The sequence below is a fragment of the Scyliorhinus torazame genome, chromosome 14 (genome assembly GCF_047496885.1).
Source record: "Scyliorhinus torazame isolate Kashiwa2021f chromosome 14, sScyTor2.1, whole genome shotgun sequence".
In the NCBI taxonomy this organism is placed as follows: Eukaryota; Metazoa; Chordata; class Chondrichthyes; order Carcharhiniformes; family Scyliorhinidae; genus Scyliorhinus; species Scyliorhinus torazame.
This window is the reverse complement of record NC_092720.1, coordinates 228,707,601-228,959,330: the sequence shown is the minus strand read 5'-3', so window position 1 is coordinate 228,959,330 and position 251,730 is coordinate 228,707,601. Positions and strand designations below refer to the sequence as shown.

General features: G+C 57.4%; 2 protein-coding genes across 2 annotated transcripts; one reads left to right on the top strand and one right to left on the bottom strand.

Annotated features, from left to right (window-relative positions):
• Window positions 1-8,334: 8,334 nt before the first annotated feature.
• On the bottom strand, window positions 8,335-40,319 carry ercc6l (excision repair cross-complementation group 6-like). The gene is given in 5 exon segments (XM_072475830.1): window positions 8,335-10,519; window positions 12,577-13,008; window positions 25,240-26,449; window positions 26,451-26,500; window positions 39,789-40,319. Coding segments are annotated over 5 exon segments (3,621 nt in total). The 5' UTR covers window positions 40,303-40,319; the 3' UTR covers window positions 8,335-9,104.
• Window positions 40,320-42,724: 2,405 nt separating this feature from the next.
• LOC140389448 (nucleoside diphosphate kinase homolog 5-like) lies at window positions 42,725-213,709 on the top strand. Its single transcript, XM_072473583.1, has 6 exons — window positions 42,725-42,775; window positions 108,305-108,501; window positions 121,105-121,310; window positions 185,582-185,682; window positions 195,846-195,964; window positions 213,478-213,709. The coding sequence occupies exons 2-6, from the start codon at window positions 108,385-108,387 to the stop codon at window positions 213,568-213,570; spliced, it is 636 nt and encodes a 211-aa protein (XP_072329684.1). The 5' UTR covers window positions 42,725-42,775; window positions 108,305-108,384; the 3' UTR covers window positions 213,571-213,709.
• The last annotated feature ends 38,021 nt before the right edge of the window (window positions 213,710-251,730 follow it).

Here is a 251,730-nt window from a genome sequence, read left to right as displayed (position 1 = left end):
GAGGGAGGGGGCTATCGCGCCGGGGAGAGGGAGGGGGCTATCGCGCCGGGGAGAGGGAGAGAGCTATCACCCTGGGGAGAGAGCGAGAGGGAGGGTGTTCTCACCCCAGGGAGAGAGCGAGAGGGAGGGGGCTATCACCCCGGGAGAGGGAGAGGGAGGGGGTTCTCACCCCGGGGAGAGAGCGAGAGGGAGGGGGCTATCGCCCCCGGGAGAGAGCGAGAGGGAGGGGGCTATCACCCCGGGGAGAGAGGGAGGGGGCTATCGCCCCGGGGGAGAGGGAGGGGGCTATCGCCCCGGGGAGAGAGCGAGTGGGAGGGGGCTATCGCCCCGGGAGAGGGAGGGGGTTCTCACCCCGGAGAGAGAGCAAGAGGGAGGGGGCTATCGCGCCGGGGAGAGGGAGAGAGGGAGGGGGCTATCGCGCCGGGGAGAGGGAGAGAGGGAGGGGGCTATCGCCCCGGGGAGAGGGAGAGAGCTATCACCCTGGGGAGAGAGCAAGAGGGAGGGTGTTCTCACCCCAGGGAGAGAGCGAGAGGGAGGGGCTATCACCCCGGGAGAGGGAGGGGGTTCTCACCCCGGGGAGAGAGCGAGAGGGAGGGGGCTATCGCCCCGGGAGAGAGCGAGAGGAGGGGGCTATCGCCCCGGGAAAGGGAGGGGGTTCTCACCCCGGGGAGAGAGGGAGGGGGCTATCGCCCCGGGAGAGAGCGAGAGGGAGGGGGCTATCGCCTCGGGGAGAGAGCGAGAGGGAGGGGGCTATCGCCTCGGGGAGAGAGCGAGAGGGGTCTATCGCCCCAGGGAGAGAGCGAGAGGGAGGGCGCTATCGCCCTGGGCAGAGGGGGGGGGGGGCTGTCGCCCCGGGGAGAGAGCGAGTGGGAGGGGGCTGTCGCCCCGGGAGAGGGAGGGGGTTCTCGCCCCAGGGAGAGAGCGAGAGGGAGGGGGCTATCGCCCCGGCGAGAGAGAGGGGGCTATCGTCCCGGGAGAGGGAGGGGTCTATCGCCCCAGGGAGAGAGCGAGAGGGAGGGCGCTATCGCCCTGGGGAGAGGGGGGGGCTGTCGCCCCGGGGAGAGAGCGAGTGGGAGGGGGCTGTCGCCCCGGGAGGGGGTTCTCACCCCGGGGAGAGAGCTATCACCCCGAGAGAGGGAGGGGGCTATCACCCCAGGGAGAGAGCGACAGGGAGGTGTTATCACCCCGGGGACAGGGAGAGAGGGAGGGGTTATCACCCCGGGACAGGGAGGGGGAGAGAGAGGGAGGGGTTATCACCCCGGGACAGGGAGGGTGCCATAGAGGGAGGGGTTATCACCCTGGGGACAGGGAGAGAGAGGGAGGGGGACAGGGAGTGAGAGAGAGGGAGGGGGATAGGGAGGGAGGGATTATCACCCCGGGACAGAGAGGGGGAGAGAGAGGGAGGGGTTATCACCCTGGGGAAAGCGAGAGAGAGGGACAGGGAGGGAGGGGTCAGGGAGAGAGAGGGGTTATCACCCCGGGACAGGGAGAGAGAGGGGTTATCACCCCGGGACAGGGAGAGAGAGGGGTTATCACCCCGGGAGAGAGAGGGAGGGAGGTGGGGGTTATCACCCTGGGACAGGGAGAGATAGCGGGGACAGGGAGGGAGAGAGAGAGAGGCAGGGGCGACAGTGAGAGAGAGGGAGGGGTTATCACCCCGGGACAGGGAGAGAGAGATCACCCCAGGACAGGGAGGGGGAGAGAGAGAGAGAGATTGAGGGAGGGGGAGAGAGAGGGAGGGGTTATCACCCCGGGACAGGGAGAGGGGTTATCACCCTGGGACAGGGGGGGGGAGAGAGAGAGAGAGGGAGGGGTTATCACCCTGGGACAGGGAGAGGGGTTATCACCCTGGGACAGGGAGAGGGGTTATCACCCCGGACAGGGAGAGGGGTTATCACCCCGGGACAGGGAGAGGGGTTATCACCCCGGGACAGGGAGAGGGGTTATCACCCCGGGACAGGGAGAGGGGTTATCACCCCGGGACAGGGAGAGGGGTTATCACCCCGGGACAGGGAGAGGGGTTATCACCCTGGGACAGGGAGAGAGAGATCACCCCAGGACAGGGAGGGGGAGAGAGAGAGGGAGGGGTTATCACCCCGGACAGGGAGAGAGAGTGGTTATCACCCTGGGACAGGGGGAGAGTGAGAGAGAGGGAGGGGTTATTACCCTGGGACAGGGAGGGGGAGAGAGAGAGAGGGAGGGGTTATCACCCCGGCACAGGGAGAGAGAGGGTTATCACCCTGGGACAGGGGGAGAGAGAGAGGGAGGGGTTATCACCCTGGGACAGGGGAGAGAGAGAGGGAGGGGTTATCACCCTGGGGACAGGGAGAGAGAGGGAGGGAGGGGTTATCACCCTGGGACAGGGAGAGAGAGATCACCCCAGGACAGGGAGGGGGGGAGAGAGAGAGGGAGGGGTTATCACCCTGGGACAGGGGAGAGAGAGAGGGAGGGGTTATCACCCTGGGGACAGGGAGAGAGAGAGAGGGAGGGGTTATCACCCGGGACAGGGAGAGAGAGGGGTTATCACCCTGGGACTGTTAGGAGAGAGAGAGAGAGGGGTTATCACCCCGGGACAGGGAGAGGGGTTATCACCCCAGGACAGGGGGAGAGAGAGAGGGAGGGGTTATCACCCTGGGACAGGGAGAGAGAGATCACCCCAGGACAGGGTGAGAGAGGGAGGGAGGGGTTATCACCCCGGGACAGGGTGAGAGGAGGGGTTATCGCCCTGCGGACAGGGAGAGGGAGGGGTTATCACCCCGGGACAGGGTGAGAGGGAGGGGTTATCACCCCGGGACAGTGAGAGAGAGGGGTTATCACCCTGGGACAGGGTGAGAGGGAGGGGTTATCACCCTGCGGACAGGGTGAGAGGGAGGGGTTATCACCCTGGGACAGGGTGAGAGGGAGGGTTATCACCCCGGGACAGGGTGAGAGGGAGGGGTTATCACCCTGGGACAGGGAGAGGGAGAGAGAGGGAGGGTTATCACCCTGCGGACAGGGAGAGGGAGGGGTTATCACCCTGCGGACAGGGTGAGAGGGAGGGGTTATCACCCTTCACCCTGGGACAGGGTGAGAGGGAGGGGTTATCACCCTGCGGACAGGGTGAGAGGGAGGGGTTATCACCCTGGGACAGGGTGAGAGGGAGGGGTTATCACCCCGGGACAGGGTGAGAGGGAGGGGTTATCACCCTGGGACAGGGAGAGGGAGAGAGAGGGAGGGGTTATCACCCTGCGGACAGGGAGAGGGAGGGGTTATCACCCTGCGGACAGGGTGAGAGGGAGGGGTTATCACCCTGGGACAGGGTGAGAGGGAGGGGTTATCACCCCGGGACAGGGTGAGAGGGAGGGGTTATCACCCTGGGACAGGGAGAGGGAGAGAGAGGGAGGGGTTATCACCCTGCGGACAGGGAGAGGGAGGGGTTATCACCCCGGGGACAGGGAGAGAGAGAGGGGTTATCACCCTGGGACAGGGACAGGGAGAGGGAGAGAGAGGGAGGGGTTATCACCCTGCGGACAGGGAGAGGGAGGGGTTATCACCCCGGGACAGGGTGAGAGGGAGGGGTTATCACCCTGCGGACAGGGAGAGGGAGGGGTTATCACCCCGGGACAGGGTGAGAGGGAGGGGTTATCACCCCGGGACAGGGTGAGAGGGAGGGGTTATCACCCTGCGGACAGGGAGAGGGAGGGGTTATCACCCCGGGACAGGGAGAGAAAGGGGTTATCACCCCGAGACAGGGTGAGAGAGAGGGGTTATCACCCCGGGACAGGGTGAGAGGGAGGGGTTATCACCCCGGGACAGGGAGAGAAAGGGGTTATCACCCCGGGACAGGGTGAGAGAGAGGGGTTATCACCCCGGGACAGGGTGAGAGGGAGGGGTTATCACCCCGGGACAGGGTGAGAGGGAGGGGTTATCACCCCGGGACAGGGTGAGAGGGAGGGGTTATCACCCCGGGACAGGGAGAGAAAGGGGTTATCACCCCGAGACAGGGTGAGAGAGAGGGGTTATCACCCCGGGACAGGGAGAGAAAGGGGTTATCACCCCGAGACAGGGTGAGAGAGAGGGGTTATCACCCCGGGACAGGGTGAGAGGGAGGGGTTATCACCCCGGGACAGGGTGAGAGGGAGGGGTTATCACCCCGGGACAGGGAGAGAAAGGGGTTATCACCCCGGGACAGGGTGAGAGAGAGGGGTTATCACCCCGGGACAGGGTGAGAGGGAGGGGTTATCACCCCGGGACAGGGTGAGAGGGAGGGGTTATCACCCCGGGACAGGGTGAGAGGGAGGGGTTATCACCCCGGGACAGGGTGAGAGGGAGGGGTTATCACCCCGGGACAGGGAGAGAAAGGGGTTATCACCCCGGGACAGGGTGAGAGAGAGGGGTTATCACCCCGGGACAGGGTGAGAGGGAGGGGTTATCACCCCGGGACAGGGTGAGAGGGAGGGGTTATCACCCCGGGACAGGGTGAGAGGGAGGGGTTATCACCCCGGGACAGGGAGAGAAAGGGGTTATCACCCCGAGACAGGGTGAGAGAGAGGGGTTATCACCCCGAGACAGGGTGAGAGGGAGGGGTTATCACCCCGAGACAGGGTGAGAGGGAGGGGTTATCACCCGGGACAGGGTGAGAGGGAGGGGTTATCACCCCGGGACAGGGAGAGAAAGGGGTTATCACCCCGGGACAGGGTGAGAGAGAGGGGTTATCACCCCGGGACAGGGTGAGAGAGAGGGGTTATCACCCCGGGACAGGGTGAGAGGGAGGGGTTATCACCCCGGGACAGGGTGAGAGGGAGGGGTTATCACCCCGGGACAGGGTGAGAGGGAGGGGTTATCACCCCGGGACAGGGTGAGAGGGAGGGGTTATCACCCCGGGACAGGGTGAGAGGGAGGGGTTATCACCCCGGGACAGGGTGAGAGGGAGGGGTTATCACCCCGGGACAGGGTGAGAGGGAGGGGTTATCACCCCGGGACAGGGTGAGAGGGAGGGGGTTATCACCCCGGGACAGGGTGAGAGGGAGGGGTTATCACCCCGGGACAGGGTGAGAGGGAGGGGTTATCACCCCGGGACAGGGTGAGAGAGAGGGGTTATCACCCCGGGACAGGGTGAGAGGGAGGGGTTATCACCCCGGGACAGGGTGAGAGGGAGGGGTTATCACCCCGGGACAGGGTGAGAGGGAGGGGTTATCACCCCGGGACAGGGTGAGAGGGGTTATTGGCGACATTTTGAGATGCTGGGACCCAAAGCCCGGGCAGAAATATTGAGTAAAGTATTGAGTGATTTGTGGCCATTTCTCCTCTTTGACCTTAGAGAATGAGCGCCACCACCCGCCGCATGGGACCATGGACTGGGAAAACTTCTTCGGGGCCAACCGGGCCAACAGCAGCAGCAACAACTGGGATTCGCTCTTCCTCTTTGTAGCCATCTTCTTCTTCTTCTGGCTCCTCAGCGTGTGACTGCCTGAGGCATTCTGGGTACAAATGTGGGCTCCCATTCTGTGCACACTATTGGGGAAATCAGTGATCAATAAATGCCGCAAGCCACCGAACCGAATCCCTCCCAGCCACATCCCCAACTTTGTCTCTTTCCTCTCTCTGGTCTCGGCTGAAGGAGTAATTTACGTGTATATATTTAATAAATGCTACTCTACACACGGGTTCCTGAGCAGATAACGCTGTTGGGCACCTCATCATGACCCAGTTTTCAGGACTGACGACCGTGATTGCCTGTGCGTTGCTGGTGAAGCAGATCCTCTCTGGGACTGTGTTTTATTGGTTTATTCACACTCTGCTCTTCCTCTTCATGCCAATCAACACACGCCGTCTCAGCTTCACTCGGGTGGGGCAGGGGGGACTTCCCATGACCTGCGGGGTGAGCAGTGGGCAAAATGGCAGAACGCTCCTTCAGCCATTAAATGTTCCTCCCAAAAATAGCCCGTTTCCCCCTCTCCTCAAACACAGGGACCTGTCAGCGCATGAGAAAAGCCAAATGGTGCAATGGAATTGCAGCCGGTTACGTGGTTGGGAGTGAAGATGGGAAAGTGGAGGATTGCGTCCCCGTGCATGTGCAAGATTGCGTTAGTGGGGGTGCCTGGATACAATGCAAAACATGATGAATTGAACCTGTAACTGCTCTTGAATCTGGCTGCGTGATCAACCTGTTTCCGAGTTGTCAGTGATTGACGTGTACCCAGCTCTGCCATGCGCACTCCCTGGCGAGGATATGTGGGCGCTGATCCCTCCCACTCATTAGCCACGGCCCGTGCAGCTTCGAGAATTGTCCAAGACAAAGATCACATGGAATGGTGTTTGAACCCAGGCTAATCTGAGGGGCATTAAAACATTTACTGGCCAGGTCACACACAAACGGTCTTCTCCAGAATTACTCTGGCCTGTCTGTGCAGAGGGAGGTAGTCAGATTAATTTCCAACAGTGGGGTGTGAGTGCTGGTACATCAATCACGCAGCAGGGGCTGAAGCGGGATTTAGAGGTTTGGGGGGGGGGTCGAAACTAGTTTTAATGGGAGTCCTCACCAATATGGCATTGAGCTTCTGGGCGATATTGTCTCATGGTTCGCAGCACCTTATAATGGGAGGGGCTGTCCAAAGTGGGAGGGGAAAAGGCCACATTGATTGGTGCAGGAACATGCACTATTCAAACTGGAAAAACACCAGCCTGTGTTTTTTTCGTTCAATGTGAGACATGATATTCCCCAACCCGTTTCCATTCTCCGTTACATCGTTGTCTCAGGCAACAGGCTTCAAACGCTGTGTTTGAGTGTTTAAAATGTATCTAACATGGTGGCTAGCTCTTCAATCATTAACCAACCCAGGGGGTGGTAGTCTGATCCCTCAGCATCCCTGTATCAAATTAAGCATGAATGATCGAACAAGTTGATGTACTATATTTAATCAATGATCGGAATTGGGGGAAGGAGAGAGCGAGGGAATGTGGAAAAGAAAGTGAGAACATGGCCCGTGAGTTGGTCACTGTGCCGCCATCTCTTGTTGCGGGATCTTGCGAGCAGTTCGGGAGCCCGAGAGAGGGTCCCCGTGTCTTTGCTCCGTAACAAAGGGGGTGCCTTTTCCCAGCTTCCCAACAGGGATGAGCAGATAGATCCATCAGCAACGAGAGGGCAGGCTCCCCGCCATTTGTAATGGACAGTCAGGCAGTGCAGACACAGTCAGACCAGAACAGAGGCTTCGAATGTACAGGACGGAAACCATCCACTTACTCTGGACAAACCTCTGCATCACTCCAGCCCTTTCAACCAAACCATGCTCTCGCTTTCAACCACACCACGTGGCTGAAAGTTCCTTATCCCCACCACCTCCGACAATTCCTCAACTCAGAAATGGAAATAATTTTGTAGGCGCTGTACCCGGTCTCTTTTCTAAGGAACCCCGGCCTTTGCGGAGTGTGTCCTGGGATGAACTTTTGTAAATTACTTTTTTGCACTTTCTCCATATCCTTTTTGTAAGTATGGACACTCACTCAGGACTGCACACAGTGTTGGTCTCACGGCATGTCCCATACAAATCTAACATTAGCTCCCTGCTTCAGTATTTCTCTATAGAGCAAACACCAGTACTTGTTCGCACTTTCTACGTCCTTATTAAACCAGTGTTATCCATCGGGCTAACGTCCCCAGACTGACTGGGTGGCCTCGGGATGGAGGGTCACAAACTGTGAATTAGGTTGAAGGACCAGCCCGGGGAGGGGGAGACATGCACTGGACAGCGGGATAAGTTTCTTCCCCAGGTGTGCTTCTAGCTGTAGGGTACACACCATGACCGAATTCCGATGCTGCTCGACACATTCGGGCGAGAAATGCCTGAACTGAAGATTCTGTATATTGTCACTTGAACTGATGGAACTGTAGCTGATCTATTTAGTATTTGAATGTAGCATATTCTGGCGCCTGAAATAAATGGATCTCGATGATTGCAAAAACTGAGACACGAGATGGGCCATTTTCTCCCCCCCCCCCCCGACAGATTGCGGCAGGATTTCACTTGTATCGTCTATTTCCTCATACATGAATCCCGTTTCCAACAGGTCGCCCCCGCAGACAGGAGGAAGAGTGGCTCGCTGTGTAAGAGGTCTTGAAGTCGTAATGCTGTTCCCCTGCCTTCTCCCCATAACTCTGCACATCCTTCCTTTCCAGATCACGGTCTAATCGGCCTCCACCACACCCACTCCAGACCCCAGCGACTCACAATTCCTTCCTTTTGCCAATTATTTCACATCTCTGCCCTCTTGATCTCGATCCTTCCGTGAGCGGGAGGTTTCTCCGTAACTACCGCCCTCGACGCAAGCTCGCCTTAATCATCACAGGTCGGCAGCAAGTATTCATCGTTTTATTCATAATTGAAGTCAAGGCACACAGTAAATATTGGTGCAAAATGTACATACAACATAAAAAAGGAGATTACACAAAAAGATTCAATTGGTTTGCCCAATCCTCAAGATTGAACGAACCAATTATTTCACCAACACCGAGTGAAACACGGGGAATTGAAATTCTACCACTTTTGAGTCTTTCAATGACTGGATTGCAGTCCAAGGATCAACGGTGGGGGGGGGGGGGGGGTGCAATCTGTTTCACTGCACACCTACAGGGCAGTACACAGAGATATTAAACGGATGAACTGCTTCCCTCAACCGAATACCAGAGGCCAGTGTTCAGTTTGCCTCGAGCTATATCAGCTCACGTTTCCAGATCCTCAGACAGGACTAAGATTTGGGATTTCACTCAGTTGACGGGCTCACAATGAGCCTGCAATTGATACCAGAAAGTATCCATAACGGCAATATCACATCTCAAAATCAGATGAAGGAATCTGCTCCTTTGAGAGTCAGGCTTTGTAATGCCGCCACCCAGCGAGTGAAAGCAGCAGGTTAAGTGGAGGGCCTGTTCGCCCTCAGGAGTCACCCCTCTCAGCTCTGATCAAGCTGCCGATACAGTTTAATGGTTGTCAGCAGGTTAAGTGGATGGCCTGTTGGCCCTGAGGAGTCACCCGTCAGCTCCGATCAAGCTGCCGATACAGTTGGATGGTGGTCAGCTGAACCAGCAGGTGGAGACAGGGCCTGTTGGCCCTGAGGAGTCGCCCCTCTCAGCTCCGATCAAGCTGCCGATACAGTTTAATGGTGGTCAGCTGCACTTCAGGGTCTCCGCTGCTCAGATCCAGGGCTTGCAGCATACTCTTCAAAGCCGCTTTCAATTCTCCCCGCTCCATCTGCTCCCTGCCATCTTTCACCAGCTTCTCGTATTCGCCCAGTGTCGGTTCCACCCTGTCGCCTGCTGCCCGGTCATTGGTCACACTCTGCTGCTGGTCTGTTGCCTTCGTAAAAGTCTCCAGCTGTTCGCCAGAACCAAGTTCTGGGTCGAAGGTTCCAGACCGCTCGCTCTCCGCCTCTTCGTTGCTCCCAGTCGCCATGGAGCTGCTCGAGTCAGACACTCCCTCGTCGTCGCTGCCCATTCCCAGCTCCGAGCTCCCTTCAGCTCGGGATTCTTCCACGGATCTACCCCCTGGTGGGCTTTGGCTGGACTCTGCCGTCTGCTCACCCGCACTTTCCTCTCCGCCACTCTGGCCGCTTACGTTGTCGTCTGTCTCGCCATCATCGACGCCCAAGGCGCCCACGGGTGTGGCATCATCCATGTCCTCCACATCATCGAGGACCTGACTGACCATTGAGTGTCTGGAAGCCACAGAGTGATTCAGACTTCTGTTCAGGAGGGCTGCAAGGGGCGGGGTGAGGCCTTTCGGGGTGGAAGTAGCAGCTACATTGAAACCTTTCAGCATCGGACTGGTCACAAACTGACACGGGGGTTTCTCTGGGGCTCTGACAGGGTCCAGGTCCCCCTCGCTTTCCTCATCGCTGTCACTGGGGAGGACTCGTGGTTTCTTCCCGGGCAGGAGAATATCGGAGTTCCCTTCCTCACTACCGAGAAACCCCATGCCCGGGGACGCAGGCGGCTGTGCCCCTATTGAAGAGCAGGAAGAGTTTGCACTCACCGGTTTTTCTTCATTCTGCTCATTCTCCCCCTCTTCCATGGTCTCTTCCAATACCAAATTGAAATCAGACTGAAAGAGGGGCTTGGAGTCGGGAGAGCGGAGCCCGGAGGCGGCCATCTCTACCTCAGACTCAACGCCGTGGCCCTGGCTGGAGAACCGCCGCGGGCCGTCTTGGACAATCGGCGAGAGTATGGCAGGCGAGCCAGCTGACTGGCACCCAGCAGGCCCAGGGCCTGCAGCAACAGCACCCTCCTCTTCCTCGGTAGTACTGGCATCAGTGGGCGAAGGTGAGCTGTCCAGGAGCACCACGCTGTCACTGTCCTGCCCCGAGTCGATCGGAAGCTCAGCTAACCGGCAGCTCAGGTCGAGCACCTCGTCTGCCACCCCTTGGTCGATCGGTTCGGTTAAATCCACCATGTCCGGAGGAGAGGGGGAAGCGGCGTTTTCAGTCTGGACGGGCAATGTGCCACTGGTAGAATCCGGCTCTGCTCCAGGCATTCTGTTTCCTTGGCCTACAAGAGAAAAAATAATCATCTTAAGCAATCTGCTCTCAGGCTTGGTGATAACTGGCTACTACTGAGAGATAGAATCCCCAAAGCAACATCGATTCATTCTTTCCTTGAGGGGAGACAAGACACGTTTGCATTTCAACGCACCTTCCCTGCCCAGTGAGGATGGATCGGGCCTTGGGTAAACATCCTGTAACTCCCTCTGAACTGCTCCCTCCGACAGCACATCAGTCCCCGCAGTGCGACGCTGCGAGTGTCAGCTTGCAGTTCGTGCTCAAGCCCATGACTGCCCGACTCAGGATCCCTACAGAGCAGGAGGCGGCGGCTTGGCCCATTGAGTCTGCACCAGTCCTCCAAAAGAGCACTCCAGGACGTTCACTCTCCAAAACCCCTTAACCTAACCTGTACATCCCTGGACACTAAGGGATAATTTAACACGGCCAATCCACCTAACCTGTACATCCCTGGACACTAAGGGACAATTTATCACGGCCAATCCACCTAACCTGTACATCCCTGGACACTAAGGGACAATTTATCACGGCCAATCCACCTAACCTGTACATCCCTGGACACTAAGGGACAATTTATCACGGCCAATACACCTAACCTGCACATCCCTGGACACTAAGGGACAATTTATCACGGTCAATCCACCTAACCTGCACATCCCTGGACACTAAGGGACAATTTATCACGGCCAATACACCTAACCTGCACATCTTTGGACTGTGGGAGGAAACCGGAGCACCCGGAGGAAACCCACGCAGACACTGGGGCAACGTGCAGACTCTGCACAGACAGTCACCCGAGGTCGGAATTGAACCCGGGACCCTGGAGCTGAGGGGCAGTAGTGCTAACCACCGTGCCGCCGTGACTCCAAGGCGAGAGTGGCACCCGCTGTGACTATACCAGGGCCACAGCCTTCAACTGGCGGGTTACCCAGACAACCAACTGGGAACTCAAACCAGCGCAACGGACAGGACGCAGGCTTCCCCACCAGAAATACCCTCTCCAACTGAATAATAGTCAGGCGCAGAAGTCTGCAACTCTCCCCACAAAACGAAGTAACTCTTAGCTGAGTTAGTTACCTTTTTAAAATCACAGATTGATGGATTTTTTGCGAGTTAAGAATAAAAAGAGATATAAAAAGGCAGGTAGGTGTTAGCCACGATCTCACAATGACAGGACAGGCTCGAGGGACTGAATAGGATGGGGGCTGGGGTAGAGAGCGGATACAGCTCGGGCTCCTTTTCCAAACCACTCTGGTGCCTGTTGTCAGGCAATGATAGCAGTCCCAGGTGTGACACACTCTGCAGGCAAATAGCCAGCATGGTAGCACAGTGGTTAGCACTGTTGCTTCACAGCTCCAGGGTCCCAGGTTCGATTCCCCGCTGGGTCACTGTCTGTGCGGAGTCTGCACGTTCTCCCCGTGTCTGCGTGGGTTTCCTCCGGGTGCTCCGGTTTCCTCCCACAGTCCAAAGATGTGCAGGTTAGGTGGGTTGGCCATGATCAATTGCCCTTCAAAAATGGTTAGGTGGGGTTATTGGCTTAAGTGGAGTGCTCGCTCCAAGGGCCAGTGCAGACTCGATGGGCTGAATGGCCTCCTTCTGCACTGTAAATTCTATGATTCTATGAAGGAAGGCTACATGATGGTAACGGAGTGATTACATCATCGAATTTACAATGCAGGAGGAGGCCATTTAGCCTATCGAGTGTGCACCGGCCCTTGGAAATAGAACCATACTCAAGCCCACATCTCCACCCTATCCCTGTAATACCACCCAACCTTTTTTTGGACACTCAGGGCAATTTATCATGGCCAATCCACCTAACCTGTACATCTTTGGACTGTGGGAGGAAACCGGAGCACCCGGAGGAAACCCACGCAGACACAGGGAGAAAGTGCAGACTCGATGCAGTGACACAGCCGGGAATCGAACCTGGGACCCTGGCGCTGTCAAGCAACAGTGCTATCACTGCACAAGTAACCCGGAGAACGTTAGCCGCACCCAAGAACAGTCTCCAGAAGCACGAAGTCCAAGGGAGCAGAGTCTTACCTGTATTCCGAATTGTCAGAGGCTCCCGGGGTCTGTGCAGCCAGGCCGGCTGGGTATCAGTCTGGATATTCTGCCCTAGCTGCACCTGGAGCTGTGACTCCGCCGTCACCAACTCCTGGGCTTTCTGTACGCGTTGCCGGATGTAATCCCGAGCCTGGGGGTCATTCACAGAGTTTTCCTCGTCGGAGGCAACGTCCTGGGAGAAAACGAGGTCGTGGTCCGTCACTCCGAACATCTCGAGGGTGTGCAGGAAGGCAATGTGCTGGTCCAGCACACTGTCCGTCCGTCTCTGGCTGGAGTGCATGGACTGCAGCTGCCTCTGGGTGCTCGACGTCCTGGGGTCCTCCAGTATAAACAATTCCCTCAGCTCCTGGCTGCTGAAGTAACGAAAGGGATTCTTCTTCTCTCCGACTGACTGACGAACTAGCGAGTCTACCAACAACAATAAAAAGGAAAGAGTGATTACCGAAGTTCGTGCCCCATAACGTAATCATTAAAGGCTGCTGGGGGAGGGGGGGTTATACGCTTGGAATCAGTGACCATAACATGGTAGAATCGAGCATTCAGTTTGAGAGTGAGAAACGTGGTTCAGAAACAACTGCGCTAATTACAAAGGAAAGAGAGGAGCGTTCGCTGGACTGCACTGGGAAAGGAGTTTAGCAGGAAAGCTGGTTGATCAGACTCACAACAAAAATACATCTGTGAGGAAGGGGATAAAGCAACCATGGTTAACCAAAGAAGTGAAGGATAGTAATAAACTGGAAGGAGAAAAAAAACAATATAGCAACGATTAGAAGTAAGCCACGTGGACTGGGAAAGTTTTTTAAAAACCAACAAAAGATGACCAAATAGAAATAATAGGGAGAAGATAAACCAGGCTTGTCCCAAACCCGGCCCACAAGGCTCCTCGCCCCCAGACGATGGCTGGAGTGTGGAACCCGTTGCCTGAGGCAGAGACCCGTGCAGTTGCACTGCCATAGCCTCCTTGACTAGGGCCAAGCACCGGAAAATGGGATTAGTGTGGTCAGATCTTTGACTGGCATGGACACGATGGGCTGAATGGCCTTCTTTTGTGCTGCAATGGTCCACGAATTAAGTAAATAATTTGCGTCGGTCTTCGTGGTGGAAGACACTAATAATATTCCCAAAACACTAAATCCAGCAGCGGAAGGTGGGGTGGAAATAAATACAATAAAAATCACCAGGGGAAAAAGTACTCGGGCAAACTATTGGGGCTCAAGGCCGACAAGTCCCCTGGACCGGGTGGGTTGCATTCCAGGATATGAAAGGAAGAAGCTACAGAGATGATGGATGCACTGGTAGTAATCGTCCAAGAATTCATACATTCTGGAAAAGTCCCAAAGGATTGGGAAGTAGGTAACTATCAGCCAGTTAGCTTAACATCCGTCACTGGGAAAATGATTTTGAGTCCGTTATAAAGGATGTCACAGCAGAGCGTAAGCAGTCATGATGGGGAAATCATGCCTGACACATTTGTTAGAATTCCCCGAGGTGATAACGAGCAGGATCGATAACGGGGAACCAGTAGATGTAATGTACTTGGATTTCCAAAAAGCATTCAATAAGGTATCGCACAAAAGGCTATTTAATGAGAAGAGTCTGTGGTGTTGGGGTGTGTAGTATGTTAGCAAGGATGGAGGATTGGCTAGACTAACTCATGGAAGACAGATAAAGGTGCATTTTCAGGGTGGCAACCTGTAACCAGTGGCCACAATTATTTACAATATAGATTTAGGGTAAGGGGTGGGAGATTTAGAGGGGATTAAGGAAAAAGCTTCTCACCCAGAGGGTGGTGGGAATCTGGAACTTGCTGCCTGAAAAGGGTGGTAGAGGCAGGAACCCTCACATTGAAGTGGTTAAATGAGCAGTTGACACTCCGTAGCAGACAAGGCTCCGGCCCACGTGCTGGAAAATGGGATGAGACTAGATTTGATGGCCGGCAGACACGATGTGCTGTAAAGCCCTACGATTCTAATATACATAAATGACTTGGCCGAGGGAAGTGAATGTTCCATTGCCAAGTATGTGAATGACACAAACAGGTGGGAAGGCAAGTGGTGAGGATGACACAAAGAATCTACAGCGGGATATCAACAGGTTAAGTGAAGGGGTAAAAAAGTGACAGATAAATTATAACTTAGGAAAATGTGAAGTTATGTATGACCTTTGGTAGGAAGAATAAAGAAGCTGAATGTTATTAGAAATGGAGAGAGATTGCAGAAAGCTGCAGCACTGAGGGATTGGGGGGGTCCTCGTGTATAAATCACAAAAGGCTAGCACGCAGGTTCAGCAGGTCATCGGGAAGGTAAATGGAACGTTGGTCTTTATTTCAATGGGAATGGAGAATAAAAATAGAGAAGTCCTGCTAAAACTATACAAGGCTCTAGTTAGACCTCACCCAGAATACGGTGACCAGTTTTAGTCCCCTTATCTAAGGAGAGATATACTGGCCATGGAGGCAGCCCAGAGACGGTTCACTTGTTCGCTCCGGGTTAGGGAGGGATTTCCTTATGAGGAGAGGTTGAGTAGGTTGGGCCTGTACTCATTGGAGGTTAGAAGAATGAGGGGCGACCTTATTGATACATATCGGATTCTCAAGATATAGGAGCAGAATTAGGCCACTCGGCCCATCGAATCTGCTCCGCCATTCAATCATGGCTGATATTTTTTCATCCCCATTCTCCTGCCTTCTCCCCATAACCCCCGACCCCCTTATTAATCAAGAACCTATCTATCCCTGTCTTAAATGTATTCCGTGATTTGGCCTCCACAGCCTTCTGCGGCTACCCTTACAGGTGGGATGATGAGATGATGTTTCCCCTCGTGGGAGAGTCTAGAAATAGGGGGCACGGTTTAAAAAAAGGAGCATCCCATTGAAGACAGAGATGAGGAGGATTTTCTTCTCAAAGGGTCATTTGTCTTTGGAAATCTCTACCCCAGAGAGCTGGGTCATTCAGTATATCCAAGGCTGAGGTACGATTTTTGATTGACATGGGAATCAAAAGTTATGACAAGTGGGTAGGAGAGGGTTTACGATATCAGATGAGCCATGACCTTACTGACTGGCAGAGCAAGTTTGAGGGGCCTCCTCTGACCCCTATTCATAGAATCACGAGTGCAGAAGGTGGCCATTCAGCCCATCGAGTCTGCACCGACCTTCTGAAAGAGGACCCTACACCCAGGCCCACTCCCGGTCCTATCCCCAAAACCCCACCAAAACTACACATCTTTGGACTGTGAGGAAACTCACGCAGACACGCAACTCCATGGTCAATTGAGGCTGGATTTGAACCCTGGTCCCTGTGTACGGGTAGGCAACAGTGCTAACCACCCTACCTTCTGATCTGCATTATGACTATCACTTTTCCACAGATTCGATGGGGCGAATGGCCTTCGGTTCTCAATGAATCTTTCAGAGATTGTATTGTCATGGAATGCAACCTCCCAATCCGAGATAGACATTTTAACATGGCACAAAACACGGCTGGCTGTGTTGTTCAGCCAGGGAGGGTCAAAGCGCAGAAGTGCAATAGACATAGGGGCTCCTTAGTCAGGGGCACAGATAGGCACTTCTGTAGTCGGGAAAGACACTCCGGGATGGTGTGTTGCCTCCCTGGTGCCAGGGATGGCACTGATCGGCTCAAGGGCATTGAAGGGGGAGGGCAATGAGGCAGAGGTCATGATACATGTTGGTCCCAATGACATAGGTAGAAAGAGGATGAGGTCTTGCATCAAGAACTCAGGGAGCTAGGCTGCACACTAAAAGGCAGGATCTCTCGGGTTGTAATATCTGGATTACTCCCAGTGCCCGCGCGCTGGTGAGTATAGAAATAGAATAGCGCAGATGAATGCGTGACTTAAAAGAGTCGGTGCAGGAGAGAGAGTTTTCGATTCCTGGAACACTGGGTCAGTTTCTGGGAGGGTGGGACTTGTCCAAGTGGGACGGCCTACATCTGAACCAGAGAGGGACTGATATCCTCGTTAGCGGGTTTGCTAGTGCTTTTGGAGGAGTTTAAACTAATTCAGCAGGGGGAGGGGTCGCAGACTGTTAGGAGGATCGGGACGCAGACCAATGCAGAATAGGGACACAGTATATCGCATGATACACAATCAGGTCAGAGGGAATACAGCGGCAGTAAGTTTCAGGAGAGTAAGGCAAGGCTGATTGGCCTCTACTTTAATGCACGGAGTATTACAGGTAAAACGGATGAATTAAGGGCGAGGGTTGACCAGTGGAATTATGATACAGCAGCCATCACGGAGACATGGTTGAGGGAGGGGCAGGATTGGCAGCTTAACATCCCGGGATTTTTCATAGAATTTACAGTGCAGAAGGAGGCCATTCGGCCCATCGAGTCTGCACCGGCTCTTGGAAAGAGCACCCTACCCAAGGTCAACACCTCCACCCTATCCCCATAACCCAGTAACCCCACCCAGCACTAAGGGCAATTTTGGACACGAAGGGCAATTTATCACGGCCAATCCACCTAACCTGCACGTCTTTGGACTGTGGGAGGAAACCGGAGCACCTGGAGGAAACCCACGCAGACACGGGGAGAACGTGCAGACTCCGCACAGACAAGCCAAGCTGGAATCGAACCTGGGACCTGGGACCCTGGAGCTATGAAGCAATTATGCTATCCACAATGCTGCCCAAAATCTTCAGGCGGGACCGGGGAGGGGGCCAAAGAGGGGGAGGCATTGCACTATCAGTTAAGGAGTCAATTACTGCAGGAAGGAGAGGTGATATCTTAGGGGTGGCGTTAAATGAAGCTTTTGTGGGTAGAGTTTAGGGATAAGAAGGAGACAGCCACATTGCTCAGTGTTTATTACAGACCCCCAGATAGTCGGCGGGAAATCGAGGAGCAAATATGTGTGCAATTTGCAGAAGTGTGTAAAAATAATAATAGGGTAATTATAGTGGGTGGTTTCAACGTTCCCAACATTAACTGGGATAGTCATTGTGTTGTGGGCTTAGATGGAGCAGGGTTTGTAAAATGTATAGAGAACTTTTTAGCTCAACATGTGGAATGGCGAACAAGGGATGGTGCGGCACTGGACCTCATTCTGGGGAATGAAGCGGGACAGTTGGTGGATGTGATGGTGGGGAGCATTTTAGTGATAGCGACCATAACACAGGGTAATGCAAGTTTGTTATGGACAGGGAAATAGACAAATTGCAGAAATAGGTCTTGGATTTGGGAGAGGGCAGACTTTAGTAAAATAGCAGGATCTGCTCACGGTAGATTGGAATGTTACTGGTGGAGAGATCTATAGAAAGAGGAGTGGGAGCTGTTCAAAGAGGAATTGGGGAGGGGACAGGCCCAACATGTTCCCTCTAGGGTAATAGGAAGGAGTAACAAGCTCAGAGAACCATGGATGACCAGAGATATTCATGGTACAATGAGGAGGAAGTGAGGCTGTTAATAAGTACAAGGGGAGCAAATCAACAGAGACTTTAGTGTAGTACAGAAAGTGCGGAATGGAGTTTACGAAAGCAATTAGAGAGCAGAGGGGATGAGAAAGTGCTGGCTGGTAAAAGTAGGGAAAATGCCAAGGTATTCTATAAGTATATCAATGGGAAGATGATAAGTAGGGTCCATTCGGGACTGAGGGGGGAATCTGTAGGTGGAGCCAGTGGACATTGGTCGGGTATTAAATGAATATTTCACAACTGTCTTCCCCCAAGAGAATGAGGCAGATATGGAGCTCGGGGAGAGAGACTGAGAGGTTATTGAGCAAGTTGTCACAGGGAGGGACAAGGTATTGGAGGTGTTGGCAGACAAAGGTGGGGAAATCTCCTATTCTGGACGAATGGTGTTCCAGGTTGCTGTGGGAGGCAAGGGAGGAGATTGCAGGGGCCCTGATCCAAATGTTTAATTCTTCTCTGTCCACGGGAGAGGTGCCCGAGGATTGGAGAACAGCGAATGTGGTCCCACTATTTAAGAAAGGCTGTAGGGATCAGCCAGGGAACGACAGGCCAGTGAGTCTCACCTCAGGTGGGGAAACTAATGGAGAAAATTCAGAAGGAGAATCTATCTCCACTTGGAGAGACGAGGTTTGATCAGGAATAGTCAGCATGGCTTTGTCACAGGGAGGGCATGACAAACAAATCTGATTGAATTTTTTGAGCACATGTCTGAGTGTAGATGAGGGTAGTGCAGTTGATGTAGTTTACATGGATTTCAGCAAAGCCTTTGACAAGGTCCCACATGAAAGATTTATAAAGAAGGCATGGAATACAGGGGAACTTGAGAAGGTGAAGTAAAAATTGGTTCAGCTGTAGGAGACCGAGGGCGATGACCGACGGCTGCGTTAGTGACTGGAAGCCAGTATCCAGGGGGCGTACCACAGGGATCTGTGCTGGGCCCCTATTGTTTCTCATTTATATAAATGACTGAGATGACGATGTGGGGGTCGGATCAGTAAGTTTGTGGATGACACAAAGATTGTCCGGGTGGTTAACAGTGAGGCTGAGTGTCTTGGGTTACAGGAAGATATTGACGGGATGGTCAAATGGGTGGATAAGTGGGAGATGGAATTTAACCCTGAAACGTGCGAGGTGATGCACTCTGGAAGGAGGAACACGACAAGGAAATATTAAATGAGCGGCCTGACACTGGGAAGTTCCCAGGAACAGAGGGACCTTGGCGAGTTTGTCCACAGATCTCTGAAGGCAGAAGGGCAGGTTAATAGGGGGGTGAAAAAGGCACATCGGACACTCGCTTTTATCAATCGTGGCAGAGATTACAACAGCAGGGGGTCATGGTGGAGTTGTATAGAAACTTGGTGAGGCCACAGCGGGAGCACTGTGTGCAGTTCTGGTCGCCACATTATAGGAAGGATGTGATTGCGCTGGAGGGGGTGCAGGGGAGATTCACCAGGATGGTGCCTGGGATGGAACATTTCAGTTATGAAGAGAGGTTGAACAGGCTTGGGTTGTTTTCACTGGAGGAGAGAAGACTGAGGGGCGACCTGATCGAGATGTACAAGATTGAACAGCTGTTCCCCTTAGTCGAAGGTGGGCTAAACAGCTGGCTTGTAATGCAGAACAAGGCCAGCAGCACGGTTCAATTCCCGTACCGGCCTCCTCGAACAGGCGCCGGAATGTGGCGACTAGGGGCTTTTCACAGTAACTTCATTGAAGCCTACTTGTGACTATAAGCAATTATTATTATTAAAGGTCAGTAACACAAGTTCAAGGTGAGGGATGGGAGGTTCGGGGGGATTTGAGGAAAAGCTGTGTTCCCCAGAGGGTGGTGAGGGTGTGGAACGCTCTGCCTGGGAAGGGGGGGGGGGGGGGAAGAGGCGGGCCTGGAACGCTCTGTCTGGGAGGGGGGGGGGAGGGGGTCTGGAACGCTCTGTCTGGGAGGGTGGTGAGGGTCTGGAACGCTCTGTCTGGGAGGGGGTGAGGGGGGTCTGGAACGCTCTGTCTGGGAGGGGGGGGGGGTCTGGATCGCTCTGCCTGGGAGGGTGGTGAGGGTCTGGAACGCTCTGCCTGGGGGGGGGGGGGGGGGGGGGGGGAGGAAAGAGGGTCTGGAACGATCTGTCTGGGGGGGGGGGGGGGGGAGAAGAGGGTCTGAACGCTCTGCCTGGGGGGGGGGGGGGGGAGGGTCTGGAACGCTCTGTCTGGGAGGGGGGAGGGGGTCTGGAACGCTCTGTCTGGGAGGGGGGGAGAGGGTCTGGAACGCTCTGTCTGGGAGGAGGGGAGAGGGTCTGGAACGCTCTGTCTGGGAGGAGGGGAGAGGGTCTGGAACGCGCTGCCTGGGAGGGTGGTGAGGGTCTGGAACGCTCTGTCTGGGAGGAGGGGAGAGGGTCTGGAATGCTCTGTCTGGGAGGGGGTCTGGAACGCTCTGTCTGGGAGGGTGGCGAGGGTCTGGAACGCTCTGTCTGGGGGGGGGGGGGGAAAAGAGGGTCTGGAACGCTCTGCCTGGAAGGGGGGGGGGGGGGGGGGGGGGGAGAGAGGGTCTGGAACGCTCTGTCTGGGAGGGTGGTGAGGGTCTGGAACGCTCTGCCTGGGAGGGTGGTGAGGGTCTGGAACGCTCTGCCTGGGAGGGGGGGGGGGGAGAGAGGGTCTGGAACGCTCTGTCTGGGAGGGTGGTGAGGGTCTGGAACGCTCTGTCTGGGAGGAGGGGAGAGGGTCTGGAACGCTTTGCCTGGGAGGGTGGTGAGGGTCTGGAACGCTCTGTCTGGGAGGGTGGTGAGGGTCTGGAACGCTCTGTCTGGGAGGGTGGTGAGGGTCTGGAACGCTCTGTCTGGGAGGAGGGGAGAGGGTCTGGAACGCTTTGCCTGGGAGGGTGGTGAGGGTCTGGAACGCTCTGTCTGGGAGGGTGGTGAGGGTCTGGAACGCTCTGCCTGGGAGGGGGGGGGGGGGGGGGGAAAGAGAGGGTCTGGAACGCTCTGTCTGGGAGGGTGGTGAGGGTCTGGAACGCTCTGCCTGGGAGGGGGGGGAGGGGGGGGGAAAGAGAGGGTCTGGAACGCTCTGTCTGGGAGGGTGGTGAGGGTCTGGAACGCTCTGTCTGGGAGGAGGGGAGAGGGTCTGGAACGCTCTGCCTGGGAGGGGGTGGGAGAGGCGGGTTGCCTCACACCCAAGGTACCTGGATGACATTCGAGGCTAAAGGCCAAGTGTGAGCAAGTGGGTTTCGGAGGCAGACCAGGTACCGTCCATGCGGCGCTGCAGACTCAATGGGCTGAAGGGCCTTTACTTTTAAAATAAATTTAGTGCCAATCCCCCCCCCCCCCCCCCCCCAATTCAGGGACAATTTAGCGTGGCCAATCCACCTAACCTACATATCGTTTGGGTTGTGGGGTGAAACCCACGCAGACACGGGGAGAATGTGCAAACGCCACACGGACAGTGACCCAGAGCCGGGATCGAACCCGGGACCTCAGCGCCGTGAGGCAGCAGTGCTAACCCACTGCGCCACCGTGCCGCCCCAAAGGGCCTTTTCTGCACTGTATTCTTCTGTGATTCTGTGAAAACATACAGACATTTATTCCCAACTTCCGGATGTACCTACACCACCACAGCAAAAAGCCTCTCGTTGATCAGGAACAAACCACACAGTAAATCCCCAAAATAAAAATCAAAGAGACTGGAAATACGCAGCTGGTCTGGGAGAGCGAGAGAGAGCGAAAGAGAGCGCGAGAGAGAGAGCGCGAGCGAAAGAGAGCGAGCGAGCGCGAGCGAAAGAGAGCGATGCGAGCGCGAGCGAAAGAGAGCGAGCGAGAGCGAAAGAGAGCGAGCGAGCGCGAGCGAAAGAGAGCGAGCGAGCGCGAGCGAAAGAGAGCGAGCGAGCGCGAGCGAAAGAGAGCGAGCGAGCGCGAGCGAAAGAGAGCGAGCGAGCGCGAGCGAAAGAGAGCGAGCGAGCGCGAGCGAAAGAGAGCGAGCGAGCGCGAGCGAAAGAGAGCGAGCGAGCGCGAGCGAAAGAGAGCGAGCGAGCGCGAGCGAAAGAGAGCGAGCGAGCGCGAGCGAAAGAGAGCGAGCGAGCGCGAGCGAAAGAGAGCGAGCGAGCGCGAGCGAAAGAGAGCGAGCGAGCGCGAGCGAAAGAGAGCGAGCGAGCGCGAGCGAAAGAGAGCGAGCGAGCGCGAGCGAAAGAGAGCGAGCGAGCGCGAGCGAAAGAGAGCGAGCGAGCGCGAGCGAAAGAGAGCGAGCGAGCGCGAGCGAGCGAGCGCGAGCGAAAGAGAGCGAGCGAGCGCGAGCGAAAGAGAGCGAGCGAGCGCGAGCGAAAGAGAGCGAGCGAGCGCGAGCGAAAGAGAGCGAGCGAGCGCGAGCGAAAGAGAGCGAGCGAGCGCGAGCGAAAGAGAGCGAGCGAGCGCCGAGCGAAAGAGAGCGAAGCGAGCGCGAGCGAAAGAGAGCGAGCGCGAGCGAAAGAGAGCGAGCAGCGCGAGCGAAAGAGAGCGAGCGAGCGCGAGCGAAAGAGAGCGAGCGAGCGCGAGCGAAAGAGAGCGAGCGAGCGCGAGCGAAAGATGAGCGAAGCGAGCGCGAGCGAAAGAGAGCGAGCGAGCGCGAGGAAGAGAGCGAGCGAGCGCGAGCGAAAGAGAGCGAGCGAGCGCGAGCGAAAGAGAGCGCGAGCGCGAGCGAAAGAGCGAGCGCGAGCCACAGAGCGAGCGCGAGCCACAGAGCGAGCGCGAGCCACAGAGCGAGCGCGAGCCAGCAGAGCGAGCGCGAGCCACAGAGCGAGCGCGAGCCACAGAGCGAGCGCGAGCACAGAGCGAGCGCGAGCCACAGAGCGAGCGCGAGCACAGAGCGAGCGCGAGCCACAGAGCGAGCGCGAGCCACAGAGCGAGCGCGAGCCACAGAGCGAGCGCGAGCCACAGAGCGAGCGGAGCCACAGAGCGAGCGCGAGCCACAGAGCGAGCGCGAGCCACAGAGCGAGCGCGAGCCACAGAGCGAGCGCGAGCACAGAGCGAGCGCGAGCAGAGCGAGCGCGAGCCACAGAGCGAGCGCGAGCCACAGAGCGAGCGCGAGCCACAGAGCGAGCGCGAGCCACAGAGCGAGCGCGAGCCACAGAGCGAGCGCGAGCCACAGAGCGAGCGCGAGCCACAGAGCGAGCGCGAGCCACAGAGCGAGCGCGAGCCACAGAGCGAGCGCGAGCCACAGAGCGAGCGCGAGCCACAGAGCGAGCGCGAGCCACAGAGCGAGCGCGAGCCACAGAGCGAGCGCGAGCCACAGAGCGAGCGCGAGCCACAGAGCGAGCGCGAGCCACAGAGCGAGCGCGAGCACAGAGCGAGCGCGAGCCACAGAGCGAGCGCGAGCCACAGAGCGAGCGCGAGCCACAGAGCGAGCGCGAGCCACAGAGCGAGCGCGAGCCACAGAGCGAGCGCGAGCCACAGAGCGAGCGCGAGCCACAGAGCGAGCGCGAGCACAGAGCCAGAGCGGCGCGAGCCACAGAGCGAGCGCGAGCCACAGAGCGAGCGAGAGCCACAGAGCGAGCGCGAGCCACAGAGCGAGCGCAGAGCCACAGAGCGAGCGCGAGCCACAGAGCGAGCGCGAGCCACAGAGCGAGCGCGAGCCACAGAGCGAGCGCGAGCCACAGAGCGAGCGCGAGCCACAGAGCGAGCGAGAGCCACAGAGCGAGCGAGAGCCACAGAGCGAGCGAGAGCCACAGAGCGAGCGAGAGCCACAGAGCGAGCGAGAGCCACAGAGCGAGCGAGAGCCACAGAGCGAGCGAGAGCCACAGAGCGAGCGAGAGCCACAGAGCGAGCGAGAGCCACAGAGCGAGCGAGAGCCACAGAGCGAGCGAGAGCCACAGAGCGAGCGAGAGCCACAGAGCGAGCGAGAGCCACAGAGCGAGCGAGAGCCACAGAGCGAGCGAGAGCCACAGAGCGAGCGAGAGCCACAGAGCGAGCGAGAGCCACAGAGCGAGCGAGAGCCACAGAGCGAGCGAGAGCCACAGAGCGAGCGAGAGCCACAGAGCGAGCGAGAGCCACAGAGCGAGCGAGAGCCACAGAGCGAGCGAGAGCCACAGAGCGAGCGAGAGCCACAGAGCGAGCGAGAGCCACAGAGCGAGCGAGAGCCACAGAGCGAGCGAGAGCCACAGAGCGAGCGAGAGCCACAGAGCGAGCGAGAGCCACAGAGCGAGCGAGAGCCACAGAGCGAGCGAGCGCCACAGAGCGAGCGAGCGCCACAGAGCGAGCGAGCGCCACAGAGCGAGCGAGCGCGAGGGAGAAATAGCGAGAGTGAGAAAGAGCGAGAGGGAGAACGATCGCGCGAAAAAGTGAGGGAGAGAGCGATAGAGAGGAAAGGGTGAGAAGCAGTGACTGCTGCAGGTTAGAACTGGACACAGAATTGTTTCTCTCCACTGTCGCTGTCTAAACATTCCCACTTTTAACTTTGTCAGAGGTTTTCAGCACAGAAATGGCCCATCGTGCCTGAGCCAGTGAAAAACCACCCAACTATTCGAACCCCATTTCCCAACACTGGGCCCATAGCCGTGTCTGCCCTGGCATAGCGAGTACACGTCAAAATACTTCGGAAATGTTCTGAGGGTCTCTGCCTCCCCCACCCATTCAGGCAGCGAGTTCCACACTCCCACCACCCTCTGGGCTGAAAGACGTTTCCTCACATCCCCTCTAACCTGTCCCTTACCTTAAATCTCTGCCCCCTGGTCATTCACCCCTCCACCACGGGGAAAAGTTTCTTCCTGTCTCTCTGTGTCCTCATAATTTTATACGTCTCAATCATGTCCTCCCTCAGTCTCCTCTACTCTGAAGAAAACAATCCCGGTCTATCCAATCTCTCTTCAAAACTAAACTCCAGCCCAGGTAACATCCTGGTGAATCTCCTCTGCAGCCTTTCCAGTGGCTATCACATCCCTCCTGTAATGTGGATTCCAGAACTGCCCACAATACTCTCGCTGTGGCCTAACCAATGTTTCCCCGTTAATATATGGAGGGGCCGAGTGCGAGAGACGAAGAAATAGGATGGGGGTGGACTCTTCAGCCTCTCCTCCTCCCCCCCCCCCCCCCCCCGCCCCAAAGCAAGGTCCTGGCAGACCATCGACGTTTCGGCCCTATTCCCATATCTTTTCATTCATTTAACTATTCCCGTTAAATCTATGGATATAGTTTTGAAGATGTGCAAGCGATGGGGCATCCACGCCCCCCGGGGTTAGAGAAGGGTTCCCAGGCCGCTCTTACCTTTGAAGATTTGTCTCCTGTAGATTTTCTCCTCCACGCTGCCACAGGTCACCAGCCTGTAGATGACCACGTTGTCCGTCTGCCCGATCCTGTAGGCTCTGTCCACAGCCTGTGCGTCCGTCGCCGGGTTCCAGCTGGGGTCAAAGACCACCACGCGGGTAGCGGCGGTGAGGGTGAGGCCGACCCCGCCGACCTGGGTGGTAAGGAGGAAGACACAGTAGTCGGTGCGCCGCTGGAAAGCCTCGATTCTCCGCTGGCGCTCGGGCAGCGCCATGGTGCCATCTATGCGGGTGCAGGCGAAGCCCCTGTTAGTCAGGATGCGCTGGATGATGTCCAGCATCCTTCTCGACTGGGAGAAGACCAGCGTGCGCTTACCCTCCTCCCTCAGCTTGCCCAGCAGGCCCAGCAGGAAGACCAGCTTGCCCGACTCCTGAATCAGATCCTCATCGGGCACGTGGCTGACGTCATGCGAGGTGCCGTCGTCCTCGTCCACGCTGCTGCCGTCCAGGCCGAGCTGCTGGCAGATCCTGCGCGACAGGAGTCGCGGGTGGTCGCACAGCTTCTTCAGATTGGTCAGCTGCACCAGGGGCGAGCGCTTGGTCTGCAGCAGCTCCTGGACCTGCTCGGACGACACAAACTTGTGGTAGATGTCCTCCTGCACCGCACTCAGATACACCCAGACAATCAGGTCATTCTTCCTGGTCAGGCTCGGCATCTGGGCCCCTTCAGGAGAGCGACAATCCTCCACCTCGCTGCCGTTCTCCTGCGGGCTCTTCTGCATCAGCTGCACATTCTCCTTGGTTCGCCGCAAGAAATAGGGCTGGATGATCTTCATGAGGTTCTCGGAGATCCGAAGCCCCAGGGCTTTCTCGGCGGGTGTGGCGTCCTTCTCCCTCGCCCGGGTAATGGGGTTCTCGTACTCCATCTTGAACGTCTTGGCGGTGCCCAGCAGCGAGCCCTGGCAGGCAAAGTTGAAGAGCGACCACATCTCCTGCAGGTTGTTCTGGACTGGCGTGCCGGTTAAGAGGATGCGGTGCTTGGCCGGAATGGCGCTGGCGCACTTGGCCGTCTTGGAGGAGATGGTCTTGATCTTGTGCGCCTCGTCGAGAAGCAGGTAGTCCCAGGTGAACTCGCGACCGTTCAGGCTGGAGAGCTGCTGCCAGTTGTTAATCATCATTTGGTAGCTGGTGATCACCACCCCGCCTTTCCGCCTGCACCCTCTCCAGGCCTTTCGTCCGCTCGCTCTTGGTGCCGTGGAACTCTGGAAACAACAGGAATCTGTCACTGGCGATCTCTCCAAACGGCAGGAATCAAATCTCACCCCACACAATCAATTACTAACTTCGAGGCACACTCCCGTGGTCAGTACTGAGGGAGTGCCGCCACCGTCAGAGGGTCAGTACTGAGGGAGTGCCGCACTGTCAGGGGGGTCAGTACTGAGGGAGTGCCGCACTGTCAGGGGGTCAGTACTGAGGGAGTGCCGCACTGTCAGAGGGTCAGTACTGAGGGCGTGCCGCACCGTCAGAGGGGTCAGTACTGAGGGAGTGCCGCACTGTCAGGGGGGTCAGTACTGAGGGAGTGCTGCAACCGTCAGAGGGTCGGTACTGAGGGAGTGCCGCACTGTCAGAAGGTCAGTACTGAGGGAGTGCCGCACTGTCAGAGGGTCAGTACTGAGGGAGTGCTGCACTGTCAGAGGGTCAGTACTGAGGAAGTGCTGCACTGTCACAGGGTCAGTACTGAGGGAGTGCCGCACTGCCAGAGGGTCGGTACTGAGGGAGTGCTGCACTGGCCAGAGGGTCGGTACTGAGGGAGTGCTGCACTGCCAGAGGGTCCGTACTGAGGGAGTGCTGCACTGCCAGAGGGTCAGTACTGAGGGAGTGCCGCACTGTCAGAGGGTCAGTACTGAGGGATTGCCGCACCGTCAGAGGGTCAATACTGAGGGAGTGCCGCACCGTCAGAGGGTCAGTACTGAGGGAGCGCCGCACCGTCAGAGGGTCGGTACTGAGGGAGTGCCGACCCTCTGGCAGACCCTCTGGCATACTGACCCTCAGCACTGTCAGAGGGTCGGTACTGAGGGAGTGCTGCACTGCCAGAGGGTCAGTACTGAGGGAGTGCTGCACTGTCAGAGAGACAGTACAGAGGGAGTGCCGACCCTCTGCCGACCCTCTGGCATACTGACCCTCAGCACTGTCAGAGGGTCAGTACTGAGGGAGTGCCGCACTGTCAGAGGGTCAGTACTGAGGGAGTGCCGCACTGTCAGAGGGTCGGTACTGAGGGAGTGCTGCACTGCCAGAGGGTCAGTACTGAGGGAGTGCTGCACTGTCAGAGAGACAGTACAGAGGGAGTGCTGCACTGTCAGAGGGGACAGTGCTGAGGGAGTGCTGCACTGTCAGAGGGTCAATACTGAGGGAGTGTCGCACCGTCAGAGGGTCAGTACTGAGGGAGCGCCGCACCGTCAGAGGGTCGGTACTGAGGGAGTGCTGCACTGTCAGAGGGTCAGAACTGAGGGAGTGCCGCACTGCCAGAGGGTCGGTACTGAGGGAGTGCTGCACTGCCAGAGGGTCGGTACTGAGGGAGTGCTGCACTGCCAGAGGGTCCGTACTGAGGGAGTGCTGCACTGCCAGAGGGTCAGTACTGAGGGAGTGCTGCACTGCCAGAGGGTCAGTACTGAGGGAGTGCTGCACTGTCAGAGAGACAGTACAGAGGGAGTGCTGTACTGTCAGAGGGTCAGTGCTGAGGGAGTGCCGCACTGTCAGAGGGTCAGTGCTGAGGGAGTGCCGCACTGTCAGGGGGTCCGGTACTAAGGGAGTGCCGCACTGTCAGGGGGTCAGTACTGAGGGAGTGCTGCACTGTCAGAGGGTCAGTACTGAGGGAGTGCCGCACTGTCAGAGGGTCAGTACTGAGGGAGTGCCGCACTGTCAGAGGGTCAGTACTGAGGGAGTGCCGCAACCGTCAGAGGGTCAGTACTGAGGGAGTGCCGCACCGTCAGAGGGTCAGTACTGAGGGAGCGCCGCACCGTCAGAGGGTCAGTACTGAGGGGAGCACCGCACTGTCAGAGGGTCAGTACTGAGGGAGTGCCGCACCGTCAGAGGGTCAGTACTGAGGGAGCGCCGCACCGTTAGAGGGTCAGTACTGAGGGAGTGCCGCACCGTCAGAGGGTCAGTACTGAGGGAGCGCCGCACTGTCACAGGGTCGGTACTGAGGGAGTGCCGCACTGTCAGAGGGTCGGTACTGAGGGAGTGCCGCACTGTCAGAGGGTCGGTACTGAGGGAGTGCTGCACTGTCAGAGGGTCAGTACTGAAGGAGTGCCGCACCGTCAGAGGGTCAGTACTGAGGGAGTGCCGCACTGTCAGAGGGTCAGTACTGAGGGAGTGCCGCACCGTCAGAGGGTCGGTACTGAGGGAGTGCCACACTGTCAGAAGGTCAGTACTGAGGGAGTGCCGCACTGTCAGAGGGTCAGTACTGAGGGAGTGCTGCACTGTCAGAGGGTCAGTACTGAGGAAGTGCTGCACTGTCACAGGGTCAGTACTGAGGGAGTGCTGCACTGTCACAGGGTCAGTACTGAGGGAGTGCTGCACTGCCAGAGGGTCAGTACTGAGGGAGTGCTGCACTGTCAGAGAGACAGTACAGAGGGAGTGCTGCACTGTCAGAAGGTCAGTGCTGAGGGAGTGCCGCACTGTCAGAGGGTCAGTACTGAGGGAGCGCCGCACTGTCAGAGGGTCAGTACTGAGGGAGTGCCGCACCGTCAGAGGGTCAGTACTGAGGGAGCGCCGCACCGTTAGAGGGTCAGTACTGAGGGAGTGCCGCACCGTCAGAGGGTCAGTACTGAGGGAGCGCCGCACTGTCACAGGGTCCGTACTGAGGGAGTGCCACACTGTCAGAGGGTCGGTACTGAGGGAGTGCCGCACTGTCAGAGGGTCGGTACTGAGGGAGTGCTGCACTGCCAGAGGGTCGGTACTGAGGGAGTGCTGCACTGCCAGAGGGTCCGTACTGAGGGAGTGCCGCACTGTCAGAGGGTCAGTACTGAGGGAGTGCCGCACTGCCAGAGGGTCAGTACTGAGGGAGTGCCGCACTGTCAGAGGGTCAGTACTGAGGGAGTGCCGCACCGTCAGAGGGTCAATACTGAGGGAGTGCCGCACCGTCAGAGGGTCAGTACTGAGGGAGCGCCGCACCGTCAGAGGGTCGGTACTGAGGGAGTGCTGCACTGTCAGAGGGTCGGTACTGAGGGAGTGCTGCACTGCCAGAGGGTCAGTACTGAGGGAGTGCCGCACTGTCAGAGGGGTCAGTACTGAGGGAGTGCCGCACTGTCAGAGGGTCAGTACTGAGGGAGTGCCGCACTGTCAGAGGGTCAGTACTGAGAGAGTGCCGCACCGTCAGAGGGTCAGTACTGAGGGAGTGGCGCACCGTCAGAGGGTCAGTACTGAGGGAGCGCCGCACTGTCAGAGGGGTCAGTACTGAGGGAGTGCCGCACTGTCAGAGGGGTCAGTACTGAGGGAGTGCCGCACTGTCAGAGGGTCAGTACTGAGGGAGTTCCGCACTGTCAGAGGGTCGGTACTGAGGGGCGTGCTGCACTGTCAGAGGGTCAGTACTGAGGGCATGCTGCACTGTCAGAGGGTCAGTACTGAGGGAGTGCCGCACTGTCAGAGGGTGAGTTCTGAGGCTGCGCCGCACTGTCAGAGATTCAGTACGGAGGGAATGCTGCACTGTCAGAGGGTCAGTACTGAGGGAGTGCAGCACTGTCAGAGGGTCAGTACTGACGGAGTGCCGCACTGTCAGAGGGTCAGTACTAACGGAGTGCCGCACTGTCAGAGGGTCAGTACTGAGGGAGTGCCGCTCTGTCAGAGGGTCAGTACTGAGGGAGTGCTGCACTGTCAGAGGGTCAGTACTGAGGGAGTGCTGCACTGTCAGAGGGTCAGTAGTGAGGGAATGCCGCACTGTCAGAGGGTCAGTACTGAGGGGAGTGCTGCACTTTCAGAGGGTCAGTACGGAGGGAGCGCTGCACAGTCAGAGGGTCAGCAGTGAGCGAGTGCTCCCTTCCACGAATTCTTCCCCCAACCTCCCCATCACGCCTCATCCAGTCCTCTCCGATTTCCCACCCCCGTGCAGCACGACTTCTGCTCCCACGTTCCCGGCCTCCAATTCAAATCCCCACAGCACCTCCGTCCCCAATTCATTATCCACCTCGTCCCCGCCTTCTCCCTCCCCACTACCCTTCTGTGCCCACCTCCCCCCCTCTCTCCATCCCCCACTGACCCCACCTCACTCCCCTTCACTCTCACCCCCCTTCCCTCTCTCCGTCCCCCACCTCCCCCTCTCTCTTCCCTCTCTCCGTCCCCCACCTCCCCCTCTCTCCGTCCCCCACCTCCCCCTCTCTCTCCGTCCCCCACCTCCCCCTCTCTCTCCGTCCCCCACCTCCCCCTCTCTCTCCGTCCCCCCCTCCCCCTCTCTCTCCGTCCCCCACCTCCCCCTCTCTCTCCGTCCCCCACCTCCCCCTCTCTCTCCGTCCCCCACCTCCCTCTCTCTCCGTCCCCCACCTCCCCCTCTCTCTCCGTCCCCCACCTCCCCCTCTCTCTCCGTCCCCCACCTCCCCCTCACTCTCCGTCCCCCACCTCCCCCTCTCTCTCCGTCCCCCACCTCCCCCTCTCTCTCCGCCCCCCACCTCCCCCTCTCTCTCCGCCCCCCACCTCCCCCTCTCTCTCCGCCCCCCACCTCCCCCTCTCTCTCCGTCCCCCCCCTCCCCCTCTCTCTCCGTCCCTCCCTCCCTCCCTCCCCCTCTGTCCCCCTCTCTCTCCGTCCCTCCCTCCCCCTCTGTCCCCCACTCCCCGTCTCTCTCCGCCCCCCACCTCCCCCTCTCTCTCCGTCCCCCACCTCCCCCTCTCTCTCCGTCCCCCACCTCCCCCCCTCTCTCCGTCCCCCACCTCCCCCCCTCTCTCCGTCCCCCACCTCCCCCCCTCTCTCCGTCCCCCACCTCCCCCCCTCTCTCCGTCCCCCACCTCCCCCCCTCTCTCCGTCCCCCACCTACCCCCCTCTCTCCGTCCCCCACCTACCCCCCTCTCTCCGTCCCCCACCTCCCCCCCTCTCTCCGTCCCCCACCTACCCCCCTCTCTCCGTCCCCCACCTCCCCCCCCTCTCCGTCCCCCACCTCCCCCTCTCTCTCCGTCCCCCACCTCCCCCTCTCTCTCCGTCCCCCCACCTCCCCCTCTCTCTCCGTCCCCCACCTCCCCCTCTCTCTCCGTCCCCCACCTCCCCCTCTCTCTCCGTCCCCCACCTCCCCCTCTCTCTCCGTCCCCCACCTCCCCCTCTCTCACCGCCCCCCACCTCCCCCTCTCTCACCGCCCCCCCACCCCCCCCCTCGCTCTCCGTCCCCCACCTCCCCCTCTCTCTCCGTCCCCCACTCCCCCCTCTCTCTCCGTCCCCCACTCCCCCCTCTCTCTCCGTCCCCCACTCCCCCCTCTCTCTCCGTCCCCCACTCCCCCCTCTCTCTCCGTCCCCCACCTCCCCCGCTCTCTCCGTCCCCCACCTCCCCCTCTCTCTCCGTCCCCCACCTCCCCCTCTCTCTCCGTCCCCCCTCCCCCCCTCTCTCCGTCCCCCACCTCCCCCCTCTCTCCGTCCCCCACCTCCCCCTCTCTCTCCGTCCCCCACTCCCCCTCTCTCTCCGTCCCCCACCTCCCCCTCTCTCTCCGTCCCCCACCTCCCCCTCTCTCTCCGTCCCCCACCTCCCCCTCTCTCTCCGTCCCCCACCTCCCCCTCTCTCTCCGTCCCCCCCTCCCCCTCCGTCCCCCCCTCCCCCTCTCTCTCCGTCCCCCACCTCCCCCTCTCTCTCCGTCCCCCACCTCCCCCTCTCTCTCCGTCCCCCACCTCCCCCTCTCTCTCCGTCCCCCCCTCCCCCTCCGTCCCCCCACCTCCCCCTCTCTCCCCGTCCCCCACCTCCCCCCTCTCTCCGTCCCCCACCTCCCCCCCTCTCTCCGTCCCCCACCTCCCCCCCTCTCTCCGTCCCCCACCTCCCCCCTCTCCCCGTCCCCCCCTCCCCCTCTCTCTCCGTCCCCCACCTCCCCCTCTCTCTCCGCCCCCCCACCTCCCCCTCTCTCTCCGCCCCCCACCTCCCCCTCTCTCTCCGTCCCCCACCTCCCCCTCTCTCTCCGTCCCCCACCTCCCCCTCTCTCTCCGTCCCCCACCTCCCCCCCTCTCTCCGTCCCCCACCTCCCCCTCTCTCTCCGTCCCCCGACCTCCCCCTCTCTCTCCGCCCCCCACTCTCTCTCCGTCCCCCACTCTCTCTCCGTCCCCCACTCTCTCTCCGTCCCCCACTCCCCCTCTCTCTCCGCCCACCTCCCCCTCTCTCTCCGCCCCCCACCTCCCCCTCTCTCTCCGCCCCCCACCTCCCCCTCTCTCTCCGCCCCCCCACCTCCCCCTCTCTCTCCGTCCCCCACCTCCCCCTCTCTCTCCGTCCCCCACCTCCCCCTCTCTCTCCGTCCCCCACCTCCCCCTCTCTCTCCGTCCCTCCCTCCCCCCCATCCCCCTCTCGCTCCGTCCCCCACCTCCCCCCTCTCTCCGCCCCCCCCCCCCCTCCGTCCCCCACTCTCCCTCCGTCCCCCACTCCCCCCTCTCTCTCCGTCCCCCACTCCCCCCTCTCTCTCCGTCCCCCACCTCCCCCTCTCTCTCCGTCCCCCACCTCCCCCTCTCTCTCCGTCCCCCACCTCCCCCTCTCTCTCCGTCCCCCACCTCCCCCTCTCTCTCCGTCCCCCCCTCCCCCTCTCTCTCCGTCCCCCACCTCCCCCTCTCTCTCCGTCCCCCACCTCCCCCTCTCTCTCCGTCCCCCACCTCCCCCTCTCTCTCCGTCCCCCCCTCCCCCTCTCTCTCCGTCCCCCACCTCCCCCTCTCTCTCCGTCCCCCACCTCCCCCTCTCTCTCCGTCCCCCACCTCCCCTCTCTCTCCGTCCCCCACTCCCCCCTCTCTCTCCGTCCCCCACCTCCCTCTCTCTCCGTCCCCCACCTCCCCCTCTCTCTCCGTCCCCCACCTCCCCCTCACTCTCCGTCCCCCACCTCCCCCTCTCTCTCCGTCCCCCACCTCCCCCTCTCTCTCCGCCCCCCACCTCCCCCTCTCTCTCCGCCCCCCACCTCCCCCTCTCTCTCCGTCCCCCCCCTCCCCCTCTCTCTCCGTCCCTCCCTCCCCCCCTCCCTCTCCGTCCCTCCCTCCCCCCCTCTCTCTCCGTCCCTCCCTCCCCCCCCTCCCCCTCTGTCCCCCACTCTCTCCGCCCCCCACCTCCCCCTCTCTCTCCGTCCCCCACCTCCCCCTCTCTCTCCGTCCCCCCCTCCCACTCTCTCTCCGTCCCCCACCTCCCCCTCTCTCTCCGTCCCCCACCTCCCCCTCTCTCTCCGTCCCCCACCTCCCCCTCTCTCTCCGCCCCCCACCTCCCCCTCTCTCTCCGCCCCCCACCTCCCCCTCTCTCTCCGTCCCCCACCTCCCCCTCTCTCACCGCCCCCCACCTCCCCCTCGCTCTCCGTCCCCCACCTCCCCCTCTCTCTCCGCCCCCCCACCCCCCCCCCTCGCTCTCCGTCCCCCACCTCCCCCTCTCTCTCCGCCCCCCCACCCCCCCCCTCGCTCTCCGTCCCCCACCTCCCCCTCTCTCTCCGTCCCCCCACCTCCCCCTCTCTCTCCGTCCCCCACCTCCCCCTCTCTCTCCGCCCCCCACCTCCCCCTCTCTCTCCGTCCCCCACCTCCCCCTCTCTCTCCGTCCCCCACCTCCCCCTCTCTCTCCGTCCCCCACCTCCCCCTCTCTCACCGCCCCCCACCTCCCCCTCTCTCTCCGCCCCCCCCACCCCCCCCTCGCTCTCCGTCCCCCACCTCCCCCTCTCTCTCCGCCCCCCCACCCCCCCCTCGCTCTCCGTCCCCCACCTCCCCCTCTCTCTCCGTCCCCCACCTCCCCCTCTCTCTCCATCCCCCCACCTCCCCCTCTCTCTCCGTCCCCCACCTCCCCCTCTCTCGCCGTCCCCCACCTCCCCCTCTCTCTCCGTCCCCCACCTCCCCCTCTCTCTCCGCCCCCCACCTCCCCCTCTCTCCCCGCCCCCCACCTCCCCCTCTCTCCCCGTCCCCCACCTCCCCCTCTCTCTCCGTCCCCCACCTCCCCCTCTCTCGCCGTCCCCCACCTCCCCCTCTCTCGCCGTCCCCCACCTCCCCCTCTCTCGCCGTCCCCCACCTCCCCCTCTCTCTCCGTCCCCCACCTCCCCCTCACTCTCCGTCCCCCACCTCCCCCTCTCTCTCCCTCCGTCCCCCACCTCCCCCTCTCTCTCCGTCCCCCACCTCCCCCTCTCTCTCCGTCCCCCACCTCCCCCCTCTCTCTCCGCCCCCCCACCTCTCTCCGCCCCCCCCACCTCCCCCTCTCTCTCCGTCCCCCCCTCCCCTCTCTCTCCGTCCCCCACCTCCCCCTCTCTCTCCGTCCCCCCCTCTCTCCGTCCCCCCCTCTCTCCGTCCCCCCCTCTCTCCGTCCCCCCCTCTCTCCGTCCCCCCCCTCCCCCCTCTCTCCGTCCCCCACCTCCCCCTCTCTCTCCGTCCCCCACTCCCCCTCTCTCTCCGTCCCCCACCTCCCCCTCTCTCTCCGTCCCCCACCTCCCCCTCTCTCTCCGTCCCCCACCTCCCCCTCTCTCTCCGTCCCCCACCTCCCCCTCTCTCTCCGTCCCCCCCTCCCCCTCCGTCCCCCCCTCCCCCTCTCTCTCCGTCCCCCACCTCCCCCTCTCTCTCCGTCCCCCACCTCCCCCTCTCTCTCCGTCCCCCACCTCCCCCTCTCTCTCCGTCCCCCACCTCCCCCTCTCTCTCCGTCCCCCCCTCCCCCTCCGTCCCCCACCTCCCCCTCCCCCACCTCCCCCCTCTCTCCGTCCCCCACCTCCCCCCCTCTCTCCGTCCCCCACCTCCCCCCCTCTCTCCGTCCCCCACCTCCCCCCTCTCCCCGTCCCCCCTCCCCCTCTCTCTCCGTCCCCCACCTCCCCCTCTCTCTCCGCCCCCCCCACCTCCCCTCTCTCTCCGCCCCCCACCTCCCCCTCTCTCTCCGCCCCCCACCTCCCCCTCTCTCTCCGTCCCCCACCTCCCCCTCTCTCTCCGTCCCCCACCTCCCCCCCTCTCTCCGTCCCCCACCTCCCCCCCCCTCTCCGTCCCCCACCTCCCCCTCTCTCTCCGCCCCCCACTCTCTCTCCGCCCCCCACTCTCTCTCCGTCCCCCACTCTCTCTCCGTCCCCCACTCCCCCTCTCTCTCCGCCCCCCACCTCCCCCTCTCTCTCCGCCCCCCACCTCCCCCTCTCTCTCCGCCCCCCACCTCCCCCTCTCTCTCCGCCCCCCACCTCCCCCACTCTCTCCGTCCCCCACCTCCCCCTCTCTCTCCGTCCCCCACCTCCCCCTCTCTCTCCGTCCCTCCCTCCCCCCCACCCCCCTCTCGCTCCGTCCCCCACCTCCCCCCTCTCTCCGCCCCCCCCTCCCCCTCCGCCCCCCACTCCCCCTCCGTCCCCCACTCCCCCCTCTCTCTCCGTCCCCCACTCCCCCCTCTCTCTCCGTCCCCCACTCCCCCCTCTCTCTCCGTCCCCCACCTCCCCCTCTCTCTCCGTCCCCCACCTCCCCCTCTCTCTCCGTCCCCCACCTCCCCCTCTCTCTCCGTCCCCCACCTCCCCCTCTCTCTCCGTCCCCCCCTCCCCCTCTCTCTCCGTCCCCCACCTCCCCCTCTCTCTCCGTCCCCCACCTCCCCCTCTCTCTCCGTCCCCCCCTCCCCCTCTCTCTCCGTCCCCCACCTCCCCCTCTCTCTCCGTCCCCCACCTCCCCTCTCTCTCCGTCCCCCACCTCCCCTCTCTCTCCGTCCCCCACCTCCCCCTCTCTCTCCGTCCCCCACCTCCCCCTCACTCTCCGTCCCCCACCTCCCCCTCTCTCTCCGTCCCCCACCTCCCCCTCTCTCTCCGCCCCCCACCTCCCCCTCTCTCTCCGCCCCCCACCTCCCCCTCTCTCTCCGTCCCCCCCTCCCCCTCTCTCTCCGTCCCTCCCTCCCCCCCTCCCCCTCTGTCCCCCTCTCTCTCCGTCCCCCCCTCCCCCTCTGTCCCCCACTCCCCGTCTCTCTCCGCCCCCCACCTCCCCCTCTCTCTCCGTCCCCCACCTCCCCCTCTCTCTCCGTCCCCCACCTACCCCCCTCTCTCCGTCCCCCACCTCCCCCCCTCTCTCCGTCCCCCACCTCCCCCCCTATCTCCGTCCCCCACCTCTCTCCGTCCCCCACCTACCCCCCTCTCTCCGTCCCCCACCTACCCCCCTCTCTCCGTCCCCCACCTCCCCCCCTCTCTCCGTCCCCCACCTACCCCCCTCTCTCCGTCCCCCACCTCCCCCCCCTCTCCGTCCCCCACCTCCCCCTCTCTCTCCGTCCCCCACCTCCCCCTCTCTCTCCGTCCCCCCACCTCCCCCTCTCTCTCCGTCCCCCACCTCCCCCTCTCTCTCCGTCCCCCACCTCCCCCTCTCTCTCCGTCCCCCACCTCCCCCTCTCTCTCCGTCCCCCACCTCCCCCTCTCTCACCGCCCCCCACCTCCCCCTCTCTCACCGCCCCCCCACCCCCCCCCTCGCTCTCCGTCCCCCACCTCCCCCTCTCTCTCCGTCCCCCACTCCCCCCTCTCTCTCCGTCCCCCACTCCCCCCTCTCTCTCCGTCCCCCACTCCCCCCTCTCTCTCCGTCCCCCACTCCCCCCTCTCTCTCCGTCCCCCACCTCCCCCTCTCTCTCCGTCCCCCACCTCCCCCTCTCTCTCCGTCCCCCACCTCCCCCTCTCTCTCCGTCCCCCACCTCCCCCTCTCTCTCCGTCCCCCCCTCCCCCCCTCTCTCCGTCCCCCACCTCCCCCCTCTCTCCGTCCCCCACCTCCCCCTCTCTCTCCGTCCCCCACTCCCCCTCTCTCTCCGTCCCCCACCTCCCCCTCTCTCTCCGTCCCCCACCTCCCCCTCTCTCTCCGTCCCCCACCTCCCCCTCTCTCTCCGTCCCCCACCTCCCCCTCTCTCTCCGTCCCCCCCTCCCCCTCCGTCCCCCCCTCCCCCTCTCTCTCCGTCCCCCACCTCCCCCTCTCTCTCCGTCCCCCACCTCCCCCTCTCTCCGTCCCCCACCTCCCCCTCTCTCTCCGTCCCCCCCTCCCCCTCCGTCCCCCACCTCCCCCTCTCTCCCCGTCCCCCACCTCCCCCCTCTCTCCGTCCCCCACCTCCCCCCCTCTCTCCGTCCCCCACCTCCCCCTCTCCCCGTCCCCCCCTCCCCCTCTCTCTCCGTCCCCCACCTCCCCCTCTCTCTCCGCCCCCCCACCTCCCCCTCTCTCTCCGCCCCCCACCTCCCCCTCTCTCTCCGCCCCCCACCTCCCCCTCTCTCTCCGTCCCCCACCTCCCCCTCTCTCTCCGTCCCCCACCTCCCCCTCTCTCTCCGTCCCCCACCTCCCCCTCTCTCTCCGTCCCCCACCTCCCCCCCTCTCTCCGTCCCCCACCTCCCCCTCTCTCTCCGTCCCCCGACCTCCCCCTCTCTCTCCGCCCCCCACTCTCTCTCCGTCCCCCACTCTCTCTCCGTCCCCCACTCTCTCTCCGTCCCCCACTCCCCCTCTCTCTCCGCCCCCCACCTCCCCCTCTCTCTCCGCCCCCCACCTCCCCCTCTCTCTCCGCCCCCCACCTCCCCCTCTCTCTCCGCCCCCCACCTCCCCCTCTCTCTCCGCCCCCCACCTCCCCCTCTCTCTCCGCCCCCCACCTCCCCCTCTCTCTCCGCCCCCCACCTCCCCCCCTCTCTCCGCCCCCCACCTCCCCCTCTCTCTCCGCCCCCCACCTCCCCCTCTCTCTCCGTCCCCCACTTCCCCCTCTCTCTCCGTCCCCCACCTCCCCCTCTCTCTCCGTCCCCCACCTCCCCCTCTCTCTCCGTCCCTCCCTCCCCCCCATCCCCCTCTCGCTCCGTCCCCCACCTCCCCCCTCTCTCCGCCCCCCCCTCCCCCTCCGTCCCCCACTCTCCCTCCGTCCCCCACTCCCCCCTCTCTCTCCGTCCCCCACTCCCCCCTCTCTCTCCGTCCCCCACCTCCCCCTCTCTCTCCGTCCCCCACCTCCCCCTCTCTCTCCGTCCCCCACCTCCCCCTCTCTCTCCGTCACCCACCTCCCCCTCTCTCTCCGCCCCCCACCTCCCCCTCTCTCTCCATCCCCCCACCTCCCCCTCTCTCTCCGTCCCCCACCTCCCCCTCTCTCTCCGCCCCCCACCTCCCCCTCTCTCTCCGCCCCCCACCTCCCCCTCTCTCTCCGCCCCCCACCTCCCCCTCTCTCTCCGACCCCCACCTCCCCCTCTCTCTCCGTCCCCCACCTCCCCCTCTCTCTCCGCCCCCCACCTCCCCCTCTCTCCCCGTCCCCCACCTCTCTCTCCGACCCCCACCTCCCCCTCTCTCTCCGACCCCCACCTCCCCCTCTCTCTCCGTCCCCCACCTCCCCCCCTCTCTCCGTCCCCCACCTCCCCCCCTCTCTCCGTCCCCCACTCCCCCCTCTCTCCGTCCCCCACCTCCCCCTCTCTCTCCGCCCCCCCACCTCCCCCCCTCTCTCCGTCCCCCACCTCCCCCTCTCTCTCCGTCCCCCACCTCCCCCTCTCTCTCCGTCCCCCACCTCCCCCTCTCTCTCCGTCCCCCACCTCCCCCTCTCTCTCCGTCCCCCACCTCCCCCTCTCTCTACGCCCCCCACCTCCCCCTCTCTCTCCGACCCCCACCTCCCCCTCTCTCTCCGCCCCCCACCTCCCCCTCTCTCTCCGTCCCCCACCTCCCCCTCTCTCTCCGCCCCCCACCTCCCCCTCTCTCTCCGCCCCCCACCTCCCCCTCTCTCTCCGTCCCCCCACCTCCCCCTCTCTCTCCCTCCCCCCACCTCCCCCTCTCTCTCCGCCCCCCCACCTCCCCCCTCTCTCCGCCCCCCACCTCCCCCTCTCTCTCCGCCCCCCACCTCCCCCTCTCTCTCCGTCCCCCCACCTCCCCCTCTCTCTCCGCCCCCCACCTCCCCCTCTCTCTCCGCCCCCCACCTCCCCCTCTCTCCGCCCCCCACCTCCCCCTCTCTCTCCGCCCCCCACCTCCCCCTCTCTCTCCGTCCCCCACCTCCCCCCCTCTCTCCGCCCCCCACCTCCCCCTCTCTCTCCGCCCCCCACCTCCCCCTCTCTCTCCGCCCCCCACCTCCCCCTCTCTCCGCCCCCCACCTCCCCCTCTCTCTCCGCCCCCCACCTCCCCCTCTCTCTCCGCCCCCCACCTCCCCCTCTCTCTCCGTCCCCCACCTCCCCCCCTCTCTCCGTCCCCCACCTCCCCCTCTCTCTCCGTCCCCCACTCCCCCCTCTCTCCGTCCCCCACCTCCCCCTCTCTCCGTCCCCCACCTCCCCCTCTCTCTCCGTCCCCCACTCCCCTCTCTCTCCGCCCCCCACCTCCCCCTCTCTCCGTCCCCCACCTCCCCCCCTCTCTCTGTCCCCCACCTCCCCCTCTCTCTCCGTCCCCCCCTCCCCCCCTCTCTCCGTCCCCCACCTCCCCCTCTCTCCCCCCCCCCCGCCCCCCCCCAGTCTCAGCCCCACCTCTGACCCTCATGCCCGGGGTCCACTTGCTGAACTCTGCCGCCCAGCAGGGGAGCAGGGCGGTGGGCAGCAGCAGGAGGCAGGCGTGCAGCAGCTGCGAGTCGAACATGCCGGAGAGGAAGGCGATCAGCTGCACCGTCTTCCCCAGGCCCATGTCGTCGGCCAGGATGGCGCCGGGCGGGCTGGCGGCGTGGCGGCGGTGCAGGAAGGCCACGCCGCGGCGCTGGTGCGGGTACAGGCGGAGGTAGAGCTGGCGGTAGAGCGGGAGGCCGGAGCCGGGCAGCGGGATGAACTGGTCAGGCTCCTCGCCGTCCTCCTCGCCGCCCTCCCGCACGGCCGCCTCCAGCCGCTCCAGCCGCCGCCGCAGCTTCCCGCTCGGGCACAGCGCCTCCGCCTGCTGCAGCAGCTCCAGGGCGCGGTCCAGCCGGCCGGCCCGGGCCTCCTGCTTGCCCAGGCCCAGCAGCTGGCGGTACCGCGACCCGGATTCCTCCTCCATCCCGGCCTCGGCCGCCATGACAGGGGCAGCGGCGCCGCTCTGCGCCTGCGCGGGGGACGGACTCGTTACTCTGCGCCTGCGCGGGAGAGAAGGGGGCCGCTGTGCGCCTGCGCGGGGGAGAAGGGGGCCGCTGTGCGCCTGCGCGGGGGAGAAGGGGGCCGCTGTGCGCCTGCGCGGGGGAGAAGGGGGCCGCTGTGCGCCTGCGCGGGGGAGAAGGGGGCCGCTGTGCGCCTGCGCGGGGGAACGCTGGCCGTTCAACCGTCTTTAGCGCCAGAAATTCAAACCCGCCCGCCCCGCTCGGCCCCTCCCCCTTTTATGGACAGTGGGTCAGGGGCGCGCTCTCTGCGCCTGCGCGGGCGAACAGCGGCCTTTCAACCGCCTTCGAAGCCGCTCTGCCGGCCCCGCCCCCTTTTTATTGCCAGCGGCTGGCCGACCACCCGCTCACCCGGGGAAAGGAATCACCCTGCACGCTCCCCCTGCCTGGCTCTGCACCTACCCCACCACAGCAACATTGGAGAACCTGGGAGCCAGGAGTTAGGCCATTCGGCCCCTCAGACCTGCTCCGCCATTCATAAGGGCGGCACGGTAGTACCATGGTTAGCACTGTTGCTTCACAGCCAAGGTCCCGGGTTCGGTTCCCGGCTTGGGTCACTGTCTGTGCGGAGTCCGCACGTTCTCCCCGTGTCTGCGTGGGTTTCCTCCGGGCGCTCCGGTTTCCTCCCGCAGTCCAAAGACGTGCTGTTCGGTGAATTGGACATCCTGAATTCTCCCTCGGTGTACCCAAACAGGTGCCGGAATGTGGAGACTAGGGGCATTTCACAGTAACTTCATTGCAGCGTTAATGTAAACCTACTTGTGACAATAATAAAAATTATTATTATTAGATCACGGCCGACCCGGTTGTGGCCTCAACGCCACATTCCTGCCTGTCCCCTCGACCTTGACCCTCGACTCGAACCAACTCAATGAGCCAGCCCCAGCTTCCGTGTTTCAGTGAGGTCACGTCTCAATTTCTCAACTTCAACGGGCCCAGACTCTACTCGTCTCAGCAAATAAACCTTCGAACCTTCACCGACATTGGCAGAAAGGCACGGGGGGGGGGGGGGGGGTCTGCAGAGAAGATTCCCACACCACAGAGTGGTCATAGCACAGAAAGAGGCCATTGGGCCCGCCACCTTGGTGCTCTGCGCCTGCGCAGGCTTTGACAAAGAGTCGTCTGGACTCGAAACGGCTCTTTTTTCCCCCTACAGTTGCTTGCAGACCTGCTGAGATTTTCCGGCATTTTCTCTTTCGTTTCAGATTCCAGCATCCGCAGTAATTTGCTTTCATCTTGGTGCTAGCCCTCTAAAGGACCCGATCCAGGGCCTTCTTACCGTAGCCCTTCCCGATAATAACCCAATTCCCTGTTGAAGGCTTCGATTAGACCAGGCCTCCAGGCCGGGCACTCCAGAGCAGTTTCTCCCCATCGACTCTGTCCAGCCCCCTCGTGAGTTTGAACATCTCGATAAAATACCCTCTCAATATCCTGCTCTCCGAGTGGAATATTCTCAATCTATCCGCATCACTGGATCTGTTCTTGTAAACCTCTCCTGCATAATAACGTTCTTGCACTATGGATGGCCATCCGGTTTACGTGTGAGAGTGTGTGTGTCTGAGTGTGAGTATGTGAGTGTGTCTGAGTGTGAGTATGTGAGTGTGTCTGAGTGTGAGTATGTGAGTGTGTCTGAGTGTGAGTATGTGAGTGTGTCTGAGTGTGAGTATGTGAGTGTGAGTATGTGAGTGTCTGAGTGTGAGTATGTGAGTGTGTCTGAGTGTGAGTATGTGAGTGTCTGAGTGTGAGTATGTGAGTGTGTCTGAGTGTGAGTGTGTCTGAGTGTGAGTATGTGAGTGTCTGAGTGAGTATGTGTGTGAGTATGTGAGTGTGTCTGAGTGTGAGTATGTGAGTGTGTGTGAGTATGTGAGTGTGTCTGAGTGTGAGTATGTGAGTGTCTGAGTGTGAGTATGTGAGTGTATCTGAGTGTGAGTATGTGAGTGTGTCTGAGTGTGAGTATGTGAGTGTCTGAGTGTGAGTGTATCTGAGTGTGAGTATGTGAGTGTGTCTGAGTGTGAGTATGTGAGTGTGTGTGAGTGTGTCTGAGTGTGAGTGTCTGAGTGTGAGTGTGTCTGAGTGTGAGTATGTGAGTGTGTGTGAGTGTGTCTGAGTGTGAGTGTGTCTGAGTGTGAGTATGTGAGTGTGTGTGAGTGTGTCTGAGTGTGAGTGTGTCTGAGTGTGAGTATGCTTCTGTCTGTTTATTGATAAAAAGGTCATTCATTTAAAGTCCAGCCCTATCACATACCAGGTGCAGCAAAGGGAGGGGATGGCCAGAGGCTGAAACCTTGGGAAGGGTTTCGGTAGGCCAGCCCTCCCAGGCGACGGCGGCCAATCGGAAAGCAGGGACCGCATCCACTGACGTCATCTGGGGCGGGACAGATGCCCGTTACCAGGCAACAGGTGAGGAGCATGGGCCCAAAACAGGCGTCAAATAGGCCCGAGGGGGAACTGAGCCTAAAACAGGCGTTAAATAGGCCCGAGGGGGAACTGAGCCCAAAACAGGCGTTAAATAGGCCCGAGGGGGAACTGAGCCTAAAACAGGTGTTAAATAGGCCCGAGGGGGAACTGAGCCCAAAACAGGCGTTAAATAGGCCCGAGGGGGGAACTGAGCCCAAAACAGGCGTTAAATAGGCCCGAGGGGGAACTGAGCCCAAAACAGGCGTTAAATAGGCCCGAGGGGGAACTGAGCCCAAAACAGGCGTTAAATAGGCCCGAGGGGGAACTGAGCCCAAAACAGGTGTTAAATAGGCCCGAGGGGGAACTGAGCCCCAAACAGGTGTTAAATAGGCCCGAGGGGGAACTGAGCCCAAAACAGGTGTTAAATAGGCCCGAGGGGGAACTGAGCCCAAAACAGGTGTTAAATAGGCCCAAGGGGGAGCTGAGCCCAAAACAGGCGTTAAATAGGCCCGAGGGGGAACTGAGCCCAAAACAGGCGTTAAATAGGCCCGAGGGGGAACTGAGCCCAAAACAGGCGTTAAATTGGCCCGAGGGGGGAACTGAGCCCAAAACAGGCGTTAAATAGGCCCGAGGGGGAACTGAGCCCAAAACAGGTGTTAAATAGGCCCGAGGGGGAACTGAGCCCAAAACAGGCGTTAAATTGGCCCGAGGGGGGAACTGAGCCCAAAACAGGCGTTAAATAGGCCCGAGGGGGTATTGAGCCCAAAACAGGTGTTAAATAGGCCCGAGGGGAAACTGAGCCCAAAACAGGTGTTAAATAGGCCCAAGGGGGAACTGAGTCCAAAACAGGCGTTAAATAGGCCCGAGGGGGAACTGAGCCCAAAACAGGTGTTTAATAGGCCCGAGTGGGGGGGGGGGACTGAGACCAAAACAGGTGTTAAATATACCCGAGGGGGGATTGAGGCAGAAACAGGCGTTAAATAGGCCCGAGGGGGAACTGAGCCCAAAACAAGTGTTAAATAGGCCCGAGGGGGAACTGAGCCCAAAATAGGCGTTCAATAGGCCCGAAGGGGGGGGGAACTGAGCCCAAAACAGGTGTTAAATAGGCCCGAGGGGGGATTGAGGCAGAAACAGGCGTTAAATAGGCCCGAGGGGAGAATGAGCCCAAAACAGGTGGTAAATAGGCCCGAGGTGTAACTGAGCCCAAAACAGGCGTTAAATAGGCCCGAGGGGAGAATGAGCCCTAAACAGGTGTTAAATAGGCCCGAGGGGGGAACTGAGCCCAAAACAGGTGTTAAATAGGCCCGAGGGGGAACTGAGCCCCAAACAGGTGTTAAATAGGCCCGAGGGGGAACTGAGCCCAAAACAGGTGTTAAATAGGCCCGAGGGGGAACTGAGCCCAAAACAGGTGTTAAATAGGCCCAAGGGGGAGCTGAGCCCAAAACAGGCGTTAAATAGGCCCGAGGGGGAACTGAGCCCAAAACAGGCGTTAAATAGGCCCGAGGGGGAACTGAGCCCAAAACAGGCGTTAAATTGGCCCGAGGGGGGAACTGAGCCCAAAACAGGCGTTAAATAGGCCCGAGGGGGAACTGAGCCCAAAACAGGTGTTAAATAGGCCCGAGGGGGAACTGAGCCCAAAACAGGCGTTAAATTGGCCCGAGGGGGGAACTGAGCCCAAAACAGGCGTTAAATAGGCCCGAGGGGGTATTGAGCCCAAAACAGGTGTTAAATAGGCCCGAGGGGAAACTGAGCCCAAAACAGGTGTTAAATAGGCCCAAGGGGGAACTGAGTCCAAAACAGGCGTTAAATAGGCCCGAGGGGGAACTGAGCCCAAAACAGGTGTTTAATAGGCCCGAGTGGGGGGGGGGGACTGAGACCAAAACAGGTGTTAAATATACCCGAGGGGGGATTGAGGCAGAAACAGGCGTTAAATAGGCCCGAGGGGGAACTGAGCCCAAAACAAGTGTTAAATAGGCCCGAGGGGGAACTGAGCCCAAAATAGGCGTTCAATAGGCCCGAAGGGGGGGGGAACTGAGCCCAAAACAGGTGTTAAATAGGCCCGAGGGGGGATTGAGGCAGAAACAGGCGTTAAATAGGCCCGAGGGGAGAATGAGCCCAAAACAGGTGGTAAATAGGCCCGAGGTGTAACTGAGCCCAAAACAGGCGTTAAATAGGCCCGAGGGGAGAATGAGCCCTAAACAGGTGTTAAATAGGCCCGAGGGGGGAACTGAGCCCAAAACAGGTGTTAAATAGGCCCGAGGGGGAACTGAGTCCAAAACAGGCGTTAAATAGGCCCGAGTTGTAACTGAGCCCAAAACAGGCGTTAAATAGGACCGAGGGGAGACTGAGCCCAAAACAGGTGTTAAATAGGCCCGAGGGGGAACCGAGCCCAAAACAGGCATTAAATAGGCCCGAGGGGGGGGGAACTGAGCCCAAAGCAGGTGTTAAATAGGCCCGAGGGGAACTGAGCCCAAAAGAGGTGTTAAATAGGCCCGGGGTGCAACTGAGCCCAAAACAGGTGTTAAATAGGCCCGAGGGGGAACTGAGCCCCAAACAGGAGTTAAATAGGCCCGAGGGGGGATTGAGGCAGAAACAGGTGTTAAATAGGCCCGAGGGGGAACTGAACCCAAAACAGATGTTAAATAGGCCTGAGGGGAAACTGAGCCCAAAACAGGTGTTAAATAGGCCCGGGGTGCAACTGAGCCCAAAACAGGTGTTAAATAGGCCCGAGGGGGAACTGAGCCCAAAACAGGTGTTAAATAGGCCCGGGGGTAGAACTGAGCCCAAAACAGGCGTTAAATTGGCCCGAGGGGGTATTGAGCCCAAAACAGGTGTTAAATATGCCCGAGGTGGAACTGAGCCCAAAACAGGTGTTAAATAGGCCTGGGGGGAGAACTGAGCTCAAAACAGGTGTTACATAGGCCCGAGTGGGAACTGAGCCCAAAACAGGCGTTTTAGTAGGCCCGAGGGGGAACTGAGTCCAAAACAGGAGTTAAATAGGCCCGAGGGGGAACTGAGCCCCAAACAGGAGTTAAATAGGCCCGAGGGGGAACTGAGCCCAAAACAGGTGTTAAATAGGCCCGAGGGGGAACTGAGCCCAAAACAGGCGTTCAATAGGCCCGAGGGGGGATTGAGGCAGAAACAGGCGTTAAATAGGCCCGAGGGGGAACTGAGCCCAAAACAAGTGTTAAATAGACCCGAGGGGGAACTGAGCCCAAAACAGGCGTTCAATAGGCCCGAATGGGGGGGGGGGAAACTGAGCCCAAAACAGGTGTTAAATAGGCCCGAGGAGGGATTGAGGCAGAAACAGGCGTTAAATAGGCCCGAGGGGAGAATGAGCCCAAAACAAGTGTTAAATAGGCCCGAGGGGGAACTGAGCCCAAAACAGGCGTTCAATAGGCCCGAGGGGGGGGGGGGGGAACTGAGCCCAAAACAGGTGTTAAATAGGCCCGAGGGGAGAATGAGCCCAAAACAGGTGGTAAATAGGCCCAAGGTGTAACTGAGCCGAAAACAGGCGTTAAATAGGCCCGAGGGGAGAATGAGCCCTAAACAGGTGTTAAATAGGCCCGAGGGGGGAACTGAGCCCAAAACAGGTGTTAAATAGGCCCGAGGGGGAACTGAGTCCAAAACAGGCGTTAAATAGGCCCGAGGTGTAACTGAGCCCAAAACAGGCGTTAAATAGGACCGAGGGGAGACTGAGCCCAAAACAGGTGTTAAATAGGCCCGAGGGGGAACTGAGCCCAAAACAGGCATTAAATAGGCCCAGGGGGGGGGAACTGAGCCCAAAACAGGTGTTAAATAGGCCCGAGGGGGAACTGAGCCCAAAACAGGCGTTAAATAGGCCCGAGGGGAGAATGAGCCCAAAACAGGTGTTAAATGGGCCCGAGGGGGAACTGAGCCCAAACCAGGCATTAAATAGGCCCGGGGGGGGGGGGGGGAACTGAGCCCAAAGCAGGTGTTAAATAGGCCCGAGGGGAGAACTGAGCCCAAAACAGGTGTTAAATATACCCGGGGGGGAACTGAGCCCCAAACAGGTGATAAATAGGCCCGAAGGGAGAACTGAGCCTAAAACAGGCGTTAAATAGGCCCGAGGGGGAACTGAGCCCAAAACGGGTGTTAAATAGGCCCGAGGGGAGATTGAGGCAGAAACAGGTGTTAAATAGGCCCGAGGGGAGAACTGAGCCCAAAACAGGTGTTAAATAGGCCCGAGGGGAGAACTGAGCCCAAATCAGGCGTTAAATAGGCCCGAGGGGGGAACTGAGCCCAAAACAGGCGTTAAATAGGCCCGAGGGGGAACTGAGCCCAAAACGGGTGTTAAATAGGCCCGAGGGGAGATTGAGGCAGAAACAGGTGTTAAATAGGCCCGAGGGGAGAACTGAGCCCAAAACAGGTGTTAAATAGGCCCGAGGGGAGAACTGAGCCCAAAACAGGCGTTAAATAGGCCCGAGGGGGGAACTGAGCCCAAAACAGGTGTTAAATAGGCCCGGGGTGCAACTGAGCCCAAAACAGGTGTTTAATAGGCCCGAGGTGTACCTGAGCCGCAAACAGGCGTTAAATAGGCCCGGGGTGCAACTGAGCTCAAAACAGGCGTTAAATAGGCCCGAGAGGGGGAACTGAGCCCAAAACAGGGGTTAAATAGGCCCGAGTGGGAATTGAGCCCAAAACAGGCGTTAAATAGGCCCGAGGGGGAACTGAGCCCAAAACAGGCGTTAAGCAGGCCCGAGGGGGCAACTGAGCCCAAAACAGGCGTTAAATAGGCCCGAGGGGGAACTGAGCTTAAAACAGGTGTTAAATAGGCCGAGGTGTAACTGAGCCCAAAACAGGCGTTAAATAGGCCTGGGGTGCAACTGAGCCCAAAACAGGTGTTTAATAGGTCAGAGGGGGGAACTGAGTCCAAAACAGGTGTTAAATAGGCCCGAGGTGTAACTGAGCTCAAAACAGGTGTTAAATAGGCCCGAGAGTTGAACTGAGCCCAAAAGAGGCGTTAAATAGGCCCGAGATGTAACTGAGCCCAAAACAGGTGTTAAATAGGCCCGAGGGGAAACTGAGCCCACAACAGGTGTTAAATTGGCCCGAGGGGAGAACTGAGCCCAAAACAGGAGTTAAATAGGCCCGAGGGGGAACTGAGCCCAAAACAGGTGTTAAATAGGCCCGAGGGGAAACTGAGCCCACAACAGGTGTTACATAGGCCCGAGGGGAGAACTGAGCCCAAAACAGGAGTTAAATAGGCCCGAGGGGGAACTGAGCCCAAAACAGGTGTTAAATAGGCCCGAGGTGTAACTGAGCCCAAAACAGGTGTTAAATAGGCCCAAGGGGGAACTGAGCCCAAAACAGGTGTTAAATAGGCCCGAGGTGTAACTGAGCCCAAAACAGGTGTTAAATAGGCCCAAGGGGGAACTGAGCCCAAAACAGGTGTTAAATAGGCCCGAGGGTTGAACTGAGCCCAAAACTGGAGTTAAATACGCCCGAGGGGAAACTGAGCCCACAACAGGTGTTAAATAGGCCCGAGGTGTAACTGAGCCCAAAACAGGTGTTAAATTGGCCCGAGGGGGAACTGAGCCCAAAACAGGTGTTAAATAGGCCCGAGGGTTGAACTGAGCCCAAAAGAGGCGTTAAATAGGCCCGAGATGTAACTGAGCCCAAAACAGGTGTTAAATAGGCCCGGGGGGGACCTGAACCCCAAATAGGTGTTAAATAGGCCCGGGGGGGACCTGAACCCCAAACAGGTGTTAAAGAGGCCCGAGGGGAACCTGAACCCCAAACAGGTGTTAAATAGGCCCGAGGGGGAGCTGAGCCCAAAACAGGTGTTAAATAGGCCCGTGGGGAGAACTGAGCCCAAAACAGGTGTTAAATATACCCGGGGGGGAACTGAGCCCCAAACAGGTGATAAATAGGCCCGAAGGGAGAACTGAGCCTAAAACAGGCGTTAAATAGGCCCGAGGGGGAACTGAGCCCAAAACGGGTGTTAAATATGCCCGAGGGGGGAACTGAGCCTAAAACAGCCGTTAAATAGGCCCGAGGGGGAACTGAGCCCAAAACGGGTGTTAAATAGGCCCGAGGGGAGATTGAGGCAGAAACAGGTGTTAAATAGGCCCGAGGGGAGAACTGAGCCCAAAAGAGGCGTTAAATAGGCCTGAGATGTAACTGAGCCCAAAACAGGTGTTAAATAGGCCCGAGGGGAAACTGAGCCCACAACAGGTGTTAAATTGGCCCGAGGGGAGAACTGAGCCCAAAACAGGAGTTAAATAGGCCCGAGGGGGAACTGAGCCCAAAACAGGTGTTAAATAGGCCCGAGGGGAAACTGAGCCCACAACAGGTGTTAAATAGGCCCGAGGGGAGAACTGAGCCCAAAACAGGAGTTAAATAGGCCCGAGGGGGAACTGAGCCCAAAACAGGTGTTAAATAGGCCCGAGGTGTAACTGAGCCCAAAACAGGTGTTAAATAGGCCCAAGGGGGAACTGAGCCCAAAACAGGTGTTAAATAGGCCCGAGGTGTAACTGAGCCCAAAACAGGTGTTAAATAGGCCCAAGGGGGAACTGAGCCCAAAACAGGTGTTAAATAGGCCCGAGGGTTGAACTGAGCCCAAAACTGGAGTTAAATACGCCCGAGGGGAAACTGAGCCCACAACAGGTGTTAAATAGGCCCGAGGTGTAACTGAGCCCAAAACAGGTGTTAAATTGGCCCGAGGGGGAACTGAGCCCAAAACAGGTGTTAAATAGGCCCGAGGGTTGAACTGAGCCCAAAAGAGGCGTTAAATAGGCCCGAGATGTAACTGAGCCCAAAACAGGTGTTAAATAGGCCCGGGGGGGACCTGAACCCCAAATAGGTGTTAAATAGGCCCGGGGGGGACCTGAACCCCAAACAGGTGTTAAATAGGCCCGAGGGGGACCTGAACCCCAAACAGGTGTTAAATAGGCCCGAGGGGGGAGCTGAGCCCAAAACAGGTGTTAAATAGGCCCGAGGGGAGAACTGAGCCCAAAACAGGCGTTAAATAGGCCCGAAGGGAAACTGAGCCCAAAACAGGCGTTAAATAGGCCCGAGGGGGGTTTGAGGGAGAAACAGGAGGTAATTGTACCTGGTCAGTGGACTGACCCAAAACCGCCAGGTGGTGTGGTCCCTTTATGCATTTGATTTCCGAAGCCTTTTCCCATTTAGAAAATAGTCTCTGCCTCCATTCTTCCTTCCAAAGTGCATAACCTCACACTTTTTCACATTGTATTCCATTTGCCACTTCATTGCCCGCTCTCCTAGCTTGTCCAAATCCTTCTGCAGCCCCCTTGCTTCATCACTACTACTTGTTCCTCTTTGTATCATCTGCAAATTTAGCAACAGAGCCTTCGGTACCTTCTTCCAGATCATTAATGTACATTGTGAAAAGTTGTGGTCCCAGCACAGACCTGAAAAGGACCCCTTTATCCCCACTCTCTGCCTTCTGCCAGTCAGCCAATCCTCGATCCATGCCAGGATCTTACCCTGAACACCATGGACTCTTAACTTATTTAGCAGCCTCCTCTCCTACTACAAATAGATCACTTCCACTGGCTCTGAGAGCTGCCAGCCATTCAAGCAGCGGGGGAGGCCACTGTGGAGGCAATAAGTAATAGCGCCCCTATCCACCCACTCCTGCCACCCCATCCCCGCAACCAAATTCACCACAGGGAGAGCACAAGTTTCCACCCATCAACCTTAAGCGTAACCAACCTACCCATCACCCCCTTTTTCCAGAGTTCAGCCCATCCAGCGTCTCGCCGATCACTCACACTTTGACTTCAACAGCATCTTTCTTGGCAAAGGCAGGTACTGCCACAGGCTCTGCACAGACGGATAACTTTTCAAAACAGATATGAATTTCTCAATGGCCAAAGAAAATAATCACACTGCCAGATTTCACGTTTTAAGACTTTGATTGTGACAAACAAACTAAAACCAACAAAGTCCAAACATTATTTCACAGACATCGCATGTACCAAACTACAGAAATGGTGCTTCCCCACTGGCTTGTTAACTCAACCAAAAATACTTTATGACCCATTTCTATGTTCCACCATCTTCAGACCAGATATGTAGCCTTGTAGATTGAACCACAAAGTCCTCCTGCATTTCTCGAAGATTCCCTTCTCCCTGCTACAGCAAGGCATTGTCCAGTGAAAAACTCTCCACCCAGTCCTTCAGCTATCTGCCAGAGCAGGTCAGAGGCTGAGCATTGTGCAGTGAGTAACTCACCTCCTGACCCTCCAAACCCTGTCCACCATCTACAAGGCACCAGTCAGGAGAGTAAAGGAATACTCTCCACTTGCCTGGATGAGTGTAACTCCAACATCACTCATGAAGCTCGACAACATGCATCACCTTAAACATTCACTCCCTCCCCCTCCGATGGACAGTGTCAGCCGTGTGCACCATCGACAAGATTCACTGCGGGAACTCACCGAGGTTCCTCAGGCAGCACCTTCCAAACCCACGGCCACCACCATCTAGAAGGACAAGAGCAGCAGATACCTGGGATCGCCCCCACCTGGAGGTTCCCCTCCAAGTCACTCCCCACCCTGACTGGGAAATATATCGGCCGTTCCTTCAGTGTCGCCAGGTCCAAATCCTGGAGCTCCCTCCCTAACAGCACGGTGGGTGTACCTACACCTCAGGGACTGCAGCGGCTTCAAGACGGCAGCTCAGCACCACCTTGTCAAGGGGCAATTAGGGATGGACAATAAATGCTGGTCTAGCCAGCGAGCCCCACATTCCATGTATGAATTTTAAAAACTTTCAAACTGACGTCTAGATGTAAGGTCCACTCTGCGGGCTCGATTATTAACTGTTGACGCGACCCCCCTGGGCTAGTTCATGGTCAAATCCAGCCCCACCTGACCTGGAGCCGCAACACAATTGAAATGAATAAATAGTTATTAGAAACACATCCAAAGACTTCCGGTTGCGGCGATGCACTGCTAAGCCGCACGTTTCGGCAGCTCCCGTTCTAACGGACTTTTGGGCTCTTTTCGGGAGCCCCAATGGAAATGTTTTCAGACCAAACCCAGTGTGGGGTGACGAAGGAAGGTGTCCCCCCGGGGGTGTATGGAAAGGACCGGTGGTAGTGGCCAGATTGCGAAGGATCCTCTGGAGCAGCGGCAGAGAAGAGAAGGAAGAAGCAAGATGGCGGCGGATGGAGCCCAGACGACATGGGGCCCGGGCCAGCAGGAATTTCTCCGACGGTGTGTGGAGGAACTAAAGAAGGAGGTGCTGGCGCCGATGTTATTGGCAATCGATGGGCTAAAAGAAACACAAAAGGCCCAGGCGATAGAGCTCCGTGGAGTGAAGGCAAAGGCAGCCGAAAACGAGGATGAGATACAGGTCCTGGTGGTAAAAATGGAGACGCATGAGGCGCTACATAGAGATGTATCGAAAGGCTAGAAGCACTGGAGAACAGCTCGAGGAAGAAGAACCTCCAGATTCTAGGTCTCCCCGAAGGAACGGAGGGAGCTGACGTTGGGGCTTATGTGAGCACGATGCTCCATACGCTAATGGGAGCTGAGGCCCCCTCGGGCCCCCTGGAGGTGGAAGGGGCTCACCGGGTCCTTGTGAGAAGACCAAAGGCTGGAGAACTACCAAGGGTGATAGTGGTGAGATTTCACCGCTTCACGGACAGAGAGGCTGTCTTGAGCTGGGCCAAGAAGGTACGGAGTAGCAGGTGGGAGAATGCGGTGATGCGAGTGTATCAGGACTGGAGCGCGGAGGTGGCGAAAAGGAGGGTGAGCTTCAATCGTGCCAAGGCGGTGCTTCACAGGAAGAAAATAAAATTTGGGATGCTGCAGCCGGCGCGATTGTGGGTCACGCACCAGGGCAAGCACTACTACTTCGAAACGGCGGATGAGGCATAGACCTTCATCCAAGAAGAGAAACTGGACTAGAACTGAGAGACTGATGTTGGGGGGGAGACAACGAGGTTGTTGTACAGAAATTGGGGAATGGGAGGTTTATAATATTGAAAGGATAGACGGGGAATTTTTCTCCTCTAGATGGGGGGACACGGACAAATGTAGGCGCCGGTGGAAAAAGGGACTGAGAGGGGGATGGCGAAAGAGGGAGCTGCGCCATAGGGGGCAGGGCCGATAGGAAAGCGCGGGGTTTTTCCCGCGCTATGGAGATGATGGCGGGAAGATAGGCGCAGGAAGGAAGAGAGTTCCACACGCAGGGGGGTCAAAGGGAGAACGGGGGAAGCCGGGGTCAGTTAGAGTTAGCTGACTTTCGGAAGCATCATGGGGGGAGTAACCATGCTAGATGGGGATCTAGCGGGGGGGGACTAACTGGGTTGCTGCTGCTGAGTGCAAGGGGGAGCTGGCAAGAGAAGAGGTGGTCGGGACGGGAAGGCGCCGCCTGGGGGATGGGTGGGTGCGTGGGACCCGGACGGGGGGCTGGCCGAGAACAGGGGATGGCTAGTCGGGGGGGGGGGAAGCGAGTGGCCCCTCAATCCGGCTGATCACGTGGAATGTGAGAGGCCTAAATGGGCCGATTAAGAGGGCCCGAGTGTTCGCGCACTTAAAAGGACTGAAGGCAGACGTGGTCATGCTTCAGGAGAAGCATCTGAAGGTGGCGGATCAGGTTAGGTTAAGGAAAGGATGGGTGGGACAGGTGTTCCACTCAGGGTTGGACGCGAAAAATAGAGGGGTGGCGATATTGGTGGGGAAACGGATGTCGTTCGAGGCTAGGAATATAGTGGTGGACAACGGGGGTAGATATGCGATGGTGAGTGGTAGATTCCGGTGAAAGGAAGTCGTGCTGGTAAATGTATATGCCCCGAACTGGGTCGACGCGGGATTTATGAAGCGGATGCTGGGACGTATCCCGGACCTGGGGGTGGGAAGCCTGGTAATGGGGGGCGATTTCAATACTGCGCTGGATCCAGGGTTAGATCGGTCTAGATCCAGGACCGGAAGAAGGCCGGCAGCGGCCAAGGTGCTTAGGGGGTTCATGGAACAAATGGGGGGAGTGGACCCGTGGAGGTTTGCTAGGCCGTTGGCCAAAGAGTTCTCCTTTTTCTCCCATGTCCACAAGGTGTACTCCCGGATAGATTTCTTTGTTTTGAGTAGGGCACTGATCTCGAAGGTGGCAGGAACGGAGTACTCAGCCATAGCCGTTTCAGACCATGCCCCGCACTGGGTGGATCTGGAATTAGGAGAGGAGAGGGAGCAGCGCCCACTCTGGCGACTGGATGTGGGACTACTGGTGGATGAGGGGGTCTGTGGAAGGGTGCGGGGATGTATTGAGAGGTACCTGGAGGTCAATGACGATGGTGAGGTCCAGGTGGTGGTAGTATGGGAAGCGCTGAAGGCGGTGGTTAGGGGAGAGTTGATCTCCATTAGGGCCCACAAGGAGAAACAAGAGGGCAAAGAAAGGGAGAGATTAGTGGAGGAGATTTTGAGGGTGGATAAAAGATATGCAGAGGCCCCGGACGAAGGACTATATAGAGAGAGGCGAAGACTTCAGACGGAGTTTGACCTGCTGACCACAGGAAAGGCAGAGGCACAGTGGAGGAAGGCACAGGGGATGCGATATGAGTATCGGGAAAAGGCGAGCCGGCTGCTGGCCCACCAACTTCGCAAGAGGATAGCGGCGAGGGAGATTGGGGGAGTTAGGGATGAAACGGGAACTACGGAGCGGAGAGCAGGGAAGGTAAATGAAGTGTTTAAGACCTTTTATGAGAGGCTATATAGGTCCCAACCCCCGGAGGGAAAAGAGGGGATGCAACAGTTTCTGGACCAACTAAGGTTCCCGAGGGTGGAGGAGCAGGAGGTGGCGGGTCTGGGGGCGCCAATTGAGGTGGACGAGGTGACTAAGGGACTGGGGAACATGCAGGCAGGGAAGGCCCCGGGACCAGACGGGTTCCCGGTGGAATTTTACAGGAAATATGTGGACTTGTTGGCCCTGCTGCTGGCGAGAACCTTTGACAAGGCCAGAGAAGGGGGACTCTACCCCCGACAATGTCGGAGGCGACGATATCACTAATCCTGAAGTGAGATAAAGATCCGCTGCAATGCGGGTCATATAGGCCTATCTCGCTCCTGAATGTAGACGCCAAGTTGCTGGCAAAAGTGCTGGCGACGAGGATTGAGGATTGTGTCCCGGGGGTGGTGCATGAAGACCAGACAGGGTTTGTAAAGGGGAGACAACTGAATGTTAACGTTCGACGGCTGTTGGGGGTGATGATGATGCCCCCAGCGGAGGGGCAGGCAGAAATAGTGGTGGCGATGGATGCGGAGAAGGCATTCGATAGGGTAGAGTGGGAGTATCTATGGGAGGTGTTGAGGAGGTTTGGGTTCGGGGAGGGGTTTGTCAGTTGGGTCAGACTCCTATTTAGGGCCCCAGTGGCAAGTGTAGTCACAAACCGGCAAAGATCGGAGTATTTTCGGCTACACAGGGGAACAAGACAGGGGTGTCCCCTGTCCCCATTACTGTTCGCGTTGGCAATTGAACCACTGGCCATAGTGTTGAGAGACTCTAGGAAATGGAGGGGGGTGGTTAGAGGGGGAGAGTGTCACTCTACGCAGATGACCTACTGCTGTATGTGGCGGATCCTGTGGAGGGGATGGCAGAGGTCATGCAGATATTGAGGGAGTTTGGAGATTTTTCGGGATATAGGCTTAATATGGGGAAGAGTGAGCTTTTCGTAGTCCACCCCGGGGATCAGGGAAGAGGGATAGACGGCCTGCCGTTAAGGAGAGCGGAAAGGAGCTTTCGATATTTGGGGATTCAGGTAGCCAGGAGCTGGGGAACTTTACACAAACTTAATCTGACGCGGCTGGTGGAGCAGATGGAGGAGGATTTCAAGAGGTGGGATATGCTGCCGCTCTCACTGGCGGGCAGAGTGCAGGCGGTCAAGATGATGGTCCTCCCAAGGTTTCTTTTTGTGTTTCAATGTCTCCCCATTCTGATCACTAAGGGCTTTTTAAAGAAAATAGATAGGAGTGTTGTGCGTTTTGTGTGGGCAGGGAAGACCCCGAGGGTAAGGAGGGGGTTCCTGCAGCGCAGCAGGGACAGAGGGGGACTGGCGTTGCCGAACCTGGACGACTACTACTGGGCCGCCAATGTGGCGATGGTTTGTAAGTGGATGAGGGAGGGAGAGGGGGCGGCATGGAAGAGGCTGGAGATGGCGTCCTGTAAGGGAACGAGCCTAAAGGCGCTGGTGACGGCGCCGCTACCGCTCTCCCCGAAAAGGTATACCACAAACCCAGTGGTGGTGGCAACCTTAAGGATCTGGGGGCAATGGAGGCGACATAGGGGTGTGACGGGTGCCTCGGTGTGGTCCCCGATCAGGAACAACCATAGGTTTGTCCCAGGAAGGATGGACGGAGGGTTCCAGAGCTGGCATCAGGCAGGTATTAGGAGACTGAGAGATTTGTTTATTGACGGGAGTTTGCGAGCCTGGGAGCGCTGGAGGAAAAGTATGAGTTGCCCCCGGGGAACAACTTTAGATACATGCAAGTGAGGGCGTTTACGAGGCAACAGGTGAGGGAATTTCCGCTGCTCCCGACACAGGGGATCCAGGATAGAGTGATTTCGGGGGTATGGGTCGGGGAGGGCAAAGTGTCTGAAATATATCAGATGAGAGACGAGGGGGAGGCGCTGGTAGAGGAGCTGAAGGGAAAATGGGAAGAGCTTGGGGAGGAGATTGAGGAGGGTCTGTGGGCTGATGCCCTAAGTAGGGTAAATTCCTCTTCCTCGTGTGCCAGGCTTAGCCTGATACAATTCAAGGTCCTACACAGAGCATACATGACGGGAGCAAGGCTGAGCAGGCTCTTCGGAGTGGAGGACAGGTGCGGGAGGTGCTTGGGAAGCCCGGCAAACCACACACATATGTTCTGTCGTGTCCGGCACTGGATGAGTACTGGAGGGGAGTGGCAAGGGTAATCTCAAAGGTGGTGAAGGTCCGGGTCAAGCCAGGCTGGGGGTTAGCTATATTTGGGGTAGCGGAGGAGCCGGGAGTGCAGGAGGCGAAAGAGGCCGATATTCTGGCCTTTGCGTCCCTGGTAGCCCGGCGAAGAATCTTACTCATGTGGAAGGAAGCGAAACCCCCCGGCGTGGAGGCCTGGATAACCGATATGGCAGGGTTCATAAAACTAGAACGGATGAAGTTTGCGTTGAGAGGATCGGCTCAGGGGTTCTCCAGGCGGTGGCAACCGTTCCTTGACTATCTCGCGGAACGTTAAGGGAAAACAGATCGTCAGCAGCCCAGGGGGGGGGCGGGGGGGAAGCACTATTTTTTGTTACTTTGTTAGTTCACTATTTTATTTCAATAATGTTAGTTATCGGTTATTGGGCTATTTTTATGTTGATTTGTAAAGTGGAAAAATTGTGTTTGAAAACTTTAATAAAATATAAAAGAAACACATCCAGAGTCTTTGCCCCTAGCTGCCCAATAACGGCAGTTTAAAAATGTGGGTGTCCCGGCAGCACAGTGGTTAGCACTGCGGCTTCACAGTGCCAGGGTCCCAGGTTCGATTCCCGGCTCGGGTCGCTGTCTGTGCGGAGTCTGCACGTTCTCCCCGTGTCTGCGTGGGTTTCCTCCGGGGGCTCCGGTTTCCTCCCACAAGTCCCGAAAGATGTGCTGTTGGGTGAATTGGACATTCTGAATTCTCCCTCTGTGTACCCGAACAGGCGCCGGAGTGTGGCGACGAAGGGATTGTCACAGTAACTTCATCGCAGCGTTAATGTAAGCCTACTTGTGACAGTAATAAAGATTATTATTCGAAACACAATTATTTTTTATTAATAACAATAACTATAATTAAACATGCATCAGATGCAACTGGTTAGTTATTATCTAATTCCTAAGCCTCCCTCTTTAACTCACCCCCCCCCGCTCTCTACACACAAACAAGACAGACAAACAAACACAGAGGGGAAAGGAGGGGTGTAAAAATAATGATGGAAGTTAAATGATGGGAATCTTTGTTTCCAGTGGCTGCTCCCAGCAGACCTTTCTTCAGACCAAGGTTTCAGTTCAAGTCTCTGCTTTTATTTTGTAATGGTTTTCACTGTCCATTCATTCAGATTCTCTGCAGAGCTATGCAGCTTTTGTGGAGAAGACACAAGAGCGAGAGAGAGCAGGTTCTTTCCTCTGAGCATGCAGGACTGAACTGCCCCTGTTACCGGGCAGAATACGGCCTTCCGGCCAACTCTTTGTCCACCAGCCAACCAACGGTGCTGAGTCCCACCTATCTCGCGGGTGCCGAAAAGTCGGAGTTCTGCTGTTCAAAGCTAGGGTCACTGTGCGGAGTCTGCACGTTCTCCCCGTGTCTGCATGGGTTTCCTCCGGGTGCTCCGGTTTCCTCCCACAGTCCAAAGGTGTGCAGGTTATGTGGACTGGCCATGATAAATTGCCCCTCAGTGTCCAAAAGGATTAGGTGGGGTTACGGGGACAGGATTGAGGCGTGGGGGTTAAGTAAGATGCTCTTTCCAAGGGCCGGTTCAGACTCGATGGGCCGAATGGATCTCTCTCCAGGTCTCTGAGAGGGTGGGGTCCAGAAAGACCAGTTTGCCTCTTTGCCTCTCTTTGGTCTCAAGATATGAAAATCGACACGATCTTCAATAGGGTTTCGACCTGGGCCTCCATGACACTACGTTAAGTCTTACTTCATAACAATACTGATTTAGTACCTCAGCCGTGTCCCCGTTTTAGTTGTGGCAATCCCCACTTAGGTCCACAATAAACCCCACCCCTCCTTTACCAGTCTCTGAGTACTTATAGGCCTGTGGAGGACCTTTGACCTCCTTTTTAGGTTAGCTGCCACTTTCTTCTCACACTCTCTCTTTGCCTCTCTAATTTGTCTGTTCGATCCACCGCCAAGCCTTTCTCAATAGGATTATCCACCTGATAATCTATCGAAGGCATCCGTTTTCAGCGTTCTCAATCTCTCTATCCCGCTGGTCATTCAGGGAGCTCTGGATTTATTTTCTCCACCTTTCCCACTCCTGGGAATGTTCCTCGACTGTACCCAAACTTTCTCTTCTTCAAAGACCGCCCATTATACATTTCCCGTCTTCCTATGTGTGTATTCTCTGGAGATTTCAAATGGGCAAAACATGCAGGGGTTTAATCTACCTGGTGGGAATAATTCACCAGCGGCAGGCGGATAATGTACCTGGGGGGGTAATGTGCATTCTTCAAAAATAGTGGGAATAGTTTGGGGATTGATACAGGGCTATGGGGGGAGAGTGGTGCAGTGGGATTAGTTTGGGATTGATACAGGTCTATGGGGAGTGAGCGGGGCACTGGGACTAGTTTGGGGATTGATACAGGGCTATGGGGAGAGAGTGGGGCAGTGAGATTAGTTTGGGGATTGATACAGGGCTATGGGGGGAGAGTGGTGCAGTGGGATTAGTTTGGGATTGATACAGGGCTATGGGGAGAGAGCGGGGCAGTGGGATTAGTTTGGGTTTGATACGGGGCTATGGGGAGTGAGCGGGGCAGTGGGATTAGTTTGGGGATTGATACAGAGCTATGGGAAGAGAGTGGGGTAGTGGGAGTAGTTTGGGGATTGATACAGGGATTTGGGGAGAGAGTGGGGCAGTGGGATTAGTTTGGGATTGATACAGGGCTATGGGGAGAGAGTGATGCAGTGGAATTAGTTTGGGATTGATACAGGGCTATGGGGAGAGAGTGGGACAGTGGGATTAGTCTGGGATTGATACAGGGCTATGGGGAGTGAGCGGGGCAGTGGAATTAGTTTGGGATTGATGCTGGGCTATGGGGAGAGATTGGGGCAGTGGGATTAGTTTGGGATTGATACAGGGCTATGGGGTGAGAGTGGGGAAGTGGGATTAGTTTGGGGATTGACACAGGGCTATGGGGAGAGTGGGGCAGTGGTATTAGTTTGGGATTGATACAGGGCTAGGGGAGAGAGTGGGGCAGTGGGATTAGTTTGGGATTGATACAGGGCTATGGGGAGAGTGGGGCAGTGGTATTAGTTTGGGATTGATACAGGGCTATGGGGAGAGAGTGGGGCAGTGGGATTAGTTTGGGATTGATACAGGGCTATGATGAGAGCGGGGCAGTGGGATTAGTTTGGAATTGATACATGGCTATGGGGAGAGAGTGGGGCAGTGGGATTAGTTTGGTGATTGGTACAGGGCTATGGGGAGAGAGTGGGACAGTGGGATTAGTTTGGGGATTGATACAGAGCTATGGGGAGAGTGGGGCAGTGGGAATCGTTTGTGATTGATACAGGGCTATGGGGAGAGAGTGGGGCAGTGGGATTAGTTTGGGATTGATACAGGGCTATGGGGTGAGAGTGGGGCAGTGGGATTAGTTTGGGATTGATACGGGGCTATGGGAAGAGAGTGGGGCAGTGGGAGTAGTTTGGGGATTGATACAGGGATTTGGGGAGAGAGTGGGGCAGTGGGATTAGTTTGGGATTGATACAGGGCTATGGGGAGAGAGCGGGACAGTGGGATTAGTTTGGGATTGAGACAGGGCTATGGGGCGCGAGCGGGGCAGTGGGATTGGTTTGGGATTGATAGAGGGCTATGGGGAGAGAGTGGGGCAGTGGGATTAGTTTGAGATTGATACAGGGCTATGGGGAGAGTGTGGGGCAGTGGGATTAGTCTGGGATTGATACAGGGCTATGGGGAGTGAGCGGGGCAGTGGAATTAGTTTGGGATTGATGCTGGGCTATGGGGAGAGATTGGGGCAGTGGGATTAGTTTGGGATTGATACAGGGCTATGGGGTGAGAGTGGGGAAGTGGGATTAGTTTGGGGATTGACACAGGGCTATGGGGAGAGTGGGGCAGTGGTATTAGTTTGGGATTGATACAGGGCTAGGGGAGAGAGTGGGGCAGTGGGATTAGTTTGGGATTGATACAGGGCTATGGGGAGAGTGGGGCAGTGGTATTAGTTTGGGATTGATACAGGGCTATGGGGAGAGAGTGGGGCAGTGGGATTAGTTTGGGATTGATACAGGGCTATGATGAGAGCGGGGCAGTGGGATTAGTTTGGAATTGATACATGGCTATGGGGAGAGAGTGGGGCAGTGGGATTAGTTTGGTGATTGGTACAGGGCTATGGGGAGAGAGTGGGACAGTGGGATTAGTTTGGGGATTGATACAGGGCTATGGGGAGAGTGGGGCAGTGGGAATCGTTTGTGATTGATACAGGGCTATGGGGAGAGAGTGGGGCAGTGGGATTAGTTTGGGATTGATACAGGGCTATGGGGTGAGAGTGGGGCAGTGGGATTAGTTTGGGATTGATACGGGGCTATGGGAAGAGAGTGGGGCAGTGGGAGTAGTTTGGGGATTGATACAGGGATTTGGGGAGAGAGTGGGGCAGTGGGATTAGTTTGGGATTGATACAGGGCTGTGAGGAGAGAGCGGGGCAGTGGGATTAGTTTGGGATTGATACAGGGCTATGGGGAGAGAGTGGGGCAGTGGGATTAGTTTGGGATTGATAGAGGGCTATGGGGAGAGAGTGGGGCAGTGGGATTAGTTTGGGTTTGATACAGGGCTATGGGGAGAGAGTGGGGCAGTGGGATTAGTTTGGGGATTGATACAGGGCTATGGGGAGAGAGTGGGGCAGTGGGATTAGTTTGCGATTGATACAGGGCTATGGGGAGAGAGCGGGACAGTGTGATTAGTTTGGGGTTGATACAGGGCTATGGGGAGAGAGCGGGCCAGTGTGATTAGTTTGGGATTGATACAGGGCTATGGGGAGAGAGCGGGGCAGTGGGATTAGATTGGGTTTGATACAGGGCTAAGGGGAGAGAGGGGGCAGTGGGATTAGTTTGGGCTTGATGCAGGGCTATGGGGAGAGAGTGGTGCAGTGGGATTAGTTTGGGATTGATACAGGGCTATGGGTAGAGAGCGGGGCAGTGGGATTAGTTTGGGGATTGATACAGGGCTATGGGGAGAGAGTGGGGCAGTGGGATTAGTTTGGGGATTGATACAGGGCTATGGGGAGAGAGTGGGGCAGTGGGATGAGTTTGGGATTGATACAGGGCTATGGGGAGAGAGCGGGACAGTGGGATTAGTTTGGGATTGATTCAGGGCTATGGGGAGAGAGCGGGGCAGTGGGATTAGTTTGGGATTGTTACAGGGCTATGGGGAGAGAGCGGGGCAGTGGGATTAGTTTGGGATTGATACAAGGCTCTGGGGAGAGAGTGGGGCAGTGGGATTAGTTTGGGATTGATACAGGGCTATGGGGAGAGAGCGGGGCAGTGCGATTAGTGTGGGTTTGATACAGGGCTATGGGGAGAGAGCGGGGCAGTGGGATTAGTTTGGGATTGATACAGGGCTATGGGGAGAGAGCGGGGCAGTGGGATTAGTTTGGGGATTGATACAGGGCTATGGGGAGAGAGTGGAGCAGTGGGATTAGTTTGGGATTGATACAGGGCTATGGGGAGAAAGTGGGACAGTGGGATTAGTTTGGGGATAGATACAGGGCTATGGGGAGAGAGTGGGGCAGTGGGATTAGTTTGTGATTGACACAGGGCTATGGGGAGTGAGCTGGGCAGTGGGATTAGTTTGGGATTGATACAGGGCTATGGGGAGAGAGTGGGGCAGTAGGATTAGTTTGGGATTGAAACAGGGCTATGGGGACAGAGTGGGGCAGTGGGATTAGTTTGGGATTGATACAGGGCAATGGGGAGTGAGCGGGGCAGTGGGATTAGTTTGGGATTGATACAGGGCTATGGGGAGAGAGCGTGGGCAGTCGGATTAGTTTGGGGATTGATCCAGGGCTATGGGGAGAGAGCGGGGAAGTGGGATTAGTTTGGGATTGATACAGGGCTATGGGGAGAGAGCGGGGCAGTGGGATTAGTTTGGGATTGATACAGGGCTATGGGGAGAGAGCGGGGCAGTGGGATTAGTTTGGGGATTGATACAGGGCTATGGGGAGAGAGCGGGACAGTGGGATTAGTTTGCGGATTGATACAGGGCTATGGGGAGAGAGTGGGGCAGTGGGATTAGTTTGCGGATTGATACAGGGCTATGGGGAGACAGTGGGGCAGTGGGATTAGTTTGGGGATTGATACAGGGCTATGGGGAGAGAGCGGGGCAGTGGGATTAGTTTGGGGATTGATACAGGGCTATGGGGAGACAGTGGGGCAGTGGGATTAGTTTGGGGATTGATACAGGGCTATGGGGAGAGAGTGGGGCAGTGGGATTAGTTTGGGATTGATACACGGCTATGGGAGAGAGCGGGACAGTGGGATTAGTTTCGGGATTGATACAGGGCTAGGGGGAGAGAGCGGGGCAGTGGGATTAGTTTGGGATTGATACAGGGCTATGGGGAGAGAGTGGGGCAGTGGGATTAGTTTGGGATTGATACAGGGCTATGGGGAGAGAGCGGGGCAGTGCGATTAGTGTGGGTTTGATACAGGGCTATGGGGAGAGAGCGGGGCAGTGGGATTAGTTTGGGATTGATACAGGGCTATGGGGAGAGAGCGGGGCAGTGGGATTAGTTTGGGGATTGATACAGGGCTATGGGGAGAGAGTGGAGCAGTGGGATTAGTTTGGGATTGATACAGGGCTATGGGGAGAAAGTGGGACAGTGGGATTAGTTTGGGGATAGATACAGGGCTATGGGGAGAGAGTGGGGCAGTGGGATTAGTTTGTGATTGACACAGGGCTATGGGGAGTGAGCTGGGCAGTGGGATTAGTTTGGGATTGATACAGGGCTATGGGGAGAGAGTGGGGCAGTAGGATTAGTTTGGGATTGAAACAGGGCTATGGGGACAGAGTGGGGCAGTGGGATTAGTTTGGGATTGATACAGGGCAATGGGGAGTGAGCGGGGCAGTGGGATTAGTTTGGGATTGATACAGGGCTATGGGGAGAGAGCGTGGGCAGTCGGATTAGTTTGGGGATTGATCCAGGGCTATGGGGAGAGAGCGGGGAAGTGGGATTAGTTTGGGATTGATACAGGGCTATGGGGAGAGAGCGGGGCAGTGGGATTAGTTTGGGATTGATACAGGGCTATGGGGAGAGAGCGGGGCAGTGGGATTAGTTTGGGGATTGATACAGGGCTATGGGGAGAGAGCGGGACAGTGGGATTAGTTTGCGGATTGATACAGGGCTATGGGGAGAGAGTGGGGCAGTGGGATTAGTTTGCGGATTGATACAGGGCTATGGGGAGACAGTGGGGCAGTGGGATTAGTTTGGGGATTGATACAGGGCTATGGGGAGAGAGCGGGGCAGTGGGATTAGTTTGGGGATTGATACAGGGCTATGGGGAGACAGTGGGGCAGTGGGATTAGTTTGGGGATTGATACAGGGCTATGGGGAGAGAGTGGGGCAGTGGGATTAGTTTGGGATTGATACACGGCTATGGGAGAGAGCGGGACAGTGGGATTAGTTTCGGGATTGATACAGGGCTAGGGGGAGAGAGCGGGGCAGTGGGATTAGTTTGGGATTGATACAGGGCTATGGGGAGAGAGTGGGGCAGTGGGATTAGTTTGGGATTGATACAGGGCTATGGGGAGAGAGTGGGGCAGTGGGATTAGTTTGGGGATTGATACAGGGCTATGGGGAGAGAGTGGGGCAGTGGGATTAGTTTGGGGATTGATACAGGGCTATGGGGAGAGAGCGGGGCAGTGGGATTAGTTTGGGGATTGATACAGGGCTATGGGGAGACAGTGGGGCAGTGGGATTAGTTTGGGGATTGATACAGGGCTATGGGGAGAGAGTGGGGCAGTGGGATTAGTCTGGGATTGATACACGGCTATGGGAGAGAGCGGTACAGTGGGATTAGTTTGGGGATTGATACAGGGCTATGGGGAGAGAGTGGGGCAGTGGGATTAGTTTGGGATTGATACAGGGCTAGGGGGAGAGAGCGGGGCAGTGTGATTAGTTTAAGATTGATACAGGGCTATGGGGAGAGAGTGGGGCAGTGGGATTAGTTTGGGATTGATACAGGGCTATGGGGAGAGAGTGGGGCAGTGGGATTAGTTTGGGGATTGATACAGGGCTATAGGGAGAGAGTGGGACAGTGGGATTAGTTTGGGATTGATACAGAGCTATGGGGAGAGAGCGGGTCAGTGGGATTAGTTTGGGATTGATACAGGGCTATGGGGAGAGAGAGGGGCAGTGGGATTAGTTTGGGATTGATACAGGCCTATGGGGAGAGAGCGGAGCAGTGGGATTAGTTTGGGGATCGATACAGGGCTATGGGGAGAGAGTGGGACAGTGGGATTAGTTTGGGATTGATACAGGGCTATGGGGAGAGAGTGGGACAGTGGGATTAGTTTGGGATTGACACAGGGCTATGGGGAGAGAGCGGGGCAGTGGGATTAGTTTGGGGATTGATACAGGCCGATGGGGAGAGAGCGGGGCTGTGGAATTAGTTTGGGGATCGATACAGGGCTATGGGGAGTGAGTGGGACAGTGGGATTAGTTTGGGATTGATACAGGGCTATGGGGAGAGAGTGGGACAGTGGGATTAGTTTGGGGATTGATACAGGGCTATGGGGAGAGAGTGGGGCAGTGGGATTAGTTTGGGATTGATACAGGGCTATGGGGAGAGAGTGGGGCAGTGGGATTAGTTTGGGATTGATACAGGGCTATGGGGAGAGAGCGGGGCAGTGGGATTAGTCTGGGTTTGATACAGGGATATGGGGAGAGTGGGGCAGTGGGATTAGTTTGGGATTGATACAGGGCTATGGGGAGAGAGCGGGGCAGTGGGATTTGTTTGGGGATTGATACAGGGCTATGGGGAGAGAGCGGGGCAGTGGGATTAGTTTGGGATTGATACAGGGCTATGGGGAGAGGGTGGGGCAGTGGGATTAGTTTGGGGACTGATACAGGGCTATGGGGAGAGAGTGGGGCAGTGGGATTAGTTTGGGATTGATACAGGGCTATGGGGAGAGAGTGGGGCAGTGGGATTAGTTTGGGGATTGATACAGGGCTATGGGGAGAGAGCGGGGCAGTGGGATTAGTTTGTGATTGACACAGGGCTATGGGGAGAGAGTGGGGCAGTGGGATTAGTTTGGGATTGATACAGGGCTATGGGGAGTGAGCGGGGCAGTGGGACTAGTTTGGGATTGATACAGGGCTATGGGGAGAGAGTGGGGCAGTAGGATTAGTTTGGGATTGAAACAGGGCTATGGGGAGAGAGCGGGGCAGTGGGATTAGTTTGGGGATTGATACAGGGTTATGGGGAGAGAGCGGGACAGTGGGATTAGTTTGGGGATTGATACAGGGCTATGGGGAGAGAGTGGGGCAGTGGGATTAGTTTGGGATTGATACAGGGCTATGGGGAGAGACTGGGGCAGTGGGATTAGTTTGGGGATTGATACAGGGCTATGGGGAGACAGTGGGGCAGTGGGATTAGTTAGGGGATTGATACAGGGCTATGGGGAGAGAGCGAGGCAGTGGGATTAGTTTGGGGATTGATACAGGGCTATGGGGAGAGAGTGGGGCAGTGGGATTAGTTTGGGATTGATACACGGCTATGGGAGAGAGCGGGACAGTGGGATTAGTTTGGGGATTGATACAGGGCTAGGGGGAGAGAGCGGGGCAGTGGGATTAGTTTGGGATTGAGACAGGGCTATGGGGAGAGAGTGGGGCAGTGGGATTAGTTTGGGATTGATACAGGGCTATGGGGAGAGAGTGGGGCAGTGGGATTAGTTTGGGGATTGATACAGGGCTATGGGGAGACAGTGGGGCAGTGGGATTAGTTTGGGGATTGATACAGGGCTATGGGGAGAGAGCGGGGCAGTGGGATTAGTGTGGGGATTAATACAGGGCTATGGGGAGACAGTGGGGCAGTGGGATTAGTTTGGGGATTGATACAGGGCTATGGGGAGAGAGTGGGGCAGTGGGATTAGTTTGGGATTGATACACGGCTATGGGAGAGAGCGGGACAGTGGGATTAGTTTGGGGATGGATACAGGGCTATGGGGAGAGAGCAGGGCAGTGGGATTAGTTTGGGATTGATACAGGGCTATGGGGAGAGAGTGGGGGAGTGGGATTAGTTTGGGATTGATACAGGGCTATGTGGAGAGAGAGGGGCAGTGTGATTAGTTTGGGATTGATACAGGCCGATGGGGAGAGAGCGGGGCAGTGGGATTAGTTTGGGGATCGATACAGGGCTATGGGGAGAGCGTGGGACAGTGGGATTAGTTTGGAATTGACACAGGGCTATGGGGAGAGAGTGGGGCAGTGGGATTAGTTTGGGATTGATACAGGGCTATGGGGAGAGATCGGGGCAGTGGGATTAGTTTGGGGATTGATACAGGGCTATGGGGAGAGAGTGGGGCAGTGGGATTAGTTTGGGATTGATACAGGGCTATGGGGCGCGAGCGGGGCAGTGGGATTAGTTTGGGATTGATACAGGGCTATGGGGTGAGAGCGGGGCAGTGGGATTAGTTTGGGATTGATACAGGGCTATGGGGCGCGAGCGGGGCAGTGGGATTAGTTTGGGATTGATACAGGGCTATGGGGAGAGAGCGGGGCAGTGGGATTAGTTTGGGATTGATACAGGGCTATGGGGAGAGAGCGGGGCAGTGGGATTAGTTTGGGGATTGATACAGAGCAGTGGGGAGAGAGTGGGGCAGTGACATTAGTTTGGGATTGATACAGGGCTATGGGGAGAGAGTGGGGCAGTGGGATTAGTTTGGGATTGATGCTGGGCTATGGGGAGAGAGTGGGACATTGTGATTAGTTTGGGATTGACACAGGGCAATGGGGAGAGAGTGGGGCAGTGGGATTAGTTTGGGATTGATACAGGGCTATGGGGCGCGAGCGGGGCAGTGGGATTAGTTTGGGATTGATACAGGGCTATGGGGAGAGACCGGGGCAGTGGGATTAGTTTGGGATTGATACAGGGCTATGGGGAGAGAGCGGGGCAGTGGGATTAGTTTGGGGATTGATACAGAGCAGTGGGGAGAGAGTGGGGCAGTGACATTAGTTTGGGATTGATACAGGGCTATGGGGAGAGAGTGGGGCAGTGGGATTAGTTTGGGATTGATGCTGGGCTATGGGGAGAGAGTGGGACAGTGTGATTAGTTTGGGATTGACACAGGGCTATGGGGAGAGAGTGGGGCAGTGGGATTAGTTTGGGATTGATACAGGGCTATGGGGAGGGAGCGGGACAGTGTGAGTAGTTTGGGATTGATACAGGGCTATGGGGAGAGAGTGGGCCAGTGGGATTAGTTTGGGATTGATACACGGCTATGGGAGAGAGCGGGACAGTGGGATTAGTTTGGGGATGGATACAGGGCTATGGGGAGAGAGCGGGGCAGTGGGATTAGTTTGGGATTGATACAGGGCTATGGGGAGAGAGTGGGGCAGTGGGATTAGTTTGGGATTGATACAGGGCTATGGGGAGAGAGCGGGGCTGTGGGATTAGTTTGGGGATTGATACAGGCCGATGGGGAGAGAGCGGGGCAGTGGGATTAGTTTGGGGATCGATACAGGGCTATGGGGAGAGCGTGGGACAGTGGGATTAGTTTGGGATTGACACAGGGCTATGGGGAGAGAGTGGGGCAGTGGGATTAGTTTGGGATTGATACAGGGCTATGGGGAGAGATCGGGGCAGTGGGATTAGTTTGGGGATTGATACAGGGCTATGGGGAGAGAGTGGGGCAGTGGGATTAGTTTGGGATTGATACAGGGCTATGGGGCGCGAGCGGGGCAGTGGGATTAGTTTGGGATTGATACAGGGCTATGGGGTGAGAGCGGGGCAGTGGGATTAGTTTGGGATTGATACAGGGCTATGGGGCACGAGCGGGGCAGTGGGATTAGTTTGGGATTGATACAGGGCTATGGGGAGAGAGCGGGGCAGTGGGATTAGTTTGGGATTGATACAGGGCTATGGGGAGAGAGCGGGGCAGTGGGATTAGTTTGGGGATTGATACAGAGCAGTGGGGAGAGAGTGGGGCAGTGACATTAGTTTGGGATTGATACAGGGCTATGGGGAGAGAGTGGGGCAGTGGGATTAGTTTGGGATTGATGCTGGGCTATGGGGAGAGAGTGGGACATTGTGATTAGTTTGGGATTGACACAGGGCAATGGGGAGAGAGTGGGGCAGTGGGATTAGTTTGGGATTGATACAGGGCTATGGGGCGCGAGCGGGGCAGTGGGATTAGTTTGGGATTGATACAGGGCTATGGGGAGAGACCGGGGCAGTGGGATTAGTTTGGGATTGATACAGGGCTATGGGGAGAGAGCGGGGCAGTGGGATTAGTTTGGGGATTGATACAGAGCAGTGGGGAGAGAGTGGGGCAGTGACATTAGTTTGGGATTGATACAGGGCTATGGGGAGAGAGTGGGGCAGTGGGATTACTTTGGGATTGATGCTGGGCTATGGGGAGAGAGTGGGACAGTGAGATTAGTTTGGGATTGACACAGGGCTATGGGGAGAGAGTGGGGCAGTGGGATTAGTTTGGGATTGATACAGGGCTATGGGGAGAGAGTGGGCCAGTGGGATTAGTTTGGGGATTGATACAGGGCTATGGGGGAGAGCAGGACAGTGGGATTAGTTTGGGATTGATACAGGGCTATGGGGAGAGAGTGGGGCAGTGGGATTAGTTTGGGATTGATACACGGCTATGGGAGAGAGCGGGACAGTGGGATTAGTTTGGGGATTGATACATGGCTATGGGGAGAGAGTGGGGCAGTGGGATTAGTTTGGGATTGATACAGGGCAAGGGGGAGAGAGCGGGGCAGTGGGATTAGTTTGGGATTGATACAGGGCTATGGGGAGAGAGTGGGGCAGTGGGATTAGTTTGGGATTGATACAGGGCTATGTGGAGAGAGAGGGACAGTGGGATTAGTTTGGGATTGATACAGGCCGATGGGGAGAGAGCGGGGCAGTGGGATTAGTTTGGGGATCGATACAGGGCTATGGGGAGAGAGTGGGACAGTGGGATTAGTTTGGGATTGATACAGGGCTATGGGGAGAGAGTGGGACAGTGGGATTAGTTTGGGATTGACACAGGGCTATGGGGAGAGAGCGGGGCAGTGGGATTAGTTTGGGGATTGATACAGGGCTATGGGGAGAGAGTGGGGCAGTGGGATTAGTTTGGGATTGATACAGGGCTATGGGGCGCGAGCGGGGCAGTGGGATTAGTTTGGGATTGATACAGGGCTATGGGGTGAGAGCGGGGCAGTGGGATTAGTTTGGGATTGATACAGGGCTATGGGGCGCGAGCGGGGCAGTGGGATTAGTTTGGGATTGATACAGGGCTATGGGGAGAGAGCGGGGCTGTGGGATTAGTTTGGGATTGATACAGGGCTATGGGGAGAGAGCGGGGCAGTGGGATTAGTTTGGGGATTGATACAGAGCACTGGGGAGAGAGTGGGGCAGTGACATTAGTTTGGGATTGATACACGGCTATGGGGAGAGAGTGGGGCAGTGGGATTAGTTTGGGATTGACACAGGGCTATGGGGAGAGAGTGGGGCAGTGGGATTAGTTTGGGATTGATACAGGGCTATGGGGCGCGAGCGGGGCAGTGGGATTAGTTTGGGATTGATACAGGGCTATGGGGAGAGAGCGGGGCAGTGGGATTAGTTTGGGGATTGATACAGAGCAGTGGGGAGAGAGTGGGGCAGTGGGATTAGTTTGGGATTGATGCTGGGCTATGGGGAGAGAGTGGGACAGTGTGATTAGTTTGGGATTGACACAGGGCTATGGGGAGAGAGTGGGGCAGTGGGATTAGTTTGGGATTGATACAGGGCTATGGGGCGCGAGCGGGGCAGTGGGATTAGTTTGGGATTGATACAGGGCTATGGGGAGAGAGCGTGGCAGTGGGATTAGTTTGGGGATTGATACAGAGCAGTGGGGAGAGAGTGGGGCAGTGGGATTAGTTTGGGATTGATGCTGGGCTATGGGGAGAGAGTGGGACAGTGTGATTAGTTTGGGATTGACACAGGGCTATGGGGAGAGAGTGGGGCAGTGGGATTAGTTTGGGATTGATACAGGGCTATGGGGAGAGAGTGGGACAGTGGGATTAGTTTGGGGATTGATACAGGGCTATGGGGAGAGAGTGGGGCAGTGGGATTAGTTTGGGATTGATACAGGGCTATGGGGAGAGAGTGGGGCAGTGGGATTAGTTTGGGATTGATACAGGGCTATGGGGAGAGAGCGGGGCAGTGGGATTAGTCTGGGTTTGATACAGGGATATGGGGAGAGTGGGGCAGTGGGATTAGTTTGGGATTGATACAGGGCTATGGGGAGAGAGCGGGGCAGTGGGATTAGTTTGGGGATTGATACAGGGCTATGAGGAGAGAGCGGGGCAGTGGGATTAGTTTGGGATTGATACAGGGCTATGGGGAGAGGGTGGGGCAGTGGGATTAGTTTGGGGACTGATACAGGGCTATGGGGAGAGAGTGGGGCAGTGGGATTAGTTTGGGATTGATACAGGGCTATGGGGAGAGAGTGGGGCAGTGGGATTAGTTTGGGGATTGATACAGGGCTATGGGGAGAGAGCGGGGCAGTGGGATTAGTTTGTGATTGACACAGGGCTATGGGGAGAGAGTGGGGCAGTGGGATTAGTTTGGGATTGATACAGGGCTATGGGGAGTGAGCGGGGCAGTGGGACTAGTTTGGGATTGATACAGGGCTATGGGGAGAGAGTGGGGCAGTAGGATTAGTTTGGGATTGAAACAGGGCTATGGGGAGAGAGCGGGGCAGTGGGATTAGTTTGGGGATTGATACAGGGTTATGGGGAGAGAGCGGGACAGTGGGATTAGTTTGGGGATTGATACAGGGCTATGGGGAGAGAGTGGGGCAGTGGGATTAGTTTGGGATTGATACAGGGCTATGGGGAGAGACTGGGGCAGTGGGATTAGTTTGGGGATTGATACAGGGCTATGGGGAGACAGTGGGGCAGTGGGATTAGTTAGGGGATTGATACAGGGCTATGGGGAGAGAGCGAGGCAGTGGGATTAGTTTGGGGATTGATACAGGGCTATGGGGAGAGAGTGGGGCAGTGGGATTAGTTTGGGATTGATACACGGCTATGGGAGAGAGCGGGACAGTGGGATTAGTTTGGGGATTGATACAGGGCTAGGGGGAGAGAGCGGGGCAGTGGGATTAGTTTGGGATTGAGACAGGGCTATGGGGAGAGAGTGGGGCAGTGGGATTAGTTTGGGATTGATACAGGGCTATGGGGAGAGAGTGGGGCAGTGGGATTAGTTTGGGGACTGATACAGGGCTATGGGGAGACAGTGGGGCAGTGGGATTAGTTTGGGGATTGATACAGGGCTATGGGGAGAGAGCGGGGCAGTGGGATTAGTGTGGGGATTAATACAGGGCTATGGGGAGACAGTGGGGCAGTGGGATTAGTTTGGGGATTGATACAGGGCTATGGGGAGAGAGTGGGGCAGTGGGATTAGTTTGGGATTGATACACGGCTATGGGAGAGAGCGGGACAGTGGGATTAGTTTGGGGATGGATACAGGGCTATGGGGAGAGAGCAGGGCAGTGGGATTAGTTTGGGATTGATACAGGGCTATGGGGAGAGAGTGGGGGAGTGGGATTAGTTTGGGATTGATACAGGGCTATGTGGAGAGAGAGGGGCAGTGTGATTAGTTTGGGATTGATACAGGCCGATGGGGAGAGAGCGGGGCAGTGGGATTAGTTTGGGGATCGATACAGGGCTATGGGGAGAGCGTGGGACAGTGGGATTAGTTTGGGATTGACACAGGGCTATGGGGAGAGAGTGGGGCAGTGGGATTAGTTTGGGATTGATACAGGGCTATGGGGAGAGATCGGGGCAGTGGGATTAGTTTGGGGATTGATACAGGGCTATGGGGAGAGAGTGGGGCAGTGGGATTAGTTTGGGATTGATACAGGGCTATGGGGCGCGAGCGGGGCAGTGGGATTAGTTTGGGATTGATACAGGGCTATGGGGTGAGAGCGTGGCAGTGGGATTAGTTTGGGATTGATACAGGGCTATGGGGCGCGAGCGGGGCAGTGGGATTAGTTTGGGATTGATACAGGGCTATGGGGAGAGAGCGGGGCAGTGGGATTAGTTTGGGATTGATACAGGGCTATGGGGAGAGAGCGGGGCAGTGGGATTAGTTTGGGGATTGATACAGAGCAGTGGGGAGAGAGTGGGGCAGTGACATTAGTTTGGGATTGATACAGGGCTATGGGGAGAGAGTGGGGCAGTGGGATTAGTTTGGGATTGATGCTGGGCTATGGGGAGAGAGTGGGACATTGTGATTAGTTTGGGATTGACACAGGGCAATGGGGAGAGAGTGGGGCAGTGGGATTAGTTTGGGATTGATACAGGGCTATGGGGCGCGAGCGGGGCAGTGGGATTAGTTTGGGATTGATACAGGGCTATGGGGAGAGACCGGGGCAGTGGGATTAGTTTGGGATTGATACAGGGCTATGGGGAGAGAGCGGGGCAGTGGGATTAGTTTGGGGATTGATACAGAGCAGTGGGGAGAGAGTGGGGCAGTGACATTAGTTTGGGATTGATACAGGGCTATGGGGAGAGAGTGGGGCAGTGGGATTAGTTTGGGATTGATGCTGGGCTATGGGGAGAGAGTGGGACAGTGTGATTAGTTTGGGATTGACACAGGGCTATGGGGAGAGAGTGGGGCAGTGGGATTAGTTTGGGATTGATACAGGGCTATGGGGAGGGAGCGGGACAGTGTGAGTAGTTTGGGATTGATACAGGGCTATGGGGAGAGAGTGGGCCAGTGGGATTAGTTTGGGATTGATACACGGCTATGGGAGAGAGCGGGACAGTGGGATTAGTTTGGGGATGGATACAGGGCTATGGGGAGAGAGCGGGGCAGTGGGATTAGTTTGGGATTGATACAGGGCTATGGGGAGAGAGTGGGGCAGTGGGATTAGTTTGGGATTGATACAGGGCTATGGGGAGAGAGCGGGGCTGTGGGATTAGTTTGGGGATTGATACAGGCCGAAGGGGAGAGAGCGGGGCAGTGGGATTAGTTTGGGGATCGATACAGGGCTATGGGGAGAGCGTGGGACAGTGGGATTAGTTTGGGATTGACACAGGGCTATGGGGAGAGAGTGGGGCAGTGGGATTAGTTTGGGATTGATACAGGGCTATGGGGAGAGATCGGGGCAGTGGGATTAGTTTGGGGATTGATACAGGGCTATGGGGAGAGAGTGGGGCAGTGGGATTAGTTTGGGATTGATACAGGGCTATGGGGCGCGAGCGGGGCAGTGGGATTAGTTTGGGATTGATACAGGGCTATGGGGTGAGAGCGGGGCAGTGGGATTAGTTTGGGATTGATACAGGGCTATGGGGCGCGAGCGGGGCAGTGGGATTAGTTTGGGATTGATACAGGGCTATGGGGAGAGAGCGGGGCAGTGGGATTAGTTTGGGATTGATACAGGGCTATGGGGAGAGAGCGGGGCAGTGGGATTAGTTTGGGGATTGATACAGAGCAGTGGGGAGAGAGTGGGGCAGTGACATTAGTTTGGGATTGATACAGGGCTATGGGGAGAGAGTGGGGCAGTGGGATTAGTTTGGGATTGATGCTGGGCTATGGGGAGAGAGTGGGACATTGTGATTAGTTTGGGATTGACACAGGGCAATGGGGAGAGAGTGGGGCAGTGGGATTAGTTTGGGATTGATACAGGGCTATGGGGCGCGAGCGGGGCAGTGGGATTAGTTTGGGATTGATACAGGGCTATGGGGAGAGACCGGGGCAGTGGGATTAGTTTGGGATTGATACAGGGCTATGGGGAGAGAGCGGGGCAGTGGGATTAGTTTGGGGATTGATACAGAGCAGTGGGGAGAGAGTGGGGCAGTGACATTAGTTTGGGATTGATACAGGGCTATGGGGAGAGAGTGGGGCAGTGGGATTACTTTGGGATTGATGCTGGGCTATGGGGAGAGAGTGGGACAGTGAGATTAGTTTGGGATTGACACAGGGCTATGGGGAGAGAGTGGGGCAGTGGGATTAGTTTGGGATTGATACAGGGCTATGGGGAGAGAGTGGGCCAGTGGGATTAGTTTGGGGATTGATACAGGGCTATGGGGGAGAGCAGGACAGTGGGATTAGTTTGGGATTGATACAGGGCTATGGGGAGAGAGTGGGGCAGTGGGATTAGTTTGGGATTGATACACGGCTATGGGAGAGAGCGGGACAGTGGGATTAGTTTGGGGATTGATACAGGGCTATGGGGAGAGAGTGGGGCAGTGGGATTAGTTTGGGATTGATACAGGGCAAGGGGGAGAGAGCGGGGCAGTGGGATTAGTTTGGGATTGATACAGGGCTATGGGGAGAGAGTGGGGCAGTGGGATTAGTTTGGGATTGATACAGGGCTATGTGGAGAGAGAGGGGCAGTGGGATTAGTTTGGGATTGATACAGGCCGATGGGGAGAGAGCGGGGCAGTGGGATTAGTTTGGGGATCGATACAGGGCTATGGGGAGAGAGTGGGACAGTGGGATTAGTTTGGGATTGATACAGGGCTATGGGGAGAGAGTGGGACAGTGGGATTAGTTTGGGATTGACACAGGGCTATGGGGAGAGAGCGGGGCAGTGGGATTAGTTTGGGGATTGATACAGGGCTATGGGGAGAGAGTGGGGCAGTGGGATTAGTTTGGGATTGATACAGGGCTATGGGGCGCGAGCGGGGCAGTGGGATTAGTTTGGGATTGATACAGGGCTATGGGGTGAGAGCGGGGCAGTGGGATTAGTTTGGGATTGATACAGGGCTATGGGGCGCGAGCGGGGCAGTGGGATTAGTTTGGGATTGATACAGGGCTATGGGGAGAGAGCGGGGCTGTGGGATTAGTTTGGGATTGATACAGGGCTATGGGGAGAGAGCGGGGCAGTGGGATTAGTTTGGGGATTGATACAGAGCACTGGGGAGAGAGTGGGGCAGTGACATTAGTTTGGGATTGATACACGGCTATGGGGAGAGAGTGGGGCAGTGGTATTAGTTTGGAATTGACACAGGGCTATGGGGAGAGAGTGGGGCAGTGGGATTAGTTTGGGATTGATACAGGGCTATGGGGCGCGAGCGGGGCAGTGGGATTAGTTTGGGATTGATACAGGGCTATGGGGAGAGAGCGGGGCAGTGGGATTAGTTTGGGGATTGATACAGAGCAGTGGGGAGAGAGTGGGGCAGTGGGATTAGTTTGGGATTGATGCTGGGCTATGGGGAGAGAGTGGGACAGTGTGATTAGTTTGGGATTGACACAGGGCTATGGGGAGAGAGTGGGGCAGTGGGATTAGTTTGGGATTGATACAGGGCTATGGGGCGCGAGCGGGGCAGTGGGATTAGTTTGGGATTGATACAGGGCTATGGGGAGAGAGCGTGGCAGTGGGATTAGTTTGGGGATTGATACAGAGCAGTGGGGAGAGAGTGGGGCAGTGGGATTAGTTTGGGATTGATGCTGGGCTATGGGGAGAGAGTGGGACAGTGTGATTAGTTTGGGATTGACACAGGGCTATGGGGAGAGAGTGGGGCAGTGGGATTAGTTTGGGATTGATACAGGGCTATGGGGAGGGAGCGGGACAGTGGGAGTAGTTTGGGATTGATACAGGGCTATGGGGAGAGAGCGGGGCAGTGGGATTAGTTTGGGATTGACACAGGGCTATGGGGAGAGAGTGGGGCAGTGGGATTAGTTTGGGGATTGATACAGGGCTATGGGGAGAGAGTGGGCCAGTGGGATTAGTTTGGGGATTGATACAGGGCTACGGGGGAGAGCAGGACAGTGGGATTAGTTTGGGATTGATACAGGGCTATGGGGAGAGAGTGGGGCAGTGGAATTAGTTTGGGGATTGATACAGGGCTATGGGGAGAGAGCGGGGCAGTGGGATTAGTTTGGGATTGATACAGGGCTATGGGGAGAGAGTGGGGCAGTGGGATTAGTTTGGGATTGATACAGGGCTCTGGGGAGAGAGTGGGGCAGTGGGATTAGTTTGGGATTGATACAGGGCTATGGGGAGAGAGTGGGGCAGTGGGATTAGTTTGGGATTGATACAGGGCTATGGGGAGAGTGGGACAGTGGGATTAGTTTGGGGATTGATACAGGGCTATGGGGAGAGAGCGGGGCAGTCGGATTAGTTTGGGATTGATACAGGGCTATGGGGAGAGAGCGGGGCAGTGGGATTAGTTTGGGATTGATACAGGGCTATGGGGAGAGAGCGGGGCAGTGGGATTAGTTTGGGGATTGATACAGAGCACTGGGGAGAGAGTGGGGCAGTGACATTAGTTTGGGATTGATACAGGGCTATGGGGAGAGAGTGGGGCAGTGGGATTAGTTTGGGATTGATGCTGGGCTATGGGGAGAGAGTGGGACAGTGTGATTAGTTTGGGATTGACACAGGGCTATGGGGAGAGAGTGGGGCAGTGGGATTAGTTTGGGATTGATACAGGGCTATGGGGAGAGAGCGGGGCAGTGGGATTAGTTTGGGGATTGATACAGAGCAGTGGGGAGAGAGTGGGGCAGTGGGATTAGTTTGGGATTGATGCTGGGCTATGGGGAGAGAGTGGGACAGTGTGATTAGTTTGGGATTGACACAGGGCTATGGGGAGAGAGTGGGGCAGTGGGATTAGTTTGCGATTGATACAGGGCTATGGGGAGGGAGCGGGACAGTGGGAGTAGTTTGGGATTGATACAGGGCTATGGGGAGAGAGCGGGGCAGTGGGATTAGTTTGGGATTGATACAGGGCCGTGGGGAGAGAGCGGGGCAGTGGGATTAGTTTGGGGATTGATACAGGGCTATGGGGAGAGAGTGGGCCAGTGGGATTAGTTTGGGGATTGATACAGGGCTATGGGGGAGAGCAGGACAGTGGGATTAGTTTGGGATTGATACAGGGCTATGGGGAGAGACTGGGGCAGTGGAATTAGTTTGGGGATTGATACAGGGCTATGGGGAGAGAGCGGGGCAGTGGGATTAGTTTGGGATTGATACAGGGCTATGGGGAGAGAGTGGGGCAGTGGGATTAGTTTGGGATTGATACAGGGCTCTGGGGAGAGAGTGGGGCAGTGGGATTAGTTTGGGATTGATACAGGGCTATGGGGAGAGAGTGGGGCAGTGGGATTAGTTTGGGATTGATACAGGGCTATGGGGAGAGTGGGACAGTGGGATTAGTTTGGGGATTGATACAGGGCTATGGGGAGAGAGCGGGGCAGTCGGATTAGTTTGGGATTGATACAGGGCTATGGGGAGAGAGCGGGGCAGTGGGATTTGTTTGGGGATTGATACAGGGCTATGGGGAAAGAGCGGGACAGTGGGATTAGTTTGGGGATTGATACAGGGCTATGGGGAGAGAGTGGGGCAGTGGGATTAGTTTGGGATTGAGACAGGGCTATGGGGAGAGAGTGGGGCAGTGGGATTAGTTTGCGGATTGATACAGGGCTATGGGGAGACAGTGGGGCAGTGGGATTAGTTTGGGGATTGATACAGGGCTATGGGGAGAGAGCGGGGCAGTGGGATTAGTTTGGGGATTGATACAGGGCTATGGGGAGACAGTGGGGCAGTGGGATTAGTTTGGGGATTGATACAGGGCTATGGGGAGAGAGTGGGGCAGTGGGATTAGTTTGGGATTGATACACGGCTATGGGAGAGAGCGGGACAGTGGGATTAGTTTCGGGATTGATACAGGGCTAGGGGGAGAGAGCGGGGCAGTGGGATTTGTTTGGGATTGATACAGGGCTATGGGGAGAGAGTGGGGCAGTGGGATTAGTTTGGGGATTGATACAGGGCTATGGGGAGAGAGTGGGGCAGTGGGATTAGTTTGGGGATTGATACAGGGCTATGGGGAGAGCGTGGGACAGTGGGATTAGTTTGGGATTGACACAGGGCTATGGGGAGAGAGTGGGGCAGTGGGATTAGTTTGGGATTGATACAGGGCTATGGGGAGATATCGGGGCAGTGGGATTAGTTTGGGGATTGATACAGGGCTATGGGGAGAGAGTGGGGCAGTGGGATTAGTTTGGGATTGATACAGGGCTATGGGGCGCGAGCGGGGCAGTGGGATTAGTTTGGGATTGATACAGGGCTATGGGGTGAGAGCGGGGCAGTGGGATTAGTTTGGGATTGATACAGGGCTATGGGGCGCGAGCGGGGTCGTGGGATTAGTTTGGGATTGATACAGGGCTATGGGGAGAGAGCGGGGCAGTGGGATTAGTTTGGGGATTGATACAGGGCTATGGGGAGACAGTGGGGCAGTGGGATTAGTTTGGGGATTGATACAGGGCTATGGGGAGAGAGTGGGGCAGTGGGATTAGTTTGGGATTGATACACGGCTATGGGAGAGAGCGGGACAGTGGGATTAGTTTGGGGATGGATACAGGGCTATGGGGAGAGAGCGGGGCAGTGGGATTAGTTTCGGATTGATACAGGGCTATGGGGAGAGAGTGGGGCAGTGGGATTAGTTTGGGATTGATACAGGGCTATGTGGAGAGAGAGGGGCAGTGTGATTAGTTTGGGATTGATACAGGCCGATGGGGAGAGAGCGGGGCAGTGGGATTAGTTTGGGGATCGATACAGGGCTATGGGGAGAGCGTGGGACAGTGGGATTAGTTTGGGATTGACACAGGGCTATGGGGAGAGAGTGGGGCAGTGGGATTAGTTTGGGATTGATACAGGGCTATGGGGAGATATCGGGGCAGTGGGATTAGTTTGGGGATTGATACAGGGCTATGGGGAGAGAGTGGGGCAGTGGGATTAGTTTGGCATTGATACAGGGCTATGGGGCGCGAGCGGGGCAGTGGGATTAGTTTGGGATTGATACAGGGCTATGGGGTGAGAGCGGGGCAGTGGGATTAGTTTGGGATTGATACAGGGCTATGGGGCGCGAGCGGGGTAGTGGGATTAGTTTGGGATTGATACAGGGCTATGGGGAGAGAGCGGGGCAGTGGGATTAGTTTGGGGATTGATACAGGGCTATGGGGAGACAGTGGGGCAGTGGGATTAGTTTGGGGATTGATACAGGGCTATGGGGAGAGAGTGGGGCAGTGGGATTAGTTTGGGATTGATACACGGCTATGGGAGAGAGCGGGACAGTGGGATTAGTTTGGGGATTGATACAGGGCTATGGGGAGAGAGTGGGGCAGTGGGATTAGTTTGGGATTGATACAGGGCTATGGGGAGAGAGTGGGGCAGTGGGATTAGTTTGGGGATTGATACAGGGCTATGGGGAGAGAGTGGGACAGTGGGATTAGTTTGGGATTGATACAGAGCTATGGGGGGAGAGCGGGGCAGTGGGATTAGTTTGGGATTGATACCGGGCTATGGGGAGAGAGAGGGGCAGTGGGATTAGTTTGGGATTGATACAGGCCTATGGGGAGAGAGCGGAGCAGTGGGATTAGTTTGGGGATCGATACAGGGCTATGGGGAGAGAGTGGGACAGTGGGATTAGTGTGGGATTGATACAGGGCTATGGGGAGAGAGTGGGACAGTGGGATTAGTTTGGTATTGACACAGGGCTATGGGGAGAGAGCGGGGCAGTGGGATTTGTTTGGGGATTGATACAGAGCTATGAGGAGAGAGTGGGACAGTGGGATTATATTAGTTTGGGATTGACACAGGGCTATGGGGAGAGAGTGGGGCAGTGGGATTAGTTTGGGATTGATACAGGGCTATGGCGGGAGAGAGTGGGGCAGTGGGATTAGTTTGGGGATTGATACAGGGCTATGGGGAGAGAGTGGGGCAGTGGGATTAGTTTGGGATTGATACAGGGCTATGGGCAGAGAGTGGGGCAGTGGGATTAGTTTGGGATTGATACAGAGCTATGGGGAGAGAGCGGGGCAGTGGGATTAGTTTGGGATTGATACAGGGCTATGTGGAGAGAGAGGGGCAGTGGGATTAGTTTGGGATTGATACAGGCCGATGGGGAGAGAGCGGGGCAGTGGGATTCGTTTGGGGATCGATACAGGGCTATGGGGAGTGAGTGGGACAGTGGGATTAGTTTGGGATTGATACAGGGCTATGGGGAGAGAGTGGGACAGTGGGATTAGTTTGGGATTGACACAGGGCTATGGGGAGAGAGGGGGCAGTGGGATTAGTTTGGGATTGATACAGGGCTATGGGGAGAGAGTGGGGCAGTGGGATTAGTTTGGGATTGATACAGGGCTATGGGGAGAGAGCGGGGCAGTGGGATTAGTCTGGGTTTGATACAGGGATATGGGGAGAGTGGGGCAGTGGGATTAGTTTGGGATTGATACAGGGCTATGGGGAGAGAGCGGGGCAGTGGGATTAGTTTGGGGATTGATACAGGGCTATGGGGAGAGAGCGGGGCAGTGGGATTAGTTTGGGATTGATACAGGGCTATGGGGAGAGGGTGGGGCAGTGGGATTAGTTTGGGGACTGATACAGGGCTATGGGGAGAGAGTGGGGCAGTGGGATTAGTTTGGGATTGATACAGGGCTATGGGGAGAGAGTGGGGCAGTGGGATTAGTTTGGGGATTGATACAGGGCTATGGGGAGAGAGCGGGGCAGTGGGATTAGTTTGTGATTGACACAGGGCTATGGGGAGAGAGTGGGGCAGTGGGATTAGTTTGGGATTGATACAGGGCTATGGGGAGTGAGCGGGGCAGTGGGATTAGTTTGGGATTGATACAGGGCTTTGGGGAGAGAGTGGGGCAGTAAGATTAGTTTGGGATTGAAACAGGGCTATGGGGAGAGAGCGGGGCAGTGGGATTAGTTTGGGGATTGATACAGGGCTCTGGGGAGAGAGCGGGACAGTGGGATTAGTTTGGGGATTGATACAGGGCTATGGGGAGAGAGTGGGGCAGTGGGATTAGTTTGGGATTGATACAGGGCTATGGGGAGAGACTGGGGCAGTGGGATTAGTTTGGGGATTGATACAGGGCTATGGGGAGACAGTGGGGCAGTGGGATTAGTTAGGGGATTGATACAGGGCTATGGGGAGAGAGCGAGGCAGTGGGATTAGTTTGGGGATTTATACAGGGCTATGGGGAGAGAGTGGGGCAGTGGGATTAGTTTGGGATTGATACACGGCTATGGGAGAGAGCGGGACAGTGGGATTAGTTTGGGGATTGATACAGGGCTAGGGGGAGAGAGCGGGGCAGTGGGATTAGTTTGGGATTGATACAGGGCTATGGGGAGAGAGTGGGGCAGTGGGATTAGTTTGGGATTGAGACAGGGCTATGGGGAGAGAGTGGGGCAGTGGGATTAGTTTGGGGATTGATACAGGGCTATGGGGAGACAGTGGGGCAGTGGGATTAGTTTGGGGATTGATACAGGGCTATGGGGAGAGAGCGGGGCAGTGGGATTAGTTTGGGGATTGATACAGGGCTATGGGGAGACAGTGGGGCAGTGGGATTAGTTTGGGGATTGATACAGGGCTATGGGGAGAGAGTGGGGCAGTGGGATTAGTTTGGGATTGATACACGGCTATGGGAGAGAGCGGGACAGTGGGATTAGTTTGGGGATGGATACAGGGCTATGGGGAGAGAGCGGGGCAGTGGGATTAGTTTGGGATTGATACAGGGCTATGGGGAGAGAGTGTGGCAGTGGGATTAGTTTGGGATGGATACAGGGCTATATGGAGAGAGAGGGGCAGTGTGATTAGTTTGGGGATTGATACAGAGCAGTGGGGAGAGAGTGGGGCAGTGACATTAGTTTGGGATTGATACAGGGCTATGGGGAGAGAGCGGGGCAGTGGGATTAGTTTGGGGATTGATACAGAGCAGTGGGGAGAGAGTGGGGCAGTGACATTAGTTTGGGATTGATACAGGGCTATGGGGAGAGAGTGCGGCAGTGGGATTAGTTTGGGATTGATACAGGGCTATGGGGAGAGATCGGGGCAGTGGGATTAGTTTGGGGATTGATACAGGGCTATGGGGAGAGAGTGGGGCAGTGGGATTAGTTTGGGATTGATACAGGGCTATGGGGCGCGAGCGGGGCAGTGGGATTAGTTTGGGATTGATACAGGGCTATGGGGTGAGAGCGGGGCAGTGGGATTAGTTTGGGATTGATACAGGGCTATGGGGAGAGAGCGGGGCAGTGGGATTAGTTTGGGATTGATACAGGGCTATGGGGAGAGAGCGGGGCAGTGGGATTAGTTTGGGATTGATACAGGGCTATGGGGAGAGAGCGGGGCAGTGGGATTAGTTTGGGGATTGATACAGAGCAGTGGGGAGAGAGTGGGGCAGTGACATTAGTTTGGGATTGATACAGGGCTATGGGGAGAGAGCGGGGCAGTGGGATTAGTTTGGGGATTGATACAGAGCAGTGGGGAGAGAGTGGGGCAGTGACATTAGTTTGGGATTGATACAGGGCTATGGGGAGAGAGTGGGGCAGTGGGATTAGGTTGGGATTGATGCTGGGCTATGGGGAGAGAGTGGGACAGTGTGATTAGTTTGGGATTGACACAGGGCTATGGGGAGAGAGTGGGGCAGTGGGATTAGTTTGGGATTGATACAGGGCTATGGGAGGGAGCGGGACAGTGGGAGTAGTTTGGGATTGATACAGGGCTATGGGGAGAGAGTGGGCCAGTGGGATTAGTTTGGGGATTGATACAGGGCTATGGGGGAGAGCAGGACAGTGGGATTAGTTTGGGATTGATACAGGGCTATGGGGAGAGAGTGGGGCAGTGGGATTAGTTTGGGATTGATACACGGCTATGGGAGAGAGCGGGACAGTGGGATTAGTTTGGGGATTGATACAGGGCTATGGGGAGAGAGTGGGGCAGTGGGATTAGTTTGGGATTGATACAGGGCTAGGGGGAGAGAGCGGGGCAGTGGGATTAGTTTGGGATTGATACAGGGCTATGGGGAGAGAGTGGGGCAGTGGGATTAGTTTGGGATTGATACAGGGCTATGTGGAGAGAGAGGGGCAGTGGGATTAGTTTGGGATTGATACAGGCCGATGGGGAGAGAGCGGGGCAGTGGGATTAGTTTGGGGATCGATACAGGGCTATGGGGAGAGCGTGGGACAGTGGGATTAGTTTGGGATTGACACAGGGCTATGGGGAGAGAGTGGGGCAGTGGGATTAGTTTGGGATTGATACAGGGCTATGGGGAGATATCGGGGCAGTGGGATTAGTTTGGGGATTGATACAGGGCTATGGGGAGAGAGTGGGGCAGTGGGATTAGTTTGGGATTGATACAGGGCTATGGGGCGCGAGCGGGGCAGTGGGATTAGTTTGGGATTGATACAGGGCTATGGGGTGAGAGCGGGGCAGTGGGATTAGTTTGGGATTGATACAGGGCTATGGGGCGCGAGCGGGGTAGTGGGATTAGTTTGGGATTGATACAGGGCTATGGGGAGAGAGCGGGGCAGTGGGATTAGTTTGGGGATTGATACAGGGCTATGGGGAGACAGTGGGGCAGTGGGATTAGTTTGGGGATTGATACAGGGCTATGGGGAGAGAGTGGGGCAGTGGGATTAGTTTGGGATTGATACACGGCTATGGGAGAGAGCGGGACAGTGGGATTAGTTTGGGGATGGATACAGGGCTATGGGGAGAGAGCGGGGCAGTGGGATTAGTTTCGGATTGATACAGGGCTATGGGGAGAGAGTGGGACAGTGTGATTAGTTTGGGATTGATACAGGGCTATGGGGAGAGAGTGGGACAGTGTGATTAGTTTGGGATTGATACAGGGCTATGGGGAGAGAGTGGGGCAGTGGGATTAGTTTGGGATTGATACAGGGCTATGTGGAGAGAGAGGGGCAGTGTGATTAGTTTGGGATTGATACAGGCCGATGGGGAGAGAGCGGGGCAGTGGGATTAGTTTGGGGATCGATACAGGGCTATGGGGAGAGCGTGGGACAGTGGGATTAGTTTGGGATTGACACAGGGCTATGGGGAGAGAGTGGGGCAGTGGGATTAGTTTGGGATTGATACAGGGCTATGGGGAGATATCGGGGCAGTGGGATTAGTTTGGGGATTGATACAGGGCTATGGGGAGAGAGTGGGGCAGTGGGATTAGTTTGGGATTGATACAGGGCTATGGGGCGCGAGCGGGGCAGTGGGATTAGTTTGGGATTGATACAGGGCTATGGGGTGAGAGCGGGGCAGTGGGATTAGTTTGGGATTGATACAGGGCTATGGGGCGCGAGCGGGGTAGTGGGATTAGTTTGGGATTGATACAGGGCTATGGGGAGAGAGCGGGGCAGTGGGATTAGTTTGGGGATTGATACAGGGCTATGGGGAGACAGTGGGGCAGTGGGATTAGTTTGGGGATTGATACAGGGCTATGGGGAGAGAGTGGGGCAGTGGGATTAGTTTGGGATTGATACACGGCTATGGGAGAGAGCGGGACAGTGGGATTAGTTTGGGGATTGATACAGGGCTATGGGGAGAGAGTGGGGCAGTGGGATTAGTTTGGGATTGATACAGGGCTATGGGGAGAGAGTGGGGCAGTGGGATTAGTTTGGGGATTGATACAGGGCTATGGGGAGAGAGTGGGACAGTGGGATTAGTTTGGGATTGATACAGAGCTATGGGGGGAGAGCGGGGCAGTGGGATTAGTTTGGGATTGATACCGGGCTATGGGGAGAGAGAGGGGCAGTGGGATTAGTTTGGGATTGATACAGGCCTATGGGGAGAGAGCGGAGCAGTGGGATTAGTTTGGGGATCGATACAGGGCTATGGGGAGAGAGTGGGACAGTGGGATTAGTGTGGGATTGATACAGGGCTATGGGGAGAGAGTGGGACAGTGGGATTAGTTTGGTATTGACACAGGGCTATGGGGAGAGAGCGGGGCAGTGGGATTTGTTTGGGGATTGATACAGAGCTATGAGGAGAGAGTGGGACAGTGGGATTATATTAGTTTGGGATTGACACAGGGCTATGGGGAGAGAGTGGGGCAGTGGGATTAGTTTGGGATTGATACAGGGCTATGGCGGGAGAGAGTGGGGCAGTGGGATTAGTTTGGGGATTGATACAGGGCTATGGGGAGAGAGTGGGGCAGTGGGATTAGTTTGGTATTGATACAGGGCTATGGGCAGAGAGTGGGGCAGTGGGATTAGTTTGGGATTGATACAGAGCTATGGGGAGAGAGCGGGGCAGTGGGATTAGTTTGGGATTGATACAGGGCTATGTGGAGAGAGAGGGGCAGTGGGATTAGTTTGGGATTGATACAGGCCGATGGGGAGAGAGCGGGGCAGTGGGATTCGTTTGGGGATCGATACAGGGCTATGGGGAGTGAGTGGGACAGTGGGATTAGTTTGGGATTGATACAGGGCTATGGGGAGAGAGTGGGACAGTGGGATTAGTTTGGGATTGACACAGGGCTATGGGGAGAGAGGGGGCAGTGGGATTAGTTTGGGATTGATACAGGGCTATGGGGAGAGAGTGGGGCAGTGGGATTAGTTTGGGATTGATACAGGGCTATGGGGAGAGAGCGGGGCAGTGGGATTAGTCTGGGTTTGATACAGGGATATGGGGAGAGTGGGGCAGTGGGATTAGTTTGGGATTGATACAGGGCTATGGGGAGAGAGCGGGGCAGTGGGATTAGTTTGGGGATTGATACAGGGCTATGGGGAGAGAGCGGGGCAGTGGGATTAGTTTGGGATTGATACAGGGCTATGGGGAGAGGGTGGGGCAGTGGGATTAGTTTGGGGACTGATACAGGGCTATGGGGAGAGAGTGGGGCAGTGGGATTAGTTTGGGATTGATACAGGGCTATGGGGAGAGAGTGGGGCAGTGGGATTAGTTTGGGGATTGATACAGGGCTATGGGGAGAGAGCGGGGCAGTGGGATTAGTTTGTGATTGACACAGGGCTATGGGGAGAGAGTGGGGCAGTGGGATTAGTTTGGGATTGATACAGGGCTATGGGGAGTGAGCGGGGCAGTGGGATTAGTTTGGGATTGATACAGGGCTATGGGGAGAGAGTGGGGCAGTAAGATTAGTTTGGGATTGAAACAGGGCTATGGGGAGAGAGCGGGGCAGTGGGATTAGTTTGGGGATTGATACAGGGCTCTGGGGAGAGAGCGGGACAGTGGGATTAGTTTGGGGATTGATACAGGGCTATGGGGAGAGAGTGGGGCAGTGGGATTAGTTTGGGATTGATACAGGGCTATGGGGAGAGACTGGGGCAGTGGGATTAGTTTGGGGATTGATACAGGGCTATGGGGCGCGAGCGGGGCAGTGGGATTAGTTTGGGATTGATACAGGGCTATGGGGTGAGAGCGGGGCAGTGGGATTAGTTTGGGATTGATACAGGGCTATGGGGCGCGAGCGGGGTAGTGGGATTAGTTTGGGATTGATACAGGGCTATGGGGAGAGAGCGGGGCAGTGGGATTAGTTTGGGGATTGATACAGGGCTATGGGGAGACAGTGGGGCAGTGGGATTAGTTTGGGGATTGATACAGGGCTATGGGGAGAGAGTGGGGCAGTGGGATTAGTTTGGGATTGATACACGGCTATGGGAGAGAGCGGGACAGTGGGATTAGTTTGGGGATGGATACAGGGCTATGGGGAGAGAGCGGGGCAGTGGGATTAGTTTCGGATTGATACAGGGCTATGGGGAGAGAGTGGGACAGTGTGATTAGTTTGGGATTGATACAGGGCTATGGGGAGAGAGTGGGACAGTGTGATTAGTTTGGGATTGATACAGGGCTATGGGGAGAGAGTGGGGCAGTGGGATTAGTTTGGGATTGATACAGGGCTATGTGGAGAGAGAGGGGCAGTGTGATTAGTTTGGGATTGATACAGGCCGATGGGGAGAGAGCGGGGCAGTGGGATTAGTTTGGGGATCGATACAGGGCTATGGGGAGAGCGTGGGACAGTGGGATTAGTTTGGGATTGACACAGGGCTATGGGGAGAGAGTGGGGCAGTGGGATTAGTTTGGGATTGATACAGGGCTATGGGGAGATATCGGGGCAGTGGGATTAGTTTGGGGATTGATACAGGGCTATGGGGAGAGAGTGGGGCAGTGGGATTAGTTTGGGATTGATACAGGGCTATGGGGCGCGAGCGGGGCAGTGGGATTAGTTTGGGATTGATACAGGGCTATGGGGTGAGAGCGGGGCAGTGGGATTAGTTTGGGATTGATACAGGGCTATGGGGCGCGAGCGGGGTAGTGGGATTAGTTTGGGATTGATACAGGGCTATGGGGAGAGAGCGGGGCAGTGGGATTAGTTTGGGGATTGATACAGGGCTATGGGGAGACAGTGGGGCAGTGGGATTAGTTTGGGGATTGATACAGGGCTATGGGGAGAGAGTGGGGCAGTGGGATTAGTTTGGGATTGATACACGGCTATGGGAGAGAGCGGGACAGTGGGATTAGTTTGGGGATTGATACAGGGCTATGGGGAGAGAGTGGGGCAGTGGGATTAGTTTGGGATTGATACAGGGCTATGGGGAGAGAGTGGGGCAGTGGGATTAGTTTGGGGATTGATACAGGGCTATGGGGAGAGAGTGGGACAGTGGGATTAGTTTGGGATTGATACAGAGCTATGGGGGGAGAGCGGGGCAGTGGGATTAGTTTGGGATTGATACCGGGCTATGGGGAGAGAGAGGGGCAGTGGGATTAGTTTGGGATTGATACAGGCCTATGGGGAGAGAGCGGAGCAGTGGGATTAGTTTGGGGATCGATACAGGGCTATGGGGAGAGAGTGGGACAGTGGGATTAGTGTGGGATTGATACAGGGCTATGGGGAGAGAGTGGGACAGTGGGATTAGTTTGGTATTGACACAGGGCTATGGGGAGAGAGCGGGGCAGTGGGATTTGTTTGGGGATTGATACAGAGCTATGAGGAGAGAGTGGGACAGTGGGATTATATTAGTTTGGGATTGACACAGGGCTATGGGGAGAGAGTGGGGCAGTGGGATTAGTTTGGGATTGATACAGGGCTATGGCGGGAGAGAGTGGGGCAGTGGGATTAGTTTGGGGATTGATACAGGGCTATGGGGAGAGAGTGGGGCAGTGGGATTAGTTTGGTATTGATACAGGGCTATGGGCAGAGAGTGGGGCAGTGGGATTAGTTTGGGATTGATACAGAGCTATGGGGAGAGAGCGGGGCAGTGGGATTAGTTTGGGATTGATACAGGGCTATGTGGAGAGAGAGGGGCAGTGGGATTAGTTTGGGATTGATACAGGCCGATGGGGAGAGAGCGGGGCAGTGGGATTCGTTTGGGGATCGATACAGGGCTATGGGGAGTGAGTGGGACAGTGGGATTAGTTTGGGATTGATACAGGGCTATGGGGAGAGAGTGGGACAGTGGGATTAGTTTGGGATTGACACAGGGCTATGGGGAGAGAGGGGGCAGTGGGATTAGTTTGGGATTGATACAGGGCTATGGGGAGAGAGTGGGGCAGTGGGATTAGTTTGGGATTGATACAGGGCTATGGGGAGAGAGCGGGGCAGTGGGATTAGTCTGGGTTTGATACAGGGATATGGGGAGAGTGGGGCAGTGGGATTAGTTTGGGATTGATACAGGGCTATGGGGAGAGAGCGGGGCAGTGGGATTAGTTTGGGGATTGATACAGGGCTATGGGGAGAGAGCGGGGCAGTGGGATTAGTTTGGGATTGATACAGGGCTATGGGGAGAGGGTGGGGCAGTGGGATTAGTTTGGGGACTGATACAGGGCTATGGGGAGAGAGTGGGGCAGTGGGATTAGTTTGGGATTGATACAGGGCTATGGGGAGAGAGTGGGGCAGTGGGATTAGTTTGGGGATTGATACAGGGCTATGGGGAGAGAGCGGGGCAGTGGGATTAGTTTGTGATTGACACAGGGCTATGGGGAGAGAGTGGGGCAGTGGGATTAGTTTGGGATTGATACAGGGCTATGGGGAGTGAGCGGGGCAGTGGGATTAGTTTGGGATTGATACAGGGCTATGGGGAGAGAGTGGGGCAGTAAGATTAGTTTGGGATTGAAACAGGGCTATGGGGAGAGAGCGGGGCAGTGGGATTAGTTTGGGGATTGATACAGGGCTCTGGGGAGAGAGCGGGACAGTGGGATTAGTTTGGGGATTGATACAGGGCTATGGGGAGAGAGTGGGGCAGTGGGATTAGTTTGGGATTGATACAGGGCTATGGGGAGAGACTGGGGCAGTGGGATTAGTTTGGGGATTGATACAGGGCTATGGGGAGACAGTGGGGCAGTGGGATTAGTTAGGGGATTGATACAGGGCTATGGGGAGAGAGCGAGGCAGTGGGATTAGTTTGGGGATTGATACAGGGCTATGGGGAGAGAGTGGGGCAGTGGGATTAGTTTGGGATTGATACACGGCTATGGGAGAGAGCGGGACAGTGGGATTAGTTTGGGGATTGATACAGGGCTAGGGGGAGAGAGCGGGGCAGTGGGATTAGTTTGGGATTGATACAGGGCTATGGGGAGAGAGTGGGGCAGTGGGATTAGTTTGGGATTGAGACAGGGCTATGGGGAGAGAGTGGGGCAGTGGGATTAGTTTGGGGATTGATACAGGGCTATGGGGAGACAGTGGGGCAGTGGGATTAGTTTGGGGATTGATACAGGGCTATGGGGAGAGAGCGGGGCAGTGGGATTAGTTTGGGGATTGATACAGGGCTATGGGGAGACAGTGGGGCAGTGGGATTAGTTTGGGGATTGATACAGGGCTATGGGGAGAGAGTGGGGCAGTGGGATTAGTTTGGGATTGATACACGGCTATGGGAGAGAGCGGGACAGTGGGATTAGTTTGGGGATGGATACAGGGCTATGGGGAGAGAGCGGGGCAGTGGGATTAGTTTGGGATTGATACAGGGCTATGGGGAGAGAGTGGGGCAGTGGGATTAGTTTGGGATTGATACAGGGCTATATGGAGAGAGAGGGGCAGTGTGATTAGTTTGGGGATTGATACAGAGCAGTGGGGAGAGAGTGGGGCAGTGACATTAGTTTGGGATTGATACAGGGCTATGGGGAGAGAGCGGGGCAGTGGGATTAGTTTGGGGATTGATACAGAGCAGTGGGGAGAGAGTGGGGCAGTGACATTAGTTTGGGATTGATACAGGGCTATGGGGAGAGAGTGCGGCAGTGGGATTAGTTTGGGATTGATACAGGGCTATGGGGAGAGATCGGGGCAGTGGGATTAGTTTGGGGATTGATACAGGGCTATGGGGAGAGAGTGGGGCAGTGGGATTAGTTTGGGATTGATACAGGGCTATGGGGCGCGAGCGGGGCAGTGGGATTAGTTTGGGATTGATACAGGGCTATGGGGTGAGAGCGGGGCAGTGGGATTAGTTTGGGATTGATACAGGGCTATGGGGAGAGAGCGGGGCAGTGGGATTAGTTTGGGATTGATACAGGGCTATGGGGAGAGAGCGGGGCAGTGGGATTAGTTTGGGATTGATACAGGGCTATGGGGAGAGAGCGGGGCAGTGGGATTAGTTTGGGGATTGATACAGAGCAGTGGGGAGAGAGTGGGGCAGTGACATTAGTTTGGGATTGATACAGGGCTATGGGGAGAGAGCGGGGCAGTGGGATTAGTTTGGGGATTGATACAGAGCAGTGGGGAGAGAGTGGGGCAGTGACATTAGTTTGGGATTGATACAGGGCTATGGGGAGAGAGTGGGGCAGTGGGATTAGTTTGGGATTGATGCTGGGCTATGGGGAGAGAGTGGGACAGTGTGATTAGTTTGGGATTGACACAGGGCTATGGGGAGAGAGTGGGGCAGTGGGATTAGTTTGGGATTGATACAGGGCTATGGGAGGGAGCGGGACAGTGGGAGTAGTTTGGGATTGATACAGGGCTATGGGGAGAGAGTGGGCCAGTGGGATTAGTTTGGGGATTGATACAGGGCTATGGGGGAGAGCAGGACAGTGGGATTAGTTTGGGATTGATACAGGGCTATGGGGAGAGAGTGGGGCAGTGGGATTAGTTTGGGATTGATACACGGCTATGGGAGAGAGCGGGACAGTGGGATTAGTTTGGGGATTGATACAGGGCTATGGGGAGAGAGTGGGGCAGTGGGATTAGTTTGGGATTGATACAGGGCTAGGGGGAGAGAGCGGGGCAGTGGGATTAGTTTGGGATTGATACAGGGCTATGGGGAGAGAGTGGGGCAGTGGGATTAGTTTGGGATTGATACAGGGCTATGTGGAGAGAGAGGGGCAGTGGGATTAGTTTGGGATTGATACAGGCCGATGGGGAGAGAGCGGGGCAGTGGGATTAGTTTGGGGATCGATACAGGGCTATGGGGAGAGAGTGGGACAGTGGGATTAGTTTGGGATTGATACAGGGCTATGGGGAGAGAGTGGGACAGTGGGATTAGTTTGGGATTGACACAGGGCTATGGGGAGAGAGCAGGGCAGTGGGATTAGTTTGGGGATTGATACAGGGCTATGGGGAGAGAGTGGGGCAGTGGGATTAGTTTGGGATTGATACAGGGCTATGGGGCGCGAGCGGGGCAGTGGGATTAGTTTGGGATTGATACAGGGCTATGGGGTGAGAGCGGGGCAGTGGGATTAGTTTGGCATTGATACAGGGCTATGGGGCGCGAGCGGGGCAGTGGGATTAGTTTGGGATTGATACAGGGCTATGGGGAGAGAGCGGGGCAGTGGGATTAGTTTGGGATTGATACAGGGCTATGGGGAGAGAGCGGGGCAGTGGGATTAGTTTGGGGATTGATACAGAGCAGTGGGGAGAGAGTGGGGCAGTGACATTAGTTTGGGATTGACACAGGGCTATGGGGAGAGAGTGGGGCAGTGGGATTAGTTTGGGATTGATGCTGGGCTATGGGGAGAGAGTGGGACAGTGTGATTAGTTTGGGATTGACACAGGGCTATGGGGAGAGAGTGGGGCAGTGGGATTAGTTTGGGATTGATACAGGGCTATGGGGCGCGAGCGGGGCAGTGGGATTAGTTTGGGATTGATACAGGGCTATGGGGAGAGACCGGAGCAGTGGGATTAGTTTGGGATTGATACAGGGCTATGGGGAGAGAGCGGGGCAGTGGGATTAGTTTGGGGATTGATACAGAGCAGTGGGGAGAGAGTGGGGCAGTGGGATTAGTTTGGGATTGATGCTGGGCTATGGGGAGAGAGTGGGACAGTGTGATTAGTTTCGGATTGACACAGGGCTATGGGGAGAGAGTGGGGCAGTGGGATTAGTTTGGGATTGATACAGGGCTATGGGGAGGGAGCGGGACAGTGGGAGTAGTTTGGGATTGATACAGGGCTATGGGGAGAGAGCGGGGCAGTGGGATTAGTTTGGGATTGATACAGGGCTGTGGGGAGAGAGCGGGGCAGTGGGATTAGTTTGGGGATTGATACAGGGCTATGGGGAGAGAGTGGGCCAGTGGGATTAGTTTGGGGATTGATACAGGGCTATGGGGGAGAGCAGGACAGTGGGATTAGTTTGGGATTGATACAGGGCTATGGGGAGAGAGTGGGGCAGTGGGATTAGTTTGGGGATTGATACAGGGCTATGGGGAGAGAGCGGGGCAGTGGGATTAGTTTGGGATTGATACAGGGCTATGGGGAGAGAGTGGGGCAGTGGGATTAGTTTGGGATTGATACAGGGCTCTGGGGAGAGAGTGGGGCAGTGGGATTAGTTTGGGATTGATACAGGGCTATGGGGAGAGTGGGGCAGTGGGATTAGTTTGGGATTGATACAGGGCTATGGGGAGAGTGGGACAGTGGGATTAGTTTGGGGATTGATACAGGGCTATGGGGAGAGTGGGACAGTGGGATTAGTTTGGGGATTGATACAGGGCCATGGGGAGAGAGTGGGGCAGTGGGATTAGTTTGAGATTGATACAGGGCTATGGGGGAGAGCGGGACAGTGGGATTAGTTTGGGATTGATACAGGGCTATGGGGAGAGTGGGACAGTGGGATTAGTTTGGGGATTGATACAGGGCTATGGGGAGAGAGTGGGACAGTGGGATTAGTTTGGGGATTGATACAGGGCTATGGGGAGAGAGTGGGGCAGTGGGATTAGTTTGGGATTGATACAGGGCTATGGGGAGAGAGCGGGGCAGTGGGATTAGTTTGGGGATTGATACAGGGCTATGGGGAGAGAGTGGGGCAGTGGGATTAGTTTGTGATTGATACAGGGTTATGGGGGGAGAGTGAGGCAGTGGGATTAGTTTGGGATTGATACAGGGCTATGGGGAGAGAGCGGGGCAGTGGGATTAGTTTGTGATTGATACAGGGCTATGGGGGGAGAGTGAGGCAGTGGGATTAGTTTGGGATTGATACAGGGCTATGGGGAGAGAGTGGGACAGTGGGATTAGTTTGGGGATTGATACAGGGCTATGGGGAGAGAGTGGGGCAGTGGGATTAGTTTGGGGTTGATGCTGGGCTATGGGGAGAGAGCGGGGCAGTGAGATTAGTTTGGGATTGATACAGGGCTATGGGGAGAGAGAGGGGCAGTGGGATTAGTTTGGGATTGATACAGGGCTATGGGGAGAGGGTGGGGCAGTGGGATTAGTTTGGGATTGATACAGGGCTATGGGGAGAGAGTGGGGCAGTGGGATTAGTTTGGGATTGATACAGGGCTATGGGGAGAGAGCGGGGCAGTGAGATTAGTTTGGGATTGATACAGGGCTACGGGGAGAGAGTGGGGCAGTGGGATTAGTTTGGGATTGATACAGGGCTATGGGGAGAGAGCGGGGCAGTGGGATTAGTTTGGTGATTGATACAGGGCTATGGGGAGAGAGTGGGGCAGTGGGATTAGTTTGGGATTGATACAGGGCTATGGGGAGAGAGCGGGGCAGTGAGATTAGTTTGGGATTGATACAGGGCTATGGGGAGAGAGTGGGGCAGTGGGATTAGTTGGGGATTGATACAGGGCTATGGGGAGAGTGGGGCAGTGGGATTAGTTTGGGGATTGATACAGGGCTATGGGGAGAGAGTGGGGCAGTGGGATTAGTTTGGGGACTGATACAGGGCTATGGGGAGAGAGTGGGGCAGTGGGATTAGTTTGGGATTGATACAGGGCTATGGGGAGAGAGTGGGGCAGTGGGATTAGTTTGGGGATTGATACAGGGCTATGGGGAGAGAGCGGGGCAGTGGGATTAGTTTGTGATTGACACAGGGCTATGGGGAGAGAGTGGGGCAGTGGGATTAGTTTGGGATTGATACAGGGCTATGGGGAGAGAGCGGGGCAGTGGGATTAGTTTGGTGATTGATACAGGGCTATGGGGAGAGAGTGGGGCAGTGGGATTAGTTTGGGATTGATACAGGGCTATGGGGAGAGAGCGGGGCAGTGAGATTAGTTTGGGATTGATACAGGGCTATGGGGAGAGAGTGGGGCAGTGGGATTAGTTGGGGATTGATACAGGGCTATGGGGAGAGTGGGGCAGTGGGATTAGTTTGGGGATTGATACAGGGCTATGGGGAGAGAGTGGGGCAGTGGGATTAGTTTGGGGACTGATACAGGGCTATGGGGAGAGAGTGGGGCAGTGGGATTAGTTTGGGATTGATACAGGGCTATGGGGAGAGAGTGGGGCAGTGGGATTAGTTTGGGGATTGATACAGGGCTATGGGGAGAGAGCGGGGCAGTGGGATTAGTTTGTGATTGACACAGGGCTATGGGGAGAGAGTGGGGCAGTGGGATTAGTTTGGGATTGATACAGGGCTATGGGGAGTGAGCGGGGCAGTGGGATTAGTTTGGGATTGATACAGGGCTATGGGGAGAGAGTGGGGCAGTAAGATTAGTTTGGGATCGAAACAGGGCTATGGGGAGAGAGCGGGGCAGTGGGATTAGTTTGGGGATTGATACAGGGCTCTGGGGAGAGAGCGGGACAGTGGGATTAGTTTGGGGATTGATACAGGGCTATGGGGAGAGAGTGGGGCAGTGGGATTAGTTTGGGATTGATACAGGGCTATGGGGAGAGACTGGGGCAGTGGGATTAGTTTGGGGATTGATACAGGGCTATGGGGAGACAGTGGGGCAGTGGGATTAGTTAGGGGATTGATACAGGGCTATGGGGAGAGAGCGAGGCAGTGGGATTAGTTTGGGGATTGATACAGGGCTATGGGGAGAGAGTGGGGCAGTGGGATTAGTTTGGGATTGATACACGGCTATGGGAGAGAGCGGGACAGTGGGATTAGTTTGGGGATTGATACAGGGCTAGGGGGAGAGAGCGGGGCAGTGGGATTAGTTTGGGATTGATACAGGGCTATGGGGAGAGAGTGGGGCAGTGGGATTAGTTTGGGATTGAGACAGGGCTATGGGGAGAGAGTGGGGCAGTGGGATTAGTTTGGGGATTGATACAGGGCTATGGGGAGACAGTGGGGCAGTGGGATTAGTTTGGGGATTGATACAGGGCTATGGGGAGAGAGCGGGGCAGTGGGATTAGTTTGGGGATTGATACAGGGCTATGGGGAGACAGTGGGGCAGTGGGATTAGTTTGGGGATTGATACAGGGCTATGGGGAGAGAGTGGGGCAGTGGGATTAGTTTGGGATTGATACACGGCTATGGGAGAGAGCGGGACAGTGGGATTAGTTTGGGGATGGATACAGGGCTATGGGGAGAGAGCGGGGCAGTGGGATTAGTTTGGGATTGATACAGGGCTATGGGGAGAGAGTGGGGCAGTGGGATTAGTTTGGGATTGATACAGGGCTATATGGAGAGAGAGGGGCAGTGTGATTAGTTTGGGATTGATACAGGCCGATGGGGAGAGAGCGGGGCAGTGGGATTAGTTTGGGGATCGATACAGGGCTATGGGGAGAGCGTGGGACAGTGGGATTAGTTTGGGATTGACACAGGGCTATGGGGAGAGAGTGCGGCAGTGGGATTAGTTTGGGATTGATACAGGGCTATGGGGAGAGATCGGGGCAGTGGGATTAGTTTGGGGATTGATACAGGGCTATGGGGAGAGAGTGGGGCAGTGGGATTAGTTTGGGATTGATACAGGGCTATGGGGCGCGAGCGGGGCAGTGGGATTAGTTTGGGATTGATACAGGACTATGGGGTGAGAGCGGGGCAGTGGGATTAGTTTGGGATTGATACAGGGCTATGGGGAGAGAGCGGGGCAGTGGGATTAGTTTGGGATTGATACAGGGCTATGGGGAGAGAGCGGGGCAGTGGGATTAGTTTGGGATTGATACAGGGCTATGGGGAGAGAGCGGGGCAGTGGGATTAGTTTGGGGATTGATACAGAGCAGTGGGGAGAGAGTGGGGCAGTGACATTAGTTTGGGATTGATACAGGGCTATGGGGAGAGAGCGGGGCAGTGGGATTAGTTTGGGGATTGATACAGAGCAGTGGGGAGAGAGTGGGGCAGTGACATTAGTTTGGGATTGATACAGGGCTATGGGGAGAGAGTGGGGCAGTGGGATTAGTTTGGGATTGATGCTGGGCTATGGGGAGAGAGTGGGACAGTGTGATTAGTTTGGGATTGACACAGGGCTATGGGGAGAGAGTGGGGCAGTGGGATTAGTTTGGGATTGATACAGGGCTATGGGAGGGAGCGGGACAGTGGGAGTAGTTTGGGATTGATACAGGGCTATGGGGAGAGAGTGGGCCAGTGGGATTAGTTTGGGGATTGATACAGGGCTATGGGGGAGAGCAGGACAGTGGGATTAGTTTGGGATTGATACAGGGCTATGGGGAGAGAGTGGGGCAGTGGGATTAGTTTGGGATTGATACACGGCTATGGGAGAGAGCGGGACAGTGGGATTAGTTTGGGGATTGATACAGGGCTATGGGGAGAGAGTGGGGCAGTGGGATTAGTTTGGGATTGATACAGGGCTAGGGGGAGAGAGCGGGGCAGTGGGATTAGTTTGGGATTGATACAGGGCTATGGGGAGAGAGTGGGGCAGTGGGATTAGTTTGGGATTGATACAGGGCTATGTGGAGAGAGAGGGGCAGTGGGATTAGTTTGGGATTGATACAGGCCGATGGGGAGAGAGCGGGGCAGTGGGATAAGTTTGGGGATCGATACAGGGCTATGGGGAGAGAGTGGGACAGTGGGATTAGTTTGGGATTGATACAGGGCTATGGGGAGAGAGTGGGACAGTGGGATTAGTTTGGGATTGACACAGGGCTATGGGGAGAGAGCAGGGCAGTGGGATTAGTTTGGGGATTGATACAGGGCTATGGGGAGAGAGTGGGGCAGTGGGATTAGTTTGGGATTGATACAGGGCTATGGGGCGCGAGCGGGGCAGTGGGATTAGTTTGGGATTGATACAGGGCTATGGGGTGAGAGCGGGGCAGTGGGATTAGTTTGGGATTGATGCAGGGCTATGGGGCGCGAGCGGGGCAGTGGGATTAGTTTGGGATTGATACAGGGCTATGGGGAGAGAGCGGGGCAGTGGGATTAGTTTGGGATTGATACAGGGCTATGGGGAGAGAGCGGGGCAGTGGGATTAGTTTGGGGATTGATACAGAGCAGTGGGGAGAGAGTGGGGCAGTGACATTAGTTTGGGATTGACACAGGGCTATGGGGAGAGAGTGGGGCAGTGGGATTAGTTTGGGATTGATGCTGGGCTATGGGGAGAGAGTGGGACAGTGTGATTAGTTTGGGATTGACACAGGGCTATGGGGAGAGAGTGGGGCAGTGGGATTAGTTTGGGATTGATACAGGGCTATGGGGCGCGAGCGGGGCAGTGGGATTAGTTTGGGATTGATACAGGGCTATGGGGAGAGACCGGGGCAGTGGGATTAGTTTGGGATTGATACAGGGCTATGGGGAGAGAGCGGGGCAGTGGGATTAGTTTGGGGATTGATACAGAGCAGTGGGGAGAGAGTGGGGCAGTGGGATTAGTTTGGGATTGATGCTGGGCTATGGGGAGAGAGTGGGACAGTGTGATTAGTTTGGGATTGACACAGGGCTATGGGGAGAGAGTGGGGCAGTGGGATTAGTTTGGGATTGATACAGGGCTATGGGGAGGGAGCGGGACAGTGGGAGTAGTTTGGGATTGATACAGGGCTATGGGGAGAGAGCGGGGCAGTGGGATTAGTTTGGGATTGATACAGGGCTGTGGGGAGAGAGCGGGGCAGTGGGATTAGTTTGGGGATTGATACAGGGCTATGGGGAGAGAGTGGGCCAGTGGGATTAGTTTGGGGATTGATACAGGGCTATGGGGGAGAGCAGGACAGTGGGATTAGTTTGGGATTGATACAGGGCTATGGGGAGAGAGTGGGGCAGTGGGATTAGTTTCGGGATTGATACAGGGCTATGGGGAGAGAGCGGGGCAGTGGGATTTGTTTGGGATTGATACAGGGCTATGGGGAGAGAGTGGGGCAGTGGGATTAGTTTGCGATTGATACAGGGCTCTGGGGAGAGAGTGGGGCAGTGGGATTAGTTTGGGATTGATACAGGGCTATGGGGAGAGTGGGGCAGTGGGATTAGTTTGGGATTGATACAGGGCTATGGGGAGAGTGGGACAGTGGGATTAGTTTGGGGATTGATACAGGGCTATGGGGAGAGTGGGACAGTGGGATTAGTTTGGGGATTGATACAGGGCCATGGGGAGAGAGTGGGGCAGTGGGATTAGTTTGAGATTGATACAGGGCTATGGGGGAGAGCGGGACAGTGGGATTAGTTTGGGATTGATACAGGGCTACGGGGAGAGAGTGGGGCAGTGGGATTAGTTTGGGATTGATACAGGGCTATGGGGAGAGAGCGGGGCAGTGGGATTAGTTTGGTGATTGATACAGGGCTATGGGGAGAGAGTGGGGCAGTGGGATTAGTTTGGGATTGATACAGGGCTATGGGGAGAGAGCGGGGCAGTGAGATTAGTTTGGGATTGATACAGGGCTATGGGGAGAGAGTGGGGCAGTGGGATTAGTTGGGGATTGATACAGGGCTATGGGGAGAGTGGGGCAGTGGGATTAGTTTGGGGATTGATACAGGGCTATGGGGAGAGAGTGGGGCAGTGGGATTAGTTTGGGGACTGATACAGGGCTATGGGGAGAGAGTGGGGCAGTGGGATTAGTTTGGGATTGATACAGGGCTATGGGGAGAGAGTGGGGCAGTGGGATTAGTTTGGGGATTGATACAGGGCTATGGGGAGAGAGCGGGGCAGTGGGATTAGTTTGTGATTGACACAGGGCTATGGGGAGAGATTGGGGCAGTGGGATTAGTTTGGGATTGATACAGGGCTATGGGGAGAGAGCGGGGCAGTGGGATTAGTTTGGTGATTGATACAGGGCTATGGGGAGAGAGTGGGGCAGTGGGATTAGTTTGGGATTGATACAGGGCTATGGGGAGAGAGCGGGGCAGTGAGATTAGTTTGGGATTGATACAGGGCTATGGGGAGAGTGGGGCAGTGGGATTAGTTTGGGATTGATACAGGGCTATGGGGAGAGTGGGACAGTGGGATTAGTTTGGGGATTGATACAGGGCTATGGGGAGAGTGGGACAGTGGGATTAGTTTGGGGATTGATACAGGGCCATGGGGAGAGAGTGGGGCAGTGGGATTAGTTTGAGATTGATACAGGGCTATGGGGGAGAGCGGGACAGTGGGATTAGTTTGGGATTGATACAGGGCTACGGGGAGAGAGTGGGGCAGTGGGATTAGTTTGGGATTGATACAGGGCTATGGGGAGAGAGCGGGGCAGTGGGATTAGTTTGGTGATTGATACAGGGCTATGGGGAGAGAGTGGGGCAGTGGGATTAGTTTGGGATTGATACAGGGCTATGGGGAGAGAGCGGGGCAGTGAGATTAGTTTGGGATTGATACAGGGCTATGGGGAGAGAGTGGGGCAGTGGGATTAGTTGGGGATTGATACAGGGCTATGGGGAGAGTGGGGCAGTGGGATTAGTTTGGGGATTGATACAGGGCCATGGGGAGAGAGTGGGGCAGTGGGATTAGTTTGGGGACTGATACAGGGCTATGGGGAGAGAGTGGGGCAGTGGGATTAGTTTGGGATTGATACAGGGCTATGGGGAGAGAGTGGGGCAGTGGGATTAGTTTGGGGATTGATACAGGGCTATGGGGAGAGAGCGGGGCAGTGGGATTAGTTTGTGATTGACACAGGGCTATGGGGAGAGAGTGGGGCAGTGGGATTAGTTTGGGATTGATACAGGGCTATGGGGAGAGAGCGGGGCAGTGGGATTAGTTTGGTGATTGATACAGGGCTATGGGGAGAGAGTGGGGCAGTGGGATTAGTTTGGGATTGATACAGGGCTATGGGGAGAGAGCGGGGCAGTGAGATTAGTTTGGGATTGATACAGGGCTATGGGGAGAGAGTGGGGCAGTGGGATTAGTTGGGGATTGATACAGGGCTATGGGGAGAGTGGGGCAGTGGGATTAGTTTGGGGATTGATACAGCGCTATGGGGAGAGAGTGGGGCAGTGGGATTAGTTTGGGGACTGATACAGGGCTATGGGGAGAGAGTGGGGCAGTGGGATTAGTTTGGGATTGATACAGGGCTATGGGGAGAGAGTGGGGCAGTGGGATTAGTTTGGGGATTGATACAGGACTATGGGGAGAGAGCGGGGCAGTGGGATTAGTTTGTGATTGACACAGGGCTATGGGGAGAGAGTGGGGCAGTGGGATTAGTTTGGGATTGATACAGGGCTATGGGGAGTGAGCGGGGCAGTGGGATTAGTTTGGGATTGATACAGGGCTATGGGGAGAGAGTGGGGCAGTAAGATTAGTTTGGGATTGAAACAGGGCTATGGGGAGAGAGCGGGGCAGTGGGATTAGTTTGGGGATTGATACAGGGCTCTGGGGAGAGAGCGGGACAGTGGGATTAGTTTGGGGATTGATACAGGGCTATGGGGAGAGAGTGGGGCAGTGGGATTAGTTTGGGATTGATACAGGGCTATGGGGAGAGACTGGGGCAGTGGGATTAGTTTGGGGATTGATACAGGGCTATGGGGAGACAGTGGGGCAGTGGGATTAGTTAGGGGATTGATACAGGGCTATGGGGAGAGAGCGAGGCAGTGGGATTAGTTTGGGGATTGATACAGGGCTATGGGGAGAGAGTGGGGCAGTGGGATTAGTTTGGGATTGATACACGCCTATGGGAGAGAGCGGGACAGTGGGATTAGTTTGGGGATTGATACAGGGCTAGGGGGAGAGAGCGGGGCAGTGGGATTAGTTTGGGATTGATACAGGGCTATGGGGAGAGAGTGGGGCAGTGGGATTAGTTTGGGATTGAGACAGGGCTATGGGGAGAGAGTGGGGCAGTGGGATTAGTTTGGGGATTGATACAGGGCTATGGGGAGACAGTGGGGCAGTGGGATTAGTTTGGGGATTGATACAGGGCTATGGGGAGAGAGCGGGGCAGTGGGATTAGTTTGGGGATTGATACAGGGCTATGGGGAGACAGTGGGGCAGTGGGATTAGTTTGGGGATTGATACAGGGCTATGGGGAGAGAGTGGGGCAGTGGGATTAGTTTGGGATTGATACACGGCTATGGGAGAGAGCGGGACAGTGGGATTAGTTTGGGGATGGATACAGGGCTATGGGGAGAGAGCGGGGCAGTGGGATTAGTTTGGGATTGATACAGGGCTATGGGGAGAGAGTGGGGCAGTGGGATTAGTTTGGGATTGATACAGGGCTATATGGAGAGAGAGGGGCAGTGTGATTAGTTTGGGATTGATAAAGGCCGATGGGGAGAGAGCGGGGCAGTGGGATTAGTTTGGGGATCGATACAGGGCTATGGGGAGAGCGTGGGACAGTGGGATTAGTTTGGGATTGACACAGGGCTATGGGGAGAGAGTGCGGCAGTGGGATTAGTTTGGGATTGATACAGGGCTATGGGGAGAGATCGGGGCAGTGGGATTAGTTTGGGGATTGATACAGGGCTATGGGGAGAGAGTGGGGCAGTGGGATTAGTTTGGGATTGATACAGGGCTATGGGGCGCGAGCGGGGCAGTGGGATTAGTTTGGGATTGATACAGGACTATGGGGTGAGAGCGGGGCAGTGGGATTAGTTTGGGATTGATACAGGGCTATGGGGAGAGAGCGGGGCAGTGGGATTAGTTTGGGATTGATACAGGGCTATGGGGAGAGAGCGGGGCAGTGGGATTAGTTTGGGATTGATACAGGGCTATGGGGAGAGAGCGGGGCAGTGGGATTAGTTTGGGGATTGATACAGAGCAGTGGGGAGAGAGTGGGGCAGTGACATTAGTTTGGGATTGATACAGGGCTATGGGGAGAGAGCGGGGCAGTGGGATTAGTTTGGGGATTGATACAGAGCAGTGGGGAGAGAGTGGGGCAGTGACATTAGTTTGGGATTGATACAGGGCTATGGGGAGAGAGTGGGGCAGTGGGATTAGTTTGGGATTGATGCTGGGCTATGGGGAGAGAGTGGGACAGTGTGATTAGTTTGGGATTGACACAGGGCTATGGGGAGAGAGTGGGGCAGTGGGATTAGTTTGGGATTGATACAGGGCTATGGGAGGGAGCGGGACAGTGGGAGTAGTTTGGGATTGATACAGGGCTATGGGGAGAGAGTGGGCCAGTGGGATTAGTTTGGGGATTGATACAGAGCTATGGGGGAGAGCAGGACAGTGGGATTAGTTTGGGATTGATACAGGGCTATGGGGAGAGAGTGGGGCAGTGGGATTAGTTTGGGATTGATACACGGCTATGGGAGAGAGCGGGACAGTGGGATTAGTTTGGGGATTGATACAGGGCTATGGGGAGAGAGTGGGGCAGTGGGATTAGTTTGGGATTGATACAGGGCTAGGGGGAGAGAGCGGGGCAGTGGGATTAGTTTGGGATTGATACAGGGCTATGGGGAGAGAGTGGGGCAGTGGGATTAGTTTGGGATTGATACAGGGCTATGTGGAGAGAGAGGGGCAGTGGGATTAGTTTGGGATTGATACAGGCCGATGGGGAGAGAGCGGGGCAGTGGGATTAGTTTGGGGATCGATACAGGGCTATGGGGAGAGAGTGGGACAGTGGGATTAGTTTGGGATTGATACAGGGCTATGGGGAGAGAGTGGGACAGTGGGATTAGTTTGGGATTGACACAGGGCTATGGGGAGAGAGCAGGGCAGTGGGATTAGTTTGGGGATTGATACAGGGCTATGGGGAGAGAGTGGGGCAGTGGGATTAGTTTGGGATTGATACAGGGCTATGGGGCGCGAGCGGGGCAGTGGGATTAGTTTGGGATTGATACAGGGCTATGGGGTGAGAGCGGGGCAGTGGGATTAGTTTGGGATTGATACAGGGCTATGGGGCGCGAGCGGGGCAGTGGGATTAGTTTGTGATTGATACAGGGGTATGGGGAGAGAGCGGGGCAGTGGGATTAGTTTGGGATTGATACAGGGCTATGGGGAGAGAGCGGGGCAGTGGGATTAGTTTGGGGATTGATACAGAGCAGTGGGGAGAGAGTGGGGCAGTGACATTAGTTTGGGATTGACACAGGGCTATGGGGAGAGAGTGGGGCAGTGGGATTAGTTTGGGATTGATGCTGGGCTATGGGGAGAGAGTGGGACAGTGTGATTAGTTTGGGATTGACACAGGGCTATGGGGAGAGAGTGGGGCAGTGGGATTAGTTTGGGATTGATACAGGGCTATGGGGCGCGAGCGGGGCAGTGGGATTAGTTTGGGATTGATACAGGGCTATGGGGAGAGACCGGGGCAGTGGGATTAGTTTGGGATTGATACAGGGCTATGGGGAGAGAGCGGGGCAGTGGGATTAGTTTGGGGATTGATACAGAGCAGTGGGGAGAGAGTGGGGCAGTGGGATTAGTTTGGGATTGATGCTGGGCTATGGGGAGAGAGTGGGACAGTGTGATTAGTTTGGGATTGACACAGGGCTATGGGGAGAGAGTGGGGCAGTGGGATTAGTTTGGGATTGATACAGGGCTATGGGGAGGGAGCGGGACAGTGGGAGTAGTTTGGGATTGATACAGGGCTATGGGGAGAGAGCGGGGCAGTGGGATTAGTTTGGGATTGATACAGGGCTGTGGGGAGAGAGCGGGGCAGTGGGATTAGTTTGGGGATTGATACAGGGCTATGGGGAGAGAGTGGGCCAGTGGGATTAGTTTGGGGATTGATACAGGGCTATGGGGGAGAGCAGGACAGTGGGATTAGTTTGGGATTGATACAGGGCTATGGGGAGAGAGTGGGGCAGTGGGATTAGTTTGGGGATTGATACAGGGCTATGGGGAGAGAGCGGGGCAGTGGGATTAGTTTGGGATTGATACAGGGCTATGGGGAGAGAGTGGGGCAGTGGGATTAGTTTGGGATTGATACAGGGCTCTGGGGAGAGAGTGGGGCAGTGGGATTAGTTTGGGATTGATACAGGGCTATGGGGAGAGTGGGGCAGTGGGATTAGTTTGGGATTGATACAGGGCTATGGGGAGAGTGGGACAGTGGGATTAGTTTGGGGATTGATACAGGGCTATGGGGAGAGTGGGACAGTGGGATTAGTTTGGGGATTGATACAGGGCCATGGGGAGAGAGTGGGGCAGTGGGATTAGTTTGAGATTGATACAGGGCTATGGGGGAGAGCGGGACAGTGGGATTAGTTTGGGATTGATACAGGGCTATGGGGAGAGTGGGACAGTGGGATTAGTTTGGGGATTGATACAGGGCTATGGGGAGAGAGTGGGACAGTGGGATTAGTTTGGGGATTGATACAGGGCTATGGGGAGAGAGTGGGGCAGTGGGATTAGTTTGGGATTGATACAGGGCTATGGGGAGAGAGCGGGGCAGTGGGATTAGTTTGGGGATTGATACAGGGCTATGGGGAGAGAGTGGGGCAGTGGGATTAGTTTGTGATTGATACAGGGCTATGGGGGGAGAGTGAGGCAGTGGGATTAGTTTGGGATTGATACAGGGCTATGGGGAGAGAGCGGGGCAGTGGGATTAGTTTGTGATTGATACAGGGCTATGGGGGGAGAGTGAGGCAGTGGGATTAGTTTGGGATTGATACAGGGCTATGGGGAGAGAGTGGGACAGTGGGATTAGTTTGGGGATTGATACAGGGCTATGGGGAGAGAGTGGGGCAGTGGGATTAGTTTGGGTTGATGCTGGGCTATGGGGAGAGAGCGGGGCAGTGAGATTAGTTTGGGATTGATACAGGGCTATGGGGAGAGAGTGGGGCAGTGGGATTAGTTTGGGATTGATACAGGGCTATGGGGAGAGAGTGGGGCAGTGGGATTAGTTTGGGATTGATACAGGGCTATGGGGAGAGAGAGGGGCAGTGGGATTAGTTTGGGATTGATACAGGGCTATGGGGAGAGGGTGGGGCAGTGGGATTAGTTTGGGATTGATACAGGGCTATGGGGAGAGAGTGGGGCAGTGGGATTAGTTTGGGATTGATACAGGGCTATGGGGAGAGAGCGGGGCAGTGAGATTAGTTTGGGATTGATACAGGGCTATGGGGAGAGAGTGGGGCAGTGGGATTAGTTTGGGATTGATACAGGGCTATGGGGAGAGAGCGGGGCAGTGGGATTAGTTTGGTGATTGATACAGGGCTATGGGGAGAGAGTGGGGCAGTGGGATTAGTTTGTGATTGATACAGGGCTATGGGGAGAGAGCGGGGCAGTGAGATTAGTTTGGGATTGATACAGGGCTATGGGGAGAGAGTGGGGCAGTGGGATTAGTTGGGGATTGATACAGGGCTATGGGGAGAGTGGGGCAGTGGGATTAGTTTGGGGATTGATACAGGGCTATGGGGAGAGAGTGGGGCAGTGGGATTAGTTTGGGATTGATACAGGGCTATGGGGAGAGAGTGGGGCAGTGGGATTAGTTTGGGGATTGATACAGGGCTATGGGGAGAGAGCGGGGCAGTGGGATTAGTTTGGGGATTGATACAGGGCTATGGGGCGAGAGTGGGGCAGTGGGATTAGTTTGGGATTGATACAGGGCTATGGGGAGAGAGTGGGGCAGTGGGATTAGTTTGGGGATTGATACAGGGCTCTGGGGAGAGAGTGGGGCAGTGGGATTAGTTTGGGATTGATACAGGGCTATGGGGAGAGTGGGGCAGTGGGATTAGTTTGGGATTGATACAGGGCTATGGGGAGAGTGGGACAGTGGGATTAGTTTGGGGATTGATACAGGGCTATGGGGAGAGTGGGACAGTGGGATTAGTTTGGGGATTGATACAGGGCCATGGGGAGAGAGTGGGGCAGTGGGATTAGTTTGAGATTGATACAGGGCTATGGGGGAGAGCGGGACAGTGGGATTAGTTTGGGATTGATACAGGGCTATGGGGAGAGTGGGACAGTGGGATTAGTTTGGGGATTGATACAGGGCTATGGGGAGAGAGTGGGACAGTGGGATTAGTTTGGGGATTGATACAGGGCTATGGGGAGAGAGTGGGGCAGTGGGATTAGTTTGGGATTGATACAGGGCTATGGGGAGAGAGCGGGGCAGTGGGATTAGTTTGGGGATTGATACAGGGCTATGGGGAGAGAGTGGGGCAGTGGGATTAGTTTGTGATTGATACAGGGCTATGGGGGGAGAGTGAGGCAGTGGGATTAGTTTGGGATTGATACAGGGCTATGGGGAGAGAGCGGGGCAGTGGGATTAGTTTGTGATTGATACAGGGCTATGGGGGGAGAGTGAGGCAGTGGGATTAGTTTGGGATTGATACAGGGCTATGGGGAGAGAGTGGGACAGTGGGATTAGTTTGGGGATTGATACAGGGCTATGGGGAGAGAGTGGGGCAGTGGGATTAGTTTGGGGTTGATGCTGGGCTATGGGGAGAGAGCGGGGCAGTGAGATTAGTTTGGGATTGATACAGGGCTATGGGGAGAGAGTGGGGCAGTGGGATTAGTTTGGGATTGATACAGGGCTATGGGGAGAGAGTGGGGCAGTGGGATTAGTTTGGGATTGATACAGGGCTATGGGGAGAGAGAGGGGCAGTGGGATTAGTTTGGGATTGATACAGGGCTATGGGGAGAGGGTGGGGCAGTGGGATTAGTTTGGGATTGATACAGGGCTATGGGGAGAGAGTGGGGCAGTGGGATTAGTTTGGGATTGATACAGGGCTATGGGGAGAGAGCGGGGCAGTGAGATTAGTTTGGGATTGATACAGGGCTATGGGGAGAGAGTGGGGCAGTGGGATTAGTTTGGGATTGATACAGGGCTATGGGGAGAGAGCGGGGCAGTGAGATTAGTTTGGGATTGATACAGGGCTATGGGGAGAGAGTGGGGCAGTGGGATTAGTTGGGGATTGATACAGGGCTATGGGGAGAGTGGGGCAGTGGGATTAGTTTGGGGATTGATACAGGGCTATGGGGAGAGAGTGGGGCAGTGGGATTAGTTTGGGATTGATACAGGGCTATGGGGAGAGAGTGGGGCAGTGGGATTAGTTTGGGGATTGATACAGGGCTATGGGGAGAGAGCGGGGCAGTGGGATTAGTTTGGGGATTGATACAGGGCTATGGGGCGAGAGTGGGGCAGTGGGATTAGTTTGGGATTGATACAGGGCTATGGGGAGAGAGTGGGGCAGTGGGATTAGTTTGGGGATTGATACAGGGCTATGGGGAGAGAGCGGGGCAGTGGGATTAGTTTGGGGATTGATACAGGGCTATGGGGCGAGAGTGGGGCAGTGGGATTAGTTTGGGATTGATACAGGGCTATGGGGAGAGAGTGGGGCAGTGGGAATAATTCTGGAGTAGCACACGGTGGGTGGTGAGTGGAGGGGCTGAATGTCCTTTTGCAGTGTTGTAAAGATGGATGGTTGGAAAGTGTGCAGTGGAAGCTCTAACCAGCCGTGTATTCTGGCAATCCCAATCAACTGAAATAGGAAATTGTTCAATTTTCACTCAACTGTCGATCCACAACGTGAAGTCCATAATCGATTTGAAATGAACTCCTCACCCCTCATCTGCTGACCTTGATATTTCAGTCTCACCATTAACGGAACCGGACAATCCTTCAGCCATTCGTAAGGAGGAACACATTGCCGCAAACTAGCAGTGCCTCAAGATGAGTAGTGTGCGGATTTTTGTGGAGTGCACCTTGGCGATTATCAAACCGGATGCTGTTGATAAAGAGGCAGAGATTGAGGACACCATCCTTCAGTCTGGCTTCAACATAGTCCAGGTATCGGCATCTTCTCAATTTATAAACTCCCATTTCCACTGCTTCTGCTGCGCACATTGCCGTCCCAAAGCATTTCAAAGCAAATCAACAACTTCTGACATAAGGTATTGACTAACAGTAATGAACAACCTGACCCTCTGACAGTGCGGCACTCCCTCAGTACTGACCCTCTGACAGTGCGGCACTCCCTCAGTACTGACCCTCTGACAGTGCGGCACTCCCTCAGTACTGACCCTCTGACAGTGCGGCACTCCCTCAGTACTGACCCTCTGACAGTGCAGCACTCTCTCAGTACTGACCCTCTGACAGTGCAGCACTCCCTCAGTACTGACCCTCTGACAGTGCGGCACTCCCTCAGTACTGACCCTCTGACAGTGCGGCACTCCCTCAGTACTGACCCTCTGACAGTGCGGCACTCCCTCAGTACTGACTCTCTGACAGTGCGGCACTCCCTCAGTACTGACCCTCTGACAGTGCGGCACTCCCTCAGTACTGACCCTCTGACAGTGCGGCACTCCCTCAGTACTGACCCTCTGACAGTGCGGCACTCCCTCAGTACTGACCCTCTGACAGTGCAGCACTCTCTCAGTACTGACCCTCTGACAGTGCGACACTCCCTCAGTACTGACCCTCTGACAGTGCGGCGCTCCCTCAGTACTGACCCTCTGACAGTGCTGCACTCCGTCAGTACTGACCCTCTGACAGTGCGGCACTCCCTCAGTACTGACCCTCTGACAGTGCTGCACTCCCTCAGTAGGGACCCTGGACAGTGCGGCACTCCCTCAGTACTGACCCTCTGACAGTGCAGCACTCCCTCAGTACTGACCCTCTGACAGTGCAGCACTCCCTCAGTACTGACCCTCTGACAGTGCAGCACTCTCTCAGTACTGACCCTCTGACAGTGCAGCTCTCCCTCAGTACTGACCCTCTGACAGTGCAGCTCTCCCTCAGTACTGACCCTCTGACAGTGCGGCACTCCCTCAGTACTGACCCTCTGACAGTGCGGCACTCCCTCAGTACTGACCCTCTGACAGTGCGGCGCTCCCTCAGTACTGACCCTCTGACAGTGCAGCACTCCCTCAGTAGGGACCCTCTGACAGTGCGGCACTCCCTCAGTACTGACCCTCTGACAGTGCAGCACTCCCTCAGTACTGACCCTCTGACAGTGCAGCACTCCCTCAGTACTGACCCTCTGACAGTGCGGCACTCCCTCAGTACTGACCCTCTGACAGTGCGGCACTCCCTCAGTACTGACCCTCTGCCAGTGCGGCACTCCCTCAGTACTGACCCTCTGACAGTGCAGCACTCCCTCAGTACTGACCCTCTGCCAGTGCGGCACTCCCTCAGTACTGACCCTCTGACAGTGCGGCGCTCCCTCAGTACTGACCCTCTGACAGTGCAGCACTCCCTCAGTAGGGACCCTGGACAGTGCTGCACTCCGTCAGTACTGACCCTCTGACAGTGCGGCACTCCCTCAGTACTGACCCTCTGACAGTGCTGCACTCCCTCAGTAGGGACCCTGGACAGTGCGGCACTCCCTCAGTACTGACCCTCTGACAGTGCAGCACTCCCTCAGTACTGACCCTCTGACAGTGCAGCACTCTCTCAGTACTGACCCTCTGACAGTGCAGCTCTCCCTCAGTACTGACCCTCTGACAGTGCAGCTCTCCCTCAGTACTGACCCTCTGACAGTGCGGCACTCCCTCAGTACTGACCCTCTGACAGTGCGGCACTCCCTCAGTACTGACCCTCTGACAGTGCGGCGCTCCCTCAGTACTGACCCTCTGACAGTGCAGCACTCCCTCAGTAGGGACCCTCTGACAGTGCGGCACTCCCTCAGTACTGACCCTCTGACAGTGCAGCACTCCCTCAGTACTGACCCTCTGACAGTGCAGCACTCCCTCAGTACTGACCCTCTGACAGTGCGGCACTCCCTCAGTACTGACCCTCTGACAGTGCGGCACTCCCTCAGTACTGACCCTCTGACAGTGCAGCACTCCCTCAGTACTGACCCTCTGACAGTGCGGCGCTCCCTCAGTACTGACCCTCTGACAGTGCAGCACTCCCTCAGTAGGGACCCTGGACAGTGCTGCACTCCGTCAGTACTGACCCTCTGACAGTGCGGCACTCCCTCAGTACTGACCCTCTGACAGTGCTGCACTCCCTCAGTAGGGACCCTGGACAGTGCGGCACTCCCTCAGTACTGACCCTCTGACAGTGCAGCACTCCCTCAGTACTGACCCTCTGACAGTGCAGCACTCTCTCAGTACTGACCCTCTGACAGTGCAGCTCTCCCTCAGTACTGACCCTCTGACAGTGCAGCTCTCCCTCAGTACTGACCCTCTGACAGTGCGGCACTCCCTCAGTACTGACCCTCTGACAGTGCGGCACTCCCTCAGTACTGACCCTCTGACAGTGCGGCGCTCCCTCAGTACTGACCCTCTGACAGTGCAGCACTCCCTCAGTAGGGACCCTCTGACAGTGCGGCACTCCCTCAGTACTGACCCTCTGACAGTGCAGCACTCCCTCAGTACTGACCCTCTGACAGTGCAGCACTCCCTCAGTACTGACCCTCTGACAGTGCGGCACTCCCTCAGTACTGACCCTCTGACAGTGCGGCACTCCCTCAGTACTGACCCTCTGCCAGTGCGGCACTCCCTCAGTACTGACCCTCTGACAGTGCAGCACTCCCTCAGTACTGACCCTCTGCCAGTGCGGCACTCCCTCAGTACTGACCCTCTGACAGTGCGGCGCTCCCTCAGTACTGACCCTCTGACAGTGCAGCACTCCCTCAGTAGGGACCCTGGACAGTGCGGCACTCCCTCAGTACTGACCCTCTGACAGTGCAGCACTCCCTCAGTACTGACCCTCTGACAGTGCAGCACACCCTCAGTACTGACCCTCTGACAGTGCAGCACTCTCTCAGTACTGACCCTCTGACAGTGCAGCTCTCCCTCAGTACTGACCCTCTGACAGTGCAGCTCTCCCTCAGTACTGACCCTCTGACAGTGCGGCACTCCCTCAGTACTGACCCTCTGACAGTGCGGCACTCCCTCAGTACTGACCCTCTGACAGTGCGGCGCTCCCTCAGTACTGACCCTCTGACAGTGCAGCACTCCCTCAGTAGGGACCCTCTGACAGTGCGGCACTCCCTCAGTACTGACCCTCTGACAGTGCAGCACTCCCTCAGTACTGACCCTCTGACAGTGCAGCACTCCCTCAGTACTGACCCTCTGACAGTGCGGCACTCCCTCAGTACTGACCCTCTGACAGTGCGGCACTCCCTCAGTACTGACCCTCTGCCAGTGCGGCACTCCCTCAGTACTGACCCTCTGACAGTGCAGCACTCCCTCAGTACTGACCCTCTGCCAGTGCGGCACTCCCTCAGTACTGACCCTCTGACAGTGCGGCACTCCCTCAGTACTGACCCTCTTACAGTGCTGCACTCCGTCAGTACTGACCCTCTGACAGTGCGGCACTCCCTCAGTACTGACCCTCTGACAGTGCAGCACTCCCTCAGTACTGACCCTCTGACAGTGCAGCACTCCCTCAGTACTGACCCTCTGTCAGTGCGGCACTCCCTCAGTACTGACCCTCTGACAGTGCGGCACTCCCTCAGTACTGACCCTCTGACAGTGCGGCACTCCCTCAGTACTGACCCTCTGACAGTGCGGCGCTCCCTCAGTACTGACCCTCAGACAGTGCGGCACTCCCTCAGTACTGATCCTCTGACAGTGCGGCGCTCCCTCAGTACTGACCCTCTGACAGTGCAGCGCTCCCTCAGTACTGACCCTCAGACAGTGCGGCACTCTCTCAGTACTGACCCTCTGACAGTGCGGCGCTCCCTCAGTACTGACCCTCTGACAGTGTAGCTCTCTCTCAGTACTGACCCTCTGACAGTGCAGCACTCCCTCAGTACTGACCCGCTGACAGTGCAGCACTCCCTCAGTACTGACCCTCTGACAGTGCGGCGCTCTCTCAGTACTGACCCTCTGACAGTGCGGCACTCCCTCAGTACTGACCCTCTGACAGTGCAGCACTCCCTCAGTACTGACCCTCTGACAGTGCAGTACTGACCCTCTGACAGTGCGGCACTCCCTCAGTACTGACCATCTGACAGTGCGGCACTCCCTCAGTACTGACCCTCTGACAGTGCGGCACTCCCTCAGTACTGACCCTCTGACAGTGCAGCACTCCCTCAGTACTGACCCTCTGACAGTGCGGCACTCCCTCAGTACTGACCCTCCGACAGTGCAGCACTCCCTCAGTACTGACCCTCTGACAGTGCGGCACTCCCTCAGTACTGACCCTCTGACAGTGCGGCACTCCCTCAGTACTGACCCTCTGACAGTGCAGCACTCCCCCAGTACTGACCCTCTGACAGTGCGGCACTCCCTCAGTACTGACCCTCTGACAGTGCAGCACTCCCTCAGTACTGACCCTCTGACAGGGCAGCACTCCCTCAGTACTGACCCTCTGACAGTGCAGCACTCCCTCAGTACTGACCCTCTGACAGTGTGGCACTCCCTCAGTACTGACCCTCTGACAGTGTAGCAAACCCTCAGTACTGACCCTCTGACAGTACAGCACTCCCTCAGTACTGACCCTCTGACAGTGCACCTCTCCCTCAGTACTGACCCTCTGACAGTGTAGCACTCCCTCAGTACTGACCCTCTGACAGTGCAGCACTCCCTCAGTACTGACCCTCTGACAGTGCAGCACTCCCTCAGTACTGACCCTCTGACAGTGCGGCACTCCCTCAGTACTGACCCTCTGACAGTGCGGCACTCCCTCAGTACTGACCCTCTGACAGTGCGGCACTCCCTCAGTACTGACCCTCTGACAGTGCGGCACTCCCTCAGTACTGACCCTCTGACAGTGCGGCACTCCCTCAGTACTGACCCTCTGACAGTGCGGCACTCCCTCAGTACTGACCCTCTGACAGTGCGGCACTCCCTCAGTACTGATCCTCTGACACTGCCGCACTCCCTCAGTACTGACCCTCTGACAGTGCCGCACTCCCTCAGTACTGACCCTCTGACAGTGCGGCACTCCCTCAGTACTGACACTCTGACAGTGCGGCACTCCCTCAGTACTGACCCTCTGACAGTGCGGCACTCCCTCAGTACTGACCCTCTGACAGTGCGGCGCTCCCTCAGTACTGACCCTCTGACAGTGCAGCACTCCCTCAGTACTGAACCTCTGACAGTGCAGCACCCCCTCAGTACTGACCCTCTGACAGTGCGGCACTCCCTCAGTACTGACCCTCTGACAGTGCAGCACTCCCTCAGTACTGACCCTCTGACAGTGCGGCACTCTCTCAGTACTGACCCTCTGACAGTGCGGCACTCCCTCAGTACTGACCCTCTGACAGTGCGGCACTCCCTCAGTACTGACCCTCTGACAGTGCGGCACTCCCTCAGTACTGACCATCTGACAGTGCGGCACTCCCTCAGTACTGACCCTCTGACAGTGCGGCACTCCCTCAGTACTGACCCTCTGACAGTGCGGCACTCCCTCAGTACTGACCCTCTGACAGTGCGGCACTCCCTCAGTACTGACCCTCTACAGTGCGGCACTCCCTCAGTACTGACCCTCTGACAGCGCGGCACTCCCTCAGTACTGACTCTCTGACAGCGCGGCACTCCCTCAGTACTGACCCTCTGACAGTGCGGCACTCCCTCAGTACTGACCCTCTGACAGTGCGGCACTCTCTCAGTACTGACCCTCTGACAGTGCGGCACTCCCTCAGTACTGACCCTCTGACAGTGCGGCACTCCCTCAGTACTGACCCTCTGACAGTGCGGCACTCCCTCAGTACTGACCATCTGACAGTGCGGCACTCCCTCAGTACTGACCCTCTGACAGTGCGGCACTCCCTCAGTACTGACCCTCTGACAGTGCGGCACTCCCTCAGTACTGACCCTCTGACAGTGCGGCACTCCCTCAGTACTGACCCTCTGACAGTGCAGCACCTCCTCAGTACTGACCCTCTGACAGTGCGGCACTCCCTCAGTACTGACCCTCTGACAGTGCTGCACTCCCTCAGTACTGACCCTCTGACAGTGCAGCACTCCCTCAGTGCTGACCCTCTGACAGTGCAGTACTGACCATCTGACAGTGCGGCACTCCCTCAGTACTGACCCTCTGACAGTGCGGCACTCCCTCAGTACTGACCCTCTGACAGTGCGGCACTCCCTCAATACTGACCCTCTGACAGTGCGGCACTCCCTCAGTACTGACCCTCTGACAGTGCAGCACTCCCTCAGTACTGACCCTCTGACAGTGCGGCACTCCCTCAGTACTGACCCTCTGACAGTGCGGCACTCCCTCAGTACTGACCCTCTGACAGTGCAGCACTCCCTCAGTACTGACCCTCTGACAGTGCGGCACTCCCTCAGTACTGACCCTCTGACAGTGCAGCACTCCCTCAGTACTGACCCTCTGACAGGGCAGCACTCCCTCAGTACTGACCCTCTGACAGTGGAGCACTCCCTCAGTACTGACCCTCTGACAGTGTGGCACTCCCTCAGTACTGACCCTCTGACAGTGTAGCACTCCCTCAGTACTGACCCTCTGACAGTGCAGCACTCCCTCAGTACTGACCCTCTGACAGTGCAGCACTCCCTCAATACTGACCCTCTGACAGTGTAGCACTCCCTCAGTACTGACCCTCTGACAGTGCAGCACTCCCTCAGTACTGACCCTCTGACAGTGCAGCACTCCCTCAGTACTGACCCTCTGACAGTGCGGCACTCCCTCAGTACTGACCCTCTGACAGTGCAGCACTCCCTCAGTACTGACCCTCTGACAGTGCGGCACTCCCTCAGTACTGACCCTCTGACAGTGCGGCACTCCCTCAGTACTGACCCTCTGACAGTGCGGCACTCCCTCAGTACTGACCCTCTGACAGTGCGGCACACCCTCAGTATTGACCCTCTGACAGTGCGGCACTCCCTCAGTACTGACACTCTGACAGTGCGGCACTCCCTCAGTACTGACCCTCTGACAGTGCCGCACTCCCTCAGTACTGACCCTCTGACAGTGCAGCACTCCCTCAGTACTGACCCTCTGACAGTGCGCACTCCCTCAGTACTGACCCTCTGACAGTGCGGCATTCCCTCAGTACTGACCCTCTGACAGTGCCGCACTCCCTCAGTACTGACCCTCTGACAGTGCAGCACTCCCTCAGTACTGACCCTCTGACAGTGTAGCACTCCCTCAGTACTGACCCTCTGACAGTGCAGCACTCCCTCAGTACTGACCCTCTGACAGTGCAGCACTCCCTCAGTACTGACCCTCTGACAGTGCGGCACTCCCTCAGTACTGACCCTCTGACAGTGCGGCACTCCCTCAGTACTGACCCTCTGACAGTGCGGCACTCCCTCAGTACTGACCCTCTGACAGTGCGGCACTCCCTCAGTACTGACCCTCTGACAGTGCGGCACTCCCTCAGTACTGACCCTCTGACAGTGCGGCACTCCCTCAGTACTGACCCTCTGACAGTGCGGCACTCCCTCAGTACTGATCCTCTGACACTGCCGCACTCCCTCAGTACTGACCCTCTGACAGTGCCGCACTCCCTCAGTACTGACCCTCTGACAGTGCGGCACTCCCTCAGTACTGACACTCTGACAGTGCGGCACTCCCTCAGTACTGACCCTCTGACAGTGCGGCACTCCCTCAGTACTGACCCTCTGACAGTGCGGCGCTCCCTCAGTACTGACCCTCTGACAGTGCAGCACTCCCTCAGTACTGAACCTCTGACAGTGCAGCACCCCCTCAGTACTGACCCTCTGACAGTGCGGCACTCCCTCAGTACTGACCCTCTGACAGTGCAGCACTCCCTCAGTACTGACCCTCTGACAGTGCGGCACTCTCTCAGTACTGACCCTCTGACAGTGCGGCACTCCCTCAGTACTGACCCTCTGACAGTGCGGCACTCCCTCAGTACTGACCCTCTGACAGTGCGGCACTCCCTCAGTACTGACCATCTGACAGTGCGGCACTCCCTCAGTACTGACCCTCTGACAGTGCGGCACTCCCTCAGTACTGACCCTCTGACAGTGCGGCACTCCCTCAGTACTGACCCTCTGACAGTGCGGCACTCCCTCAGTACTGACCCTCTACAGTGCGGCACTCCCTCAGTACTGACCCTCTGACAGCGCGGCACTCCCTCAGTACTGACTCTCTGACAGCGCGGCACTCCCTCAGTACTGACCCTCTGACAGTGCGGCACTCCCTCAGTACTGACCCTCTGACAGTGCGGCACTCTCTCAGTACTGACCCTCTGACAGTGCGGCACTCCCTCAGTACTGACCCTCTGACAGTGCGGCACTCCCTCAGTACTGACCCTCTGACAGTGCGGCACTCCCTCAGTACTGACCATCTGACAGTGCGGCACTCCCTCAGTACTGACCCTCTGACAGTGCGGCACTCCCTCAGTACTGACCCTCTGACAGTGCGGCACTCCCTCAGTACTGACCCTCTGACAGTGCGGCACTCCCTCAGTACTGACCCTCTGACAGTGCAGCACCTCCTCAGTACTGACCCTCTGACAGTGCGGCACTCCCTCAGTACTGACCCTCTGACAGTGCAGCACTCCCTCAGTACTGACCCTCTGACAGTGCAGCACTCCCTCAGTGCTGACCCTCTGACAGTGCAGTACTGACCATCTGACAGTGCGGCACTCCCTCAGTACTGACCCTCTGACAGTGCGGCACTCCCTCAGTACTGACCCTCTGACAGTGCGGCACTCCCTCAATACTGACCCTCTGACAGTGCGGCACTCCCTCAGTACTGACCCTCTGACAGTGCAGCACTCCCTCAGTACTGACCCTCTGACAGTGCGGCACTCCCTCAGTACTGACCCTCTGACAGTGCGGCACTCCCTCAGTACTGACCCTCTGACAGTGCAGCACTCCCTCAGTACTGACCCTCTGACAGTGCGGCACTCCCTCAGTACTGACCCTCTGACAGTGCAGCACTCCCTCAGTACTGACCCTCTGACAGGGCAGCACTCCCTCAGTACTGACCCTCTGACAGTGGAGCACTCCCTCAGTACTGACCCTCTGACAGTGTGGCACTCCCTCAGTACTGACCCTCTGACAGTGTAGCACTCCCTCAGTACTGACCCTCTGACAGTGCAGCACTCCCTCAGTACTGACCCTCTGACAGTGCAGCACTCCCTCAATACTGACCCTCTGACAGTGTAGCACTCCCTCAGTACTGACCCTCTGACAGTGCAGCACTCCCTCAGTACTGACCCTCTGACAGTGCAGCACTCCCTCAGTACTGACCCTCTGACAGTGCGGCACTCCCTCAGTACTGACCCTCTGACAGTGCAGCACTCCCTCAGTACTGACCCTCTGACAGTGCGGCACTCCCTCAGTACTGACCCTCTGACAGTGCGGCACTCCCTCAGTACTGACCCTCTGACAGTGCGGCACTCCCTCAGTACTGACCCTCTGACAGTGCGGCACACCCTCAGTATTGACCCTCTGACAGTGCGGCACTCCCTCAGTACTGACACTCTGACAGTGCGGCACTCCCTCAGTACTGACCCTCTGACAGTGCCGCACTCCCTCAGTACTGACCCTCTGACAGTGCAGCACTCCCTCAGTACTGACCCTCTGACAGTGCGCACTCCCTCAGTACTGACCCTCTGACAGTGCGGCATTCCCTCAGTACTGACCCTCTGACAGTGCCGCACTCCCTCAGTACTGACCCTCTGACAGTGCAGCACTCCCTCAGTCCTGACCCTCTGACAGTGCAGCACTCCCTCAGTCCTGACCCTCTGACAGTGCAGCACTCCCTCAGTACTGACCCTCTGACAGTGCGGCACTCCCTCAGTACTGACCCTCTGACAGTGCAGCACTCCCTCAGTACTGACCCTCTGACAGTGCGGCACTCCCTCAGTACTGACCCTCTGACAGTGCGGCACTCCCTCAGTACTGACCCTCTGACAGTGTGGCACTCCCTCAGTACTGACCCTCTGACAGTGCGGCACTCCCTCAGTACTGACCCTCTGACAGTGCGGCACTCCCTCAGTACTGACCCTCTGACAGTGCGGCACCCCCTCAGTACTGACCCTCTGACAGTGCGGCACTCCCTCAGTACTGACCCTCTGACAGTGCGGCACTCCCTCAGTACTGACCCTCTGACAGTGCCGCACTCCCGCAGTACTGACCCTCTGACAGTGCAGCACTCCCTCAGTACTGACCCTCTGACAGTGCGGCACTCCCTCAGTACTGACCTTCTGACAGTGCGGCATTCCCTCAGTACTGACCCTCTGACAGTGCCGCTCTCCCTCAGTACTGACCCTCTGACAGTGCAGCACTCCCTCAGTACTGACCCTCTGACAGTGCAGCACTAGCTCAGTACTGACCCTCTGACAGTGCGGCACTCCCTCAGTATGACCCTCTGACAGTGCGGCACTCCCTCAGTACTGACCCTCTGACAGTGCGGCGCTCCCTCAGTCCTGACCCTCTGACAGTGCGGCACTCCCTCAGTACTGACCCTCTGACAGTGCGGCACTCCCTCAGTACTGACCCTCTGACAGTGCGGCACTCCCTCAGTACTGATCCTCTGACAGTGCAGCACTCCCTCAGTACTGACCCTCTGACAGTGCGGCACTCCTTCAGTACTGACCCTCTGACAGTGCAGCACTCCCTCAGTACTGACCCTCTGACAGTGCGGCGCTCCCTCAGTACTGACCCTCTGACAGTGCAGCACTCCCTCAGTACTGACCCTCTGACAGTGCAGCACTCCCTCAGTACTGACCCTCTGACAGTGCGGCACTCCTTCAGTACTGACCCTCTGACAGTGCAGCACTCCCTCAGTACTGACCCTCTGACAGTGCGGCACTCCCTCAGTACTGACCCTCTGACAGTGCGGCACTCCCTCAGTACTGACCCTCTGACAGTGCAGCACTCCCTCAGTACTGACCCTCTGACAGTGCGGCACTCCTTCAGTACTGACCCTCTGACAGTGCAGCACTCCCTCAGTACTGACCCTCTGACAGTGCGGCGCTCCCTCAGTACTGACCCTCTGACAGTGCAGCACTCCCTCAGTACTGACCCTCTGACAGTGCAGCACTCCCTCAGTACTGACCCTCTGACAGTGCGGCACTCCTTCAGTACTGACCCTCTGACAGTGCAGCACTCCCTCAGTACTGACTCTCTGACAGTGCAGCACTCCCTCAGTACTGACCCTCTGACAGTGCAGCACTCCCTTAGTACTGACCTTCTGACAGTGCGGCACTCCCTCAGTACTGACCCTCTGACAGTGCAGCACTCCCTCAGTACTGACCCTCTGACAGTGCGGCACTCCCTCAGTACTGACCCTCTGACAGTGCAGCACTCCCTCAGTACTGACCCTCTGACAGTGCAGCACTCCCCAGTACTGACCCTCTGACAGTGCGGCACTCCCTCAGTACTGACCTCTGACAATGCGGCACTCCCTCAGTACTGACCCTCTGACAGTGCATATCCAAATGGGTAGGCTTTTTCCGAATGGACGTCTGTAACTAGTGGTGTTCCGCAGGGATCAGTACTGGGACCTCTGCTCTTTGTAATATATATAAAGGACTTGGAAGAAAACGTAGTGGGTCTGATTAGCAAGTTTGCGGATGATACTAAGATTGCAGATAGGCTGCAAAATTGGGCAGAGAAATGGCAGATGGAGTTTAACCTGGACAAATGTGAGGTGATGCATTTTGGTGGATCCAATTCAGGTGGGAGCTATAAAATAAATGTCAGAACCATCAGGAGCAGAGAGACACAGAGAGATCTGGCCGAGCAGGTCCACAGAGCCTTAACAGTGGCAGCACAGGTGGAAATGGTGGTAAAGAAAGCATACGGCATGCTTGCCTTCATCAGACGGGGTATCGAGTGTAAAACGCGAAAATTATGTTACAGTTATATAGAACGTTGGTGCGGCCACATTTGGAATACTGGGTCCAATTCTGGTCACCGCATTACCAGAAGGACGTGGAGGCTCTGGAGAGAGTACAGAAAAGGGTTACCAGGATGTTGTCTGGGATGGAGGGTGTTCGCTATGAGGAGAGATTGAATAAACTGGGATTGTTCTCCCTGGAGAGACGGAGGCTGAGGGGCGACCTGATAGAGGTTTATAAAATTATTAGGGGTATAGATAGGGTGAACAGTTGGAGGCTTTTTCCCAGGGTGGAAATGACAATTACAAGGGGGCACAAGTTCAAGGTGAGGGGGGAAAGGTCCAGTGGAGATGTGCGGGGGAGGTTTTTACACAGAGGGTGGTGGTGGCCTGGAATGCACGGCCCAGTGAGGTGGGTGAGGCAGATACGTTAGTGACCTTTAAGACTTATCTGGATAGACACATGAACAGTCGGGGTACAGAAGGACACAGGCGGTTGGTCTAGATAGATCGGTGCAGGCTTGGAGGGCCGAAGGGCCTGTTCCTGTGCTGGATTGTTCTTTGTCTTTGTCCTTTGTTCTTAAGTGATCGCAGTTTTGAGGCAGCGCTCCGATAATGTGCTGCTGTACATACATGATGCTAGAACCTGACTTACTGCATGAAATGCCGCTGGCGATGTTATTGAACTAAATCAGCTTTCTTACTCAGAGAAGAAAAATGCTCTTGAGTCCGGAGCAAGCCAGCGAATTCTATGCTGCGTACAGCGGGAAGCTGTTCTACCCGAGCTTGACAGCACACCTGTGCTCCGGCCCACTCGTTGCCATGATGCTCACCAGACACGCTGCCATTAAGCAATGGAACGAACTGCTGGGCCCCACGGACAGTCAGAAAGCAAAGGAGACACATCCCAAAAGGTGAGTGTTCCCGGCTCCGGGCGGGAATGGGGTGGATCCGGAGGGGATGTACAGAGCGGAGGCTGGGAAAGGATTTGGAAGGGTGGATGTGATGAATGGAGGAATTTCAGACCCATTGTATCACAGGTACATGGTGCAGTAAGGGTTAAACACCTGGCTTAGTGTGTGTATGAGTATTTGGAGGGACTGAGGTGGATACAGAGGGTGGGGGAGTATTTGGAGGGACTGAGGTGGATACAGAGGGTGGGGGAGTATTTGGAGTGAGTGGGGTGGATACAGAGGGTGGGGGAGTATTTGGAGGGAGTGAGGTGGATACAGAGGGTGGGGGAGTATTTGGAGGGACTGAGGTGGATACAGAGGGTGGGGGAGTATTTGGAGGGACTGAGGTGGATACAGAGGGTGGGGGAGTATTTGGAGAGACTGGGGTGGATACAGAGGGTGGGGGAGTATTTGGAGAGGCTGGGGTGGATACAGAGGGTGGGGGAGTATTTGGAGGGAGTGAGGTGGATACAGAGGGTGGGGGAGTATTTGGAGTGAGTGAGGTGGATACAGAGGGTGGGGGAGTATTTGGAGGGAGTGAGGTGGATACAGAGGGTGAGGGAGTATTTGGAGAGGCTGGGGTGGATACAGAGGGTGGGGGAGTATTTGGAGAGGCTGGGGTGGATACAGAGGGTGGGGGAGTATTTGGAGAGACTGGGGTGGATACAGAGGGTGGGGGAGTATTTGGAGAGGCTGGGGTGGATACAGAGGGTGGGGGAGTATTTGGAGTGAGTGAGGTGGATACAGAGGGTGGGGGAGTATTTGGAGGGAGTGAGGTGGATACAGAGGGTGAGGGAGTATTTGGAGGGACTGAGGTGGATACAGAGGGTGGGGGAGTATTTGGAGAGGCTGGGGTGGATACAGAGGGTGGGGGAGTATTTGGAGAGGCTGGGGTGGATACAGAGGGTGGGGGAGTATTTGGAGAGACTGGGGTGGATACAGAGGGTGGGGGAGTATTTGGAGAGGCTGGGGTGGATACAGAGGGTGGGGGAGTATTTGGAGGGACTGAGGTGGATACAGAGGGTGGGGGAGTATTTGGAGAGGCTGGGGTGGATACAGAGGGTGGGGGAGTATTTGGAGAGGCTGGGGTGGATACAGAGGGTGGGGGAGTATTTGGAGAGACTGGGGTGGATACAGAGGGTGGGGGAGTATTTGGAGAGGCTGGGGTGGATACAGAGGGTGGGGGAGTTTTTGGAGTGAGTGAGGTGGATACAGAGGGTGGGGGAGTATTTGGAGGGAGTGAGGTGGATACAGAGGGTGAGGGAGTATTTGGAGGGAGTGAGGTGGATACAGAGGGTGGGGGAGTATTTGGAGAGACTGGGGTGGATACAGAGGGTGGGGGAGTATTTGGAGAGGCTGGGGTGGATACAGAGGGTGGGGGAGTATTTGGAGAGACTGGGGTGGATACAGAGGGTGGGGGAGTATTTGGAGAGGCTGGGGTGGATACAGAGGGTGGGGGAGTATTTGGAGTGAGTGAGGTGGATACAGAGGGTGGGGGAGTATTTGGAGGGAGTGAGGTGGATACAGAGGGTGGGGGAGTATTTGGAGGGAGTGAGGTGGATACGGAGGGTGGGGGAGCATTTGGAGAGGCTGGGGTGGATACAGAGGGTGGGGGAGTATTTGGAGGGAGTGAGGTGGATACAGAGGGTGGGGGAGTATTTGGAGGGAGTGAGGTGGATACAGAGGGTGGGGGAGTATTTGGAGGGAGTGACGTGGATACAGAGGGTGGGGGAGTATTTGGAGTGAGTGAGGTGGATACAGAGGGTGGGGGAGTATTTGTAGAGGCTGGGGTGGATACAGAGGGTGGGGGAGTATTTGGAGAGACTGGGGTGGATACAGAGGGTGGGGGAGTATTTGGAGAGGCTGGGGTGGATACAGAGGGTGGGGGAGTTTTTGGAGTGAGTGAGGTGGATACAGAGGGTGGGGGAGTATTTGGAGGGAGTGAGGTGGATACAGAGGGTGAGGGAGTATTTGGAGGGAGTGAGGTGGATACAGAGGGTGGGGGAGTATTTGGAGAGACTGGGGTGGATACAGAGGGTGGGGGAGTATTTGGAGAGGCTGGGGTGGATACAGAGGGTGGGGGAGTATTTGGAGAGACTGGGGTGGATACAGAGGGTGGGGGAGTATTTGGAGAGGCTGGGGTGGATACAGAGGGTGGGGGAGTATTTGGAGTGAGTGAGGTGGATACAGAGGGTGGGGGAGTATTTGGAGGGAGTGAGGTGGATACAGAGGGTGGGGGAGTATTTGGAGGGAGTGAGGTGGATACGGAGGGTGGGGGAGCATTTGGAGAGGCTGGGGTGGATACAGAGGGTGGGGGAGTATTTGGAGGGAGTGAGGTGGATACAGAGGGTGGGGGAGTATTTGGAGGGAGTGAGGTGGATACAGAGGGTGGGGGAGTATTTGGAGGGAGTGACGTGGATACAGAGGGTGGGGGAGTATTTGGAGTGAGTGAGGTGGATACAGAGGGTGGGGGAGTATTTGTAGAGGCTGGGGTGGATACAGAGGGTGGGGGAGTATTTGGAGGGAGTGAGGTGGATACAGAGGGTGGGGGAGTATTTGGAGGGAGTGAGGTGGATACAGAGGGTGGGGGAGTATTTGGAGACGCTGGGGTGGATACAGAGGGTGGGGGAGTATTTGGAGAGGCTGGGGTGGATACAGAGGGTGGGGAGTATTTGGAGGGAGTGAGGTGGATACAGAGGGTGGGGGAGTATTTGGAGGGAGTGAGGTGGATACAGAGGGTGGGGGAATATTTGGAGAGGCTGGGGTGAATACAGAGGGTGGGGGAGTATTTGGAGAGGCTGGGGTGGATACAGAGGGTGGGGGAGTATTTGGAGGGAGTGAGGTGGATACAGAGGGTGGGGGAGTATTTGGAGGGAGTGAGGTGGATACAGAGGGTGGGGGAGTATTTGGAGAGGCTGGGGTGGGTACAGAGAGTGGGGGAGTATTTGGAGGGAGTGAGGTGGATACAGAGGGTTGGGGAGTATTTGGAGGGAGTGAGGTGGATACAGTGGGTGGGGGAGTATTTGGAGGGAGTGAGGTGGATACAGAGGGTGGGGGAGTATTTGGAGGGAGTGAGGTGGATACAGAGGGTGGGGGAGTATTTGGAGAGGCTAGGGTGGATACAGAGGGTGGGGGAGTATTTGGAGGGAGTGAAGTGGATACAGAGAGTGAGGGAGTATTTGGAGGGAGTGAGGTGGATACAGAGGGTGGGGGAGTATTTGGAGGGAGTGAGGTGGATACAGAGGGTGGGGGAGTATTTGGAGAGGCTAGGGTGGATACAAAGCGTGGGGGAGTATTTGGAGGGAGTGAGGTGGATACAGAGGGTGGGGGAGTATTTGGAGAGGCTGGGGTGGGTACAGAGGGTGGGGGAGTATTTGGAGGGATTGAGGTGGATACAGAGAGTGGGGGAGTATTTGGAGGGAGTGAGGTGGATACAGAGGGTGGGGGAGTATTTGGAGAGGCTGGGGTGGATACAGAGGGTGGGGGAGTATTTGGAGGGAGTGAGGTGGATGCAGAGGGTGGGGGAGTATTTGGAGGGAGTGGGGTGGATACAGAGGGTGGGGGAGTATTTGGAGAGGCTGGGGTGGATACAGAGGGTGGGGGAGTATTTGGAGAGGCTGGGGTGGATACAGAGGGTGGAGGAGTATTTGGAGTGAGTGAGAGGGATATCGAGGGTGGGGGAGTATTTGGAGGGAGTGGGGTGGATACAGAGGGTGGGGGAGTATTTGGAGGGAGTGAGGTGGATACAGAGGGTGGGGGGTATTTGGAGGGAGTGGGGTGGATACGGAGGGTGGGGGAGTATTTGGAGAGGCTGGGGTGGATACAGAGGGTGGGGGAGTATTTGGAGGGAGTGAGGTGGATACAGAGGGTGGGCGAGCATTTGGAGGGAGTGGGGTGGATACGGAGGGTGGGGGAGTATTTGGAGAGGCTGGGGTGGATACAGAGGGTGGGGGAGTATTTGGAGGGAGTGAGGTGGATACAGAGGGTGAGGGAGTATTTGGAGAGGCTGGGGTGGATACAGAGGGTGGGGGAGTATTTGGAGGGATTGAGGTGGATACAGAGGGTGGGGGAGTATTTAGAGAGGCTGGGGTGGATTCAGAGGGTGGGGGCGTATTTGGAGGGAGTGAGGTGGATACAGAGGGTGGGGGAGTATTTGGAGGGAGTGGGGTGGATACGGAGGGTGGGGGAGTATTTGGAGAGGCTGGGGTGGATACAGAGGGTGGGGGAGTATTTGGAGGGAGTGAGGTGGATACAGAGGGTGGGGGAGCATTTGGAGGGAGTGGGGTGGATACAGAGGGTGGGGGAGTATTTGGAGAGGTTGGGGTGGATACAGAGGGTGGGGGAGTATTTGGAGGGAGTGAGGTGGATACAGAGGGTGAGGGAGTATTTGGAGGGAGTGAGGTGGATACAGAGGGTGCGGGAGTATTTGGAGAAGCTGGGGTGGATACAGAGGATCGGGGAGTATTTGGAGGGAGTGAGGTGGATACAGAGGGTGGGGGAGTATTTGGAGAGGCTGGGTGGATACAGAGGGTGGGGGCGTATTTGGAGGGAGTGAGGTGGATACAGGGGGTGGGGGATTTATTGGAGGGAGTGGGGTGGACACAGAGGGTGGGGGAGTATTTGGAGGGAGTGGGGTGGATACAGAGGGTGGAGGAGTATTTGGAGAGGCTGGGTGGATACAGAGGGTGGGGGCGTATTTGGAGGGAGTGAGGTGGATACAGAGGGTGTGGGAGTATTTGGAGAGGCTGGGGTGGATACAGCGGGTGGGGGAGTATTTGGAGGGAGTGGGGTGGATACAGAGGGTGGGGGAGTATTTGGAGGGAGTGAGGTGGATACAGAGGGTGGGGGAGTATTTGGAGGGAGTGAGGTGGATACAGAGGGTGGGGGAGTATTTGGAGAGGCTAGGGTGGATACAGAGGGTGGGGGAGTATTTGGAGGGAGTGAGGTGGATACAGAGAGTGAGGGAGTATTTGGAGGGAGTGAGGTGGATACAGAGGGTGGGGGAGTATTTGGAGGGAGTGAGGTGGATACAGAGGGTGGGGGAGTATTTGGAGAGGCTAGGGTGGATACAAAGCGTGGGGGAGTATTTGGAGGGAGTGAGGTGGATACAGAGGGTGGGGGAGTATTTGGAGAGGCTGGGGTGGGTACAGAGGGTGGGGGAGTATTTGGAGGGAGTGAGGTGGATACAGAGAGTGGGGGAGTATTTGGAGGGAGTGAGGTGGATACAGAGGGTGGGGGAGTATTTGGAGAGGCTGGGGTGGATACAGAGGGTGGGGGAGTATTTGGAGGGAGTGAGGTGGATGCAGAGGGTGGGGGAGTATTTGGAGGGAGTGGGGTGGATACAGAGGGTGGGGGAGTATTTGGAGAGGCTGGGGTGGATACAGAGGGTGGGGGAGTATTTGGAGAGGCTGGGGTGGATACAGAGGGTGGGGGAGTATTTGGAGTGAGTGAGAGGGATACAGAGGGTGGGGGAGTATTTGGAGGGAGTGGGGTGGATACAGAGGGTGGGGGAGTATTTGGAGGGAGTGAGGTGGATACAGAGGGTGGGGGTATTTGGAGGGAGTGGGGTGGATACGGAGGGTGGGGGAGTATTTGGAGAGGCTGGGGTGGATACAGAGGGTGGGGGAGTATTTGGAGGGAGTGAGGTGGATACAGAGGGTGGGCGAGCATTTGGAGGGAGTGGGGTGGATACGGAGGGTGGGGGAGTATTTGGAGAGGCTGGGGTGGATACAGAGGGTGGGGGAGTATTTGGAAGGAGTGAGGTGGATACAGAGGGTGAGGGAGTATTTGCAGAGGCTGGGGTGGATACAGAGGGTGGGGGAGTATTTGGAGGGAGTGAGGTGGATACAGAGGGTGGCGGAGTATTTGGAGAGGCTGGGGTGGATTCAGAGGGTGGGGGAGTATTTGGAGGGAGTGGGGTGGATACGGAGGGTGGGGGAGTATTTGGAGAGGCTGGGGTGGATACAGAGGGTGGGGGAGTATTTGGAGGGAGTGAGGTGGATACAGAGGGTGGGGGAGCATTTGGAGGGAGTGGGGTGGATACGGAGGGTGGGGGAGTATTTGGAGAGGTTGGGGTGGATACAGAGGGTGGCGGAGTATTTGGAGGGAGTGAGGTGGATACAGAGGGTGAGGGAGTATTTGGAGGGAGTGAGGTGGATACAGAGGGTGCGGGAGTATTTGGAGAAGCTGGGGTGGATACAGAGGATCGGGGAGTATTTGGAGGGAGTGAGGTGGATACAGAGGGTGGGGGAGTATTTGGAGAGGCTGGGTGGATACAGAGGGTGGGGGCGTATTTGGAGGGAGTGAGGTGGATAGAGGGGGTGGGGGAGTTATTGGAGGGAGTGGGGTGGACACAGAGGGTGGGGGAGTATTTGGAGGGAGTGGGGTGGATACAGAGGGTGGAGGAGTATTTGGAGTGAGTGAGAGGGATATCGAGGGTGGGGGAGTATTTGGAGGGAGTGGGGTGGATACAGAGGGTGGGGGAGTATTTGGAGGGAGTGAGGTGGATACAGAGGGTGGGGGGTATTTGGAGGGAGTGGGGTGGATACGGAGGGTGGGGGAGTATTTTGAGAGGCTGGGGTGGATACAGAGGGTGGGGGAGTATTTGGAGGGAGTGAGGTGGATACAGAGGGTGGGCGAGCATTTGGAGGGAGTGGGGTGGATACGGAGGGTGGGGGAGTATTTGGAGAGGCTGGGGTGGATACAGAGGGTGGGGGAGTATTTGGAGGGAGTGAGGTGGATACAGAGGGTGAGGGAGTATTTGGAGAGGCTGGGGTGGATACAGAGGGTGGGGGAGTATTTGGAGGGATTGAGGTGGATACAGAGGGTGGGGGAGTATTTAGAGAGGCTGGGGTGGATTCAGAGGGTGGGGGCGTATTTGGAGGGAGTGAGGTGGATACAGAGGGTGGGGGAGTATTTGGAGGGAGTGGGGTGGATACGGAGGGTGGGGGAGTATTTGGAGAGGCTGGGGTGGATACAGAGGGTGGGGGAGTATTTGGAGGGAGTGAGGTGGATACAGAGGGTGGGGGAGCATTTGGAGGGAGTGGGGTGGATACAGAGGGTGGGGGAGTATTTGGAGAGGTTGGGGTGGATACAGAGGGTGGGGGAGTATTTGGAGGGAGTGAGGTGGATACAGAGGGTGAGGGAGTATTTGGAGGGAGTGAGGTGGATACAGAGGGTGCGGGAGTATTTGGAGAAGCTGGGGTGGATACAGAGGATCGGGGAGTATTTGGAGGGAGTGAGGTGGATACAGAGGGTGGGGGAGTATTTGGAGAGGCTGGGGTGGATACAGAGGGTGGGGGAGTATTTGGAGGGAGTGAGGTGGATGCAGAGCGTGGGGGAGTATTTGGAGGGAGTGGGGTGGATACAGAGGGTGGGGGAGTATTTGGAGAGGCTGGGGTGGATACAGAGGGTGGGGGAGTATTTGGAGAGGCTGGGGTGGATACAGAGGGTGGAGGAGTATTTGGAGTGAGTGAGAGGGATATCGAGGGTGGGGGAGTATTTGGAGGGAGTGGGGTGGATACAGAGGGTGGGGGAGTATTTGGAGGGAGTGAGGTGGATACAGAGGGTGGGGGGTATTTGGAGGGAGTGGGGTGGATACGGAGGGTGGGGGAGTATTTGGAGAGGCTGGGGTGGATACAGAGGGTGGGGGAGTATTTGGAGGGAGTGAGGTGGATACAGAGGGTGGGCGAGCATTTGGAGGGAGTGGGGTGGATACGGAGGGTGGGGGAGTATTTGGAGAGGCTGGGGTGGATACAGAGGGTGGGGGAGTATTTGGAGGGAGTGAGGTGGATACAGAGGGTGAGGGAGTATTTGGAGAGGCTGGGGTGGATACAGAGGGTGGGGGAGTATTTGGAGGGATTGAGGTGGATACAGAGGGTGGGGGAGTATTTAGAGAGGCTGGGGTGGATTCAGAGGGTGGGGGCGTATTTGGAGGGAGTGAGGTGGATACAGAGGGTGGGGGAGTATTTGGAGGGAGTGGGGTGGATACGGAGGGTGGGGGAGTATTTGGAGAGGCTGGGGTGGATACAGAGGGTGGGGGAGTATTTGGAGGGAGTGAGGTGGATACAGAGGGTGGGGGAGCATTTGGAGGGAGTGGGGTGGATACAGAGGGTGGGGGAGTATTTGGAGAGGTTGGGGTGGATACAGAGGGTGGGGGAGTATTTGGAGGGAGTGAGGTGGATACAGAGGGTGAGGGAGTATTTGGAGGGAGTGAGGTGGATACAGAGGGTGCGGGAGTATTTGGAGAAGCTGGGGTGGATACAGAGGATCGGGGAGTATTTGGAGGGAGTGAGGTGGATACAGAGGGTGGGGGAGTATTTGGAGAGGCTGGGTGGATACAGAGGGTGGGGGCGTATTTGGAGGGAGTGAGGTGGATACAGGGGGTGGGGGATTTATTGGAGGGAGTGGGGTGGACACAGAGGGTGGGGGAGTATTTGGAGGGAGTGGGGTGGATACAGAGGGTGGAGGAGTATTTGGAGAGGCTGGGTGGATACAGAGGGTGGGGGCGTATTTGGAGGGAGTGAGGTGGATACAGAGGGTGTGGGAGTATTTGGAGAGGCTGGGGTGGATACAGCGGGTGGGGGAGTATTTGGAGGGAGTGGGGTGGATACAGAGGGTGGGGGAGTATTTGGAGGGAGTGAGGTGGATACAGAGGGTGGGGGAGTATTTGGAGGGAGTGAGGTGGATACAGAGGGTGGGGGAGTATTTGGAGAGGCTAGGGTGGATACAGAGGGTGGGGGAGTATTTGGAGGGAGTGAGGTGGATACAGAGAGTGAGGGAGTATTTGGAGGGAGTGAGGTGGATACAGAGGGTGGGGGAGTATTTGGAGGGAGTGAGGTGGATACAGAGGGTGGGGGAGTATTTGGAGAGGCTAGGGTGGATACAAAGCGTGGGGGAGTATTTGGAGGGAGTGAGGTGGATACAGAGGGTGGGGGAGTATTTGGAGAGGCTGGGGTGGGTACAGAGGGTGGGGGAGTATTTGGAGGGAGTGAGGTGGATACAGAGAGTGGGGGAGTATTTGGAGGGAGTGAGGTGGATACAGAGGGTGGGGGAGTATTTGGAGAGGCTGGGGTGGATACAGAGGGTGGGGGAGTATTTGGAGGGAGTGAGGTGGATGCAGAGGGTGGGGGAGTATTTGGAGGGAGTGGGGTGGATACAGAGGGTGGGGGAGTATTTGGAGAGGCTGGGGTGGATACAGAGGGTGGGGGAGTATTTGGAGAGGCTGGGGTGGATACAGAGGGTGGGGGAGTATTTGGAGTGAGTGAGAGGGATACAGAGGGTGGGGGAGTATTTGGAGGGAGTGGGGTGGATACAGAGGGTGGGGGAGTATTTGGAGGGAGTGAGGTGGATACAGAGGGTGGGGGTATTTGGAGGGAGTGGGGTGGATACGGAGGGTGGGGGAGTATTTGGAGAGGCTGGGGTGGATACAGAGGGTGGGGGAGTATTTGGAGGGAGTGAGGTGGATACAGAGGGTGGGCGAGCATTTGGAGGGAGTGGGGTGGATACGGAGGGTGGGGGAGTATTTGGAGAGGCTGGGGTGGATACAGAGGGTGGGGGAGTATTTGGAGGGAGTGAGGTGGATACAGAGGGTGAGGGAGTATTTGCTGAGGCTGGGGTGGATACAGAGGGTGGGGGAGTATTTGGAGGGAGTGAGGTGGATACAGAGGGTGGCGGAGTATTTGGAGAGGCTGGGGTGGATTCAGAGGGTGGGGGCGCATTTGGAGGGAGTGAGGTGGATACAGAGGGTGGGGGAGTATTTGGAGGGAGTGGGGTGGATACGGAGGGTGGGGGAGTATTTGGAGAGGCTGGGGTGGATACAGAGGGTGGGGGAGTATTTGGAGGGAGTGAGGTGGATACAGAGGGTGGGGGAGCATTTGGAGGGAGTGGGGTGGATACGGAGGGTGGGGGAGTATTTGGAGAGGTTGGGGTGGATACAGAGGGTGGCGGAGTATTTGGAGGGAGTGAGGTGGATACAGAGGGTGAGGGAGTATTTGGAGGGAGTGAGGTGGATACAGAGGGTGCGGGAGTATTTGGAGAAGCTGGGGTGGATACAGAGGATCGGGGAGTATTTGGAGGGAGTGAGGTGGATACAGAGGGTGGGGGAGTATTTGGAGAGGCTGGGTGGATACAGAGGGTGGGGGCGTATTTGGAGGGAGTGAGGTGGATAGAGGGGGTCGGGGAGTTATTGGAGGGAGTGGGGTGGACACAGAGGGTGGGGGAGTATTTGGAGGGAGTGGGGTGGATACAGAGGGTGGAGGAGTATTTGGAGTGAGTGAGAGGGATATCGAGGGTGGGGGAGTATTTGGAGGGAGTGGGGTGGATACAGAGGGTGGGGGAGTATTTGGAGGGAGTGAGGTGGATACAGAGGGTGGGGGGTATTTGGAGGGAGTGGGGTGGATACGGAGGGTGGGGGAGTATTTGGAGAGGCTGGGGTGGATACAGAGGGTGGGGGAGTATTTGGAGGGAGTGAGGTGGATACAGAGGGTGGGCGAGCATTTGGAGGGAGTGGGGTGGATACGGAGGGTGGGGGAGTATTTGGAGAGGCTGGGGTGGATACAGAGGGTGGGGGAGTATTTGGAGGGAGTGAGGTGGATACAGAGGGTGAGGGAGTATTTGGAGAGGCTGGGGTGGATACAGAGGGTGGGGGAGTATTTGGAGGGATTGAGGTGGATACAGAGGGTGGGGGAGTATTTAGAGAGGCTGGGGTGGATTCAGAGGGTGGGGGCGTATTTGGAGGGAGTGAGGTGGATACAGAGGGTGGGGGAGTATTTGGAGGGAGTGGGGTGGATACGGAGGGTGGGGGAGTATTTGGAGAGGCTGGGGTGGATACAGAGGGTGGGGGAGTATTTGGAGGGAGTGAGGTGGATACAGAGGGTGGGGGAGCATTTGGAGGGAGTGGGGTGGATACAGAGGGTGGTGGAGTATTTGGAGAGGTTGGGGTGGATACAGAGGGTGGGGGAGTATTTGGAGGGAGTGAGGTGGATACAGAGGGTGAGGGAGTATTTGGAGGGAGTGAGGTGGATACAGAGGGTGGGGGAGTATTTGGAGAGGCTGGGTGGATACAGAGGGTGGGGGCGTATTTGGAGGGAGTGAGGTGGATACAGGGGGTGGGGGAGTTATTGGAGGGAGTGGGGTGGACACAGAGGGTGCGGGAGTATTTGGAGGGAGTGGGGTGGATACAGAGGGTGGAGGAGTATTTGGAGAGGCTGGGTGGATACAGAGGGTGGGGGCGTATTTGGAGGGAGTGAGGTGGATACAGAGGGTGTGGGAGTATTTGGAGAGGCTGGGGTGGATACAGCGGGTGGGGGAGTATTTGGAGGGAGTGGGGTGGATACAGAGGGTGGGGGAGTATTTGGAGGGAGTGAGGTGGATACAGAGGGTGGGGGAGTATTTGGAGGGAGTGAGGTGGATACAGAGGGTGGGGGAGTATTTGGAGAGGCTAGGGTGGATACAGAGGGTGGGGGAGTATTTGGAGGGAGTGAGGTGGATACAGAGAGTGAGGGAGTATTTGGAGGGAGTGAGGTGGATACAGAGGGTGGGGGAGTATTTGGAGGGAGTGAGGTGGATACAGAGGGTGGGGGAGTATTTGGAGAGGCTAGGGTGGATACAAAGCGTGGGGGAGTATTTGGAGGGAGTGAGGTGGATACAGAGGGTGGGAAAGTATTTGGAGAGGCTGGGGTGGGTACAGAGGGTGGGGGAGTATTTGGAGGGAGTGAGGTGGATACAGAGAGTGGGGGAGTATTTGGAGGGAGTGAGGTGGATACAGAGGGTGGGGGAGTATTTGGAGAGGCTGGGGTGGATACAGAGGGTGGGGGAGTATTTGGAGGGAGTGAGGTGGATGCAGAGGGTGGGGGAGTATTTGGAGGGAGTGGGGTGGATACAGAGGGTGGGGGAGTATTTGGAGAGGCTGGGGTGGATACAGAGGGTTTTTGGAGTATTTGGAGAGGCTGGGGTGGATACAGAGGGTGGGGGAGTATTTGGAGTGAGTGAGAGGGATACAGAGGGTGGGGGAGTATTTGGAGGGAGTGGGGTGGATACAGAGGGTGGGGGAGTATTTGGAGGGAGTGAGGTGGATACAGAGGGTGGGGGTATTTGGAGGGAGTGGGGTGGATACGGAGGGTGGGGGAGTATTTGGAGAGGCTGGGGTGGATACAGAGGGTGGGGGAGTATTTGGAGGGAGTGAGGTGGATACAGAGGGTGGGCGAGCATTTGGAGGGAGTGGGGTGGATACGGAGGGTGGGTGAGTATTTGGAGAGGCTGGGGTGGATACAGAGGGTGGGGGAGTATTTGGAGGGAGTGAGGTGGATACAGAGGGTGAGGGAGTATTTGCAGAGGCTGGGGTGGATACAGAGGGTGGGGGAGTATTTGGAGGGAGTGAGGTGGATACAGAGGGTGGCGGAGTATTTGGAGAGGCTGGGCTGGATTCAGAGGGTGGGGGCGCATTTGGAGGGAGTGAGGTGGATACAGAGGGTGGGGGAGTATTTGGAGGGAGTGGGGTGGATACGGAGGGTGGGGGAGTATTTGGAGAGGCTGGGGTGGATACAGAGGGTGGGGGAGTATTTGGAGGGAGTGAGGTGGATACAGAGGGTGGGGGAGCATTTGGAGGGAGTGGGGTGGATACGGAGGGTGGGGGAGTATTTGGAGAGGTTGGGGTGGATACAGAGGGTGGCGGAGTATTTGGAGGGAGTGAGGTGGATACAGAGGGTGAGGGAGTATTTGGAGGGAGTGAGGTGGATACAGAGGGTGCGGGAGTATTTGGAGAAGCTGGGGTGGATACAGAGGATCGGGGAGTATTTGGAGGGAGTGAGGTGGATACAGAGGGTGGGGGAGTATTTGGAGAGGCTCGGTGGATACAGAGGGTGGGGGCGTATTTGGAGGGAGTGAGGTGGATAGAGGGGGTGGGGGAGTTATTGGAGGGAGTGGGGTGGACACAGAGGGTGGGGGAGTATTTGGAGGGAGTGGGGTGGATACAGAGGGTGGAGGAGTATTTGGAGAGGCTGGGTGGATACAGAGGGTGGGGGCGTATTTGGAGGGAGTGAGGTGGATACAGAGGGTGTGGGAGTATTTGGAGAGGCTGGGGTGGATACAGCGGGTGGGGGAGTATTTGGAGGGAGTGGGGTGGATACAGAGGGTGGGGGAGTATTTGCAGGGAGTGAGGTGGATACAGAGGGTGGGGGAGTATTTGGAGTGAGCGAGAGGGATACAGAGGGTGGGGGAGTATTTGGAGGGAGTGAGGTGGATACAGAGGGTGGGGGAGTATTTGGAGTGAGTGAGAGGGATACAGAGGGTGGGGGAGTATTTGGAGGGAGTGGGGTGGACACAGAGGGTGGGGGAGTATTTGGATAGAGTGAGGTGGATACAGAGGGTGGGGGAGTATTTGGAGACGCTGGGGTGGATACAGAGGGTGGGGGAGTATTTGGAGAGGCTGGGGTGGTTACAGAGGGTGAGGGAGTATTTGGAGGGAGTGGGGTGGATACAGAGGGTGGGGGAGTATTTGGAGGGAGTGGGGTGGATACAGAGGGTGGGGGAGTATTTGGAGAGGCTGGGGTGGATACAGAGGGTAGGGGAGTATTTGGAGGGAGTGAGGTGGATACAGAGGGTGGGGGAGTATTTGGAGAGGCTGGGGTGGGTACAGAGGGTGGGGGGGCATTTGGAGGGAGTGAGGTGGATACGGAGGGTGGGGGAGTATTTGGAGAGGCTGGGGTGGATACAGAGGGTGGGGGAGTATTTGGAGGGAGTGAGGTGGATACAGAGGGTGGGGCAGTATTTGGAGGGAGTGAGGTGGATACAGAGGGTGGGGGAGTATTTGGAGGGAGTGAGGTGGATACAGAGGGTGGGGGAGTATTTGGAGGGAGTGAGGTGGATACAGAGGGTGGGGGAGTATTTGGAGAGGCTGGGGTGGATACAGAGGGTGGGGGAGTATTTGGAGGGAGTGAGGTGGATACAGAGGGTGGAGGAGTATTTGGAGAGGCTGGGTGGATACAGATGGTGGGGGCGTATTTGGAGGGAGTGAGGTGGATACAGAGGGTGTGGGAGTATTTGGAGTGAGTGAGAGGGATACAGAGGGTGGGGGAGTATTTGGATAGAGTGAGGTGGATACAGAGGGTGGGGAAGTATTTGGAGTGAGTGAGAGGGATACAGAGGGTGGGGGAGTATTTGGAGGGAGTGGGGTGGATACAGAGGGTGGGGGAGTATTTGGATAGAGTGAGGTGGGTACAGAGGGTGGGGGAGTATTTGGAGACGCTGGGGTGGATACAGAGGGTGGGGGAGTATTTGGAGAGGCTGGGGTGGTTACAGAGGGTGAGGGAGTATTTGGAGGGAGTGGGGTGGATACAGAGGGTGGGGGAGTATTTGGAGGGAGTGGGGTGGATACAGAGGGTGGGGGAGTATTTGGAGAGGCTGGGGTGGATACAGCGGGTGGGGGAGTATTTGGAGGGAGTGAGGTGGATACAGAGGGTGGGGGAGTATTTGGAGAGGCTGGGGTGGGTACAGAGGGTGGGGGGGTATTTGGAGGGAGTGAGGTGGATACGGAGGGTGGGGGAGTATTTGGAGAGGCTGGGGTGGATACAGAGGGTGGGGGAGTATTTGGAGGGAGTGAGGTGGATACAGAGGGTGGGGGAGTATTTGGAGGGAGTGAGGTGGATACAGAGGGTGCGGGAGTATTTGGACAAGCTGGGGTGGATACAGAGGATCGGGGAGTATTTGGAGGGAGTGAGGTGGATACAGAGGGTGGGGGAGTATTTGGAGAGGCTGGGTGTATACAGAGGGTGGGGGCGTATTTGGAGGGAGTGAGGTGGATACAGGGGGTGGGGGAGTTATTGGAGGGAGTGGGGTGGACACAGAGGGTGGGGGAGTATTTGGAGGGAGTGGGGTGGATACAGAGGGTGGAGGAGTATTTGGAGAGGCTGGGTGGATACAGAAGGTGGGGGAGTATTTGGAGGGAGTGAGGTGGATACAGAGGGTGTGGGAGTATTTGGAGAGGCTGGGGTGGATACAGCGGGTGGGGGAGTATTTGGAGGGAGTGGGGTGGATACAGAGGGTGGGGGAGTATTTGCAGGGAGTGAGGTGGATACAGAGGGTGGGGGAGTATTTGGAGTGAGCGAGAGGGGTACAGAGGGTGGGGGAGTATTTGGAGGGAGTGAGGTGGATACAGAGGGTGGGGGAGTATTTGGAGTGAGTGAGAGGGATACAGAGGGTGGGGGAGTATTTGGAGGGAGTGTGGTGGATACAGAGGGTGGGGGAGTATTTGGATAGAGTGAGGTGGATACAGAGGGTGGGGGAGTATTTGGAGACGCTGGGGTGGATGGAGAGGGTGGGGGAGTATTTGGAGAGGCTGGGGTGGATACAGAGGGTGGGGGAGTATTTGGAGGGAGTGAGGTGGATACAGAGGGTGAGGGAGTATTTGCTGAGGCTGGGGTGGATACAGAGGGTGGGGGAGTATTTGGAGGGAGTGAGGTGGATACAGAGGGTGGCGGAGTATTTGGAGAGGCTGGGGTGGATTCAGAGGGTGGGGGCGCATTTGGAGGGAGTGAGGTGGATACAGAGGGTGGGGGAGTATTTGGAGGGAGTGGGGTGGATACGGAGGGTGGGGGAGTATTTGAAGAGGCTGGGGTGGATACAGAGGGTGGGGGAGTATTTGGAGGGAGTGAGGTGGATACAGAGGGTGGGGGAGCATTTGGAGGGAGTGGGGTGGATACGGAGGGTGGGGGAGTATTTGGAGAGGTTGGGGTGGATACAGAGGGTGGCGGAGTATTTGGAGGGAGTGAGGTGGATACAGAGGGTGAGGGAGTATTTGGAGGGAGTGAGGTGGATACAGAGGGTGCGGGAGTATTTGGAGAAGCTGGGGTGGAAACAGAGGATCGGGGAGTATTTGGAGGGAGTGAGGTGGATACAGAGGGTGGGGGAGTATTTGGAGAGGCTGGGTGGATACAGAGGGTGGGGGCGTATTTGGAGGGAGTGAGGTGGATAGAGGGGGTCGGGGAGTTATTGGAGGGAGTGGGGTGGACACAGAGGGTGGGGGAGTATTTGGAGGGAGTGGGGTGGATACAGAGGGTGGAGGAGTATTTGGAGTGAGTGAGAGGGATATCGAGGGTGGGGGAGTATTTGGAGGGAGTGGGGTGGATACAGAGGGTGGGGGAGTATTTGGAGGGAGTGAGGTGGATACAGAGGGTGGGGGGTATTTGGAGGGAGTGGGGTGGATACGGAGGGTGGGGGAGTATTTGGAGAGGCTGGGGTGGATACAGAGGGTGGGGGAGTATTTGGAGGGAGTGAGGTGGATACAGAGGGTGGGCGAGCATTTGGAGGGAGTGGGGTGGATACGGAGGGTGGGGGAGTATTTGGAGAGGCTGGGGTGGATACAGAGGGTGGGGGAGTATTTGGAGGGATTGAGGTGGATACAGAGGGTGGGGGAGTATTTAGAGAGGCTGGGGTGGATTCAGAGGGTGGGGGCGTATTTGGAGGGAGTGAGGTGGATACAGAGGGTGGGGGAGTATTTGGAGGGAGTGGGGTGGATACGGAGGGTGGGGGAGTATTTGGAGAGGCTGGGGTGGATACAGAGGGTGGGGGAGTATTTGGAGGGAGTGAGGTGGATACAGAGGGTGGGGGAGCATTTGGAGGGAGTGGGGTGGATACAGAGGGTGGTGGAGTATTTGGAGAGGTTGGGGTGGATACAGAGGGTGGGGGAGTATTTGGAGGGAGTGAGGTGGATACAGAGGGTGAGGGAGTATTTGGAGGGAGTGAGGTGGATACAGAGGGTGGGGGAGTATTTGGAGAGGCTGGGTGGATACAGAGGGTGGGGGCGTATTTGGAGGGAGTGAGGTGGATACAGGGGGTGGGGGAGTTATTGGAGGGAGTGGGGTGGACACAGAGGGTGCGGGAGTATTTGGAGGGAGTGGGGTGGATACAGAGGGTGGAGGAGTATTTGGAGAGGCTGGGTGGATACAGAGGGTGGGGGCGTATTTGGAGGGAGTGAGGTGGATACAGAGGGTGTGGGAGTATTTGGAGAGGCTGGGGTGGATACAGCGGGTGGGGGAGTATTTGGAGGGAGTGGGGTGGATACAGAGGGTGGGGGAGTATTTGGAGGGAGTGAGGTGGATACAGAGGGTGGGGGAGTATTTGGAGGGAGTGAGGTGGATACAGAGGGTGGGGGAGTATTTGGAGAGGCTAGGGTGGATACAGAGGGTGGGGGAGTATTTGGAGGGAGTGAGGTGGATACAGAGAGTGAGGGAGTATTTGGAGGGAGTGAGGTGGATACAGAGGGTGGGGGAGTATTTGGAGGGAGTGAGGTGGATACAGAGGGTGGGGGAGTATTTGGAGAGGCTAGGGTGGATACAAAGCGTGGGGGAGTATTTGGAGGGAGTGAGGTGGATACAGAGGGTGGGAAAGTATTTGGAGAGGCTGGGGTGGGTACAGAGGGTGGGGGAGTATTTGGAGGGAGTGAGGTGGATACAGAGAGTGGGGGAGTATTTGGAGGGAGTGAGGTGGATACAGAGGGTGGGGGAGTATTTGGAGAGGCTGGGGTGGATACAGAGGGTGGGGGAGTATTTGGAGGGAGTGAGGTGGATGCAGAGGGTGGGGGAGTATTTGGAGGGAGTGGGGTGGATACAGAGGGTGGGGGAGTATTTGGAGAGGCTGGGGTGGATACAGAGGGTTTTTGGAGTATTTGGAGAGGCTGGGGTGGATACAGAGGGTGGGGGAGTATTTGGAGTGAGTGAGAGGGATACAGAGGGTGGGGGAGTATTTGGAGGGAGTGGGGTGGATACAGAGGGTGGGGGAGTATTTGGAGGGAGTGAGGTGGATACAGAGGGTGGGGGTATTTGGAGGGAGTGGGGTGGATACGGAGGGTGGGGGAGTATTTGGAGAGGCTGGGGTGGATACAGAGGGTGGGGGAGTATTTGGAGGGAGTGAGGTGGATACAGAGGGTGGGCGAGCATTTGGAGGGAGTGGGGTGGATACGGAGGGTGGGGGAGTATTTGGAGAGGCTGGGGTGGATACAGAGGGTGGGGGAGTATTTGGAGGGAGTGAGGTGGATACAGAGGGTGAGGGAGTATTTGCAGAGGCTGGGGTGGATACAGAGGGTGGGGGAGTATTTGGAGGGAGTGAGGTGGATACAGAGGGTGGCGGAGTATTTGGAGAGGCTGGGCTGGATTCAGAGGGTGGGGGCGCATTTGGAGGGAGTGAGGTGGATACAGAGGGTGGGGGAGTATTTGGAGGGAGTGGGGTGGATACGGAGGGTGGGGGAGTATTTGGAGAGGCTGGGGTGGATACAGAGGGTGGGGGAGTATTTGGAGGGAGTGAGGTGGATACAGAGGGTGGGGGAGCATTTGGAGGGAGTGGGGTGGATACGGAGGGTGGGGGAGTATTTGGAGAGGTTGGGGTGGATACAGAGGGTGGCGGAGTATTTGGAGGGAGTGAGGTGGATACAGAGGGTGAGGGAGTATTTGGAGGGAGTGAGGTGGATACAGAGGGTGCGGGAGTATTTGGAGAAGCTGGGGTGGATACAGAGGATCGGGGAGTATTTGGAGGGAGTGAAGTGGATACAGAGGGTGGGGGAGTATTTGGAGAGGCTGGGTGGATACAGAGGGTGGGGGCGTATTTGGAGGGAGTGAGGTGGATAGAGGGGGTGGGGGAGTTATTGGAGGGAGTGGGGTGGACACAGAGGGTGGGGGAGTATTTGGAGGGAGTGGGGTGGATACAGAGGGTGGAGGAGTATTTGGAGAGGCTGGGTGGATACAGAGGGTGGGGGCGTATTTGGAGGGAGTGAGGTGGATACAGAGGGTGTGGGAGTATTTGGAGAGGCTGGGGTGGATACAGCGGGTGGGGGAGTATTTGGAGGGAGTGGGGTGGATACAGAGGGTGGGGGAGTATTTGCAGGGAGTGAGGTGGATACAGAGGGTGGGGGAGTATTTGGAGTGAGCGAGAGGGATACAGAGGGTGGGGGAGTATTTGGAGGGAGTGAGGTGGATACAGAGGGTGGGGGAGTATTTGGAGTGAGTGAGAGGGATACAGAGGGTGGGGGAGTATTTGGAGGGAGTGGGGTGGTTACAGAGGGTGAGGGAGTATTTGGAGAGGCTGGGGTGGTTACAGAGGGTGAGGGAGTATTTGGAGGGAGTGGGGTGGATACAGAGGGTGGGGGAGTATTTGGAGGGAGTGGGGTGGATACAGAGGGTGGGGGAGTATTTGGAGAGGCTGGGGTGGATACAGAGGGTAGGGGAGTATTTGGAGGGAGTGAGGTGGATACAGAGGGTGGGGGAGTATTTGGAGAGGCTGGGGTGGGTACAGAGGGTGGGGGGGCATTTGGAGGGAGTGAGGTGGATACGGAGGGTGGGGGAGTATTTGGAGAGGCTGGGGTGGATACAGAGGGTGGGGGAGTATTTGGAGGGAGTGAGGTGGATACAGAGGGTGGGGCAGTATTTGGAGGGAGTGAGGTGGATACAGAGGGTGGGGGAGTATTTGGAGGGAGTGAGGTGGATACAGAGGGTGGGGGAGTATTTGGAGGGAGTGAGGTGGATACAGAGGGTGGGGGAGTATTTGGAGAGGCTGGGGTGGATACAGAGGGTGGGGGAGTATTTGGAGGGAGTGAGGTGGATACAGAGGGTGGAGGAGTATTTGGAGAGGCTGGGTGGATACAGATGGTGGGGGCGTATTTGGAGGGAGTGAGGTGGATACAGAGGGTGTGGGAGTATTTGGAGTGAGTGAGAGGGATACAGAGGGTGGGGGAGTATTTGGATAGAGTGAGGTGGATACAGAGGGTGGGGAAGTATTTGGAGTGAGAGAGGGATACAGAGGGTGGGGGAGTATTTGGAGGGAGTGGGGTGGATACAGAGGGTGGGGGAGTATTTGGATAGAGTGAGGTGGGTACAGAGGGTGGGGGAGTATTTGGAGACGCTGGGGTGGATACAGAGGGTGGGGGAGTATTTGGAGAGGCTGGGGTGGTTACAGAGGGTGAGGGAGTATTTGGAGGGAGTGGGGTGGATACAGAGGGTGGGGGAGTATTTGGAGGGAGTGGGGTGGATACAGAGGGTGGGGGAGTATTTGGAGAGGCTGGGGTGGATACAGCGGGTGGGGGAGTATTTGGAGGGAGTGAGGTGGATACAGAGGGTGGGGGAGTATTTGGAGAGGCTGGGGTGGGTACAGAGGGTGGGGGGGTATTTGGAGGGATTGAGGTGGATACGGAGGGTGGGGGAGTATTTGGAGAGGCTGGGGTGGATACAGAGGGTGGGGGAGTATTTGGAGGGAGTGAGGTGGATACAGAGGGTGGGGGAGTATTTGGAGGGAGTGAGGTGGATACAGAGGGTGCGGGAGTATTTGGACAAGCTGGGGTGGATACAGAGGATCGGGGAGTATTTGGAGGGAGTGAGGTGGATACAGAGGGTGGGGGAGTATTTGGAGAGGCTGGGTGTATACAGAGGGTGGGGGCGTATTTGGAGGGAGTGAGGTGGATACAGGGGGTGGGGGAGTTATTGGAGGGAGTGGGGTGGACACAGAGGGTGGGGGAGTATTTGGAGGGAGTGGGGTGGATACAGAGGGTGGAGGAGTATTTGGAGAGGCTGGGTGGATACAGAGGGTGGGGGAGTATTTGGAGGGAGTGAGGTGGATACAGAGGGTGTGGGAGTTTTTGGAGAGGCTGGGGTGGATACAGCGGGTGGGGGAGTATTTGGAGGGAGTGGGGTGGATACAGAGGGTGGGGGAGTATTTGCAGGGAGTGAGGTGGATACAGAGGGTGGGGGAGTATTTGGAGTGAGCGAGAGGGGTACAGAGGGTGGGGGAGTATTTGGAGGGAGTGAGGTGGATACAGAGGGTGGGGGAGTATTTGGAGTGAGTGAGAGGGATACAGAGGGTGGGGGAGTATTTGGAGGGAGTGTGGTGGATACAGAGGGTGGGGGAGTATTTGGATAGAGTGAGGTGGATACAGAGGGTGGGGGAGTATTTGGAGACGCTGGGGTGGATGCAGAGGGTGGGGGAGTATTTGGAGAGGCTGGGGTGGATACAGAGGGTGGGGGAGTATTTGGAGGGAGTGAGGTGGATACAGAGGGTGGGAGAGTATTTGGAGAGGCTGGGGTGGGTACAGAGGGTGGGGGGGTATTTGGAGGGAGTGAGGTGGATACGGAGGGTGGGGGAGTATTTGGAGAGGCTGGGGTGGATACAGAGGGTGGGGGAGTATTTGGAGGGAGTGAGGTGGATACAGAGGGTGGGGGAGTATTTGGAGAGGCTGGGTGGATACAGAGGGTGGGGGCGTGTTTGGAGGGAGTGAGGTGGATACAGGGGGTGGGGGAGTTATTGGAGGGAGTGGGGTGGACACAGAGGGTGGGGGAGTATTTGGAGGGAGTGGGGTGGATACAGAGGGTGGGGGAGTATTTGGAGAGGCTGGGGTGGATACAGAGGGTGGGGGAGTATTTGGAGGGAGTGAGGTGGATACAGAGGGTTGGGGAGTATTTGGAGAGGCTGGCGTGGGTACAGAGGGTGGGGGGTATTTGGAGGGAGTGAGGTGGATACGGAGGGTGGGGGAGTATTTGGAGAGGCTGGGGTGGATACATAGGGTGGGGGAGTATTTGGAGGGAGTGAGGTGGTTACAGAGGGTGGGGGGAGTATTTGGAGGGAGTGAGGTGGATACAGAGGGTGGGGGAGTATTTGCAGGGAGTGAGGTGGATACAGAGGGTGGGGGAGTATTTGGAGTGAGCGAGAGGGATACAGAGGGTGGGGGAGTATTTGGAGGGAGTGAGGTGGATACAGAGGGTGGGGGAGTATTTGGAGTGAGTGAGAGGGATACAGAGGGTGGGGGAGTATTTGGAGGGAGTGGGGTGGACACAGAGGGTGGGGGAGTATTTGGATAGAGTGAGGTGGATACAGAGGGTGGGGGAGTATTTGGAGACGCTGGGGTGGATACAGAGGGTGGGGGAGTATTTGGAGAGGCTGGGGTGGTTACAGAGGGTGAGGGAGTATTTGGAGGGAGTGGGGTGGATACAGAGGGTGGGGGAGTATTTGGAGGGAGTGGGGTGGATACAGAGGGTGGGGGAGTATTTGGAGAGGCTGGGGTGGATACAGAGGGTAGGGGAGTATTTGGAGGGAGTGAGGTGGATACAGAGGGTGGGGGAGTATTTGGAGAGGCTGGGGTGGGTACAGAGGGTGGGGGGGCATTTGGAGGGAGTCAGGTGGATACGGAGGGTGGGGGAGTATTTGGAGAGGCTGGGGTGGATACAGAGGGTGGGGGAGTATTTGGAGGGAGTGAGGTGGATACAGAGGGAGGGGCAGTATTTGGAGGGAGTGAGGTGGATACAGAGGGTGGGGGAGTATTTGGAGGGAGTGAGGTGGATACAGAGGGTGGGGGAGTATTTGGAGGGAGTGAGGTGGATACAGAGGGTGGGGGAGTATTTGGAGAGGCTGGGGTGGATACAGAGGGTGGGGGAGTATTTGGAGGGAGTGAGGTGGATACAGAGGGTGGGGGAGTATTTGGAGAGGCTGGGTGGATACAGAGGGTGGGGGCGTATTTGGAGGGAGTGAGGTGGATACAGGGGGTGGGGGAGTTATTGCAGGGAGTGGGGTGGACACAGAGGGTGAGGGAGTATTTGGAGGGAGTGGGGTGGATACAGAGGGTGGAGGAGTATTTGGAGAGGCTGGGTGGATACAGATGGTGGGGGCGTATTTGGAGGGAGTGAGGTGGATACAGAGGGTGTGGGAGTATTTGGAGTGAGTGAGAGGGATACAGAGGGTGGGGGAGTATTTGGATAGAGTGAGGTGGATACAGAGGGTGGGGGAGTATTTGGAGTGAGTGAGAGGGATACAGAGGGTGGGGGAGTATTTGGAGGGAGTGGGGTGGATACAGAGGGTGGGGCAGTATTTGGATAGAGTGAGGTGGGTACAGAGGGTGGGGGAGTATTTGGAGACGCTGGGGTGGATACAGAGGGTGGGGGAGTATTTGGAGAGGCTGGGGTGGTTACAGAGGGTGAGGGAGTATTTGGAGGGAGTGGGGTGGATACAGAGGGTGGGGGAGTATTTGGAGGGAGTGGGGTGGATACAGAGGGTGGGGGAGTATTTGGAGAGGCTGGGGTGGATACAGCGGGTGGGGGAGTATTTGGAGGGAGTGAGGTGGATACAGAGGGTGGGGGAGTATTTGGAGAGGCTGGGGTGGGTACAGAGGGTGGGGGGGTATTTGGAGGGAGTGAGGTGGATACGGAGGGTGGGGGAGTATTTGGAGAGGCTGGGGTGGATACAGAGGGTGGGGGAGTATTTGGAGGGAGTGAGGTGGATACAGAGGGTGGGGGAGTATTTGGAGGGAGTGAGGTGGATACAGAGGGTGCGGGAGTATTTGGACAAGCTGGGGTGGATACAGAGGATCGGGGAGTATTTGGAGGGAGTGAGGTGGATACAGAGGGTGGGGGAGTATTTGGAGAGGCTGGGTGTATACAGAGGGTGGGGGCGTATTTGGAGGGAGTGAGGTGGATACAGGGGGTGGGGGAGTTATTGGAGGGAGTGGGGTGGACACAGAGGGTGGGGGAGTATTTGGAGGGAGTGGGGTGGATACAGAGGGTGGAGGAGTATTTGGAGAGGCTGGGTGGATACAGAGGGTGGGGGAGTATTTGGAGGGAGTGAGGTGGATACAGAGGGTGTGGGAGTATTTGGAGAGGCTGGGGTGGATACAGCGGGTGGGGGAGTATTTGGAGGGAGTGGGGTGGATACAGAGGGTGGGGGAGTATTTGCAGGGAGTGAGGTGGATACAGAGGGTGGGGGAGTATTTGGAGTGAGCGAGAGGGGTACAGAGGGTGGGGGAGTATTTGGAGGGAGTGAGGTGGATACAGAGGGTGGGGGAGTATTTGGAGTGAGTGAGAGGGATACAGAGGGTGGGGGAGTATTTGGAGGGAGTGTGGTGGATACAGAGGGTGGGGGAGTATTTGGATAGAGTGAGGTGGATACAGAGGGTGGGGGAGTATTTGGAGACGCTGGGGTGGATGCAGAGGGTGGGGGAGTATTTGGAGAGGCTGGGGTGGATACAGAGGGTGGGGGAGTATTTGGAGGGAGTGAGGTGGATACAGAGGGTGGGAGAGTATTTGGAGAGGCTGGGGTGGGTACAGAGGGTGGGGGGGTATTTGGAGGGAGTGAGGTGGATACGGAGGGTGGGGGAGTATTTGGAGAGGCTGGGGTGGATACAGAGGGTGGGGGAGTATTTGGAGGGAGTGAGGTGGATACAGAGGGTGGGGGAGTATTTGGAGAGGCTGGGTGGATACAGAGGTTGGGGGCGTGTTTGGAGGGAGTGAGGTGGATACAGGGGGTGGGGGAGTTATTGGAGGGAGTGGGGTGGACACAGAGGGTGGGGGAGTATTTGGAGGGAGTGGGGTGGATACAGAGGGTGGGGGAGTATTTGGAGAGGCTGGGGTGGATACAGAGGGTGGGGGAGTATTTGGAGGGAGTGAGGTGGATACAGAGGGTTGGGGAGTATTTGGAGAGGCTGGCGTGGGTACAGAGGGTGGGGGGTATTTGGAGGGAGTGAGGTGGATACGGAGGGTGGGGGAGTATTTGGAGAGGCTGGGGTGGATACATAGGGTGGGGGAGTATTTGGAGGGAGTGAGGTGGTTACAGAGGGTGGGGGGAGTATTTGGAGGGAGTGAGGTGGATACAGAGGGTGGGGGAGTATTTGCAGGGAGTGAGGTGGATACAGAGGGTGGGGGAGTATTTGGAGTGAGCGAGAGGGATACAGAGGGTGGGGGAGTATTTGGAGGGAGTGAGGTGGATACAGAGGGTGGGGGAGTATTTGGAGTGAGTGAGAGGGATACAGAGGGTGGGGGAGTATTTGGAGGGAGTGGGGTGGACACAGAGGGTGGGGGAGTATTTGGATAGAGTGAGGTGGATACAGAGGGTGGGGGAGTATTTGGAGACGCTGGGGTGGATACAGAGGGTGGGGGAGTATTTGGAGAGGCTGGGGTGGTTACAGAGGGTGAGGGAGTATTTGGAGGGAGTGGGGTGGATACAGAGGGTGGGGGAGTATTTGGAGGGAGTGGGGTGGATACAGAGGGTGGGGGAGTATTTGGAGAGGCTGGGGTGGATACAGAGGGTAGGGGAGTATTTGGAGGGAGTGAGGTGGATACAGAGGGTGGGGGAGTATTTGGAGAGGCTGGGGTGGGTACAGAGGGTGGGGGGGCATTTGGAGGGAGTCAGGTGGATACGGAGGGTGGGGGAGTATTTGGAGAGGCTGGGGTGGATACAGAGGGTGGGGGAGTATTTGGAGGGAGTGAGGTGGATACAGAGGGAGGGGCAGTATTTGGAGGGAGTGAGGTGGATACAGAGGGTGGGGGAGTATTTGGAGGGAGTGAGGTGGATACAGAGGGTGGGGGAGTATTTGGAGGGAGTGAGGTGGATACAGAGGGTGGGGGAGTATTTGGAGAGGCTGGGGTGGATACAGAGGGTGGGGGAGTATTTGGAGGGAGTGAGGTGGATACAGAGGGTGGGGGAGTATTTGGAGAGGCTGGGTGGATACAGAGGGTGGGGGCGTATTTGGAGGGAGTGAGGTGGATACAGGGGGTGGGGGAGTTATTGCAGGGAGTGGGGTGGACACAGAGGGTGAGGGAGTATTTGGAGGGAGTGGGGTGGATACAGAGGGTGGAGGAGTATTTGGAGAGGCTGGGTGGATACAGATGGTGGGGGCGTATTTGGAGGGAGTGAGGTGGATACAGAGGGTGTGGGAGTATTTGGAGTGAGTGAGAGGGATACAGAGGGTGGGGGAGTATTTGGATAGAGTGAGGTGGATACAGAGGGTGGGGGAGTATTTGGAGTGAGTGAGAGGGATACAGAGGGTGGGGGAGTATTTGGAGGGAGTGGGGTGGATACAGAGGGTGGGGGAGTATTTGGATAGAGTGAGGTGGGTACAGAGGGTGGGGGAGTATTTGGAGACGCTGGGGTGGATACAGAGGGTGGGGGAGTATTTGGAGAGGCTGGGGTGGTTACAGAGGGTGAGGGAGTATTTGGAGGGAGTGGGGTGGATACAGAGGGTGGGGGAGTATTTGGAGGGAGTGGGGTGGATACAGAGGGTGGGGGAGTATTTGGAGAGGCTGGGGTGGATACAGCGGGTGGGGGAGTATTTGGAGGGAGTGAGGTGGATACAGAGGGTGGGGGAGTATTTGGAGAGGCTGGGGTGGGTACAGAGGGTGGGGGGGTATTTGGAGGGAGTGAGGTGGATACGGAGGGTGGGGGAGTATTTGGAGAGGCTGGGGTGGATACAGAGGGTGGGGGAGTATTTGGAGGGAGTGAGGTGGATACAGAGGGTGGGGGAGTATTTGGAGGGAGTGAGGTGGATACAGAGGGTGCGGGAGTATTTGGACAAGCTGGGGTGGATACAGAGGATCGGGGAGTATTTGGAGGGAGTGAGGTGGATACAGAGGGTGGGGGAGTATTTGGAGAGGCTGGGTGTATACAGAGGGTGGGGGCGTATTTGGAGGAAGTGAGGTGGATACAGGGGGTGGGGGAGTTATTGGAGGGAGTGGGGTGGACACAGAGGGTGGGGGAGTATTTGGAGGGAGTGGGGTGGATACAGAGGGTGGAGGAGTATTTGGAGAGGCTGGGTGGATACAGAGGGTGGGGGAGTATTTGGAGGGAGTGAGGTGGATACAGAGGGTGTGGGAGTATTTGGAGAGGCTGGGGTGGATACAGCGGGTGGGGGAGTATTTGGAGGGAGTGGGGTGGATACAGAGGGTGGGGGAGTATTTGCAGGGAGTGAGGTGGATACAGAGGGTGGGGGAGTATTTGGAGTGAGCGAGAGGGGTACAGAGGGTGGGGGAGTATTTGGAGGGAGTGAGGTGGATACAGAGGGTGGGGGAGTATTTGGAGTGAGTGAGAGGGATACAGAGGGTGGGGGAGTATTTGGAGGGAGTGTGGTGGATACAGAGGGTGGGGGAGTATTTGGATAGAGTGAGGTGGATACAGAGGGTGGGGGAGTATTTGGAGACGCTGGGGTGGATGCAGAGGGTGGGGGAGTATTTGGAGAGGCTGGGGTGGATACAGAGGGTGGGGGAGTATTTGGAGGGAGTGAGGTGGATACAGAGGGTGGGAGAGTATTTGGAGAGGCTGGGGTGGGTACAGAGGGTGGGGGGGTATTTGGAGGGAGTGAGGTGGATACGGAGGGTGGGGGAGTATTTGGAGAGGCTGGGGTGGATACAGAGGGTGGGGGAGTATTTGGAGGGAGTGAGGTGGATACGGAGGGTGGGGGAGTATTTGGAGAGGCTGGGGTGGATACAGAGGGTGGGGGAGTATTTGGAGGGAGTGAGGTGGATACAGAGGGTGGGGGAGTATTTGGAGAGGCTGGGTGGATACAGAGGGTGGGGGCGTGTTTGGAGGGAGTGAGGTGGATACAGGGGGTGGGGGAGTTATTGGAGGGAGTGGGGTGGACACAGAGGGTGGGGGAGTATTTGGAGGGAGTGGGGTGGATACAGAGGGTGGGGGAGTATTTGGAGAGGCTGGGGTGGATACAGAGGGTGGGGGAGTATTTGGAGGGAGTGAGGTGGATACAGAGGGTTGGGGAGTATTTGGAGAGGCTGGCGTGGGTACAGAGGGTGGGGGGTATTTGGAGGGAGTGAGGTGGATACGGAGGGTGGGGGAGTATTTGGAGAGGCTGGGGTGGATACATAGGGTGGGGGAGTATTTGGAGGGAGTGAGGTGGTTACAGAGGGTGGGGGGAGTATTTGGAGGGAGTGAGGTGGATACAGAGGGTGGGGGAGTATTTGCAGGGAGTGAGGTGGATACAGAGGGTGGGGGAGTATTTGGAGTGAGCGAGAGGGATACAGAGGGTGGGGGAGTATTTGGAGGGAGTGAGGTGGATACAGAGGGTGGGGGAGTATTTGGAGTGAGTGAGAGGGATACAGAGGGTGGGGGAGTATTTGGAGGGAGTGGGGTGGACACAGAGGGTGGGGGAGTATTTGGATAGAGTGAGGTGGATACAGAGGGTGGGGGAGTATTTGGAGACGCTGGGGTGGATACAGAGGGTGGGGGAGTATTTGGAGAGGCTGGGGTGGTTACAGAGGGTGAGGGAGTATTTGGAGGGAGTGGGGTGGATACAGAGGGTGGGGGAGTATTTGGAGGGAGTGGGGTGGATACAGAGGGTGGGGGAGTATTTGGAGAGGCTGGGGTGGATACAGAGGGTAGGGGAGTATTTGGAGGGAGTGAGGTGGATACAGAGGGTGGGGGAGTATTTGGAGAGGCTGGGGTGGGTACAGAGGGTGGGGGGGCATTTGGAGGGAGTCAGGTGGATACGGAGGGTGGGGGAGTATTTGGAGAGGCTGGGGTGGATACAGAGGGTGGGGGAGTATTTGGAGGGAGTGAGGTGGATACAGAGGGAGGGGCAGTATTTGGAGGGAGTGAGGTGGATACAGAGGGTGGGGGAGTATTTGGAGGGAGTGAGGTGGATACAGAGGGTGGGGGAGTATTTGGAGGGAGTGAGGTGGATACAGAGGGTGGGGGAGTATTTGGAGAGGCTGGGGTGGATACAGAGGGTGGGGGAGTATTTGGAGGGAGTGAGGTGGATACAGAGGGTGGGGGAGTATTTGGAGAGGCTGGGTGGATACAGAGGGTGGGGGCGTATTTGGAGGGAGTGAGGTGGATACAGGGGGTGGGGGAGTTATTGCAGGGAGTGGGGTGGACACAGAGGGTGAGGGAGTATTTGGAGGGAGTGGGGTGGATACAGAGGGTGGAGGAGTATTTGGAGAGGCTGGGTGGATACAGATGGTGGGGGCGTATTTGGAGGGAGTGAGGTGGATACAGAGGGTGTGGGAGTATTTGGAGTGAGTGAGAGGGATACAGAGGGTGGGGGAGTATTTGGATAGAGTGAGGTGGATACAGAGGGTGGGGGAGTATTTGGAGTGAGTGAGAGGGATACAGAGGGTGGGGGAGTATTTGGAGGGAGTGGGGTGGATACAGAGGGTGGGGGAGTATTTGGATAGAGTGAGGTGGGTACAGAGGGTGGGGGAGTATTTGGAGACGCTGGGGTGGATACAGAGGGTGGGGGAGTATTTGGAGAGGCTGGGGTGGTTACAGAGGGTGAGGGAGTATTTGGAGGGAGTGGGGTGGATACAGAGGGTGGGGGAGTATTTGGAGGGAGTGGGGTGGATACAGAGGGTGGGGGAGTATTTGGAGAGGCTGGGGTGGATACAGCGGGTGGGGGAGTATTTGGAGGGAGTGAGGTGGATACAGAGGGTGGGGGAGTATTTGGAGAGGCTGGGGTGGGTACAGAGGGTGGGGGGGTATTTGGAGGGAGTGAGGTGGATACGGAGGGTGGGGGAGTATTTGGAGAGGCTGGGGTGGATACAGAGGGTGGGGGAGTATTTGGAGGGAGTGAGGTGGATACAGAGGGTGGGGGAGTATTTGGAGGGAGTGAGGTGGATACAGAGGGTGCGGGAGTATTTGGACAAGCTGGGGTGGATACAGAGGATCGGGGAGTATTTGGAGGGAGTGAGGTGGATACAGAGGGTGGGGGAGTATTTGGAGAGGCTGGGTGTATACAGAGGGTGGGGGCGTATTTGGAGGAAGTGAGGTGGATACAGGGGGTGGGGGAGTTATTGGAGGGAGTGGGGTGGACACAGAGGGTGGGGGAGTATTGGGAGGGAGTGGGGTGGATACAGAGGGTGGAGGAGTATTTGGAGAGGCTGGGTGGATACAGAGGGTGGGGGAGTATTTGGAGGGAGTGAGGTGGATACAGAGGGTGTGGGAGTATTTGGAGAGGCTGGGGTGGATACAGCGGGTGGGGGAGTATTTGGAGGGAGTGGGGTGGATACAGAGGGTGGGGGAGTATTTGCAGGGAGTGAGGTGGATACAGAGGGTGGGGGAGTATTTGGAGTGAGCGAGAGGGGTACAGAGGGTGGGGCAGTATTTGGAGGGAGTGAGGTGGATACAGAGGGTGGGGGAGTATTTGGAGTGAGTGAGAGGGATACAGAGGGTGGGGGAGTATTTGGAGGGAGTGTGGTGGATACAGAGGGTGGGGGAGTATTTGGATAGAGTGAGGTGGATACAGAGGGTGGGGGAGTATTTGGAGACGCTGGGGTGGATGCAGAGGGTGGGGGAGTATTTGGAGAGGCTGGGGTGGATACAGAGGGTGGGGGAGTATTTGGAGGGAGTGAGGTGGATACAGAGGGTGGGAGAGTATTTGGAGAGGCTGGGGTGGGTACAGAGGGTGGGGGGGTATTTGGAGGGAGTGAGGTGGATACGGAGGGTGGGGGAGTATTTGGAGAGGCTGGGGTGGATACAGAGGGTGGGGGAGTATTTGGAGGGAGTGAGGTGGATACAGAGGGTGGGGGAGTATTTGGAGAGGCTGGGTGGATACAGAGGGTGGGGGCGTATTTGGAGGGAGTGAGGTGGATACAGGGGGTGGGGGAGTTATTGGAGGGAGTGGGGTGGACACAGAGGGTGGGGGAGTATTTGGAGGGAGTGGGGTGGATACAGAGGGTGGGGGAGTATTTGGAGAGGCTGGGGTGGATACAGAGGGTGGGGGAGTATTTGGAGGGAGTGAGGTGGATACAGAGGGTTGGGGAGTATTTGGAGAGGCTGGCGTGGGTACAGAGGGTGGGGGGTATTTGGAGGGAGTGAGGTGGATACGGAGGGTGGGGGAGTATTTGGAGAGGCTGGGGTGGATACATAGGGTGGGGGAGTATTTGGAGGGAGTGAGGTGGTTACAGAGGGTGGGGGGAGTATTTGGAGGGAGTGAGGTGGATACAGAGGGTGGGGGAGTATTTGGAGGGAGTGAGGTGGATACAGAGGGTGGGGGAGTATTTGGAGGGAGTGAGGTGGATACAGAGGGTGGGGGAGTATTTGGAGAGGCTGGGGTGGATACAGAGGGTGGGGGAGTATTTGGAGGGAGTGAGGTGGATACAGAGGGTGGGGGAGTATTTGGAGAGGCTGGGTGGATACAGAGGGTGGGGGCGTATTTGGAGGGAGTGAGGTGGATACAGGGGGTGGGGGAGTTATTGGAGGGAGTGGGGTGGACACAGAGGGTGAGGGCGTATTTGGAGGGAGTGAGGTGGATACAGAGGGTGTGGGAGTATTTGGAGAGGCTGGGGTGGATACAGCGGGTGGGGGAGTATTTGGAGGGAGTGGGGTGGATACAGAGGGTGGGGGAGTATTTGCAGGGAGTGAGGTGGATACAGAGGGTGGGGGAGTATTTGGAGTGAGCGAGAGGGATACAGAGGGTGGGGGAGTATTTGGAGGGAGTGAGGTGGATACAGAGGGTGGGGGAGTATTGGGAGTGAGTGAGAGGGATACAGAGGGTGGGGGAGTATTTGGAGGGAGTGAGGTGGATACAGAGGGTGGGGGAGTATTTGGAGGGAGTGGGGTGGATACGGAGGGTGGGGGAGTATTTGGAGAGGCTGGGGTGGATACAGAGGGTGGGGGAGTATTTGGAGGGAGTGAGGTGGATACAGAGGGTGGGGGAGCATTTGGAGGGAGTGGGGTGGATACAGAGGGTGGGGGAGTATTTGGAGAGGTTGGGGTGGATACAGAGGGTGGGGGAGTATTTGGAGGGAGTGAGGTGGATACAGAGGGTGAGGGAGTATTTGGAGGGAGTGAGGTGGATACAGAGGGTGCGGGAGTATTTGGAGAAGCTGGGGTGGATACAGAGGATCGGGGAGTATTTGGAGGGAGTGAGGTGGATACAGAGGGTGGGGGAGTATTTGGAGAGGCTGGGTGGATACAGAGGGTGGGGGCGTATTTGGAGGGAGTGAGGTGGATACAGGGGGTGGGGGAGTTATTGGAGGGAGTGGGGTGGACACAGAGGGTGGGGGAGTATTTGGAGGGAGTGGGGTGGATACAGAGGGTGGAGGAGTATTTGGAGAGGCTGGGTGGATACAGAGGGTGGGGGCGTATTTGGAGGGAGTGAGGTGGATACAGAGGGTGTGGGAGTACTTGGAGAGGCTGGGGTGGATACAGCGGGTGGGGGAGTATTTGGAGGGAGTGGGGTGGATACAGAGGGTGGGGGAGTATTTGGAGGGAGTGAGGTGGATACAGAGGGTGGGGGAGTATTTGGAGGGAGTGAGGTGGATACAGAGGGTGGGGGAGTATTTGGAGAGGCTAGGGTGGATACAGAGGGTGGGGGAGTATTTGGAGGGAGTGAGGTGGATACAGAGAGTGAGGGAGTATTTGGAGGGAGTGAGGTAGATACAGAGGGTGGGGGAGTATTTGGAGGGAGTGAGGTGGATACAGAGGGTGGGGGAGTATTTGGAGAGGCTAGGGTGGATACAAAGCGTGGGGGAGTATTTGGAGGGAGTGAGGTGGATACAGAGGGTGGGGGAGTATTTGGAGAGGCTGGGGTGGGTACAGAGGGTGGGGGAGTATTTGGAGGGAGTGAGGTGGATACAGAGAGTGGGGGAGTATTTGGAGGGAGTGAGGTGGATACAGAGGGTGGGGGAGTATTTGGAGAGGCTGCGGTGGATACAGAGGGTGGGGGAGTATTTGGAGGGAGTGAGGTGGATGCAGAGGGTGGGGAAGTATTTGGAGGGAGTGGGGTGGATACAGAGGGTGGGGGAGTATTTTGAGAGGCTGGGGTGGATACAGAGGGTGGGGGAGTATTTGGAGGGAGTGAGGTGGATACAGAGGGTGGGGGAGCATTTGGAGGGAGTGGGGTGGATACGGAGGGTGGGGGAGTATTTGGAGAGGTTGGGGTGGATACAGAGGGTGGCGGAGTATTTGGAGGGAGTGAGGTGGATACAGAGGGTGAGGGAGTATTTGGAGGGAGTGAGGTGGATACAGAGGGTGCGGGAGTATTTGGAGAAGCTGGGGTGGATACAGAGGGTGGGGGAGTATTTGGAGGGAGTGAGGTGGATACAGAGGGTGGGGGAGCATTTGGAGGGAGTGGGGTGGATACGGAGGGTGGGGGAGTATTTGGAGAGGTTGGGGTGGATACAGAGGGTGGCGGAGTATTTGGAGGGAGTGAGGTGGATACAGAGGGTGAGGGAGTATTTGGAGGGAGTGAGGTGGATACAGAGGGTGCGGGAGTATTTGGAGAAGCTGGGGTGGATACAGAGGATCGGGGAGTATTTGGAGGGAGTGAGGTGGATACAGAGGGTGGGGGAGTATTTGGAGAGGCTGGGTGGATACAGAGGGTGGGGGCGTATTTGGAGGGAGTGAGGTGGATAGAGGGGGTGGGGGAGTTATTGGAGGGAGTGGGGTGGACACAGAGGGTGGGGGAGTATTTGGAGGGAGTGGGGTGGATACAGAGGGTGGAGGAGTATTTGGAGTGAGTGAGAGGGATATCGAGGGTGGGGGAGTATTTGGAGGGAGTGGGGTGGATACAGAGGGTGGGGGAGTATTTGGAGGGAGTGAGGTGGATACAGAGGGTGGGGGGTATTTGGAGGGAGTGGGGTGGATACGGAGGGTGGGGGAGTATTTGGAGAGGCTGGGGTGGATACAGAGGGTGGGGGAGTATTTGGAGGGAGTGAGGTGGATACAGAGGGTGGGCGAGCATTTGGAGGGAGTGGGGTGGATACGGAGGGTGGGGGAGTATTTGGAGAGGCTGGGGTGGATACAGAGGGTGGGGGAGTATTTGGAGGGAGTGAGGTGGATACAGAGGGTGAGGGAGTATTTGGAGAGGCTGGGGTGGATACAGAGGGTGGGGGAGTATTTGGAGGGATTGAGGTGGATACAGAGGGTGGGGGAGTATTTAGAGAGGCTGGGGTGGATTCAGAGGGTGGGGGCGTATTTGGAGGGAGTGAGGTGGATACAGAGGGTGGGGGAGTATTTGGAGGGAGTGGGGTGGATACGGAGGGTGGGGGAGTATTGGAGAGGCTGGGGTGGATACAGAGGGTGGGGGAGTATTTGGAGGGAGTGAGGTGGATACAGAGGGTGGGGGAGCATTTGGAGGGAGTGGGGTGGATACAGAGGGTGGGGGAGTATTTGGAGAGGTTGGGGTGGATACAGAGGGTGGGGGAGTATTTGGAGGGAGTGAGGTGGATACAGAGGGTGAGGGAGTATTTGGAGGGAGTGAGGTGGATACAGAGGGTGCGGGAGTATTTGGAGAAGCTGGGGTGGATACAGAGGATCGGGGAGTATTTGGAGGGAGTGAGGTGGATACAGAGGGTGGGGGAGTATTTGGAGAGGCTGGGTGGATACAGATGGTGGGGGCGTATTTGGAGGGAGTGAGGTGGATACAGGGGGTGGGGGAGTTATTGGAGGGAGTGGGGTGGACACAGAGGGTGGGGGAGTATTTGGAGGGAGTGGGGTGGATACAGAGGGTGGAGGAGTATTTGGAGAGGCTGGGTGGATACAGAGGGTGGGGGCGTATTTGGAGGGAGTGAGGTGGATACAGAGGGTGTGGGAGTATTTGGAGAGGCTGGGGTGGATACAGCGGGTGGGGGAGTATTTGGAGGGAGTGGGGTGGATACAGAGGGTGGGGGAGTATTTGGAGGGAGTGAGGTGGATACAGAGGGTGGGGGAGTATTTGGAGGGAGTGAGGTGGATACAGAGGGTGGGGGAGTATTTGGAGAGGCTAGGGTGGATACAGAGGGTGGGGGAGTATTTGGAGGGAGTGAGGTGGATACAGAGAGTGAGGGAGTATTTGGAGGGAGTGAGGTGGATACAGAGGGTGGGGGAGTATTTGGAGGGAGTGAGGTGGATACAGAGGGTGGGGGAGTATTTGGAGAGGCTAGGGTGGATACAAAGCGTGGGGGAGTATTTGGAGGGAGTGAGGTGGATACAGAGGGTGGGGGAGTATTTGGAGAGGCTGGGGTGGGTCCAGAGGGTGGGGGAGTATTTGGAGGGAGTGAGGTGGATACAGAGAGTGGGGGAGTATTTGGAGGGAGTGAGGTGGATACAGAGGGTGGGGGAGTATTTGGAGAGGCTGGGGTGGATACAGAGGGTGGGGGAGTATTTGGAGGGAGTGAGGTGGATGCAGAGGGTGGGGGAGTATTTGGAGGGAGTGGGGTGGATACAGAGGTTGGGGGAGTATTTGGAGAGGCTGGGGTGGATACAGAGGGTGGGGGAGTATTTGGAGAGGCTGGGGTGGATACAGAGGGTGGGGGAGTATTTGGAGTGAGTGAGAGGGATACAGAGGGTGGGGGAGTATTTGGAGGGAGTGGGGTGGATACAGAGGGTGGGGGAGTATTTGGAGGGAGTGAGGTGGATACAGAGGGTGGGGGTATTTGGAGGGAGTGGGGTGGATACGGAGGGTGGGGGAGTATTTGGAGAGGCTGGGGTGGATACAGAGGGTGGGGGAGTATTTGGAGGGAGTGAGGTGGATACAGAGGGTGGGCGAGCATTTGGAGGGAGTGGGGTGGATACGGAGGGTGGGGGAGTATTTGGAGAGGCTGGGGTGGATACAGAGGGTGGGGGAGTATTTGGAGGGAGTGAGGTGGATACAGAGGGTGAGGGAGTATTTGCAGAGGCTGGGGTGGATACAGAGGGTGGGGGAGTATTTGGAGGGAGTGAGGTGGATACAGAGGGTGGCGGAGTATTTGGAGAGGCTGGGGTGGATTCAGAGGGTGGGGGCGCATTTGGAGGGAGTGAGGTGGATACAGAGGGTGGGGGAGTATTTGGAGGGAGTGGGGTGGATACGGAGGGTGGGGGAGTATTTGGAGAGGCTGGGGTGGATACAGAGGGTGGGGGAGTATTTGGAGGGAGTGAGGTGGATACAGAGGGTGGGGGAGCATTTGGAGGGAGTGGGGTGGATACGGAGGGTGGGGGAGTATTTGGAGAGGTTGGGGTGGATACAGAGGGTGGCGGAGTATTTGGAGGGAGTGAGGTGGATACAGAGGGTGAGGGAGTATTTGGAGGGAGTGAGGTGGATACAGAGGGTGCGGGAGTATTTGGAGAAGCTGGGGTGGATACAGAGGATCGGGGAGTATTTGGAGGGAGTGAGGTGGATACAGAGGGTGGGGGAGTATTTGGAGAGGCTGGGTGGATACAGAGGGTGGGGGCGTATTTGGAGGGAGTGAGGTGGATAGAAGGGGTGGGGGAGTTATTGGAGGGAGTGGGGTAGACACAGAGGGTGGGGGAGTATTTGGAGGGAGTGGGGTGGATACAGAGGGTGGAGGAGTATTTGGAGAGGCTGGGTGGATACAGAGGGTGGGGGCGTATTTGGAGGGAGTGAGGTGGATACAGAGGGTGTGGGAGTATTTGGAGAGGCTGGGGTGGATACAGCGGGTGGGGGAGTATTTGGAGGGAGTGGGGTGGATACAGAGGGTGGGGGAGTATTTGCAGGGAGTGAGGTGGATACAGAGGGTGGGGGAGTATTTGGAGTGAGCGAGAGGGATACAGAGGGTGGGGGAGTATTTGGAGGGAGTGAGGTGGATACAGAGGGTGGGGGAGTATTTGGAGTGAGTGAGAGGGATACAGAGGGTGGGGGAGTATTTGGAGGGAGTGGGGTGGACACAGAGGGTGGGGGAGTATTTGGATAGAGTGAGGTGGATACAGAGGGTGGGGGAGTATTTGGAGACGCTGGGGTGGATACAGAGGGTGGGGGAGTATTTGGAGAGGCTGGGGTGGTTACAGAGGGTGAGGGAGTATTTGGAGGGAGTGGGGTGGATACAGAGGGTGGGGGAGTATTTGGAGGGAGTGGGGTGGATACAGAGGGTGGGGGAGTATTTGGAGAGGCTGGGGTGGATACAGAGGGTCGGGGAGTATTTGGAGGGAGTGAGGTGGATACAGAGGGTGGGGGAGTATTTGGAGAGGCTGGGGTGGGTACAGAGGGTGGGGGGGCATTTGGAGGGAGTGAGGTGGATACGGAGGGTGGGGGAGTATTTGGAGAGGCTGGGGTGGATACAGAGGGTGGGGGAGTATTTGGAGGGAGTGAGGTGGATACAGAGGGTGGGGGAGTATTTGGAGGGAGTGAGGTGGATACAGAGGGTGGGGGAGTATTTGGAGGGAGTGAGGTGGATACAGAGGGTGGGGGAGTATTTGGAGGGAGTGAGGTGGATACAGAGGGTGGGGGAGTATTTGGAGAGGCTGGGGTGGATACAGAGGGTGGGGGAGTATTTGGAGGGAGTGAGGTGGATACAGAGGGTGGGGGAGTATTTGGAGAGGCTGGGTGGATACAGAGGGTGGGGGCGTATTTGGAGGGAGTGAGGTGGATACAGGGGGTGGGGGAGTTATTGCAGGGAGTGGGGTGGACACAGAGGGTGAGGGAGTATTTGGAGGGAGTGGGGTGGATACAGAGGGTGGAGGAGTATTTGGAGAGGCTGGGTGGATACAGATGGTGGGGGCGTATTTGGAGGGAGTGAGGTGGATACAGAGGGTGTGGGAGTATTTGGAGTGAGTGAGAGGGATACAGAGGGTGGGGGAGTATTTGGATAGAGTGAGGTGGATACAGAGGGTGGGGGAGTATTTGGAGTGAGTGAGAGGGATACAGAGGGTGGGGGAGTATTTGGAGGGAGTGGGGTGGATACAGAGGGTGGGGGAGTATTTGGATAGAGTGAGGTGGGTACAGAGGGTGGGGGAGTATTTGGAGACGCTGGGGTGGATACAGAGGGTGGGGGAGTATTTGGAGAGGCTGGGGTGGTTACAGAGGGTGAGGGAGTATTTGGAGGGAGTGGGGTGGATACAGAGGGTGGGGGAGTATTTGGAGGGAGTGGGGTGGATACAGAGGGTGGGGGAGTATTTGGAGGGAGTGAGGTGGATACAGAGGGTGGGGGAGTATTTGGAGAGGCTGGGGTGGGTACAGAGGGTGGGGGGGTATTTGGAGGGAGTGAGGTGGATACGGAGGGTGGGGGAGTATTTGGAGAGGCTGGGGTGGATACAGAGGGTGGGGGAGTATTTGGAGGGAGTGAGGTGGATACAGAGGGTGGGGGAGTATTTGGAGGGAGTGAGGTGGATACAGAGGGTGCGGGAGTATTTGGACAAGCTGGGGTGGATACAGAGGATCGGGGAGTATTTGGAGGGAGTGAGGTGGATACAGAGGGTGGGGGAGTATTTGGAGAGGCTGGGTGTATACAGAGGGTGGGGGCGTATTTGGAGGGAGTGAGGTGGATACAGGGGGTGGGGGAGTTATTGGAGGGAGTGGGGTGGACACAGAGGGTGGGGGAGTATTTGGAGGGAGTGGGGTGGATACAGAGGGTGGAGGAGTATTTGGAGAGGCTGGGTGGATACAGAGGGTGGGGGAGTATTTGGAGGGAGTGAGGTGGATACAGAGGGTGTGGGAGTATTTGGAGAGGCTGGGGTGGATACAGCGGGTGGGGGAGTATTTGGAGGGAGTGGGGTGGATACAGAGGGTGGGGGAGTATTTGCAGGGAGTGAGGTGGATACAGAGGGTGGGGGAGTATTTGGAGTGAGCGAGAGGGGTACAGAGGGTGGGGGAGTATTTGGAGGGAGTGAGGTGGATACAGAGGGTGGGGGAGTATTTGGAGAGGCTGGGTGGATACAGAGGGTGGGGGCGTATTTGGAGGGAGTGAGGTGGATAGAAGGGGTGGGGGAGTTATTGGAGGGAGTGGGGTAGACACAGAGGGTGGGGGAGTATTTGGAGGGAGTGGGGTGGATACAGAGGGTGGAGGAGTATTTGGAGAGGCTGGGTGGATACAGAGGGTGGGGGCGTATTTGGAGGGAGTGAGGTGGATACAGAGGGTGTGGGAGTATTTGGAGAGGCTGGGGTGGATACAGCGGGTGGGGGAGTATTTGGAGGGAGTGGGGTGGATACAGAGGGTGGGGGAGTATTTGCAGGGAGTGAGGTGGATACAGAGGGTGGGGGAGTATTTGGAGTGAGCGAGAGGGATACAGAGGGTGGGGGAGTATTTGGAGGGAGTGAGGTGGATACAGAGGGTGGGGGAGTATTTGGAGTGAGTGAGAGGGATACAGAGGGTGGGGGAGTATTTGGAGGGAGTGGGGTGGACACAGAGGGTGGGGGAGTATTTGGATAGAGTGAGGTGGATACAGAGGGTGGGGGAGTATTTGGAGACGCTGGGGTGGATACAGAGGGTGGGGGAGTATTTGGAGAGGCTGGGGTGGTTACAGAGGGTGAGGGAGTATTTGGAGGGAGTGGGGTGGATACAGAGGGTGGGGGAGTATTTGGAGGGAGTGGGGTGGATACAGAGGGTGGGGGAGTATTTGGAGAGGCTGGGGTGGATACAGAGGGTCGGGGAGTATTTGGAGGGAGTGAGGTGGATACAGAGGGTGGGGGAGTATTTGGAGAGGCTGGGGTGGGTACAGAGGGTGGGGGGGCATTTGGAGGGAGTGAGGTGGATACGGAGGGTGGGGGAGTATTTGGAGAGGCTGGGGTGGATACAGAGGGTGGGGGAGTATTTGGAGGGAGTGAGGTGGATACAGAGGGTGGGGGAGTATTTGGAGGGAGTGAGGTGGATACAGAGGGTGGGGGAGTATTTGGAGGGAGTGAGGTGGATACAGAGGGTGGGGGAGTATTTGGAGGGAGTGAGGTGGATACAGAGGGTGGGGGAGTATTTGGAGAGGCTGGGGTGGATACAGAGGGTGGGGGAGTATTTGGAGGGAGTGAGGTGGATACAGAGGGTGGGGGAGTATTTGGAGAGGCTGGGTGGATACAGAGGGTGGGGGCGTATTTGGAGGGAGTGAGGTGGATACAGGGGGTGGGGGAGTTATTGCAGGGAGTGGGGTGGACACAGAGGGTGAGGGAGTATTTGGAGGGAGTGGGGTGGATACAGAGGGTGGAGGAGTATTTGGAGAGGCTGGGTGGATACAGATGGTGGGGGCGTATTTGGAGGGAGTGAGGTGGATACAGAGGGTGTGGGAGTATTTGGAGTGAGTGAGAGGGATACAGAGGGTGGGGGAGTATTTGGATAGAGTGAGGTGGATACAGAGGGTGGGGGAGTATTTGGAGTGAGTGAGAGGGATACAGAGGGTGGGGGAGTATTTGGAGGGAGTGGGGTGGATACAGAGGGTGGGGGAGTATTTGGATAGAGTGAGGTGGGTACAGAGGGTGGGGGAGTATTTGGAGACGCTGGGGTGGATACAGAGGGTGGGGGAGTATTTGGAGAGGCTGGGGTGGTTACAGAGGGTGAGGGAGTATTTGGAGGGAGTGGGGTGGATACAGAGGGTGGGGGAGTATTTGGAGGGAGTGGGGTGGATACAGAGGGTGGGGGAGTATTTGGAGGGAGTGAGGTGGATACAGAGGGTGGGGGAGTATTTGGAGAGGCTGGGGTGGGTACAGAGGGTGGGGGGGTATTTGGAGGGAGTGAGGTGGATACGGAGGGTGGGGGAGTATTTGGAGAGGCTGGGGTGGATACAGAGGGTGGGGGAGTATTTGGAGGGAGTGAGGTGGATACAGAGGGTGGGGGAGTATTTGGAGGGAGTGAGGTGGATACAGAGGGTGCGGGAGTATTTGGTCAAGCTGGGGTGGATACAGAGGATCGGGGAGTATTTGGAGGGAGTGAGGTGGATACAGAGGGTGGGGGAGTATTTGGAGAGGCTGGGTGTATACAGAGGGTGGGGGCGTATTTGGAGGGAGTGAGGTGGATACAGGGGGTGGGGGAGTTATTGGAGGGAGTGGGGTGGACACAGAGGGTGGGGGAGTATTTGGAGGGAGTGGGGTGGATACAGAGGGTGGAGGAGTATTTGGAGAGGCTGGGTGGATACAGAGGGTGGGGGAGTATTTGGAGGGAGTGAGGTGGATACAGAGGGTGTGGGAGTATTTGGAGAGGCTGGGGTGGATACAGCGGGTGGGGGAGTATTTGGAGGGAGTGGGGTGGATACAGAGGGTGGGGGAGTATTTGCAGGGAGTGAGGTGGATACAGAGGGTGGGGGAGTATTTGGAGTGAGCGAGAGGGGTACAGAGGGTGGGGGAGTATTTGGAGGGAGTGAGGTGGATACAGAGGGTGGGGGAGTATTTGGAGTGAGTGAGAGGGATACAGAGGGTGGGGGAGTATTTGGAGGGAGTGTGGTGGATACAGAGGGTGGGGGAGTATTTGGATAGAGTGAGGTGGATACAGAGGGTGGGGGAGTATTTGGAGACGCTGGGGTGGATGCAGAGGGTGGGGGAGTATTTGGAGAGGCTGGGGTGGATACAGAGGGTGGGGGAGTATTTGGAGGGAGTGAGGTGGATACAGAGGGTGGGAGAGTATTTGGAGAGGCTGGGGTGGGTACAGAGGGTGGGGGGATATTTGGAGGGAGTGAGGTGGATACGGAGGGTGGGGGAGTATTTGGAGAGGCTGGGGTGGATACAGAGGGTGGGGGAGTATTTGGAGGGAGTGAGGTGGATACAGAGGGTGGTTGAGTATTTGGAGAGGCTGGGTGGATACAGAGGGTGGGGGCGTATTTGGAGGGAGTGAGGTGGATACAGGGGGTGGGGGAGTTATTGTAGGGAGTGGGGTGGACACAGAGGGTGGGGGAGTATTTGGAGGGAGTGGGGTGGATACAGAGGGTGGGGGAGTATTTGGAGAGGCTGGGGTGGATACAGAGGGTGGGGGAGTATTTGGAGGGAGTGAGGTGGATACAGAGGGTTGGGGAGTATTTGGAGAGGCTGGCGTGGGTACAGAGGGTGGGGGGGTATTTGGAGGGAGTGAGGTGGATACGGAGGGTGGGGGAGTATTTGGAGAGGCTGGGGTGGATACATAGGGTGGGGGAGTATTTGGAGGGAGTGAGGTGGTTACAGAGGGTGGGGGGAGTATTTGGAGGGAGTGAGGTGGATACAGAGGGTGGGGGAGTATTTGGAGGGAGTGAGGTGGATACAGAGGGTGGGGGAGTATTTGGAGGGAGTGAGGTGGATACAGAGGGTGGGGGAGTATTTGGAGAGGCTGGGGTGGATACAGAGGGTGGGGGAGTATTTGGAGGGAGTGAGGTGGATACAGAGGGTGGGGGAGTATTTGGAGAGGCTGGGTGGATACAGAGGGTGGGGGCGTATTTGGAGGGAGTGAGGTGGATACAGGGGGTGGGGGAGTTATTGGAGGGAGTGGGGTGGACACAGAGGGTGAGGGCGTATTTGGAGGGAGTGAGGTGGATACAGAGGGTGTGGGAGTATTTGGAGAGGCTGGGGTGGATACAGCGGGTGGGGGAGTATTTGGAGGGAGGGGGGTGGATACAGAGGGTGGGGGAGTATTTGCAGGGAGTGAGGTGGATACAGAGGGTGGGGGAGTATTTGGAGTGAGCGAGAGGGATACAGAGGGTGGGGGAGTATTTGGAGGGAGTGAGGTGGATACAGAGGGTGGGGGAGTATTTGGAGTGAGTGAGAGGGATACAGAGGGTGGGGGAGTATTTGGAGGGAGTGAGGTGGATACAGAGGGTGGAGGAGTATTTGGAGGGAGTGGGGTGGATACGGAGGGTGGGGGAGTATTTGGAGAGGCTGGGGTGGATACAGAGGGTGGGGGAGTATTTGGAGGGAGTGAGGTGGATACAGAGGGTGGGGGAGCATTTGGAGGGAGTGGGGTGGATACAGAGGGTGGGGTGGATACAGAGGGTGGGGGAGTATTTGGAGGGAGTGAGGTGGATACAGAGGGTGAGGGAGTATTTGGAGGGAGTGAGGTGGATACAGAGGGTGCGGGAGTATTTGGAGAAGCTGGGGTGGATACAGAGGATCGGGGAGTATTTGGAGGGAGTGAGGTGGATACAGAGGGTGGGGGAGTATTTGGAGAGGCTGGGTGGATACAGAGGGTGATGGCGTATTTGGAGGGAGTGAGGTGGATACAGGGGGTGGGGGAGTTATTGGAGGGAGTGGGGTGGACACAGAGGGTGGGGGAGTATTTGGAGGGAGTGGGGTGGATACAGAGGGTGGAGGAGTATTTGGAGAGGCTGGGTGGATACAGAGGGTGGGGGCGTATTTGGAGGGAGTGAGGTGGATACAGAGGGTGTGGGAGTACTTGGAGAGGCTGGGGTGGATACAGCGGGTGGGGGAGTATTTGGAGGGAGTGGGGTGGATACAGAGGGTGGGGGAGTATTTGGAGGGAGTGAGGTGGATACAGAGGGTGGGGGAGTATTTGGAGGGAGTGAGGTGGATACAGAGGGTGGGGGAGTATTTGGAGAGGCTAGGGTGGATACAGAGGGTGGGGGAGTATTTGGAGGGAGTGAGGTGGATACAGAGAGTGAGGGAGTATTTGGAGGGAGTGAGGTAGATACAGAGGGTGGGGGAGTATTTGGAGGGAGTGAGGTGGATACAGAGGGTGGGGGAGTATTTGGAGAGGCTAGGGTGGATCCAAAGCGTGGGGGAGTATTTGGAGGGAGTGAGGTGGATACAGAGGGTGGGGGAGTATTTGGAGAGGCTGGGGTGGGTACAGAGGGTGGGGGAGTATTTGGAGGGAGTGAGGTGGATACAGAGAGTGGGGGAGTATTTGGAGGGAGTGAGGTGGATACAGAGGGTGGGGGAGTATTTGGAGAGGCTGCGGTGGATACAGAGGGTGGGGGAGTATTTGGAGGGAGTGAGGTGGATGCAGAGGGTGGGGGAGTATTTGGAGGGAGTGGGGTGGATACAGAGGGTGGGGGAGTATTTTGAGAGGCTGGGGTGGATACAGAGGGTGGGGGAGTATTTGGAGAGGCTGGGGTGGATACAGAGGGTGGGGGAGTATTTGGAGTGAGTGAAAGGGATACAGAGGGTGGGGGAGTATTTGGAGGGAGTGGGGTGGATACAGAGGGTGGGGGAGTATTTGGAGGGAGTGAGGTGGATACAGAGGGTGGGGGTACTTGGAGGGAGTGGGGTGGATACGGAGGGTGGGGGAGTATTTGGAGAGGCTGGGGTGGATACAGAGGGTGGGGGAGTATTTGGAGGGAGTGAGGTGGATACAGAGCGTGGGCGAGCATTTGGAGGGAGTGGGGTGGATACGGAGGGTGGGGGAGTATTTGGAGAGGCTGGGGTGGATACAGAGGGTGGGGGAGTATTTGGAGGGAGTGAGGTGGATACAGAGGGTGAGGGAGTATTTGGAGAGGCTGGGGTGGATACAGAGGGTGGGGGAGTATTTGGAGGGAGTGAGGTGGATACAGAGGGTGGCGGAGTATTTGGAGAGGCTGGGGTGGATTCAGAGGGTGAGGGCGTATTTGGAGGGAGTGAGGTGGATACAGAGGGTGGGGGAGTATTTGGAGGGAGTGGGGTAGATACGGAGGGTGGGGGAGTATTTGGAGAGGCTGGGGTGGATACAGAGGGTGGGGGAGTATTTGGAGGGAGTGAGGTGGATACAGGGGGTGGGGGAGCATTTGGAGGGAGTGGGGTGGATACGGAGGGTGGGGGAGTATTTGGAGAGGTTGGGGTGGATACAGAGGGTGGGGGAGAATTTGGAGGGAGTGAGGTGGATACAGAGGGTGAGGGAGTATTTGGAGGGAGTGAGGTGGATACAGAGGGTGCGGGAGTATTTGGAGAAGCTGGGGTGGATACAGAGGATCGGGGAGTATTTGGAGGGAGTGAGGTGGATACAGAGGGTGGGGGAGTATTTGGAGGGAGTGGGGTGGATACAGAGGGTGGAGGAGTATTTGGAGAGGCTGGGTGGATACAGAGGGTGGGGGCGTATTTGGAGGGAGTGAGGTGGATACAGAGGGTGTGGGAGTATTTGGAGAGGCTGGGGTGGATACAGCGGGTGGGGGAGTATTTGGAGGGAGTGGGGTGGATACAGAGGGTGGGGGAGTATTTGCAGGGAGTGAGGTGGATACAGAGGGTGGGGGAGTATTTGGAGTGAGCGAGAGGGATACAGAGGGTGGGGGAGTATTTGGAGGGAGTGAGGTGGATACAGAGGGTGGGGGAGTATTTGGAGTGAGTGAGAGGGATACAGAGGGTGGGGGAGTATTTGGAGGGAGTGGGGTGGATACAGAGGGTGGGGGAGTATTTGGATAGAGTGAGGTGGATACAGAGAGTGGGGGAGTATTTGGAGACGCTGGGGTGAATACAGAGGGTGGGGGAGTATTTGGAGAGGCTGGGGTGGTTACAGAGGGTGAGGGAGTATTTGGAGGGAGTGGGGTGGATACAGAGGGTGGGGGAGTATTTGGAGGGATTGGGGTGGATACAGAGGGTGGGGGAGTATTTGGAGAGGCTGGGGTGGATACAGAGGGTGGGGGAGTATTTGGAGGGAGTGAGGTGGATACAGAGGGTGGGGGAGTATTTGGAGGGAGTGAGGTGGATACAGAGGGTGGGGGAGTATTTGGAGGGAGTGAGGTGGATGCAGAGGGTGGGGGAGTATTTGGAGGGAGTGAGGTGGATACAGAGGGTGGGGGAGTATTTGGAGAGGCTGGGGTGGATACAGAGGGTGGGGGAGTATTTGGAGGGAGTGAGGTGGATACAGAGGGTGGGGGAGTATTTGGAGAGGCTGGGTGGATACAGAGGGTGGGGGCGTATTTGGAGGGAGTCAGGTGGATACAGGGGGTGGGGGAGTTATTGGAGGGAGTGGGGTGGACACAGAGGGTGAGGGAGTATTTGGAGGGAGTGGGGTGGATACAGAGGGTGGAGGAGTATTTGGAGAGGCTGGGTGGATACAGATGGTGGGGGCGTATTTGGAGGGAGTGAGGTGGATACAGAGGGTGTGGGAGTATTTGGAGTGAGTGAGAGGGACACAGAGGGTGGGGGAGTATTTGGATAGAGTGAGGTGGATACAGAGGGTGGGGGAGTATTTGGAGTGAGTGAGAGGGATACAGAGGGTGGGGGAGTATTTGGAGACGCTGGGGTGGATACAGAGGGTGGGGGAGTATTTGGAGAGGCTGGGGTGGTTACAGAGGGTGAGGGAGTATTTGGAGGGAGTGGGGTGGATACAGAGGGTGGGGGAGTATTTGGAGGGAGTGGGGTGGATAAAGAGGGTGGGGGAGTATTTGGAGAGGCTAGGGTGGATACAGCGGGTGGGGGAGTATTTGGAGGGAGTGAGGTGGATACAGAGGGTGGGGGAGTATTTGGAGAGGCTGGGGTGGGACAGAGGGTGGGGGGGTATTTGGAGGGAGTGAGGTGGATACGGAGGGTGGGGGAGTATTTGGAGAGGCTGGGGTGGATACAGAGGGTGGGGGAGAATTTGGAGGGAGTGAGGTGGATACAGAGGGTGAGGGAGTATTTGGAGGGAGTGAGGTGGATACAGAGGGTGCGGGAGTATTTGGACAAGCTGGGGTGGATACAGAGGATCGGGGAGTATTTGGGGGGAGTGAGGTGGATACAGAGGGTGGGGGAGTATTTGGAGAGGCTGGGTGTATACAGAGGGTGGGGGCGTATTTGGAGGGAGTGAGGTGGATACAGGGGGTGGGGGAGTTATTGGAGGGAGTGGGGTGGACACAGAGGGTGGCGGAGTATTTGGAGGGAGTGGGGTGGATACAGAGGGTGGAGGAGTATTTGGAGAGGCTGGGTGGATACAGAGGGTGGGGGCGTATTTGGAGGGAGTGGGGTGGATACAGAGGGTGGGGGAGTATTTGCAGGGAGTGAGGTGGATACAGAGGGTGGGGGAGTATTTGGAGTGAGCGAGAGGGGTACAGAGGGTGGGGGAGTATTTGGAGGGAGTGAGGTGGATACAGAGGGTGGGGGAGTATTTGGAGTGAGAGAGGGATACAGAGGGTGGGGGAGTATTTGGAGGGAGTGGGGTGGATACAGAGGGTTGGGGAGTATTTGGATAGAGTGAGGTGGATACAGAGGGTGGGGGAGTATTTGGAGACGCTGGGGTGGATGCAGAGGGTGGGGGAGTATTTGGAGAGGCTGGGGTGGATACAGAGGGTGGGGGCGTATTTGGAGAGGCTGGGTGAATACAGAGGGTGGGGGCGTATTTGGAGGGAGTGAGGTGGATACAGGGGGTGGGGGAGTTATTGGAGGGAGTGGGGTGGACACAGAGGGTGGGGGAGTATTTGGAGGGAGTGGGGTGGATACAGAGGTTGGGGGAGTATTTGGAGAGGCTGGGGTGGATACAGAGGGTGGGGGAGTATTTGGAGGGAGTGAGGTGGATACAGAGGGTTGGGGAGTATTTGGAGAGGCTGGGGTGGGTACAGAGGGTGGGGGGGTATTTGGAGGGAGTGAGGTGGATACGGAGGGTGGGGGAGTATTTGGAGAGGCTGGGGTGGATACATAGGGTGGGGGAGTATTTGGAGGGAGTGAGGTGGATACAGAGGGTGGGGGGAGTATTTGGAGGGAGTGAGGTGGATACAGAGGGTGGGGGAGTATTTGGAGGGAGTGAGGTGGATGCAGAGGGTGGGGGAGTATTTGGAGGGAGTGAGGTGGATACAGAGGGTGGGGGAGTATTTGGAGAGGCTGGGGTGGATACAGAGGGTGGGGGAGTATTTGGAGGGAGTGAGGTGGATACAGAGGGTGGGGGAGTATTTGGAGAGGCTGGGTGGATACAGAGGGTGGGGGCGTATTTGGAGGGAGTGAGGTGGATACAGGGGGTGGGGGAGTTATTGGAGGGAGTTGGGTGGACACAGAGGGTGAGGGAGTATTTGGAGGGAGTGGGGTGGATACAGAGGGTGGAGGAGTATTTGGAGAGGCTGGGTGGATACAGAGGGTGGGGGCGTATTTGGAGGGAGTGAGGTGGATACAGAGGGTGTGGGAGTATTTGGAGAGGCTGGGGTGGATACAGCGGGTGGGGGAGTATTTGGAGGGAGTGGGGTGGATACAGAGGGTGGGGGAGTATTTGCAGGGAGTGAGGTGGATACAGAGGGTGGGGGAGTATTTGGAGTGAGCGAGAGCGATACAGAGGGTGGGGGAGTATTTGGAGGGAGTGAGGTGGATACAGAGGGTGGGGGAGTATTTGGAGTGAGTGAGAGGGATACAGAGGGTGGGGTAGTATTTGGAGGGAGTGGGGTGGATACAGAGGGTGGGGGAGTATTTGGATAGAGTGAGGTGGATACAGAGGGTGGGGGAGTATTTGGAGACGCTGGGGTGGATACAGAGGGTGGGGGAGTATTTGGAGAGGCTGGGGTGGTTACAGAGGGGGAGGGAGTATTTGGAGGGAGTGGGGTGGATACAGAGGGTGGGGGAGTATTTGGAGTGAGTGGGGTGGATACAGAGGGTGGGGGAGTATTTGGAGATGCTGGGGTGGATACAGAGGGTGGGGGAGTATTTGGAGGGAGTGAGGTGGATACAGAGGGTGGGGAGTATTTGGAGAGGCTGGGGTGGGTACAGAGGGTTGGGGGGCATTTGGAGGGAGTGAGGTGGATACGGAGGGTGGGGGAGTATTTGGAGAGGCTGGGGTGGATACAGAGGGTGGGGGAGTATTTGGAGGGAGTGAGGTGGATACAGAGGGTGGGGGAGTATTTGGAGGGAGTGAGGTGGATACAGAGGGTGGGGGAGTATTTGGAGGGAGTGAGGTGGATACAGAGGGTGGGGGAGTATTTGGAGGGAGTGAGGTGGATACAGAGGGTGGGGGAGTATTTGGAGAGGCTGGGGTGGATACAGAGGGTGGGGGAGTATTTGGAGGGAGTGAGGTGGATACAGAGGGTGGGGGAGTATTTGGAGAGGCTGGGTGGATACAGAGGGTGGGGGCGTATTTGGAGGGAGTGAGGTGGATACAGGGGGTGGGGGAGTTATTGGAGGGAGTGGGGTGGACACAGAGGGTGAGGGAGTATTTGGAGGGAGTGGGGTGGATACAGAGGGTGGAGGAGTATTTGGAAAGGCTGGGTGGATACAGATGGTGGGGGTGTATTTGGAGGGAGTGAGGTGGATACAGAGGGTGTGGGAGTATATGGAGTGAGTGAGAGGGATACAGAGGGTGGGGGAGTATTTGGATAGAGTGAGGTGGATACAGAGGGTGGGGGAGTATTTGGAGTGAGTGAGAGGGATACAGAGGGTGGGGGAGTATTTGGAGGGAGTGGGGTGGATACAGAGGGTGGGGGAGTATTTGGATAGAGTGAGGTGGATACAGAGGGTGGGGGAGTATTTGGTGACGCTGGGGTGGGTACAGAGCGTGGGGGAGTATTTGGAGAGGCTGGGGTGGTTACAGAGGGTGAGGGAGTATTTGGAGGGAGTGGGGTGGATACAGAGGGTGGGGGAGTATTTGGAGGGAGTGGGGTGGATACAGAGGGTGGGGGAGTATTTGGAGAGGCTGGGGTGGATACAGAGTGTGGGGGAGTATTTGGAGGGAGTGAGGTGGATACAGAGGGTGGGGGAGTATTTGGAGAGGCTGGGGTGGGTACAGAGGGTGGGGGGGTATTTGGAGGGAGTGAGGTGGATACGGAGGGTGGGGGAGTATTTGGAGAGGCTGGGGTGGATACAGAGGGTGGGGGAGTATTTGGAGGGAGTGAGGTGGATACAGAGGGTGGGGGAGTATTTGGAGGGAGTGAGGTGGATACAGAGGGTGCGGGAGTATTTGGACAAGCTGGGGTGGATACAGAGGATCGGGGAGTATTTGGAGGGAGTGAGGTGGATACAGAGGGTGGGAGAGTATTTGGAGAGGCTGGGTGGATACAGAGGGTGGGGGCGTATTTGGAGGGAGTGAGGTGGATACAGGGGGTGGGGGAGTTATTGGAGGGAGTGGGGTGGACACAGAGGGTGGGGGAGTATTTGGAGGGAGTGGGGTGGATACAGAGGGTGGGGGAGTATTTGCAGGGAGTGAGGTGGATACAGAGGGTGGGGGAGTATTTGGAGTGAGCGAGAGGGATACAGAGGGTGGGGGAGTATTTGGAGGGAGTGAGGTGGATACAGAGGGTGGGGGAGTATTTGGAGTGAGTGAGAGGGATACAGAGGGTGGGGGAGTATTTGGAGGGAGTGGGGTGGATACAGAGGGTGGGGGAGTATTTGGATAGAGTGAGGTGGATACAGAGGGTGGGGTAGTATTTGGAGACGCTGGAGTGGATGCAGAGGGTGGGGGAGTATTTGGAGAGGCTGGGGTGGATACAGAGGGTGGGGGAGTATTTGGAGGGAGTGAGGTGGATACAGAGGGTGGGAGAGTATTTGGAGAGGCTGGGGTGGGTACAGAGGGTGGGGGGGTATTTGGAGGGAATGAGGTGGATACGGAGGGTGGGGGAGTATTTGGAGAGGCTGGGGTGGATACAGAGGGTGTGGGAGTATTTGGAGGGAGTGAGGTGGATACAGAGGGTGGGGGAGTATTTGGAGAGGCTGGGTGGATACAGAGGGTGGGGGCGTATTTGGAGGGAGTGAGGTGGATACAGGGGGTGGGGGAGTTATTGGAGGGAGTGGGGTGGACACAGAGGGTGGGGGAGTATTTGGAGGGAGTGGGGTGGATACAGAGGGTGGAGGAGTATTTGGAGAGGCTGGGTGGATACAGAGGGTGGGAGGCGTATTTGGAGGGAGTGAGGTGGATACAGAGGGTGTGGGAGTATTTGGAGAGGCTGGGGTGGATACAGCGGGTGGGGGAGTATTTGGAGGGAGTGGGGTGGATACAGAGGGTGGGGGTGTATTTGCAGGGAGTGAGGTGGATACAGAGGGTGGGGGAGTATTTGGAGTGAGCGAGAGCGATACAGAGGGTGGGGGAGTATTTGGAGGGAGTGAGGTGGATACAGAGGGTGGGGGAGTATTTGGAGTGAGTGAGAGGGATACAGAGGGTGGGGGAGTATTTGGAGGGAGTGGGGTGGATACAGAGGGTGGGGGAGTATTTGGATAGAGTGAGGTGGATACAGAGGGTGGGGGAGTATTTGGAGACGCTGGGGTGGATACAGAGGGTGGGGGAGTATTTGGAGAGGCTGGGGTGGTTACAGAGGGTGAGGGAGTATTTGGAGGGAGTGGGGTGGATACAGAGGGTGGGGGAGTATTTGGAGGGAGTGGGGTGGATACAGAGGGTGGGGGAGTATTTGGAGAGGCTGGGGTGGATACAGAGGGTGGGGGAGTATTTGGAGGGAGTGAGGTGGATACAGAGGGTGGGGGAGTATTTGGAGAGGCTGGGGTGGGTACAGAGGGTGGGGGGGTATTTGGAGGGAGTGAGGTGGATACGGAGGGTGGGGGAGTATTTGGAGAGGCTGGGGTGGATAGAGAGGGTGGGGGAGTATTTGGAGGGAGTGAGGTGGATACAGAGGGTGGGGGGAGTATTTGGAGGGAGTGAGGTGGATACAGAGGGTGGGGGAGTATTTGGAGGGAGTGAGGTGGATACAGAGGGTGGGGGAGTATTTGGAGGGAGTGAGGTGGATACAGAGGGTGGGGGAGTATTTGGAGAGGCTGGGGTGGATACAGAGGGTGGGGGAGTATTTGGAGGGAGTGAGGTGGATACAGAGGGTGGGGGAGTATTTGGAGAGGCTGGGTGGATACAGAGGGTGGGGGCGTATTTGGAGGGAGTGAGGTGGATACAGAGGGTGGGGGAGTATTTGGAGTGAGTGAGGTGGATACAGAGGGTGGGGGAGTATTTGGAGGGAGTGAGGTGGATACAGAGGGTGGGGGAGTATTTGGAGGGACTGAGGTGGATACAGAGGGTGGGGGCGTATTTGGAGGGAGTGAGGTGGATACAGAGGGTGTGGGAGTATTTGGAGAGGCTGGGGTGGACACAGAGGGTGAGGGAGTATTTGGAGGGAGTGGGGTGGATACAGAGGGTGCAGGAGTATTTGGAGAGGCTGGGTGGATACAGAGGGTGGGGGAGTATTTGGGTAGAGTGAGGTGGATACAGAGGGTGGGGGAGTATTTGGAGTGAGTGAGAGGGATACAGAGGGTGGGGGAGTATTTGGAGGGAGTGGGGTGGATACAGAGGGTGGGGGAGTATTTGGATAGAGTGAGGTGGATACAGAGGGTGGGGGAGTATTTGGAGACGCTGGGGTGGATACAGAGGGTGGGGGAGTATTTGGAGAGGCTGGGGTGGTTACAGAGGGTGAGGGAGTATTTGGAGGGAGTGGGTGGATACAGAGGGTGGGGGAGTATTTGGAGGGAGTGGGGTGGATACAGAGGGTGGGGGAGTATTTGGAGAGGCTGGGGTGGATACAGAGGGTGGGGGAGTATTTGGAGGGAGTGAGGTGGATACAGAGGGTGGGGGAGTATTTGGAGAGGCTGGGGTGGGTACAGAGGGTGGGGGGGTATTTGGATAGAGTGAGGTGGATACAGAGGGTGGGGGAGTATTTGGAGACGCTGGGGTGGAAGCAGAGGGTGGGGGAGTATTTGGAGAGGCTGGGGTGGATACAGAGGGTGGGGGAGTATTTGGAGGGAGTGAGGTGGATACAGAGGGTGGGAGAGTATTTGGAGAGGCTGGGGTGGGTACAGAGGGTGGGGGGGTATTTGGAGGGAGTGAGGTGGATACGGAGGGTGGGGGAGTATTTGGAGAGGCTGGGGTGGATACAGAGGGTGGGGGAGTATTTGGAGGGAGTGAGGTGGATACAGAGGGTGGGGGAGTATTTGGAGAGGCTGGGTGGATACAGAGGGTGGGGGCGTATTTGGAGGGAGTGAGGTGGATACAGGGGGTGGGGGAGTTATTGTAGGGAGTGGGGTGGACACAGAGGGTGGGGGAGTATTTGGAGGGAGTGGGGTGGATACAGAGGGTGGGGGAGTATTTGGAGAGGCTGGGGTGGATACAGAGGGTGGGGGAGTATTTGGAGGGAGTGAGGTGGATACAGAGGGTTGGGGAGTATTTGGAGAGGCTGGCGTGGGTACAGAGGGTGGGGGGGTATTTGGAGGGAGTGAGGTGGATACGGAGGGTGGGGGAGTATTTGGAGAGGCTGGGGTGGATACATAGGGTGGGGGAGTATTTGGAGGGAGTGAGGTGGTTACAGAGGGTGGGGGGAGTATTTGGAGGGAGTGAGGTGGATACAGAGGGTGGGGGAGTATTTGGAGGGAGTGAGGTGGATACAGAGGGTGGGGGAGTATTTGGAGGGAGTGAGGTGGATACAGAGGGTGGGGGAGTATTTGGAGAGGCTGGGGTGGATACAGAGGGTGGGGGAGTATTTGGAGGGAGTGAGGTGGATACAGAGGGTGGGGGAGTATTTGGAGAGGCTGGGTGGATACAGAGGGTGGGGGCGTATTTGGAGGGAGTGAGGTGGATACAGGGGGTGGGGGAGTTATTGGAGGGAGTGGGGTGGACACAGAGGGTGAGGGCGTATTTGGAGGGAGTGAGGTGGATACAGAGGGTGTGGGAGTATTTGGAGAGGCTGGGGTGGATACAGCGGGTGGGGGAGTATTTGGAGGGAGTGGGGTGGATACAGAGGGTGGGGGAGTATTTGCAGGGAGTGAGGTGGATACAGAGGGTGGGGGAGTATTTGGAGTGAGCGAGAGGGATACAGAGGGTGGGGGAGTATTTGGAGGGAGTGAGGTGGATACAGAGGGTGGGGGAGTATTTGGAGTGAGTGAGAGGGATACAGAGGGTGGGGGAGTATTTGGAGGGAGTGAGGTGGATACAGAGGGTGGGGGAGTATTTGGAGGGAGTGGGGTGGATACGGAGGGTGGGGGAGTATTTGGAGAGGCTGGGGTGGATACAGAGGGTGGGGGAGTATTTGGAGGGAGTGAGGTGGATACAGAGGGTGGGGGAGCATTTGGAGGGAGTGGGGTGGATACAGAGGGTGGGGGAGTATTTGGAGAGGTTGGGGTGGATACAGAGGGTGGGGGAGTATTTGGAGGGAGTGAGGTGGATACAGAGGGTGAGGGAGTATTTGGAGGGAGTGAGGTGGATACAGAGGGTGCGGGAGTATTTGGAGAAGCTGGGGTGGATACAGAGGATCGGGGAGTATTTGGAGGGAGTGAGGTGGATACAGAGGGTGGGGGAGTATTTGGAGAGGCTGGGTGGATACAGAGGGTGGGGGCGTATTTGGAGGGAGTGAGGTGGATACAGGGGGTGGGGGAGTTATTGGAGGGAGTGGGGTGGACACAGAGGGTGGGGGAGTATTTGGAGGGAGTGGGGTGGATACAGAGGGTGGAGGAGTATTTGGAGAGGCTGGGTGGATACAGAGGGTGGGGGCGTATTTGGAGGGAGTGAGGTGGATACAGAGGGTGTGGGAGTACTTGGAGAGGCTGGGGTGGATACAGCGGGTGGGGGAGTATTTGGAGGGAGTGGGGTGGATACAGAGGGTGGGGGAGTATTTGGAGGGAGTGAGGTGGATACAGAGGGTGGGGGAGTATTTGGAGGGAGTGAGGTGGATACAGAGGGTGGTGGAGTATTTGGAGAGGCTAGGGTGGATACAGAGGGTGGGGGAGTATTTGGAGGGAGTGAGGTGGATACAGAGAGTGAGGGAGTATTTGGAGGGAGTGAGGTAGATACAGAGGGTGGGGGAGTATTTGGAGGGAGTGAGGTGGATACAGAGGGTGGGGGAGTATTTGGAGAGGCTAGGGTGGATACAAAGCGTGGGGGAGTATTTGGAGGGAGTGAGGTGGATACAGAGGGTGGGGGAGTATTTGGAGAGGCTGGGGTGGGTACAGAGGGTGGGGGAGTATTTGGAGGGAGTGAGGTGGATACAGAGAGTGGGGGAGTATTTGGAGGGAGTGAGGTGGATACAGAGGGTGGGGGAGTATTTGGAGAGGCTGCGGTGGATACAGAGGGTGGGGGAGTATTTGGAGGGAGTGAGGTGGATGCAGAGGGTGGGGGAGTATTTGGAGGGAGTGGGGTGGATACAGAGGGTGGGGGAGTATTTTGAGAGGCTGGGGTGGATACAGAGGGTGGGGGAGTATTTGTAGAGGCTGGGGTGGATACAGAGGGTGGGGGAGTATTTGGAGTGAGTGAAAGGGATACAGAGGGTGGGGGAGTATTTGGAGGGAGTGGGGTGGATACAGAGGGTGGGGGAGTATTTGGAGGGAGTGAGGTGGATACAGAGGGTGGGGGTATTTGGAGTGAGTGGGGTGGATACGGAGGGTGGGGGAGTATTTGGAGAGGCTGGGGTGGATACAGAGGGTGGGGGAGTATTTGGAGGGAGTGAGGTGGATACAGAGCGTGGGCGAGCATTTGGAGGGAGTGGGGTGGATACGGAGGGTGGGGGAGTATTTGGAGAGGCTGGGGTGGATACAGAGGGTGGGGGAGTATTTGGAGGGAGTGAGGTGGATACAGAGGGTGTGGGAGTATTTGGAGAGGCTGGGGTGGATACAGAGGGTGGGGGAGTATTTGGAGGGAGTGAGGTGGATACAGAGGGTGGCGGAGTATTTGGAGAGGCTGGGGTGGATTCAGAGGGTGAGGGCGTATTTGGAGGGAGTGAGGTGGATACAGAGGGTGGGGGAGTATTTGGAGGGAGTGGGGTAGATACGGAGGGTGGGGGAGTATTTGGAGAGGCTGGGGTGGATACAGAGGGTGGGGGAGTATTTGGAGGGAGTGAGGTGGATACAGGGGGTGGGGGAGCATTTGGAGGGAGTGGGGTGGATACGGAGGGTGGGGGAGTATTTGGAGAGGTTGGGGTGGATACAGAGGGTGGGGGAGTATTTGGAGGGAGTGAGGTGGATACAGAGGGTGAGGGAGTATTTGGAGGGAGTGAGGTGGATACAGAGGGTGCGGGAGTATTTGGAGAAGCTGGGGTGGATACAGAGGATCGGGGAGTATTTGGAGGGAGTGAGGTGGATACAGAGGGTGGGGGAGTATTTGGAGGGAGTGGGGTGGATACAGAGGGTGGAGGAGTATTTGGAGAGGCTGGGTGGATACAGAGGGTGGGGGCGTATTTGGAGGGAGTGAGGTGGATACAGAGGGTGTGGGAGTATTTGGAGAGGCTGGGGTGGATACAGCGGGTGGGGGAGTATTTGGAGGGAGTGGGGTGGATACAGAGGGTGGGGGAGTATTTGCAGGGAGTGAGGTGGATACAGAGGGTGGGGGAGTATTTGGAGTGAGTGAGAGGGATACAGAGGGTGGGGGAGTATTTGGAGGGAGTGGGGTGGATACAGAGGGTGGGGGAGTATTTGGATAGAGTGAGGTGGATACAGAGAGTGGGGGAGTATTTGGAGACGCTGGGGTGAATACAGAGGGTGGGGGAGTATTTGGAGAGGCTGGGGTGGTTACAGAGGGTGAGGGAGTATTTGGAGGGAGTGGGGTGGATACAGAGGGTGGGGGAGTATTTGGAGGGAGTGGGGTGGATACAGAGGGTGGGGGAGTATTTGGAGAGGCTGGGGTGGATACAGAGGGTGGGGGAGTATTTGGAGGGAGTGAGGTGGATACAGAGGGTGGGGGAGTATTTGGAGGGAGTGAGGTGGATACAGAGGGTGGGGGAGTATTTGGAGGGAGTGAGGTGGATACAGAGGGTGGGGGAGTATTTGGAGGGAGTGAGGTGGATACAGAGGGTGGGGGAGTATTTGGAGAGGCTGGGGTGGATACAGAGGGTGGGGGAGTATTTGGAGGGAGTGAGGTGGATACAGAGGGTGGGGGAGTATTTGGAGAGGCTGGGTGGATACAGAGGGTGGGGGCGTATTTGGAGGGAGTCAGGTGGATACAGGGGGTGGGGGAGTTATTGGAGGGAGTGGGGTGGACACAGAGGGTGAGGGAGTATTTGGAGGGAGTGGGGTGGATACAGAGGGTGGAGGAGTATTTGGAGAGGCTGGGTGGATACAGATGGTGGGGGCGTATTTGGAGGGAGTGAGGTGGATACAGAGGGTGTGGGAGTATTTGGAGTGAGTGAGAGGGACACAGAGGGTGGGGGAGTATTTGGATAGAGTGAGGTGGATACAGAGGGTGGGGGAGTATTTGGAGTGAGTGAGAGGGATACAGAGGGTGGGGGAGTATTTGGAGACGCTGGGGTGGATACAGAGGGTGGGGGAGTGTTTGGAGAGGCTGGGGTGGTTACAGAGGGTGAGGGAGTATTTGGAGGGAGTGGGGTGGATACAGAGGGTGGGGGAGTATTTGGAGGGAGTGGGGTGGATACAGAGGGTGGGGGAGTATTTGGAGAGGCTAGGGTGGATACTGCGGGTGGGGGAGTATTTGGAGGGAGTGAGGTGGATACAGAGGGTGGGGGAGTATTTGGAGAGGCTGGGGTGGGACAGAGGGTGGGGGGGTATTTGGAGGGAGTGAGGTGGATACGGAGGGTGGGGGAGTATTTGGAGAGGCTGGGGTGGATACAGAGGGTGGGGGAGAATTTGGAGGGAGTGAGGTGGATACAGAGGGTGAGGGAGTATTTGGAGGGAGTGAGGTGGATACAGAGGGTGCGGGAGTATTTGGACAAGCTGGGGTGGATACAGAGGATCGGGGAGTATTTGGGGGGAGTGAGGTGGATACAGAGGGTGGGGGAGTATTTGGAGAGGCTGGGTGTATACAGAGGGTGGGGGCGTATTTGGAGGGAGTGAGGTGGATACAGGGGGTGGGGGAGTTATTGGAGGGAGTGGGGTGGACACAGAGGGTGGCGGAGTATTTGGAGGGAGTGGGGTGGATACAGAGGGTGGAGGAGTATTTGGAGAGGCTGGGTGGATACAGAGGGTGGGGGCGTATTTGGAGGGAGTGAGGTGGATACAGAGGGTGTGGGAGTATTTGGAGAGGCTGGGGTGGATACAGCGGGTGGGGGAGTATTTGGAGGGAGTGGGGTGGATACAGAGGGTGGGGGAGTATTTGCAGGGAGTGAGGTGGATACAGAGGGTGGGGGAGTATTTGGAGTGAGCGAGAGGGGTACAGAGGGTGGGGGAGTATTTGGAGGGAGTGAGGTGGATACAGAGGGTGGGGGAGTATTTGGAGTGAGAGAGGGATACAGAGGGTGGGGGAGTATTTGGAGGGAGTGGGGTGGATACAGAGGGTTGGGGAGTATTTGGATAGAGTGAGGTGGATACAGAGGGTGGGGGAGTATTTGGAGACGCTGGGGTGGATGCAGAGGGTGGGGGAGTATTTGGAGAGGCTGGGGTGGATACAGAGGGTGGGGGCGTATTTGGAGAGGCTGGGTGGATACAGAGGGTGGGGGCGTATTTGGAGGGAGTGAGGTGGATACAGGGGGTGGGGGAGTTATTGGAGGGAGTGGGGTGGACACAGAGGGTGGGGGAGTATTTGGAGGGAGTGGGGTGGATACAGAGGTTGGGGGAGTATTTGGAGAGGCTGGGGTGGATACAGAGGGTGGGGGAGTATTTGGAGGGAGTGAGGTGGATACAGAGGGTTGGGGAGTATTTGGAGAGGCTGGGGTGGGTACAGAGGGTGGGGGGGTATTTGGAGGGAGTGAGGTGGATACGGAGGGTGGGGGAGTATTTGGAGAGGCTGGGGTGGATACATAGGGTGGGGGAGTATTTGGAGGGAGTGAGGTGGATACAGAGGGTGGGGGGAGTATTTGGAGGGAGTGAGATGGATACAGAGGGTGGGGGAGTATTTGGAGGGAGTGAGGTGGATGCAGAGGGTGGGGGAGTATTTGGAGGGAGTGAGGTGGATACAGAGGGTGGGGGAGTATTTGGAGAGGCTGGGGTGGATACAGAGGGTGGGGGAGTATTTGGAGGGAGTGAGGTGGATACAGAGGGTGGGGGAGTATTTGGAGAGGCTGGGTGGATACAGAGGGTGGGGGCGTATTTGGAGGGAGTGAGGTGGATACAGGGGGTGGGGGAGTTATTGGAGGGAGTTGGGTGGACACAGAGGGTGAGGGAGTATTTGGAGGGAGTGGGGTGGATACAGAGGGTGGAGGGGTATTTGGAGAGGCTGGGTGGATACAGAGGGTGGGGGCGTATTTGGAGGGAGTGAGGTGGATACAGAGGGTGTGGGAGTATTTGGAGAGGCTGGGGTGGATACAGCGGGTGGGGGAGTATTTGGAGGGAGTGGGGTGGATACAGAGGGTGGGGGAGTATTTGCAGGGAGTGAGGTGGATACAGAGGGTGGGGGAGTATTTGGAGTGAGCGAGAGGGATACAGAGGGTGGGGGAGTATTTGGAGGGAGTGAGGTGGATACAGAGGGTGGGGGAGTATTTGGAGTGAGTGAGAGGGATACAGAGGGTGGGGGAGTATTTGGAGGGAGTGGGGTGGATACAGAGGGTGGGGGAGTATTTGGATAGAGTGAGGTGGATACAGAGGGTGGGGGAGTATTTGGAGACGCTGGGGTGGATACAGAGGGTGGGGGAGTATTTGGAGAGGCTGGGGTGGTTACAGAGGGGGAGGGTGTATTTGGAGGGAGTGGGGTGGATACAGAGGGTGGGGGAGTATTTGGAGTGAGTGGGGTGGATACAGAGGGTGGGGGAGTATTTGGAGATGCTGGGGTGGATACAGAGGGTGGGGGAGTATTTGGAGGGAGTGAGGTGGATACAGAGGGTGGGGGAGTATTTGGAGAGGCTGGGGTGGGTACAGAGGGTTGGGGGGCATTTGGAGGGAGTGAGGTGGATACGGAGGGTGGGGGAGTATTTGGAGAGGCTGGGGTGGATACAGAGGGTGGGGGAGTATTTGGAGGGAGTGAGGTGGATACAGAGGGTGGGGGAGTATTTGGAGGGAGTGAGGTGGATACAGAGGGTGGGGGAGTATTTGGAGGGAGTGAGGTGGATACAGAGGGTGGGGGAGTATTTGGAGGGAGTGAGGTGGATACAGAGGGTGGGGGAGTATTTGGAGAGGCTGGGGTGGATACAGAGGGTGGGGGAGTATTTGGAGGGAGTGAGGTGGATACAGAGGGTGGGGGAGTATTTGGAGAGGCTGGGTGGATACAGAGGGTGGGGGCGTATTTGGAGGGAGTGAGGTGGATACAGGGGGTGGGGGAGTTATTGGAGGGAGTGGGGTGGACACAGAGGGTGAGGGAGTATTTGGAGGGAGTGGGGTGGATACAGAGGGTGGAGGAGTATTTGGAAAGGCTGGGTGGATACAGATGGTGGGGGTGTATTTGGAGGGAGTGAGGTGGATACAGAGGGTGTGGGAGTATATGGAGTGAGTGAGAGGGATACAGAGGGTGGGGGAGTATTTGGATAGAGTGAGGTGGATACAGAGGGTGGGGGAGTATTTGGAGTGAGTGAGAGGGATACAGAGGGTGGGGGAGTATTTGGAGGGAGTGGGGTGGATACAGAGGGTGGGGGAGTATTTGGATAGAGTGAGGTGGATACAGAGGGTGGGGGAGTATTTGGAGACGCTGGGGTGGGTACAGAGCGTGGGGGAGTATTTGGAGAGGCTGGGGTGGTTACAGAGGGTGAGGGAGTATTTGGAGGGAGTGGGGTGGATACAGAGGGTGGGGGAGTATTTGGAGGGAGTGGGGTGGATACAGAGGGTGGGGGAGTATTTGGAGAGGCTGGGGTGGATACAGAGGGTGGGGGAGTATTTGGAGGGAGTGAGGTGGATACAGAGGGTGGGGGAGTATTTGGAGAGGCTGGGGTGGGTACAGAGGGTGGGGGGGTATTTGGAGGGAGTGAGGTGGATACGGAGGGTGGGGGAGTATTTGGAGAGGCTGGGGTGGATACAGAGGGTGGGGGAGTATTTGGAGGGAGTGAGGTGGATACAGAGGGTGGGGGAGTATTTGGAGGGAGTGAGGTGGATACAGAGGGTGCGGGAGTATTTGGACAAGCTGGGGTGGATACAGAGGATCGGGGAGTATTTGGAGGGAGTGAGGTGGATACAGAGGGTGGGGGAGTATTTGGAGAGGCTTGGGTGGATACAGAGGGTGGGGGCGTATTTGGAGGGAGTGAGGTGGATACAGGGGGTGGGGGAGTTATTGGAGGGAGTGGGGTGGACACAGAGGGTGGGGGAGTATTTGGAGGGAGTGGGGTGGATACAGAGGGTGGGGGAGTATTTGCAGGGAGTGAGGTGGATACAGAGGGTGGGGGAGTATTTGGAGTGAGCGAGAGGGATACAGAGGGTGGGGGAGTATTTGGAGGGAGTGAGGTGGATACAGAGGGTGGGGGAGTATTTGGAGTGAGTGAGAGGGATACAGAGGGTGGGGGAGTATTTGGAGGGAGTGGGGTGGATACAGAGGGTGGGGGAGTATTTGGATAGAGTGAGGTGGATACAGAGGGTGGGGGAGTATTTGGAGACGCTGGAGTGGATGCAGAGGGTGGGGGAGTATTTGGAGAGGCTGGGGTGGATACAGAGGGTGGGGGAGTATTTGGAGGGAGTGAGGTGGATACAGAGGGTGGGAGAGTATTTGGAGAGGCTGGGGTGGGTACAGAGGGTGGGGGGGTATTTGGAGGGAATGAGGTGGATACGGAGGGTGGGGGAGTATTTGGAGAGGCTGGGGTGGATACAGAGGGTGTGGGAGTATTTGGAGGGAGTGAGGTGGATACAGAGGGTGGGGGAGTATTTGGAGAGGCTGGGTGGATACAGAGGGTGGGGGCGTATTTGGAGGGAGTGAGGTGGATACAGGGGGTGGGGGAGTTATTGGAGGGAGTGGGGTGGACACAGAGGGTGGGGGAGTATTTGGAGGGAGTGGGGTGGATACAGAGGGTGGAGGAGTATTTGGAGAGGCTGGGTGGATACAGAGGGTGGGGGCGTATTTGGAGGGAGTGAGGTGGATACAGAGGGTGTGGGAGTATTTGGAGAGGCTGGGGTGGATACAGCGGGTGGGGGAGTATTTGGAGGGAGTGGGGTGGATACAGAGGGTGGGGGAGTATTTGCAGGGAGTGAGGTGGATACAGAGGGTGGGGGAGTATTTGGAGTGAGCGAGAGCGATACAGAGGGTGGGGGAGTATTTGGAGGGAGTGAGGTGGATACAGAGGGTGGGGGAGTATTTGGAGTGAGTGAGAGGGATACAGAGGGTGGGGGAGTATTTGGAGGGAGTGGGGTGGATACAGAGGGTGGGGGAGTATTTGGATAGAGTGAGGTGGATACAGAGGGTGGGGGAGTATTTGGAGACGCTGGGGTGGATACAGAGGGTGGGGGAGTATTTGGAGAGGCTGGGGTGGTTACAGAGGGTGAGGGAGTATTTGGAGGGAGTGGGATGGATACAGAGGGTGTGGGAGTATTTGGAGGGAGTGAGGTGGATACAGAGGGTGGGGGAGTATTTGGAGAGGCTGGGTGGATACAGAGGGTGGGGGCGTATTTGGAGGGAGTGGGGTGGATACAGAGGGTGGGGGAGTATTTGCAGGGAGTGAGGTGGATACAGAGGGTGGGGGAGTATTTGGAGTGAGCGAGAGCGATACAGAGGGTGGGGGAGTATTTGGAGGGAGTGAGGTGGATACAGAGGGTGGGGGAGTATTTGGAGTGAGTGAGAGGGATACAGAGGGTGGGGGAGTATTTGGAGGGAGTGGGGTGGATACAGAGGGTGGGGGAGTATTTGGATAGAGTGAGGTGGATACAGAGGGTGGGGGAGTATTTGGAGACGCTGGGGTGGATACAGAGGGTGGGGGAGTATTTGGAGAGGCTGGGGTGGTTACAGAGGGTGAGGGAGTATTTGGAGGGAGTGGGGTGGATACAGAGGGTGGGGGAGTATTTGGAGGGAGTGGGGTGGATACAGAGGGTGGGGGAGTATTTGGAGAGGCTGGGGTGGATACAGAGGGTGGGGGAGTATTTGGAGGGAGTGAGGTGGATACAGAGGGTGGGGGAGTATTTGGAGAGGCTGGGGTGGGTACAGAGGGTGGGGGGGGGTATTTGGAGGGAGTGAGGTGGATACGGAGGGTGGGGGAGTATTTGTAGAGGCTGGGGTGGATAGAGAGGGTGGGGGAGTATTTGGAGGGAGTGAGGTGGATACAGAGGGTGGGGGGAGTATTTGGAGGGAGTGAGGTGGATACAGAGGGTGGGGGAGTATTTGGAGGGAGTGAGGTGGATACAGAGGGTGGGGGAGTATTTGGAGGGAGTGAGGTGGATACAGAGGGTGGGGGAGTATTTGGAGAGGCTGGGGTGGATACAGAGGGTGGGGGAGTATTTGGAGGGAGTGAGGTGGATACAGAGGGTGGGGGAGTATTTGGAGAGGCTGGGTGGATACAGAGGGTGGGGGCGTATTTGGAGGGAGTGAGGTGGATACAGAGGGTGGGGGAGTATTTGGAGTGAGTGAGGTGGATACAGAGGGTGGGGGAGTATTTGGAGGGAGTGAGGTGGATACAGAGGGTGGGGGAGTATTTGGAGGGACTGAGGTGGATACAGAGGGTGGGGGCGTATTTGGAGGGAGTGAGGTGGATACAGAGGGTGTGGGAGTATTTGGAGAGGCTGGGGTGGACACAGAGGGTGAGGGAGTATTTGGAGGGAGTGGGGTGGATACAGAGGGTGGAGGAGTATTTGGAGAGGCTGGGTGGATACAGAGGGTGGGGGAGTATTTGGAGTGAGTGAGAGGGATACAGAGGGTGGGGGAGTATTTGGGTAGAGTGAGGTGGATACAGAGGGTGGGGGAGTATTTGGAGTGAGTGAGAGGGATACAGAGGGTGGGGGAGTATTTGGAGGGAGTGGGGTGGATACAGAGGGTGGGGGAGTATTTGGATAGAGTGAGGTGGATACAGAGGGTGGGGGAGTATTTGGAGACACTGGGGTGGATACAGAGGGTGGGGGAGTATTTGGAGAGGCTGGGGTGGTTACAGAGGGTGAGGGAGTATTTGGAGGGAGTGGGTGGATACAGAGGGTGGGGGAGTATTTGGAGGGAGTGGGGTGGATACAGAGGGTGGGGGAGTATTTGGAGAGGCTGGGGTGGATACAGAGGGTGGGGGAGTATTTGGAGGGAGTGAGGTGGATACAGAGGGTGGGGGAGTATTTGGAGAGGCTGGGGTGGGTACAGAGGGTGGGGGGGTATTTGGAGGGAGTGAGGTGGATACGGAGGGTGGGGGAGTATTTGGAGAGGCTGGGGTGGATACAGAGGGTGGGGGAGTATTTGGAGGGAGTGAGGTGGATACAGAGGGTGGGGGAGTATTTGGAGGGAGTGAGGTGGATACAGAGGGTGGGGGAGTATTTGGAGGGAGTGAGGTGGATACAGAGGGTGGGGGAGTATTTGGAGGGAGTGAGGTGGATACAGAGGGTGGGGGAGTATTTGGAGTGAGTGAGGTGGATACAGAGGGTGGGGGAGTATTTGGAGAGGCTGGGGTGGATACAGAGGGTGGGGGAGTATTTGGAGGGAGTGAGGTGGATACAGAGGGTGGGGGAGTATTTGGAGAGGCTGGGGTGGATACAGCGGGTGGGGGGTATTTGGAGGGAGTGAGGTGGATACAGAGGGTGGGGGAGTATTTGGAGAGGCTGGGGTGGGTACAGAGGGTGGGGGGTATTTGGAGGGAGTGAGGTGGATACGGAGGGTGGGGGAGTATTTGGAGAGGCTGGGGTGGATACAGAGGGTGGGTGAGTATTTGGAGGGAGTGAGGTGGATACAGAGGGTGGGGGAGTATTTGGAGGGAGTGAGGTGGATACAGAGGGTGGGGGAGTATTTGGAGGGAGTGAGGTGGATACAGAGGGTGGGGGAGTATTTGGAGGGAGTGAGGTGGATACAGAGGGTGGGGGAGTATTTGGAGGGAGTGAGGTGGATACAGAGGGTGGGGGAGTATTTGGAGGGAGTGAGGTGGATACAGAGGGTGGGGGAGTATTTGGAGGGAGTGAGGTGGATACAGAGGGTGGGGGAGTATTTGGAGAGGCTGGGGTGGATACCGAGTGAGTTTTCATAGTGGGGGAGTATTTGAGGGGAGGGGTGGATACGGGGGGAGTGTACATGGGACAGTATTTGGAAGGTGTTGTTCCGTCATTTGGGGTCCGCACCTCCTCAGTCCTGCAGGTTCTAGTCTCAGATATTTAATGTTTCGAAGGAGCTGATGGAATTCACTGTGATGAATTTGACTCTCTTCATATTTATTGCTTCTAGTTTACGGGCAATATACGGAACTGATAAAATTCAGAATGCGTTACACGGCAGTGACTGCTTTAACACGGCAGAGAGAGAGATTCACTTTATGTTCCCAAATGGTGAGTTTCAGAGAGAGGCAGTGATTTAGAATTGATCCGTTAATTTAGAGATGGCCAGGGTAAGAATAGAGATAACGTCATTGCTCACTCCAGACCCCATTACAGAATCCAGGCGAACTCAAAATGAGCATTTCCACCCAGAACAGGAACAGGAGGAGCCCATTCAGCCCCTCGAGCCTGTTACACTGGAACAGGAGGAGGCCCATTCAGCCCCTCGAGCCTGTTACTCAGGAACAGGAGGAGGCCCATTCAGCCCCTCGAGCCTGTTACACTGGAACAGGAGGAGGCCCATTCAGCCCCTCGAGCCTGTTACACTGGAACAGGAGGAGGCCCATTCAGCCCCTCGAGTCTGTTACACAGGAACAGGAGGAGGCCCATTCAGCCCCTCGAGCCTGTTACACAGGAACAGGAGGAGGCCCATTCAGCCCCTCGAGTCTGTTACACAGGAACAGGAGGAGGCCCATTCAGCCCCTCGAGCCTGTTACACTGGAACAGGAGGAGGCCCATTCAGCCCCTCGAGCCTGTTACACTGGAACAGGAGGAGGCCCATTCAGCCCCTCGAGTCTGTTACACAGGAACAGGAGGAGGCCCATTCAGCCCCTCGAGTCTGTTACACAGGAACAGGAGGAGGCCCATTCAGCCCCTCGAGCCTGTTACACAGGACCAGGAGGAGGCCCATTCAGCCCCTCGAGCCTGTTACACTGGAACAGGAGGAGGCCCATTCAGCCCCTCGAGTCTGTTACACAGGAACAGGAGGAGGCCCATTCAGCCCCTCGAGCCTGTTACACAGGACCAGGAGGAGGCCCATTCAGCCCCTCGAGCCTGTTACACTGGAACAGGAGGAGGCCCATTCAGCCCCTCGAGTCTGTTACACAGGAACAGGAGGAGGCCCATTCAGCCCCTCGAGCCTATTACTCAGGAACAGGAGGAGCCCATTCAGCCCCTCGAGCCTGTTACTCAGGAACAGGAGGAGCCCATTCAGCCCCTCGAGCCTGTTACACTGGAACAGGAGGAGCCCATTCAGCCCCTCAAGCCTGTTACACAGGAACAGGAGGAGGCCCATTCAGCCCGTCGAGCCTGTTACTCAGGAACAGGCGGAGCCCATTCAGCCCCTCGAGCCTGTTACACAGGAACAGGAGGAGCCCATTCAGCCCCTCAAGCCTGTTACACAGGAACAGGAGGAGGCCCATTCAGCCCCTCGAGTCTGTTACACAGGAACAGGAGGAGGCCCATTCAGCCCCTTGCGTCTGTGACACAGGAACAGGAGGAGGCCCATTCAGCCCCTCGAGTCTGTTACACCGGAACAGGAGGAGGCCCATTCAGCCCCCCGAGCCTGTTACACAGGAACAGGAGGAGGCCCATTCAGCCCCTCGAGTCTGTTACACAGGAACAGGAGGAGGCCCATTCAGCCCCTCAAGTCTGTTACACTGGAACAGGAGGAGCCAATTCAGCCCCTCAAGCCTGTTACACAGGAACAGGAGGAGGCCCATTCAGCCCCTCGAGCCAGTTACTCAGGAACAGGAGGAGCCCATTCAGCCCCTCGAGCCTGTTACACAGGAACAGGAGAGCCCATTCTGCCCCTCAAGCCTGTTACACAGAACAGGAGGAGGCCCATTCAGCCCCTCGAGTCTGTGACACAGGAACAGGAGGAGCCCCATTCAGCCCCTTGCGTCTGTGACACAGGAACAGGAGGAGGCCCATTCAGCCCCTCGAGCCTGTTACACAGGAACAGGAGGAGGCCCATTCAGCCCCTCGAGCCTGTTACACAGGAACAGGAGGAGGCCCATTCAGCCCCTCAAGCCTGTTACACTGGAACAGGAGGAGGCCCATTTAGCCCCTTGGGTATGTTACACAAGAACAGGAGGAGGCCATTCTATCCCTCGAGTCTGTGACACAGGAACAGGAGGAGCCCATTCAGCCCCTCGAGTCTGTTACACAGGAACAGGAGGAGGCCCATTCAGCCCCTCCAGTCTGTGACACAGGAACAGGAGGAGGCCCATTCAGCCCCAAGAGTCTGTTACTCAGGAACAGGAGGAGGCCCATTCAGCCCCTCGAGCCTGTTACACAGGAACAGGAGGAGGCCCATTCAGCCCCCTCCTCGAGCCTGTTACACAGGAACAGGAGGAGGACCATTCAGCCCCTCGAGCCTGTTACTCAGGAACAGGCGGAGCCCATTCAGCCCCTCGAGCCTGTTACACAGGAACAGGAGGAGGCCCATTCAGCCCCTCAAGCCTGTTACACAGGAACAGGAGGAGGCCCATTCAGCCCCTCGAGCCTGTTACACAGGAACAGGCGGAGGCCCATTCGGCCCCTCGAGCCTGTTACACAGGATCAGGAGGAGGCCCATTCAGCCCCTCGAGTCTGTTACACCGGAACAGGAGGAGGCCCATTCAGCCCCTCGAGTCTGTTACACAGGAACAGGAGGAGGCCCATTCAGCCTCTCGAGTCTGTTACACAGGAACAGGAGGAGCCCATTCAGCCCCTCAAGCCTGTTACACAGGAACAGGAGGAGGCCCATTCAGCCCCTCGAGCCTGTTACACAGGAAGAGGAGGAGGCCCATTCAGCCCCTCGAGTCTGTGACACAGGAACAGGAGGAGGCCCATTCAGCCCCTCGAGCCTGTTACACAGGAACAGGAGGAGGCCCATTCAGCCCCTCGAGTCTGTTACACTGGAACAGGAGGAGGGGTATTCAGCCCCTCGAGCCTGTTACACAGGAACAGGAGGAGGCCCATTCAGCCCCTCGAGCCTGTTACACTGGAACAGGAGGAGCCCATTCAGCCCCTCAAGCCTGTTACACAGGAACAGGAGGAGGCCCATTCAGCCCGTCGAGCCTGTTACTCAGGAACAGGCGGAGCCCATTCAGCCCCTCGAGCCTGTTACACAGGAACAGGGGGTGCCCATTCAGCCCCTCAAGCCTGTTACACAGGAACAGGAGGAGGCCCATTAAGCCCCTCGAGTCTGTTACACAGGAACAGGAGGAGGTCCATTCAGCCCCTCGAGCCTGTTACACTGGAACAGGAGGAGGCCCATTCGGCCCCTCGAGCCTGTTACACAGGAACAGGAGGAGGCCCATTCAGCCCCTCGAGCCTGTTACTCAGGAACAGGAGGAGCCCATTCAACCCCTCGAGCCTGTTACACAGGAACAGAAGGAGCCCATTCAGCCCCTCGAGTCTGTTACACCGGAACAGGAGGAGGCCCATTCAGCCCCCCGAGCCTGTTATACAGGAACAGGAGGAGGCCCATTCAGCCCCTCGAGTCTGTTACACAGGAATAGGAGGAGGCCCATTCAGCCCCTCGAGCCTGTTACACAGGAACAGGAGGAGGCCCATTCAGCCCCTCAAGCCTGTTACACTGGAACAGGAGGAGGCCCATTCAGCCCCTTGAGTATGTTACACAAGAACAGGAGGAGGCCATTCTATCCCTCGAGTCTGTGACACAGGAACAGGAGGAGGCCCATTCAGCCCCCTCCTCGAGCCTGTTACACAGGAACAGGAGGAGGCCCATTCAGCCCCTCCAGTCTGTGACACAGGAACAGGAGGAGGCCCATTCAGCCCCTCGAGTCTGTTACTCAGGAACAGGAGGAGGCCCATTCAGCCCCTCGAGCCTGTTACACAGGAACAGGAGGAGGACCATTCAGTCCCTCGAGCCTGTTACTCAGGAACAGGAGGAGCCCATTCAGCCCCTCGAGCCTGTTACACAGGAACAGGAGGAGCCCATTCAGCCCCTCAAGCCTGTTACACAGGAACAGGAGGAGGCCCATTCAGCCCCTCGTGTCTGTTACACAGGAACAGGAGGAGCCCATTCAGCCCCTCGAGTCTGTTACACAGGAACAGGAGGAGCCCATTCAGCCCCTCAAGTCTGTTACACAGGAACAGGAGGAGGCCCATTCAGCCCCTCAAGCCTGTTACACAAGAACAGGAGGAGGCCCATTCAGCCCCTCGAGCCTGTTACACAGGAACAGGAGGAGGCCCATTCGGCCCCTCGAGTCTGTTACACAGGAACAGGAGGAGGCCCATTCAGCCCCTCGAGTCTGTTACACCGGAACAGGAGGAGGCCCATTCAGCCCCTCAAGTCTGTTACACCGGAACAGGAGGAGGCCCATTCAGCCCCTCGAGTCTGTTACACAGGAACAGGAGGAGGCCCATTCAGCCTCTCGAGTCTGTTACACAGGAACAGGAGGAGCCCATTCAGCCCCTCAAGCCTGTTACACAGTAACAGAAGGAGGCCCATTCAGCCCCCTCCTCGAGCCTGTTACACAGGAACAGGAGGAGGCCCATTCAGCCCCTCGAGTCTGTGACACAGGAACAGGAGGAGGCCCATTCAGCCACTCGAGTCTGTTACACTGGAACAGGAGGAGGGGTATTCAGCCCCTCGAGTCTGTTACACAGAAACAGGAGGAGGCCCATTCAGCCCCTCGAGCCTGTTACACAGGAACAGGAGGAGGCCCATTCAGCCACTCGAGTCTGTTACACTGGAACAGGAGGAGGGGTATTCAGCCCCTCGCGTCTGTTACACAGAAACAGGAGGAGGCCCATTCAGCCCCTCGAGCCTGTTACACTGGAACAGGAGGAGCCCATTCAGCCCCTCGAGTCTGTTACACAGGAATAGGAGGAGGCCCATTCAGCCCCTCGAGCCTGTTACACAGGAACAGGAGGAGGCCCATTCAGCCCCTCAAGCCTGTTACACTGGAACAGGAGGAGGCCCATTCAGCCCCTTGAGTATGTTACACAAGAACAGGAGGAGGCCATTCTATCCCTCGAGTCTGTGACACAGGAACAGGAGGAGGCCCATTCAGCCCCCTCCTCGAGCCTGTTACACAGGAACAGGAGGAGGCCCATTCAGCCCCTCGAGTCTGTGACACAGGAACAGGAGGAGGCCCATTCAGCCCCTCGAGTCTGTTACTCAGGAACAGGAGGAGGCCCATTCAGCCCCTCGAGCCTGTTACACAGGAACAGGAGGAGGCCCATTCAGTCCCTCGAGCCTGTTACTCAGTAACAGGAGGAGCCCATTCAGCCCCTCGAGCCTGTTACACAGGAACAGGAGGAGCCCATTCAGCCCCTCAAGCCTGTTACACAGGAATAGGAGGAGGCCCATTCAGCCCCTCGTGTCTGTTACACAGGAACAGGAGGAGCCCATTCAGCCCCTCGAGTCTGTTACACAGGAACAGGAGGAGCCCATTCAGCCCCTCAAGTCTGTTACACAGGAACAGGAGGAGGCCCATTCAGCCCCTCAAGCCTGTTACACAAGAACAGGAGGAGGCCCATTCAGCACGTCGAGCCTGTTACATAGGAACAGGAGGAGGCCCATTCGGCCCCTCGAGTCTGTTACACAGGAACAGGAGGAGGCCCATTCAGCCCCTCGAGTCTGTTACACAGGAACAGGAGGAGGCCCACTCAGCCCCTCGAGCCTGTTACACAGGAACAGGAGGAGGCCCATTCAGCCACTCGAGTCTGTTACACTGGAACAGGAGGAGGGGTATTCAGCCCCTCGAGTCTGTTACACAGGAACAGGAGGAGGCCCATTCAGCCCCTCAAGCCTGTTACACTGGAACAGGAGGAGGCCCATTCAGCCCCTTGAGTCTGTTACACAGGAACAGGAGGAGGCCCATTCAGCCCCTCAAGCCTGTTACACTGGAACAGGAGGAGGCCCATTCAGCCCCTCGAGTCTGTTACACAGGAACAGGAGGAGGCCCATTCAGCCACTCGAGTCTGTTACACTGGAACAGGAGGAGGGGTATTCAGCCCCTCCAGTCTGTGACACAGGAACAGGAGGAGGCCCATTCAGCCCATCGAGTCTGTTACTCAGGAACAGGAGGAGCCCATTCAGCCCCTCGAGCCTGTTACACAGGAACAGGAGGAGCCCATTTAGCACCTCAAGCCTGTTACACAGGAACAGGAGGAGGCCCATTCAGCCCCTCGTGTCTGTTACACAGGAACAGGAGGAGCCCATTCAGCCCCTCGAGTCTGTTACACAGGAACAGGAGGAGCCCATTCAGCCCCTCAAGTCTGTTACACAGGAACAGGAGGAGGCCCATTCAGCCCCTCAAGCCTGTTACACAAGAACAGGAGGAGGCCCATTCAGCCCCTCGAGCCTGTTACACAGGAACAGGAGGAGGCCCATTCGGCCCCTCGAGTCTGTTACACAGGAATAGGAGGAGGCCCATTCAGCCCCTCAAGTCTGTTACACCGGAACAGGAGGAGGCCCATTCAGCCCCTCGAGTCTGTTACACAGGAACAGGAGGAGGCCCATTCAGCCTCTCGAGTCTGTTACACAGGAACAGGAGGAGCCCATTCAGCCCCTCAAGCCTGTTACACAGTAACAGAAGGAGGCCCATTCAGCCCCCTCCTCGAGCCTGTTACACAGGAACAGGAGGAGGCCCATTCAGCCCCTCGAGTCTGTGACACAGGAACAGGAGGAGGCCCATTCAGCCACTCGAGTCTGTTACACTGGAACAGGAGGAGGGGTATTCAGCCCCTCGAGTCTGTTACACAGAAACAGGAGGAGGCCAATTCAGCCCCTCGAGCCTGTTACACAGGAACAGGAGGAGGCCCATTCAGCCACTCGAGTCTGTTACACTGGAACAGGAGGAGGGGTATTCAGCCCCTCGAGTCTGTTACACAGAAACAGGAGGAGGCCCATTCAGCCCCTCGAGCCTGTTACACTGGAACAGGAGGAGCCCATTCAGCCCCTCAAGCCTGTTACACAGGAACAGGAGGAGGCCCATTCAGCCCGTCGAGCCTGTTACTCAGGAACAGGCGGAGCCCATTCAGCCCCTCGAGCCTGTTACACAGGAACAGGGGGTGCCCATTCAGCCCCTCAAGCCTGTTGCACAGGAACAGGAGGAGGCCCATTCAGCCCCTCGAGTCTGTTACACAGGAACAGGAGGAGGTCCATTCAGCCCCTCGAGCCTGTTACACTGGAACAGGAGGAGGCCCATTCGGCCCCTCGAGCCTGTTACACAGGAACAGGAGGAGGCCCATTCAGCCCCTCGAGCCTGTTACTCAGGAACAGGAGGAGCCCATTCAGCCCCTCGAGCCTGTTACACAGGAACAGAAGGAGCCCATTCAGCCCCTCGAGTCTGTTACACCGGAACAGGAGGAGGCCCATTCAGCCCCCCGAGCCTGTTATACAGGAACAGGAGGAGGCCCATTCAGCCCCTCGAGTCTGTTACACAGGAATAGGAGGAGGCCCATTCAGCCCCTCGAGCCTGTTACACAGGAACAGGAGGAGGCCCATTCAGCCCCTCAAGCCTGTTACACTGGAACAGGAGGAGGCCCATTCAGCCCCTTGAGTATGTTACACAAGAACAGGAGGAGGCCATTCTATCCCTCGAGTCTGTGACACAGGAACAGGAGGAGGCCCATTCAGCCCCCTCCTCGAGCCTGTTACACAGGAACAGGAGGAGGCCCATTCAGCCCCTCGAGTCTGTGACACAGGAACAGGAGGAGGCCCATTCAGCCCCTCGAGTCTGTTACTCAGGAACAGGAGGAGGCCCATTCAGCCCCTCGAGCCTGTTACACAGGAACAGGAGGAGGCCCATTCAGTCCCTCGAGCCTGTTACTCAGGAACAGGAGGAGCCCATTCAGCCCCTCGAGCCTGTTACACAGGAACAGGAGGAGCCCATTCAGCCCCTCAAGCCTGTTACACAGGAACAGGAGGAGGCCCATTCAGCCCCTCGAGCCTGTTACTCAGGAACAGGAGGAGCCCATTCAGCCCCTCGAGTCTGTTACACAGGAACAGGAGGAGCCCATTCAGCCCCTCAAGTCTGTTACACAGGAACAGGAGGAGGCCCATTCAGCCCCTCAAGCCTGTTACACAAGAACAGGAGGAGGCCCATTCAGCCCCTCGAGCCTGTTACACAGGAACAGGAGGAGGCCCATTCGGCCCCTCGAGTCTGTTACACAGGAACAGGAGGAGGCCCATTCAGCCCCTCGAGTCTGTTACACAGGAACAGGAGGAGGCCCACTCAGCCCCTCGAGCCTGTTATACAGGAACAGGAGGAGGCCCATTCAGCCACTCGAGTCTGTTACACTGGAACAGGAGGAGGGGTATTCAGCCCCTCGAGTCTGTTACACAGGAACAGGAGGAGGCCCATTCAGCCCCTCAAGCCTGTTACACTGGAACAGGAGGAGGCCCATTCAGCCCCTTGAGTCTGTTACACAGGAACAGGAGGAGGCCCATTCAGCCCCTCAAGCCTGTTACACTGGAACAGGAGGAGGCCCATTCAGCCCCTCGAGTCTGTTACACAGGAACAGGAGGAGGCCCATTCAGCCACTCGAGTCTGTTACACTGGAACAGGAGGAGGGGTATTCAGCCCCTCGAGTCTGTTACACAAGAACAGGAGGAGGCCCATTCTATCCCTCGAGTCTGTGACACAGGAACAGGAGGAGGCCCATTCAGCCCCTCATGTCTGTTACACAGGAACAGGAGGAGGCCCATTCAGCCACTCGAGTCTGTTACACTGGAACAGGAGGAGGGGTATTCAGCCCCTCGAGTCTGTTACACAAGAACAGGAGGAGGCCCATTCTATCCCTCGAGTCTGTGACACAGGAACAGGAGGAGGCCCATTCAGCCCCTCGAGTCTGTTACTCAGGAACAGGAGAAGGCCCATTCAGCCACTCGAGTCTGTTACACTGGAACAGGAGGAGGCCCATTCAGCCCCTCGAGTCTTTTACTCAGGAACAGGAGGAGGCCCATTCAGCCCCTCGAGCCTGTTACACTGGAACAGGATGAGCCCATTTTGCCAATCAATTAGATCCAGTGCATCTGAACTTTATTTAATATCTGCCCATGCTAAACCCTGCTGACTCTACACCAACACATTATCGAGTCACAATGGTTGCGTGTTACCCCAAACCCAAGCTATTTGACGATGAAACTAGACACCAATGGGTTTATTCCCAGAATGCAACATTACATGTGCCTGCTCACTACCAGCAACACAGTGGCCCAACGGTCTCTCTTTATAAGTGCTCTGAATACATAATCATTACTTTAAAAAATATTTTTATTCACGGCTTTTCAACTCAAATATAAACATACAAAACATCAAAAGAGCAATCAAAGAGCATCGGAAGGACATCACATCAACCCAACAACCCCAAACCCTCCAGCCTCCCTGAGCCCGGCCCCCAACCGTGTCCTGCCTTCCCCCTTTTTTACCCCCTTATCCCACCAAAAGTCCCCCCCCCCACTCCCTCACTGACCCCTCAATCCTCCTTGAAGAAATGGATGAATGGTTTCCACCTCCGAGTGAACCACATTTCAACCGACCCCCGCTTAATCTTTTCTAACCGGAGGAATTCAGGCAGGTCCCTGACCCTCCTGTTGTGTTCTGCTTCTTCACGTAGCATACGCTGCTTCCTTGATGTGCACTCTGACAAAGGAAGGTTCAGACTTGGAGATCGGTTCAACACATTTATTGAACAGTTAACAATTCTCCTACTTGAGTTCGACTCTCCTGCTAATCTTGCTACAGTAACTCAAACTAACCAGTCTGCTCTCAGCCATGCGGTGGGTGTGATGCTTCCTTGATCTGCCCCTGTCTCTCTACGTGTCGTCTGTGGACAGAGAAAGAGCATGTGTGCCCTGTCCTTTTATATCGGTAGCCCCCTTGTGGTAGTGTCACCTCTGGGTGTCTTGACTGCCCATTGGTCGTGTCCTATTCTATGTGTTCATTAGCTGTGTGTCTGCGTGTCATGACTTCTCTGGAGCTCCCTCTAGTGTTTACTTAGTCACAATGTATTTACATTAACCCCTTGTGTATTTACAGTGATGCATGTCATCACACCACCCCCCCTGCCTTTAATGGCTCCGAGTCCCTCCAACATCTATGTTCTGTGTTCTATGTTCCATAACGAGATCCAACTCCGGGCTATCGGGGAGGCAAAGGCCAAAACATCCACACCTCTCCCCCCCCCCCCCCCCCCCCCCCCCCGCGGGTCTTCCAACACCCCAAACATGACCACCTGTGGTGTCTGTGTACATAGTTAAACAATGCCCTTCACCCGAGCGTCTTCGCGATATATAATTAACATACCATGAATGTCCTGGGGGGGAATGTCTTGACGAAGAGCTGGTTTAACGCCACCTCTATTCTTGAAAAGATGCTGAAGTGCTGTGCAACGCTGAGACTTGCCGCTTCTTTTCCAAATCCCCACAGTGACCATCGAGCCGTTTCCCGCTGACCAGGCTGCGGTGGACTATCTCAGCAAGTTTGTGAACCCCACCTTGCTGATTGGGTTGACAGAAATCTGCAAGCGGAAACCGGCCGATCCAATTGTAAGTGCCTTGCTGAGGGCTACCGGAGTGGGAGTGGCGCCTCGGAAACAGCAGCAGGATTCCGACCATCCAGCCTGCTCCGCCAGTGGTCATGGCTGAATGTGCTGGGCCCTCAACCCCATTTCCTGCTGTGGTGAGCCACGTATGGCTACGTAAGGCTGTTGTATATATTGTTCTGATCTATTAGTATTGTTCTCTCCACTGTTGTATATACTTGTTGTTATTGCTGTTCTGTTATTGGTTGTTGCTGTTGGAAGTCCGGCGGGGTTGAAGCGGACTCACACGTTCAGTCTCACCGGAGGATGAATTGTTCGCTGCGCACGCCTCAGCTCCGGCTGCGGCGGGGACACTGGCGTCGAGACCTTCGGCTCCGGGGGCACATCGTCCGCACAACAGGGTCCCGGATAGGGTGACGACGCAGAGGCAGGGCTAAAGGACCCTGTGGGAGATGTTGGTGAAGGTGTAGGTGGGGAAGTGGGTGGGGAGGGGGCTGGGAGGGGCGCGGTGATAATGGGCGCGGGGGTACCTGTGGGAGCCAGGTCCCGGAGGGAGACTGTGTCCTGTCGTCCATCGCGGTGTGCCACATACGCGTACTGAGGGTTCGCGTGGAGAAGCTGAACCCGCTCGACCAGGGGATCGGCCTCATGGCTCCTCGCGTGTTTCCGTAGGAGGACTTGCCCAGGTTTCGTCAACCAGGCCGGGAGCGAGACCCCGGAGATCGACGTCCTGGGAAAGACAAATAGACGGTTGTGAGGGGTCTCGTTTGTGGCAGTGCACAGAAGCGACTGGATGGAGTGGAGCGCGTCTGGGAGGACCTCCTGCCAGCGGGAGACTGGGAGACTTCCAGACCGTAGGGCCAGAAGGACGGCCTTCCAGACAGTAGCATTCTCCCTCTCCAGCTGCCCGTTCCCCTGGGGGTTGTAGCTGGTAGTCCTGCTCGAGGCGACTCCCTTACTGAGCAGGTACTGACGCAGCTCATCACTCATAAAAGAGGAACTCCGATCGCTATGTGTATAGGCGGGGAAACCAAACAGGGAGAAAATGCCGCACAGGGCCTTGATGACAGTGGCAGAGGACATATCAGGACGAGGGATTGCAAACGGGAAGCGGGAGTACTCATCAACAACGTTGAGAAAGTACACATTATGGTCAGTGGGCGGGAGTGGCCCTTTAAAGTCCACGCTGAGGCGTTCAAAAGGGTGGGAGGCCTTTACCAGGTGAGCCTTGTCCGGCCGATAGAAGTGCGGCTTGCACTCTGCACAGATTTACCAATCCCTGGTCACAGCCCTGACATCCTCAGTGGAGTCGGGCAGGTTGTGGGCCTTGACGAAGTGAAGAAGCCGGGTGACCCCCGGGTGACAGAGGTCGTTGTGGATGGCCCGTAACCGGTCTGTTTGCGCACTGGCGCATATACTGCGGGACAGGGCATCTGGGGCTCGTTGAACTTCCCAGGGCGATACAAGATGTCGTAGTTATAGGTGGAGAGCTCGATTCTCCACTGCAAAATCTTGTCCTTCTTAACCTTGCCCCGCTGCGTGTTATTAAACATGAAGGCAACTGACCGTTGGTCTGTGAGGAGAGTGAATCTCCTGTCAGCCAGGTAATGCCTCCAGTGGGGCTGGCTTTTAAAGCAGACCAAGGCAGGCCAGCAGCATGGTTCAATTCCTGTACCAGCCTCCCCGAACAGGCGCCGGAATGTGGCGACTAGGGGCTTTTCACAGTAACTTCATTGAAGCCTACTTGTGACAATAAGCGATTTTCATTTCATTTCATTTTTCAGTGTCGCACAGCTTCCACAATGGCTTGTGCCTCCTTCGCGACGGAGGAGTGTCGAATCCCAGAGGCATGGAGGGTACGGGAGGCGACTGGCCTTCCTGCCTGGTTGATGGTAGCGGCCAGGGGAAAGTCAGACGCATCGCTCTCCACCTGGAACGGAAGCGATTCATCCCCAGCGGCATCGCGGCCTTGGCAATGTCGGCTCTGATGCGGTTGAAAGCCAAGCGGCCCTCAGCCGCCAGGGGAAAAATGGTGGACTTAATGAGTGGGCGGGCCTTGTCCGCGTAGTTGGGGACCCACTGGGCATAATACGAGAAAAACCCCAGGCATCGTTTTAGGGCCTTGGGGCAGTGGGGAAGGGGAGCTGGAGAAGGGGGCGCATGCGGCTGGGGTCGGGCCCTAGGACACCGTTTTCCACGACATAGCCGAGGATGGCTGGCCGGGTTCTGCGGAAAACGCATTTCTCCTTTTTGCAGGTTAAATTAAGGAGTCGGGCGGTGCGGAGGAATTTGTCTAGGTTCGCGTCATGGTCCTGCAGGTCATGGCCGCAGATGGTGACATTATCCAAGTACGGGAACGTGGCCCGCAGCCCGTACTGGTCCACCATTCGGTCCATTGTTCGTTGGAAGACCGAAACCCCATTGGTGACCCGAAGGGGACCCTGAGGAAATGGAAGAGGTGGCCACCTGCCTCGAAGGCAGTGTACTGGCGGTCTTCCGGCCGGATAGGGAGCTGGTGGTACACGGGCTTCAAGTCTACCGTAGAGAAGACTCGATACTGCACAATCTGATTTACCGTGTCAGATATGCGTGGGAGGGGGTACGCATCGAGCTGCGTGTACCGGTTGATCGTCTGACTGTAGTCGACTACTATCCGGTTCTTCTCCCTGGTCCGGACGACCACCACTTGCGCTCTCCAGGGGCTGTTGCTGGCCTTGATGACCCCTTCCTCCAGGAGCCGCTGAACCTCTGACCTGATGAAGGCCCTGTCCTGAGCACTGTACCGTCTGCTCCGGGTGGCGACGGGCTTACAATCTGGGGTGAGGTTCGCGAAGAGCGAGGGAGGGGCGACCTTCAGGGTCGCGAGGCTGCAGATCGTGAGAGGGGGCAGGGGTTCCCGAATTTTAGTGTTAGGCTTCTGAGGTTGCACTGGAAATCTAACCCGAGCAGGAGGGGAGCGCAGAGATGAGGGAGGACGTAGAGCTTAAAGTTAGTGTACTCTACGCCTTCTATTGACAGATTTGCGACGCAATACCCCCGGATCTGTACAGAGTGCGAACCGGATGCGAGGGATATGGTCTGCGAGACGCGGAGGGCGCAGAGCCTTACCATATCCCGCTGGACAAAACTATCTGTGCTCCCGGTGTTAAGTAATGGGTTACGAGACATTGCAATTAGTTGTCTCATTTATGTTAAGTATCCATTAATTGACACTGATATGTAAAGGGACTTCAGGTGGCCTCTGTCGGGTGGTGTGTTGTCGGAGTTTTGTGCAGAGGCTGTTGAAGTGAAATAAATGGCGTTTGGTGAAAAGGAACAGGAGTTTTGACTCTTCATACAACAGTAACTAAAACGTATAACAATAGGAGCAGAGGGTGGTTGCTGTGTAAATGTGAAGGTTTGAAAGATACAACTTTTCCTGATCAAACCAAGGAGTGAGTGAGAAGGGGGAGAAAAAGATACATGGCTGAGCCGAGGATAAAGATGGCCGGATATGACTATCCTCCCTTATTTTCTGAAAGGGAATCGTACGACCAATGGAGAAGTGCAGTAGTTATGTGGACTAAGGTAACTGCTTTGGGAAAGAGAAAACAAGGCATGGCATTGGCTCTTTCTTTACCATATGGCAGTAAAATCCGAAACAAAGTGCTTTCTGAGCTGGAATTGGAAGAGTTAGACTCAGAAGAAGGTCTGGACACTTTATTACATTATATGGATAAGATTTACAAGAAAGATGACTTGTTAAGTGCGTATGAAGCATGGTCGGAATTTGATAAGTTCCGGAAAATGGAGGATATCTCCATGGAAGACTATATAATGGAATTTGGCAGACTATATAAACGGCTGCAGAAACACAACCTGGAATTTCCACAGTCTGTGTTGGCCTTTAAATTACTTGACTGTGCTAGAGTGAGCAACATGGATAGGCTCCTGGTTTTGACAGGAGTTCAGTTTACTATTTCAAGTAGAGTGGTTAAGGATGTGTTAAGGCAGTTGAAAATGGGACTTTAGCTGATAAAAAGCTTGTGGTATTAAAACTGCATAGGCAATTTGCACATCCGTCTCCTCGGAGGCTGAAAAATGTATTAAAGGATGCAGGGGTAAGGGATGCGACTATACTAAACTGATAGAACAGGTTGGTGACTGCTGTGAAGTTTGTAGGAAGTACAGTAGGACACCAGCACGACCGATAGTAACCCTACCTTTGGCCAGGGATTTTAACGACATTGTGGCCATGGACCTTAAGACCTGGGATAAAGCAAATAATATATTTATTTTGCATTTTGTAGAATTAGCAACCAGATATAGTCAATCAACGATTGTATGAAGTAAAGAAAAGAGAGTAATTCTGGATCAAATCGTGGAAAAATGCATAAGGACAGGAATGGGTCCACCGGCAAAATTCCTTACGGACAATGGGGGAGAATTTGCTAATGATGAGTTTAGGGATATGTGTGAAAACATGAATATCGGAGTTATGAATACGGCTGCAGAAAGCCCATTTAGTAATGGTGTCTGTGAAAGAAATCATGCTGTCATCAATGACATGCTTCGGAAAATTTTGGCAGATCAACCAAATTGCAGGCTAAATTCAGCTTTAGCATGGGCAGTACATGCAAAGAATTCATTGCAGATGGTTGGGGGCTATAGTCCTTATCAATTAGTGTTTGGTAGAAACCCTAAAATTCCGTCCATTTTGGATGACCAGCCTCCAGCTTGGGAGGGGACTACAATTGTCTCTGGTTTTGCTGAACATTTAAATGCATTACAAAGCAGTAGAAACACTTTTTTGGAAGCAGAAGTCTCTGAAAGAATTCGCAGAGCTTTAAGACATAACGTACGGCCATCAGATGCCATGTTTCAGCAAGGAGGCATGGTATACTATAAGAGAGACAATTCTAATGAATGGAAAGGCCCAGGGAAGATCATAGGCATAGATGGCAAAACAATTATTTTGCAACATGGTAATCAAACTGTTAGGGTACATTCATCAAGGATAATGGGTACAGATTACAAATTTAGACAGAGCAGACAGACATGACGAGGAACCAGAGTCATCTGGTACGCATGTGTTACAGAACTATGAGGACCAATTAACTGATATAGACAGGGTTTCTGCGGAGGAACACAACACTTCTGATGAATTAGAACAGGCCATTTATCCAAAAGGGCAGCTGCCAAAAGTTGGTACAAAAGTGACATACTTGCCTGAAGGGTCTAGTCAATGGAAGGATGCAACTGTTATTAGTAGAGCAGGGAAGGCCACTGGAAAGTATAAACATTGGTTGAATGTACAGCATTCAGGGGAAGGAGTCAAGACAATGGATTGGGAAAACAAAGTTCAAAAATGGAGGGCACAGAAACGCAGTGCCAGTTCAGATAGTACATCGGTTAGTGAACAGGTCCACAGGAAAAGGTCGAGAACTATTGAAAGGACATCCCACAGCAGAAGGGAAAGACCAAGCAGTAGCAGTATAGAACGAGATACCAGGCGGGAGAGGGGACATAGTTTATCAAGATCTCGGAACATGAGTAAGACTGAAAAAGTTATTAAAGAAGCTAAACAGCAAGAATTGCATAGTTGGAGTGAATATGGGGTATACACGGGAGTACCAGATAGGGGACAAAGAGCTCTATCCCACAGATGGATTTGCACGAAAAAGGTTCTTCCGGATGGAACGTATAAGGCAAAGGCCAGGCTTGTGGCAAGGGGATTTGAAGAAAACTTAGAAGATCAGGATTCAAGGGTAGATTCACCTACAGCAGGAAAGGTTATTTTAAAGATCTTCTTGGCTCTATTAGCCACAAAGGCATGGGAATGCAAATCTATAGATATAAAAGCTGCCTTTTTGCAGGGGCATCAGCTCCAGAGAGACATTTTTCTCTGACCTCCTAAAGAAGGAGCTAACACAGAAGGGGTAATCTGGAAGTGGAACAAGTGTGTATATGGATTAAATGATGCACCTAGAGTCTGGTATTTTTCGGTAAGGTCAGTTTTGTTAAAGTTAGGCTGTTACCAGTTGAAAGCAGATCCTGCAATGTTTTACGGGCACTATAAAGGAAACCTTTCTGGCATTTTTATGATGCATGTCGATGATTTTTTGTGGGGTTGGACTAGTGATTTTGAAACTATTGTAATCTCTGGTTTGAGGAAAGAATTCAGGGTTGGAAGTCAGGCTTCCGGTGCATTTAAATATATTGGACTGGAAATTGGACAGACTAAGTTAGGGGCAACTTTACGTCAGCAATCTTATTTGGAAAGCATCAGCCCAATAGCAATTAGTCGTGGCCGAGTTTCACAAAAAGACGCAATGGTTTCAAAGATAGAAAAAGAGCAACTGCGAAGTTTAATTGGGCAACTGAATTGGTTAGGTAGACAGACTAGACCGGACGTGAGTTTTGATGTCTCAGAGTTGAGTACAAAAATGAATGATCCCAAAGTGGAAGACATAATAAGAGCAAATAAAGCGTTGGCCAAACTAAAAATGCAGGAGTGTGTTTTGAAGTTCCTGGTTTTAGGTGACCTTAGGCACTTGAAACTCATAGTTTATAGTGATGCGTCCGACGCAAATTTATGTTGGGGTTTCAAGCGCAGGAGGTTTTATAATTTTCCTTTTGGGGTACAATGGTAAATGTTGCCCGCTTGTGTGGGAAACAAAGAAAATAAGGAGAGTGGTAAAAAGCACTTTGGCTGCTGAGACGTTAAGCCTTGTAGAGGCGGTGGATATGGCCTTTTATATAAGTCTGGTATTGACAGAAATTTTGGGATTAGGGGATTTGGGTAATATAACTATTGACTGTCACATTGACAATAAATCCCTGTGGGACAATGTGCACTCTACAAAAAGTGTCAATGAAAAGAGGTTACGGATAGACATCGCAAGTTTGAAGCAGATGTTGGACAGAGGGGAAATAACAAAAATTAAATGGGTCAACAGGAGCTATCAACTGTCAGACTGTTTCACGAAGGCGAGTTCACAGAAACTTTTGGATATTGTTAATGAAGGGCGCTTGTTTCTGTGACTGTTTTTTTTCCCTTTCTCGTCCAAACAAAACAAAAGGGGAAAATCATGTGTGTGTTTTTGAGTTTCTTGAAATTTTATTTTCACCTAATTATTTTTTTTTCTCCTAGGAAGGGGAGACTGTGAAGTAATGGGTTAAGAAACATTGCAATTAGTTGTCTCATTTATGTTAAGTATCCATTAATTGACACAGATATGTAAAGGGGCTTCAGGTGGCCTCTGTCAGGTGATGTGTAGTTAGAGTTTTGTGCAGAGGCTGTTGGAAGGAAATAAATGTGTGTTGGTGAAAAAGGAATAGAACTTTAGACTCTTTATATCACAGCAACTAAAACGTCTAACACCCGGAGTCGAAGAGGCAGGACGTCTCCTGCCCGTTGCGTTTGACAGCCATCATCGAATTTGGCAGATGGTAAGGCCGGGACTGGTCGAGCTGGACCGAGCTGAGGTAATGCGAATGACTATCTGTGGCAACAGCGTGATCATAAAATGTCGGCATCGACAATGTCGGCCAAGATGGCGGCGGCCACGGGTCGCACGCGGCGGATGACGCGTCGGAAGGGGGCGGTCCCGGCAGGCACGATGCCACGTTGTGGGGTCTGTGAGCCTCAGGCCGACCGGCTTTTGATTTTGGGGCTTTAGAGCGGCTCAGACATACCTCCAGAAAATGACTCATTACACACAGCGCTGCGTGCTGGGCAGCACTGCCGGGGATGCCAGCCCTGCCCGCAGAGATAACAGCAAGGTCCCCCGGAGCTGGGCAGCACTGCCGGGGATGCCAGCCCTGCCCGCAGAGATAACAGCAAGGTCCCCCGGAGCTGGGCAGCACTGCCGGGGATGCCAGCCCTGCCCGCAGAGATAACAGCAAGGTCCCCCGGAGCTGGGCAGCGCTGCCGGGGATGCCAGCCCTGCCCGCAGAGATAACAGCAAGGTCCCCCGGAGCTGGGCAGCACTGCCGGGGATGTCGGCCCTGCCCGCAGAGATAACAGCAAGGTCCCCCGGAGCTGGGCAGCACTGCCGGGGATGCCAGCCCTGCCCGCAGAGATAACAGCAAGGTCCCCCGGAGCTGGACAGCGCTGCCGGGGATGCAGGCCCTGCCCGCAGAGATAACAGCAAGGTCCCCCGGAGCTGGACAGCGCTGCCGGGGATGCAGGCCCTGCCCGCAGAGATAACAGCAAGGTCCCCCGGAGCTGGACAGCGCTGCCGGGGATGCAGGCCCTGCCCGCAGAGATAACAGCAAGGTCCCCCGGAGCTGGGCAGCACTGCCGGGGATGCCAGCCCTGCCCGCAGAGATAACAGCAAGGTCCCCCGGAGCTGGGCAGCACTGCCGGGGATGCCAGCCCTGCCCGCAGAGATAACAGCAAGGTCCCCCGGAGCTGGACAGCGCTGCCGGGGATGCCAGCCCTGCCCGCAGAGATAACAGCAAGGTCCCCCGGAGCTGGGCAGCACTGCCGGGGATGCCAGCCCTGCCCGCAGAGATAACAGCAAGGTCCCCCGGAGCTGGGCAGCGCTGCTGGGGATGCCAGCCCTGCCCGCAGAGATAACAGCAAGGTCCCCCGGAGCTGGGCAGCACTGCCGGGGATGCTGGCCCTGCCCGCAGAGATAACAGCAAGGTCCCCCGGAGCTGGGCATCGCTGCCGGGGATGCTGGCCCTGCCCGCAGAGATAACAGCAAGGTCCCCCGGAGCTGGGCAGCACTGCCGGGGATGTCAGCCCTGCCCGCAGAGATAACAGCAAGGTCCCCCGGAGCTGGACAGCGCTGCCGGGGATGCCAGCCCTGCCCGCAGAGATAACAGCAAGGTCCCCCGGAGCTGGACAGCACTGCCGGGGATGCAGGCCCTGCCCGCAGAGATAACAGCAAGGTCCCCCGGAGCTGGGCAGCACTGCCGGGGATGCTGGCCCTGCCCGCAGAGATAACAGCAAGGTCCCCCGGAGCTGGGCAGCACTGCCGGGGATGCCAGCCCTGCCCGCAGAGATAACAGCAAGGTCCCCCGGAGCTGGACAGCGCTGCCGGGGATGCCAGCCCTGCCCGCAGAGATAACAGCAAGGTCCCCCGGAGCTGGGCAGCGCTGCCGGGGATGCTGACACTGCCCGCAGAGATAACAGCAAGGTCCCCCGGAGCTGGGCAGCACTGCCGGGGATGCTGGCCCTGCCCGCAGAGATAACAGCAAGGTCCCCCGGAGCTGGGCAGCACTGCCGGGGATGCCAGCCCTGCCCGCAGAGATAACAGCAAGGTCCCCCGGAGCTGGACAGCGTTGCCGGGGATGCCAGCCCTGCCCGCAGAGATAACAGCAAGGTCCCCCGGAGCTGGGCAGCGCTGCCGGGGATGCTGGCCCTGCCCGCAGAGATAACAGCAAGGTCCCCCGGAGCTGGGCAGCACTGCCGGGGATGCTGGCCCTGCCCGCAGAGATAACAGCAAAGTCCCCCGGAGCTGGACAGTGCTGCCGGGGATGCTGGCCCTGCCCGCAGAGATAACAGCAAGGTCCCCCGGAGCTGGGCAGCACTGCCGGGGATGCTGGCCCTGCCCGCAGAGATAACAGCAAGGTCCCCCGGAGCTGGACAGCACTGCCGGGGATGCTGGCCCTGCCCGCAGAGATAACAGCAAGGTCCCCCGGAGCTGGACAGCACTGCCGGGGATGCTGGCCCTGCCCGCAGAGATAACAGCAAGGTCCCCCGGAGCTGGGCAGCACTGCCGGGGATGCTGGCCCTGCCCGCAGAGATAGCAGCAAGGTCCCCTGGAGCTGGGCAGCACTGCCGGGGATGCTGGCCCTGCCCGCAGAGATAACAGCAAGATCCCCCGGAGCTGGGCAGCACTGCCGGGGATGCCAGCCCTGCCCGCAGAGATAACAGCAAGGTCCCCCGGAGCTGGGCAGTGCTGCCGGGGATGCTGGCCCTGCCCGCAGAGATAACAGCAAGGTCCCCCGGAGCTCGGCAGTGCTGCCGGGGATGCTGGCCCTGCCCGCAGAGATAACAGCAAGGTCCCCCGGAGCTGGGCAGCACTGCCGGGGATGCAGGCCCTGCCCGCAGAGATAACAGCAAGGTCCCCCGGAGCTGGGTAGCACTGCCGGGGATGCTGGCCCTGCCCGCAGAGATAACAGCAAGGTCCCCCGGAGCTGGACAGTGCTGCCGGGGATGCAGGCCCTGCCCGCAGAGATAACAGCAAGGTCCCCCGGAGCTGGGCAGCACTGCCGGGGATGCAGGTCCTGCCCGCAGAGATAACAGCAAGGTCCCCCGGAGCTGGGTAGCACTGCCGGGGATGCTGGCCCTGCCCGCAGAGATAACAGCAAGGTCCCCCGGAGCTGGACAGTGCTGCCGGGGATGCAGGCCCTGCCCGCAGAGATAACAGCAAGGTCCCCCGGAGCTGGGCAGCCCTGCCGGGGATGCTGGCCCTGCCCGCAGAGATAACAGCAAGGTCCCCCGGAGCTGGGCAGCACTGCCGGGGATGCTGGTCCTGCCCGCAGAGATAACAGCAAGGTCCCCCGGAGCTGGGCAGCGCTGCCGGGGATGCTGGCCCTGCCCGCAGAGATAACAGCAAGGTCCCCCGGAGCTGGGCAGCACTGCCGGGGATGCCAGCCCTGCCCGCAGAGATAACAGCAAGGTCCCCCGGAGCTGGGCAGCACTGCCGGGGATGCTGGCCCTGCCCGCAGAGATAACAGCAAGGTCCCCCGGAGCTGGGCAGCACTGACGGGTCTGCCAGCCCTGCCCGCAGAGATAACAGCAAGGTCCCCCGGAGCTGGGCAGTGCTGCCGGGGATGCTGGCCCTGCCCGCAGAGATAACAGCAAGGTCCCCCGGAGCTGGGCAGCGCTGCCGGGGATGCCAGCCCTGCCCGCAGAGATAACAGCAAGGTCCCCCGGAGCTGGGCAGCGCTGCCAGGGATGCTGACACTGCCCGCAGAGATAACAGCAAGGTCCCCCGGAGCTGGGCAGCACTGCCGGGGATGCCAGCCCTGCCCGCAGAGATAACAGCAAGGTCCCCCGGAGCTGGGCAGCACTGCCGGGGATGCCAGCCCTGCCCGCAGAGATAACAGCAAGGTCCCCCGGAGCTGGGCAGCGCTGCCGGGGATGCTGGCCCTGCCCGCAGAGATAACAGCAAGGTCCCCCGGAGCTGGGCAGCACTGCCGGGGATGCAGGCCCTGCCCGCAGAGATAACAGCAAGGTCCCCCGGAGCTGGACAGCACTGCCGGGGATGCAGGCCCTGCCCGCAGAGATAACAGCAAGGTCCCCCGGAGCTGGGCAGCACTGCCGGGGATGCTGGTCCTGCCCGCAGAGATAACAGCAAGGTCCCCCGGAGCTGGGCAGCACTGCCGGTGATGCCAGCCCTGCCCGCAGAGATAACAGCAAGGTCCCCCGGAGCTGGGCAGCACTGCCGGTGATGCCAGCCCTGCCCGCAGAGATAACAGCAAGGTCCCCCGGAGCTGGGCAGCACTGCCGGGGATGCAGGCCCTGCCCGCAGAGATAACAGCAAGGTCCCCCGGAGCTGGGCAGCACTGCCGGGGATGCAGGCCCTGCCCGCAGAGATAACAGCAAGGTCCCCCGGAGCTGGACAGCACTGCCGGGGATGCAGGCCCTGCCCGCAGAGATAACAGCAAGGTCCTCCGGAGCTGGACAGCACTGCCAGGGATGCTGACCCTGCCCGCAGAGATAACAGCAAGGTCCCCCGGAGCTGGGCAGCGCAGCCGGGGATGCCAGCCCTGCCCACAGAGATAACAGCAAGGTCCCCCGGAGCTGGGCAGCACTGCCGGGGATGCAGGTCCTGCCCGCAGAGATAACAGCAAGGTCCCCCGGAGCTGGGCATCGCTGCCGGGGATGCTGGCCCTGCCCGCAGAGATAACAGCAAGGTCCCCCGGAGCTGGGCAGCACTGCCGGGGATGCTGGCCCTGCCCGCAGAGATAACAGCAAGGTCCCCCGGAGCTGGACAGCACTGCCGGGGATGCTGGTCCTGCCCGCAGAGATAACAGCAAGGTCCCCCGGAGCAGGGCAGCACTGCCGGGGATGCAGGCCCTGCCCGCAGAGATAACAGCAAGGTCCCCCGGAGCTGGACAGTGCTGCCGGGGATGCTGGTCCTGCCCGCAGAGATAACAGCAAGGTCCCCCGGAGCTGGGCAGTGCTGCCGGGGATGCTGGCCCTGCCCGCAGAGATAACAGCAAGGTCCCCCGGAGCTGGGCAGCACTGCCGGGGATGCTGGCCCTGCCCGCAGAGATAACAGCAAGGTCCCCCGGAGCTGGGCAGCGCTGCCGGGGATGCCAGCCCTGCCCGCAGAGATAACAGCAAGGTCCCCCGGAGCTGGACAGCACTGCCGGGGATGCTGACCCTGCCCGCAGAGATAACAGCAAGGTCCCCCGGAGCTGGGCAGCACTGCCGGGGATGCAGGCCCTGCCCGCAGAGATAACAGCAAGGTCCCCCGGAGCTGGGCAGCGCTGCCGGGGATGCAGGCCCTGCCCGCAGAGATAACAGCAAGGTCCCCCGGAGCTGGGCAGCACTGCCGAGGATGCAGGCCCTGCCCGCAGAGATAACAGCAAGGTCCCCCGGAGCTGGACAGCGCTGCCGGGGATGCAGGCCCTGCCCGCAGAGATAACAGCAAGGTCCCCCGGAGCTGGGCAGCACTGCCGGGGATGCCAGCCCTGCCCGCAGAGATAACAGCAAGGTCCCCCGGAGCTGGGCAGCACTGCCGGGGATGCCAGCCCTGCCCGCAGAGATAACAGCAAGGTCCCCCGGAGCTGGGCAGCACTGCCGGGGATGCTGACACTGCCCGCAGAGATAACAGCAAGGTCCCCCGGAGCTGGGCAGCGCTGCCGGGGATGCTGGTCCTGCCCGCAGAGATAACAGCAAGGTCCCCCGGAGCTGGGCAGCGCTGCCGGGGATGCAGGCCCTGCCCGCAGAGATAACAGCAAGGTCCCCCGGAGCTGGGCAGTGCTGCCGGGGATGCTGACCCTGCCCGCAGAGATAACAGCAAGGTCCCCCGGAGCTGGACAGCACTGCCGGGGATGCTGACACTGCCCGCAGAGATAACAGCAAGGTCCCCCGAAGCTGGACAGCACTGCCGGGGATGCTGGCCCTGCCCGCAGAGATAACAGCAAGGTCCCCCGGAGCTGGGCAGCACTGCCGGGGATGCTGGCACTGCCCGCAGAGATAACAGCAAGGTCCCCCGGAGCTGGGCAGCACTGCCGGGGATGCTGACACTGCCCGCAGAGATAACAGCAAGGTCCCCCGGAGCTGGGCAGCACTGCCGGGGATGCCAGCCCTGCCCGCAGAGATAACAGCAAGGTCCCCCAGAGCTGGGCAGCGCTGCCGGGGATGCAGGCCCTGCCCGCAGAGATAACAGCAAGGTCCCCCGGAGCTGGGCAGCACTGCCGGGGATGCAGGCCCTGCCCGCAGAGATAACAGCAAGGTCCCCCGGAGCTGGGTAGCAATGCCGGGGATGCTGGCCCTGCCCGCAGAGATAACAGCAAGGTCCCCCGGAGCTGGGTAGCACTGCCGGGGATGCCAGCCCTGCCCGCAGAGATAACAGCAAGGTCCCCCGGAGCTGGGCAGCACTGCCGGGGATGCTGGCCCTGCCCGCAGAGATAACAGCAAGGTCCCCCGGAGCTGGGCAGCACTGCCGGGGATGCTGGCCCTGCCCGCAGAGATAACAGCAAGGTCCCCCGGAGCTGGGCAGCGCTGCCGGGGATGCAGGCCCTGCCCGCAGAGATAACAGCAAGGTCCCCCGGAGCTGGGCAGCGCTGCCAGGGATGCTGACCCTGCCCGCAGAGATAACAGCAAGGTCCCCCGGAGCTGGGCAGCACTGCCGGGGATGCTGGCCCTGCCCGCAGAGATAACAGCAAGGTCCCCCGGAGCTGGGCAGCACTGCCGGGGATGCTGACCCTGCCCGCAGAGATAACAGCAAGGTCCCCCGGAGCTGGACAGTGCTGCCGGGGATGCAGGCCCTGCCCGCAGAGATAACAGCAAGGTCCCCCGGAGCTGGGCAGCACTGCCGGGGATGCTGACCCTGCCCGCAGAGATAACAGCAAGGTCCCCCGGAGCTGGACAGTGCTGCCGGGGATGCAGGCCCTGCCCGCAGAGATAACAGCAAGGTCCCCCGGAGCTGGGCAGCGCTGCCGGGGATGCCAGCCCTGCCCGCAGAGATAACAGCAAGGTCCCCCGGAGCTGGGCAGCACTGCCGGGGATGCAGGCCCTGCCCGCAGAGATAACAGCAAGGTCCCCCGGAGCTGGGCAGCGCTGCCGGGGATGCCGGCCCTGCCCGCAGAGATAACAGCAAGGTCCCCCGGAGCTGGACAGCACTGCCGGGGATGCAGGCCCTGCCCGCAGAGATAACAGCAAGGTCCCCCGGAGCTGGGCAGCACTGCCGGGGATGCCGGCCCTGCCCGCAGAGATAACAGCAAGGTCCCCCGGAGCTGGGCAGCACTGCCGGGGATGCTGACCCTGCCCGCAGAGATAACAGCAAGGTCCCCCGGAGCTGGGCAGCACTGCCGGGGATGCTGACCCTGCCCGCAGAGATAACAGCAAGGTCCCCCGGAGCTGGCTGGCAGCCGCGCGGCGCAGGAGTGAGATAAGCCTGGGTCGGGGGATGGCTTCACGTCTGACGTCCCCGAGGATGCCGCGTGGTCGGATGGGAAGGCCTCGAGGCTCTGGAAAGCCACTTATGGTGAGGTCGCCAGCTTCACTGTCGCCTCGAGGTTGATCGTCCCTTTCCCGAGGAGACGTGCCGGACATAGCTGGACCGGACTCCAGCCACATACGTGTCCCGAATCATTAGCTCCAAATGCTCCGGTGCAGAGACCGCCCGGCAGTTACAACTGCGGGCGAGTACCCTCAACTCCCGAAGATACTCCCCGAGCGACTCACGCTGGCGCCGACGCCGCGTGGTGAGGAGGTGTCGGGCGAGAACCTCGTTGAACGGCCTCACAAACTATCCCTTGAGTACACCTACAGCCTCCGCATTCGAGCCCACATCTCGGATTAACTGGAAGATCCGGTGTCTCACCCGGGCGTTGAGGAGATATTGCTTGATTGCCGGGGAAACTGCAGCAGTCGAGGGTTCGAGGTAGGTCTCGAAGCAGCTGAGCCAATGCTCAAAGATAGCCGGCGTTTCAGCAGCCTGCGGGTCCAGTTCCAGGCGTTCAGGTTTGAGGGCAGCATCCATTATCAAAATTTTAGTTTATTAAATTGCTGGACATCAATTCAGACGAGACGCTGAGAAGCAGTGAACCGATGCTTCAATAAGCTAAATATGTGCCGACCTGTAGCTCCTCCCGCACTGCAGGGCTGACCCAGGTCAACAGGCTCTATACCCCCACCGCTGGGCGGAGCCACAGGCGGAGCCAACAGCAGCACCAATAATAACATTCCAACAGTACAACAGCAACAACCAATAACAGAACAGCAATAACAACAAGTATATACAACAGTGGAGAGAACAATACTAATAGATCAGAACAATATATACAACAGCCTTACGTGGCTCACCACACCTGCCCCCTCCCTGAGTCCCTTGTTTCCCCGAGGGACCAAGGGCAGGCGGGGAGTCCGGAAAATCCTGGCCCGACCAGACCGACGGAGCAGGGGATTGGGGGGGGTGGGGGGGAGACACTCTTGTCCTGGGCCTTGCATCCTGGCCAGCTGGGAAGGGGTGGGAGGGGTCTGTGGGGATGGGGGGGCTGTGGGGTGGGGGGGTGGTTCTGTGGGGATGGGGGGGCTGTGGGGTGGGGGGCTGGTTCTGGGGTGGATGGGGGGCTGTGGGGTGGGTGGGTGGTTCTGTGGGGATGGGGGGGCTGTGGGGTGGGGGGCTGGTTCTGGGGTGGATGGGGGGCTGTGGGGTGGGTGGGTGGTTCTGTAGGGATGGGGGGGCTGTGGGGTGGGGGGTTGGTTCTGGGGTGGATGGGGGGCTGTGGAGTGGGTGGGTGGTTCTGTGGGGATGGGGGGCTGTGGGGTGGGGGGCTGGTTCTGGGAGTTAACCCGAGCGTTTATCGCCACACGGTTCGAGAAGGTCCAGGATTAGGGAGGATACTTGGGTGACCCTCCTGGGCGTGGCCCCACCTATGCGTCCGCGGGGGGGGGGGGGGGGGGGGGGGGGGGGGGGGGGCTCAGGGAGCCGGGTGATGTGGTCTCCCTGAATGCAGGAGAGTGATGGTGACTGGCACTGAGGGCAAGGTCGTGATGGGCCCACCTCAAACGGGCCAACAAGAGTGAGGTCTGATGCATGGTCAGGTCAAATATGTACAAAGTCAGTGCTCTACATCCCTGAGTGATTAACGAGCCCCACGCTGTGAAGCTCCAATTTCTCAACTCTCCTAACCCCACCGCTACGTCCAGATCTCGCCCAGGATCCACATCGGAGGTGGAGATAGTCGGCCAAAGTTCGTCACAGCCAGCAAAGGACTTTCTGAAGGGATAGATCCTGATCATGACCGGATGTTGATTGAGGGATAAATATTGTCCAGGTCACCTGGGAGAACTCCCTTGCTCTTGTTTCAATTAGTGCCATCCAACCGCACCCACACCAACCAAAGTCCAGACAGGGCCGCAGGCTAACGGCACGACTCAAAGACGGCTCTTCCACCATAACAGCAGAAGAACGTGAGAATTTGTTTTCAAAAGGCGTACAGTCACAACCGTGGGCATCCCTGGCGAGGCTGGTATGTCGACCCCCTTCCGTCCCTCATCGCCCTGGAGGAGGGTCATTCGGGATGGACAAGAGCAAAACACCTTGTGCTCTCATTTTGTTCGAGAAGCAAGATGAGGCCCTGGGCAGCACGGTGGCACAGTGGGTTAGCACTGCTGCCTCTCGGCGCCGAGGTCCCAGGTTCAATCCCGGCTCTGGGTCACTGTCCGTGTGGAGTTTGCACATTCTCCCCGTGTCTGCGTGGGTTTCGCCCCCACAACCCAAAGATGTGCAGGGTGGGTGGATTGGCCACGCTAAATTGCCCCTTAATTGGAAAAAATGAATTGGGTACTCTAAATTTTTTTTAAAAAATTTTACATGAGGCCTTTCGGCCCCTCGAGCCTGTTGACCCAGTCGATGAGCTCACGGCTGACCTGACCATGGCCTTACGCCCGCTGCTATTTCTGCCCGTTTCCCCCGTAAACCCTTGAGTCCTTTGCCAGTCAGGAATCTGTCTAACCCAGCCCCGAATCTGTTTAACTGCCCAGGCTCCGGCCTCCTCTGGGGGGGGGGGACAGAATTCCCGACAGGACCCTCTGGGAGCAGAAATTCCTCCTCACCTCGTGCGCTCCGGCAGCACTGCTTGGAGGCGTCGGGCTTGACATACACGCCTGAATCTCGCGAGTGACCCACAGGTTATACGTCCCACACTCTTGAGTTTCAGGTGAAGATTGGGAGATATCTGTCTTTCCCAGCAGATTGCTGACCCCCCCACCAGCCCCTCGACAGTGCTAAGACCCCCCCCCCCTTGGCCGTGCTACAGAAGGAGGTACTTGGGGTGGGGGGGTGTGGGTGGGGGAGGGAGGTTTCCGAGGACTAACTGGTTTACTTTCTGTTACAGATCTGGCTCGCAGATTGGCTCCTGGAGCACAATCCCAACAGTCCCGAAGTTAAGGAGGGGGAAGTGAAGGAACCCCCGGAATGCACCTTCTGAACCAGTAAATTCACACCGCGTGAGGGAGGGGAGGGGGTCACTGTCGACTGGGCCATGCGGCAGGTCACCTTTGTTTCCAGCTTCGACGTTTACAGTTCTTCAAAACTACCAACACCATTAAATTCCTGCTCTCACTCGAGTCACTCCTGGTTGAATGATTTGCACCACACAACAGCCAAACACCACCCTGTGGCGGGCGGGAGTCGATGGGGGCGAAGGCACGGGAGTGGCGAGTTTGAATTTATACAGCACCTCTTTCAGCTCGGGATATGGCGAAGTGCTTGGAAACCAACCAGACTAGGCCGGCAATCTGCCCATGACCAAATAATTTGGGCCGGGAGGGGGAGGGGCGGGGGTTGACACTGAGCTGTCAGAGGTGTTGCCTTTGAAGGAAGGCTTTAAACTACGGCCCTATCTGCCCTCTCATGGAATCATAGAATCGTAACAGTGCAGAAGGAGGCCATTCGGCCCATCGAGTCTGCACCCAGCCCTTGGAAAGAGCACCCTACTCAAGCCCACGCCTCCACCCTATTCCCGTAACCCCAGCTAACCTTTTTTGGTCAATAAGGGACAATTTAGCACGGCCAATCCACCGAACCCGCACATCTTTGGACTGTGGGAGGAAACCGGAGCACCCGGAGGAAACCCACGCAGACACGGGGAGAACGTGCAGACTCCGCACAGATCATCAAGTTCAATACCCTGATCCTGCCGTCCCCCAATATCCCTCGATCACTTTAGCCCCCAGAGTTGTATCTAACTCCTGCTTGAAATTACAACGTTTTGGCCTCAACTACTTTCTGTGGGAGTGAATTCCACAGATTCGCCGCTCTCTGGGTGAAAAAATTTCTCCTCACCTCAGTCCTAAAAGGTTTACCCCTTATCCTCAAACTATCACCCCTAGTTCTGGACTCCCCCACCATCGGGAACATTCTTTCTGAATCTACCGTCTAATCCAGTTAGAATTTTATAAGTTTCTATGAGACCCCCTCTCACTCTTCTAAAAGGACCCGGGTTCGATTCCCCGCCGGGTCACTGTCTGTGCGGAGTCTGCACCTTCTCCCCGTGTCTGCGTGGGTTTCCTCCGGGTGCTCCGGTTTCCTCCCACAAGTCCCGAAAGATGTGTTAGGTGAATTGGACATCCTGAATTCTCCCTCCGTGTACCCGAACAGGCGCCGGACTGTGGCGACTAGGGGCTTTTCACAGTAACATCATTGCAGTGTTAATGTAAGCCTACTTGTGACACTAATAAAGATTATTATATAATCCCAAAAGACAAGTCTCTCCTCATGTGACAGTCCCGCCATCCCTGGAATCAGTCTGGTAAACCTTCGCTGCTCTCCCTCGAGAGCAAGAACATCCTTCCTCAGAGAAGGAGACCAGAACTGCCCACAATACTCCAGGTGTGGCCTCACCAAAGCCCTGTACAATTGCAGTGAAAACGGAAGCCCACTTCTGACTGGAAATGCCCTCCCCTTGAGGACCAGTGACCTCTGGACCGACCTCCACCCTTGCGACTACCTCAGGCCCCCTCTCCTCTCCCTGTCTGGACTCCTGACTCTGGGCCTCAGGAAGCAGAGATCCAGGTGAGGACCAGGCAGCTCCGTGCAGTTCCTCCACTGGCCACTGCAGTGCTGTTGCTGCAGGACCTGGAGAGTCTTGGGCCAATCTGAATGGCGAGCGGATCCCCAAGCGGAATTTCTCCCCGAATCAGGGGCCGGTTAGATCAACGCCCATTAGAGAGGAACATGGCAGCGGGATGTAGCGGTCACCGGAATGTAGAGGTCACGGGGATGATGGAGTCGCGGGGATGTAGGGGTCGCGGGGATGTAGGGGTTGCGGGATGTAGCAGTCACCGGAATGTAGAGGTCACGGGGATGATGGGGTCGCGGGGATGTAGCGGTCACCGGAATGTAGAGGTCAGTTTAAAAAGAGCAACTTGTAAACTCACTCCCAGTGAGTTCTCCCAGTGAGCCAGAGAAGACACAGCCAGAGTGAGACACAGCTAAGAGTGAGTTTGGGAATTTGAATCTAGGTGGGAATTCGAAGCTGGGTGGGGAGGAAGTGCTTTTTATCCCTGGTAAGTAGTGTTTCTATTTTCTTTTTCTTTTCATTGGTATATTTATTTATTTTTTCTTCGTTGTTTATTTATTTATTTAATTTGGGGGGCGGAAATTGTAACTGTTGAAGTTAACCGAAGGTTTAAGACATGGCAGGAGATCTCAGACCCGTGTCATGCTCCTCGTGTGCGATGTGGGAGCTCAGGGACACGTCCACTGTCCCTGGCTCCTTCACGTGCAAGAAGTGTGTCCAGTTGCAGCTCCTGTTAGACCGCTTGACGGCTCTGGAGCTGCGGATGGATTCACTTTGGAGCATCTGCGATGCTGAGGATGTTGTGGATAGCACGTTTACCGAATTGGTCACACCGCAGGTGAAAGGTACTGAGGGAGATAGAAAATGGGTGACCAAAAGACAGAGCAAGAGTAGGAAGGCAGTGCAGGTGTCCTCTGTGGTCATCTCCCTGCAAAACAGATATACTGCTTTGGATACTGTTGAGGGAGATGGCTCACCAGGGGAAGGCAGCAGCAGCCAGGTTCATGGCACCGTGGCTGGCTCTGCTGCGCAGCTGGACAGGAAGAAGAATGGCAGGGCTATAGTGATAGGGGACTCAATTGTAAGGGGAATAGACAGGCGGTTCTGTGGATGCAATCGAGACTCCAGGATGGTATGTTGCCTCCCTGGTGCCATGGTCAAGGATGTCTCGGAGCGGCTGCAGGACATTCTGGGGGGGGGGGAGGGTGAACAGCCAGCTGTCATGGTGCACATAGGCACCAACCATATAGGTAATAAATGGGACGAGGTCCGCCAAGCTCAATTCAGGGAGTTAGGAGTTAAACTAAAAAGTAGGACCTCAAAGGTAGTAATCTCAGTATTGCTACCAGTGCCACGAGCTAGGCAGAGTAGGAATGTCAGGATAGATAGGATGAATGCGTGGCTCGAGAGATGGTGCAAGAGGGAGGAATTCAAATTCCTGGGACATTGGAACCGGTTCTGGAGGAGGTGGGACCAGTACAAACCGGACGGTCTGCACCTGGGCAGGACTGGAACCGATGTCCTAGGGGGGGGGGGGGGGGTTGTAGAGCTGTTGGGGAGAGTTTAAACTAATGTGGCAGGGGGATGGGAACCGATGCAGGAAGTTGGAAGGTAGTAAAACAGGGACAGAAACAAAAGGCAGTAAGGGGGAAAGTGTAAGGCAGAGAAGCCATAGTCAAAAATCAAAAAGGGCGACAGTACAAGGTACAGTGACTGAGGGGAGCTCAGTGAATAGGACCAGGAATACTAAAAGGAATAAAACGGAAAGTGAAAACATTAATGGTAAGCGACGCGGCAGGTTGTTACATGAAGATATGGGTTCAACGACAAGGAAAATTAGGAGAAAGGTTAAGAGGAAATATAACTTAGGAGAGGTTACTGATCGAGGTGTTAAGATTCAGAACAGAGGTAAAAAAAGCCAACATAAGTGTACTTTATCTGAATGCTCGTAGTATTCGGAATAAGGTAAATGAGTTGATGGCGCAAATCATCGTGAATGACTATGATTTAGTGGCCATTACTGAAACATGGTTAAAGGATGGTCACGACTGAGAGTTAAATATCCGAGGGTATCAAACTATTCGGAAGGACAGAGTGGATGGTAAGGGAGGTGGTGTAGCTCTGTTATTTAAGGATGACATCCGGTTAATAGTAAGGGATGACATCGGTGCTATGGAGGATAAGGTTGAATCCATTTGGGTGGAAATCAGGAATAGTAAGGCGAAAAAGTCACTGATAGGAGTAATCTATAGGCCACCAAATAGTAACATTATGGTGGGGCAGGCAATAAACAAAGAAATAACTGATGCATGTAGAAATGGTACAGCAGTTATCATGGGGGATTTTAATCTACATGTCGATTAGTTTAACCAGGTCGGTCAAGGCAGCCTTGAGGAGGAGTTTATAGAATGTATCCGCGATAGTTTCCTAGAACAGTATGTAATGGAACCTACGAGGGAACAAGCAGTCCTAGATCTGGTCCTGTGTAATGAGACAGGATTGATTCAGGATCTCATAGTTAGGGATCCTCTCGGAAGGAGCGATCACAATATGGTGGAATTTAAAATACAGATGGAGGGTGAGAAGGTAAAATCAAGCACTAGTGTTTTGTGCTTAAACAAAGGTGATTACAATGGGATGAGAGAAGAACTAGCTAAGGTAGACTGGGAGCAAAGACTTTATGGTGAAACAGTTGAGGACCAGTGGAGAACCTTCCATGTGATTTTTCACAGTGCTCAGCAAAGGTTTATACCAACAAAAAGGAAGGACGGTAAAAAGAGGGAAAATCGACCGTGGATATCTAAGGAAATAAGGGAGCGTATCAAATTGAAGGAAAAAACATACAAAGTAGGAAAGATTAGTGGGAGACTAGAGGACTGGGAAATCTTTAGGGGGCAACAGAAAGCTACTAAAAAAGCTATAAAGAAAAGTAAGATAGATTATGAGAGTAAACTTGCTCAGCATATAGAAACAGATAGTAAAGGTTTCTACAAATACATAAAACAAAAAAGAGTGGCTAAGGTAAATATTGGTCCTTTAGAGGATGAGAAGGGAGATTTAATAATGGGAGATGAGGAAATGGCTGAGGAACTGAACAGGTTTTTTGGGTCGGTCTTCACAGTGGAAGACACAAATAACATGCCAGTGACTGATGGAAATGAGGCTATGACAGGTGAGGACCTTGAGAGGATTGTTATCACCAAGGAGGTAGTGATGGGCAAGCTAATGGGACTAAAGGTAGACAAGTCTCCTGGACCTGATGGAATGCATCCCAGAGTGCTAAAAGAGATGGCTAGGGAAATTGCAAATGCACTGGTGATAATTTACCAAAATTCACTAGACTCTGGGGTGGTCCCGGCGGATTGGAAATTAGCAAACGTGACACCACTGTTTAAAAAAAGAGGTAGGCAGAAAGCGGGTAATTATAGGCCAATGAGCTTAACTTCGGTAGTAGGGAAGATGCTGGAATCTATCATCAAGGAAGAAATAGCGAGACATCTGGATGGAAATTGTCCCATTGGGTAGACGCAGCATGGGTTCATAAAGGGCAGGTTGTGCCTAACTAATTTAGTGTAATTTTTTGAGGACATTAACAGTGCGGTAGATAACGGGGAGCCAATGGATGTGGTATATCTGGATTTCCAGAAAGCCTTTGACAAAGTGCCACACAAAAGGTTGCTGTATAAGATAAAGATGCATGGCATTGAGGGGAAAGTAGTAGCACGGATAGAGGATTGGTTAATTAATAGAAAGCAAAGAGTGGGGATTAATGGGTGTTTCTCTGGTTGGCAATCAGTAGCTAGTGGTGTCCCTCAGGGATCAGTGTTGGGCCCACAACTGTTCACAATTTACATCGATGATTTGGAGTTGGGGACCAAGGGCAATGTGTCCAAGTTTGCAGACGACACTAAGATAAGTGGTAAAGCAAAAAGTGCAGAGGATACTGGAAGTCTGCAGAGGGATTTGGATAGGCTAAGTGAATGGGCTATGGTCTGGCAGATGGAATACAATGTTGACAAATGTGTGGTTATCCATTTTGGTAGGAATAACAGCAAAAGGGATTATTAATTAAATGATAAAATATTAAAACATGCTGCTGTGCAGAGAGACCTGGGTGTGCTGGTGCATGAGTCGCAAAAAGTTGGTTTACAGGTGCAACAGGTGATTAAGAAGGCAAATGGAATTTTGTCCTTCATTGCTAGAGGGATGGAGTTTAAGACTAGGGAGGTTATGCTGCAATTGTATAGGGTGTTAGTGAGACCACACCTGGAGTATTGTGTTCAGTTTTGGTCTCCTTACTTGAGAAAGGACGTACTGGCGCTGGAGGGTGTGCAGAGGAGATTCACTAGGTTAATCCCAGAGTTGAAGGGGTTGGATTACGAGGAGAGGTTGAGTAGACTGGGACTGTACTCGTTGGAATTTAGAAGGATGAGTGGGATCTTATAGAAACATATAAGATTATGAAGGGAATAGATAGGATAGATGCGGGGAGGTTGTTTTCACTGGCGGGTGAAAGCAGAACTAGGGGGCATAGCCTCAAAATAAGGGGAAGTAGATTTAGGACTGAGTTTAGGAGGAACCTCTTCACCCAAAGGGTTGTGAATCTATGGAATTCATGCCCAGTGAAGCAGTAGAGGCTCCTTCATTAAATGTTTTTAAGATAAAGATAGATAGTTTTTTGAAGAATAAAGGGATTAAGGGTTATGGTGTTTGGGCCGGAAAGTGGAGCTGAGTCCACAAAAGATCAGCCATGGTCTCATTGAATGGTGGAGCAGGCTCGAGGGGCCAGATGGCCTACTCCTGCTCCTAGTTCTTATGTTCTTAGGTCATGGAGATGTAGGGGTCGCCGGGATTTAAGGGTCGCAGGTTTGTAGGGGTCACGGGGATGTAGCGGTCACCAGAATGTAGAGGTCACGGGGATGTAGGGGTCGCGGGGATGTAGGGGTCGCGGGGATGTAGGGGTCACGGGGATGTAGGGGTCGCGGGGATGCAGGGGTCGCGGGGATGTGGGTGTCACGGGGATATAGGGGTCACGGGGATGTAGGGGTCGCGGGGAAGTAGGGGTCGCGGGAATGTAGGTGTCGCGGGGATGTAGGGGTCGCGGGTTGTGGGGGTCACAGGGATGTAGGGGTCGTGGGGATGTAGGGGTCGCCGGGATATCGGGGATGTAGAGGTCGCAGGGATGTAGGGGTCGCAGGGATGTAGGGGTCGCGGGGATGTAGGGGTCACGGGGATGTAGGGGTCGCGGGGATGCAGGGGTCGCGGGGATGTGGGTGTCACGGGGATATAGGGGTCACGGGGATGTAGGGGTCGCGGGGAAGTAGGGGTCGCGGGAATGTAGGTGTCGCGGGGATGTAGGGGTCGCGGGTTGTGGGGGTCACAGGGATGTAGGGGTCGTGGGGATGTAGGGGTCGCCGGGATATCGGGGATGTAGAGGTCGCAGGGATGTAGGGGTCGCAGGGATGTAGGGGTCGCGGGGATGTAGGGTTCGCGGGGATGTAGGGGTCGCGGGGATGTAGGGGTCGCCAGGATATAGGGGTCGTGTGGATGTAGGGGTCGCGGGGATGTAGGGGTCATCGGGACGTAGGGGTCGCGGGGATGTAGGGGTCACGGGGATGTAGGGGTCGCGGGGATGTAGGGTTCGCGGGGATGTAGGGGTCGCGGGGATGTAGGGGTCGCGGGGATGTAGGTGTCGCCGGGATGTAGGGGTCGCCAGGATATAGGGGTCGTGTGGATGTAGGGGTCGCGGGGATGTAGGGGTCATCGGGACGTAGGGGTCGCGGGGATGTAGGGGTCACGGGGATGTAGGGGTCGCGGGGATGTAGGGTTCGCGGGGATGTAGGGGTCGCGGGGATGTAGGGGTCGCCAGGATATAAGGGTCGTGGGGATGTAGGGGTCGCGGGTATGTAGGAGTCGCGGGAATGTAGGGGTCGCGGGGATGTAGGGGTCGCCAGGATATAAGGGTTGTGGGGATGTAGGGGTCGCCAGGATATAGGGGTCGTGGGGATGTAGGGGTCGCGGGGATGTAGGGGTCGCCAGGATATAGGGGTCGTGGGGATGTAGGGGTCGCGGGGATGTAGGGATCATCTGGACGTAGGGGTCGCGGGGATGTAGGGGTCACGGGGATGTAGGGGTCGCGGGAAAATGTTCAGAATCACAGCTGTTATGGTGCAGGAGGCCATTCGGCCCATCGAGTCTGCACCGACCCACTTAAGGCCTCACTTGCACCTTATCCCCAGAACCCAATAACCCCTCCTAACCTTTTTGGACATTAAGGGCAATTTATCACGGCCAATCCCCCGAACCTGCACATCTTTGGACTGTGGGAGGAAACCGGAGCACCCGGAGGAAACCCACGCAGACACGGGGAGAACGTGCAGACTCCGCACAGACAGTGACCCAGCGGGGAATCGAACCTGGGACCCTGGCGCTGAGAGGCAGCAGTGCTAGCCGCTGTGCCGCCGCGTTGTGGGGAGACGGCAGGAGAATGGGGATGAGAATATATCAGCCATGATTGAATGGCGGAGCGGACTCGATGGGCCGAGTGGCCTCAATCTGCTCCTCTGTCTTACGGTCTCCTGCACAGCAAGGTGCAGTTGCACACATGACACTGACTCGGTGTGCAAGGGGCCCGGATTGCTGCCATTGCCATCCTCCCAGGGAGCCACAAGGTGGCTCAGGAAACCGGTGCGCATGCGCCACCTCACACACTGGGCGGGCAGAGCCGGCGGTGACGGAGAGGCACTCGCGCGCATGTGCGGGTCCGTCAGGGGCGGGGCTTCTACGTCAGGGCCGGGAACGAGGACAGCAGCTGCGCAGGTGCGGCCCCGTCAGGGGCGGGACTTGGGACGTCACGGCGGGAGCGAGGACACGTTGCGCATGCGCGGCTGCCCAACTGTCAGCTGCAGAGACACGAAGTGGAGGGTCAGTGTGGCCGGAGAGAGAGTGAGGGTCAGTGTGGCCGGAGAGAGAGTGAGGGTCAGTGTGGCCGGAGAGAGAGTGAGGGTCAGTGTGGCCGGAGAGAGTGTGAGGGTCAGTGTGGCCGGAGAGAGAGAGAGGGTCAGTGTGGCCGGAGAGAGAGTGAGGGTCAGTCACTCCGGGGAGAGAGTGAGGGTCAGTCACTCCGGGGAGAGAGTGAGGGTCAGTCACTCCGGAGAGAGAGTGAGGGTCAGTCACTCCGGAGAGAGAGTGAGGGTCAGTCACTCCGGAGAGAGAGTGAGGGTCAGTCACTCCGGGGAGAGAGTGAGGGTCAGTCACTCCGGGGAGAGAGTGAGGGTCAGTCACTCCGGGGAGAGAGTGAGGGTCAGTCACTCCGGAGAGAGAGTGAGGGTCAGTCACTCCGGAGAGAGAGTGAGGGTCAGTCACTCCGGAGAGAGAGTGAGGGTCAGTGTGGCCGGAGAGAGAGTGAGGGTCAGTGTGGCCGGAGAGAGAGTGAGGGTCAGTCACTCCGGGGAGAGAGTGAGGGTCAGTCACTCCGGAGAGAGAGTGAGGGTCAGTCACTCCGGAGAGAGAGTGAGGGTCAGTCACTCCGGGGAGAGAGTGAGGGTCAGTCACTCCGGAGAGAGAGAGGGTCAGTCACTCCGGGGAGAGAGTGAGGGTCAGTCACTCCGGGGAGTGAGGGTCAGTCACTCCGGGGAGAGAGTGAGGGTCAGTGTGGCCGGAGAGAGAGTGAGGGTCAATCACTCCGGAGAGAGAGTGAGGGTCAGTCCCTCCGGAGAGAGAGTGAGGGTCAGTCACTCCGGGTAGAGAGTGAGGGTCAGTCACTCCGGAGAGAGAGTGAGGGTCAGTCACTCCGGAGAGAGAGTGAGGGTCAGTCACTCCGGGGAGAGAGTGAGGGTCAGTGTGGCCGGAGAGAGAGTGAGGGTCAGTCACTCCGGAGAGAGAGTGAGGGTCAGTCACTCCGGGGAGAGAGAGAGGGTCAGTCACTCCGGGGAGAGAGAGTGAGGGTCAGTCACTCCGGAGAGAGAGTGAGGGTCAGTCACTCCGGAGAGAGAGAGAGGGTCAGTCACTCCGGGGAGAGAGAGTGAGGGTCAGTCACTCCGGGGAGAGAGTGAGGGTCAGTCACTCCGGAGAGAGAGTGAGGGTCAGTCACTCCGGGGAGAGAGTGAGGGTCAGTCACTCCGGAGAGAGAGTGAGGGTCAGTCACTCCGGAGAGAGAGTGAGGGTCAGTGTGGCCGGAGAGAGAGTGAGGGTCAGTGTGGCCGGAGAGAGAGTGAGGGTCAGTCACTCCGGGGAGAGAGTGAGGGTCAGTCACTCCGGAGAGAGAGTGAGGGTCAGTCACTCCGGGGAGAGAGTGAGGGTCAGTCACTCCGGAGAGAGAGAGGGTCAGTCACTCCGGGGAGAGAGTGAGGGTCAGTCACTCCGGGGAGTGAGGGTCAGTCACTCCGGGGAGAGAGTGAGGGTCAGTGTGGCCGGAGAGAGAGTGAGGGTCAATCACTCCGGAGAGAGAGTGAGGGTCAGTCCCTCCGGAGAGAGAGTGAGGGTCAGTCACTCCGGGTAGAGAGTGAGGGTCAGTCACTCCGGAGAGAGAGTGAGGGTCAGTCACTCCGGAGAGAGAGTGAGGGTCAGTCACTCCGGGGAGAGAGTGAGGGTCAGTGTGGCCGGAGAGAGAGTGAGGGTCAGTCACTCCGGAGAGAGAGTGAGGGTCAGTCACTCCGGGGAGAGAGAGAGGGTCAGTCACTCCGGGGAGAGAGAGTGAGGGTCAGTCACTCCGGAGAGAGAGTGAGGGTCAGTCACTCCGGAGAGAGAGAGAGGGTCAGTCACTCCGGGGAGAGAGAGTGAGGTCAGTCACTCCGGAGAGAGAGTGAGGGTCAGTCACTCCGGGGAGAGAGTGAGGGTCAGTCACTCTGGGGAGAGAGTGAGGGTCAGTCACTCCGGAGAGAGAGTGAGGGTCAGTCACTCCGGGGAGAGAGAGAGGGTCAGTCACTCCGGAGAGAGAGTGAGGGTCAGTCACTCCGGGGAGAGAGAGTGAGGTCAGTCACTCCGGAGAGAGAGTGTGGGTCAGTCACTCCGGAGAGAGAGAGAGGGTCAGTCACTCCGGGGAGAGAGTGAGGGTCAGTCACTCCGGGGAGAGAGTGTGGGTCAGTCACTCCGGGGAGAGAGAGAGGGTCAGTCACTCCGGGGAGAGAGTGAGGGTCAGTCACTCCGGGGAGAGAGTGAAGGTCAGTCACTCCGGGGAGAGAGTGAGGGTCAGTCACTCCGGAGAGAGAGTGAGGGTCAGTCACTCCGGGGAGAGAGTGAGGGTCAGTCACTCCGGACAGAGAGTGAGGGTCAGTGTGGCCGGAGAGAGAGTGAGGGTCAGTCACTCCGGAGAGAGAGTGAGGGTCAGTCACTCCGGGGAGAGAGTGTGGGTCAGTCACTCCGGGGAGAGAGAGAGGGTCAGTCACTCCGGGGAGAGAGTGAGGGTCAGTCACTCCGGACAGAGAGTGAGGGTCAGTGTGGCCGGAGAGAGAGTGAGGGTCAGTCACTCCGGGGAGAGAGTGAGGGTCAGTGTGGCCGGAGAGAGAGTGAGGGTCAGTCACTCCGGGGAGAGAGTGAGGGTCAGTCACTCCGGAGAGAGAGTGAGGGTCAGTGTGGCCGGAGAGAGAGTGAGGGTCAGTCACTCCGGGGAGAGAGTGAGGGTCAGTCACTCCGGACAGAGAGTGAGGGTCAGTGTGGCCGGAGAGAGAGTGAGGGTCAGTCACTCCGGGGAGAGAGTGAGGGTCAGTCACTCCGGACAGAGAGTGAGGGTCAGTGTGGCCGGAGAGAGAGTGAGGGTCAGTGTGGCCGGAGAGAGAGTGAGGGTCAGTCACTCCGGGGAGAGAGTGAGGGTCAGTCACTCCGGAGAGAGAGTGAGGGTCAGTGTGGCCGGAGAGAGAGTGAGGGTCAGTGTGGCCGGAGAGAGAGTGAGGGTCAGTCACTCCGGGGAGAGAGTGAGGGTCAGTCACTCCGGAGAGAGAGTGAGGGTCAGTCACTCCGGGGAGAGAGTGAGGGTCAGTCACTCCGGGGAGAGTGTGAGGGTCAGTCACTCCGGAGAGAGAGTGAGGGTCAGTGTGGCCGGAGAGAGAGTGAGGGTCAGTCACTCCGGGGAGAGAGTGAGGGTCAGTCACTCCGGAGAGAGAGTGAGGGTCAGTGACTCCGGGGAGTGAGTGAGGGTCAGTCACTCCGGAGAGAGAGTGAGGGTCAGTCACTCCGGAGAGAGAGTGAGGGTCAGTGTGGCCGGAGAGAGAGTGAGGGTCAGTCACTCCGGAGAGAGAGTGAGGGTCAGTCACTCCGGAGAGAGAGTGAGAGTCAGTCACTCCGGGGAGAGAGTGAGGGTCAGTCACTCCGGGGGGAGAGTGAGGGTCAGTCACTCCGGGGGGAGAGTGAGGGTCAGTCACTCCGGAGAGAGAGTGAGGGTCAGTCTCTCCGGGGAGAGAGTGAGGGTCAGTCACTCCGGGGAGAGAGTGAGGGTCAGTCACTCCGGGGAGAGAGTGAGGGTCAGTCACTCCGGGGGGAGAGTGAGGGTCAGTCACTCCGGACGGAGAGTGAGGGTCAGTCACTCCGGAGAGAGAGTGAGGGTCAGTCACTCCGGGGAGAGAGTGAGGGTCAGTCACTCCGGGGAGAGAGTGAGGGTCAGTCACTCCGGAGAGAGAGTGAGGGTCAGTCACTCCGGAGAGAGAGTGAGGGTCAGTGTGGCCGGAGAGAGAGTGAGGGTCAGTCACTCCGGAGAGATAGTGAGGGTCAGTCACTCCGGGGAGAGAGAGAGGGTCAGTCACTCCGGAGAGAGAGTGAGAGTCAGTCACTCCGGGGAGAGAGAGAGGGTCAGTCACTCCGGAGAGAGAGTGAGGGTCAGTCACTCCGGAGAGAGAGAGGGTCAGTCACTCCGGGGAGAGAGTGAGGGTCAGTCACTCCGGGGAGAGAGTGAGGGTCAGTCACTCCGGGGAGAGAGTGAGGGTCAGTCACTCCGGAGAGAGAGTGAGGGTCAGTCACTCCGGAGAGAGAGTGAGGGTCAGTGTGGCCGGAGAGAGAGTGAGGGTCAGTCACTCCGGAGAGATAGTGAGGGTCAGTCACTCCGGGGAGAGAGAGAGGGTCAGTCACTCCGGAGAGAGAGTGAGAGTCAGTCACTCCGGGGAGAGAGAGAGGGTCAGTCACTCCGGAGAGAGAGTGAGGGTCAGTCACTCCGGAGAGAGAGAGGGTCAGTCACTCCGGGGAGAGAGTGAGGGTCAGTCACTCCGGGGAGAGAGTGAGGGTCAGTCACTCCGGGGAGAGAGTGAGGGTCAGTCACTCCGGGGAGAGAGTGAGGGTCAGTCACTCCGGAGAGAGAGTGAGGGTCAGTCACTCCGGGGAGAGAGTGACGGTCAGTCTGGCCGGAGAGAGAGTGAGGGTCAGTCACTCCGGGGAGTGAGTGAGGGTCAGTCACTCCGGAGAGAGTGTGAGGGTCAGTCACTCCGGGGAGAGTGTGAGGGTCAGTCACTCCGGGGAGAGAGTGAGGGTCAGTCACTCCGGAGAGAGAGTGAGGGTCAGTCACTCCGGAGAGAGAGTGAGGGTCAGTCACTCCGGAGAGAGAGTGAGGGTCAGTGTGGCCGGAGAGAGAGTGAGGGTCAGTCACTCCGGAGAGAGAGTGAGGGTCAGTCACTCCGGAGAGAGAGTGAGGGTCAGTCACTCCGGAGAGAGAGTGAGGGTCAGTGTGGCCGGAGAGAGAGGGTCAGTATGGCCGGAGAGAGAGTGAGGGTCAGTCACTCCGGGGAGAGAGTGAGGGTCAGTCACTCCGGGGAGAGAGTGAGGGTCAGTCACTCCGGGGAGAGTGTGAGGGTCAGTCACTCCGGAGAGAGAGTGAGGGTCAGTCACTCCGGAGAGAGAGTGAGGGTCAGTCACTCCGGAGAGAGAGTGAGGGTCAGTCACTCCGGAGAGAGAGTGAGGGTCAGTGTGGCCGGAGAGAGAGTGAGGGTCAGTCACTCCGGAGAGAGAGTGAGGGTCAGTCACTCCGGAGAGAGAGTGAGGGTCAGTGTGGCCGGAGAGAGAGTGAGGGTCAGTCACTCCGGAGAGAGAGTGAGGGTCAGTCACTCCGGAGAGAGAGTGAGGGTCAGTGTGGCCGGAGAGAGAGGGTCAGTGTGGCCGGAGAGAGAGTGAGGGTCAGTCACTCCGGAGAGAGAGTGAGGGTCAGTCACTCCGGAGAGAGAGTGAGGGTCAGTCACTCCGGAGAGAGAGTGAGGGTCAGTGTGGCCGGAGAGAGAGGGTCAGTGTGGCCGGAGAGAGAGTGAGGGTCAGTGTGGCCGGAGAGAGAGTGAGGGTCAGTGTGGCCGGAGAGAGAGTGAGGGTCAGTCACTCCGGGGAGAGAGTGAGGGTCAGTGTGGCCGGAGAGAGAGTGAGGGTCAGTGTGGCCGGAGAGAGAGTGAGGGTCAGTCACTCCGGAGAGAGAGTGAGGGTCAGTCACTCCGGAGAGAGAGTGAGGGTCAGTCACTCCGGGGAGAGAGTGAGGGTCAGTCACTCCGGAGAGAGAGAGAGGGTCAGTCACTCCGGAGAGAGAGAGAGGGTCAGTGTGGCCGGAGAGAGAGTGAGGGTCAGTCACTCCGGAGAGAGAGTGAGGGTCAGTCACTCCGGAGAGAGAGAGAGGGTCAGTCACTCCGGAGAGAGAGTGAGGGTCAGTGTGGCCGGAGAGAGAGAGAGGGTCAGTCACTCCGGAGAGAGAGAGAGAGGGTCAGTCACTCCGGAGAGAGAGTGAGGGTCAGTCACTCCGGGGAGTTAGAGAGGGTCAGTCACTCCGGAGAGAGAGTGAGGGTCAGTGTGGCCGGAGAGAGAGTGAGGGTCAGTCACTCCGGGGAGAGAGTGAGGGTCAGTCACTCCGGGGAGAGAGAGAGGGTCAGTCACTCCGGAGAGAGAGTGAGGGTCAGTCACTCCGGGGAGAGAGAGAGGGTCAGTCACTCCGGGGAGAGAGTGAGGGTCAGTCACTCCGGAGAGTGAGTGAGAGGGTCAGTCACTCCGGGGAGAGAGTATGAGGGTCAGTCACTCCGGGGAGAGAGTGAGGGTCAGTGTGGCCGGAGAGAGAGTGAGGGTCAGTCAGTCCGGGGAGAGAGTGAGGGTCAGTGTGGCCGGAGAGAGAGTGAGGGTCGGTCTGGCCGGAGAGAGAGTGAGGGTCAGTCACTCCGGGGTGAGAGTGAAGGTCAGTGTGGCCGGAGAGAGAGTGAGGGTCAGTCACTCCGGAGAGAGAGTGAGGATCAGTCACTCCGGAGAGAGAGTGAGGGTCAGTGTGGCCGGAGAGAGAGTGAGGGTCAGTCACTCCGGAGAGAGAGTGAGGGTCAGTCACTCCGGAGAGAGAGTGAGGGTCAGTGTGGCCGGAGAGAGAGTGAGGGTCAGTCACTCCGGGGAGAGAGTGAGGGTCAGTCACTCCGGGGAGAGAGTGAGGGTCAGTCACTCCGGGGAGAGTGTGAGGGTCAGTCACTCCGGAGAGAGAGTGAGGGTCAGTCACTCCGGAGAGAGAGTGAGGGTCAGTCACTCCGGAGAGAGAGTGAGGGTCAGTCACTCCGGAGAGAGAGTGAGGGTCAGTGTGGCCGGAGAGAGAGTGAGGGTCAGTCACTCCGGAGAGAGAGTGAGGGTCAGTCACTCCGGGGAGAGAGTGAGGGTCAGTCACTCCGGGGAGAGAGAGAGGGTCAGTCACTCCGGGGAGAGAGAGAGGGTCAGTCACTCCGGGGAGAGAGAGAGGGTCAGTCACTCCGGGGAGAGAGTGAGGGTCAGTCACTCCGGACAGAGAGTGAGGGTCAGTGTGGCCGGAGAGAGAGTGAGGGTCAGTCACTCCGGGGAGAGAGTGAGGGTCAGTGTGGCCGGAGAGAGAGTGAGGGTCAGTCACTCCGGGGAGAGAGTGAGGGTCAGTCACTCCGGAGAGAGAGTGAGGGTCAGTGTGGCCGGAGAGAGAGTGAGGGTCAGTCACTCCGGACAGAGAGTGAGGGTCAGTCACTCCGGACAGAGAGTGAGGGTCAGTGTGGCCGGAGAGAGAGTGAGGGTCAGTCACTCCGGGGAGAGAGTGAGGGTCAGTCACTCCGGACAGAGAGTGAGGGTCAGTGTGGCCGGAGAGAGAGTGAGGGTCAGTGTGGCCGGAGAGAGAGTGAGGGTCAGTCACTCCGGGGAGAGAGTGAGGGTCAGTCACTCCGGAGAGAGAGTGAGGGTCAGTGTGGCCGGAGAGAGAGTGAGGGTCAGTGTGGCCGGAGAGAGAGTGAGGGTCAGTCACTCCGGGGAGAGAGTGAGGGTCAGTCACTCCGGAGAGAGAGTGAGGGTCAGTCACTCCGGGGAGAGAGTGAGGGTCAGTCACTCCGGGGAGAGTGTGAGGGTCAGTCACTCCGGAGAGAGAGTGAGGGTCAGTGTGGCCGGAGAGAGAGTGAGGGTCAGTCACTCCGGGGAGAGAGTGAGGGTCAGTCACTCCGGAGAGAGAGTGAGGGTCAGTGACTCCGGGGAGTGAGTGAGGGTCAGTCACTCCGGAGAGAGAGTGAGGGTCAGTCACTCCGGAGAGAGAGTGAGGGTCAGTGTGGCCGGAGAGAGAGTGAGGGTCAGTCACTCCGGAGAGAGAGTGAGGGTCAGTCACTCCGGAGAGAGAGTGAGAGTCAGTCACTCCGGGGAGAGAGTGAGGGTCAGTCACTCCGGGGGGAGAGTGAGGGTCAGTCACTCCGGGGGGAGAGTGAGGGTCAGTCACTCCGGAGAGAGAGTGAGGGTCAGTCTCTCCGGGGAGAGAGTGAGGGTCAGTCACTCCGGGGAGAGAGTGAGGGTCAGTCACTCCGGGGAGAGAGTGAGGGTCAGTCACTCCGGGGGGAGAGTGAGGGTCAGTCACTCCGGACGGAGAGTGAGGGTCAGTCACTCCGGAGAGAGAGTGAGGGTCAGTCACTCCGGGGAGAGAGTGAGGGTCAGTCACTCCGGGGAGAGAGTGAGGGTCAGTCACTCCGGAGAGAGAGTGAGGGTCAGTCACTCCGGAGAGAGAGTGAGGGTCAGTGTGGCCGGAGAGAGAGTGAGGGTCAGTCACTCCGGAGAGATAGTGAGGGTCAGTCACTCCGGGGAGAGAGAGAGGGTCAGTCACTCCGGAGAGAGAGTGAGAGTCAGTCACTCCGGGGAGAGAGAGAGGGTCAGTCACTCCGGAGAGAGAGTGAGGGTCAGTCACTCCGGAGAGAGAGAGGGTCAGTCACTCCGGGGAGAGAGTGAGGGTCAGTCACTCCGGGGAGAGAGTGAGGGTCAGTCACTCCGGGGAGAGAGTGAGGGTCAGTCACTCCGGAGAGAGAGTGAGGGTCAGTCACTCCGGAGAGAGAGTGAGGGTCAGTGTGGCCGGAGAGAGAGTGAGGGTCAGTCACTCCGGAGAGATAGTGAGGGTCAGTCACTCCGGGGAGAGAGAGAGGGTCAGTCACTCCGGAGAGAGAGTGAGAGTCAGTCACTCCGGGGAGAGAGAGAGGGTCAGTCACTCCGGAGAGAGAGTGAGGGTCAGTCACTCCGGAGAGAGAGAGGGTCAGTCACTCCGGGGAGAGAGTGAGGGTCAGTCACTCCGGGGAGAGAGTGAGGGTCAGTCACTCCGGGGAGAGAGTGAGGGTCAGTCACTCCGGGGAGAGAGTGAGGGTCAGTCACTCCGGAGAGAGAGTGAGGGTCAGTCACTCCGGGGAGAGAGTGACGGTCAGTCTGGCCGGAGAGAGAGTGAGGGTCAGTCACTCCGGGGAGTGAGTGAGGGTCAGTCACTCCGGAGAGAGTGTGAGGGTCAGTCACTCCGGGGAGAGTGTGAGGGTCAGTCACTCCGGGGAGAGAGTGAGGGTCAGTCACTCCGGAGAGAGAGTGAGGGTCAGTCACTCCGGAGAGAGAGTGAGGGTCAGTCACTCCGGAGAGAGAGTGAGGGTCAGTGTGGCCGGAGAGAGAGTGAGGGTCAGTCACTCCGGAGAGAGAGTGAGGGTCAGTCACTCCGGAGAGAGAGTGAGGGTCAGTCACTCCGGAGAGAGAGTGAGGGTCAGTGTGGCCGGAGAGAGAGGGTCAGTATGGCCGGAGAGAGAGTGAGGGTCAGTCACTCCGGGGAGAGAGTGAGGGTCAGTCACTCCGGGGAGAGAGTGAGGGTCAGTCACTCCGGGGAGAGTGTGAGGGTCAGTCACTCCGGAGAGAGAGTGAGGGTCAGTCACTCCGGAGAGAGAGTGAGGGTCAGTCACTCCGGAGAGAGAGTGAGGGTCAGTCACTCCGGAGAGAGAGTGAGGGTCAGTGTGGCCGGAGAGAGAGTGAGGGTCAGTCACTCCGGAGAGAGAGTGAGGGTCAGTCACTCCGGAGAGAGAGTGAGGGTCAGTGTGGCCGGAGAGAGAGTGAGGGTCAGTCACTCCGGAGAGAGAGTGAGGGTCAGTCACTCCGGAGAGAGAGTGAGGGTCAGTGTGGCCGGAGAGAGAGGGTCAGTGTGGCCGGAGAGAGAGTGAGGGTCAGTCACTCCGGAGAGAGAGTGAGGGTCAGTCACTCCGGAGAGAGAGTGAGGGTCAGTCACTCCGGAGAGAGAGTGAGGGTCAGTGTGGCCGGAGAGAGAGGGTCAGTGTGGCCGGAGAGAGAGTGAGGGTCAGTGTGGCCGGAGAGAGAGTGAGGGTCAGTGTGGCCGGAGAGAGAGTGAGGGTCAGTCACTCCGGGGAGAGAGTGAGGGTCAGTGTGGCCGGAGAGAGAGTGAGGGTCAGTGTGGCCGGAGAGAGAGTGAGGGTCAGTCACTCCGGAGAGAGAGTGAGGGTCAGTCACTCCGGAGAGAGAGTGAGGGTCAGTCACTCCGGGGAGAGAGTGAGGGTCAGTCACTCCGGAGAGAGAGAGAGGGTCAGTCACTCCGGAGAGAGAGAGAGGGTCAGTGTGGCCGGAGAGAGAGTGAGGGTCAGTCACTCCGGAGAGAGAGTGAGGGTCAGTCACTCCGGAGAGAGAGAGAGGGTCAGTCACTCCGGAGAGAGAGTGAGGGTCAGTGTGGCCGGAGAGAGAGAGAGGGTCAGTCACTCCGGAGAGAGAGAGAGAGGGTCAGTCACTCCGGAGAGAGAGTGAGGGTCAGTCACTCCGGGGAGTTAGAGAGGGTCAGTCACTCCGGAGAGAGAGTGAGGGTCAGTGTGGCCGGAGAGAGAGTGAGGGTCAGTCACTCCGGGGAGAGAGTGAGGGTCAGTCACTCCGGGGAGAGAGAGAGGGTCAGTCACTCCGGAGAGAGAGTGAGGGTCAGTCACTCCGGGGAGAGAGAGAGGGTCAGTCACTCCGGGGAGAGAGTGAGGGTCAGTCACTCCGGAGAGTGAGTGAGAGGGTCAGTCACTCCGGGGAGAGAGTATGAGGGTCAGTCACTCCGGGGAGAGAGTGAGGGTCAGTGTGGCCGGAGAGAGAGTGAGGGTCAGTCAGTCCGGGGAGAGAGTGAGGGTCAGTGTGGCCGGAGAGAGAGTGAGGGTCGGTCTGGCCGGAGAGAGAGTGAGGGTCAGTCACTCCGGGGTGAGAGTGAAGGTCAGTGTGGCCGGAGAGAGAGTGAGGGTCAGTCACTCCGGAGAGAGAGTGAGGATCAGTCACTCCGGAGAGAGAGTGAGGGTCAGTGTGGCCGGAGAGAGAGTGAGGGTCAGTCACTCCGGAGAGAGAGTGAGGGTCAGTCACTCCGGAGAGAGAGTGAGGGTCAGTGTGGCCGGAGAGAGAGTGAGGGTCAGTCACTCCGGGGAGAGAGTGAGGGTCAGTCACTCCGGGGAGAGAGTGAGGGTCAGTCACTCCGGGGAGAGTGTGAGGGTCAGTCACTCCGGAGAGAGAGTGAGGGTCAGTCACTCCGGAGAGAGAGTGAGGGTCAGTCACTCCGGAGAGAGAGTGAGGGTCAGTCACTCCGGAGAGAGAGTGAGGGTCAGTGTGGCCGGAGAGAGAGTGAGGGTCAGTCACTCCGGAGAGAGAGTGAGGGTCAGTCACTCCGGAGAGAGAGTGAGGGTCAGTGTGGCCGGAGAGAGAGTGAGGGTCAGTCACTCCGGAGAGAGAGTGATGGTCAGTCACTCCGGAGAGAGAGTGAGGGTCAGTGTGGCCGGAGAGAGAGGGTCAGTGTGGCCGGAGAGAGAGTGAGGGTCAGTCACTCCGGAGAGAGAGTGAGGGTCAGTCACTCCGGAGAGAGAGTGAGGGTCAGTCACTCCGGAGAGAGAGTGAGGGTCAGTGTGGCCGGAGAGAGAGGGTCAGTGTGGCCGGAGAGAGAGTGAGGGTCAGTGTGGCCGGAGAGAGAGTGAGGGTCAGTGTGGCCGGAGAGAGAGTGAGGGTCAGTCACTCCGGGGAGAGAGTGAGGGTCAGTGTGGCCGGAGAGAGAGTGAGGGTCAGTGTGGCCGGAGAGAGAGTGAGGGTCAGTCACTCCGGAGAGAGAGTGAGGGTCAGTCACTCCGGAGAGAGAGTGAGGGTCAGTCACTCCGGGGAGAGAGTGAGGGTCAGTCACTCCGGAGAGAGAGAGAGGGTCAGTCACTCCGGAGAGAGAGAGAGGGTCAAGGTGGCCGGAGAGAGAGTGAGGGTCAGTCACTCCGGAGAGAGAGTGAGGGTCAGTCACTCCGGAGAGAGAGAGAGGGTCAGTCACTCCGGAGAGAGAGTGAGGGTTAGTGTGGCCGGAGAGAGAGAGAGGGTCAGTCACTCCGGAGAGAGAGAGAGGGTCAGTCACTCCGGAGAGAGAGTGAGGGTCAGTCACTCCGGGGAGTTAGAGAGGGTCAGTCACTCCGGAGAGAGAGTGAGGGTCAGTGTGGCCGGAGAGAGAGTGAGGGTCAGTCACTCCGGGGAGAGAGTGAGGGTCAGTCACTCCGGGGAGAGAGAGAGGGTCAGTCACTCCGGAGAGAGAGTGAGGGTCAGTCACTCCGGGGAGAGAGAGAGGGTCAGTCACTCCGGGGAGAGAGTGAGGGTCAGTCACTCCGGAGAGTGAGTGAGAGGGTCAGTCACTCCGGGGAGAGAGTATGAGGGTCAGTCACTCCGGGGAGAGAGTGAGGGTCAGTGTGGCCGGAGAGAGAGTGAGGGTCAGTCAGTCCGGGGAGAGAGTGAGGGTCAGTGTGGCCGGAGAGAGAGTGAGGGTCGGTCTGGCCGGAGAGAGAGTGAGGGTCAGTCACTCCGGGGTGAGAGTGAAGGTCAGTGTGGCCGGAGAGAGAGTGAGGGTCAGTCACTCCGGAGAGAGAGTGAGGGTCAGTCACTCCGGAGAGAGAGTGAGGGTCAGTGTGGCCGGAGAGAGAGTGAGGGTTAGTCACTCCGGAGAGAGAGTGAGGGTCAGTCACTCCGGGGAGAGAGTGAGGGTCAGTCACTCCGGGGAGAGAGTGAGGGTCAGTCACTCCGGAGAGAGAGTGAGGGTCAGTCACTCCGGAGAGAGAGTGAGGGTCAGTGTGGCCGTAGAGAGAGGGTCAGTGTGGCCGGAGAGAGAGTGAGGATCAGTGTGGCCGGAGAGAGAGTGAGGGTCAGTCACTCCGGAGAGAGAGTGAGGGTCAGTCACTCCGGAGAGAGAGTGAGGGTCAGTGTGGCCGGAGAGAGAGTGAGGGTCAGTGTGGCCGGAGAGAGAGTGAGGGTCAGTCACTCCGGAGAGAGAGTGAGGGTCAGTCACTCCGGGGAGAGAGTGAGGGTCAGTCACTCCGGGGCGAGAGTGAGGGTCAGTCACTCCGGGGAGAGAGTGAGGGTCAGTGTGGCCGGAGAGAGAGTGAGGGTCAGTCACTCCGGGGAGAGAGTGAGGGTCAGTGTGGCCGGAGAGAGAGTGAGGGTCAGTCACTCCGGAGAGAGAGTGAGGGTCAGTCACTCCGGAGAGAGAGTGAGGGTCAGTGTGGCCGGAGAGAGAGTGAGGGTTAGTCACTCCGGAGAGAGAGTGAGGGTCAGTCACTCCGGGGAGAGAGTGAGGGTCAGTCACTCCGGGGAGAGAGTGAGGGTCAGTCACTCCGGAGAGAGAGTGAGGGTCAGTCACTCCGGAGAGAGAGTGAGGGTCAGTGTGGCCGTAGAGAGAGGGTCAGTGTGGCCGGAGAGAGAGTGAGGATCAGTGTGGCCGGAGAGAGAGTGAGGGTCAGTCACTCCGGAGAGAGAGTGAGGGTCAGTCACTCCGGGGAGAGAGTGAGGGTCAGTGTGGCCGGAGAGTGAGTGAGGGTCAGTCACTCCGGAGAGTGAGTGAGGGTCAGTCACTCCGGGGAGAGAGAGTGAGGGTCAGTCACTCCGGAGAGAGAGTGAGGGTCAGTCACTCCGGAGAGAGAGTGAGGGACAGTCACTCCGGAGAGAGAGTGAGGGTCAGTCACTCCGGGGAGAGAGTGAGGGTCAGTCACTCCGGGGAGAGAGTGAGGGTCAGTCACTCCGGAGAGAGAGTGAGGGTCAGTCACTCCGGGGAGAGAGTGAGGGTCAGTCACTCCGGAGAGAGAGTGAGGGTCAGTCACTCCGGGGAGAGAGTGAGGGTCAGTGTGGCCGGAGAGTGAGTGAGGGTCAGTCACTCCGGAGAGTGAGTGAGGGTCAGTCACTCCGGGGAGAGAGAGTGAGGGTCAGTCACTCCGGAGAGAGAGTGAGGGTCAGTCACTCCGGAGACAGAGTGAGGGTCAGTCACTCCGGGGAGAGAGTGAGGGTCAGTCACTCCGGGGAGAGAGAGTGAGGGTCAGTCACTCCGGAGAGAGAGTGAGGGTCAGTCACTCCGGAGAGAGAGTGAGGGTCAGTCACTCCGGAGAGAGAGAGTGAGGGTCAGTCACTCCGGGGAGAGAGTGAGGGTCAGTCACTCCGGGGAGAGAGAGTGAGGGTCAGTCACTCCGGAGAGAGAGTGAGGGTCAGTCACTCCGGAGAGAGAGAGTGAGGGTCAGTCACTCCGGAGAGAGAGTGAGGGTCAGTCACTCCGGAGAGAGAGTGAGGGTCAGTGTGGCCGGAGAGAGAGTGAGGGTCAGTCACTCCGGAGAGAGAGTGAGGGTCAGTGTGGCCGGAGAGAGAGTGAGGGTCAGTCACTCCGGAGAGAGAGTGAGGGTCAGTCACTCCGGGGAGAGAGTGAGGGTCAGTGTGGCCGGAGAGAGAGTGAGGGTCAGTCACTCCGGAGAGAGAGTGAGGGTCAGTCACTCCGGAGAGAGAGTGAGGGTCAGTCACTCCGGAGAGAGAGTGAGGGTCAGTCACTCCGGAGAGAGAGTGAGGGTCAGTCACTCCGGAGAGAGAGTGAGGGTCAGTCACTCCGGGGAGAGAGTGAGGGTCAGTCACTCCGGAGAGAGAGTGAGGGTCAGTGTGGCCGGAGAGAGAGTGAGGGTCAGTGTGGCCGGAGAGAGAGAGAGGGTCAGTCACTCCGGGGAGAGAGTGAGGGTCAGTGTGGCCGGAGAGAGAGTGAGGGTCAGTCACTCCGGAGAGAGAGTGAGGGTCAGTCACTCCGGAGAGAGAGAGAGGGTCAGTCACTCCGGGGAGAGAGTGAGGGTCAGTGTGGCCGGAGAGAGAGTGAGGGTCAGTGTGGCCGGAGAGTGAGTGAGGGTCAGTCACTCCGGAGAGTGAGTGAGGGTCAGTCACTCCGGGGAGAGAGAGTGAGGGTCAGTCACTCCGGAGAGAGAGTGAGGGTCAGTCACTCCGGAGAGAGAGTGAGGGACAGTCACTCCGGAGAGAGAGTGAGGGTCAGTCACTCCGGGGAGAGAGTGAGGGTCAGTCACTCCGGGGAGAGAGTGAGGGTCAGTCACTCCGGAGAGAGAGTGAGGGTCAGTCACTCCGGGGAGAGAGTGAGGGTCAGTCACTCCGGAGAGAGAGTGAGGGTCAGTCACTCCGGGGAGAGAGTGAGGGTCAGTGTGGCCGGAGAGTGAGTGAGGGTCAGTCACTCCGGAGAGTGAGTGAGGGTCAGTCACTCCGGGGAGAGAGAGTGAGGGTCAGTCACTCCGGAGAGAGAGTGAGGGTCAGTGTGGCCGTAGAGAGAGGGTCAGTGTGGCCGGAGAGAGAGTGAGGATCAGTGTGGCCGGAGAGAGAGTGAGGGTCAGTCACTCCGGAGAGAGAGTGAGGGTCAGTCACTCCGGAGAGAGAGTGAGGGTCAGTGTGGCCGGAGAGAGAGTGAGGGTCAGTGTGGCCGGAGAGAGAGTGAGGGTCAGTCACTCCGGAGAGAGAGTGAGGGTCAGTCACTCCGGGGAGAGAGTGAGGGTCAGTCACTCCGGGGCGAGAGTGAGGGTCAGTCACTCCGGGGAGAGAGTGAGGGTCAGTGTGGCCGGAGAGAGAGTGAGGGTCAGTCACTCCGGGGAGAGAGTGAGGGTCAGTGTGGCCGGAGAGAGAGTGAGGGTCAGTCACTCCGGAGAGAGAGTGAGGGTCAGTCACTCCGGAGAGAGAGTGAGGGTCAGTGTGGCCGGAGAGAGAGTGAGGGTTAGTCACTCCGGAGAGAGAGTGAGGGTCAGTCACTCCGGGGAGAGAGTGAGGGTCAGTCACTCCGGGGAGAGAGTGAGGGTCAGTCACTCCGGAGAGAGAGTGAGGGTCAGTCACTCCGGAGAGAGAGTGAGGGTCAGTGTGGCCGTAGAGAGAGGGTCAGTGTGGCCGGAGAGAGAGTGAGGATCAGTGTGGCCGGAGAGAGAGTGAGGGTCAGTCACTCCGGAGAGAGAGTGAGGGTCAGTCACTCCGGGGAGAGAGTGAGGGTCAGTGTGGCCGGAGAGTGAGTGAGGGTCAGTCACTCCGGAGAGTGAGTGAGGGTCAGTCACTCCGGGGAGAGAGAGTGAGGGTCAGTCACTCCGGAGAGAGAGTGAGGGTCAGTCACTCCGGAGAGAGAGTGAGGGACAGTCACTCCGGAGAGAGAGTGAGGGTCAGTCACTCCGGGGAGAGAGTGAGGGTCAGTCACTCCGGGGAGAGAGTGAGGGTCAGTCACTCCGGAGAGAGAGTGAGGGTCAGTCACTCCGGGGAGAGAGTGAGGGTCAGTCACTCCGGAGAGAGAGTGAGGGTCAGTCACTCCGGGGAGAGAGTGAGGGTCAGTGTGGCCGGAGAGTGAGTGAGGGTCAGTCACTCCGGAGAGTGAGTGAGGGTCAGTCACTCCGGGGAGAGAGAGTGAGGGTCAGTCACTCCGGAGAGAGAGTGAGGGTCAGTCACTCCGGAGAGAGAGTGAGGGTCAGTCACTCCGGGGAGAGAGTGAGGGTCAGTCACTCCGGGGAGAGAGAGTGAGGGTCAGTCACTCCGGAGAGAGAGTGAGGGTCAGTCACTCCGGAGAGAGAGTGAGGGTCAGTCACTCCGGAGAGAGAGAGTGAGGGTCAGTCACTCCGGGGAGAGAGTGAGGGTCAGTCACTCCGGGGAGAGAGAGTGAGGGTCAGTCACTCCGGAGAGAGAGTGAGGGTCAGTCACTCCGGAGAGAGAGAGTGAGGGTCAGTCACTCCGGAGAGAGAGTGAGGGTCAGTCACTCCGGAGAGAGAGTGAGGGTCAGTGTGGCCGGAGAGAGAGTGAGGGTCAGTCACTCCGGAGAGAGAGTGAGGGTCAGTGTGGCCGGAGAGAGAGTGAGGGTCAGTCACTCCGGAGAGAGAGTGAGGGTCAGTCACTCCGGGGAGAGAGTGAGGGTCAGTGTGGCCGGAGAGAGAGTGAGGGTCAGTCACTCCGGAGAGAGAGTGAGGGTCAGTCACTCCGGAGAGAGAGTGAGGGTCAGTCACTCCGGAGAGAGAGTGAGGGTCAGTCACTCCGGAGAGAGAGTGAGGGTCAGTCACTCCGGAGAGAGAGTGAGGGTCAGTCACTCCGGGGAGAGAGTGAGGGTCAGTCACTCCGGAGAGAGAGTGAGGGTCAGTGTGGCCGGAGAGAGAGTGAGGGTCAGTGTGGCCGGAGAGAGAGAGAGGGTCAGTCACTCCGGGGAGAGAGTGAGGGTCAGTGTGGCCGGAGAGAGAGTGAGGGTCAGTCACTCCGGAGAGAGAGTGAGGGTCAGTCACTCCGGAGAGAGAGAGAGGGTCAGTCACTCCGGGGAGAGAGTGAGGGTCAGTGTGGCCGGAGAGAGAGTGAGGGTCAGTGTGGCCGGAGAGTGAGTGAGGGTCAGTCACTCCGGAGAGTGAGTGAGGGTCAGTCACTCCGGGGAGAGAGTGAGGGTCAGTCACTCCGGAGAGAGAGTGAGGGACAGTCACTCCGGAGAGAGAGTGAGGGTCAGTCACTCCGGGGAGAGAGTGAGGGACAGTCACTCCGGAGAGAGAGTGAGGGTCAGTCACTCCGGAGAGTGAGTGAGGGTCAGTCACTCCGGAGAGAGAGTGAGGGTCAGTCACTCCGGAGAGAGAGTGAGGGACAGTCACTCCGGAGAGAGAGTGAGGGTCAGTCACTCCGGGGAGAGAGTGAGGGTCAGTCACTCCGGGGAGAGAGTGAGGGTCAGTCACTCCGGAGAGAGAGTGAGGGTCAGTCACTCCGGGGAGAGAGTGAGGGTCAGTCACTCCGGAGAGAGAGTGAGGGTCAGTCACTCCGGGGAGAGAGTGAGGGTCAGTGTGGCCGGAGAGTGAGTGAGGGTCAGTCACTCCGGAGAGTGAGTGAGGGTCAGTCACTCCGGGGAGAGAGAGTGAGGGTCAGTCACTCCGGAGAGAGAGTGAGGGTCAGTCACTCCGGAGAGAGAGTGAGGGTCAGTCACTCCGGAGAGAGAGTGAGGGTCAGTCACTCCGGGGAGAGAGTGAGGGTCAGTCACTCCGGGGAGAGAGAGTGAGGGTCAGTCACTCCGGAGAGAGAGTGAGGGTCAGTCACTCCGGAGAGAGAGTGAGGGTCAGTCACTCCGGAGAGAGAGTGAGGGACAGTCACTCCGGAGAGAGAGAGTGAGGGTCAGTCACTCCGGGGAGAGAGTGAGGGTCAGTCACTCCGGGGAGAGAGAGTGAGGGTCAGTCACTCCGGAGAGAGAGTGAGGGTCAGTCACTCCGGAGAGAGAGAGTGAGGGTCAGTCACTCCGGAGAGAGAGTGAGGGTCAGTCACTCCGGAGAGAGAGTGAGGGTCAGTGTGGCCGGAGAGAGAGTGAGGGTCAGTCACTCCGGAGAGAGAGTGAGGGTCAGTGTGGCCGGAGAGAGAGTGAGGGTCAGTCACTCCGGAGAGAGAGTGAGGGTCAGTCACTCCGGGGAGAGAGTGAGGGTCAGTGTGGCCGGAGAGAGAGTGAGGGTCAGTCACTCCGGAGAGAGAGTGAGGGTCAGTCACTCCGGAGAGAGAGTGAGGGTCAGTCACTCCGGAGAGAGAGTGAGGGTCAGTCACTCCGGAGAGAGAGTGAGGGTCAGTCACTCCGGAGAGAGAGTGAGGGTCAGTCACTCCGGGGAGAGAGTGAGGGTCAGTCACTCCGGAGAGAGAGTGAGGGTCAGTGTGGCCGGAGAGAGAGTGAGGGTCAGTGTGGCCGGAGAGAGAGAGAGGGTCAGTCACTCAGGGGAGAGAGTGAGGGTCAATGTGGCCGGAGAGAGAGTGAGGGTCAGTCACTCCGGAGAGAGAGTGAGGGTCAGTCACTCCGGAGAGAGAGAGAGGGTCAGTCACTCCGGGGAGAGAGTGAGGGTCAGTGTGGCCGGAGAGAGAGTGAGGGTCAGTCACTCCGGAGAGAGAGTGAGGGTCAGTCACTCCGGGGAGAGAGAGAGGGTCAGTCACTCCGGGGAGAGAGTGAGGGTCAGTGTGGCCGGAGAGAGAGTGAGGGTCAGTCACTCCGGAGAGAGAGAGAGGGTCAGTCACTCCGGGGAGAGAGTGAGGGTCAGTGTGGCCGGAGAGAGAGTGAGGGTCAGTCACTCCGGAGAGAGAGTGAGGGTCAGTCACTCCGGGGAGAGAGAGAGGGTCAGTCACTTCGGGGAGAGAGTGAGGGTCAGTGTGGCCGGAGAGAGAGTGAGGGTCAGTCACTCCGGAGAGAGAGAGAGGGTCAGTCACTCCGGGGAGAGAGTGAGGGTCAGTGTGGCCGGAGAGAGAGTGAGGGTCAGTCACTCCGGAGAGAGAGAGAGGGTCAGTCACTCCGGGGAGAGAGAGAGGGTCAGTCACTCCGGGGAGAGAGTGAGGGTCAGTGTGGCCGGAGAGAGAGTGAGGGTCAGTCACTCCGGAGAGAGTGTGAGGGTCAGTCACTCCGGAGAGAGAGTGAGGGTCAGTCACTCCGGAGAGAGTGTGAGGGTCAGTCACTCCGGAGAGAGTGTGAGGGTCAGTCACTCCGGGGAGAGTGTGAGGGTCAGTCACTCCGGGGAGAGAGTGAGGGTCAGTCACTCCGGAGAGAGAGTGAGGGTCAGTCACTCCGGAGAGAGAGTGAGGGTCAGTCACTCCGGAGAGAGAGTGAGGGTCAGTCACTCCGGGGAGAGAGTGAGGGTCAGTCACTCCGGGGAGAGAGTGAGGGTCAGTCACTCCGGAGAGAGAGTGAGGGTCAGTGTGGCCGGAGAGAGAGTGAGGGTCAGTCACTCCGGAGAGAGAGAGAGGGTCAGTCACTCCGGGGAGAGAGTGAAGGTCAGTGTGGCCGGAGAGAGAGTGAGGGTCAGTCACTCCGGGGAGAGAGTGAGGGTCAGTCACTCCGGGGAGAGAGTGAGGGTCAGTCACTCCGGGGAGAGAGTGAGGGTCAGTCACTCCGGGGAGAGAGTGAGGGTCAGTCACTCCGGGGAGAGAGTGAGGGTCAGTCACTCCGGAGAGAGAGTGAGGGTCAGTCACTCCGGAGAGAGAGTGAGGGTCAGTCACTCCGGAGAGAGTGAGGGTCAGTCACTCCGGGGAGAGAGTGAGGGTCAGTCACTCCGGAGAGAGTGAGGGTCAGTCACTCCGGGGAGACAGAGAGGGTCAGTGTGGCCGGAGAGAGAGTGAGGGTCAGTCACTCCGGAGAGAGAGTGAGGGTCAGTCACTCCGGAGAGAGAGTGAGGGTCAGTCACTCCGGAGAAAAGTGAGGGTCAGTCACTCCGGAGGAAAGTGAGGGTCAGTCACTCCGGAGAGAGTGTGAGGGTCAGTCACTCCGGAGAGAGAGAGAGGGTCAGTCACTCCGGGGAGAGAGTGAGGGTCAGTGTGGCCGGAGAGAGAGTGAGGGTCAGTCACTCCGGAGAGAGTGTGAGGGTCAGTCACTCCGGGGAGAGTGTGAGGGTCAGTCACTCCGGGGAGAGAGTGAGGGTCAGTCACTCCGGAGAGAGAGTGAGGGTCAGTCACTCCGGAGAGAGAGTGAGGGTCAGTCACTCCGGAGAGAGAGTGAGGGTCAGTCACTCCGGGGAGAGAGTGAGGGTCAGTCACTCCGGGGAGAGAGTGAGGGTCAGTCACTCCGGGGAGAGAGTGAGGGTCAGTCACTCCGGAGAGAGAGTGAGGGTCAGTGTGGCCGGAGAGAGAGTGAGGGTCAGTCACTCCGGAGAGAGAGAGAGGGTCAGTCACTCCGGGGAGAGAGTGAAGGTCAGTGTGGCCGGAGAGAGAGTGAGGGTCAGTCACTCCGGGGAGAGAGTGAGGGTCAGTCACTCCGGGGAGAGAGTGAGGGTCAGTCACTCCGGGGAGAGAGTGAGGGTCAGTCACTCCGGGGAGAGAGTGAGGGTCAGTCACTCCGGAGAGAGAGTGAGGGTCAGTCACTCCGGAGAGAGAGTGAGGGTCAGTCACTCCGGAGAGAGTGAGGGTCAGTCACTCCGGGGAGAGAGTGAGGGTCAGTCACTCCGGAGAGAGTGAGGGTCAGTCACTCCGGGGAGAGAGTGAGGGTCAGTCACTCCGGAGAGAGAGTGAGGGTCAGTCACTCCGGGGAGAGAGAGAGGGTCAGTCACTCCGGGGAGAGAGTGAGGGTCAGTCACTCCGGAGAGAGAGTGAGGGTCAGTCACTCCGGGGAGAGAGTGAGGGTCAGTCACTCCGGAGAGAGAGTGAGGGTCAGTCACTCCGGGGAGAGAGTGAGGGTCAGTCACTCCGGAGAGAGAGTGAGGGTCAGTCACTCCAGGGAGAGAGTGAGGGTCAGTCACTCCGGGGAGAGAGTGAGGGTCAGTCACTCCGGGGAGAGAGTGAGGGTCAGTCACTCCGGCGAGAGAGAGAGTGAGGGTCAGTCACTCCGGAGAGAGAGTGAGGGTCAGTCACTCCGGGGAGAGAGTGAGGGTCAGTCACTCCGGAGAGAGAGTGAGGGTCAGTCACTCCGGGGAGAGAGTGAGGATCAGTGTGGCCGGAGAGAGAGTGATGGTCAGTCAGTCCGGAGAGAGAGAGGGTCAGTGTGGCCGGAGAGAGAGTGAGGGTCAGTCACTCCGGAGAGAGAGTGAGGGTCAGTCACTCCGGGGAGAGAGTGAGGGTCAGTCACTCCGGGGAGTGAGGGTCAGTCACTCCGGAGAGAGAGTGAGGGTCAGTCACTCCGGAGAGAGAGTGAGGGTCAGTCACTCCGGAGAGAGAGTGAGGGTCAGTCTCTCCGGGGAGAGAGTGAGGGTCAGTCACTCCGGGGAGAGAGTGAGGGTCAGTCACTCCGGAGAGAGAGTGAGGGTCAGTCACTCCGGAGAGAGAGTGAGGGTCAGTCACTCCGGAGAGAGAGTGAGGGTCAGTCACTCCGGGGAGAGAGTGAGGGTCAGTCACTCCGGAGAGAGAGTGAGGGTCAGTCACTCCGGGGAGAGAGTGAAGGTCAGTCACTCCGGGGAGAGAGTGAGGGTCAGTCACTCCGGAGAGAGAGTGAGGGTCAGTCACTCCGGAGAGAGAGTGAGGGTCAGTCACTCCGGGGAGAGAGTGAGGGTCAGTCACTCCGGGGAGAGAGAGAGGGTCAGTGTGGCCGGAGAGAGAGTGAGGGTCAGTGTGGCCGGAGAGAGAGTGAGGGTCAGTCACTCCGGAGAGAGAGTGAGGGTCAGTCACTCCGGGGAGAGAGTGAGGGTCAGTCACTCCGGAGAGAGAGTGAGGGTCAGTCACTCCGGAGAGAGAGTGAGGGTCAGTCACTCCGGAGAGAGAGTGAGGGTCAGTCACTCCGGAGAGAGAGTGAGGGTCAGTCACTCCGGGGAGAGAGTGAGGGTCAGTCACTCCGGAGAGAGAGTGAGGGTCAGTCACTCCGGGGAGAGAGTGAAGGTCAGTCACTCCGGGGAGAGAGTGAGGGTCAGTCACTCCGGAGAGAGAGTGAGGGTCAGTCACTCCGGACAGAGAGTGAGGGTCAGTCACTCCGGAGAGAGAGTGAGGGTCAGTCACTCCGGAGAGAGAGTGAGGGTCAGTCACTCCGGAGAGAGAGTGAGGGTCAGTCACTCCGGAGAGAGAGTGAGGGTCAGTCACTCCGGGGAGAGAGTGAGGGTCAGTCACTCCGGAGAGAGAGTGAGGGTCAGTGTGGCCGGAGAGAGAGTGAGGGTCAGTCACTCCGGAGAGAGAGTGAGGGTCAGTCACTCCGGGGAGAGAGTGAAGGTCAGTCACTCCGGGGAGAGAGTGAGGGTCAGTCACTCCGGAGAGAGAGTGAGGGTCAGTCACTCCGGAGAGAGAGTGAGGGTCAGTCACTCCGGAGAGAGAGTGAGGGTCAGTCACTCCGGAGAGAGAGTGAGGGTCAGTCACTCCGGGGAGAGAGTGAGGGTCAGTCACTCCGGAGAGAGAGTGAGGGTCAGTCACTCCGGAGAGAGAGTGAGGGTCAGTCACTCCGGAGAGAGAGTGAGGATCAGTCACTCCGGAGAGAGAGTGAGGGTCAGTCAGTCCGGAGAGAGAGTGAGGGTCAGTCACTCCGGGGAGAGAGTGAAGGTCAGTCACTCCGGGGAGAGAGTGAGGGTCAGTCACTCCGGAGAGAGAGTGAGGGTCAGTCACTCCGGAGAGAGAGTGAGGGTCAGTCACTCCGGGGAGAGAGTGAGGGTCAGTCACTCCGGAGAGAGAGTGAGGGTCAGTCACTCCGGAGAGAGAGTGAGGGTCAGTCACTCCGGGGAGAGAGTGAGGGTCAGTCACTCCGGAGAGAGAGTGAGGGTCAGTCACTCCGGGGAGAGAGTGAGGGTCAGTGTGGCCGGAGAGAGAGTGAGGGTCAGTCACTCCGGGGAGAGAGTGAGGGTCAGTGTGGCCGGAGAGAGAGTGAGGGTCAGTCACTCCGGGGAGAGAGTGAGGGTCAGTCACTCCGGGGAGAGAGTGAGGGTCAGTCACTCCGGGGAGAGAGTGAGGGTCAGTCACTCCGGAGAGAGAGTGAGGGTCAGTCACTCCGGACAGAGAGTGAGGGTCAGTGTGGCCGGAGAGAGAGTGAGGGTCAGTCACTCCGGGGAGAGAGTGAGGGTCAGTGTGGCCGGAGAGAGAGTGAGGGTCAGTCACTCCGGGGAGAGAGTGAGGGTCAGTGTGGCCGGAGAGAGAGTGAGGGTCAGTCACTCCGGGGAGAGAGTGAGGGTCAGTCACTCCGGGGAGAGAGTGAGGGTCAGTCACTCCGGAGAGAGAGTGAGGGTCAGTGTGGCCGGAGAGAGAGTGAGGGTCAGTCACTCCGGGGAGAGAGTGAGGGTCAGTCACTCCGGGGAGAGAGTGAGGGTCAGTCACTCCGGAGAGAGAGTGAGGGTCAGTCACTCCGGAGAGAGAGTGAGGGTCAGTCACTCCGGAGAGAGAGTGAGGGTCAGTCACTCCGGAGAGAGAGTGAGGGTCAGTCACTCCGGAGAGAGAGTTAGGGTCAGTCACTCCGGAGAGAGAGTGAGGGTCAGTCACTCCGGGGAGTGAGGGTCAGTCACTCCGGGGAGAGAGTGAGGGTCAGTCACTCCGGGGAGAGAGTGAGGGTCAGTCACTCCGGAGAGAGAGAGTGAGGGTCAGTCACTCCGGGGAGAGAGTGAGGGTCAGTCACTCCGGAGAGAGAGAGAGGGTCAGTCACTCCGGAGAGAGAGAGAGGGTCAGTCACTCCGGGGAGTGAGGGTCAGTCACTCCGGGGAGTGAGGGTCAGTCACTCCGGAGAGAGAGTGAGGGTCAGTCACTCCGGAGAGAGAGTGAGGGTCAGTCACTCCGGAGAGAGAGAGGGTCAGTCACTCCGGGGAGAGAGTGAGGGTCAGTCACTCCGGGGAGAGAGTGAGGGTCAGTCACTCCGGGGAGAGAGTGAGGGTCAGTCACTCCGGGGAGAGAGAGAGGGTCAGTCACTCCGGAGAGAGAGTGAGGGTCAGTCACTCCGGGGAGAGAGTGAGGGTCAGTCACTCCGGGGAGTGAGTGAGGGTCCGTCACTCCGGGGAGAGAGTGAGGGTCAGTCACTCCGGGGAGTGAGGGTCAGTCACTCCGGGGAGAGAGTGAGGGTCAGTCACTCCGGGGAGAGAGTGAGGGTCAGTCACTCCGGAGAGAGAGTGAGGGTCAGTCACTCCGGAGAGAGAGTGAGGGTCAGTCACTCCGGAGAGAGAGTGAGGGTCAGTCACTCCGGGGAGAGTGTGAGGGTCAGTCACTCCGGGGAGAGAGAGTGAGGGTCAGTCACTCCGGAGAGAGAGTGAGGGTCAGTCACTCCGGGGAGAGAGTGAGGGTCAGTCACTCCGGAGAGAGAGAGAGGGTCAGTCACTCCGGGGAGAGAGAGTGAGGGTCAGTCACTCCGGAGAGAGAGAGAGGGTCAGTCACTCCGGGGAGAGAGAGAGGGTCAGTCACTCCGGGGAGAGAGTGAGGGTCAGTCACTCCGGGGAGAGAGTGAGGGTCAGTCACTCCGGAGAGAGAGTGAGGGTCAGTCACTCCGGAGAGAGAGTGAGGGTCAGTCACTCCGGAGAGAGAGAGAGGGTCAGTCACTACGGAGAGAGAGTGAGGGTCAGTCACTCCGGGGAGAGAGTGAGGATCAGTCACTCCGGAGAGAGAGTGAGGGTCAGTCACTCCGGGGAGAGAGAGAGGGTCAGTCACTCCGGGGAGAGAGAGTGAGGGTCAGTCACTCCGGAGAGAGAGTGAGGGTCAGTCACTCCGGAGAGAGAGTGAGGGTCAGTCACTCCGGGGAGAGTGTGAGGGTCAGTCACTCCGGGGAGAGAGAGTGAGGGTCAGTCACTCCGGAGAGAGAGTGAGGGTCAGTCACTCCGGGGAGAGAGTGAGGGTCAGTCACTCCGGAGAGAGAGAGAGGGTCAGTCACTCCGGGGAGAGAGAGTGAGGGTCAGTCACTCCGGAGAGAGAGAGAGGGTCAGTCACTCCGGGGAGAGAGAGAGGGTCAGTCACTCCGGGGAGAGAGAGAGGGTCAGTCACTCCGGGGAGAGAGTGAGGGTCAGTCACTCCGGAGAGAGAGTGAGGGTCAGTCACTCCGGAGAGAGAGTGAGGGTCAGTCACTCCGGAGAGAGAGAGAGGGTCAGTCACACCGGGGAGAGAGAGAGGGTCAGTCACTCCGGGGAGAGAGTGAGGGTCAGTCACTCCGGACAGAGAGTGAGGGTCAGTCACTCCGGACAGAGAGTGAGGGTCCGTCACTCCGGGGAGAGAGAGAGGGTCAGTCACTCCGGGGAGAGAGAGTGAGGGTCAGTCACTCCGGAGAGAGAGAGTGAGGGTCAGTCACTCCGGAGAGAGAGAGCGAGGGTCAGTCACTCCGGGGAGTGAGGGTCAGTCACTCCGGACAGAGAGTGAGGGTCCGTCACTCCGGGGAGAGAGTGAGGGTCAGTCACTCCGGGGAGAGAGAGTGAGGGTCAGTCACTCCGGGGAGAGAGTGAGGATCAGTCACTCCGGAGAGAGAGTGAGGGTCAGTCACTCCGGGGAGAGAGAGAGGGCCAGTCACTCCGGGGAGAGAGTGAGGGTCAGTCACTACGGAGAGAGAGTGAGGGTCAGTCACTCCGGGGAGAGAGAGAGGGCCAGTCACTCCGGGGAGAGAGAGAGGGTCAGTCACTCCGGAGAGAGAGTGAGGGTCAGTCACTCCGGGGAGAGAGAGAGGGCCAGTCACTCCGGGGAGAGAGAGAGGGTCAGTCACTCCGGAGAGAGAGTGAGGGTCAGTCACTCCGGGGAGAGAGTGAGGGTCAGTCACTCCGGAGAGAGAGAGAGGGTCAGTCACTCCGGGGAGAGAGAGTGAGGGTCAGTCACTCCGGAGAGAGAGAGAGGGTCAGTCACTCCGGGGAGAGAGAGAGGGTCAGTCACTCCGGCGAGAGAGTGAGGGTCAGTCACTCCGGGGAGAGAGTGAGGGTCAGTCACTCCGGAGAGAGAGTGAGGGTCAGTCACTCCGGAGAGAGAGTGAGGGTCAGTCACTCCGGAGAGAGAGAGAGGGTCAGTCACTCCGGGGAGAGAGAGAGGGTCAGTCACTCCGGGGAGAGAGTGAGGGTCAGTCACTCCGGACAGAGAGTGAGGGTCAGTCACTCTGGGGAGAGAGTGAGGGTCAGTCACTCCGGACAGAGAGTGAGGGTCCGTCACTCCGGGGAGAGAGAGAGGGTCAGTCACTCCGGGGAGAGAGAGTGAGGGTCAGTCACTCCGGAGAGAGAGAGTGAGGGTCAGTCACTCCGGAGAGAGAGTGAGGGTCAGTCACTCCGGGGAGAGAGAGAGGGTCCGTCACTCCGGGGAGAGAGAGAGGGTCAGTCACTCCGGGGAGAGAGAGAGGGTCAGTCACTCCGGGGAGAGAGAGTGAGGGTCAGTCACTCCGGAGAGAGAGTGAGGGTCAGTCACTCCGGGGAGAGAGAGAGGGTCAGTCACTCCGGAGAGAGAGTGAGGGTCAGTCACTCCGGAGAGAGAGTGAGGGTCAGTCACTCCGGAGAGAGAGTGAGGGTCAGTCACTCCGGACAGAGAGTGAGGGTCCGTCACTCCGGGGAGAGAGAGAGGGTCAGTCACTCCGGGGAGAGAGTGAGGGTCAGTCACTCCGGGGAGAGAGTGAGGGTCAGTCACTCCGGGGAGAGAGTGAGGGTCCGTCACTCCGGGAGAGAGAGAGGGTCAGTCACTCCGGGGAGAGAGTGAGGGTCAGTCACTCCGGAGAGAGAGTGAGGGTCCGTCACTCTGGGGAGAGAGAGAGGGTCAGTCACTCCGGAGAGTGAGGGTCAGTCACTCCGGGGAGAGAGAGAGGGTCAGTCACTCCGGGGAGAGAGAGAGGGTCAGTCACTCCGGACAGAGAGTGAGGGTCCGTCACTCCGGGGAGAGAGAGAGGGTCAGTCACTCCGGGGAGAGAGAGTGAGGGTCAGTCACTCCGGAGAGAGAGAGAGGGTCAGTCACTCCGGAGAGAGAGTGAGGGTCAGTCACTCCGGGGAGAGAGAGAGGGTCAGTCACTCCGGAGAGAGAGTGAGGGTCAGTCACTCCGGGGAGACAGTGAGGGTCAGTCACTCCGGGGAGAGAGTGAGGGTCAGTCACTCCGGGGAGAGAGAGTGAGGGTCAGTCACTCCGGGGAGAGAGAGAGGGTCAGTCACTCCGGGGAGAGAGTGAGGGTCAGTCACTCCGGAGAGAGAGTGATGGTCAGTCTCTCCGGAGAGAGAGTGAGGGTCAGTGTGGCCGGAGAGAGAGTGAGGATCAGTCACTCCGGAGAGAGAGTGAGGGTCAGTCACTCCGGGGAGAGAGTGATGGTCAGTCTCTCCGGAGAGAGAGTGAGGGTCAGTGTGGCCGGAGAGAGAGTGAGGATCAGTCACTCCGGAGAGAGAGTGAGGGTCAGTCACTCTGGGGAGAGAGTGAGGGTCAGTCACTCCGGGGAGAGAGTGAGGGTCAGTCACTCCGGGGAGAGAGTGAGGGTCAGTCACTCCGGGGAGAGAGTGAGGGTCAGTCACTCCGGGGAGAGAGTGAGGGTCAGTCATTCCGGAGAGAGAGTGAGGGTCAGTCACTCCGGAGAGAGAGTGAGGGTCAGTCACTCCGGAGAGAGAGTGAGGGTCAGTCACTCCGGAGAGAGAGTGAGGGTCAGTCACTCCGGGGAGAGAGTGAGGGTCAGTCACTCTGGGGAGAGAGTGAGGGTCAGTCACTCCGGGGAGAGAGTGAGGGTCAGTCACTCTGGGGAGAGAGTGAGGGTCAGTCACTCCGGAGAGAGAGTGAGGGTCAGTCACTCCGGAGAGAGAGTGAGGGTCAGTCACTCCGGGGAGAGAGTGAGGGTCAGTCACTCCGGGGAGAGAGTGAGGGTCAGTCACTCCGGGGAGAGAGTGAGGGTCAGTCACTCCGGAGAGAGAGTGAGGGTCAGTCACTCCGGACAGAGGGGTGAGGGTCAGTCACTCCGGGGAGTGAGGGTCAGTCACTCCGGACAGAGAGTGAGGGTCAGTCACTCCGGGGAGAGAGTGAGGGTCAGTCACTCCGGAGAGAGAGTGAGGGTCAGTGTGGCCGGAGAGAGAGTGAGGGTCAGTCACTCCGGGGAGAGAGTGAGGGTCAGTCACTCCGGGGAGAGAGTGAGGGTCAGTCACTCCGGGGAGTGAGTGAGGGTCAGTGTGGCCGGAGAGAGAGTGAGGGTTAGTCACTCCGGGGAGAGAGAGAGGGTCAGTCACTCCGGGGAGTGAGGGTCAGTCACTCCGGGGAGAGAGTGAGGGTCAGTCACTCCGGAGAGAGAGTGAGGGTTAGTCACTCCGGAGAGAGAGTGAGGGTCAGTCACTCCGGGGAGAGAGTGAGGGTCAGTGTGGCCGGAGAGAGAGTGAGGGTCAGTATGGCCGGAGAGAGAGTGAGGGTCAGTCACTCCGGGGAGAGAGTGAGGGTCAGTCACTCCGGGGAGAGAGTGAGGGTCAGTCACTCCGGAGAGAGAGTGAGGGTCAGTCACTCCGGACAGAGAGTGAGGGTCAGTCACTCCGGGGAGTGAGGGTCAGTCACTCCGGGGAGAGAGTGAGGGTCAGTCACTCCGGGGAGAGAGTGAGGGTCAGTCACTCCGGAGAGAGAGTGAGGGTCAGTCACTCCGGGGAGAGAGTGAGGGTCAGTGTGGCCGGAGAGAGAGTGAGGGTCAGTCACTCCGGACAGAGAGTGAGGATCAGTCACTCCGGAGAGAGAGTGAGGGTCAGTCACTCCGGGGAGAGAGTGAGTGTCAGTCACTCCGGAGAGAGAGTGAGGGTCAGTCACTCCGGGGAGAGAGTGAGGGTCAGTCACTCCGGGGAGAGAGTGAGGGTCAGTCACTCCGGAGAGAGAGTGAGGGTCAGTCACTCCGGGGAGAGAGTGAGGGTCAGTCACTCCGGAGAGAGAGTGAGGGTCAGTCACTTCGGAGAGAGAGTGAGGGTCAGTCACTCCGGAGAGAGAGTGAGGGTCAGTCACTCCGGAGAGAGAGTGAGGGTCAGTCACTCCGGAGAGAGAGTGAGGGTCAGTCACTCCGGGGAGAGAGTGAGGGTCAGTCACTCCGGGGAGAGAGAGAGGGTCAGTCACTCCGGAGAGTGAGGGTCAGTCACTCCGGGGAGAGAGTGAGGGTCAGTCACTCCGGGGAGTGAGTGAGGGTCAGTCACTCCGGGGAGAGAGTGAGGGTCAGTCACTCCGGGGAGAGAGTGAGGGTCAGTCACTCCGGACAGAGAGTGAGGGTCAGTCACTCCGGGGAGAGAGTGAGGGTCAGTCACTCCGGGGAGAGAGTGAGGGTCAGTCACTCCGGGGAGAGAGTGAGGGTCAGTCACTCCGGAGAGAGAGAGAGGGTCAGTCACTCCGGAGAGAGTGAGGGTCTGTCTCTCCGGAGAGAGAGTGAGGGTCAGTCACTCCGGAGAGAGAGTGAGGGTCAGTCACTCCGGGGAGAGAGTCAGGGTCAGTCACTCCGGAGAGAGAGTGAGGGTCAGTCACTCCGGAGAGAGAGTGAGGGTCAGTCACTCCGGGGAGAGAGTGAGGGTCAGTCACTCCGGGGAGAGAGTGAGGGTCAGTCACTCCGGGGAGAGAGTGAGGGTCAGTCACTCCGGGGAGTGAGGGTCAGTCACTCCGGAGAGAGAGAGAGGGTTAGTCACTCCGGAGAGAGAGTGAGGGTCAGTCACTCCGGGGAGAGAGTGAGGGTCAGTCACTCCGGAGAGAGAGAGAGGGTTAGTCACTCCGGAGAGAGAGTGAGGGTCAGTCACTCCGGAGAGAGAGTGAGGGTCAGTGTGGCCGGCGAGAGAGTGAGGGTCAGTCACTCCGGGGAGAGAGTGAGGGTCA

Bases quoted from the DNA above. Each gene is read 5' to 3' on its own strand.
- LOC140389448 (XM_072473583.1), top strand. From the start codon at position 108,385: ATGAGTAGTGTGCGGATTTTTGTGGAGTGCACCTTGGCGATTATCAAA. The intron at 108,502-121,104 runs GTATCGGCATCT...TTTCTTACTCAG, and splicing joins CTGGCTTCAACATAGTCCAG to AGAAGAAAAATGCTCTTGAG. The intron at 195,965-213,477 runs GTAAGTGCCTTG...TTTCTGTTACAG, and splicing joins GGAAACCGGCCGATCCAATT to ATCTGGCTCGCAGATTGGCT.